Source organism: Erithacus rubecula (genome assembly GCF_903797595.1).
Source record: "Erithacus rubecula genome assembly, chromosome: 28".
NCBI classification, from domain to species: Eukaryota; Metazoa; Chordata; class Aves; order Passeriformes; family Muscicapidae; genus Erithacus; species Erithacus rubecula.
Window position 1 is genome coordinate 1,775,989 of NC_136680.1, and position 252,099 is coordinate 2,028,087.

General features: G+C 54.0%; 21 protein-coding genes, 2 long non-coding RNA genes and 1 pseudogene across 36 annotated transcripts in view; 9 read left to right on the forward strand and 15 right to left on the reverse strand.

Annotated features, from left to right (window-relative positions):
* The window catches only part of MAP1S (microtubule associated protein 1S), an 11,429-nt gene extending 9,433 nt beyond the window's left edge, over nucleotides 1–1,996 (reverse strand). Inside the window, exons 1-2 of the mRNA XM_079328452.1 lie at nucleotides 1,814–1,996; nucleotides 27–128 (exon numbers count right to left, since the gene is read on the reverse strand). Coding sequence (XP_079184578.1) covers nucleotides 27–128; nucleotides 1,814–1,952 — 241 coding nt within the window. The 5' untranslated portion in view covers nucleotides 1,953–1,996. The remainder of the gene's footprint in view (nucleotides 1–26; nucleotides 129–1,813) is intronic.
* Nucleotides 1,997–3,723: 1,727 nt separating this feature from the next.
* Nucleotides 3,724–5,119, reverse strand: LOC306813257 (cocaine- and amphetamine-regulated transcript protein-like). The gene is made up of 3 exons (XM_079328490.1): nucleotides 4,716–5,119; nucleotides 3,969–4,052; nucleotides 3,724–3,858 (listed from the first exon to the last, which is right to left on the reverse strand). Exons 1-3 carry the CDS (start codon nucleotides 4,845–4,847, stop codon nucleotides 3,751–3,753), a joined length of 324 nt encoding a protein of 107 aa, XP_079184616.1. The 5' UTR covers nucleotides 4,848–5,119; the 3' UTR covers nucleotides 3,724–3,750.
* A 2,475-nt stretch (nucleotides 5,120–7,594) lies between these two features.
* Nucleotides 7,595–9,294, forward strand: GADD45B (growth arrest and DNA damage inducible beta). Its single transcript, XM_079328485.1, has 4 exons — nucleotides 7,595–7,786; nucleotides 7,875–7,976; nucleotides 8,200–8,413; nucleotides 8,543–9,294. Exons 1-4 carry the CDS (start codon nucleotides 7,749–7,751, stop codon nucleotides 8,654–8,656), a joined length of 468 nt encoding a protein of 155 aa, XP_079184611.1. The 5' UTR covers nucleotides 7,595–7,748; the 3' UTR covers nucleotides 8,657–9,294.
* LOC306813261 lies at nucleotides 8,709–9,547 on the reverse strand. The gene is made up of 2 exons (XR_013776957.1): nucleotides 8,951–9,547; nucleotides 8,709–8,885 (listed from the first exon to the last, which is right to left on the reverse strand). It is a non-coding gene; the product is annotated as an uncharacterized lncRNA (long non-coding RNA).
* A 4,677-nt stretch (nucleotides 9,548–14,224) lies between these two features.
* Nucleotides 14,225–15,613, forward strand: LOC306813263. 3 transcript variants are annotated; one of them, XR_013776961.1, is made up of 3 exons: nucleotides 14,247–14,696; nucleotides 14,886–14,974; nucleotides 15,167–15,613. It is a non-coding gene; the product is annotated as an uncharacterized lncRNA (long non-coding RNA). The 3 variants fall into 3 exon arrangements; XR_013776960.1 differs by lacking the exon at nucleotides 14,886–14,974 and having other exon boundaries at nucleotides 14,225–14,696; XR_013776962.1 differs by lacking the exon at nucleotides 14,247–14,696 and having other exon boundaries at nucleotides 14,866–14,974.
* A 3,836-nt stretch (nucleotides 15,614–19,449) lies between these two features.
* On the reverse strand, nucleotides 19,450–46,986 carry GNG7 (G protein subunit gamma 7). Its single transcript, XM_079328491.1, has 3 exons — nucleotides 46,888–46,986; nucleotides 21,028–21,145; nucleotides 19,450–19,641 (listed from the first exon to the last, which is right to left on the reverse strand). The coding sequence occupies exons 2-3, from the start codon at nucleotides 21,106–21,108 to the stop codon at nucleotides 19,516–19,518; spliced, it is 207 nt and encodes a 68-aa protein (XP_079184617.1). The 5' UTR covers nucleotides 21,109–21,145; nucleotides 46,888–46,986; the 3' UTR covers nucleotides 19,450–19,515.
* Nucleotides 46,987–68,724: 21,738 nt separating this feature from the next.
* DIRAS1 (DIRAS family GTPase 1) lies at nucleotides 68,725–69,793 on the reverse strand. Its single transcript, XM_079328482.1, has one exon. The coding sequence runs from the start codon at nucleotides 69,781–69,783 to the stop codon at nucleotides 69,187–69,189; it is 597 nt and encodes a 198-aa protein (XP_079184608.1). The 5' UTR covers nucleotides 69,784–69,793; the 3' UTR covers nucleotides 68,725–69,186.
* Nucleotides 69,794–75,055: 5,262 nt separating this feature from the next.
* Nucleotides 75,056–79,310, reverse strand: SLC39A3 (solute carrier family 39 member 3). Its single transcript, XM_079328474.1, has 3 exons — nucleotides 79,179–79,310; nucleotides 77,914–78,195; nucleotides 75,056–76,022 (listed from the first exon to the last, which is right to left on the reverse strand). The coding sequence occupies exons 2-3, from the start codon at nucleotides 78,118–78,120 to the stop codon at nucleotides 75,288–75,290; spliced, it is 942 nt and encodes a 313-aa protein (XP_079184600.1). The 5' UTR covers nucleotides 78,121–78,195; nucleotides 79,179–79,310; the 3' UTR covers nucleotides 75,056–75,287.
* A 2,538-nt stretch (nucleotides 79,311–81,848) lies between these two features.
* SGTA (small glutamine rich tetratricopeptide repeat co-chaperone alpha) lies at nucleotides 81,849–92,918 on the reverse strand. The gene is made up of 11 exons (XM_079328477.1): nucleotides 92,803–92,918; nucleotides 91,765–91,868; nucleotides 91,534–91,618; nucleotides 91,136–91,235; nucleotides 90,562–90,666; nucleotides 87,813–87,951; nucleotides 86,159–86,221; nucleotides 85,151–85,188; nucleotides 84,414–84,503; nucleotides 83,784–83,899; nucleotides 81,849–82,418 (listed from the first exon to the last, which is right to left on the reverse strand). Exons 1-10 carry the CDS (start codon nucleotides 92,900–92,902, stop codon nucleotides 83,785–83,787), a joined length of 939 nt encoding a protein of 312 aa, XP_079184603.1. The 5' UTR covers nucleotides 92,903–92,918; the 3' UTR covers nucleotides 81,849–82,418; nucleotide 83,784.
* Nucleotides 92,919–97,315: 4,397 nt separating this feature from the next.
* Nucleotides 97,316–114,283, forward strand: THOP1 (thimet oligopeptidase 1). Its single transcript, XM_079328464.1, has 13 exons — nucleotides 97,316–97,594; nucleotides 98,331–98,534; nucleotides 106,121–106,269; nucleotides 108,364–108,471; nucleotides 109,213–109,315; nucleotides 109,400–109,560; nucleotides 109,931–110,066; nucleotides 110,151–110,517; nucleotides 111,351–111,552; nucleotides 111,648–111,834; nucleotides 112,041–112,169; nucleotides 112,393–112,529; nucleotides 112,628–114,283. Exons 1-13 carry the CDS (start codon nucleotides 97,579–97,581, stop codon nucleotides 112,781–112,783), a joined length of 2,055 nt encoding a protein of 684 aa, XP_079184590.1. The 5' UTR covers nucleotides 97,316–97,578; the 3' UTR covers nucleotides 112,784–114,283.
* Nucleotides 114,284–114,287: 4 nt separating this feature from the next.
* On the reverse strand, nucleotides 114,288–118,961 carry LOC306813241 (inactive serine/threonine-protein kinase PLK5-like). 2 transcript variants are annotated; one of them, XM_079328471.1, is made up of 8 exons: nucleotides 118,523–118,961; nucleotides 118,136–118,243; nucleotides 117,810–117,926; nucleotides 116,802–116,931; nucleotides 116,636–116,723; nucleotides 115,916–116,011; nucleotides 115,200–115,398; nucleotides 114,327–114,620 (listed from the first exon to the last, which is right to left on the reverse strand). In XM_079328471.1, exons 1-8 carry the CDS (start codon nucleotides 118,619–118,621, stop codon nucleotides 114,450–114,452), a joined length of 1,008 nt encoding a protein of 335 aa, XP_079184597.1. In that variant the 5' UTR covers nucleotides 118,622–118,961; the 3' UTR covers nucleotides 114,327–114,449. The 2 variants fall into 2 exon arrangements, with proteins under 2 accessions (XP_079184598.1, XP_079184597.1); XM_079328472.1 differs by lacking the exon at nucleotides 117,810–117,926 and having other exon boundaries at nucleotides 114,288–114,620; nucleotides 115,918–116,011.
* A 167-nt stretch (nucleotides 118,962–119,128) lies between these two features.
* On the forward strand, nucleotides 119,129–124,695 carry ADAMTSL5 (ADAMTS like 5). Its single transcript, XM_079328465.1, is given in 14 exon segments — nucleotides 119,129–119,309; nucleotides 120,148–120,208; nucleotides 120,309–120,448; nucleotides 120,715–120,775; nucleotides 120,851–120,959; nucleotides 121,046–121,173; nucleotides 121,257–121,380; nucleotides 121,791–121,874; nucleotides 122,485–122,603; nucleotides 122,605–122,649; nucleotides 122,741–122,969; nucleotides 123,309–123,353; nucleotides 123,356–123,379; nucleotides 124,200–124,695. Coding segments are annotated over 14 exon segments (1,542 nt in total). The 5' UTR covers nucleotides 119,129–119,250; the 3' UTR covers nucleotides 124,514–124,695.
* Nucleotides 124,696–125,549: 854 nt separating this feature from the next.
* Nucleotides 125,550–127,326, forward strand: LOC306813199 (CTD small phosphatase-like protein 2-A; annotated as a pseudogene). The gene is made up of 9 exons: nucleotides 125,550–125,796; nucleotides 125,883–125,988; nucleotides 126,074–126,158; nucleotides 126,239–126,331; nucleotides 126,563–126,625; nucleotides 126,703–126,781; nucleotides 126,860–126,989; nucleotides 127,087–127,175; nucleotides 127,264–127,326. The product of its transcript is annotated as a CTD small phosphatase-like protein 2-A (transcript).
* Nucleotides 127,327–128,183: 857 nt separating this feature from the next.
* PCSK4 (proprotein convertase subtilisin/kexin type 4) lies at nucleotides 128,184–134,595 on the reverse strand (the record flags this gene model as incomplete). The annotated part of the gene is given in 16 exon segments (XM_079328403.1): nucleotides 128,184–128,658; nucleotides 128,730–128,849; nucleotides 129,068–129,192; nucleotides 129,365–129,535; nucleotides 129,802–129,919; nucleotides 130,025–130,128; nucleotides 130,370–130,470; nucleotides 130,683–130,895; nucleotides 130,970–131,142; nucleotides 131,722–131,810; nucleotides 131,915–131,991; nucleotides 132,921–133,049; nucleotides 133,714–133,809; nucleotides 133,890–133,994; nucleotides 134,367–134,414; nucleotides 134,416–134,595. Coding segments are annotated over 16 exon segments (2,304 nt in total). The 3' UTR covers nucleotides 128,184–128,203.
* Nucleotides 134,596–134,757: 162 nt separating this feature from the next.
* On the forward strand, nucleotides 134,758–139,072 carry REEP6 (receptor accessory protein 6). 4 transcript variants are annotated; one of them, XR_013776954.1, is made up of 6 exons: nucleotides 134,758–134,968; nucleotides 137,007–137,100; nucleotides 137,330–137,468; nucleotides 137,622–137,790; nucleotides 138,442–138,870; nucleotides 138,985–139,072. XR_013776954.1 is itself a non-coding variant. In XM_079328483.1 (5 exons), the coding sequence occupies exons 1-5, from the start codon at nucleotides 134,854–134,856 to the stop codon at nucleotides 138,489–138,491; spliced, it is 567 nt and encodes a 188-aa protein (XP_079184609.1). In that variant the 5' UTR covers nucleotides 134,758–134,853; the 3' UTR covers nucleotides 138,492–139,072. The 4 variants fall into 4 exon arrangements, 1 of the variants encoding a protein (XP_079184609.1); XR_013776955.1 differs by having other exon boundaries at nucleotides 138,442–138,824; XR_013776956.1 differs by having other exon boundaries at nucleotides 138,442–138,801; nucleotides 138,920–139,072.
* A 103-nt stretch (nucleotides 139,073–139,175) lies between these two features.
* On the forward strand, nucleotides 139,176–140,988 carry LOC306813256 (UPF0449 protein C19orf25). The gene is given in 4 exon segments (XM_079328489.1): nucleotides 139,176–139,253; nucleotides 139,569–139,719; nucleotides 139,721–139,743; nucleotides 140,689–140,988. Coding segments are annotated over 3 exon segments (321 nt in total). The 5' UTR covers nucleotides 139,176–139,253; nucleotides 139,569–139,594; the 3' UTR covers nucleotides 140,862–140,988.
* Nucleotides 140,989–141,160: 172 nt separating this feature from the next.
* LOC306813242 (granzyme M-like) lies at nucleotides 141,161–145,180 on the forward strand. Its single transcript, XM_079328473.1, has 5 exons — nucleotides 141,161–142,156; nucleotides 142,237–142,381; nucleotides 143,004–143,264; nucleotides 143,426–143,641; nucleotides 144,542–145,180. The coding sequence occupies exons 1-5, from the start codon at nucleotides 141,855–141,857 to the stop codon at nucleotides 144,575–144,577; spliced, it is 960 nt and encodes a 319-aa protein (XP_079184599.1). The 5' UTR covers nucleotides 141,161–141,854; the 3' UTR covers nucleotides 144,578–145,180.
* Nucleotides 145,181–145,197: 17 nt separating this feature from the next.
* Nucleotides 145,198–159,467, reverse strand: APC2 (APC regulator of WNT signaling pathway 2; the record flags this gene model as incomplete). Of its 2 annotated transcripts, XM_079328446.1 has the most annotated exons (15): nucleotides 159,378–159,467; nucleotides 155,283–155,441; nucleotides 155,097–155,187; nucleotides 154,854–155,022; nucleotides 154,673–154,781; nucleotides 154,475–154,588; nucleotides 153,451–153,528; nucleotides 152,528–152,611; nucleotides 152,065–152,446; nucleotides 151,881–151,976; nucleotides 151,646–151,785; nucleotides 151,489–151,566; nucleotides 151,289–151,405; nucleotides 150,932–151,146; nucleotides 145,198–150,586 (listed from the first exon to the last, which is right to left on the reverse strand). In XM_079328446.1, the coding sequence occupies exons 2-15, from the start codon at nucleotides 155,421–155,423 to the stop codon at nucleotides 145,198–145,200; spliced, it is 7,203 nt and encodes a 2,400-aa protein (XP_079184572.1). In that variant the 5' UTR covers nucleotides 155,424–155,441; nucleotides 159,378–159,467. The 2 variants fall into 2 exon arrangements, with proteins under 2 accessions (XP_079184572.1, XP_079184571.1); XM_079328445.1 differs by having other exon boundaries at nucleotides 152,065–152,611.
* Nucleotides 159,468–161,042: 1,575 nt separating this feature from the next.
* Nucleotides 161,043–164,190, reverse strand: RPS15 (ribosomal protein S15). The gene is made up of 4 exons (XM_079328486.1): nucleotides 164,121–164,190; nucleotides 163,768–163,853; nucleotides 162,197–162,431; nucleotides 161,043–161,218 (listed from the first exon to the last, which is right to left on the reverse strand). Exons 1-4 carry the CDS (start codon nucleotides 164,121–164,123, stop codon nucleotides 161,105–161,107), a joined length of 438 nt encoding a protein of 145 aa, XP_079184612.1. The 5' UTR covers nucleotides 164,124–164,190; the 3' UTR covers nucleotides 161,043–161,104.
* Nucleotides 164,191–166,046: 1,856 nt separating this feature from the next.
* DAZAP1 (DAZ associated protein 1) lies at nucleotides 166,047–190,883 on the reverse strand. Of its 4 annotated transcripts, none has more exons than XM_079328467.1 (12): nucleotides 190,685–190,882; nucleotides 184,382–184,422; nucleotides 183,793–183,959; nucleotides 183,472–183,537; nucleotides 182,838–182,945; nucleotides 180,599–180,647; nucleotides 176,309–176,391; nucleotides 172,891–173,044; nucleotides 171,307–171,336; nucleotides 170,744–170,884; nucleotides 169,802–169,984; nucleotides 166,047–166,621 (listed from the first exon to the last, which is right to left on the reverse strand). In XM_079328467.1, exons 1-12 carry the CDS (start codon nucleotides 190,714–190,716, stop codon nucleotides 166,449–166,451), a joined length of 1,227 nt encoding a protein of 408 aa, XP_079184593.1. In that variant the 5' UTR covers nucleotides 190,717–190,882; the 3' UTR covers nucleotides 166,047–166,448. The 4 variants fall into 4 exon arrangements, with proteins under 4 accessions (XP_079184593.1, XP_079184595.1, XP_079184594.1 ...); XM_079328469.1 differs by having other exon boundaries at nucleotides 182,838–182,948; nucleotides 190,685–190,879; XM_079328468.1 differs by lacking the exons at nucleotides 172,891–173,044; nucleotides 176,309–176,391 and having other exon boundaries at nucleotides 182,838–182,948; nucleotides 190,685–190,883.
* Nucleotides 190,083–196,125, forward strand: GAMT (guanidinoacetate N-methyltransferase). 2 transcript variants are annotated; one of them, XM_079328478.1, is made up of 7 exons: nucleotides 190,083–190,224; nucleotides 192,885–193,070; nucleotides 193,831–193,976; nucleotides 194,057–194,120; nucleotides 194,691–194,758; nucleotides 194,861–194,971; nucleotides 195,124–196,125. In XM_079328478.1, the coding sequence occupies exons 1-7, from the start codon at nucleotides 190,143–190,145 to the stop codon at nucleotides 195,262–195,264; spliced, it is 798 nt and encodes a 265-aa protein (XP_079184604.1). In that variant the 5' UTR covers nucleotides 190,083–190,142; the 3' UTR covers nucleotides 195,265–196,125. The 2 variants fall into 2 exon arrangements, with proteins under 2 accessions (XP_079184604.1, XP_079184605.1); XM_079328479.1 differs by lacking the exon at nucleotides 190,083–190,224 and adding an exon at nucleotides 190,571–190,621.
* Nucleotides 195,985–200,219, reverse strand: NDUFS7 (NADH:ubiquinone oxidoreductase core subunit S7). The gene is made up of 8 exons (XM_079328480.1): nucleotides 200,125–200,219; nucleotides 199,926–199,962; nucleotides 199,686–199,751; nucleotides 199,289–199,403; nucleotides 198,132–198,311; nucleotides 198,004–198,050; nucleotides 196,871–196,959; nucleotides 195,985–196,486 (listed from the first exon to the last, which is right to left on the reverse strand). Exons 1-8 carry the CDS (start codon nucleotides 200,138–200,140, stop codon nucleotides 196,389–196,391), a joined length of 648 nt encoding a protein of 215 aa, XP_079184606.1. The 5' UTR covers nucleotides 200,141–200,219; the 3' UTR covers nucleotides 195,985–196,388.
* Nucleotides 200,220–202,612: 2,393 nt separating this feature from the next.
* PWWP3A (PWWP domain containing 3A, DNA repair factor) lies at nucleotides 202,613–212,279 on the reverse strand. Of its 2 annotated transcripts, none has more exons than XM_079328462.1 (15): nucleotides 212,196–212,279; nucleotides 210,821–210,863; nucleotides 210,115–210,210; nucleotides 209,505–209,596; nucleotides 209,195–209,265; nucleotides 207,839–208,741; nucleotides 207,214–207,327; nucleotides 206,512–206,582; nucleotides 205,998–206,074; nucleotides 205,561–205,621; nucleotides 205,243–205,318; nucleotides 204,563–204,613; nucleotides 203,688–204,118; nucleotides 202,980–203,068; nucleotides 202,613–202,760 (listed from the first exon to the last, which is right to left on the reverse strand). In XM_079328462.1, exons 3-15 carry the CDS (start codon nucleotides 210,169–210,171, stop codon nucleotides 202,682–202,684), a joined length of 2,172 nt encoding a protein of 723 aa, XP_079184588.1. In that variant the 5' UTR covers nucleotides 210,172–210,210; nucleotides 210,821–210,863; nucleotides 212,196–212,279; the 3' UTR covers nucleotides 202,613–202,681. The 2 variants fall into 2 exon arrangements, with proteins under 2 accessions (XP_079184588.1, XP_079184589.1); XM_079328463.1 differs by having other exon boundaries at nucleotides 210,821–211,454; nucleotides 211,817–212,238.
* Nucleotides 212,280–214,504: 2,225 nt separating this feature from the next.
* Nucleotides 214,505–232,362, reverse strand: LOC306813201 (uncharacterized protein; the record flags this gene model as incomplete). The annotated part of the gene is made up of 12 exons (XM_079328404.1): nucleotides 232,213–232,362; nucleotides 231,703–231,830; nucleotides 227,702–227,780; nucleotides 227,347–227,409; nucleotides 223,823–223,905; nucleotides 223,638–223,710; nucleotides 222,415–222,505; nucleotides 222,249–222,323; nucleotides 220,755–220,830; nucleotides 219,922–220,048; nucleotides 216,500–216,652; nucleotides 214,505–215,608 (listed from the first exon to the last, which is right to left on the reverse strand). The coding sequence occupies exons 2-12, from the start codon at nucleotides 231,798–231,800 to the stop codon at nucleotides 214,505–214,507; spliced, it is 2,022 nt and encodes a 673-aa protein (XP_079184530.1). The 5' UTR covers nucleotides 231,801–231,830; nucleotides 232,213–232,362.
* Between the last annotated feature and the right edge of the window lie 19,737 nt (nucleotides 232,363–252,099).

A 252,099-nucleotide genomic window follows, 5' to 3' on the forward strand; every position in this document is an offset into this window, starting at 1 on the left:
TTCCCTGCTGTTATCCCACATTTTACCCTTCACAATGCTGGAGAAGGTGGCTGAGTGTCGAGACACAAAGAGCTTCAGCTGCTCATCCAGGTTGCAGGAGGTCAGGTCGATGTCCCACGAGCGGATCCCTGCGGATAAAAACAAAAATTTGGGATAAAAAAAAAAATTGGGATAAAAATTTAGGGGCTGGGGGCTCAGAACCCACCAACACCAGGAGCTGATCCCATAAAATCCCACCCCCTGAGGTGTTTTTGGGGTGACACCTGCCCAGGTGAGCTCCTCCTGTGTGACTCACTGCAGCTCCAGCTCTGCCAAATCCCAAAAATCCCAAACCCCCAGGGCAAGGAACAGATCAGCCAACACCTCCTGAAAGGTACTAATTAAGGAATTAAAAGATTTGGTGCTACCTGTCAGCACCACCAGGACAGGTGCAGTGCCCAAACAGCCAAAAAAAAGATTTTAGGAGCTTATTCCCAAAAAATTTGGGTGGGTCTGGGTGTTTTTGGTAACGGTCAGAGGATGGGTGGGGGATGGTGTAACCGCCCTGGGGTTGCACAAGGGTTTGGGGCCGTTTTGGGGTGGTTTGGGTGAGGTTTGGGACAGCCCCACAATGAGGGGACAATGGGAATGTCCCTCCCGTGGTGGTTTTGGGATTTGTTCCCGTTGGGATGTTCCTGAGACCCCCCACCCAAAAATCGGGGCATGGATCAGGGAGGGGTGTGGAGGTCCCAAATTGTGGGGCAGGAAAAGATGCAAATCCTGGGGATTTAGGGGGCAAGATCCTGGGGATTTAGGGGTGCAGATCCTGGGAATTTAGGGGTGCAGATCCTGGGAATTTAGAGGTGCAGATCCTGGGAATTTAGGGGTGCAGATCCTGGGAATTTAGAGGTGCAGATCCTGGGAATTTAGGGGTGCAGATCCTGGGAATTTAGAGGTGCAGATCCTGGGAATTTAGGGGTGCAGATCCTGGGAATTTAGAGGTGCAGATCCTGAGGATTTAGGGGTTCAGATCCTGGGGATTTAGGGGGTCAGATCCTGGGAGTTTAGGGGTGCAAATCTTGGGAATTTAGGGGGGCAGATCCTGGAGATTAAAGGGTGCAGATCCTGGGAAATTAGGGGTTCAGATCCTGGGAATTTAGGGGTTCAGATATTGAGGATTTAGGGGTGCAGATCCTGGGAATTTAGCGTGCAGATCCTGAGGATTTAGGGGTGCAGATTCTGGGGATTTAAGGGGGCGGATTTTGGGGATTTAGGGGTTCGTATCCTGGAAATTTAGGGATGCAGATCCTGTAGATTTAGTGGGGCAGATGCTGGGAATTTAGGAGTTCATATCCTAGGGATTTAGGGGTGTAGATCCTGGAAATTTAGGGGTGCAGATGCTGGGAATTTAGGAGTTCATATTCTCAGGATTTAGGGGTTCAGATCCTGCGGATTTAGGGGTGCAATGAAAGAAGCAGATCCTGGGGGGGTTAAATCCTGGGTGAGCAAATCCTGGAGCTCCTGGGAGAAGAAAAGAGCCCAAAATCCCGAAGAGAGAATCCATAATCCAGAGAATCCGAGCCCTGAGGATTCGGGGCAGGACAAAGGGCAGACGCTGCGATTTCCGAGGGGCAAACCCAGCGGCGGGAGAGGCGCCGATCCCGGGCAGGAAACACAGCAAATCCCGGGAATTGCGGGGCGCAATCCCTGAGAACCCAGCGCAGGAGAAGGGCAGATCCCGGCGGGCCCGAGAGCGGCGATCCCCGCCCGCGATGGGATTGCGGGCACTCGGGGCGGGTCCGCCAGCATCCCCCGCAGCATCGCGCGGTCTCACCTCGCTCCAGCTGCTGCAGGGCGGCGGCTCTGAGGCCGGGCCGGTGGCAGCCGCCGCCCACGATGGCGAGCAGCGAGAAGCGGCGAGGCCCCGCGGCCGGAGCGGCCGGAGCCGCCGCTGCCACCGGAGCCGCCGCCATCTTCGGCGCCCCCCGCCCGGCCGCTGGCCACGCCCCCTGCGTCACCGCCGGGCGGGACACGCCCAGTGATGTCACCGGCAGCCAATGGGAGGCGCCGTAGGGGAGGTGGGTGGGCGGGGCGGAGGTGGGAGAGAGGGTTCTTAAAGGGGCAACGCGTGGGGTGGGGCAGCGGGTGGGGCCCGCGCGGGGCTGGGGGTGCCGGGTGGGGGTTTGGGATCGTGAGTGGGGGATTCTGGATGGGGATTTGGGGTTCTGGATGGGGATTTGGGGTTCTGGATGGGGATTTGGGGTGCTGGGTGGGGGATTCTGGATGGGGATTTGGGGTTCTGAATGGGGATTTGGGGTTCTGGATGGGGATTTGGGGTGCTGGGTGGGGGATTCTGGATGGGGATTTGGGGTTCTGAATGGGGATTTGGGGTTCTGGATGGGGATTTGGGATCGTGAGTGGGGGATTCTGGATGGGGATTTGGGGTTCTGGATGAGGATTTGGGATCGTGAGTGGGGGATTCAGGATGGGGATTTGGGGTTCTGGATGGGGATTTGGGGTCTGGATGGGGATTCTGGATGGGGATTTGGGGTTCTGGATGGGGATTTGGGGTGCTGGGTGGGGGATTCTGGATGGGGATTTGGGGTTCTGAATGGGGATTTGGGGTTCTGGATGGGGATTTGGGATCGTGAGTGGGGGATTCTGGATGGGGATTTGGGGTTCTGGATGGGGATTTGGGGTTCTGGATGAGGATTTGGGATCGTGAGTGGGGGATTCTGGATGGGGATTTGGGGTTCTGAATGGGGATTTGGGGTTCTGAATCGGGATTTGGGGTTCTGAATGGGGATTTGGGATGGGCATTTGGGATTCTGAATGAGGATTTGGAATGGGTGTTTGGGATTCTGAATGAGAATTTGGGATCCTCAATGGGGATGGGGAATTGGGATTCTGGATGAGGATTTGGGATTCTGAATGGGAATTTGGGATGGGCATTTGGGATTCTGAATGAGGATTTGGGATTCTCAGTGAGGATTCTGGATGGGGAATTGGGATTCTGAATAGGGATTCTGGATTAGGATTTGGGATTCTGGATAGGGATTCTGGATGAGGATTTGGGATTCTGAATGGGAATTTGAGATGGGCATTTGGAATTCTTAATGAGGATTTGGAATTGGCATTCGGGATTCTCAATGGGGATTCTGGATGGGGAATTGGGGTTCTGGATGAGGATTTGGGATTCTGATTGGGTATTTGGGATGGGCATTTCGGATTCTGAATGGGAATTTGGGATGGCCATTTGGGATTCTGAATGAGGATTTGGGATTCTGGCTGGGGATGCGGCTGGGCCGGGCAGTGCGAGCCGCGCCCGCCCCGCCGCCCGCGGATCCTCCGTCCATCCCCTCCAGCGGCTCGGGAACCCGCGGTGCCGCGACCACGCGAGGATCCAGGACTCGGCTCCCTGCCCGTCCCCGCAGCGTTCCCATTCCAGCTTCCCACAGCGGGATGAGATTCCCACTCCGTCCCTCATCAGATTCCCGAAGCCGCAGCAGGATGGGATCCCCCCACCCAGCGGCGGAGGGGTCTGGGTACCTCAAAACCCCCCAAAAAGCAGACGAGACGCGTGGATCCAATGGTTTAATGTGGATCCAATGGTTCAGTGTGTCCCTGGACACCGCCAGCCCCAGGGCCAGGGCACCGCGGGGGCTGTGCGGGTCCACCCCGGGGCGGGGAGGGGGCACCCTCCGCGGGTGGCAGCTGGTGTCCCTCGGTGTCCCCTGGTGTCCCTCGGTGTCCCCCGGTGTCCCCGCTCCCTCAGGAGCATTTGAGGATGAAGAGGTTGCAGGAGGTGCCGCGGGGGCAGCTGCAGAGTTTCCCGATGCGCGCCCCCCGCCTCACCGCGCACGGTTCCCGGGGCTCGCACTGCGGGGGGCACCGTCAGAGCTGGACCCCCACTAAAGGGGGGGGGGGGGGTTCGGGGTCCCCCTGAACCCCCCAGGCCCAGCCCCAGCCGCCCCCCGGCCCCGCCGTACCCAGGGCACCCAGCTCAGCCTCTTCTCCAGCGCCGGTGGCTCCCGCGTCCCCAGTTTATCCAGCAGCTCCTGGAGCACCCCCACCTGCCACGGGGACACCCCGAGTTCCCGGGACACCCAAGAGCTCCGGAGGGTCACCCCGAGTCTCTGGGGACATCCAGGGGCTCTGGATCTGTCACCCCGAGTCCCCAAAAACGTCCAGGAACTCCAGATCCGTCTCACCCCGAATCCCTCAGCACATCCAGGGGCTCTGAATCTGTCACTCCGAATTCCCGGGACACCCAGGGGCTCTGGATCTGTCACTCCGAATTCCCGGGACACCCAGGGGCTCTGGATCTGTCACCCCGAGTCCCCCCAAGGCTCCTGCCCCATCCCCACCCTGTTCCTGGCTCATCCCGGCCAGGGTCGGGGGGTTCGGGGTTTGTTCTTAGGGTGCCTCCCACTGCCGGGCGCGGCCTCACGTCCCCCCTCCGGTCCCCACCACCCTCCCTGTAACCGAGCCAGAGCTCAGGACGGAACAGGGAAGGAGAAAACAACCAAAATTCCCCAAACCAGCGATGCCCGCGTGCTGCGGGATGTCCCCAGTGCGAGGAGCCGACAGCAGCAGCACAAAACCAGCGGAGGGGTCTCGGTTTACCCTCCCCAATTCCCCAGGAACCCCCTAGAACCGGCTCCAACATCCCAAAATACCCCAAAACTGCACGGGGGGTGCTGGGGACCCCCCACCCCCCTCTCCCAGCCCCTTACCAGCTCCGTCTCCTCCCGGCTGTGGCCGGGCGGGCTCGGGGGGGGCCGGAGCTCCGGTACCGGTTCGGGGGTGCCGAGCAGGATGAGGCCGGAGCCCAGCAGGCAGAGCAGGCAGAGCCGAGCGTTGTCCATGTCCCCGCTGCCGCCTGAGCCCCTGGATGCTCCGGGATGTGCCAGGCTCGGCTTTATACCCCCCCCTCAGCCACCCCCAAACACGCGGTGACGCAGACGGGGCACCTGTGTCCCCCCAAACCGCGGCACCGTCACCGGGCTGGAGGGGGGACACAGCATCCCTGGGGACACAGGTGCCACCAGGCATGGACGTCAGCACCGTGGGCAGGCGGGGACCCCCGGTGACCCCCCCGGGCCGCAGCCGCTGCCAATTCCCTGAGCAAACACGGGGCTCAGCGTCCGTCCGGACACGGCACAGACGGGGGGGCACAAGGGGTGACAAATGGCTTTATTGGAAAGGGGGGGACAGGCGGGGGGGGCAGACAGGGGGACACAGGGAGCTGCAGCTCTGCTGTCCCACAGCCCTCCCAGGCTCTCCAGAATCTCAGCGCGGGTCTCCAGTCCCGTTCCTGTCTGGTTCCTTCATGTCCTACAACGCTCAGGGGGTCCCCAAACCCCTCCAGGATGCCCTCAGACAGCGCCCCCCGTTCCGCTCTGCTCCCAGGGGATCCCCCAGTCTCACTGCATCCCCGTGGGGTCCCCCCTGTCCCGCTGCCATCCCAGGTCCTGTCCCAGCCGTCAGCGTCACAGCCGAGCATCTTCATCTTCATCTTCATCTTCATCTTCATCTTCCCCCTCCTCCTCCTCGTTGGAGGTTTGGGGGTCCAAGGGGAGAACCCCACAGAAACCGGGACGAGAAGGGCGGCGGGATAGGACCGGGGGCACCGGCGGGACCGAAGCGCGGAGAACCCCGAGCCCCCCTCCGGTGGCTCCTGCTCCAGCCCGGTTTCGGCTGCCCCCACTCGGTCCGGTCCCGGTTCGGTTGCCCTCAGCCCGGTTTAGTGACCCCCAGCCCGGCCCCAGTCGGGTCTCAGCCCCCGGCCTCATTCCGTCCCGGTCCCGGTCCCGGTCCCGGTCCCGGTCCCGGTCCCGGTCCCGGTCCCGGTCCCGGTTGGGCGGTGCCGCGCCCCGCCCACACCCGAGGCTCCGCCCACACCCCGAGGCCCCGCCCACCCAAGGCCACGAAGCTTTTTGGTTAATGTAGTCCCCGCTTAATGGCGCTGGAAGGGCGGGGCGCCCCAGGACTACATTTCCCACAAGGCTTCGCGGCGGGAGCAGTGAGAGGGCGGAGCCAGCGCCGCCTGCTGGCTCGGAGGAGTCAGAGCGGGAGCGCGGCCATCGCTGCGATGAGTGGGGCGGGGGGACACGGGGGGCGCTCAGCGGGGACAGCGATAGGGGCCGGGGGACAGCGATAGGGGCCGGGGGACAGCGATAGGGGCCGGGGGACAGCGGGGACACGCACAGAGCGCCAGCACCGCCGTGGGCAGGCGGCAGCGTGGGAATCACGGCTCAGAGAGACGCGGCCGAGGGAAACTGAGGCACGGCGTGGGCACCTCCCGCGACCCCACGGCCGTTCACGCACCGGCCCGGCCCTGCAGCTGTGGGACCCGGGGGCCGAGATGAGGCGACACCGGTGTGCCCAGCCCCGGGACAAGCGCGGGACAGCGGGGCCGTGTCCCCGGCAGGTGGCGGCCGCCGCCCGCCCGCAGCTCGGAGCTCCCCGCGTGTCCCCGTTTCCCCCGGCTCGGAGCGCACCGGCCCCTCCCGCCCCCGGCTGCGGGTCCCGCTGCGCGGACCGAGCCTCCCCCGCGCCCCGGTGCGTGAATTGCCGCCCCCCGGTGCAGCCCCCGCTCCACCGACAGAGCCCCGGTGCACGAACTGACCCCCGGTGCCGCCCCCGACCCATGGAGCGACCCCGCCGGGCAGCTCCCGGTGCACGGACCGACCCCCGGTGCATGCACAGACCCTCGGTGCAGCCCCCGACCCACGGACCGACCCCTCTGTGCAGACCCTGGTGCACGGACCGACCCCTGGAGAAATCCCGGGTCCCACAAACTGACCCCCCGGTGCACCGACCGACCCCGGGAGCGACTCTCGCTGCAAGAATCGACTCCCGGAGCGGACCCCTGTCCCACGGACCGACCCCCGGTGCAGGAACGGACCCCCCTGTGCAGTCCCCGGTACACGGATCACCCACGGTGCAGCCCCTGGTGCACGAACTGACACCCGGTGCAGCCCCCGGTGCAAGAACGGACCCCCCTGTACAGTCCCCGGTACACGGACCAACCCACGGAGCGACCCCCGCAGCAACCCCCGGTGACAGAGATCACCTCCCGTGTACCGACTGACCCCAGGAGCGACCCCCGGTGCAGGAACCGGACCTCGGTGCAGCCCCCGGTGCAAGGAACAACCCACGGAGCGACCCCCGGTGCGCGAAAAGGACCCCCTTGTGCAGCCCCCGTTGCACGAACCGACCCCCGGTGAAACCCCCTGTGCATGGAGCGACCCCCGTGCACTGACCCACCCCCGGAGCGATCCCCAGCGCGACCCGCGGTGCACGAACGGACCCCCCTGTACAGTCCCCGGTGCACGAACCGACCCCCGGTGCACAGACCCCCCCCGTTTCCCCCGGTGCCGCCGCCCCGCCGGTCCCACGCACTTTCCCGCTCGGGGGGGGCGCAGTTTCAGGGCGGGGGTTTCCCCCTCGCTCTCTCCAATCCCCCCCCGCGTTTCTCCCCACGTGGGCCCCGCCGGCGGCGCCCAATCAGCGCCGCGCCCGTGGGCGGCTGCGCCAATGAGCGAGGCGGGGGCGCCACGCGAGGCCCCGCCCCACGGAGGGAGCCGATAAAAGGCGGCGCGGGGCGCGGCAGAGCCACAGAGCGACCGTGTCGGAGCAGCGAGCGGAGCGAGCAAGGGAATCGCGATAGCGCCGCGATATTTTTGCCATATCCGCGTGATAGCCGCGTTCAGGATTATTGCACTTGGAATTTGCTTTCTTCTCCTGGGGATTATAATCGCACCATGACCCTGGAGGAGCTGGTGCCTTGCGACAGCAGCAAGTAAGTGTCGGGGAGCTCGGGGCGTTCGGCGGGCGGTTCCGTGCGCGTCGCCGTCGGCGCTCACCGGCTCTGCCGTTCCTCCCGACAGGATGCAGGCGGTGAGCGAGGCGGTGGAGCGGGTGCTGGTGGCGGCGCAGCGGCAGGACCGGCTCACCGTGGGGGTCTACGAGTCGGCCAAGCTGATGAATGTGTGAGTATCGCGATATGGCTCTGTCGGGGGGGTCCGGCTCGCGTGGGGGGGGGTTCATCCCGCCTGCCTTTTAGCAGGAGTGTTTTACGGGGGGGGGTGGCCAGGCAGAATTTGGGCGATTTGTCGCATATTCTTATCGCGACAGGGGGGTGGCAGCTCCGCGGGAGGGGGGTCTGCTATCCCGAGCTCTCCCGGTCGCCGCTCACCCTCCGCGCCCCCGCAGGGACCCCGACAGCGTGGTGCTGTGCGTGCTGGCCACCGACCAGGAGGACGAAGGCGACATCGCCCTGCAGATCCACTTCACGCTGATCCAGGCGTTCTGTTGCGACAACGACATCCACATCCTGCGGGTGTCGGGCATGCAGCGCCTCGCTGCCATCCTGGGCGAGCCCGAGGCGGGCTCCGAGCCCCGCGACCTGCACTGTCTGCTGGTCACGGTGAGCGCGGGGGGACGCGCGGTGGCCCCGTGACTCCGCGGTGGCCGGGGGGGTGACAGGGGTGGCTTGGGGACACGTGTCGCGGCGATGGTGGCACTAACCTCGTGCTCGTGCTCCTGCTCCCCCCAGAACTCGCACACGGACGCTTGGAAGAGTCAGGGCTTGGCGGAGGTGGCGAGTTACTGCGCCGAGAGTCGCGACAGGAACCAGTGGGTGCCTTTCGTGTGTCTGCAGGAGCGCTGAGCCCTTCCCGGCCTGGACTTGAAGGGTTAAAAACCTTAAAAAAATTCAAGCAGCAGGAAAAAAAAAAAAAAAAGGAGAAACAGCCAGTTCCAACCCACAATCCCCAAAACCCACCGATTTTATTTTTCTTTTGAACCGGAGAGGAGGAAGGGGGAGCGCGGCCGCTGCGGTGGGAACGGAGGGCGCCGTGCCGAGCCCGGGTGGCCACTGGCCGGAGCCCGGGTGGCCACTGGCCGGAGCCCGGGTGGCCACTGGCCGGAGCCCGGGTGGCCACTGGCCGGAGCCGCTGGACACTGGCCGGAGCCGCTGGACACTGGCCGTGCTGGCCCGTGGGCCGGAGTGGGGAGCCCCGGCGGGCGCTGCGGAGCGCGGGGGTGACCCCGGAGCTGGACACTGTCGCGATTTTTGGCAGCTGGGACCTGATGGAGGCGAGGACTGCAGAGGGCTGGATTTTTTAATTTTTATTTTTGTTGCAAAAACTGCTTTTTCCAAGGAATTACCGACGTCTGCACACATGGACTTGCACCCCCCCCGGGTGCTGCTTTTGCACTTGGACACCCCGAGCTGAACCTTTTCCAGAGTTTATTCTTCTACCGAGCGAGGAACTAAATTTATTTGCAATAAAATGTCTGACGTTAGTGGTGTTTGCTCTTCCCTCTGCGCTGCTGGAGCCGTTCCCACGGGAGCCGGATCGGGATCGGCGCCTCCTGGGTGGGTTTTGGGTTTTGGGGTGGGCTCCACCTCCCCTGGGGCCCTTTTACAGAGCCGGGGGTTCCCCCCGTGTGTGGCCTCTGCTGCTGGAGGAGGAGAAATTCCCACCCCACCCTTCTCTGGAAAAGGGTTTTTCAATAGAAACACCCACGGGGAGCCTTGAGCACTGTGGGAAACTGAGGCACGACCCCCCCTGTGGAGTTTCCCCCACCCCCGCAGAAACCGCGGCCGTGGGAAGCGGGCCCGGGGCTGCCCGTGGGGGGTGGGGGGACCCCGGGAATCCCCTCCCCCACCGCGGGGGGATTCCCTCTGTCCCACCGGGGTGGGGACAAGGAGAGGGGGAAGCCCGAGGGCTCCGGGGAAAGTGGGGCGGGTGTGGGGTCCCCCCTTTGTGGGCAGTTCGGGGGGTGCAGCCCCGAGCCGGAGCTCGCCCTGCCCCGTGTCACCCGAGGGGACCCCGGGAGCGGAGCCAGGACGGTGCTGCCCGGCTGGGACGCGATGTCCGGCTGGGCAGGGACACAGGGACAAGGCTGGGGACACGGTGGCCATGGCAGAGTGTCCCTGTCCCCGTGCCTTGGGGACGCGCCCTTTGCCCTCCTTTGGGGTTTTGTTTGCGGGAGAAACTGAGGCAGAACGCGGCGCGCGACTGAGGCCACCGTGTCCTGGGGGTGACAACACCCAAAATGCGACACCCCCCCATGTCCCCCAGCTCGGGGTGGGGGTCTCGCTGTTCCCGGGGATCCCCCAGGGAAAGCGCCGGGGGCGGCTGAGGCTGCCCCGACTCGTTTCACTGCTGAGGCAGCGCGGTCACGAGCCCATTCCTGTCGCCGCTGTCACCGCCGCTGTGCCACTCGTGTGACCGGTGTGTCACACCGCCCTGTGTCACGGGGGAGGGAGGGGTGACAGCATCGCCCGGCCCCCCAACATCCCCCCCTCGCACCCGCAGGACACCCCCGGTGCAGCCCCCCCGCACCCCGAGCTCGCCCACCCACGACAGGGTCACGCACCCACAGTGTCCCTGTGTCCCCCCCAGGGACACCCCCAGAGCCCAGGAACCCCCCAAAGACCCCCTCAAAATAGCAGCTGGGAACCCCCGGAGTTCAGGAACCCCCCCAGGGACACCAAAGTCCAAAGAGGGGGGACAATGGGACCCCCCCAGCCCTGGAGCCGCCCCTGCCCCTCCCAGCTCCCCAACAGGGCTGGGGGTTTGGGGAGGGGTCCCTGATTCACCCCCACCCTCCCAGCGCCGGGAAAAGCAACCCAGGGCTGGGAATGGGGGTCCTGGGGACCCCCCGTGCACCGACATAATTAAACACCGGGCGATAATTAGGTGATTAATAAATAATGAGGAGGTCACCCCCCCCCCATAAAAGCTGAAACGGGGGGAAGGTTTTTTTTGGGGGGGAACGCAGCTGCCACGGCGGGGTGACAGCGGGTGGGTGACACGGGGGGGGTGACACGGGGGGGTTTGGGTTCGTGGGGGTGACAGCGGGGGGGTGACACGGGGGGGGTGACACGGGGGGGTTTGGGTTCGTGGGGGGTGACACGGGTGGGTGACTCGGGGGGGTGACACGGGGGGGTTTGGGTTCGGGGAGGTGACAACGGGGGGGTGACACGGGGGGGTGACACGGGGGGTTTGGGTTCGGGGGGGTGACAGCGGGGGGGTGACACGGGGGGGTTTTTGGGTTCGGGGGGGTGACACGGGGGGGTTTTTGGGTTCGGGGGGTGACACGGGGGGTGACACGGGGGGGTTTTTGGGTTCGGGGGGGTGACACGGGTGGGTTTGGGTTCGTGGGGGGTGACACGGGGGTGACACGGGTGGGTTTGGGTTCGTGGGGGGTGACACGGGGGGTGACACGGGGGGTTTTGGGTTCAGGGGGGTGACACGGGTGGGTTTGGGTTCGGGGGGGTGACACGGGTGGGGTGACACGGTGGGTTTTTGGGTTCGGGGGGGGTTGACACGGGGGGGTGACACGGGGGGGTTTGGGTTCGGGGGGGTGACACGGGGGGGTTTGGGTTCGGGGGGGTGACACGGGTGGGTTTGGGTTCGTGGGGGGTGACACGGGGGGGTGACACGGGGGGTGACACGGGGGGGTTTGGGTTCGGGGGGGTGACACGGGGGGGTTTGGGTTCGGGGGGGTGACACGGGTGGGTTTGGGTTCGGGGGGGTGACACGGGGGGGTTTGGGTTCGGGGGGGTGACACGGGTGGGTTTGGGTTTCGTGGGGTGGTGACACGAGGGGGGTGACACGGGGGGTGACACGGGGGGTTTGGTTCGGGGGGGTGACAAACGGGGGGGGTTTGGGTTCGGGGGGGGTGACACGGGTGGGTTTGGGTTCGGGGGGGTGACACGGGGGGGTTTGGGTTCGGGGGGGTGACACGGGGGGTGACACGGGGGGTTTGGGTTCGGGGGGGTGACACGGGGGGGTTTGGGTTCGGGGGGGTGACACGGGTGGGGTGACACGGGGGGGGTTTTTGGGTTCGGGGGGGGTGACACGGGGGGTTTGGGTTCGGGGGGGCACGCAGCCCGTCCCTGGCTCCGCGGGCAGACAGGGCAGGGCCGGAGCCGCGCCGCAGCCGCTGATTTATGAGTTTACGAGTCTGGCCCGGGCGGCTCCGGCGGCTCCTGGCCCCGGGCTCAGCCTCCACCCTGCGAGCGACACCGGCGACACAAAACCGGGGGGACACCGCCCACCCCAACCCCCCCACCACCACCACACACCGGGGCTGCGCTGCCCATCCCCACACCCCCAAAATTAGGGGAAACTGAGGCACGGAGCTGTCGCCATCCCCGTCCCGGAGCAGGAAGTCCCTCCGTGATGTCACCGCGGTGTCCCCGTTGCGTCACGGGTGTCCCCGTGTCACCCGCGTGGGGACATCGCGGGATCCTCCGCGGTGACCCCGAGGTCCCCCTGGGTCACCCGGTGCAGCCCCGGTTGCGATGCGAGGAGTTAATTAGGGAGACGGGGACTTAATTACATTTAATTAGAGCGGCAGCCAGGCTGAAAATTCCCCTGCGGAGGAGGAGGGAGGGTTATTTTTAGCCCGGTGCCACCCGGCCGGTGTCGCCTGGCGCTGGCACCGCCACCCGCTGCCACCTCCGGCACTGAATTCCCGGCACAGGAGGCGCTGAGGTGTCCCCGAGTTGGGAATTCGGGGGAATTTGGGATTCTGGGCCAGGGAGCAGGCTGGGGACAGTGATGTCCATCCCCCCGTTTTTGGGGCAGCCACTGAAAAATCCCAACAATTCCCGGCCCGCGGGAGCGGCGCATTCCAAGGATTCTCCTGCATCCCGCTGATTTTCCAGGGAAGTGGAAGCTGGTGCAGGCTGGGATCCCTTTTTTTCCCGAATAAAAAATAAAAAAAGGGAAGGATTGAAGCGCTGGGTTTGGTATTCCCGTGGTTCTGTGGGATGGAACGGCTCTGGAGATTCCCGGGAAAAAAAAAAGGGAGATTCCCAAGTGTTCCCAGGGGTGGAAAAGGGAATCCCTGAGAGTTGGGGGATTCCCAAGGGTGGGATTTCGGGGATTTCTGAGGAGCTGTGATCCCTGAGGGGCTGCAAACCTTGGGAATCTGGAATTCCCGATCCCATCCGAGCACCCAGGGGTGGGAGGGGAGATCCAGAGGGGTCAGAGCAGCTCCCAAGGGTGGGAAAAGGGAATCCCTGAGATCCAGAGGGATTCAATCCCAAAGAATCCTCAATCCCAAAGAATCCTCAATCCCAGAGAATCCTCAATCCCAGGGAATCCTCAATCCCAAAGAATCCTCAATCCCAGAGGATCCTCAATCCCAGAGAATCCTCAATCCCAGGGAATCCTCAATCCTAGAGAATCCTCAATCCCAAAGAATCCTCAATCCCAGGGAATCCTCGATTCCAGGGAATCCTCAATCCCAAAGAATCCTCAATCCCAGGGAATCCTCGATTCCAGGGAATCCTCAATCCCAGAGGATCCTCAATCCCAAAGAATCCTCAATCCCAGGGAATCCTCAATCCCAAAGAATCCTCAATCCCAGAGGATCCTCAATCCCAAAGAATCCTCAATCCCAGGGAATCCTCAATCCCAAAGAATCCTCAATCCCAAAGAATCCTCAATCCCAGAGGATCCTCAATCCCAGAGAATCCTCAATCCCAAAGAATCCTCAATCCCAAAGAATCCTCAATCCCAGAGAATCCTCAATCCCAAAGAATCCTCAATCCCAGGGAATCCTCAATCCCAAAGAATCCTCAATCCCAAAGAATCCTCAATCCCAGGGAATCCTCAATCCCAAAGAATCCTCAATCCCAGAGAATCCTCAATCCCAGAGGATCCTCAATCCCAGGGAATCCTCAATCCCAAAGAATCCTCAATCCCAGGGAATCCTCAATCCCAGAGGATCCTCAATCCCAAAGAATCCTCAATCCCAGAGAATCCTCAATCCCAGAGGATCCTCAATCCTAGAGAATCCTCAATCCCAGAGGACCCTCAATCCCAAAGAATCCTCAATCCCAGAGGGAATCCAGAATTCCCAATCCCACCCAAACATCCAGGGACGGCGTCAGAGCAGCTCCCAAGGGTGGAAAAAGAGAATTTTTGAGACTGGAAAAATTCCCAAAAGAGGGTAAAAGGGGTTTTTCAAAGGGTTTCAATCCCAGAGAATCCTCAATCCCAGAGAATCCTAAATCCCAAAGAATCCTCAATCCCAGAGAATCCTAAATCCCAAAGAGTGGGAAAAGGGAATTTTTGAGATTTGGAAGGATTCCCAAGGGGTTTCAATCCCAGAGGATCCAGAATTCCCAACCCCACCTGAACACCCAGGGATGGGATCAGGGGATCCCCCAAGGCTGGAAAAAGGAATTTTTTTAGATTGGAAGGATTCCCAAAAGAGGGGGAAAAGGGATTTTCAAGGGGTTTCAACCCCAGAGGATCCAGAATTCCTGATCCCCTGAGCTCAGCTCAGCACAGGCAGGCAGAGGAAATTTGGCAAAATGCAAATTGAGCCTTTTTTTTATTGTGTTATCCATTCACTTGGGAACAACGATTCCACGAAATATTAACCACGGTGCAAGGAGGGCTCGGGGCTATGGCACACAGGAAAAGGCAAAAATCAACAAAACAAACCCCAAAAAAAACCCAAAAAACAAAAAAACACCCCGAAAATTGCAGACAGGTGAGGAGCCTACAGCACAGACACCGAGCACTTCCTAAGGACAGTCCAGAAAAAACCTGGATTTGGCAACGAGATCAGAGTTTGGCAAATAATAATAATAATAACAATAATAATAATAATTGATGATCGTTTGAATGATAGACCAGAGAGAAAGAGAAAATGAGGAGAGCCAAGGATTCCAGGTGGGCTGGGAGTAAATGAATTATTGGGGTTTGGTTAAATAAAGTTGGATTTTTAAGGGGAGAAAAAAGAGATTTGGGAGGATCCCAAGTGGGCTGGGAGTATATTAATTATTGTGATTTTATTAAATAAATTTGGATTTTAAAGGGTTTTAAGGGGAGGAAAAAAAAAAAGATTTGGGAGGATTCCAGGTGGGCTGGGAGTAAATGAATTATTATGATTTTATAAAATGAAGTTGGATTTTTAAGGGTGGGAAAAAAGGGATTTGGGAGGATCCCAGGTGGGCTGGGAGTAAATGAATTATTGTGATTTTATAAAATGAAGTTGGATTTTTAAGGGTGGGAAAAAAGGGATTTCGGAGGATCCTTTTATTCCCAGGGAATAAATGAAATATTGTGATTTTATTAAATAAATTTGTATTTTAAGGGTTTTAAAGGGAGGGAAAAAAAAAAAAGATTTGTGAGGATCCCAGGTGGGCTGTGAGTAAATGAATTATTGTGATTTTGTTAAATCAATTTGTATTTTTAAGGGTTTTAAGGGGGTAAAAAAAGGGATTTGGAGGATCCAGAGGCTCTGGGGTGTCCTGGCTCCATCCCCCAGACAGGGAGGGGAGGGTGAGGCAGAGGGAGGAAAACTGGAACAGGAGCAATGTTTCCCTGGTTCTTTTCTTCCCAGATTTCTATTTTTGGCACTGCCTTCACCACATCCCATAAAGAAAGGCTGGACAGATCTGGGCATGTGGTTAAATCCCAAAAAAAAGGCTTTTGTGGAGCTGGGCTCCAGCTCCTCCTGCTCCCCCTTCCAGCACTTATAAAGTCTTGAAAAGTCTTTTTTTTGTGGTTTTTTTTCCCCTTTTTTTTTTTTTTTTTTTGGTGTTTCTTTTTTCTCCTTTTTTTTTTTTCTTTTTTCTTTTTTCTTTTTTAAATAAATTGATTTGGCAAATGCACTGAACAAAGTACAAGCAACTGCTGGGAATCTGCACTTCTATTTCTGCCATACAAAAACACCCAAGGGGGATGAGCATGGATTTCTTTGGACAAGGAGAAAATTCCAGAATGGAAAAAAAAAGAAAGTGAGGGGGGAAAAAATTTAAAAAATAAATCAGAATTAAAGAATTTTTTCCCACCAAAAATGAGTTACCCATGGAGACACCAGCACCTGGCAGCAGCTCCCAGTGGGATGCTCAGAATTCCAGGATCCCTTGGATCAGGAGATGCTCCATGGCCTTCCTGCCCCTTTTCCTGGCTCCTTTTCCTTTCTCCCTGCCCCCTTCCCCCCCCCCCCCCATCCCCTTTTCCCTTCTCTTTTTTCCTTCTCCCAACCCTTTTCCTTTTTCCCATCCCCTGTCCCTTCTCCTGGCTCCTTTTCCTTTTTCCCAACCCCCTTTCCCTTCTCCCAACCCCTTTTCCCATTTCCCAGCTCCTTTTCCCTTGTCCCTTTTTCCCCCAGCCCCTTGCCCTTTCTCCTGACTCCTTTTTCCCATCCCCTTTTCCATTCTCCCATTCCCTTTTCCCTTTTCCTGACTCCCCATCCCTTCTCCTGGCTCCTTTTCCCTTCTCCCAACCCCATTTCCTGGCCCCTTTTTCCATCTCCCATCCCCTTTTTCCATCTCCCATCCCCATCCCCTCCTCCTATTCCCTTTTCCTGACTCCCTGTCCCTTCTCCCATTCCACTTTTCCCATCTCCCATTCCCTTTTCCCTTCTCCCATTCCCTTCTCCTGGCTCCTTTTTCCTCCTCCCATCCCCTTTTTCCCTTCTCCTATCCACCTTTTCCCATCCCCTTTTCCTTTTTCCCATCCCCTTTCCCCCTCTCCTTTTTCCATCTCCCATCCCCCTTTCCCTTCTCCCATCCCCCTTTTCCTTTTCCCATCCCCCTTTTCCTTTTTCCCATCCCCTTTTTCCTCCTCCCATCCCCTTTTTCCTTCTCCCATCCCCCTTTTTCTTTTCCCATCCCCTTTTCCTTTTTCCCATCCCCTTTTTCCCTTCTCCCATCCCCTTTTCCTTTTCCCATCCCCCTTTTCCTTTTTCCCATCCCCTTTTTCCTCCTCCCATCCCCTTTTTTCCTTCTCCCATCCCCCTTTTTCTTTTCCCATCCCCCTTTTCCTTTTTCCCATCCCCTTTTTCCTCCTCCCATCCCCTTTTTCCCTTCTCCCATCCCCTTTTCCTTTTCCCATCCCCTTTTCCTTTTTCCCATCCCCCTTTTTCCTCCTCCCATCCCCTTTTTCCATCTCCCATCCCCCTTTCCCTTCTCCCATCCCCCTTTTCCTTCTCCCATCCCCTTTTTCCTCCTCCCATCCCCTTTTCCCATCTCCCATCCCCCTTTTCCTTCTCCCATCCCCCTTTTCCTTTTTCCCTTTCCCTTCTCCCTTCTCCAGCTCAGCTCTGCCTCGGGCAGGACCCCGGGGTGGGGGAGGCAGAGCGACCCCAAAGCTTCTGGCCGAGCATCCCTTGGGATTCACATCCCAAAGACCCTCCCGGGATGGGGGGATGGAGCCCCGGAGGAGGAGGAGGAGGAGGAGGAGGAAGGAGAATTCCCGGCTCCAGCCCCGGGATAGCACCAAGCTCTGGTCTCGAACACAGAGGAAGAATCAGATCCGGAGTAGAAAAATAAGGCTGGAACTGTCCGAGAGATTAAGGACAGGAGGGAATTCCCTCCTGGAGAAGGAATCCCGGGCTGGACTCGGGATTTGGGATCAAACTCTGCACAAAAGGCTCTGCTGGGGTTGAGACAGCGAGGGAAACCACCGGGAGATGATCCCGAGATGGGCGGGACATTCCCGGAATTTCGGGAGCTTCCCCAGGAAAAGCCGCGCGGGTTTTATTGTTACAAACGCGGCGATTCCCGATTTTGTTGCGAAGGCAGATGGAGGGAACACAAGGGAAAAAGGAACAGCGACCGAATTTCATCCCTCTGGAAAAGGGCTGGAGCAGCTCCCGGTGTGCAATCCAGGGAATTGCAAATCCTGTCCCCTGATGGGATTCCTGGTATTCCTAACACAATCCGATTTTTTTTTTCCCCCCAGGATTTCACAACAGGTGTGGCCAGCGTTGGTTTTTATCCCTTTTTATCCCTTCTCTTCCCCAAATCCTGTGCTCGAGATAACCGGGAATGGCCCCTCCCTATGGTGGGCTTGGGAAATCTTTTCCAGCCCCACGGATTCTGGAATTCTGGGATTCTCCCAGGAGCTGCTGAGCCCCGAGGACATGGATTGGGCTCGGACATCACCCAAATCCCGGGATCTGTCCCTTCCCAAGAGATCCGGTGGTCCAGGCACATCCCCCTTTTCCAGGATCCCATTTTCCTGTCCCCCTTTTCCAGGATCCCTATTTTCCCTGTTCCTCCTTTCCCAGGATCTCCCATTTTCCAGGATCCCACTTTTTCAGGATTCCCTTTTCCTGTTCTCCCTTTTCCTGCCCTTTTCCCTGGATCCCCCTTTTTCTGGGATCTCCTTTCCCTGTTCCCCCTTTTCCCTGTTCCCCCTTTTTCCAGGATCCCTCTTTTCCCTGATCCCCCTTTTTCCAGGATCCCATTTTTCCTGTTCCCCCTTTTTCCTGCTCCCCCTTTTTCCAGGATCCCCATTTTCCCTGTTCCCCCTTTTTCCAGGATCCCATTTTTTCCTGCTCTCCCTTTCCCTGTCCCCCTTTTTCCTGCTCCCCCTTTTTCCAGGATCCCCCTTTTCCAGGATCCCATTTTTTCCTGCTCTCCCTTTCCCTGTCCCCCTTTTTTCCTGCTCCCCCTTTTTCCAGAATCCCCATTTTCCCTGTTCCCCCTTTTTCCAGGATCCCATTTTTCCTGCTCTCCCTTTCCCTGTTCCCCCTTTTTCCTGCTCCCCCTTTTTCTAGGATCCCCATTTTCCCTGTTCCCCCAGATTCCTCATCCCAGTGAGATCCCAACACTCCCAGTTAAATCCCAACCCCAAATTCCCAAGGGATGGGAACAGACCTGGTCCCCCCCCCTCCCCCTCCACCCTAAACCTCCCTGCACATTTCCCAGCAGGAAGAATTCAGAAAAGGGAAATGGGAAACGCTGGGAATTTGCCCATTTCAGTTTAAATTCCACTAAAAGTCGATTTTTTTTCAGAATTCTGGATGCACCAGGAAGCTCCTTCTGCTCCATTCCCTCCCTCCCAGAATTTGGGGACAGCACAGAGACCCCCCAAGGATCCCTGGGGCTCCCTAAAATTCTTCTTGGGATTCTTCCCCCCACCTCAGAGCCATTCCTGGGATGGAGGGAAAAACCTCCCGAATTTCCCTTTGGCTTTCCCAAAAAGGGATTTTTCCAGCTGGATTTTTTTTTAGGGATTTTTTTTTTTTTTTGTCCCTTCTGCAGAGGAAATTCCTGATTGGATCCAGCTCCAGCTCTCACATCCCACTGGGAATGATCCCCCCACCTCCTCCTCCTTTTCTTCCTCCTCCACCCCTTTCCCAAATCCAAAAATCCCAATGAAAAATCCCCCCCCCTCCCACCACCCCTAGCTAAAAGTTAAAATCCTGATTTTAATCCCACTTTCCTTAAAATCCAACCCCCCACCCAGCTTCCAAATTGATATTTCAGGATTATTTTTGGGTGTAGTTTTGTTGCTTTTTTTTTTTTTTCTTGGGGATTTTTTCTTTGTTTCTTTTTTTTTTGTTTGTTTGTTTCTCTTGGTTTTTTTTTTTTTTTTTTTTTTTTTGTGTGTGTGTTTTGTTTTGTTTCTCTCAAGATTTTTTTTAAGTTCTGTTTGAAACCAACGTTGATTTTTTTACCCCTGGAGCTGTGGAGGAGCCTGGATCCAGAAGCTGGGTGAGAATTTCCTTCTGGAATTTTGGAATTTTCCAGAGCTATAGGATGATGCAGGGTTTTTTGTCCTTAAAGGGATTTTCAGAAGCAGGAACTCCCACCAGGAGAGGATCACTCCGGGCATGCTGCTCACAGTAACTCATCAGCTCTGAGGAGGCTTTGGAGACCTGGATTTTGGGGAAAAAAAAATAAAATTTAGGGATATTCCCAGCCTGGGGTTTGCAGGATTTTTGGGAATATATTCCAGGATTTTTGGAGTTTGATATCCAGTTTTTATCAAGAGAAATTTTGTGGAGATGAGGAGAAAAAAGAGGAATTGGAAGTGGAAAATCAACATTTGGATAAAGAGGTTTGAAAGGGATTTGGGATGAACTCCAAGGAGGCTTTTGAGACCTGAATTTTGGGGAAAAAAAATCAAATTTAGGGATATTCCCAGCCTGGGGTTTGCAGGATTTTTGGGAATATATTCCAGGATTTTTGGAGTTTGATATCCAGCTTTTATCAAGAGAAATTTTGTGGAGATGAGGAAAAAAAAGAAGAATTGGAAGTGGAAAATCAACATTTGGATAAAGAGGTTTGAAAGGGATTTGGGATGAGCTCCAAGGAGGCTTTTGAGGAAAAAAAAATAAAATTTGGGGATATTCCCACCCTGGTGCTTGCAGGATTTTTGGGAATATCTTCCAGGATTTTTGGAGTTTGATATCCAGTTTTTCCCAACAAAAGTTTTGTGGAGATGAGGAGGAAAAAGGGGAATTGGAAGTGGAAAATCAACATTTTTATGGTGTGGATAAATAACCCAGAAGAGATTTGAAAGGGATTTGGGATCAGCTCTGAGGATGCTTTCAACACCTGGATTTTGGGGAAAAAAAACAGCAATTTATGGAAATATTCCCAACTTAGAGTCAGCAGCACTTGCAGGACTTTTGGGGGATTTATATCCAACTTTTCCCTTAGAGATTTAGAAGGGATATTAAAGATAATTAAAGATTTTAAAGGGATTTCGCTTAAAAATGTGAAGGGATATTCAAGATTTAAAAGGGATTTCCTTGAATCATTTAGAAGGGATATTAAAGATTTTTAAAGATTTAAAAGGGATTTCCCTTAAAGATTTGAAGAGATATTAAAGATTTGGAGGGATATTATCATAGCCTGGGTCTCCAGGGATTTGGGATGAAACAGTGAAGGAAAAAATTTCTTGATTCCTCTTGGTAAGGTTTGCAAAAATTCAGGATCCATTATTTGAGGAACTGCTTGGTTTCATTCCAAGCTGGTTTTTCTTTTTGGAAAAGGAAAGCTCCAGAATCATCCCATTCCCATTTTTTCAATTTCCTCAATCCCTCTTTTTCCTCCTTGGGCACTTCCAGGGAACCTCCAGGGAATTTCTGGATTCTGTCCCTGCGCCAGGCACAGAATTCCTCCTGCACACCAAAATCTGCATCCCAAACCCATCCCACTGTCCTTGTCACCAAAGCCCTGATGGAGAGGATGCTGGAATGCTGCCATTCCTCCCAGTGGGGGGTGGATTATGGGATGTTTTCCCATCCCAACCTCACCTTGATCCTCTCGATGCCGGCCTCGATGCGCAGCTGCTCCACCAGCTTGCGAGCCTGGGCTATGTTGTTAGTGGTGGACATTCTCTGCCATCAGATCCAGCCCCAGCACTGCAGAATCCTAAAAAAAATAATTTAAAAAGTGGAAAAAGCGAGTTGGATTGGTGTGTGCACAGTGCTGGGGTCTGGGAAGGGATTTATAGGGAAAAAAGAAGGAATTTATGGGAATATTCCCAGCTGCGGTTGAAGGATTTTTGGGGATGTGCATTGAGTTTTTCACTTGAAGGTTTAGGAGGGATGTTAAAGATTATTAAAGATTTAAATGGGATTTCCCTTCAAGATTTAGGTGGGATATTAAAGATTATTAAAGATTTAAATGGGATTTTCCTTCAAGATTTAGGTGGGATATTAAAGATTATTAAAGATTTAAAAGGGATTTTCCTTCAAGATTTAGGTGGGATATTAAAGATTATTAAAGATTTAAAAGGGATTTTCCTTCAAGATTTAGGTGGGATATTAAAGATTATTAAAGATTTAAATGGGATTTTCCTTCAAGATTTAGGTGGGATATTAAAGATTATTAAAGATTTAAATGGGATTTTCCTTCAAGATTTAGGAGGGATATTAAAGATTATTAAAGATTTAAATGGGATTTTCCTTCAAAATTTAGGTGGGATATTAAAAATTATTAAAGAATTAAAGGGATTTCCATTAAAGATTTAAGAGGGATTTCCCTTCAAAATTTAAAAGAGATTTCCCTTCGAGATTTAGAAGGGGTATTAAAGATTATTAAAGATATAAAAGGGTTTTCCCTTGAAGATTTTAAAGGGATTTCCCTTCAAGATTTAATATGTTTAATATATAATATATTTAATGTATTTCACATATTTAATGTATTTAATATATTCAATCTATTTAATATCTTTAAGATGCATTAAGATAATATATCTTAATATTACTACATATTTTAATAATGACTATACATAAAATCCCCACATTCCAAACTCTTCCCCATATAAATCACCCTCGTGATTTTAACTCCATCACTGAAATTTTGGAAGTTTTCTCCAAAGCCTCAGCTCACAAGCAGAGCTCTCCTTTGTGTCCAATCTGTCCATGGGATTTGTGTCCATGGGATTTGTGTCCATGGGATTTGTGTCCAACCTTCTCATGGGATTTGTGTCCATGGGATTTGTGTCCATGGGATTTGTGTCCAACCTTCTCATGGGATTTGTGTCCATGGGATTTGTGTCCATGGGATTTGTGTCCATGGGATTTGTGTCCAACCTTCTCATGGGATTTGTGTCCATGGGATTTGTGTCCATGGGATTTGTGTCCATGGGATTTGTGTCCAACCTTCTCATGGGATTTGTGTCCATGGGATTCATGTCTGACCTTCCCATGGGATTTGTGTCCATGGGATTTGTGTCCAATCTGTCCATGGGATTTGTGTCCATGGGATTTGTGTCCAACCTTCCCAAGGGATTTGTGTCCATGGGATTTGTGCCCAACCTTCTCATGGGAATTGTGTCCATGGGATTTGTGTCCAACCTTCTCATGGGATTTGTGTCCAAGGGATTTGTGCCCAACCTTCTCATGGGAATTGTGTCCATGGGATTTGTGTCCAACCTTCCCAAGGGATTTGTGTCCATGGGATTTGTGTCCAACCTTCCCATGGGATTTGTGTCCATGGGATTTGTGTCCAAGGGATTTCTGCCCAACCTTCTCATGGGAATTGTGTCCATGGGATTTGTGTCCAACCTTCCCATGGGATTTGTGTCCATGGGATTCGTGTCTGACCTTCCATGGGATTTGTGTCCATGGGATTTGTGTCCAAGGGATTTCTGCCCAACCTTCTCATGGGAATTGTGTCCATGGGATTTGTGTCCAACCTTCCCATGGGATTTGTGTCCATGGGATTCGTGTCTGACCTTCCATGGGATTTGTGTCCATGGGATTTGTGTCTGATGTTCCCATGGGATTTGTGTCCAATCTGCCCATGGGATTTGTGTCCATGGGATTTGTGTCCATGGGATTCATGTCCAACCTTCCCATGGGATTTGTGTCTGACCTTCCATTGGATTTGTGTCCAATCTGCCCATGGGATTTGTGTCCATGGAATTTATACCTGATCTTCCCATGGGATTTGTGTCCAGCTTGCCCATGGGATCATGTCCAACCTTCCCAAAGGATTTATGTCCATCCTGCCCATGGGATCATGTCCAAACTCTCCATGGGGCCGTGTCCAACATCCCCATGGGGTCATGTCCAAACTCTCCATGGGGCCGTGTCCAACATCCCCATGGGGTCATGTCCAAACTCTCCATGGGGCCGTGTCCAGCATCCCCATGGGATCATGTCCAAACTCTCCATGGGGCCGTGTCCAACATCCCCATGGGATCATGTCCAAACTCTCCATGGGGCCGTGTCCAACATCCCCATGGGATCATGTCCAAACTCTCCATGGGGCCGTGTCCAGCATCCCCATGGGGTCATGTCCAAACTCTCCATGGGGCCGTGTCCCTGCACCCCAAAATGCCCTGACAGAGCCTGCAACCCCTCCTCTCAGTTTCACAGCAGGAACTGAAAGATTTTTTCCACCAGACCAAAACAATCCCCCCTATCCCGGGGGCAGCTCCCTTGACCAGACACCATTCCCAGCCCATCATTCCCTCAGTGCCAGCCCTGTGGAGGTGTCACCGCTGTCACCTCCTGCCTCTGACTCAGCCCTGACCTTCCCGCGGCACCGGGGGCAGCTCCCACCCCCCAGCAGACCTGCAGACGATTCCAGGAGGAGGAGGAGGAGGAGGAGGAGGAGGAGAAGCAGCCAAAGCAAACAGGGCGCTCCCAGCCGCCCACCGCAGCTTTAATTAAAGGCTCCTCCAATCTTCTCCCAGCCCTGGCAGCTCCAAAGCCGGCGGGACCGGGCAGGGAGCGCCCGTCCCGTCCCAAATCCTCTCTGTCTCGCCTGTGTTTAGACATTTCGGGAGTTTATTCCACACCACTCTCGGGGATTGTTTAACTTGGCGAGCTCTGCGCTCCTCAATGCTCGGGAACGGGGCGGGGGGAAGGAGCGGCGCTCCAGCCCCGGCGGAATTCCCTGAATTGGCGGCGTTGTTTGGAAATCTCCGCCCCTCCCGTCCTGGAAGTTAAGTCAAGGCAGCGCGGGGAAGCTGCCAGGGTGAAATCAGGTCTGGTTCTGTGGAAAACGGGAGGAGGAAGGCGGATGTTCCCTGCGGGAAAATCCTGCTGGGGGTTGAGGCGCTGCAGAACAGCGCGGCTGCATCCCGGAGAATCCCGGAGAATCCCAGGGAATTCCAGGGAATCCCAGCGAATCCCGGTGAATCCCAGGGAATTCCAGTGAATCCCGGTGACTCCCAGTGAATTCCAGTGAATCCCGGTGAATCCCAGTGAATTCCAGCGAATCCCGGTGAATCCCAGTGAATTTCAGTGAATCCCAATGCATCCCACTGAATCCCAGTGAATCCCAGCAAATCCCGGTGAATCCCAATGCATCCCACTGAATCCCAGTGAATTTCAGTGAATGCCAGCAAATTCCAGTGAATCCCAGTCAATCCCAGTGAATCCCAGCAGATCCCAGCGAATCCCAGTCAATTCCAGTGCATCCCACTGAATCCCAGTGAATTTCAGTGAATGCCAGCAAATTCCAGTGAATCCCAGTCAATCCCAGTGAATCCCAGTCAATCCCAGTGAATCCCAGCGAATCCCAGTCAATCCCAGTGCATCCCACTGAATCCCAGCAAATTCCAGTGAATCCCAGTGGATCCCTGGTTCCCTCTCCCCAGCGGTGCCTTTTCCCTCTCCCAAGAGCAGAGAGGAGCAGCAATCAGGATCTGATTCCTTCCCAATTCCAGACTCCATAGTGGGATCTACATTATTCCCAATCCCATATTCGACTGGGATGTGAATCCCTCCCAATCTCAGATCCCACTGTGGGATTTAAATCCCTCCCACTACCCAAATTCCATAGTGGGAACTGAATCCCTCCCAGTCCCAAATTCCACTGGGATGTGAATCCCTCCCAGTCCCAAATTCCATAGTGGGAACTGAATCCCTCCCAGTCCCAAATTCCACTGGGATGTGAATCCCTCCCAGTCCCAGATTCCACTCTGGGATCTGAATCCCTTCCAATCCCAGATTCCACTGTGGGATCTGAATCCCTCCCAGTCCCAAATTCCACTGGGATGTGAATTCCTCCCAGTCCCAGATTCCACTGGGATCTGAATCCCTCCCAGTCCCAAATTCCACTGGGATGTGAATCCCTCCCAATCCCAGATTCCACTGGGATGTGAATCCCTCCCAGTCCCAGATTCCACTCTGGGATCTGAATCCCTCCCAGTCCCAAATTCCACTGGGATGTGAATCCCTCCCAGTCCCAGATTCCACTGTGGGATCTGAATCCCTCCCAGTCCCAAATTCCACTGGGATGTGAATCCCTCCCAATCCCAGATTCCACTGGGATGTGAATCCCTCCCAGTCCCAGGTTCTGCACTGGGATCAGGAGCAGGGAAAAGCTCTGTCTCAAAGCCCAGCTCCTTCCAAGCCCGTGCCATGAACTCGGGAGCCCTTCCTGCTGCAGACACTGCCAGAACAGCCTTCACCTGGACAAGAGTTAGCAGGCAGCTGGGAGGAAAAAATGCAAGGAATTTGTGTTTCCAAGTGTTTGCAGCAGAGCAGGATCACCTGCCTGCACTTTCTCAGCTTCCTGTTTACGGAGCCAGGCTGATGAATCAGCCCAGGGAGAGTTCAGAGAATTTCTGGGAGGTTTTCCCACCCCCATCCCTGTCCCTGCAGCATCCTGAGGATCCCAGCCTGGCTGAAGGAAGGATGGTGTGGAGAGGGTCCTGCTGCAGACAGGAATTAAATGAGTGTGTTAAAAATAAATCCTTGGCAAGACGGAGATGTTTTCCTCTCTGGTTTATGGTTTCCTGGAGTTTGAGGTGCTCTGCAGCTTCCCAGTGAATCCCAGTGAATCCCTGGTTCCCTCTTCCCAGTGGTGCCTTTTCCATCTTCCCAGAGCAGAGAGAAGCAGCAGCTGGTGCTGAGTCTCACAGGGGGATCTGAATTCTCTCATTCCCAAATTTCACAGCAGGACCCACATTGCTCCCAGTCCCAGATTCCACAGGGGGATCTGAATTCTCTCATTCCCAAATTTCACAGCAGGACCCACACTGCTCCCAGTCCCAGATTCCACAGGGGGATCTGAATTCTCTCATTCCCAAATTTCACAGCAGGACCCACATTGCTCCCAGTCCCAGATTCCACAGGGGGATCTGAATCCCTCCCAGTCCCAAATTTCACTGGTCCCACACTGGGATTTGCATCACTCCCACCCCCAGATTCCACCTTGGGACATGAATCCCAGATTCAGGACCTGAACCACTCCCAGTTCCAACTGGTTCCACAGCAGGCCCTGCACTGGGTGAGCTGCCTCAGCCACACTCCAGGGTGAATAATTAACCAGACACTTCATTAACAACCACGGGCCATTGACCCACGGAGCCATCCCAGTCCCTGGGAGCTGGAAAAGCCAAACCAAACTCTGGAGATGTCCCAGGGCACGGGCAGGAGTGTGGAAACAACATGGGAAGAAATGGGGGCTGGAGAGGAGCCAGGGAGAGCAGCCAGGAGTGTGAGAGGCACAGTGTGACAGCAGCAGTGTCACCTGCAGTGCCACCACCTGGATTAGATCCAGTTCTGCTCAGTTTGGATCCACCGGTGCCCGGTTTGGATCCAGCTCTGCCCTAGTTTGGATCCACCAGTGCCCAGTTTGGATCCACCTGTGCCCAATTTGGATCTAGCCATGCACAACTTGCATCCAGCCATGCCCAGTTTGGACTCAGCACTGCCCAGTTTGGATCCTGCAGTGCCCACTTTGGATCCAGCACCACCCAGTTTGCATCCAGCCATGCCCAGTTTGGACTCAGCACTGCTCAGTTTGGATCCAGCACTGCCCAGTTTGGATCCTGCAGTGCCCACTTTGGATCCAGCACCGCCCAGTTTGCATCCAGCCATGCCCAGTTTGAATCCAGCACTGCCCAGTTTGGATCCAGCCATGCTCAGTTTGAATCCAGCACTGCCCAGTTTGGATCCAGCCATGCCCAGTTTGGATCCAGCACTGCCCAGTTTGGATCCAGCACCGCCCAGTTTGCATCCAGCCATGCCCAGTTTGAATCCAGCACTGCCCAGTTTGAATCCAGCGCTGCCCAGTTTGGATCCAGCCATGCCCAGTTTGCATCCAGCCATGCCCAGTTTGAATCCAGCACTGCCCAGTTTGGACCCAGCTCCATCCTCCCTCTGCCCATTTCCAAGGCAATCAGTGTTTGGGAAAGGACAGGGATGTGACGTCTGCAGGGACACGCAGGTGTCCTGCACATGCTGCACAAGTGGAATCAGAAATCGCCCCTCGGTGCCAGGGGGCAAAGCTCTGGAGTTTGCCCTGGCTGCTGCTGCTGGAGTTTGGCCAGCGCCGCCTTTTCCCTTCCCCGGATCTGCTCCGTGACTCAGCACCAGGCTCTCCTTTCGCTGAGTCACCCCAGCCCAGGCTCAGCACAAACAAACCTTCCCGAATTTCTGTCCCAGCAGCATTCTGGGACGCCCTGATTTTCGGGAACGGCTCTGCTGGTGCTGCTGCTCACGCTGTGCCCGGGATTTTTTCCAGCAGGGATGAAGTCACCCAGCCCTGCAGCTCTCCATGTTCCTCCAGCAGAGCCCAGCACAGGGAAAAGATTTCCCAGCAGCTGGAAAACGCTGCAGCACTAAAACCACGATAAAAATCGATCAAAATTCGGCGAACACAAGGGCACGGAGGGGAGGGATCACCCCGAGGTCGAGCACACAAACACAGGGAGGGAGGTTGGGAAATCCAGACAGGTGAGAGGTTTGGGAATGACACAAACACACCCCAGGGAGGGTTTGGCTGTGGCACAACCCCCAGGAGCATTCCTGCCTATTTTAGGGAATGCACTGAAGTGAAGAAACCCTGGAGTGACCAGGATTTGGTTTTTAAACCGGTTTGGATATTCTGCACTAATGCTCAGAGGCACCTCCTGCAGCAGAGCTCGGTGTGACTCACAACAGCCCCAAATCCCTCCTGGCTTCCATCCCTGAATTCCCAGGCTGGCGCTGGCACAAAGCCGTTTTTTTGTGTCTCGCATTCCCAAAATCGCCGCGGGGAGCGCGGGCTGTGCCACCCTCGGCGTGTCCTGCACAGCCCCGACGTCACGGCAGCGCCGAGGGACCGCCGGGCTCGCACACGGACAAAATCCCCATTTGGCTTTTTTTTTTTTTTTTTTTTCATCTTGGGGGAAAAGCGGCGCAAACCCGCGCAGGTTGTGAGTCAGCCGCGCGCAGCAGAGCGGGGTGGCGGGGCGGTGACAGAGCGGTGACAGAGCGGTGACACAGCTGTGACAGAGCGGGGACAGAGCGGGGACAGAGCGGGGACAGCAGCACTGCCTCGGCCCGGCCGTGACTCAGCGGCGGCTCCTCCTCCTCCTCCTCACGGCTCCGAGCAGCCTCTGCCCCTTCATCCATTCATTTATCGGTTTATTGATTTATTGATTTATTCCCGGCGGGATCGATGGCACGTGGATGGTCCAGACCCATCCTTGCTTTAACCTCGGCTCACCCCAAACCTTTCCTGGCTTTTCCCCCCAGCTCACCCCAAACCTTCCCTGGCTTTTCCCCCCAGCTCACCCCAAACCTTCCCTGGCTTTTCCCCCCAGCCCATCCCAAACCTTTCCGTGTTTTCCCTCGACTTTTCCGACCGAAACGCGGGCTCAGCCTCACGTCACGAGGGTGAAACCGGCGGGGCATGTGCGGGCCTGAGCGGCGTCCCTGGCACGGATCCCATTCCTGGCACGGATCCCATTCCTGGCACGGATCCCATTCCTGGCACGGATCCCATCCCGGTGTGTCTGTCCCGGTGTGTCCCGGTGCCGCCTGCCCGTGTCCCGGTGCTATCAGCCCGTGCCCCAGTGCCACCAGCCCGTGCCCCGGTGCCACCTGCCCGTGTCCCGGTGCCACCAGCCCGTGTCCCGGTGCCACCTGCCCGTGTCCCGGTGCTATCAGCCCGTGTCCCGGTGCCACCTGCCCGTGCCCCAGTGCCACCAGCCCGTGCCCCGGTGCCACCAGCCCGTGCCCCGGTGCCACCTGCCCGTGTCCCGGTGCCACCAGCCCGTGTCCCGGTGCCACCTGCCCGTGTCCCGGTGCCACCAGCCCGTGTCCCGGTGCCACCTGCCCGTGTCCCGGTGCCACCAGCCCGTGTCCCGATGCCACCTGCCCGTGTCCCGGTGCCACCAGCCCGTGCCCCAGTGCCACCAGCCCGTGTCCCGGTGCTATCAGCCCGTGTCCCGGTGCCACCTGCCCGTGTCCCGGTGCCACCAGCCCGTGTCCCGGTGCCCGCCTCCCGCCGCGGGCCGGTGACCGCAGCCAGAAGAATGCGCTGAGCGCGCTGCTCCGGGAATTCCTGCCATTCCTGCCATAGCTGCGAGCTGCCACGCCTCCAGCAGATCCGAGCACGGGCACCCTTCCAGGACCCACCGACTCCCCGAGGATCCTCCCAACCCTTCCAGGACCCACCGACTCCCCGAGGATCCTCCCGGCCCTTCCAGGACCCACCGACTCCCCGAGGATCCTCCCAACCCTTCCAGGACCCACCGACTCCCCGAGGATCCTCCCGGCCCTTCCAGGACCCACCGACTCCCCGAGGATCCTCCCGGCCCTTCCAGGACCCACCGACTCCCCGAGGATCCTCCCAACCCTTCCAGGACCCACCGACTCCCCGAGGATCCTCCCAACCCTTCCAGGACCCACCGACTCCCCGAGGATCCTCCCGGCCCTTCCAGGACCCCAGTTACCCCTTGGGACCCTCTCTACCCTTCCAGGATCCTATTTACTCACTCAGGGCCACACTTACCCTTCCAGGACCCTTTTATTCCCTGAGGATTCTCCTCTTTCTCTTCCAGGACCCCATTTACCCCTCATGACCCTCTGCACCCTTCCAGGACCCCACTTATTCCCTGAGGATCCTCTTTCTCTTCCAGGACCCCATTTACCCCTCTGGACCCTCTCTACCCTTCCAGGACCCCATTTACCCCTTGGGACCCTCTCTACCCTTCCAGGACCCTATTTACCCACTCAGGACCACATTTACCCTTCCAGGACCCTTTTATTCCCTCAGAACCCTTTTTACCCTTCCAGGACCCCCCGTTTATTCTGTCTGGCTGCAGCTCCTCAATGAGCCATTGAATTTTCCCCTGACTGCTGCAACTTTTTATTCCTTTTTTTGTTTTGTTTTGTTCTTTGCTTTTTTTAATTTTTTTTTTTTCCTCCCCTCCTTCCAGCTCTCCAGATTTCTGCGGGGTGGGAGCAGGAGCCATTGCAGGGTGGCTAAAGTCCCTAAAAACTCCCTAAAAACTCCCTAAAAACTCCCAAAAATTTCTCTAAAAACTCCTTAAACACTCCCCAAAAACTTCCCTAAAAACTCCCAAAAAACCTCCTAAAAACTCCTTAAAAACTCCCTTTAAACCCCCAAAAACTTCCTAAAAACTCCCCAAAAACTCTAAAAAAATCCCTAAAAACTCTCTAAAAACTCCCCAAAACTCCCTAAAAAATCCCTAAAACTCCCTAAAAATCTCTCTAAAAACTCCCTAAAAACTCCCTTTGCATTTTTGTTTTGTTTTGTTTTGGAGTGTCAGAATAAATTCTCCCTTTTTTTTCCTATAGAACTGGGAGGATTCCCAAGGATTTTATCCTTTTTTGGGTTTTTTTTTGTTTTTTTATATTTCCAGGGAAGTCCAAACCTCCCCAGGAACTCGGCACATTTTCCCAGGGAAGGCTGAAACATTCCCAAAGAATTTCCACTTTTGTTTTCCAGGGAATCCAGTAACCCCAGTAACCAGCACCAGTTATACCAGTAACCAGCACCAGTTACACCAGTAACCAGCACCAGTTACACCAGTAACCCACACCAGTTACACCAGTAACCAGCACCAGTTACACCAGTAACCCACACCAGTTACATCAGTAACCAGCACCAGTTACACCAGTAACCAGCACCAGTTATAACAGTAACCAGCACCAGTTATACCAGTAACCAGCACCAGTTACACCAGTAACCCACACCAGTTATACCAGTAACCAGTACCAGTTACACCAGTAACCAGCACCAGTTATACCAGTAACCAGCACCAGTTACACCAGTAACCCACACCAGTTATACCAGTAACCAGCACCAGTTACACCAGTAACCAGCACCAGTTATACCAGTAACCAGCACCAGTTACACCAGTAACCCACACCAGTTATACCAGTAACCAGCACCAGTTATACCAGTAACCCACACCAGTTACACCAGTAACCCGCACCAGTTATACCAGTAACCAGCACCAGTTACACCAGTGACCCACACCAGTTACACCAGTAACCAGCACCAGTTATACCAGTAACCAGCACCAGTTACACCAGTAACCCACACCAGTTATACCAGTAACCAGCACCAGTTATACCAGTGACCCACACCAGTTATACCAGTGACCCACACCAGTTATACCAGTAACCAGCACCAGTTATACCAGTAACCCACACCAGTTACACCAGTAACCCACACCAGTTATACCAGTAACCCACACCAGTTACACCAGTAACCCACACCAGTTACACCAGTAACCCACACCAGTTATACCAGTAACCAGCACCAGTTACACCAGTGACCCACACCAGTTACACCAGTAACCAGCACCAGTTACACCAGTAACCAGTACCAGTTACACCAGTAACCCACACCAGTTACACCAGTAACCCGCACCAGTTATACCAGTAACCCACACCAGTTACACCAGTAACCAGCACCAGTTACACCAGTGACCCACACCAGTTATACCAGTAACCAGCACCAGTTATACCAGTAACCGACACCAGTTATACCAGTAACCAGCACCAGTTATACCAGTAACCCACACCAGTTACACCAGTAACCCCACACCAGTTACACCAGTAACCCACACCAGTTATACCAGTAACCAGCACCAGTTACACCAGTAACCGACACCAGTTACACCAGTAACCAGTACCAGTTACACCAGTAACCCACACCAGTTATACCAGTAACCAGCACCAGTTATACCAGTAACCAGCACCAGTTATACCAGTGACCCACACCAGTTACACCAGTAACCCACACCAGTTACACCAGTAACCAGCACCGTTACACCAGTGACCCACACCAGTTATACCAGTTAAACCAGTAACCCACACCAGTTACACCAGTAACCAGCACCAGTTATACCAGTAACCCCACACCAGTTATACCAGTAGCCAACACCAGTTACACCAATAACCAACACCAGTTACACCAGTGACCCACACCAGTTAACCAGCACCAGTTACACCATTAATTCCACACCAGTTACCCATTAACCTCACACCAGTTACACCAGTAACACCAGTTATACCAATGACCAACCCCAGTTATCCCATTGAACCCACACCAGTTATACCAATAACAAACACCAGTTACCCCATCAACCTCACACCAGTTACCCCATTAACCAACACCAGTTACCCCATCAACCCCACACCAGTTACCCCATTAATTCCTCACCAGTTACCCGTTAACCCCACACTAGTTATACCATTAACCCCACACCAGTTACAACATTAATTCCTCACCAGTTACCCTGTTAACCCCACACCAGTTACCCCATTAACCAGCACCAGTTACCCCATTAACCAACACCAGTTACCCCATCAACCCCACACCAGTTGCACCATTAACCAACACCAGTTACCCCATCAACCCATTACCAGTTTCCCCAGCAACCAGCACCAGTCACAGGTCTGGTTCATTCCCATTCCAGAATGGGGACACAGAGCCATTCCCAGTTCATTCCCATTCCGGAATGGGGACACAGAGCCATTCCCAGTTCATTCCCATTCCGGAATGGGGACACAGAGCCATTCCCAGTTCATTCCCATTCTGGAATAGGGACACAGAGCCATTCCCAGTTCATTCCCATTCCAGAATGGGGACACAGAGCCATTCCCAGTTCATTCCCATTCTGGAATGGGGACACAGAGCCATTCCCAGTTCATTCCCATTCTGGAATGGGGACACAGAGCCATTCCCAGTTCATTCCCATTCCAGAATGGGGACACAGAGCCATTCCCAGTTCATTCCCATTCCGGAATGGGGACACAGAGCCATTCCCAGTTCATTCCCATTCCGGAATGGGGACACAGAGCCATTCCCAGTTCATTCCCATCTCGTTCCCATTCTGGAATGGGGACACAGAGCCATTCCCAGTTCATTCCCAGTTCATTCCCATTCTGGAATAGGGACACAGAGCCATTCCCAGTTCATTCCCATTCCAGAATGGGGACACAGAGCCATTCCCAGTTCATTCCCATTCCAGAATGGGGACACAGAGCCATTCCCAGTTCATTCCCATTCCGGAATGGGGACACAGAGCCATTCCCAGCCCATTCCCATTCTGGAATGGGGACACAGAGCCATTCCCAGTTCATTCCCAGTTCATTCCCAGCCCCTTTGGGACACACCCATCACATGAGTGACCCCCCAGCTGCTCCCTTTCCTCCCCCACCCATCCCTCAGCCCTGTGACTTTCCCTGCCCAGCTTTGTTTCCATTCCTGCTCCAGAGGGGTGACAACGATGACCCTGAACCATCCCCAATTCCTGCAGGCTCAATCCAGATCCTGATCATTCCTGCACTTGTTCCATGATCAAACATCCCCAATTCCTGCAGGCTCAATCCAGATCCTGATCATTCCTGCACTTGTTCCAGGATCAAACATCCCCAATTCCTGCAGGATCAATCCAGATCCTGATCATTCCTGCACTTGTTCCATGATCAAACATCCCCAAAACTCTGCAGGCTCAATCCAGATCCTGATCATTCCTTCACTTGTTCCAGGATCAAACATCCCCAAAACTCTGCAGGATCAATCCAGATCCTGATCATTCCTGCACTTGTTCCATGATCAAACATCCCCAATTCCTGCAGGCTCAATCCAGATCCTGATCATTCCTGCACTTGTTCCAGGATCAAACATCCCCAAAACTCTGCAGGCTCAATCCAGATCCTGATCATTCCTGCACTTGTTCCAGGATCAAACATCCCCAAAACTCTGCAGGCTCAATCCAGATCCTGATCATTCCTTCACTTGTTCCAGGATCAAACATCCCCAAAACTCTGCAGGCTCAATCCAGATCCTGATCATTCCTGCACTTGTTAATGATCAAACATCCCCAATTCCTGCAGGATCAATCCAGATCCTGATCATTCCTGCACTTGTTCCATGAACAAACCCCAACAAAACCGTGGTTTTTTTGGGAAAATTGACACCAGCATCATGTGAGGAGCTGAGAGGGGAGGAAACTGAAGGTTTCTTTTATTTTCTATTATATTTTTTTTTTTTGGTCACGCTGGGCTGGCAGAGCTCCAGGGCTGAGCTCAGGGCTGGGGCTGCTGCCAGCAGGGCCAGCAGGGCTAAAAAAGGGAATTTGGGAAAGGGAAACACGTGAGGGATCTGCCTTGGGGTCAGGGGGGGTAAATTTAGAAAATAATTTGCTGCAGGCTGGAGGAAAACAGGGAGAGGGACAGAGGGAAAATTCCTGGAGAGGTTTTGGAGCGAGGTCAGCACAGACCTGGAGGGGTCTGGACAGGCTGGAGGATACTGGGAATGGGTTGAACAGGGAAATTTTGGGATTGGGGTGGAAATTTGGGGTGGAAAAGGAGATTTGGGTGGGATTTGGGGTGCAGATTTGGGAGGGATTTGGGATAGAAAGGGAGATTTGGGGTGAAAATGGAGATTTGGGAGGGATTTGGGGTGGAAATTTGGGGTGAAAAGGAGATTTGGGTGGGATTTGGGGTGGAAAAGGAGATTTGGGTGGGATTTGGGGTGGAAATTTGGGTGGGATTTGGGGTGCAGATTTGGGAGGGATTTGGAGTAGAAATTTGGGTGGAAATTTGGGGTGAAAAGGGAGATATGGGTGGGATTTGGGGTAAAGATTTGGGTGGGATTTTGGGTGGAAAAAGATTTGGGGTGGAGATTTGGGGTGAAAAGGGAGATTTGGGGTGGAAAGAGATTTGGGGTGGAAAATTAGGGTGAAAAGGGAGATTTGGGAGGGATTCAGGGTGAAGATTTAGGTGGGATTTTGGGTGGAGAGATTTGGGTGGGGAATTAGGGTGGAAAGGGGGGATTTGGGGTGGAAATTTGGGGTGGAAAGGGAGATTTGGGGTGGAAAGAGTTTGGGGGGGATTTGGGGTGAAAATTTGGGGTGGAGATTTGGGGTGGAAAGGGAGATTTGGGAGGGATTTGGGGTAGAAATTTGGGGTGAAAAGGTTGATTTGGAAGAGATTTGGGGTGGAAATTTGGGTGGAGATTTGGGTGGGATTTGGGGTGGAAATTTGGGGTGAAAAGGGAGATTTGGGGTGGAAAAGGAGATTTGGGAGGGATTTGGGGTAGAAATTTGGGGTGAAAAGGTTGATTTGGAAGAGATTTGGGGTGGAAATTTGGGTGGAGATTTGGGAGGGATTTGGGGTGGAAAAGGAGATTTGGGAGGGATTTGGGGTGGAAATTTGGGGTGAAAAGGGAGATTTGGGGTGGAAAAGGAGATTTGGGTGGGATTTGGGGGTGGAAATTTGGGGTGAAAAGGGAGATTTGGGGTGGAAAAGGAGATTTGGGTGGGATTTGGGGGTGGAAATTTGGGGTGAAAAGGGAGATTTGGGGTGGAAAAGGAGATTTGAGTGGGATTTGGGATGGAGATCTATAAATATATAAATATAAAAAGTCAACACCCACCCACCCAAGCTGCTGCAAAACCATAAAACCATCTGTGCTAAAATTGAAAACTCTGGGTCCAAATCCAACCCCCAAGCACTGAAATTCAGCCAGAATCCCCCAAAATATCCCAGATAAATCCAGAACCCCCCAAAAAACACCCCAGAAACAGGAAATAATTCAATATTTTAGGCTCATTTTACACCTGGATCCTGCATTGAATCACTTGAAAAAGATCTTAATGGAGCAAAAAAACAAATCCCAAATAATTCCTAAACAAATCCTTAAGAATTCCTAAAAAATTCCTAAACAAGTCCTGAATAATTCCTAAAAAATTCCTAAACAAGTCCTGAATAATTCCTAAAAAATTCCTAAACAAATCCTAAAAAATTCCTGAACAATTCCTAAAATTTAATCCATCCCAACCTGAAGTTTCTCAATTCCATCTTTTCTGGGCAAGGTTTCAAACCCCTCAGGTTGGAAAAAATTTTTGGGATCACCAGGGGCAGGAAATTTCCCAAAAGATGGGAAAAAAAAAGAGGGAAAAACAAAAAAAAAAAAAAAAAAAAAGGGAAATTCCTGGTGCTGATGAGGATTCCTGCTTTAGGAATTCCTGTTTTTTTCCCCCCTTTTTTTAGGATTAATTAATGCTGTTCCTAAATGGAATCACCCAGGGATAAAAATAAAAGGATTTAGCATGAAAAATTTGGGATTTTGGGATTTCCAATTTGGGAATTCAGCTGTTACTACAGGGCTAAAAAGAGGCAGCACTGAAATTCTTTGGCACTGTTGGTTCTTCCTCCTCCTCCTCCTCCTCTTCCCAATGAGTCACAATCCCTGAATATCCCACTCATCCCAGTTTTTGGTGTGAAAAAGAGCAGGGAAAATACACCAAAATTAAAAAAAAAAAAAATTAAAAATAAAATAAAATAAAAAATCCCTGGGGTTTCTCTTTTCCAGCTTTATCTTGGGCACTCCCAGGGATCCAGGAGCAGCCACAGCTCCTCTGGAATTCCATCCCAACCAGAAATTCCTTCCAAAAATCCCATTTAAATCTCCCTTTTCCCAGTTTAAAACCTCCCAAAATTCCATCCCTTATCCCAAATTCCTCTCCAGCTCTCCTGGAATCCCCTGAGCTTACCCTGGAATTTTTCTCCAACCTTTCCTTGCACATTCCAAGGATTCAGAGGCAGCCACAGCTCTTTTAGAAATTCCATCCCAACCAGAAATTCCTTCCAAAAATCCCATTTAAATCTCCCATTTCCCAGTTTAAAACCTCCCAAAATTCCATCCCTTATCCCAAATCCCCTCCAGCCTCTCCCTGGATCCTCCAGGGGAACATTCCCAGCTCTCCCAAAGCTCCAGAGGGAAGAGCTCAGCTCTGGATTTGCTCCAGCAGCTTCTCCCTGAGCTGGAGCCATTCCCTGCAGGAATTCCCTTTTTTCCCTCTGCTCCAATTCCCTGGATGCAGCCCAGGACTGAATTCCAGCTCTCACTGAATCCTGGAGCAGAGATCCCATTCCAAAAGTTCCAAAGGGGTTTGTTGTTTGGAAACAAATCCTGGCCCCAGCCCCAGATAAACCCAGGACAAGCAAATTCCCAAAGGAAATTCCTCCTGAAGTTCTGGAGAAAACTGAGATCTGGGAAAAGCAGCTGGAACTGGAGGGAGGGTGTGAGCCTGGGATCCTGGAATGGTTTGGGGTGGGTCACAAAATCCTGGAATGGTTTGGGGTGGGTCACAAAATCCTGGAATGGTTTGGGGTGGGTCACAAAATCCTGGAATGGTTTGGGATGGATTGGAATTCTGGAATGGGCTGGTCCATGGAATTCTGGAATGGTTTGGGATCCTGGAATTCTGGAATGGTTTGGGATGGCTCAGTGAATTCTGGAATCCTGGAATGGTTTGGGGTGGGTCACAAAATCCTGGAATGGTTTGGGATGGGTCACAAAATCCTGGAATGGTTTGGGATGGATTGGAATTCTGGAATGGGCTGGTCCATGGAATTCTGGAATGGTTTGGGATGGTTCAGGGAATCCTGGAATGGTTTGGGGTGGGTCACAAAATCCTGGAATGGTTTGGGATGGATTGGAATTCTGGAATGGGCTGGTCCATGGAATTCTGGAATGGTTTGGGATGGCTCAGTGAATTCTGGAATCCTGGAATGGTTTGGGATGGATTGGAACCTTGGAATTCTGGAATGGACTGGTCTATGAAATTCTGGAATGGTTTGGGATCCTGGAATTCTGGAATGGTTTGGGATGGCTCAAGGAATTCTGAGATCCTGGAATGGTTTGGAATGGTTCAGGGAATTCTGGAATGGCTTGGGGTGGGTTGGAATTCTGGAATTCTTTGGGCTGGCTCATTGAATTCTGGAATCCTGGAATGGTTTGGGATGGATTGGAATTCTGGAATCCTGGAATGGTTTGGGATGAGTAACAAAATTCTGGAATGGTTTGGGATGGATTGGAATTCTGGAATGGGCTGGTCCATGGAATTCTGGAATGGTTTGGGATCCTGGAATTCTGGAATGGGCTGGTCCATGGAATTCTGGAATGGGCTGGTCCATGGAATCCTGGAATTCTTTGGGCTGGCTCATTGAATTCTGGAATCCTGGAATAGTTTGGGATGAGTAACAAAATTCTGGAATAGTTTGGGATGGATTGGAATCCTGGAATGGTCTGGGCTGGTCCATGGAATTTTGGAATCCTGAAATGGTTTGGGCTGATGGAATTCTCTGCTGAGGTCTGGCTTGATCCTGATTTTTTTTTTTTTGTTAACAATCTTGATGTTTTTGGGATAACCCTGATATTTTTTTGGGATAACCCTGATTGTTTTTGGGGATAACCCTGACGTTTTTTTGGGATAACCCTGATTGTTTTTGGGATAACCCTGATGTTTTCTGGGATAATCCAGTTCCTAAAAGGATGGCTGGAGGCAATTCCCTTTCAGCACTGCTGGAATTCAGATTCCCCTTTTCCCAAAAAATCTTTGGAATTCCACACTTGGAATCAGGATCCCCCAGGGAACCCCAAACCCTTCCAGGGGCAGCCCCAGCTCCTCTGGGAATCTCCAAAATCCCAAAATTCAGGGCTGGGAGCTCTGGCTGCAGCTGTTCCCACCCTCTGATGCTTTTCCCAGATGTGGAATTTAAATTTCCCTTTTTTTTTTCCCAAGGGTTGGATTCCCCCCTCGGTGGGAAACTCAAATTCTCAAATTCCCACCCCAAAAAAAAACCCCAAAAAACAAACAAAACAAAACAAACCAAAAAAAAAACCCACCCAAAAAAACTTGGGAAAACAAAGAGGTGTCAGCTCTGAGGAGAAAAAACATCCAGGAGGGAAGGAGCAGAAATTCCAGCAGAAATTAGGATTGAGAATTTTTTTCTTAAAATAAAGTTTTACTAAAAATCACAGAATCAAAAATTCCTCCATGAGATCCCAAAATCCAACCCCAAAAATCTCAGGATTTCTGAACTAATTCTGTTTTTAACAGAATCCAAGAGTTTAAAAATTCTCAGTGCAGGGTTTGGGTGTGGTGGGAATGCTGAGATTCCCAAAATTCAAAAAATTCATAAATCCCAAAATCCATAAATCCCAAAGATCTCTAAATCCCCAAATCCATAATACCAAAACCCATAAATCCCAAAAATCCCTAAATCCAAAAATCCCTAAATCAAAAAAATCCATAAATCCCAAAAATCCCTAAATCCCAAAATCCATAAATCACAAAGATCTCTAAATCCCAAAAATCCCTAAATCCCAAAATCCATAAATCACAAAGATCTCTAAATCTCAAAAATCCATAAATACCAAAATCTCTAAATCCCTAAATCCCAAAAAATCTATAAATCCCAAAAATCCCAAAATCCCTAAATCCCAAAAATCCTAAATCCCAAAATCTCTAAAACCCAAAATCTCTAAACCCCAAAATCCCTAAATCCCAAAAATCCTGAATCCCCAAATCCCTAAATCCCAAAAATCTATAAATCCCAAAAATCCTTAAATCCCAAAAATCCAAAAATCCCCAAATCCCAAAATCCCTAAATCCCAAAATCCCTAAAATTTCACCATTAAATTTCCCCAGCAGCATTTAGGGCATGGAAAAATTAAGGAAAAATGGGGAAAATTAAGGAAAAAAATGAAAGAAAAAATGAAGGAAAAAATGAAGAAAAAATTGATAAAATAAAGGAAAAAATGGGGGAAAAAAAGAAGTTTCAAGTTTCATTTTTCAGTTGAAAAAAAACCAGTTTCTGCTGGTGAACTCAGGAGGAAGTAAAGGAAAAAAAAAAAATTTCTTACAAACCACAAAACTTTTTTTTGCTGCTGCCCAAAAAACATTTTGTGGGGTTTTCTTTGAAAATTTCTTTTTTTGTTTTTTTTCACCCCAAACCTTTCCCCTAAATCCTGCCCTGGTGATTTCAGTTCCAGGAGTTGGAATTTGAGTTTTTTCCTGGATTTTTTGTGGGTTTGCAGCTTTTCCAGGCAGAGTTTCCTCTTTCCTCAGCAGAGGTTGGGCTGAGCTCTTCCTGCTTCTGAATTTCTTTGAATTTTGACAAATTTCTTTGAATTTTGACAAATCCTCAGAGAGAAATTGTGACTCTGCCTTGCTGGGAAACAATCCCAAAAAAAATCAAAATTTGGGGGTTTTTTAATTTTTTTTTTGTGGGTTTTTTGGTGTTTTTTCGGTTTTTTTTTTTTGGTTTTTAATTTTTAATTTTAATTTTTTTTAATTTTTTTTTTTTCTGGGATAATCCTGGTGGATTTTTAGGTGAGAGATTTTTAGGGAAGGAGAATTCCAGGAAAATTCCCTGGGAAATTCCAGGATGGTGGAACAGCCAGAGCAGCACAAAGAACTCTGAAGCCACAGGGTTTGAAAAAGTCAGCTAAAAATTGATATCAAATAGATATTAAATAGATATAAAAGAGATATTAAATAGATATAAAACAGATATAAAAACAGATATTAAATAGATATTAAATAGATAAAAATAGATATAAAATATATATTGAATAGATATAAAATAGATATTAAATAGATATAAAACAGATATAAAAACAGATATTAAATAGATAAAAATAGATATAAAATAGATATTGAATAGATATAAAATAGATATAAAATAGATATTAAATATATATAAAACAGATATAGAATAGATATTAAACAAATATAAAATAGATAAAAAACAGATATAAAATAGATATTAAACAGATATAAAATATATATAAATAGATATTAAATAGATATAAAAGAGATATAAAATAGATATTAAATAGATATTAAATAGATATTAAATAGATCTAAAATAGATATTAAATTGATATTAAATAGATATTAAATTGATATTAAATAGATAAAAAATAGATATAAAATAGATATAAAATAGATATAAACCAGATCTACCAGCACTCAGCAGAAACAAGCACAGGGGATTAAAAGGTTTTTTTTCTGCCCAATTTTTTCTCCCCCTGCACATCTGGGCAGTTGTTGAGGTTGAGATTGGGGCTGTGCTGATTAGAGATAAATAAAAAATTAGAAATACAAAATTAAAAAAAAAAAATTAAAAACCTTACAAAAATATTTTTTTTCAAAATTAAAAAGAATGAAAATAATAAAAATAAAAATAGAATAAAAAGAAAATAGAATAAAAATGAATGAAATTAATGAAATGAAATTAAATGAGATGAAATGAAATGAAATAAATAAAATAAATGAAATTAAAATAAAATAAAATAAAATAAATGAAATTAAAATAAAATAAAATAAAATAAAGTAAAATAAAAATAAAAATAAAATAAAATAAAATAAAGTAAAGTAAAATAAAATAAAAATAAATGAAATTAATGAAATGAAATGAGATGAAATTAAATTAAATTAATAAATATAAAATTAAATCAAAATAAAATAAGACAAAATAAATAAAATAAAATAAAATGAAATAAAATAAAATAAAATAAATGAAATTAAAATAAAATAAAATAAAAAAAATAAAAAAAAAAAATAAAATGAAATGAAATAAAAAAAATAAAATAAAAAAAAATAAAATATAAAATAAAATAAAATAAAATAAATGAAATTAAAATAAAATAAAATAAATAAAATGCAGAAAAATCCAATAATAAAATAAAATAAAATAAAATAAAATAAAATAAAATAAAATAAAAAGCCCCAGCTGGCTCGGGTCTCCAGCAGAGCTCTGCTCAGACAATGCCAGGAATGTTTGGGAGGCTCCAGCCGGGAATTTGCATAATGGGAGAGAGAGCTGAGCTCAGAGCACAGGAATCTGTCTGTCTGTCTGTCTGTCTGTCTGTGTGTGTGTCTGTCAGTGTCTGTGTGTGTGTGTATGTGTGTCTGTCTGTCTGTCTGTCATTGTCTCTGTGTGTGTGTATGTGTGTCTGTCTGTCAGTCAGTGTCTGTCTGTCTGTGTGTGTGTGTGTGTGTGTCTGTCTGTCTGTCAGTGTCTGTGTGTGTGTGTATGTGTGTCTCTGTCTGTCTGTCTGTCTGTCTGTCTGTCAGTGTCTGTGTGTGTCTCTGTGTGTCTGTGTCTGTCTGTCTGTCAGTGTCTGTGTGTGTGTGTATGTGTGTCTGTCTGTCAGTCAGTGTCTGTCTGTCTGTGTGTGTGTGTGTGTCTGTCTATGTCTGTCTGTCTGTATCTGTGTGTGTGTGAGTCTGTGTCTGTGTGTCTGTGTGTATGTGTGTCTCTGTGTGTCTGTGTCTGTCTGTCTGTCTGTGTCTGTGTGTGTGTGTGTCTGTGTGTATGTGTGTCTCTGTGTGTCTGTGTCTGTCTGTCTGTGTCTGTGTGTGTGTATGTGTGTGTGTGTGTCTGTGTCTGTCTGTCTGTATGTCTGTCTGTGTATATGTTTCCATCTGTCGGTGTGTTTGTATCTCTGTGTCTCTGTGTCTGTCTGTGTCTCTGTGTGCCTGTATGTGTGTGTCTGTGTGTGTGTCTGTCAGTCTCTGTGTGTGTGTCCGTCTGTCTGTCAGTCTGTGTCTGTGTATCTCTGTGTCCGTCTGTCTCTGTGTCTGTATGTCTGTCTCTGTGTGCCTGTGTGTCTGTCTATGTGTCTGTGTGTCTGTCTGTGTGTCCGTCTGTCTATCTCTATGTGTCTGTGTGTGTGTTTGTGAGAATGTGTGTCTGTCTGTCTCTCTGTCTGTCGGTCTCTATCAGTCTCTGTGTCTGTCTGTCTGTCTCTGTCTGTGTCTCTCTGTGTCTCTCTCTGTGTCAGTCTGTGTCTGTCAGTCTGTCTCTGTGTCTCTCTGTCTGTCAGTCTCTGTGTGTCTCTCTGTCTCTGTCAGTCTGTCTCTGTGTCTCTGTCTGTCTGTCTCTCTGTGTGTCTCTCCCTGTGTCGGTCTGTCAGTCTGTCTGTCTGTCTCTGTCTGTGTCTCTCTGTGTCTCTCTCTGTGTCAGTCTGTGTCTGTCAGTCTGTCTCTGTGTCTCTCTGTCTGTCTGTCTCTCTGTGTGTCTCTCCTGTGTCTGTCTGTCTGTCTGTCTGTCAGGAATCCCAGGGCAGCAGGGCAGAGCTGCTGCTGCTGACGGCCCCAGGATTTGGGCAGGAATTTGGGGTTTGGGGGGATTTCAGGGACAGGTTTTGGGGGATGGATTTTAGATAGAAATCACATGGAGAGATTTTAGGGAGGGATTTTATGGACAGGTTTTGGGGAAAGATTTTAGGGACAAAATCTTGGAAAAGGTTTTGGGGAGAAACTTTAGGGACAAGTTTTAGGGACAGTTTTTTGGGGAGAGATTTTAGAGAGAAATTATGTGGAGAGATTTTAGAAAGAGATTTTGGAGAGAGATTTTATGGGCAGGTTTTGGGGAGAAGTTTTATGGAGAAAGATTTTAGGGACAGATTTTAGGTTGGGTTGGGGCTGTGCTGCAGAATTTGGCTGGAGATGAAGAGTGGAGGAAAATCCATCCTCATCCTCATCCTGGTGGCCCTGCAGAGCCTCACCCCGCTCTGCTGGTACCCACAGTTTTAATTAACGCTTCGGCAGCGCTTGGATTAATGAATCTCCGTATAAATAACGATATCAAACCAATTAATCAATATTAAACCCGAGCGCGAGACCCGCGGCGCGCGCGCGCCCTCTGCCGCCCGCGGCGCGGAACTGCAGGCGCGGAAACCCAGCCGGATTTCCTCCCAAAAAAATGGGATTTTAAAGGATTTTTCACCCAAAACGCACAAAATCTGCGGATTTCTACTTCCCAAAACCGGGCTGTGACACAGGCAGAGCTCTGGAGTCACCTCAGCTCAGGAGCAGCAGCTTTTCATCATCATCATCATCATCTCCCAAATCCCAAACCCCCCTGACCCAGCTCAGCCTCCTCCCCTCCAATTCCAGGTTATTCCAACAGGATCCAGCGCTGCTGGAAACCCCAAAAAGCCTCCAAGAGCCCCAAACGACCCCAAACACCATTAGATGAACCCAAATGACCCCAGATCCCCAAACTCATCCCAAAACATGGAGCAGCAGCTCCCTGGACACGGCTCCAGGTCCCTCTGGAATGCAGAGATCAATCCCTCCTCCACAGGGAGCACCTGCAAACCCAAACCCACCCCAAAACCCATCCCAAAACCCACCCCAAACTCATCCTAAACTCATCCCAAACCAATTCCAAACCCACCCCAAAACCCATCCCAAAACCCACCCCAAACTCATCCCAAAACCCATCCCAAACTCATCCCAAACTCATCCCAAAACCCATCCCAAACTCATCCCAAACCAATTCCAAACTCATCCCAAACTCATCCCAAAACCCATCCCAAACTCATCCCAAACTCATCCCAAACCAATTCCAAATCCATCCCAAAACCCACCCCAAACTCATCCCAAACTCATCCCAAAACCCATCCCAAACTCATCCCAAAACCCATCCCAAACTCATCCCAAACTCATCCCAAAACCCATCCCAAACTCATCCCAAAACCCACCCCAAACTCATCCCAGAACCCACCCCAAAACCCATCCCAAAACCCACCCTAAACTCATCCCAAACTCATCCCAAATCCATTTCTAACCAATTCCAAACTCACTCACTCCAAACCCATTCCAAATCCATCCCAAAACAATTCCAAATCCATTCCAAACTAATTCTAAATCAATTCCAAACTCATCCCAAATGCATTCCAAATCCATTCAGTCCCATCCCAAACTCATTCCAAATCCATTCCAAACCCATTCCAAACCTATTTCAAAACAATTCCAAACTAATTCCAAATCCATCCCAAACCTCATCCAAAACAATTCCAAAACCATTCCCAAATCCATCCCAAACTCACTCATCCCAAATCCCTCCCAAACTCATTCCAAACCCATCTCAAAAACAATTCCAAATCCATTCCAAACAATTCCAAATCCATCTAATCCCATCCCAAACTCATTCCAAACCCATTCCAAACTAATTTCAAACCCATTCCAAACCCATTAATGCCAAACCAATTCCAAATCCATCCCAATTTCATTCAAAATCCATCCCAAATCCATTTCTAACCAATTCCAAACTCACTCATTCCAAACCAATTCCAAATCAATCCAATCCCATGCCAAACTCATTCCAAACCCATCTCAAAACAATTCCAAACTAATTCCAAATATTCCAAATCCATTCCAAACCCACTAATGTCAAACCAATTCCAAATCCATTCCAAATCCATCCCAAACCAATTCCAAACCCATCTCAAAACAATTCCAAACTAATTCCAAACATTCCAAATCCTTTCCAAACTAATTCCAAATCCATCCCAAATCCATCCCAATTCCAATCCCATCCCAAACTCATTCCAAACCCATCTCAAAACAATTCCAAACCCATTCCAAACTAATTCCAAACCTGTCCCAAAACCAATCCCAATTCCAAACCCATCTCAAAACAATTCCAAACTAATTCCAAATCCATTCCAAACCCACTAATGTCAAACCAAATCCAAACTCATCCCAAACTCATCCCAAATAAATTCCAAACCAATTCCAAATCCATCCCAAATCCATCCCAAACTCATCCCAAATAAATTCCAAACCAATTCCAAACCCATCTCAAACCAATTCCAAACTAATTCCAAACATTCCAAATCCATTCCAAACCAATTCCAAATCTATCCCAAACTCATTCCAAACCCATCTCAAAACAATTCCAAACTAATTCCAAACATTCCAAACCCATTCCAAACCCACTAATGTCAAACCAAATCCAAACTCATCCCAAATCCATCCCAAATAAATTCCAAATAAATTCCAAACCAATTCCAAATCCATCCCAAATAAATTCCAAACCAATTCCAAATCCATCCCAATTCCAAATCTATCCCAAATCCATTCCAAACCAAATCCAAATCCATCCAATCCCATCCCAAACTCATTCCAAACCCATCTCAAAACAATTCCAAACTAATTCCAAACATTCCAAACCCATCCCAAAACCAATCCCAATTCCAAATCCATCTCAAAACAATTCCAAACTAATTCCAAATATTCCAAATCCATTCCAAACCCACTAATGTCAAACCAAATCCAAATCCATCCCAAATCCATCCCAAATAAATTCCAAACCAATTTCAAATCCATCCCAAACTCATCCCAAATAAATTCCAAACCAATTCCAAATCCATCCCAAATAAATTCCAAATCCATCCCAAACTCATCCCAAATAAATTCCAAACCAATTCCAAATCCATCCCAAACTCATCCCAAATAAATTCCAAACCAATTCCAAATCCACCCCAAATAAATTCCAAATCCATCCCAAACTCATCCCAAATAAATTCCAAACCAATTCCAAATCCATCCCAAATAAATTCCAAACTAATTCCAAATCCATCCCAAATAAATTCCAAATCCATCCCAAATCCATCCCAAACTCATCCCAAATAAATTCCAAACTAATTCCAAACATTCCAAATCCTTTCCAAACTCATCCCAAATAAATTCCAAATCCATCCAATCCCATCCCAAACTCATTTCACTGTTTTCCAGATCAAACGAGCCAATTAATGGGAAATCAATCAATAATCAATAATCAATAATCAATAACCAATCTCACCTCCCTGTGCAGAGCAGTCTCTGCCTCCTCCCCGAGCCCAGTGAATTCCTGAATTCCTCCTGCCAAGAAAAATGGGAATAATTAATTATTAATGGAGTTTAAATTCATTATTGATAATTATAATAGTTAATTTTCAATTAGTAATGGAGTTTAAATTCATTATTGATAGATAATTATATTATAATAGTTAATTTTCATTATTAATGGAGCTAAAATTCATTATTGATAGATAATTGTAATAATAGTTGAATTATTTAGTAATGGAGTTAAAATAATAATAGCTAATATTTGTTATTAATGGGGTTAAAATTTATTATTGATAGATAATTATATTACAATAGTTAATTTTCATTATTAATGGAGTTATTCATTATTGATAAATAATTGTAATAACAGTTAAATTATTTAGTAATGGAGTTAAAATAATAATAGCTAATATTTGTTATTAACGGGGTTAAAATTTGTTATTGATAGATAATTATAACAGTTAATATTTGTTATTAATGGAGTTAAAATTTATTATTGATAATTATTATATTATTTGTTATGAATGGAGTAAAAATTCAGTATTGATAGATAATTATAATAGTTAATTTTCATTATTAATGGAGCTAAAATTCACTATTGATAATTATATTATAATAGTTAATTTTCATTATTAATGGAGTTATTAATTATTGATAAATAATTGTAATAACAGTTAAATTATTTAGTAATGGAGTTAAAATAATAATAGTTAATATTTGTTATTAATGGGGTTAAAATTTGTTATTGATAGATAATTATAATAGTTAATATTCATTATTAATAAAGTTAAAATTCATTATTGATAATGATAATAGTTAATTTTCATTATCATTTGAGTTATTAATTATAGATAAATAATTGTAATAACAGTTAAATTATTTAGTACTGGGTTAAAATTTGTTACTGATAGATAATTATGATAGTTAACATTAATTATTAATGGAGCTTAAATTTATTATTGATAATTATAATAATATTTGTTATTAATGGAGTTAAAATTCAGATCCACCATCATCCATCGATGGACACACCATCATCCATCCATGGATCCACCATCATCCATCCATGGACACACCATCATCCATCCATGGACACACCATCATCCATGGATCCACCATCATCCATCCATGGACACACCATCATCCATCCATGGACACACCATCATCCATGGATCCACCATCATCCATCCATGGACACACCATCATCCATGGATCCACCATCATCCATCCATGGACACACCATCATCCATCCATGGACACACCATCATCCATGGATCCACCATCATCCATCCATGGACACACCATCATCCATCCATGGACACACCATCATCCATGGAGACACCATCATCCATGGACACACCATCATCCATCCATGGACACACCATCATCCATGGATCCACCATCATCCATCCATGGACACACCATCATCCATCCATGGACACACCATCATCCATGGATCCACCATCATCCATCCATGGACACACCATCATCCATCCATGGACACACCATCATCCATCCATGGATCCACCATCATCCATCCATAGATCCACCATCCACCATCCATGGATCCACCATCATCCATCCATGGATCCACCATCATCCATCCATGGATCCACCATCATCCATCCATGGACACACCATCATCCATGGACACACCATCATCCATGGACACACCATCCACCATCCATGGACACACCATCATCCATCCATGGATCCACCATCATCCATCCATGGATCCACCATCATCCATCCATGGATCCACCATCATCCATCCATGGACACACCATCATCCATGGAGACACCATCATCCATCCATGGATCCACCATCATCCATCCATGGACACACCATCATCCATCCATGGATCCACCATCCACCATCCATGGATCCACCATCATCCATCCACAGATCAGCCATCCACAGATCAGCCATCCATGGATCATCCATCCATCATCCATCCATCCATCCATCCATCATCCATCCATCCATCCATCCATCCATCCATCCATCCATCCATCCATCATCCATCCATCATCCATCCATCCATCATCCATCATCCATCCATCCATCATCCATCCATCCATCATCCATCCATCATCCATCCATCCATCCATCATCCATCATCCATCCATCCATCATCATCCATCATCCATCCATCCATCCATCATCCATCCATCCATCCATCCATCATCCATCCATCCATCCATCCATCCATCCATCCATCCATCATCCATCCATCATCCATCCATCCATCATCCATCCATCCATCATCCATCCATCCATCATCCATCCATCATCCATCCATCCATCATCCATCCATCATCCATCCATCATCCATCCATCATCCATCCATCATCCATCCATCATCCATCCATCCATCATCCATCCATCATCCATCCATCATCAATCCTGATATTCCCAATGCTGGGAAAAAGGAGCTTCAATAAAATAAACCTAAAAAAAAAATAACCTGAGTGACTCCTGGAAGTGAGAGACAAAAATTTGGGGAAAGGAAGGGAAGAGCAGAGCTGCAGCTTTTCATCTGCTCCTCCCCACCACGAGCCAATTAACAAACCCACACACTAAATTAATTCCAGTTCCAGGGGAGCTGCAAATACAGAGCCACTATTTAGGTGAAGGAAAAATTGCTGCATTCTGTTCTTTTGGCAGGTGGCAGAGAATGACAACTGCAAAAGGGAAAAAAAAAAAGGGAAAAAAAAGCAGAGTTTGGGCCCCAGCACAGCAGAAGTGAAAAAATTCAGGAATTCAGGGAAGGTTTGAGGATCCATGGGGACAGGAGCAGGGATCTGTGGAAATCCCCATCACCAGTTCCTTGTTTTGTTCTCAACAAGTGGCCAGGATGTGATTAAGGAAAAAAAAACCTCCCTAAAAATCCCTTTTTCCAGGAACCTTCCCCATGTTTAATTTATCCCTCTGATAAAAACCAGCCCCACCCAAAGTCAGGCACGATTTGTCACCAATCCAAGGTAAATATTCCTGGGATTTCATTCCTCAGCATTTCCAGCACAACCCTCTGCTCTCAGCACAGAAAACCCAAATTCACACTGGGATTTTAAGGGGATAAACCCCACAGGGAGCAGAGAATATAAATTATATAAATTATTATCCCAGGGTGTTTTTCAGTGCTGGTGGCAGCTGGAATTTCCAGAGGGATTGATCCTGTGTAATCATTAACAAAAAACAACAGCAGGAAACTCGGGGTGTTTGTCTGCTCCTGCTGGGGAACAGGGACAGCAGGAAACAGAACTGGGAAAATAATCCTGATGGGATTGGGAATTGGGAAAATAATCCTGATGGGATTGGGAAAATAATCCTGATGGGGTTGGGAAAATAATCCTGATGGGGATTGGGAATTGGGAAAATAATCCTGATGGGATTGGGAAAATAATCCTGATGGGATTGGGAAAATAATCCTGATGGGGATTGGGAATTGGGAAAATAATCCTGATGGGATTGGGAAAATAATCCTGATGGGAATTGGGAATTGGGAAAATAATCCTGATGGGAATTGGGGAAATAATCCTGATGGGGATTGGGAAAATAATCCTGATGGGATTGGGAATTGGGAAAATAATCCTGATGGGATTGGGAAAATAATCCTGATGGGATTGGGAATTGGGAAAATAATCCTGATGGGGATTGGGAAAATAATCCTGATGGGGATTGGGAATTGGGAAAATAATCCTGATGGGATTTGGAAAATAATCCTGATGGGAATTGGGAAAATAATCCTGATGGGGATTGGGAATTGGGAAAATAATCCTGCTGGGAATTGGGAAAATAATCCTGATGGGGATTGGGAAAATAATCCTGATGGGATTGGGAAAATAATCCTGATGGGAATTGGGAAAAATCATCCTGATGGGGATTGGGAAAATTCATCCCACTAAGAAATGAGAAAACTCATCCATTTTTTGGGATTTGGGAAAATTCATCCCTTTGGGAAACTCCTAGTTTAAGAATTGGGAAAACTCATCCCTTTGAGGACTGGGAATTGCAAAAATTCCTCCCTCTGGGAACTGGGAAAATTCACCCCTTAGTTTCCTGAGCCTCCAGCCACTCCAATTCCCAGATTTCCCATTCCCAGTTTTCCCATTCCCAGATTTCCCATTCCCAGTTTTCCCATTCCCAGATTTCCCATTCCCAGTTTTCCCATTCCCAGATTTCCCATTGCCAGATTTCCCATTCCCAGTTTTCCCATTCCCAGTTTTCCCATTCCCAAGTGGGAACAGAGGGTTTTTTATCCCAGACTCCACCATGGAAAAAGCTTCCACCTGCCTCATCCCCACTAAAACTCCTCTGAGGATGTTTGCACTTCATTTCACTCCCCAAAAAAATCTTTTGGAACAGATGTTCAAAGCCATCAGAGAGGATTGTGGATGTGGGAATTGGAGAAAAATTGGGTTTAGGATCAGGAGATCTTGGGAGATCTCAAAGCCCATCCCATTCCAAGGGACACCTCCCACCATCCCAGGCTGCTCCAACCTTTCCTTGGACATTCCAGGGATCCAGGGCAGCCCCAGCTCCTCTGGAATTCCATCCCATTCCCTCCCCACCCTCACAACCAGGAATTCCTTCCCAAAATCCCATTTAAATCTCCCATTTTCCAGTTTAAATCCACTCCCTGTGCCTCCATCCCAAATCCCTCTCCAGCTCTCCTGCAGCTCCTTTTAACCACTGAAGTGTCTCCCTGGAGTTTTTCTTTTCCAGCCTGGCCTTGAATCCTCAAATCCAAGAATTTCTTCCAAAAATCCCACCCAAATTCTCATTTCCCAGTTTAAACCCATTCCCTGCATCCTGAAATTCCATCCCTCATCCCAAATTCCTCTCCAGCTCTCCTGGAGCTCCTTTAAGCTCTGAGATTTCCCTGGAGTTTCTTTTATCTAAATTTTCCTTGGACATTCCAGGGATCCAGGGCAGCCCCAGCTCCTCTGGAATTCCATCCCATTCCCTCCCCACCCTCCCAGCCAGGAATTCCTTCCCAAAATCCCATTTAAATCTCCCATTTTCCAGTTTAAATCCACTCCCTGTGCCTCCATCCCAAATCCCAAATCCCTCTCCAGCTCTCCTGCAGCTCCTTTTAACCACTGAAGTGTCTCCCTGGAGTTTCTCTTTTCCAGCCTGGCCTTGAATCCTCAAATCCAATAATTCTTCCAAAATCCCACCCAAATTCCCATTTCCCAGTTTAAACCCATTCCCTGCATCCTGAAATTCCATTCCTTATCCCAAATTCCTCTCCAGCTCTCCTGGAGCCCCTTTAAGCTCTGAGGTTTCCCTGGAATTTATCTAAATTTTCCTTGGACATTCCAGGGATCCAGGGCAGCCCCAGCTCCTCTGGAATTCCATCCCATTCCCTCAGCTCCCTCCCAGCCAGGAATTCCTTCCCAAAATCCCATTTAAATCTCCCATTTCCCAGTTTAAATCCATTCCCTGTGCCTCCATCCCAAATCCCAAATCCCAAATTCCTCTCCCAGCCATCCCTGCCCTCCTGGAGCTGCCAAAGCAGCAAAATCTGAATCCCTGAGGATGGAGCAGCCCAGGAGTTTGGGGTGAAGCCCTGGAGCAGGAAATATCCCAAAATCCTGGCAGGAATGGGATCCCAACCACCACCAAACCTTCCAAAATCCTCAGAATTCCACAAAGCCAGCTCCTGCCAGAGCCAGGAAAGCAAACTGGGATTATTTACAGGGCTGGGAATCCAGGGAATGCAGAAATTCCCATTCCCAGGAGGTGACAGATTGATGGGCTCTCATTTCCCAATAATTTTTTTTTTTTTTCAGTTTATTCAGAGTTCCTGCAGCTCCTTCCTGCTCTGCTCCTGGAATTTTTTCTCATTCTCAGGCTGCACATTAAGGACAGGGATTAATTAAATCCTGGAATTGCTCTTCCACTTCCTACAGCAACCAGAACTCCACAAGAACCTTTAAAATCAGGATAATGATGTTATCCAAAGAAGGGATGAGCAGCACCCCTGATTTTATTTTGGCAAAAAATGGATTTTTCCTTGGATAATCCCACTGAAATTTGTGATCTGGGAAAACACAGAAATTGGACAAATTCTGGGATTTAAAACCACCCAAAGCACTGAGAAGAAAATATTCCTGCATGGTTAAAAGCTGGGAGAAGATTCAGGAAAATGTGGATAAAATCTTTTTCCAGTTTGTTCTAGGATAAAATGGAAAGTGGCCAGGCCCACCCCCTGTTCCCACCCAACTATTCTGTTTTATTTTAATCCATTTATTTTCAAGCCCATCCACGGGCAGCATGAGGAATCCAAACCTGTAATTACAGCACAAAACACCACGGAGGGAGGACTCAGGATTTTTGAGGATGAGATGAAGAAATGAAAGAAAAATGGTAAAAAAAAAACAAAAATTGGGGAAATTTGGGAGAGAAAAAGCAGCTGCAGCAGAAGCTCTGTGGGTTCTGAGGTTTTTTTCCCAGATTTTCCTCCAAACCATGAAGATTTTTCCCAGATTTCCCTCCAAACCTCCAAGGTTTTTCCCACATCCAACCACCAAGTTTTTTCTGGATTTACCTCCCAACATTTGAGGTTTTTTTCTGAGTGTCCCTCCAAATCTCTGAGGGTTTTTTATTTCCCCAGATTTTCCTCCAAAACCTCTGTGATTTTTCCAGGATTTACCTCCAAATTTCTGAGATTTTCTCCTGGATTTACCTTCCAACCTCTGAGGGGTTTTTTTCTGGGTGTCTCTCCAAATTTTTCCTCCAAACCTCTGAGGTTTTTTTTTTATTCCAGATTTTCTTTCAAACCTCCAAGGTTTTTCCTGAATTTCCCTCCAAACCTCCAAGATTATTCCTGAATTTACCTGCAAACCACTGAAGTTTTTCCCACATCCAACCTCTGAGTTTTTTCCCAAATTTCCCTCCAAACCATGGAGATTTTTCCCAAATTTACCTCCAAACCTCTGAGGATTTTTTCCTAAATTTCCCTCCAAACCTCTGAGGATTTTTTCCCAAATTTCCCTCCAAACCTCTGAGGATTTTTTCCCAAATTTCCCTCCAAACCTCTGAGGACTTTTTCCCAAAATTTCCCTCCAAACCTCTGAGGTTTTTTCCCAGATTTCCCTCTGAATTTCCTGGATTTACCTCCCAATTACCAGATTCACCTCCAAATTTCTGAGATTTTTGGCTGCACAATTCCCATTTTTAGGGATGCCTGTGACACCAACTCACAGTTCCAGCCCATTCTGCATTTTTGGGGATTTTTACCTGTTCCTACAAACAATTCCCATTCCTGCATTCCCAGCACAGAGATGATCATTTAAAGATTATTTTCCCCATTCCAACAAGGACTTTAATTCCATTTTAACACTCCCAACCACTCCATAAACTCATTAATTCTCTTTGCAGCACAGTCTTTAACCTTGTGACAAAAATCTCGAAATTCTGTATGTATTTTTTTTTTCTTTTTTTCCTATTATAAGCATGAAAAACATTCTTCTGGTGTTCTCTGGAAATATTTCTCACCTCTGGAATAATACTGGAGAGAGGCAGAGCTGAAAATAGCAGCAGCTGCCATAGGCCAGGATGGAGTTGTGCTGTCAGTCATGGGAACAGAAATCCAATTCCACCTGCAGATGAGCATTCCAGAAATAGAAAAGGCTTGTCAGCCACCAGAGGAGATGCATTGTGAGCATCTCTGGTGGAAAAAAATAATAAAAAATTAATCAAATCTCTGTTTTCCAGCTGTTTAGAAAATTTGGGAGAGGTCCAGAGTTGTTTTTTGGTTAAAATTTGGAGGGAAATCACAGGAAATACTCAGAGGTTGGGAGGGAAATTTGGGGAAAATCTCTGTGGTTTGGAGGGAAATTGAGGAAAAAATCTCAGAGGTTTGGAGGGAAATCTGGGAAAAATCTCAGAGGTTTGGAGGGAAATTCAGGAAAAATCTCAGTGGTTGGGAGGGAAATTGAGGAAAAAATCTCAGAGGTTTGGAGGGAAATTGAGGAAAAAATCTCAGAGGTTTGGAGGGAAATTGAGGAAAAATCTCAGAGGTTTGGAGGGAAATTGAGGAAAAAATCTCAGAGGTTTGGAGGGAAATCTGGGGAAAATCTCTGTGGTTTGGAGGGAAATTCAGAAAAAAATCTCAGAGGTTTGGAAGGAAATTCAGGAAAAAAAAACCCCTTGGTGGTTTGGAGGTGAATTTGGGAATAACCTCAGTGGCTGGGAGCTCTCTCAGGAATTCTCCAGCCTCTTCCCAATTTTTTTCAGGAATTCTCCAGCCCTTTTTCCAGCTCTCTCAGCAACTCCCCAGCCCCTTCCCAAAAAATTCTCCAGCCCTTTCCCAACCCTCTCAGGAATTTTTTAGCCTCTTCTCAATTTTCCTCAGGAATTCTTCAGCCTTTTCCCAGGAATTCTCCAGCCCCTTCCCAAAAATTCTCCAGCCCTTTCCCAACTCTCAGGAATTCTCCAGCCTCTTCCCAATTTTCCTCAAGAATTCTCCAGCCTTTTTCAAGCTCTCTCAGGAATTCTTCAGCCTTTTCCCAGGAATTTTCCAGCCCTTTCCCAGGAATTCTCCAGCCTCCTCCCAAAAATTCTCCAGCCCCCTCTCAGCTCCCTCATGAATTCTTCAGCCTTTTCCCAAAAATTCTCCAGCCCTTTCCCAACTCTCACAGAAACTCTCCAGCCCCTTCAGGAATTCTTTATCCCCTTTCCCAACTCTCTCAGGAATTTTTCAGCCTCTTCCCAATTTTCCTCAGGAATTTTTCATCCCTTTCCTAAAATTTCTCCAGCCCCTTCCCAGCTCCTCAGGAATTATCCAGCCCTTTCCCAAAAGTTTTCCATCCCCTTCCCAGGAATTCTCCAGTCCTTTCCAAAAATTCTCCAACCCTTTTTCAACTCTCAGGAATTCTCCAGCCCTTTCCTCAGGAAGTCTCCAACCCCTTCCCAGTTTTCCTCAGGAATTCTTCAGCCTTTTCCCAAAAATTCAGTTTTTCCCAACTCTCTCAGGAATTCTCCAGCCTCTTCCCAATTTTCCTCAGGAATTCTTCAGCCCTTTCCCAGGAATTCTCCAGCCTCCTCCCAAAAATTCTCCAGTTCTTCCCAACTCCCTCAGAAATTCTCCAACCTCTTCCCAATTTCCCTCAGGAATTTTTCATCCTTTTCCCAAAAATTCTCCAGCCCCTTTTCCCAAAAATTCTCCAGTTTTTCCCAATTTCCCTCAGGAATTTTCAATCCTTTTCCCAGGAATTCTCCAGTCCCTTTTCCCAAAAATTCTCCAGCCCATTATCCCAAAAATTCTCCAGTTCTTCCCAATTTCCCTCAGGAATTTTCCATCCTTTTCCCAAAAATTCTCCAGCCCATTTTCCCAAAAATTTTCCAGTTTTTCCCAATTTTCCTCAGGAATTTTTCATCCTTTTCCCAGGAATTCTCCAGTCCCTTTTCCCAAAAATTCTCCAGTTTTTCCCAATTTCCCTCAGGAATTTTCCATCCTTTTCCCAAAAATTCTCCAGCCCATTTTCCCAAAAATTCTCCAGTTTTTCCCAATTTCCCTCAGGAATTTTCAATCCTTTTCCCAGGAATTCTCCAGTCCCTTTTCCCAAAAATTCTCCAGTTTTTCCCAATTTTCCTCAGGAATTTTCCATCCTTTTCCCAGGAATTCTCCAGTCCCTTTTCCCAAAAATTCTCCAGCCCCTTTTCCCAAAAATTCTCCAGTTTTTCCCAATTTCCCTCAGGAATTTTTCATCCTTTTCCCAAAAATTCTCCAGCCCATTATCCCAAAAATTCTCCAGCCCATTATCCCAAAAATTCTCCAGCCCATTTTCCCAAAAATTTTCCAGTTCTTCCCAATTTTCCTCAGGAATTTTTCATCCTTTTCCCAAAAATTCTCCAGCCCCTTTTCCTCTCCTCCAGCTCAAGCTCAGGAGATGCAGCAAATCCACACCTGAGGTCTCACTGCTGCCACTGCATTTGTTCCCAAAAATAAAAATAAAAATAAAAATAAAACATAAAAACTCCAGGGTGCTGCTCCCAGGGTGGAAAAATTTGATTTTTTTAGGGGTTTTTTTTTTGGGTTGGAAAAATCCAAATTAAGGACAGCTCCTGTTGTTGCCAAACTGGGATAATTCCAGGATTGGTAGGGAGAGGTGATGATGGATTTAAATGGGAAGGAAAAGCACTAAAAGGGGTGAAATCATCCTAAAAAACCCCAAAAAAAAGGATTTTATAACCTAAAAGGGAAGATTTAATTGGGATTTGTGTCATTAAACCAGCAGAATTCCCATAACACTCATGGATTGCAGGAAAAGTGGGAATGTGAAGCTCCTTAAATCCCTGAAAATGTAAAAATTGGATTCTGGATTCACTCAAAAGGCACAAATCCCCCAGAAATTCAACGAGTTTTAATTTAAAAAATTAGAAATAAAAGAGTTTCCCCAAGTTTTGCTTTTCTCCCTGATTGAAAAGTTTGTAGAAATTCCCAATATTTGTTTGGGAATTGCATCACAGCTGATCCAAGGAGCCAGGTCAGGATTTATGGAGGATAAATATCAAATTCTTGCCAATAACTAATAAAAAAAATAAATTAAAAGACATAAAAGAAATTAATTCAGAGTGGAGGAAATGAAAAAAAAAAAACAAACAGAAAAAACACACCAGGAATGTTTAAATTTTGTCCATTTTTCTAACAGCAAGTGAGAAAAAAATGGACAAAATGCTTTTAGGGCTGGGAAAAAACAAACTTTCCAAATTATTTTATAGATTTATAAATAGATTTTTTTTTTAAATTTCCAAGTTGGGAATAAAACAAAAAATGGTTTTTGGGGATGTTTGGGGTGTCCATCTTTGGTTGTCACTGAGAGGGATCTGGAGGGGAAATTTCCTGCTCTGCATTCCCATAAAAAATGAGATTATTAAAAAAAAAATCTGATTTTTCACACTAGAAATGAGATTATTAACAAAAAAAAAACCTCACACTAGAAGATTATTAACAAAAAAATTCTGATTTTCAAACTAGAAGTGAGATTATTAAAAAATAATTCTGATGGCCACACTAGAAATGAGATTATTAAAAATAAAATCAGATTTCCACACTAGAAATGAGATTATTAACAAAAAAAATTCTGATTTTTACACTATAAGTGAGATTATTAAAAAATAAAATCTGATTTCCACACTAGAAATGAGATTAACAAATAATTCTCATTTCCACACTATAAATGAGATTATTAAAAAAAAAATCTGATTTCCACACTATAAATGAGATTATTAACAAAAAAATTCTGATTTTTACACTATAAGTGAGATTATTAAAAAAAAAAAATTCTGATTTCCACACTATAAATGAGATTATTAACAAAAAAATCGAATTTCCACACTAGAAGTGAAATCATTAACAAATAATTCTCATTTCCAGCTTTGTTTCTGAAATAAAAATAAAAATACAAAGCCAGAGCTGCTGAGGTTTCTTGGCTTTTGCAGCTTTGGAAAAGTCATTAAAAATCCATTTGAAGTGGGAATTTCAGGATGTTTTCAGCTCAGGGTGAATTATTTTCAAAATTCCTTCTTATTTGTCAGGAGGGGAAAAAAAAAACAGGATAAAAGATGAAAAAGCAAAACCCTGATGTGAATTTCCTGTTTTGGTCTTGGTGTTAACAATGTGCCAAAATTTCCTTTTTTTTTAATTATTTTTTAAATTTTTTTTTTGTCCTTAAAGTCACACCCATTCCATAAAATCCTAATTTTGGAATAATCAAATAAAAATTAAATTAAAATCTCCCTAAGAGCCTCTGAATTAAACATAAATTAAATAAATTTAATCCCCCTGATCTCTTTAAATAAATTGAAGTTAAATAAATTTATCCTGGTGCTCACTTTAAGTTGGGATTTTTTTTTTTTATTTTAATTTTAGAGGAGGAAAAAAAAAAGATTTTGGGGACAGGATTGTGCAAGACACAAAATTTTAAAGGTTTTTTTTGGGGGGAAAATTTAAATTTAGGGAATTTGTGAGTGCAAGTTTCACTTTCAGAAATTCCAAATGTACCATGGTTTGGATTTAATTAAATTTAATTTAATTAATTGGTTGCTCAAGAGAAAAAAGATATTTTAGAGGAATAAAAATCTATTTTGGAGCAGGATTCTGTAAGAACATTTCAGAAGGATTTTTTGGGGGGAAATTTAAATTAAATTTTCACTTTCAGAAACTCTAAATACCAACAAAGTTTGGGTATATTTTAATTTAATTTAACTTAATTTAATTTAATTTAATTTAATTAATTGCCTGCTTAGGTATTTTAAAGGAGAAAAAAGATATTTTGGAGGAATAAAAATCCATTTTGGAGCAGGACTGTGCAGGACAATATTAAATAAAGATTTTTTTGGGTGGAAAATTTAAATTCAGGAAGATTTGTGGCAATTTTCCCTTTCAGAAACTCTAAATACCAACAAGGTCTGGATATATTTTAATTGAATTTCATTTAATTAATTGGTTGCTCAGGTATTTTAAAGGAGGAAAAATCCATTTTGAAGTAGGACAATATTAAATAAAGATTTTTTTGGGTGGAAAATTTAAATTCAGGAGGGTTTGTGGCAATTTCCACTTTCAGAAACTCTAAATACCAACAAAGTTTGGATATATTTTAATTGAATTTCATTTAATTAATTGGTTGCTCAAGTATTTTAAAGGAGAAAAAAATCCATTTTGGAGCAGGATTGTGCAGGACAATATTAAATAAGGATTTTTTTAGGGGGGAAATTTAAATTCAGGAAGGTTTGTGGCAATTTTCCCTTTCAGAAACTCTAAATACCAACAAAGTTTGGATATATTTTAATTTAATTTAATTTAATTAATTGGCTGCTCAGGTATTTTAAAGGAGGAAAAATCCATTTTGAAGTAGGACAATATTAAATAAAGATTTTTTGGGTGGAAAATTTAAATTCAGGAGGGTTTGTGGCAATTTTCCCTGCCTGGGGACACAGTGGCTCCTTTGTGCCCCTTTTTGGCACAAAAAGCAGCAGATGATAACAAAGCAAGGCCAGTCCCCTCAATCCCACTAATTTATTGTCAATTAATGAAGTGGGTGAATCTCTAATTAATAAGTATTTGAGGTAAAGCTCTGTCTCCCAGCTTTGCTTTTTTATTTTTTTGGTTTTTTGGGTTTTTTGGGGTTTTTTTGGGTTTTTTGCTTGTTTTTCGTGGGGTTTTTTTGTGGGGTTTTTTTTAATTTTATTTTATTTATTTTTATTTTTTCTGAGTGTGACAATGAGCAGGAAGGGAGCTGGAGTGATGGTTTTAGTTCTGTTCTTTTCCCAGTTTGTGGAAAAACCAGAGGAGAGAAAGATGAAAATAAAACAGAACAAAATAGAGTAGAATAGAATAGAATAGAATAGAATAGAATAGAATAGAATAGAATAGAATAGAATAGAATAGAATAGAAATTAAATTTTAAAAATATAAAATAAAATAAAATAAAATAAAATAAAATAAAATAAAATAAAATAAAATAAAATAAAATAAAATAAAAATAAAAATTAAATTAAATTAAATATCACCTGGCAACATCTGGAAATCCAGAATCCAGCTCTGCACAAGATTTCTGTGTTAAACTACTCCAGGAATTTCAAGATATTGGAATTAAGAAATTTTCCACCACTCCAGGAATTTCAGGAAATTTAAATTAGAGGTTTCTATCACTTCAGAAATTCCAGGAAATTGGTTTTCATCACTCCAGGAATTCCAGAATATTGGAATAAAAGATTTCCACCATTCCAGGAATCCCAGGAAATTGGAATTAGAGATTTCTCCCATTCCAGGAATTCCAAAATATTGGAATTAAATATTTCCACAATTCCAGGAAATTGAAATTAGAGAATTCTACAATTCCAGGAATTTCAAAATATTGGAATTAAATATTTCCACAATTCCAGGAAATTGAAATTAGAGAATTCTACAATTCCAGGAATTTCAAAAAATTGGAATTAAGAAAATTTCCACCACTCCAGGAATCCCAGGAAATTCAAATTAGAGATTTCCATCATTCCAGGAATTCCAGGAAATTCAAATTAGAGATTTCTCCCATTCCAGGAATTCCAGAAAAATGGAATTAAGAGGTTTCCAAAACTCCAGGAATTCCAGGACAGTGGAATTAGAGGTTTCTACCATTCCAGGAATTCCAGAATATTGGAAATTTCAGTGGTTTTCCACCTCAAAGCTCAATGTGAGATCTTTACACCAAGGCCAGGTTGGAATTCTGGGTTTTGGAATAACTGGATCTACAACCTCAAGCAGGTTTTTCACTTATCTCACACCAGAACAGGCATCACATTTTCTCAATTTCTAATTTTATAAATCCATTTTTCCTCACCTCACTCTCCTTCCCCAGGCACGACAATCCCCAAATGATCACAAAACAAAATTAGGAAACTGTTATAAAATCTAGAAACTGTTATAAAAATCAAGAAACTGCCATAAAATCAGGAAACTCTGCCATAATTCCATCCTGATTTCCCTTCCAGGGTAGCCAGGGGTGAGATGGGAGCAGCAGAAAAAAATAAAAATGGGCACCAGAACTGTGCCAGGCACACAAAAGAACCATTTCCATTCGTGTCACAGCCACAGAAGGCAGGAGAAAAACCTCTGGGACAACCAGCTCTGCTTAATTGTGTTGATCTGGGTTTTCTTGGGGTTTTTTTTGTTTTTTCCTCATAAAGGAATGGTTGGAAATTCTCACCTATGGGTTTGTTTTATGGTCAAGGAGCTGAAGGTTGAAGGATCTGTGGATGTCCCACACAGCAGGGGAGACAAAGAGCTGCTCAGCTCTGAAAAGCTGAAAAAAAGCAAGAAATCACCTTAAAAAAAACCTGGATTTTACCTGGATTAAACACTCGTGGTCTGTCACACACCAGGTTTTCTCCTGCTGGGAATCACCCCCATTGGGTTCATCCAGAAGCTCATAAAGCTGGAGGGTGCCAGTTTTAAAAAAAAATAAAACAAATTTAGGCACAAGAAGTTCCTCCAAGCAGCAGCAGAGGTGTGTCAGAGCAGGGTTGATGGTCACAGAGCCAAATCCCAGATTCGTACCCAGAGTTTTCCTGCATTCCCCAACTCGAGCACAGCCCAGCTCTCCCTGGAAATGAGCAGTAAATTTCTTCTCTCTGATTTTCTCTCTCTTTTTTTCCCTTTTGTCTGCAGCACCCACTTCCCTCCTCTACACCTCAAGAAGACAAAACCCAGATTCCTCCTTTGTGTAACCCACACAATTCCCGGGATCCAGCGGGATCCCGGGGCTGCTCCTCACAGCTGGAGCGCGGGGAACCAAACGAGGAAATTCCGTGATGGTGGATGGAGATGCCAAGCTGCTTCTTCACCCCACGACAGGCTGTGGTTGATCGTGAATTCGCCGTGAATTCGCCGTGAATTCACCAGGAATTCGCCGTGAATTCACCAGGAATTCGCCACGGATTCACCAGGAATTCGCCACGGATTCACCAGGAATTCGCCACGGATTCACCAGGAATTCGCCGTGGATTCACCAGGAATTCGCCGTGAATTCATCAGGAATTCGCCGTGGATTCCCCGTGAATTCCCCGTGAATTCGCCATGAATTCCCCATGAATTCACCATTAATTCCCCGTGGATTCACCGTGAATTCGCCGTGAATTCCCCAGGAATTCGCCATTAATTCCCCATGAATTCGCCATGAATTAGCCATGAATTCGCCATTAATTCGCCATGAATTCATCATGAATTCCCCGTGAATTCACCGTGAATTCACCGTGAATTCGCCATGAATTCACCATTAATTCGCCATTAATTCGCCATGAATTCGCCATGAATTCACCATGAATTCACCATGAATTCGCCGTGAATTCGCCATGAATTCGCCATGAATTCGCCATAAATTCGCCATGAATTCCCCATGAATTCACCATGAATTCCCCATTAATTCACCGTGCATTCGCCGGGCTGGCACTGCACCATTCCCCTCACGGATTCCCGCTGTCCCTGCCCAAAGGTGTCCCTCACACCCCACCCCACCCTCTGCCCCAACACACTCAATTCCTTCGCACAAAACCCCCAAAATCTCCTCTCTGTGCCCTCACACAAACAACTCCACGGCATTTTTGAGTTTTGTGACGAAATCCCAGCCAGTGTTGCGACCCCCATGGGGAGCTCAGCCCAGGCCAGCACCCCAAATCCTCCCCTCCCCCCCAGCACCCCCAAACCCCACCCCAGCCTCCCCCAGGGTCTCTCCTGTCCCGCTCCCCTCCCGCCCCGAGCCCCCCCGGGACCCCCAGCCCCCTCCTCAGGGCTCCCCACACCCCCAGCCCTCCCTGAGCCCCCCAACCCCGGCCCTGCCCGGGGCTCCCCTCACCGCCTCGTCCTTCCCAGAACCTCCCCCCGCCCCTCAGCCCAAACCCAGACCCCTCACCCCGCCCGGAGCCCCCTCACGCCTCCCCGCGCTCCCCCGGCCCAGCCCCGCCGCCCCCCCCGAGCGGAGAGGGGCCCCGGGCAGGGCCGCGCCGGGGCGGGGGCTCGGCCGAGCCGCGGCCTGAGGCAGCTGGGCGTCCCCTCCCTCTGTCCCCGGCCGTCCCGCCCCGTTCGCGGCGGCTCCTCACCGGTAGCGGCGGGAGCGGGCGCGGCGGGCGCGGAGCGGAGCCGCCGCCTCAGACACCGCGCGGCGCAACGCACCCTGCTGGCCCGCGGGGGGTGCCGGCCCCGCCCCCTCCGCCTGACGGACAGCGCTCTCAGCCAATGGGAGCCCGCGGAGTGCGGCGCGCAGGGGGAGGTGCGGCCGGGGGCGGGGCCAGGAGCGGCCGCCAAGTTCGGTTGCGGCGGCGGCGCGGAAGGAGGGCGGGGAAGGGGCGGGGCCAGCGGAGGAGCGGCGGGAGGAGCGGCCAATCAGCGCGCGGGGCGGGAAATGGGGCGTGGTTATGTGGATAACTCATTAATATTAATTAGGTGGGAGGGGCGCGTCGCGGCAGGGGCACGAGGCACCGGGACCCCCAGGGATCCCTCTGTGGGTGACGTCACCTGGGTCCCCTGGTGCCCCCCAAGGTCTCCCCGGGATCCCCCAGGCTGGATCCCCCTGCGACACCCCAGAACACGGGGGTGCTGCTCTCCCCGCTGTCCCCTCTTGCCCTGCCCAGCCCCGGGGGGGCTCCCGGGTCACCCCCACAATCCGTGCCCCCGACAGTGAGGATACGGGGGGATGCGGGACCCATCTCCTGGATGCACCCACGAGACCCCGGGAGCGGCCCCACCGCAGGGTCACCCCCTGTTTGCACCGGGACCCCCGAGGGCTGCGGGGCTGCTGCTCCCCGCAGGAAAGGCTACGGCTCCCACAGACCCCTGTGTGACCCCGTGACAGGACTTGGGGCACCCCAAATCCCGCAGAGCATCCCTGGGCACAGCCGGACTCTGCCCAGCCCTGCGTGCCGGGGGTCTCAGCCTCGCTCTCCCCCCACCTCGAGGAGCCGCTGCCCCTGGGACCGAGGGGAAAATCCGTAGGGATGAATCAGCAGCGGGCGGGAGCCGGGCTGGCGGCGCGGGGGGAGCGGAAATCACGCCCTGAATCGAGGCTTTGGCTGCCGGTGGCTCCCGGTGCTGCCCGGTCCCGGCGGGAGTCACCGTGGGGGGACACAGCCCGGTCCCCGTGAGGAGCCGTCGCTTCCCAGCGCATCCCAGTCTGCGGGGCCATTCCAGCTGCGATCCCTGCAGGAATTGAGGTGGAGAAACGCCAAATGCCGCCCCGGGCTGTCCCCACCTCGGCCGGGCACAGCCCTGGCTGTGAATTGGGCTGAAAACTCAATAATCCCGTTAGTGGGAAGAAGGCTGATTTTCCCCTTAATCCAGTTTGCTCCCATATGTCCCGGCCGTGTCCTAATCCTCTTTTCTCCCAGATGGGCGCGGGGGAACCCCCGAGGGGCGCCAGGGCCGCGGTGTCCCCTCGGTGAGCGACACAAAGGACAATGTCCCACACAGCATCGATGCCAGGAGCTGGTTTGGCTCCCAAAATGTGGATTTGTGAAATTTATGGCCGCGGGATGCAGCCACGGCTCGCGGAGCCATGGGAAGGACGGGCGGCTCATCCCATGGCTCATCCCGCTAATTAACGCTCAGGAGCAGCTTTGTTTAAAGCCTGGACCCGGGGGAGGCTCCGGGCGCCCTGCGAGGATCCTCCCTCGCGGTCCTGCGCTGATTTTTGGGAGCTCAGAATGGGGTTTGGGGGGGCTGCAGGGACTCAGGGCCATCCCTGGGAGCATCCCGAGGGTGACACGGGGGGCGCAGGTTGGGTGGGGGGCAGTGGGAGAGCCGGGAATGGGGGGAAGCTGAGATTTTCAGCCCCAAGGCGTTGTGGAACTGAGTTTTGGTGTGATGGTGCCACCCCAAAAACCTGAGAGTCCTGAGGGGTCCCTGCAGGTGGGGACTGGTCCCAGGTGTCCCCAGGCCCGCGTGTGTCCCACTGTCCAGCCCTGGAACCCACGGAGGGGCCCGGAGCCCTCAGGGCACAGGAGGGACACAGGGACAGGAGCAGTGCCCATGGCAGTGCCAGGGAGATGTGCCATCCCTGCGGAGCTGGCACTGTCCCCACAGAGCTGTGACCATCCCCATGGAGCTGTGACCATCCCACTGAGCCCTGGCTGTCCCCATGGAGCTGTGACCATCCCCATGGAGCTGTGACCATCCCACTGAGCCCTGGCTGTCCCCATGGAGCTGTGACCATCCCACTGAGCCCTGGCTGTCCCCACGGAGCTGTGACCATCCCCATGGAGCTGTGACCATCCCACTGAGCCCTGGCTGTCCCCACAGAGCCGTGACTGTCCCCAGGGACCTGTCTGTGGCTGTCCACACCGAGCCCTGCCATCCCCACAGAGCTGGGACTGTTCCCACAGATCCATGATCATCTTCATGGATCCATGACCATCCCACAGATCCATGATCATCTCCATGGATCCATGATGATCCCACAGATTCACAACCATCCCCACAGATCTGTGTCATCCCCACGGATCCACAACCATCCCTATGGATCCATCACCATCCCCACCAATCCCTGCCATCCTCCAACCTGTGCCATCCCCAGGGACCCCTGCCCATCCCCACAGACCCCTACCCATCCCCACAGACCCCTGCCCGTCCCTACAGACCCCTGCCCATCCCCACAGACCCCTACCCATCCCCACAGACCCCTGCCCGTCCCTACAGACCCCTGCTCATCCCACAGACCCCTGCCCATCCCACAGACCCCTGCCCATCCCCACAGACCCCTGCCCATCCCCTCATTCCCCCTCATCCCCACAGACCCCCGCCCATCCCCACAGACCCCCGCCCATCCCTATGGATCCATCACCATCCCCACAGACCCCCGCCCGTCCCCACAGACCCCCGCCCATCCCCACAGACCCCCGCCCATCCCCACAGACCCCCGCCCATCCCTATGGATCCATCACCATCCCCACAGACCCCTGCCCATCCCCACAGACCCCTGCTCATCCCCACAGACCCCCGCCCATCCCCACAGACCCCTGCCCATCCCCACAGACCCCCGCTCATCCCCACAGACCCCCACCCATCCCCACAGACCCCCGCCCATCCCCTCGGACCCCCGCCCATCCCCACAGACCCCTGCCCATCCTCACAGACCCCCGCCCATCCCCACAGACCCCTGCCCATCCCCTCGGACCCCCCCCATCCCCACAGACCCCCGCCCATCCCCACAGACCCCTGCCCATCCCCACAGACCCCTGCCCATCCCCTCGTCCCCCCCGCTCTCGGTTCCCGCACCAGCCCCGTTCCCCTCCCCTCCCCCCCCCCGCTCCCGGGGCCCACGCGGCTCCCGCGCCCGCGGAGCTGCGCCGGTTTCCATGGCAACGGGGGCGTGATGACGCACGCGCCGCGCTCCCGCCCCCTCCCCGCGGGCACGGGCGGGGACGGCGGCGCGCGGGAGCGCGCGGCACGCGCGGGAGCGCGCGGCACACGTGGCGCACACGTGCGCAAACACACGGAACACGTCACACGTGTGCGCGCGCGCGCACACACACACCTGTGCACGCGTGTCACGTGTGGCACGCACGCGTGCACGTGTCACGTTTGTGTCACACACGTGTCACACACGCCACGTGTGTCACACACGTCACACACGCATGTGCACATGTCACACATGGCACACACAGACAAATGTCACACGTGTAAAACACATAAATGTCACACATGGCACACACAGACAAATGTCACACACACAAATGTCACATATGGCACACACAGACAAATGTCACACGTGTAAAACACATAAATGTCACACATGGCACACTCAGACAAATGTCACACGAATAAAACACATAAATGTCACACATGGCACACACACATAAATGTCACACACACAAATGTCACATATGGCACACACAGACAAATGTCACACGAGTAAAACACATAGATGTCACACATGGCACACTATGACAAATGTCACACGAATAAAACACATAAATGTCACACATGGCACACTCTGACAAATGTCACACGTGTAAAACACATAAATGTCACACATGGCACACACAGACAAATGTCACACGTGTAAAACACATAAATGTCACACATGGCACACACACATAAATGTCACACACACAAATGTCACATATGGCACACACAGACAAATGTCACACGTGTAAAACACATAAATGTCACACATGGCACACTCAGACAAATGTCACACGAGTAAAACACATAAATGTCACACGTCACACACAGACAAATGTCACATGTCGCATGCATGAATATCACACATATCACACAAACACGTCACACGTCACACAAATGTCACATATGTCACACACTCAAATGTCACACACGTCACGTTTGCGTCACACACACAAACGTCCCACACGTCCCACACACACACACGGCCCCGCACACACCCCACGCGTGTCCCACAGAGCCGTGCCTGTCCCCTGTCCGCAGGGACAGTGACCACGCGTGTCACATCCCACTCACCTCGCCGCCCTTCCCGGGACCCCCCGTGGCTCCCGCCCGGCCGGGGGCGGCTCCGGGGGACGCGGGAGCGTTTCTCGTCTCTTTATTGAAGGAAGACTATTTCTAGAATAAAGGCTACATCGTCACCTTGTCCCCTGGGCGCTCGGATCCTCGTGTAAAAAGCCGGGGGGGGTGCGGGGAGCTGGGGGGCTCGGCCTGCCCGGGGACACCCCTTTGGGGACACCCCTTGGGGACACCCCGGGGTGGCGGGGGAAGGAGCGGGGCCGGAGCGAGGGGACAAACCTCGAGGGGACGAGGGGCTGGTGACAGCGCGGGGACCCCGCTCCGGCCGGGGCTGGGGGGTGGAACAAGCGGGGCTGCGCCAGAGCTGGAGGGGGACGGGGGGTCCCGGGGTGCGGGGGGTCCCGGGGTGCGGGGGTCCCGGGTTCCGGGGGGTCCCGGGGGTCGGGGGGTCCCGGGGTGCGGGGGGTCCCGGGGTTTAGGGAGGTCCCGGGGTGCGGGGCCGGGTCACCCCGCGAGGGGAGGGGACTCTGGGGACAGGGTGGCACCGCGGGGAGGGGGCGGCGGGGGCGCGGCTGGCCGTGGGCCGGGGGTCTCCCGCCGGAGCTCGCCAGGATTGTGCTGGGTCAGGACCTCCCGCGGACCCGATGCTTTGTGCTTGGGCTGGCGGCTCCGGCTGCGGCACCGGCACGGGGGGCTGGGGGGGACACGGGGGGGCCCGCGGCGCTAAAGTGGGGCTGGGGGCTCGGGGGTGGGGGGGCCATGGCACCACGATGGGGTTGGGGGCAAAGGGAGGAGTCACGGTGCCGGGCTGGGGGTGGCAGATGGGGCTGGGGGATTTGATGGCACCAGGATGGGGCTGGGGGACAGCGGGCAGGGGGACACGGGCACCGCGCGGGGGCTGCCCCCGCCCCGGGGCTCTGCCCGCAGGAGCAGAGCGCTATGGCGTGGGGACGGGGGCGCGTGGCACTGTCCCCAAGGGTGACACTGCCACCCCCGCGTGGCACCGTCCTTCCCTCCCACGAGGACCGACGGCGGCCGGGCCCGGTGGCCCCGGTTGTGCTGTGAGTGCGGGGGGGGCGCTCCGGGTGTCCCGGCGGAGAGTCCCCGGTGCTGCCCTGCCCAGGGCGGTGGCCGCGTGTCCCTCGGCTCGGCCCCGTCCTCACCCTGTCCCCGCACAGTCACAGTGATGGCACACGGAGCACGAGGGACGGTCCCGCCGCGATGCCACTGCCACGTCCAGCCGTGGGGGGGAGGAGGGGAGGGGGACATCGGGAGGTGGAGGGGGGGCGAGGGGCCAGTCCGGGGCTCTACATGATGCTGCACTTCCCCTTGATTTTGTCTGTCCTCTTCTGCTTGCTGGAGCGCTTCCCGTCGATGGTGAGGCTGACGTTCCTCCTCTTCTCCAGGTTCAGCAGCTCCTGGAAGAGCTCCTTGACGTTGTAGTTCATCTTGGCCGAGGTCTCCATGAAGGCGCATTTCCACTCCTTGGCCACGGCCTCCCCCTCCCTGCTCTCCACCTCGCGCTGCGTCTCGTCGCACTTGTTGCCCACCAGCATGATGGGGATGCTCTCCACGCTGCCCTTGATCTGCACGATCTGCTGGTAGATCGGCTTCAGCTCCTCCAGCGACTGCTTGCTGGTGACCGAGAAGACCAGGATGAAGGCATGGCCCTTGGAGATGGACAGGCGCTGCATGGCCGGGAACTGGTGGCTGCCGGTGGTGTCGGTGATCTGCAGCGTGCACACGCTCTTGTCGCAGCTGATCACCTGCCGGTAGGTGTCCTCGATGGTGGGGATGTAGGTGTCGCGGAAGGTCCCCTTGACGAAGCGCAGCACCAGCGAGCTCTTGCCCACGCCGCCGGCCCCGAACACAACCACCCGGTAGTCGTTGCTCTGCTCCGGCATCTTGCCCCGCGGTGGCTGTGGGGGGCACAGGGAGGGGTCACCCCCCCAGTCCGGCCCTGCTGGGCTCGCTGCCCTTGGGACGCCCTTGCCGGCCGGTCCCGGGTGCGGCCGCCTTGGTTATTTTTACCGGCCGCCCGCTGTGGCCATATGGCCGAGCGTGGCCACCGGCACCGCAGCTGCTGCCGAGGCTGCTGGGGGGGGCTGGCTGGGCCGGGACCCCCCGAGCCTGCTGGGGAGTGGGAGCAGCTCTGCAGGGCAGTGGCTGACCCGGAGAGGACATGGTGGCACCTGGAGCGCCCAGCTGGGCTCTCTGGACAGGTACAGAGGTGCCTTCCACACACAGGCCATGCTGCTGGTGTGCTGTCACCTCTGTCACTCCTGTCACTCCCTGTGCCACCCCTCTGCTCTGCTCCCACCCCAGGGATGCTTTGGGAAGAGCAGGAAAGGAGTGTGGCACAGCCATGGGTGTGTGCAGTGGGTCAGGGACCCCCTCTGGCCACCCTCAATTTGCCAAACCTTGGTGCCCACCCACAGGGGACACCTGGACCCGGGCAAGGTCCCCAGTGCCCCCCTGAGTGTGAAATGTGGGGGCACAAAGAGCTGGGCCCTGCTCCAGTTCCCCCAGTGCAGCACAGGGGTGGCAGCACCAGCTCTGTCCCAAGAGGGTCCCCAAGGTGTGTGGGACCCTCCCACGGCCTTGGGGATATTAAACCCACCACAGGACAGGTTTCTGAGGGTCTCCAGTCATAGGATGAGTGGGAAGGAGGGGAGTGGGAAGGGGGTCTGAGTATGGCTAAGGACTGTCCACAGTCAGCTCCACTCCTGCCACCCCAGCTCAGGGATGGGGACAGCAAAGTGCCCCAGACAGCCCCGTGCTGGTGGCTGCCCTGGGCATGGCAACTCCTGCTGGTGGGAACCAGCCCCTTCCCACCCCGGGCACTGGGGGATCTGGACCCCACAAAACAACCCCAAACCCCCAGCATGTCCCCAAACACCAGAGCCAGGTGAGGAGCTGGAGGAGCCCATCCCCACCCATCCCATGGTGGGCTCCCTGGATCCCCCCGTGCCGGGAGCATCACCAGCACCCAGGGGCTGGAGCAGGGGCTGGGGCTGAGCTGGCAATGGTCCCACCTGTCCCATCCCACCTGTCCCATCCCACGTGTCCCACCTGTCCCATCCCACTTGTTCCACCTGCCCGTCCCACCTGTCAGAAGTGCCCCCGGCCTCACAGTCCTGCCATGGGGCGCTGAGGTGGGGGGCTGGGCTGGACAGACCCTCACGGGACCTGGGGGGCTCTTTGGGGTGACCCCACTGCCTGTGGCCAGCAGCACCCCGATCCCAACAGTCCCTGGTGCCCGAGGGTCCGGAGCACGGCCCCCCCTCAGCTGGTGGGCAGGGACCACCCGCGCCTGATCCTGCCGGGGGGCTCTGCACCCCCAGAACCCCCCAGGATCACCCAGCACCCTCCCAGTCGGGCCCCAGCACCGGGGGTGACGCTGGTGGGAACCTGGGGGTCAGGATGGAGGGCAGGGCAGGGAGGATGGAGCGGCAGGGAAGGGCGGGATGGAGGGATGAAGGAGCAGGAGAAGGGGCTGAAGGGGCAGCAGGAGAAGGTCGGAGGGGCAGAGGAAGAGCAAGGTGGACGAACATCGCGCTCAGGGGAAGAGCAGAACAGGGATGGAGAGGCAGGATGGAGATGGAGGAGCAGGAGAAGGGGCGGGAGGGACGAGCATCCCGCTCAGGATGGAGACGGGGAGGCGGCAGAAGGGCAGGGGCAGATGGCGGGGCAGGCTGGCGGGTCCCCCCGCGCCGCTCCCCGCCCGTCCCGCAGCATCCCCCGCTCCCCGCCGCGCCGGCCGCGCTCCCCCGGCCCCCGCCGCGCCGGTCGCATTGCGGTGCCCGCCGCCTCACCGTGTCCTGCCCGGGATCCGCCCTTGGCTGCGGGCGGCGCGGCGGCCTCAGCGCATGGCCCGGCCCGGGGCGGCCCCGGCGCGGCGGCTCCGCTCCGCCCGGCGCGGCTCGGCTCGGCTCGGTGCGGCGGGGCTGCGGCCGGCTCGGCTCGGCTCGGCTCGGCTCGGCTCGGCTCGGCGCGGTGCGGCCGCCGCAGAGCCGATCCCGCCCCGCCGCCGGCCCCGCCCGCCGCACCCGCCCCGCCCGGGGCCCCGGACCCCCGGGCCCGGCCCCGAACGGCTCCGGGACGGGCACACACGGACAGGGATGGGGACACACGGACAGGGACGGGGACACACGAACGGGGACGGGGACACACGGACAGGGATGCACGGACAGGGACGGGGACACACGGACAGGGATGGGGATCCATGGGATGGACACACGGACAGGGATGGGGATCCATGGGATGGATACACGGACAGGGATGGGGACACAAGGACAGGGATGGGGACACGGGGACACATGGACATATGGACAGGGATGCACGGACAGGGATGGGGATCCATGGGATGGACACACGGACAGGGATGGGGATCCATGGGATGGACACACGGACAGGGATGGGGACACGGGGACACATGGACATATGGACAGGGATGCACGGACAGGGATGGGGTTCCATGGGATGGAAACACAGGGACGGGGACAGACAGACAGACAGACAGATAGGAATGAGATGGGGACACACAGAGAAGAGACACAAACAGGGCCACATGAATAGGGACAGGGACACATGGAGAGAGATGGGGACACATGGGGGTGAGGGTGGACAGCCAGGCAGGGAGACACGGGATGGGGACACATGGACAGGGACACCTGGGGATGAGGACACACGGACAGGAACCCCACACGGAGACGTGCACAGGTGGGAACATGAATCCACATGAGGAGGGACAGCCCAGGGACTCGAGGATGGGGACAGAACCCCACAGGTGGTGACAGGGGACACAGGGACAGGACAGATGGATGCCAAGGTCCCAGCCAGGCAGGGCACGGCTGGCAGAGGGTGCCGTGAGCCCCTGTGGCAGTTGGGGGTGGCTTTGGGGACACAGAGGCCATGGTGCCACCCCAGCACAGGACCAGGAGCTTGTGCACACCACAGGGCCTTTGTCACCAACTGGTGTCACCTGCTCATGGCAGAGCCCCACACCCCCCCTGAGGGGACACACTGGGGGTCCTGGACACTCAGGTGCTGAGTGGGACCAGACGAGCCCCAGGGTGACCAAACCCAGCTCTGTGTCCCCGCTGGCCCTGGGGGCTGGAGGTGACCGGTGCCACCGGGGGTCTGCCAGTCCCTGTCACCGCCAGGGTCTGCTCCTGCCTCCCCCCCCCCCCACTCCTGAGCGGCAGCAATTAAAATCCGCAGCCTCTATTAATAGCAGCCGGCGGGCACCGGGCCACGGCGGCACCCACGCGCTGGCACCGCGTCCCCACGGGAACGGGGAGGGGGCACGGGGACCCCGGCCCGGCCCTCCCGCTGAGGTGACAAGGCCCGGGGGGGGGCGGTGGCAGCCTCAGCCCCCCCTCCCGCGGCGCTCAGAGCCGGATCCTCCTCGTTAAAGGCAATGAATGAGTTCGCCTCGATGCTTTTCCTGCGGCTCCTCCTCGTTCCATTGAGCCGCGGCTCCCCGCCGGGCCTGACGCAACGGGGCGGCCGCTCACGCTGGGCTGAATCACGGCGCTGCCGGGCGGGGGGCGCTGGGGGGTCCTGGGCCCCCTCCCCCGGGCTCAGCGGGGCTCTGGGGGGGTTTGGTGGCCACGAGGGGCTCAGCCCACGCCGGCACCGGGCACGTGCGGCCGCCGCGTGAGCCGGACGTGGAGCAGCCGTGGGGGACATCAAAGAAAAGCGAGTGACGGCGAGGGGAGAAGGGCAGGGAATTTATTGGGAGCAGCAGGGCCTCCTCCTCCTCCTCTCTGGAGGATGAGCCCCCCCCCAGGATGGCAGGATGAGGATGAACCCCCCCAGGATGGCAGGATGAGGATGGGGGAGCTCAGCACCCTCTGGCACTTCACAGCCCCCCAATCCCAAACTGCAGCGGGAGGAGGGTGTGAAATGGAGGTGACAGCCCCAACAAGTGTCACCTGTCCCCCCTGATCCCCCCCCAGGGAAGTGAAACAGCCCCGAGGTTTTATCACACCCAGGCAAATCACCAAATCACGTTCTCCTCATCCTGCTGCTTTGTGTCATGCCAGGCCCAAAATAACCTCCCTCCACCGCCCCCCCCTTTCCACTCCAGGTTTTCAAAGGAAGATTAATTGACTCGGGGATGTTGCAGCAATTAAACTAACGAGCCCCAGGATCTGTCAGATGATGCTCAGCTGCCTCCATATGCTGCAGCTGGGCCACCACCGAGGCTCTCAGCCTCCTTCCCGCTGCCGGCACTGCGCCATCCTTATAATTCCATCAGCGCTTCCAGGAGCCGGCGGAAGCTGCTGCTGCTGCAGTGAAGGCTCTGGGTAATTAAAATGCAGCCCCTGCCTGAGCCAGGCTGTGTTTCACTGCTAGGGAGGGAGCACATTCCCAGCTCCAGCCTCTGATCCCAGCTCCTCTGCCCTCGAGGGTAAATCCAGCGGGATCAGCTCCCCGGGGTTCTGCAGCTCGTGTCTCTCAGTGGCACCTCCGTTCTCCCCCCACAGGGGAGGTGATTCCATTCCTCTGGAAACCTGGAAAAGCCTTGGAGCAGCTCCTGATGGCAGCTGCTCAGCCTCTCTGGTTGCAGAGCACTGAAAACACAAGAGTTTGTCCCAAAATGTCAGTGCTGGGAATTGTTATTGCAAGTTCGTGGATCCCAGGTTCTGGATAAGGTGAGGATCTGCTCCATCCCTGGAAGAGTCCAAGGCCAGGCTGGACAAGGCTTGAAGTAACCTGGGATAGTGGAAGGTGTCCCTGCCATGGCACTGGATGGGTTTTAAGGTGCTCCCCAAGCCAAACCATCCTGGGATTCATCCTGTGGTTTTCAGAGGTTTTCCTTAGGGAATGCTCAGCCTGTGGATACGGTGCTGAGAAGGAAGCAGGGCAGAGGGGCCTGGCCTCATCTTCTCCATGAATCCCTGGGAAAGCTGAGCTCCCTGAGCCCCAGGTGGGGCACTGGAAGCTGTGCAGAGGCAGCAGGTCCTGGAAGCCCCACAGGGATGTTATTTTTGGCAGCTCTTACAACCAGGTTTTGCTCTGAACTAAGCCAGGGAAAGCAGCTTAGTGCAGGCTGGCAATCCCTGCTCCCACCTGCTCTGCCTCCATTCCTGTTTGCTCCTCACCTCCTCAGAGCCTCCAGAGCAGGCTCCCAGCCTGAGGGGAAGGAGGCAGAGCTCCTCGAGGAGCTCTTGGAAGCAGATTTTACCCGGATCCTTAATGTTTGTGCCCGCTAATCCCTGCGGCCCTCGGGCAGGGCCGATCCCCGGGGATATTCCTCACTCTGAGCACACGGGAACAGATTCTGCTCCTCCTGCTCCAACTCATCATGGAAACACCTCCCGGGCTGGGCTGTCCCAGCGGTGAAAGGGGCGGCTCCTCCCGCTGCCGGGTGGGAGGGGAGAGCTGAAGTTTTGCTCCCTCACCACGGGATGAGCACCAGCCCGGCCAGCGCGGAGTAGCCCAGCACCAAGCACAGCACCTTGAGCAGCCGGTGGCTCTTGTCCTCCAGCTCCTTGGCCAGCACCTCGAAGAAGATGATGAAGAGGAATGTCCCTCCGGCCACGCCCTGCAGCAGCAGGGAGGCGACGCTGCCCGCGGCGCTGCCGCTGCTCTCGATGCCCATCCCGATGCCGATTCCCAGCGGGATCATCAAGCACACGGCCACCGCCAGCTTGGCCGCGTCCCTGAGCGGCAGCGAAGCTTTGGCCATGCTGATCCCCAAAGCCACGGCCACCAGCGTCTCGTGCACGGCCACTCCCAGGAACAGACTGACCACTCTGCTGCCGTCCTCCTGCAAGCCCAGCGCCAGCCCCTCGAAGATGGAGTGCGTGCAGAGGGCGAACAGCAGCCCCAGCAGGCGCCGGGGGCCGCAGTGGGACAGCTCGGGCAGCGCCAGGCTGTGCGGGTGGGGGCCGGGCTCCCAGTGCAGGGCGCGGCCCCGCGGCGAGGCCATGAAGGGACTCTCGTACTCCGAGTCGCTGCCCCCGTCCGAGCCCGCGTTGAAGGTCTCCAGGTCGATGAAGGAGGGTTTCTCCTTCTGCAAGCTCAGCAAGAGCTGGTCCACGAAGACGGACAGGAAGAAACCGACCATCATGATGGTCTCGGCCACTGGGTAGTCCGTGGTGATGTTGTTCTGCCTGAGGATCTCGTCCAGCTGGAAGGGAGCAAAGGAATCAGCCCTTGATTCTGTGGAGCGAGACATTCCCACATTCCAACAGTGAATCCTTTCCTTAATCCCCTTCCCACAGATCTTCAGTGAATCCATCCCTTTATCCTTTTGGAGGGATCAATTCCCACAGTGAATCCATCCCTTTATCCCTCTGAAAGGAACCATTCCCACAGTGAATATACCCCTTTATCCCCCTGAAGGGATCTATTATTCCCATTTCCCACATTCCCACAAATCCACAGTGAATCCATCCTTTTATCCCCCTGAAAGGAACCATTCCCACGGTGAATCTACCCTTTTATCCCCCAGAAAGGATCTATTATTCCCATACTCCCACAGATCCACAGTGAATCCACCCTTTTATCCCCCTGAAGGGATCCACTCCCACATTCCCACATTGAATCCATCCCTTTATCTCTTTCCCACATTCCCACATTGAATCCACCCTTTATCCCCCTGAAGGGATCCATTCCCACATTCCCACATTGAATCCATCTCTTGATCCCTTTCCCACATTGAATCCATCCCTTTATCCCCCTGAAGGGATCCACTCCCACATTCCCACAGTAAATCCATCCCTTTATCCCTTTCCCACATTCCCACAATGAATCCATCTCTTGATCCCTTTCCCACATTGAATCCATCCCTTTATCCCCCTGAAGGGATCCACTCCCACATTCCCACAATGAATCCATCTCTTGATCCCTTTCCCACATTGAATCCATCCCTTTATCCCCCTGAAGGGATCCATTCCCACATGGACACTCCATCAATGCTGTCACACCCTTGGCCTTTGCCAGGAAATCTCTGCCTGGCTGTTTGATCCTCACAGCCCACACCTCCTCAGTATCCCCAAAACCTCCCCCTTTTCCATGGAGAGCAGCAGGAGGTTGCACAGCTGCCCTCCCTGAGCCAGCAGTGATGTGTGAGGCAGGTGTGTTGGGCTAATGTGACCAGAAATGTGGATTCTGTCACATCTCTTGAAGGTGGGGCAGTGCCCCTGATCTCCTGGCACATATTCTCTGCTCATGGGCCACCTTTAAACCAGCTGGGCAATCATCTTTATCTTTCCCATGACCCACCCTTCATCCAGGAGGTATCACCTGTTAATGGCCCATTGTTAAAAACTGGGTGTGGCAGATTCTTATCACTGTGGGAGATATCTCCTGTTAATGGGCCATTGTTTTAAACTGGGTGTGGCAGTGTCCCTGATCTCCTGGCACACATTCTCTGCTAATGGGCCATCTTTAAACCAGCTGGGCAATCATCTTTATCTTCCCACAGCCCATCCTCCCTCCAGGAGATATCTCCTGTTCATGGCCAGTGAGTCCCAGTGCATGGCTGATAAAATTCCATCATCCCACTGGGAGATGCTCCTGCCAGGGCAGGAGCCAAGCCTTTCCTACACAGATAAAAACTGAGATTTTGAACAGCAAATTATCTGTCTTTCCACTGGATTCCAGAGGAAAGCCAGACCCTTCCACATCATCCCTGGACCTTCAGAGGAAACTGCACCTTCTCCAGGAGCACTGCTCCAGCTGAGCCACATCTGCCCCTGCAGGAGGATGCAGCACCATGGAATGGGACTGTGCCACCACCCTGACTGACTGAGGGTGTCAGCTTGGATTCTGACTCTGGCAGGGTTTGGGATTGTTCTTTGTGATGCTGCATTTCCATTTTAATTTTCCTAGTACTGTTATTCCTATTCCCACATCTTTTCCTGACAGCCCCTTAATTTCAAAATCACAATCATTTGGACGGGGGGAGGGCGAGTTTACACTCTCCATTCCAAAGAGATGATTTTATTGGCAGCCACCTGTCCTCCAAACCAAGACAGCAAGACCCAGCTGGGCTCTGTCCCCCCAGCAGCACTCACCTTGCCCCTGACAGCAGGCAGCAGGGCATTGAAGCAGGTGGCCAGGAAGACACCAGCCCCAAAGGAGTTCCAGAGTGCCAGCGCCCTGCGGGAGCGCTGAGCCCGCTCGGGCTCGGCCTCCAGCAGCCTGACAGGCAGCAGGGCCCCTGCCAGCACCAGCACACACACAGCCAGCAGGCACAGCACCTTGGCCACCACCATCCTCATCCTGGCCACTGCTCCCAGGGATGCTCAGGAGGGGCTCAGAGTGGAGGCATCAGCCTGGGAAGGGAGTGGAGCTGCCTGCGGGTGGGAATGGTGTAAAGGTTGTTGCTTAATGAGACATAGGAAAGTTTAAATTGTATTCAAAAGGAGTTTTAAAGTGTTGGAGTTGTGGTCATATCTAACTATCCTTCCCTGGAGGTCTTTGAGGCCAGGCTGGACTCCCAAAACCTGTCCTTGGACACTTCCAGCCACTGGAAAATCCTTGCCAGGGCCTCTCCACCCCCCCAGGGAGGAGTTCCTTCCCAAAATCCCATTTATTCCTCTCCCAAAGTCTCATCTACCCCTTTCTTAAAATCCCATCTCTCCCCTTTCCAAATCCCATCTATTCCCAAAATCCCATCTCTCCCTTCTCAAAATCCCATCTAACCCCTTCCCAAAATCCCACCTCTCCCTTCCCAAAATCCCATTTATTCCTCTCCCAAAGTCTCATCTACTCCTTTCTCAAAATCCCATCTCTCCCCTTTCCAAATACTATCTGTTCCCAAAATCCCATCTCTCCCTTCCCAAAATCCCATTTATTCCTCTCCCAAAGTCTCATCTACCCCTTTCTCAAAATCCCCTCTCCCCCCTTCCCAAATCCCACCTCTCCTCTTCCTAAATCCCATCTGTTCCCTTCCCAAACCCCAGCCCTGTTGCCCTGGTGTCTCCTGCCACCCCAGGCCCTGGGCCAAGTCCCTCTCTAAGGGACAAGCAGAGGAATTCAGAACCCAGCAGGTGACACTGACTCACCCAGGTTTGGCCAAGCCCAAAATCTGAGCCCTGTCACTCCCCACCCCTGTGCCAGGGCAGAGAGAAGGGATCAAATCCTCCTTTCCCAGAGCTCACACCTCTGCAACACACCTGGCTCACCCCAGAAACCTTGAACTTCCCTTTTTTTCCCATTTTTAACCCAATCCAAAGCCTCCAGCTCCCGAGCTCAGGTGGAGCAGCCACATCCAGCTGAGAGGGGCTGGAGCAGCCCAGAGGGAAAGGAAGCCCCAGGACCAGCTGCTTCTCCTCACCTGCTCCTCCTGCTCACCTGGGCTGTGCCCCCAGCCCCAAAACTGCTGCTGCAAGGGGTTAACTCAGCTCCTGCTCCAATTAGTGGCTCATAATGAAGCATCCAAGCGATGAAAACTATTACATAAAGGGCTCTGTGGGAGGAAAAACAATAGGTTCCTCATCCTGAGGCTCTAAATCCCAGGTTTCTGTTAAAAACTGGCCCTGCCAAGCCTTTGAGACTGTCCCATCACTTTGAAAAAGGAGATAATGGGGAAGGGGCTCCTCCAAAGAGAGCAGAGATGAGGGGAGGGGGCTCTGGGTTGAGAAGCTCAAATGGGGAGAGATCAGCTGGGGAGACCCTCAGAGGGGGTTGGGGTCTGCCCTGAGCCCTCCAAGGTGGGGAGGGGGCGCAGGTTCAGCCCCTCACAAGCAAATGGAGCTTAGCCCGAGCCCCTCATGGCGAGGAGGGGCCCGGCCTGAGACCCTCAGGATGGGGAAGGGGCTCAACCCGAGCCCCTCATGGCGAGGAGGGTCCCAGCCCCAGCCCGAGCCCCTCATGGCGAGGAGGAGCTTGACGCCCCCCATCCCCTCACACCCCAATCCCAACCCCTCAATCCAACGCTGGGGCCCAGCCCCGCTGTCCCCCCGCAGCCCCGGCTCCCCCAGCCCCGCTGCGACCCCCGGGTCCCCCCGCCATCCCTCACGACCCCCCGTTACCGCGGTAACCGCGCCCCCCCCTCACTCACGGCCGGTCCCGCTCGGTCCCGGCCCGGCCGCCCCGCGCGCGCCCGCCCACGGCGCCCTCCCATTGGCTGAGGCGGGAAAGCTGATTTCTGATTGGCAGCCGGAGCTGTCAATCAAGGCGCCCACGCCTAGCTCGGGTGAGGCGGCGATTGAGGTCCGCGGGAAACGCGTTCCGCAGCGCTGGGTTCCGGGGCAGCGCCGGGTCACCGGGAAAAACCGGGAACGGGGAAAAAAAAACCGGGAACGGGGAAAAACCGGGATGGGGGAAAACCGGGAATGGGGAAAAACAACAACCGGGAATGGGACAGCACCAGCCACACCCGCACCCCTGCTCCTGCCGCTCTGTGATCAAACTGCACCGATGCAGCTGCGGGATGCTGCAGGGAGAGCTGAGATTGACCTGAAAATTCCATAAAATTCCATAAAATTCCGTAAAACTCCATAAAATTCCCTTTTTTTTCTCGCTGTCAGTTCCCAGTAGAGCCGGGAATTTTTGGCAAAGTCCAAAAGGAGTTTGGCAGTTCAGTTGCAGCCAAATCCTCTGGAATTCAGGAGCAGCTCCAGGCAGGGCAGGAGAAATTCAGTGGAAAAACCTCACCTGGAATTCAGGGTTGGGAAAAATCCAACCCAAAGAGGTGGAAAAATCAAAAATAAAATCAGTGGGGAAAAAAGAGGAGGGTGAAGGGAAGGAAACAGCACAAAATGAGCTGAAAAAAGCAGGAAAATGGTTCTGTGGTTTCCTTATTTTTGGATAATTCTGGAATATTTTCTTTTCCAGCCTCAAATTCCTTTGGTGAAGCTACAAAAAAGCAGCTGGAGAGAAATGAAAGGGGGGAAGGAGAAATGAGGGATAAAATAGAAATATAAAAAATATTTCTTGTTTTTTGTGCTGTTGGAATATGTAGGAAAATTGCTGCTGGGAATGACAAAAAAATGGGGGGGGATGGGGGAAAATTGGGAAAAAATGGGGGGAAAATTGGGAAAAAATGGGGAATAATGGGAATAAAAGGAAAAACAGGGAAAAAACAGAGGAAAAACAGGAGGAAAAGGGGAAAAAAAAAGGAAAAACAAAAGGGGAAAAAGGGGAAAAAAGGGGGGGAAATGGGGAAAAAAGGAAACAAATGGGTGGGAAAATGGGGGGAAAAAAAGGGGAAAAATGGGGTGAAAATGGGGAATAATGGGGAAAAAGAAGGGAAAAAAGGGAAGAAAAAAGGGGGAAAAAGGAAAAAAAAAAGGGGGAAAAAAGGGGGGAAAAGGGGGAAAATGGGTGAAAAAAAAGGGAAACAAATGGGGGGAAAAAAGGGAAAAAATAGGGAAAAAAAGGGAAAAAATAGGGGGAAAAATAAGGGGAAAAAAGGGGGGAAACATAGGGGAAAACCAGAGCCCTGAGTCCATGGAAAATTCTGGAAAATCACCTGAGCACAAGGGGATAACAACCAAAGTGTCCAAATGGTTTTATTCCTCATGAGTGACACAAACCACATGAATTCCACGGAGCCCCAACCAAAAAAAAAAAAAAAAAAAAAAAAAAAAAATCACTTTTTTCCATGATTTTTTCCATCTCCCCAACTTTCCAGAGGGGGCTCCTCCTCCCCTAGGAGCCAAAAAAAAAAAAAAAAATCAGATTGAAATCCATTTTGGATTTTAAAAAATATCCCTCTGGTGGGATTTGAGGTGGCTCCCTGCTCAAATCCCAGATTTTTGGATCCAAATTTGGATCCAAAAAGGGAATTTTTGGATTCCCTATGTCCCCATCCCAGCCAGGTCGATCACATGCAATTAAAAGAAATCAAAATAATTCAGAAAAAACTCCTTTAAACACACTAAAAACATCTTCACTCCCTCCCTGCCCACGTTCCATGGGAGAAATTCCCATTTTTTCCAGAGTTGTCACACACTCAAATGGGATTTTTTTCCAGGATTTTTTGGGATGGAAAAAAAAAAAAAAAAAAAAGCCCCAAACACCTGGGGGAGGTTCAGTCCTGACTTCCCCCTGTGGATTCTGGAGAGGGGAGCAGCAAAATTCCCAAAAAATCCCAGATTTGAAGCAAAATCCTCATTCCCAGAAGGTGGAAAATCCCAGGAATTCCAGGCTGGGGATGAGCAGGAAATCAAACACTTCTTGGAAGTGGCTCCCAAAGGGGAAAAAAATGAAGAATTTGCTTGGAAATCCTCCTCCAAAAAAAAAGAAAAATTAAAAATAAAAGTCCCCAGGCAGCAAATCCTGCAGGAATTTGGGAATTTCCCAGTGGAATTCTCCCAGTCCAGTTGGGAAATTGAGAATTTGGTGCTGCCAGGAGGAAAAAAAAAAATAAAAAAAAAACCTGGAAAAGGGGAAAAAACGGGAGGAAAAATGGGAATTGTGGGGGACATGCAGGGCATGGAAAATTTGGGGGATTTTTCTGGTTTTTCTCCGTTCTGGGTTTGGGATTTTCCCCCTCTTGGACACTCCCAAGGGCAGAAATGGCAACACGGGCACGGCTCCAGCTGGGAAAGAAATCCTGGAATTGCCAAAGCTGCAGAGAGAGGAAAAACAGGGAATTCAGTGGGGGAAAAATGGGAATTTCAAGGTTTTATTTGGTGTATTTTTATTTATTTTATTTTATTTCAATCGAATTTTTTTTAAATTTTGTTTTGATTTTTTTTAACCTCTATTTTTGTTTCGTGTCAATTTTTTAAATTTATTTTTTTCTAACTTTCATTTTTTTCTTTCAATCTAATATCTTTTAAATTGATTTTTATTTATATATTTTTTAATTTGATAATTAAAATTACTATTTATTTTAAATTTATTTCTTTTTTAATTTAAATTATTGTTTAATTTAAATTGATTTTATTTTTAATTTTTGTATTTAATTTTTATTTTAAAATTTATTTCAATGCCAGTTTATTTCTATGTTATTTTCATTATTGTATTTTATTCCAATCCAATTTATTTTAAGTTGAATTCATTTTCACTTATTTCACTTCAATTTTTAAATTTCATTTAATTTTGAACATATTTTTATGTCATTTTGTTTCGATTTTAATTTATTTTTCTTTTGCTTTCATGATTTTAAATTTAAACAAAAACAATAATTGAAATTTCTTTTGGTATTTTAAAGTTACTTTAATTTTATTTCAATTATTTCCATTTCAATTAAATAATTAATTCCGCCTGTTCCCAATAGGAATTTTGGTTGTTCCCAGCGGGAATTCTGCCTGTTCCCAAAGGAATTCCGCCTGTTCCCCAATGCGAATTCCACCTGTTCCCATCAGGGATTCCGCCTGTTCCCATCAGGGATTCCGCCTGTTCCCATCAGGGATTCCGCCTGTTCCCAGCGCCTGTTCCCAGCGGGAATTCCGCCTGTTCCCAGCAGGAATTCCGCCTGTTCCCCAATGGGAATTCCGCCTGTTCCCCAGCGGGGATTCCGCCTGTTCCCCAGCGGGGATTCCGCCTGTTCCCCAATGGGAATTCCGCCTGTTCCCCAATGGGAATTCCGCCTGTTCCCCAATGGGAATTCCGCCTGTTCCCCAATGGGAATTCCGCCTGTTCCCCAATGGGAATTCCGCCTGTTCCCAATGGCATTCTGCCTGTTCCCAATGGGAATTCTGCCTGTTCCCAGCGCCTGTTCCCAGCAGGAATTCCGTCTGTTCCCAATGGGAATTCCGCCTGTTCCCCAATGAGAATTCCACCTGTTCCCATCAGGGATTCCGCCTGTTCCCAATGGAATCCGCCTGTTCCCAATGGGAATTCCGCCTGTTCCCAAAGGCAATTCCGCCTGTTCCCATCAGGGATTCCGCCTGTTCCCAATGGGAATTCCGCCTGTTCCCAGCGGGAATTCCGCCTGTTCCCATCAGGAATTCCGCCTGTTCCCAGCAGGAATTCCGCCTGTTCCCACCTCACTCCTGCTGCTCCTCGTTGCTGGCGCTCGGGGTCCGGCTGCGGATTTGGCTGCGGAGCTGCTCGATGAGCTCGGGGTTCTGCTGCTGCATCTGCTGAGCAAACTGCTGACCCCTGGGACACAGGGACACAGGGACATCAGGACAGAGGGACAAGAGGGGACATCAGGGACAGCGGGGACAGCGGGGACAGAGGGGACAGAGGGGACAGAGGGACATCAGGGACAGCAGGGACATCAGGGACAGAGGGGACAGAGGGACAGCAGGGACAGAGGGACAGCAGGGACAGCAGGGACAGCAGGGACAGCGGGGACAGCGGGGACAGTAGGGACAGCAGGGACAGCAGGGACAGCAGGGACAAGAGGGGACATCAGGGACAGAGGGACAGAGGGGACAAGAGGGGACATCAGGGACAGAGGGACAAGAGGGGACAGAGGGGACAGAGGGGACAACAGGAAAAGCAGGGTCCCCAGGACTGTCTCCACAATGTCCCCAGGATTATCCCCCAAAATTGTCCCCAGGCCTCTCCCCAGGATGTCCCCAGACCCCTCCCCTGGTTGTCCCCACACTGTCCCCAGGATTGTCCCCACAATGTCCCCACACTGTCCCCACCCTGTCCCCCCACTCACGCCTGGATCAGGCTGGCCAGGTCGTTGGTGGAGGGGCTGCTCCCGGTGGCTCCCATGGCATTGTGACCTCCTGAGATCATCCCAGACATTCTGCCAGGGGAAAAAAATCCCAGAAAAATCCCTAAAACGCCTGGGAATGGGAGCAACCTCCCATCTCCAGAATTCCCTGCCCCAGCTCTTCCTGGATCAGTCATAATAAGTAATTAAGCTGAAGAATAAATAGCAATAATTATAATAATGTCAGTATTCCCAGATTCCTGGATTTATGGGATCACAGCCCTGCTCGTTCCCTGCAGGATGACAGGATTCCCTCCAGGGCTGAATCCAGGTGGGAATTGAGGGTGTCATCCCAAAATCTGAGGATTTGGGGGCTCCAGAGGGTCCCTCCCTCCTCCCATGCTCTGCAGGGATGCTCAGGAATGGATTTATTAATTTATCCATTTTCTTAAAGTACTGCTGCTCCTCACAACAACCCAGAAATGGGAATATTCCCATTTTAGCCAAGCTGGGAAATCCTGAAATCCCATAAAACTGCAGCAGAGCCAATCCCAGGGCAGTGATCCATCCCATCCCACCTCCCTCTGGAATAATTTTATCCAAATCCCTCTCCCAGGGAACTGGGCCAGTTCTGAGCCCCTCTCCACATTCCTGACCCAAATTCCCTCCTGCTCCCAACCAGGGAAAGTCAAACCCCACAAATTCCAAGAGAGAATCAGGAAAAGCAGGATCTGACTCACAGCTGCTGTACTTGGGGGTTGTTCATGAGGTTTGAGGCCTGTAAAAAAATAAAAATCAAAATATAAAACAACACTTTTCAATAAAATAATAAAACAAAAAGAATAATAACTTAATAAAAACCAACACTTTTGTTTGAACTGTTTAATCCTTAAAGAGTGCCTCATATAATAATCCTCAATAATAATTATGGGAAAAAACTGGGAGAGACTACATCCCAAGGAATTCCAGTTGGGAATTCCCAAAGAAATTCCATGTGAGGAATTCCATAAAAATTCCATGCCAAGGAATCTCAACTGGAAAAAAAAATCTCAGAGAGGCTCCACCCCAAAGAATTCCATGTGGGACACACCAAAGCCCCTGAAGAGGATCCATCCCAATGAATTTCAGCTGAGAAAAGCTTCCAGAGAGAATCAATCCCAAGGAATTCCAACTGGGAAAAGCTCCCAGAGAGAATCCATCCCAAGAAATTCCAACTGGGAAAAGCTCCTAGAGAGAATCCATCCCAAGGAATTCCAATTAGGAAAAGCTCCCAGAGAGGCTCCATCCCAAGGAATTCCAACTGGGAAAAGCTCCTGGAGAGAATCCATCCCAAGGAATTCCAACTGGGAAAAGCTCCCAGAGAGAATCCATCCCAAGGAATTCCAATTAGGAAAAGCTCCCAGAGAGAATCCATCCCAAGGAATGCCAGCTGGGAAAAGCTCCCAGAGAGAATCCATCCCAAGGAATTCCAGCTGGCAAAAGCTCCCAGAGAGGCTCCATCCCAAGGAATTCCATGTGGGGAGACAATGAAGCTCCTGGAAAGACTCCATCCCAAAGAATCCCAAGGAATTCCATGTGAGGAGAGCTCCCAGGGAGAATCCATCCCAAGGAATTCCAACTGGGAAAAGCTCCCAGAGAGAATCCATCCCAAGGAATTCCAATTAGGAAAAGCTCCCAGAGAGGCTCCATCCCAAGGAATCCCATCTGGGAAAAGCCCCCAGGGAATCCAGCCCAGGGTGAGGAGTCACCATGCTCATGAATCCGGGGTTGTTCAGCAATCCTGCCAGGTCGAACCCGCCGGGGCCGCCAGTCTGCAAGAGAAAACAGAGCTGGGTCAGCCCAAAATCCCACCAGGAATGCCCTGGGATAAGGGATCCATGCCCTAAATCCCACCAGGAATGCCCTGGGATAATGGATCCAATCCCAAAATCCCATCAGGAATGCCCTGGGATAAGGGATCCATGCCCTAAATCCCACCAGGAATGCCCTGGGATAAGGGATCCATGCCCTAAATCCCACCAGGAATGCCCTGGGATAAGGGATCCATGCCCTAAATCCCACCAGGAATGCCCTGGGATAAGGGATCCATGCCCTAAATCCCACCAGGAGTGCCCTGGGATAATGGGATCAATTCCCAAAATCCCACCAGGAATGCCTGGGGATAATGGGATCCATTCCCAAAATCCCATCAGGAGTGTTTTGGAGTAATGGGATCCATTCCCAAAATCCCACCAGGAGTGTTTTGGAATAATGGGATCCATTCCCAAAATCCCACCAGGAGTGTTTTGGAGTAATGGGATCCATTCCCAAAATCCCACCAGGAGTGTTTTGGAGTAATAGGATCCATTCCCAAAATCCCATCAGGAGTGTTTTGGGATAATGGGATCCATTCCCAAAATCCCATCCCTCACTCCCAGAGCCAGGCAATCCCACCAGGAATGTTTTGGGATGAAGGGATCCATTCCCACCATCCCAGGCTGCTCCAACCTTTCCTTGGACATTTCAGGGATCCAGGAGCAGCCACAGCTCCTCTGGAATTCCATCCCATTCCCTCAGCTCCCTCCCAGCCAATAATTCTTCCCAAAATCCCACCCAAATTCCCCTTTTCCCAGTTTAAATCCATTCCCTGCATCCTGAAATTCCATTTTTTATCCCAAATTCCTCTCCAGCTCTCCTGCAGCCCCTTCAGGCTCTGATGTTTCCCTGGAATTTCTCTTTTCCAGCCTGGCCTTGAATCCTCAAATCCAATAATTCTTCCCAAAATCCCACCCAAATTCCCCTTTTCCCAGTTTAAATCCATTCCCTGCATCCTGAAATTCCATCCCTCATCCCAAATCTCTTCACCCTCTGCAAGTCCCTGGAGTTTCTCTTCCCCAGCCTGGACATCCCAGGGATCCAATTTTTCTGGGAATTCCATCCCATCCCCTCATTGCCAAGAATTCCTTTCCCATTTTCCCTTCCCCTTGTCCTGTCTCCCCAAATCTCTTTTTTTTTTTTTTGTGGCTCCCTGCAGGTCCTGGCAGGATCCCAAATCCAAATTTTAATCCTTGACAAAACCCTCTGGAAAATCCCAAAAATTATCCATGAGGATATTCCTGCCTGGAACAGCCAAACCTTCAGGTTTCTTCTGGAAAAAAACAACTTTTGTGTCTAAAAAAAAACACCTAAAACCACTTTTGGTGCTGTTAAAAGTACACAGGGAATTTAAAAAAAAAAAAAAAAAGCTGAATTTTGGAAAAATTTAATCCCAAAAATAGAATTTCCCCTGTGGATTTCACAGCAGGATCCTTCACCATCTCCACCCCAAATTTTACATTAAAAATTTGCTTTTTTTAACACCCACCTGCTGCTTTTAGAATGAAAAACAAAACAATTTAAATCCAAATAAACTCCCAAACTTACTGGACTGGGAGTCTCCTTCATTTTCTGTTCTGCTATTTTGAGGTTGGATTTGTAGGTTTCATTGTCAGGATCCAATTCCAGAGCTTTTTTGTAATAAACAACAGCTTCTGTGTGTTTGTTTAGGCTGGAAAGGGCCAAGCTGGGAGAGAAAATAAAAATTATTGGCACTGAGGATTTTTTTTTTTGTTATTTTTTTAACCCATTTGTCCCCACCAACTTGTTAAAAATGGAAAAATATGAAATTTTTTCCACCTTAAAAAGATGCTACAGCAGGGATTTTTCAGAGATTCAAGATTCCAACAGGAAAGAAAATAAAAATTAAAGTTACAGACAGATTTTTTTTTGGCTATTTTTTAAACCCATTTGTCCCTACCAACTTGCTAAAAATGGAAAAATATTAAATTTTCTCCACTCTAAAAACCTGAAACTGTGAAAATTTTCAGGGATTCAAGATTCCACCAAGAAAGAAAATAAAATTCAAAGTAACACAGGAATTTTTCTGTCACTTTTATCCAATTGTTGTCCTCACCAGCTTCCTAAAAATTGAAAAATATTAAATTTTCTCCACTCTAAAAACCTGAAACTGTGAGAATTTTTTTTCATGGTGGAACAGAGTGATCAAATTTTTGTTGTGGGATTCAGAATTCCATCAGGAAAGAAAATAAAAATGAAAGTCACTGAGGGATTTCTGTCACTTGTCTTATGCAAATTTTGTCCCCATGAATTTCTTAAAAATTGAAAAATATTAAAATTTCTCCTCCCTAAAAACCCTGAATTTTTTGATGGTGCAGCAGAGCCATCAAACCCTTATTGTGGGATGTTCAGGGACCCAAAATTTCATCAAGAAGTAAAATAAAATCAAAGTTCCTGATGGTTTTTTAATCACTGTTTTACCCAACTGCTGCCCCACTAAACTGCAAAAAATTTAAAATTATTAAATTTTCTCCACTCTAAAAACCTGAATTTTTTGATGGTGCAGCAGAGCCATCAAACCCTTATTGTGATGTGTTCAGGGACCCAAAATTCCAGTAGGAAAAAAAATAAATTCAAAGTCCTTGAGGGTTTTTTATCACTGTTTTTACCCAACTGCTGTCCCACTAATTTGCGAAAAATTGAAAATTATTAAATTTTCTCCACCCAAAAAAAAAAGAACTTTTTGATGGTGCAACAGAGCCATCAAACCCTTATTCTGGTATGTTCAGAGACCCAAAATTTCATCAAGAAGTAAAATAAAATCAAAGCTCCTGATGGTTTTTTAATCACTGTTTTACCCAACTGCTGCCCCACTAAATTGCGAAAAATTGAAAATTATTAATTTTTCTCCACTCTAAAAAACCTGAATTTTTTGATGGTGCAACAGAGCCATCAAACCCTTATTCTGGTGTGTTCAGAGACCCAAAATTTCATCAAGAAGTAAAATAAAATCAAAGTTCCTGATGGTTTTTTAATTACTGTTTTACCCAACTGCTGCAGCAATAATTTGCAAAAAATTTAAAATTATTAAATTTTCTCCACTCTAAAAACCTGAATTTTTTGATGGTGCAACAGAGCCATCAAACCCTTATTCTGGGCTGTTCAGGGACCCAAAATTCCAGTAGGAAAAAAAAATAAATTCAAAGTCCTTGAGGGTTTTTTATCACTGTTTTTATCCAACTGCTGCCCCACTAATTTGCAAAAAATTGAAAATTATTAATTTTTCTCCACCCAAAAAAAAAAGAACTTTTTGATGGTGCAACAGAGCCATCAAACCCTTATTGTGGGATGTTCAGGGAGCTAAAATTTCATCAGAAAAGAAAATAGAATCAAAGTTCCTGATGGTTTTTTATCATCGTTTTTAGCCAACTGCTGCTCCAATAAATTGCGAAAAATTGAAAATTATTAATTTTTCTCCACTTTAAAAAACCTGAATTTTTTGATGGTGCAGCAGAGCCATCAAACCCTTATTGTGGGATGTTCAGGGACCCAAAATTCCATCAGGAAATAAAATAAAACCAAAGTCCCTGAGAGTTTTTTATCATCGTTTTTAGCCAACTGCTGCCCCACTAAATTGCGAAAAATTGAAAATTATTAATTTTTCTCCACTCTAAAAAACCTGAATTTTTTGATGGTGCAGCAGAGCCATCAAACCCTTATTGTGGGATGTTCAGGGAGCCAAAATTTCATCAGAAAAGAAAATAGAATCCAAGTTCCTGATGGTTTTTTATCACTGTTTTTATCCAACTGCTGCCCCACTAATTTGCAAAAAATTGAAAATTATTGATTTTTCTCCACCCAAAAAAAAAGAACTTTTTGATGGTGCAACAGAGCCATCAAACCCTTATTCTGGAATGTTCAGGGAGCCAAAATTCCATCAGGAAATAAAATAAAACCAAAGTCCCTGAGAGTTTTTTATCATCGTTTTTAGCTAACTGCTGCCCCACTAAATTGCGAAAAATTGAAAATTATTAATTTTTCTCCACTCTAAAAAACCTGAATTTTTTGATGGTGCAGCAGAGCCATCAAACCCTTATTGTGGGATGTTCAGGGACCCAAAATTTCATCAGAAAAGAAAATAGAATCAAAGTTCCTGATGGTTTTTTATCATCGTTTTTAGCCAACTGCTGCTCCAATAAATTGCGAAAAATTGAAAATTATTAATTTTTCTCCACTCTAAAAAACCTGAATTTTTTGATGGTGCAGCAGAGCCATCAAACCCTTATTGTGGGATGTTCAGGGAGCCAAAATCCCAGGGATCTGGGCTCTGCCTCACCCCATCCTGCCATAGGCTTTGCTGTAGCCGGGGTCGATGCCGATGGCGCGCTCGCAGTCCCGCACGGCTCCTGCGTAGTTGCCCAGTTTGCTGTAGGCAGCAGCTCTGGAAAAATGGGACAAGAGGGAAGCAGAGAATGCTGAAGAGCTGGAACATCCCCAGGGAAGTCAAGCCTGGACCCTCCAGGCTGAGCCCAGCTTGGGTTTGAGCTGGGTTGGAGTTAAACCCAACCCCAGCTCTGTATAGATCCAGGTTCTCATTTCTGCTGGTGACGTTCCCAGGATTAAAATTCCTCCCATTTCCCTCATCCCTCAACGTTCCCCAAAGAGGAAAAACTTGAAAGTTTTTACTTTTTAAGTTTAAAGGGTTTTTTAAAATTTTTTAAACTATTTTTAAAAGTTTTTTCTTTACAGTTTTTTTAAAAGTTTTTTGTTTCGTTTCAAGTTTTTCGTTTTCAAGTTTTTCGTTTTCCAGTTTTTCGTTTTCCAGTTTGCTTCTAAATTTTTTTTTTTTTAAAGTGAAAAATAATAAAAAAATATTGACTAATGAGTGGTGCAAAACCCTGACACCATACCTGTTGCAGAAATAAACAGCATTGGCTGGGTTTAACTCAATGGCTTTTCCATAAAAAGACACTGCAGCCTCAAAGTTTTCTGCCTTCATTTGGTCATTTCCTTTGGGAAAGGATGGTGAGAAAAAAAGGGGGAAAAAAAATGAGATAAATTAAAGTAAAGGTTTGGATCCATGGGAGTAGCAAAGGGTTTGTCAGTGTGAAATTCCTGCATCCCAAAAATTTGGATTAAAATCCCACTGATCCAGCAAAACCTCCCCACACCCCTGCAGAGCAAGAAGCAGAAATAGAAATATTCCCATTTTTCCCCCTATTCCAAGCATTCCCCAGGCATCAGGGAATTAAGATCCCCTCCCAATTAACACCAAATTTCATTATCCAGCAGCTCCAGGGTTTGGTACCTTCAGTTTTGAGTCTTTCAGCTTCAGCCACATCATCTTCTGAAGGGGTGACAGGCTCTGAGTTTGTTCTGGAATGTTCCAGCTCCTTCCAAGGAGAGGGAGAAGCTGAGATGAGAATCCCAAAACTTTTCCCCCCTCCCTCTCACACAGCTCAGAGAGGAGCAGCATCCTCCTGGAAAACCCAGCAGAGCTCAGGGAAAAGGGAATATTTGAATATTTCAGAGCACTCACCTTCCCTGCCACAGCTTCAAATATTTCAGGAAGGGTTTGGGACACAGCCAGCCCTTGGTCTTCCATGGAGACCCCAAATGCTGTTTCCAGGCACTGGATGGCCACTGGAAAAGGAGAGTCAGGTCATTAATTAATAGATATTTATATATTTATTATATTCATGCCTCTCCCTCATCTCTCTCTCAAGAAAAAAAAAAATCAGGGAAAAAACCCCAATATTTTCCCCCACAACAAATGGGATTTTTTGGGTTGTATGCTTAGATTTTGTCAAAATTCAGAGGCAGGGAAAGTTTCCCTCTGGATGGAGCCAATCCCAGGGATTCCTGAGGGTTGGGAATGAATCAGGCTGGGGGTGCAGCAGAATTCCCACAGCTGGGAATGTGGGAATGACCCAGAATTGTCTCCAAGGAAAGATCCAAACATTCCCCTGGCTCTGGGAACCCTGATCCATCTCCTCCTTCCTCTGCAGGGAAAAGAGAATTTCCTAGAGCTCTCCTGCCACATTTCACATCCCAAAATATCCCAAATATTCCCAGCAGCCATCCCCCTTAGGAATGATCCTCCCATCCCACAAGGGTCAAACCCAGAAATCAAAGACAATTCCTTTTAAAATCCAAAATGTTCTTTTTAAAATCCAAAAAGCTCCTTTTAAAATCCAAAAAGCTCCTTTTAAAATCCAAAAAGCTCCTTTTAAAATCCATCCTGCTCTCCTTGCCCTTTGGAAAAACAGCGAGGAGAGATTTTTGGGGAGTAGGAAAGGAAAAAAAAACAAGCCCAAAGATTCCCTGGAGTCTGGGAATTCCACAGAACCCTCCTGGCTCTGCCTCCTTTGCTTTTCATCTTAGAGGATGAAGACTCTAATTCTCCAAGGAGGGATCAGGGAGGTTTTGGAGCCCAGCTAAGCTGCTCTGGGAAAAAAAAAAAAAAATCACAAACCAATCTAAGCCAACAACACCCATGAGTAACTCCCAAAAGGAAAAATCCACCTCAAAGAAAACCCAAATTTTCCCCAAATTTTGCCCTGATGCTGCCACCCACCTTCCAAACTCTCCTGAGCATCTGGGGACATGGTCCCACTCTGGAGCTGGGTGTGCAGGAACTGGATGATGGAATAGGCCAAACGTTTCTGGTCTGCCATGCTGGGACTGAGGTGCCAGGGGTGGGCTGGGCTGCTCCCAAAATCACCCTGGGGAGAGAAAACGGGGTAAAAACACCCTGGGGAGAGAAAATGGGGATTCAGGGGGTAAAAACATCCTGGGGAGAGAAAATGGGGGTTCAGAGAGAAAAGGGGTTCCAAAAAACACCCTGGGGAGAGAAAACGGGGTAAAAACACCTTGGGGAGAGAAAATGGGGGTAAAAACACCTTGGGGAGAGAAAATGGGGGTTCAGGGGGTAATGGGGTTAAAAAAACATCCTGGGGAGAGAAAACAGGGGTAAAAATATCCTGGGGAGAGAAAATGGGATTCAGGGGGTAAAAATATCCTGGGGAGAGAAAACGGGGGTAAAAACACCCTGGGGAGAGAAACTGGGGTAAAAACACCCTGGGGAGAGAAACTGGGGGTAAAAACATCCTGGGGAGAGAAAATGGGATTCAGGGGGTAAAAATATCCTGGGGAGAGAAAATGGGGGTAAAAACATCCTGGGGAGAGAAAATGGGAGTTCAGAGAGAAAAGGGGTCCCAAAAAACACCCTGGGGAGAGAAACTGGGGTAAAAACATCCTGGGGAGAGAAAACGGGGGTAAAAACATCCTGGGGAGAGAAAACGGGGGTTCAGAGAGAAAAGGGGTTCCAAAAAACACCCTGGGGAGAGAAAATGGGATTCAGGGGGTAAAAATATCCTGGGGAGAGAAAATGGGGGTAAAAACACCCTGGGGAGAGAAAATGGGGGTAAAAATATCCTGGGGAGAGAAAATGGGGGTAAAAACACCCTGGGGAGAGAAACTGGGGGTAAAAACACCATAGGGAGAGAAAATGGGGTAAAAACATCCTGGGGAGAGAAACTGGGGATTTAGAGAGAAAAGGGCTCCAAAAAATCACCCTGGAGAGAGAAATTGGGGATTTAGGGGGTAAAGGGCTTAAAAAAACCCAAAAAGCCAAAAACCAAAACAAAACAAAACACTGGAGAGACAAAAATTAGGGATTCAGATAGTAAAGGGCAAAAGGATTTTGGAAGTTCCTGATTTCCAGAAAAAACCCTGAAGAGACAGAAATTAGGGATTAAAAGAGTGAAGAGCAAAGGATTTTGGAATCTCCTGTGTTCCAAAAAAACCCAAACCCTGGAGAGACAGAAATTAAAGATTAAAAGATTCTTTAGGAATTCTCCAGGTCTGGGTTCACCTTCTGATATTATTTAGGAATTCTCCAGGTCTGGATTCACCCTCTGATATTTTTTAGGAATTCTCCAGGTCTGGATTCACCCTCTGATATTATTTAGGAATTCTCCAGGTCTGGATTCACCCTCTGATATTTTTTAGGAATTTTCTAGGTCTGGATTCACCCTCTGATATTTTTCAGGAATTTTCTAGGTCTGGATTCACCCTCTGATATTATTTAGGAATTTTCTAGGTCTGGATTCACCCTCTGATATTTTTTAGGAATTTTCCAGGTCTGGATTCACCTTCTGATATTATTTAGGAATTTTCCAGGTCTGGGTTCACCCTCTGATATTTTTTATGAATTTTCCAGGTTTGGATTCACCCTCTGATATTTTTTAGGAATTCTCCAGGTCTGGATTCACCCTCTGATATTTTTTAGGAATTCTCCAGGTCTGGATTCACCCTCTGATATTTTTTAGGAATTCTCCAGACCTGGATTCACCCTCAGGATAAATTCCCATTTTTCTGCTCCCTGAGCACAGCTTGGTCCTGAAACCAAAGAGGAGGAATTTGGTAACCCCTGGTAGCCAGGGCTGTCCTGGCAGGGAAAAAAGAAGAAAACCCCAAAGCAGTGAGATAATTGATAAATGATTGGTGTTAATCACAGAATTTTGGAGTTTGTATAAACTAGAATACTTAAAAAAAGAAAAGAACACGGACCTAGATAAAATGAAATATATCTGTTTAAACCCACCTGTTATGAATATTGTGTACATCAGTTTCTAAAAGAAATCAAAAAAGGGTTTTCCATAGTCTGAAAAATCAGATTTTCTGCCTTTGTGTAATCAATCCCAATTGAAACTTTGCTGAATATCGAGATTTTTGTTTCTATTTATAACGGAGAGACCCCGAAAAGCAGAACCCGAACCGGGAATTCCCGAGGGAAAGCGGCTCCGGCTCCGCCCGTCCCGCGCTTAACGGGGTTTGTAGCACAGGCAGAGAAACGGGCTGGAGATCATCGGAACCGAACCGGGACAGCACCGGGAACCGAACCGGGAATAGCAACGGGAACCGAACCGGGAATAGCACCGGGAACCGAACCGGGACAGCAACGGGAACCGAACCGGGACAGCACCGGGAACCGAACCGGGAATAGCAACGGGAATAGCAACGGGACAGCAACGGGAACCGAACCGGGACAGCAACGGGAACAGCAACGGGAACAGCAACGGGAACCGAACCGGGACAGTACCGGGAACCGAACCGGGACAGCAACGGGAACCGAACCGGGACAGCAACGGGAACCGAACCGGGACAGCAACGGGAATAGCAACGGGAACAGCAACGGGAACCGAACAGGGACAGCACCGGGAACAGAACCGGGACAGCACCGGGAACCGAACCGGGACAGCACCGGGAACCGAACCGGGACAGCACCGGGAATAGCAACGGGAACAGCAACGGGAACAGCACCGGGAACCGAACCGGGACAGTACCGGGAACCGAACCGGGACAGCAACGGGAACCGAACCGGGAACAGCAACGGGAACCGAACCGGGAACAGCAACGGGAACCGAACCGGGAACCAAACCGGGAATAGCACCAGGAACAGCACCGGGAACAGCAACGGGAATGGCAACGGGAATGGCACCGGGAACCGAACCGGGACAGCACCGGGAACCGAACCGGGACAGCAACGGGAACCGAACCGGGAATAGCACCGGGAACCGAACTGGGACAACAACGGGAACCGAACCGGGACAGCAACGGGAACAGAACCGGGAACCGAACTGGGACAACAACGGGAACCGAACCGGGACAGCAACGGGAATAGCACCGGGAATAGCACCGGGAACCGAACCGGGACAGCACCGGGAATAGCAACGGGAATAGCACTGGGAACAGCAACGGGAACCGAACCGGCACAGCACCAGGAACAGCACCGGGAACGGCACCGGGAACCGAACCGGGAATAGCAACGGGAACCGAACCGGGACAGCACCGGGAACCGAACCGGGACAGCACCGGGAATAGCAACGGGAACAGCACCGGGAACAGCACCGGGAATAGCAACGGGAATAGCAACGGGAACAGCACCGGGAACCGAACCGGGAACAGCAACGGGAACAGCACCGGGAACCGAACCGGGACAGCAACGGGAATAGCAACGGGAATAGCACCGGGAACAGCAACGGGAACCGAACCGGGACAGCACCGGGAACCGAACCGGGACAGCACCGGGAATAGCAACGGGAATAGCACCAGGAACAGCACCGGGAACAGCACCGGGACAGCACCGGGAATAGCACCGGGAACCGAACCGGGACAGCACCGGGAACCGAACCGGGACAGCACCGGGAACCGAACCGGGAATAGCAACGGGAATAGCAACAGGAACAGCACCGGGAACAGCACCGGGACAGAACCGGGAATAGCACCGGGAACAGCACCGGGAATAACAACGGGAATAGCAACGGGAACAGCACCGGGAACCGAACCGGGACAGCACCGGGAACCGAACCAGGAACAGCACCGGGAACCGAACCGGGAACAGCACCGGGCCCGTCCGAGCTCCCGTTATCCCCCGTTAGCTCCGGGGCAGGCGGAGAAGGGAAGGCACCGCTCCCCCTTCGGGTTCCCAAAGCCCCGGGAGCCCCGGCCGGAGCCTCCCCCGGTGGAGACAACCGGGAACCCGCCGGTGCCTCCACCGGGACCGGGGCGGGCAACTCCGGGCAGGACCGGAGACGGAGAAATCCCAGCGGGAGGCACAGCCCGGTACATCCCGGTACAGCCCGGTACATCCCGGCACATCCCGGTACATCCCGGTACAGCCCGGTACGCCCCGTCCCGTCCGGTCCGGTCCCGCCCCCCAGGCCCTGCTGCAGCCGGTGCCGGCCGGTGCCGCTGTCCCCAAGCCGGAGCGGCACCGCGGCTGCTGTTGGGAAGCACGGCCCGGCAGCAGCGGCTCTGGAGGCGGAGGGGTCCCGGTGGAGGCCCCGCCCCGGTGTCCCCCGGTGTCCCCCGGTCCCCTCGCGCTCACCGGACACTCGCCTGGGCCGGGCGCGCTCCCGCACTGCGCATGCGCAGCGCCTTCAGCGCGGCGGCGCCGCACCGGCACCGCCCCCCGATATAGCACAGGCGGGGCGGGGCTTATAGCGGAAGCTCCGCCCACACCGAGACCATAGAGATGTAGCGTTGTCTCGGCAACGCGCGGAGGCGTTGCCATGGGAACGAGCGGGCGGGACCCGGGGATGCTCCGCGCCCGCCCCGCTCCCGCCCCGGGGCCGCTCCCGGCCGGCTCGGAGGGTCACGGCGGGGATGAACCGGCCCCGCTCCCCGCTCCCGGTGCGCTGCTGGCGAGGCGGGAGCGGCCCGGTCCTCCACGTTCCCAGCATGCCCCGCTCTCCCGCCCGCCTCTCCGGTCGGGGCACATGCTCGGTGCGTGGGGCCGGCCCGGTTTCCTCCCGGCCTCGTCAGCAGCGCGGGGCCTCTCGGCGACATGGCCCCTCCGACAGGTACCGGCGGCGGGGCGGGGAGAGCGGGGAGAGGGCGAGGGGACAACGGGGAGTGGACAGGGACCGGGCGGCGGGACGGGGCCGGGAGAGGCACGATCGGACCAGGGGCGGGAGGACGGGGCTGAGGGCGGCGGAACGGGACCGGGGGCGGCAGGACGGGACCGGGGGCAGCAGGATGGAACCGGGGGCAGCAGGACGGGACCGGGGGCAGCAGGATCGGACCGGGGGCAGCAGGATGGAACCGGGGGCAGCAGGACGGGACCGGGGGCAGCAGGATCGGACCGGGGGCAGCAGGATCGGACCGGGGGCAGCAGGATGGAACCGGGGGCAGCAGGATGGAACCGGGGGCAGCAGGATCGGACCGGGGGCAGCAGGATGGAACCGGGGGCAGCAGGACGGGACCGGGGGCAGCAGGATGGAACCGGGGGCAGCAGGATCGGACCGGGGGCAGCAGGATCGGACCGGGGGCAGCAGGATCGGACCGGGAGAGGCAGGATCGGAACCGGGGGCAGCAGGATGGAACCGGGGGCAGCAGGATCGGACCGGGGGCAGCAGGACGGGACCGGGAGCAGCAGGATGGAACCGGGGGCAGCCCCTCAGGGCGATCGGGCTCTCCTGTGCCCCCCAAGTGCCCCCGAGCGCGGCACAGCCCCGGATCGCGTTTCGGGGCCGGATCCTCCCGCGGCGGGGCGCGGATCTCCCGGGGATGATCCCGGTTTTCCCGGTCTGCCCGCAGGGAATGTGGCGCACAGCCAGGCGCCCCTGCCGCTGGGCCGGCAGCTGCGCTGGGATCTGACGGCCGAGCAGATCGAGGCCATGGCGGCCGAGCTGACCGAGAGCACCAAGCTCGTCTACGACCGCGTGGGAGCGCAGGAGCGCGGCGAGGTCAGCTACGAGAACACGCTCAAGGCGCTGGCGGACGTGGAGGTGGAGTACACAGGTATGGTGAGGATAGTGATAATGATAACAGTACACAGGTATGGTGAGGATAGTGATAATGATAACAGTACACAGGTATGGTGAGGATAGTGATAATGATAACAGTACACAGGTATGGTGAGGATAGTGATAATGATAACAGTACACAGGTATGGTGAGGATAGTGATAATGATAATGATAACAGTACACAGGTATGGTGAGGATAATGATAATGATAATGATAACAGTACACAGGTATGGTGAGGATAATGATAATGATAACACTACACAGGTATGGTGAGGATAATGATAATGATAACAGTACACAGGTATGGTGAGGATTGATAATGATAATGATAATGATAATGATAACAGTACACTGGTATGGTGATAATAGTGATAACAGTACACAGGTATGGTGATAATAATAACAGTACACAGGTATGGTGAGGATAATGATAATCATAACAGTACACAGGTATGGTGATAATAATAACAGTACACAGGTATGGTGAGGACAATGATAACAGTACACAGGTATGGTGAGGATAATGATAATGATAGCAGTACACTGGTATGGTGATAATGATGATAATGATAACAGTACACAGGTATGGTGATGATAATGATAGCAGTGCACAGGTATAGTGATGATAATGATAGCAGTACACAGGTGTAATGATAATAATCATAACAGTACACAGGTATAGTGATAATGATGATAATGATAACAGTACACAGGTATAATGATAATAATGATAATGATAAGAACAGTACACAGGTCGGGGTCTGGGGTGGGGTGTGGAAAAGCAGCTTTGCTTTACTGGTAGATATAATAATAATGATAATCATAATGATAATAGTAATATTACTACTACTAATGATAATAATAACAACAGTACAAAGGTGGGGTTCTGGGATGGGGTGTGAAAAACCAGCTTAGCTTTCCTGGTGGATATAATAATAATAATAATAATAATAATAATAATAATAATAATAATTATAACAGTACACAGGTGGGGATTTGGGGATGGGGATGTGAAAAACGAGGTTCACTTTCCTGGTGGATATTATAATAATAATAGTAATAATAATAATCATCATCATCTTATTTTTTAATAAAATATAATAAGAGACAAATAAAGTAAAACATGCAGTCAGGTGCTTGACATTCAGCCAAGAGCACTCCCTAACTCAGAAAACACTTCTTTAAATTCATCAACCTGTTGCATATTCATAGATCTTAATGAATTATTCAAAATCTCCCCTCCAACCTGTAAATCAACTTTATTATTATTTTCATTTTATTTTATTATTTTTTACTATTTTAATTTTATTTCTCCTTGTGGTTCCTTTTTTTCAGTGCACTCCCTACCTCAGAAAACACTTTTTTAAATTCAGCAACCTGTTGCATATTCATAGATCTTTGTCCATTATTCAAAATTAGACCCCAAGCCTGTAAATCACCTTTTTTTTTTTCAAATTTATTTTTATTTTATTTCTCCTTGTGGTTCCTTCTCATCAGCACACACCCTCATAACAGAGATCAATAAATTCCTTTCCTGGAGTTCTGGTCTTCATCCAGATAGGATAATCCAAGAATGTGAAGAATTTCCTGAATATCTTTTTTACCATTCTCTGAGTTAGTTACATGAAAAAAAAACCTTTATACATCACCATATAGTCCAAAAAAATTTACTTATTACACTACTATTTCTGATTTGTATATAGTATAATAATACTAAGTTTTATTAATAGCAGATCTAAAATGAACTATATTCATACATCAAAGTTTTCCAACATTATACATATAACATTCATTTTAATATTTGTGAAAAGCCAATAATAATTTAATAATTTATAATTTATAGCAGGTGGGAATGGGAGTCTGGGGATTTGTGGGGATCAGAAATGGGGGAGTTTTTCCTGCTGACAGACAGTGAAAAATTGGGCAGGAATTCTTCCCTAGTGTTATAAATATATATTTTAATATTGATTTTTCATAAATGCAATGTTAAAAGTAGCTCTTATTACATATGTATTATAATATAATTAATAATGCATATTTTTAATAATAATATAGGTAATAATGCAACTAATATAATGCAATATTAAAAGTAACTTAGCTATAAATATATAGTTTTTATTAGATGTAGTAGTGAAATAGGTGATAAAATTATGCTTGGTTAGGATAACATCCAAAAGACATATAAAAAATAAAATATATAAAAGATATAAAAGATAAAAACCCCTGCTACCATCAGCACCAACCACCTGAACCAAAGCCCAAACTAGAAGTAATAATAAAAAGAAAAAAATATTAATAATTATTATAACAATAATAATAAAACCACAGCCAAAAAATATGCATGCCCTAAAAATACAGCCCCAAAAAAAGAGCCATGCTAAAGAGTTCTTGAAAAATAGAAACTAATTTAAGGAAAAGTTTAAATATCCATCATTGTTTATGAATAAAATAATAAAGGACATGTGCAACAATAAAGGACATATGAATTAAATACATAAATAAATAAAATCCAAAAAAAAAAAAAATTCAAAATATCAAGTGTGCTCTTGGCTAAATCCCAAGCACCCAACCATTAAACCTTGATTTATTATCTCTTCTTATTTTTTATTAAATATTTAAATTTAACCAGAAGAATAATTTTTCACCCTAGGAAGGTGAAATTTGGCTGCCCCATCCCTGGAATTATCCCAGGCCAGGTTGGGATGTTGGAAAATGTCCCTGCCCCATTCAGGGCTGAGCTTTGAGCTCCCTCCCAGCCCATCCCACCATTATTAAGAATTTTTTTGATGTTTTATTTTAGCTCTGTGCTGTCACCTGCTCTCCTCTCCCCAGCAGAATGTTGGGTTTTTTTTGATGTTTGTACAGTGAGGAACAGCACAAAGAACAGATTTGGAAAAGTAAATTAACCCAAGGACAGTCCTTTGGCAGTTCCCAAAGCTGTCCTGGCTTCCCTGTGCCACCAGTGGGAGCAGAAAACATCCAAGAAACTCTCACCTCCTTTCTTATTTTTTCTTATTTTTTCTTATTTATTTTTTCTTATTTTTCCTTATTTTTTCTTATTTTTTCCTTATTTTTCTTTTTTTTTTTTCTTATTTTTTCTTTTTTTTTTTTTTTTTGTGGCAGGAAAAATGTCTCTCCATCTGCCTTGGTTCCTGCTGGGATTTTTTGGGAGAGTAAATCCTGCTGGGATATTTTTTTTGGGATATGAAATCCCTCTGATTTTTGAGGGGAGTAAATCCTATGATTTTTTGTGGGGGGGAGCAAATCTCACTGTGATTTTTTTGGGAGACTAAATCCTGATGTCATTTTTTTGAGGGAGTAAATCCTGATGTCATTTTTTTGGGAGACTAAATCCTGATGTCATTTTTTTGGGGGAGTAAATCCAACTGTGTTTTTTTTTTTAGGGAGTAAACCCTGCTCTGTTTTTTTTGGAATAGTAAATCCCACTGGGATTTTTTGGGAGAAAAAAAAATCTGCTGGGATTTTTTTTTTTTTGTTTTTTTTGGGAACTAAATCCTGCTCTGTTTTTTAGGGGGACTAAATCTCACTGTGATTTTTTTGGGAGAGTAAATCCCACTGGGATTTTTTGAGAGAGTAAATCCTGCTCTGTTTTTTTTGGGATAGTAAATACCTCTGATTTTTTTGGGGGGGGAATAAATCCTGCTGTGATTTTTTGGGAGAGTAAACCCCTCTGGGATTTTTTGGGTGAGTAAATCCTGCTGTAATTTTTTGGGATGTAAATCCCCCTGTGCTTTTTTTGAGGAGAGCAAACCCTGCTGTAATTTTTTGGGGGGGAAATAAATCCAACTATGATTTTTTGGGGAGAATACCACAACGTGATGACACCAAAACTTTTCACTTCTTTGTCTTTTTACCAAATTATTTTTCAGCAGAGTGACAATTCAGGCAGCTCCTCCTTGTGACACCTGTGCTGGAGCTGTCCCACCTGCCTGGGGCAGGCAGCACCCTCATCTTCCTCCTCTCCCTCTTCTTTTTTTTTCCCTAAAATAACAGAAAAAAAAAAAAAATTCTTTCTCAGCAGGAGGAATGTTCACCTCAGCAGGACTGTCAGCATTTCCCAGGCTGAGCTGCCTGTTCAGGGGGGAGGATCCAGGTGCCTCAGAGCACCTGGGGTGCTGCTCTTGGAGCTTTTGCAGGGATAGCAAATGTTCTCCCTGTTTTCCCCAGTGGAATTGCAGCAGGGGTGTGGATTTTGGGGCTTTGAAGGACACAGGGAATGCTGCTGCCATCAGGAATGATGGAATTCCTCAAATCCACCCCCATGCCCTGCACAGGGCACCCCAAACCTCCTGGGGTGACACAGCTGGGGCAGATCTTATGGAATTCCTCAAATTCCTCAAATCCACCTCCTGTTGTGCCACAGCTGGGGCAGATCCTATGGAATTCCTCAAATCCAACTCCATGCCCTGCACAGGGCACCCCAAACCTGCTGTGGAGCCACAGCTGGGGCAGATGTTATGGAATTCCTCAAATTCCTCAAATCCAGCTCCTGTGGTGCCACAGCTGGGGCAGATCCTATGGAATTCCTCAAATCCAACTCCTGTGGTGCCACAGCTGGGGCAGATGTTATGGAATTCCTCAAATTCCTCAAATCCAGCTCCTGTGGTGCCACAGCTGGGGCAGATCCTATGGAATTCCTCAAATCCAACTCTTGTGCCTGCACAGGGCACCCCAAACCTGCTGTGGAGCCACAGCTGGGGCAGATGTTATGGAATTCCTCAAATTCCTCAAATCCAGCTCCTGTGGTGCCACAGCTGGGGCAGATCCTATGGAATTCCTCAAATCCAACTCCTGTGGTGCCACAGCTGGGGCAGATCCTATGGAATTCCTCAAATCCAACTCCTATGGTGCCACAGCTGGGGCAGATCTTATGGAATTCCTCAAATCCAACTCCTTTGGTGCCACAGATGGGGCAGATCCTATGGAATTCCTCAAATCCAACTCCTGTGGTGCCACAGCTGGGGCAGATGTTATGGAATTCCTCAAATCCAACTCCTGTGGTGCCACAGCTGGGGCAGATCCTATGGAATTCCTCAAATCCAACTCTTGTGCCTGCACAGGGCACCCCAAACCTGCTGTGGAGCCACAGCTGGGGCAGATGTTATGGAATTCCTCAAATTCCTCAAATCCAGCTCCTGTGGTGCCACAGCTGGGGCAGATCTTATGGAATTCCTCAAATCCAACTCCTGTGGTGCCACAGCTGGGGCAGATCTTATGGAATTCCTCAAATCCAACTCCTGTGGTGCCACAGCTGGGGCAGATCCTATGGAATTCCTCAAATCCAACTCCTGTGGTGCCACAGCTGGGGCAGATCTTATGGAATTCCTCAAATCCAACTCTTGTGGTACCACAGCTGGGGCAGATCCTATGGAATTCCTCAAATCCAACTCCATGCCCATCACAGGGCACCCCAAACCTGCTGTGGAGCCACAGCTGGGGCAGATGTTATGGAATTCCTCAAATTCCTCAAATCCAGCTCCTGTGGTGCCACAGCTGGGGCAGATCTTATGGAATTCCTCAAATCCAACTCCTGTGGTGCCACAGCTGGGGCAGATCCTATGGAATTCCTCAAATCCAACTGCTGTGGTGCCACAGCTGGGGCAGATCCTATGGAATTCCTCAAATCCATCTCCTGTGGTGCCACAGCTGGGGCAGATCTTATGGAATTCCTCAAATCCAACTCCTATGGTGCCACAGCTGGGGCAGATCCTATGGAATTCCTCAAATCCAACTCCATGCCCTGCACAGGGCACCCCAAACCTGCTGTGGAGCCACAGCTGGGGCAGATGTTATGGAATTCCTCAAATTCCTCAAATCCAGCTCCTGTGGTGCCACAGCTGGGGCAGATGTTATGGAATTCCTCAAATCCAACTCCTTTGGTGCCACAGATGGGGCAGATCCTATGGAATTCCTCAAATCCAACTCCTGTGGTGCCACAGCTGGGGCAGATGTTATGGAATTCCTCAAATCCAACTCCTGTGGTGCCACAGCTGGGGCAGATCTTATGGAATTCCTCAAATCCAACTCTTGTGCCTGCACAGGGCACCCCAAACCTGCTGTGGAGCCACAGCTGGGGCAGATGTTATGGAATTCCTCAAATTCCTCAAATCCAGCTCCTGTGGTGCCACAGCTGGGGCAGATCTTATGGAATTCCTCAAATCCAACTCCTGTGGTGCCACAGCTGGGGCAGATCTTATGGAATTCCTCAAATCCAACTCCTGTGGTGCCACAGCTGGGGCAGATCCTATGGAATTCCTCAAATCCAACTCCTGTGGTGCCACAGCTGGGGCAGATCTTATGGAATTCCTCAAATCCAACTCTTGTGGTACCACAGCTGGGGCAGATCCTATGGAATTCCTCAAATCCAACTCCTGTGGTGCCACAGCTGGGGCAGATCCTATGGAATTCCTCAAATCCATCTCCTGTGGTGCCACAGCTGGGGCAGATCTTATGGAATTCCTCAAATCCAACTCTTGTGGTGTCACAGCTGGGGCAGATCCTATGGAATTCCTCAAATCCAACTCTTGTGCCTGCACAGGGCACCCCAAACCTGCTGTGGAGCCACAGCTGGGGCAGATGTTATGGAATTCCTCAAATTCCTCAAATCCAGCTCCTGTGGTGCCACAGCTGGGGCAGATCTTATGGAATTCCTCAAATCCAACTCCTGTGGTGCCACAGCTGGGGCAGATCCTATGGAATTCCTCAAATCCAACTGCTGTGGTGCCACAGCTGGGGCAGATCCTATGGAATTCCTCAAATCCATCTCCTGTGGTGCCACAGCTGGGGCAGATCTTATGGAATTCCTCAAATCCAACTCCTATGGTGCCACAGCTGGGGCAGATCCTATGGAATTCCTCAAATCCAACTCCATGCCCTGCACAGGGCACCCCAAACCTGCTGTGGAGCCACAGCTGGGGCAGATGTTATGGAATTCCTCAAATTCCTCAAATCCAGCTCCTGTGGTGCCACAGCTGGGGCAGATGTTATGGAATTCCTCCAATCCATCTCCTATGGTGCCACAGCTGGGGCAGATCCTATGGAATTCCTCAAATCCAACTCTTGTGGTGCCACAGCTGGGGCAGATCCTATGGAATTCCTCAAATCCAACTCTTGTGCCTGCACAGGGCACCCCAAACCTGCTGTGGTGCCACAGCTGGGGCAGATCCTATGGAATTCCTCAAATCCATCTCCTGTGGTGCCACAGCTGGGGCAGATCTTATGGAATTCCTCAAATCCAACTCTTGTGGTGCCACAGCTGGGGCAGATCTTATGGAATTCCTCAAATCCAACTCTTGTGCCTGCACAGGACACCCCAAACCTGCTGTGGAGCCACAGCTGGGGCAGATGTTATGGAATTCCTCAAATTCCTCAAATCCAACTCCTGTGGTGCCACAGCTGGGGCAGATCTGTTGGGTCGCTCACAGGAACAGAATTCCTGTGGATATTGGGAGAAGGGTTGCGGTGTGAGGTGACACAAGGGATCAGAACCACATCCTCACCCTTCCCAACACTCTGGGATGCAGACCCACCATCCCTGTCCCCCTTTCTGTCCTGGCAGTCCGTAGGAACATGCTGGATTTCCCCCAGCACGTGTCCCCCTGCAAGGCCATCCGCGCCGCCAGCACCGAGGCCGACAAGAAACTCTCCGAGTTCGACGTGGAGATGAGCATGAGGCAGGACGTGTACCAGAGGATTGTGTGGCTCCAGGTGGGTGCCCTGCCAGCCAGGCAGGACCTTGGGGTGTCCTGGTTTGGAGGACAGGTGTCTGATAATAAAGGTAGAAGGTTGTCTTTGGAGTGGAGAGTGTGAACCCCCCTCTGGCAAAATTATTATGGTTTTGAAGTGAAGGGGATTTCAGGCAGTTAGGGAGTTAGGAATAACAGTTCTTTCAAATGAAAATTAAAATTGGAAATAAAGTATTGGTCCAAGCTGGCTTTGGATACTTGCAGGGAAGGGGAAGGCACAGCTCCTCTGGGGAATCTGTGCCAGGGTCTCCCCAGCCTCACAGGAAGGAATTTTTTCCTAATTCCTTATCTAATCCTGCTTCCTGTCAGTCTGGATCCATTCCCCTTGTCCCTGTCACAACCCTGGCAGGGTCTGAGGCTCAGCTTTGGGTTTTTCCCGATTCTGGTGATTTTGGGTGATGCCTCCAGCACTTTCCTCCCCCTTTTTCTTGAAGAACAATCCCAAACCCTGCCAGAGTCAGAATCCAAGCTGACACCCTCAGTCAGTCAGGGTGGTGGCACAGTCCCATTCCATGGTGCTGCATCCTCCTGCAGTGGCAGATGTGGCTCAGCTGGAGCAGTGCTCCTGGAGAAGGTGCAGTTTCCTCTGAAGCTCCAGGGATGATGTGGAAGGGTCTGGCTTTCCTCTGGAATCCAGTGGAAAAATGGAAACTTGCTGTTCAAAATCTCAGTTTTTATCTGGGTAGGAAAGGCTTGGCTCCTCCCCTGGCTGGAGCATCTCCCAGTGGGATGATGTAATTTTATCAGTCATGCACTGGGACTCACTGGCCATGAACAGGAGATATCTCCTGGAGGGAGGATGGGCTGTGGGAAGATAAAGATGATTGCCCCAGCTGGTTTAAAGATGGCCCATTAGCAGAGAATGTGTGCCAGGAGATCAGGGTCACTGCCACACCCAGTTTTAAACAATGGCCCATTAACAGGAGATATCTCCCACAGGGATAAGAATCTGCCACACCCAGTTTAAAACAATGGCCCATTAACAGGAGATATCCACAGAGAGCAGGATCACTGCTCACCTGGTTTCACACCTGGCCCATTAACAGGAGATATCTCCTGGAGGGAGGATGGGCTGTGGGAAGATAAAGATGATTGCCCCAGCTGGTTTAAAGGTGGCCCATTAACATATAATATGTGCCAGGAGATCAGGGTCACTGATCCACCCAGCTCCAACAGCTGGTGACAGAATCCACATTTCTGGCCACATCCTGTATTAGAACCCAGCACACAGCTGGAAACATATCATCACAGGGTGATTATATACAGGTGCTTTTATTGAAGAGCTCTGGGAATCAGGGGTACAAACCCAAATCTGATCCAACATGGATTAGAGTTGGACATGTTTTTGTTACATAGCTATATATTAATTATTAAACCCAAATTGTTCTATTGTCTTATCCAAGCATAAATTCTTCTAATTTTCTTCAGGCCCCCCAAACATCCTTTCTCATTATTCTTGCTAATTACATAATTTCTCATGATTCTCATTATGATTAAACAACAATTCTATTCAATTACCAAACAATCATTATATTTAACAATAATATTTATCATATGATGATTACACAGGTGCAGACAAAGCTCAATAATTCCCTTTCCCAGGCCTACCAGACCCAACCTTTCTTTGCACCCCCTGAATCTATTGCACACAATTCCCATATTTTATCACTGGAACCCCCTGGAATTCCAGCAAATCCTGTTCCCTCATCCCAGAGCTGAGAAGGGAGAGATTCAGGAGTGGGGTTTGGTCACACTGTTAATGATTAATGGGAAATTTGAGGTTGAGGGCTCTGCCCCTCTCACTCAGAGCTTTGATCACCCCTTTGCTGAGGGGCTGTTGGTAAATCCAACCCCAAACCACCCCCCAAAATGCTGACATGGCACAAAAGTGACGTGTTTAAAAGGATTTGGGAGCAACCACTGCACCAAACCAGAGCCTTCCCTGGGGGTTTTCCATCTGCTGCCAGGTCTGTGGTATTCCCAGAGCTCCCACTGGGAATCAGCTTCCTGCAGCTCCCTGAGAATTTGGAATTTTGTTGGTTTTTTTTATTTCCAGGAGAAAGCAGATAGTGCTTCCTTGAAGCCTGAGGCCAAGAGGTACCTGGAGAGGCTGATCAAGCTGGGCAAAAGGAATGGGCTGCACCTCCCTGAGGAGACACAGGAGGTGGGAGCACAGAAATCCTGGGATGGTTTGGGCTGAAGGGACCTCAGAGCCCATCTTCCACTGTCCCAGGCTGCTCCAAGCTGGCCTTGGACATTTCCAGGGAAGGGGAAGGCACAGCTCCTCTGGGGAATCTGTGCCAGGGCCTCCCCTGCCTCACAGGAAGGAATTTTTTTCCTAATTCCCCATCTAATCCTGCTTCCTGTCAGTCTGGATCCATTCCCCTTGTCCCTGTCACAGCCCTGGCAGGGTCTGAGGCTCAGCTTTGGGTTTTTCCCTGATTCTGGTGATTTTGGGTGATGCCTCCAGCTCCTCCATCCCTCTTTTTCCTTTCCATTAACAAATTGGGAGTTTAAGGATTCCTGGGAAGCTAAAATTGGGGAATTAGCACCAAATCCCCACATGCCAAGGGCTGGAGTTGGGTTGAAGATGCTCAGGGGCCTCCCTTTTTTACCATGCACCAGCAGAGGAGCTCAAAACTGGGTTAAAAACAGCAGAAAAGGTGAAATAAGGAGAGAGGAGGTTGCTCCTGCAGCAGCTGCAGCTCCTGAGGCAGCAGGACCTTGCTGAGGTGGCTGATCCTTGCCAAGTGTGACCCCAGGGAGCCTTTCTGGGCTGCTTGCACACCATCATTAATTCTGCACCCTTGGGCTGGGTCAGAGCCAAGGCCAGGCTGGGCACAGCAGGGTGCTGTTGCTGTGCCCCCCTGGCTCTGATTTCTCTCCTGTTTTCTGCATTCTGAAGAAAATCAAAGCTATCAAGAAAAAGCTGAGTGTGCTGTGCATAGACTTCAACAAGAACCTCAATGAGGATACCACCTTCCTGCCCTTCTCCAGGGAGGAATTAGGTATGGGGTGCCCTGAGGGATCCCAGAGCATTCCTGGACAATCCTGGGCTCTCCCCCAGCCCCTGCTTGCTCTTTTTTTCCCAGGGGGGCTCCCTGAGGATTTCCTGAACTCCCTGGAGAAAACAGAGGATGGGAAGATGAAGGTCACCCTCAAGTACCCACACTACTTCCCCCTGCTGAAGAAGTGCTACGTGCCTGAGACCAGGAGGAAGGTGGAGGAGATGTTCAACTCCAGGTGCAAAGAGGTCAGTGGGGCTGACCAGGGCACCCAGGGGGTGTCACCTGGGATTTGGGACTGACCAGGGGATCTCCACTAGGATTTGGGACTGACCAGAGCACCCATGGGATGTCCCTTGGGATTTGGGACTGACCAGAGGATCTCCTCTGGGATTTGGGACTGACCAGGGGATCTCCTGTGGGATTTGGGACTGACCAGGGGATCTCCCCTGTGGTTTTTGACTGACCAGGGGATCTCCCCTGGGATTTGAGACTGACCAGAGCACCCAAGGGATCTCCCCTGGGATTTGTGGCTGACCAGGGTATCTCCCTTGAGACTTTTGTTTCTTCCCACTCTGTTTCTCTCCTCCCCCATGTACTTCACTCTCTGCCTTGCAGGAGAACTGCCTGATCCTGAAGGAGCTGGTGGACCTGAGGGCTCAGAAGGCCAGTCTGCTGGGCTTCAGCACCCACGCTGACTTTGTGCTGGAGATGAACATGGCCAAGAGCAGCCGGACGGTGGCCACGTTCCTGGGTACGTCCTGGGGCCCAGCAGGCACAACCTGGGCAGGGTGTGCTGCTCTGATCCCACATCCCAACCCTGCCTGCCTTCCCCTAGATGAGCTGGCCCAGAAGCTGAAGCCCCTGGGGGAGAAGGAGAGGGCTGTGATCCTGGATTTGAAGAAGAAGGAGTGCGAGAAGCGCGGGCTGGAGTTCGACAACCGCATCAACGCCTGGGACATGCGCTACTACATGAACCAGGTGGAGGAGACCAAGTACAGCGTGGACCAGAACCTGCTCAAGGAGTATTTCCCCATGCAGGTGGTCACCACGGGCCTCCTGGCCATCTACCAGGAGCTGCTGGGCCTCACTTTCCACCTGGAGGAGAAGGCTCAGGTGTGGCACGAGGACGTGCAGCTCTACACGGTGAAGGACGCGTCCTCCGGGGAAACCATCGGCAAGTTCTACCTGGACCTGTACCCACGGTGAGACCTGGGGCTGGGGGAAATCTGGGGCCAGAGCCTGAGGAAGAGGAGATTCCTGCTCCAAGATGTGTGGAGTGGAGGGAGTGCTGTGTGCTGGGGCAGGGATGTCACTGGGGTGTCACCAAGGGGGTCACCAAGGGGGTCACCGGGTGTTCCTGCTCTCAGCACCACAGTGGGGGAGGCTGTAGCTGTGGCTGGATTTTGGAAGCATCTCTGAGTGTGGGAGTCTGTGGGGACAGTGGTCAGGACAAACTCAGGCCCTCTCTATATTCTGGTCTTGAAGTTTGCAGTTTATTGCATAAGGTGTGGGTATAAAGGGCCCTGCCAGGAGCTGTCAGCTGCAGCTCAGAGCAGGGCAGAAAGAGAGTGGAGGGTAGGAGTTCTAGGAGATAAGAGAGGAGAGTAAGAGAACAAAGTAAGAGAGGGAAGAGAGTGATTTTCCTGTCTACAAGACAATAAATCTATGTTGAATATTCTAATTTTCACTAACCAATCTAATACAGGATACAAATTTTCTCACAATTGCATACAACCTATAGGAATCACTACATCACCATGTTTTACAACTTTCTTATCTCTAAACCTGATCTTGGACCCTTCCTGTCATGCCTGGAGAGGGTCTCTGCTGCTCTTTGATATTTTTGCAGCAACTGGTGTTATGTTAACAAAGGGTGAAGACCTTCAAGCATCCACATTGCTGCTCTCAACCACACAGTCAAAAACTGCTTTCACCTCAATCTCACAATTTCCATACCCTCAAAATCTTTTTACTAGGCAATCCTATTCCTAAAATTTTCCTGATTCATCCCTCCCAACCCCTGTCCCTCCCCCAGGGAAGGCAAGTACGGCCACGCCGCCTGCTTTGGCCTCCAGCCCGGCTGCCTCCTGCCGGACTCCAGCCGCCAAATCTCGGTGGCCGCCATGGTGGCCAACTTCACCAAACCCACACCGGACGCCCCTTCCCTGCTGCAGCACGACGAGGTGGAGACTTATTTCCACGAGTTTGGGCACGTCATGCATCAGCTGTGCTCTCAGGTGAGGCCTCCCTGTGCTGGCACAGCTCAGGGGTTTGGTTTTTTTCCCCCCATCCCGTTTTCCCGTGGGATTCCGAGCCGGCCGCGTCCCCCCAGGCGGAGTTTGCCATGTTCAGCGGGACACACGTGGAGAGGGATTTTGTGGAGGCCCCGTCACAGATGTTGGAGAACTGGGTGTGGGAGAAGGAGCCTCTGCTTCGTATGTCCAGGCACTACAAGACAGGGAGCCCCATCCCCGATGAGCTGCTGGAGAAACTCATTAAATCCCGGCAGGCAAACACAGGTGAGAGGGGACTGATGGTCCCTGGGTGTGGGGGTGGGAAGGGGACACTCAGTCACCTGGCTGGGGATAGGAAAGGCTTTTGGTGTTCTGAGAGGATGGGGAGATGTGGGAAGAGAGGGGGTGATGTGGCATGTGACAGGGACAGAGGTGCCACCCAGCCTGCCCTGCTGCCTCAGTTTGCCTCCTCCTCCTCATTTTGGGAACAGGGCTCTTCAACCTGCGCCAGATCGTGCTGGCCAAGGTGGACCAGGCACTGCACACCCAGACCAAGGCTGACCCCGTGGAGGTGTTTGCCCAGCTCTGTGAAGAGGTGCTGGGTGTCCCTGCCACCCCAGGTACAAGGTGCCACCCTGCTGTCCCTCCTAGGCCTGCCCTGCACATGTGGCTCAGCAAATTCCTGTTGGAATTTGGGTGGGGACAGTTTGTGCTGGCTCCGGGAAAAACAGGGCTGGAAAAGCCTGGAAAATTCCTCCCTTTGTCTCCTGGGTTGTGAACAGCTGAGCTGAAACAGCAGTGGAGGGTTTTTTGTTTCTTTTTTGACCCCTTGTGTCCCCTCAGGTACAAACATGCCTGCCACCTTTGGCCACCTGGCTGGTGGCTACGATGCCCAGTACTATGGCTACCTGTGGAGCGAGGTGTACTCCATGGACATGTTCCACACCCGCTTCAAGCAGGAGGGAATCATGAACTGCAAGGTAAAGGGACGAGGGGGGAGGTTTCTGGGCTGTATTTTAGGGATCTGGGGGGGCCAGGGTGGGGGTCCCACCCGTGCCCCTGTGCGTGCCCCATGCAGGTGGGCATGGATTACAGGAACTGCATCCTGCACCCCGGCGGCTCCGTGGACGCCTCGGACATGCTGAGGAGATTCCTGGGCAGGGAGCCCAGGCAGGATGCTTTCCTGGCCAGCAAGGGGCTGAAGGTGGACAGCAACTCGGTGCCTTCGGCCTGAGCTGCTGCACTGGTGGGGGAAACTCCTGCCCACACACCTGCCCTCACCTGGCTCCTGTCACCAAACACCCCCCTGCCTGGAGCTGCCCCTCCAGGGTCCTGCTCCCAGCCCCCCCCTGGGCTTTGGGGCTCTGTGGTGACACAGAGGTGACCTGCCCTTGTCACCCCTGGGGCTGTGAGTCACCCACACCAATTGGCTGAGCTTTGATTTCTGCACCAGGGTGAGTTTTAGGAGCCAGGGAGGGGGGCAAGAGGAGTTCCCAAACTTGAATCTTTGTTTTTAAATCCCTTCTCTTTCAAAAAACCTTGTTGTTGTTGATGTTGCCACCTTGGCTTGGTCTGTGCAGACACAGCTGACACCAGGGCAGGGACAGTCCTGCTCTCCCCATCTTTGGGCAGCTCTTGGCTGTGCAGCAAAGATGGGGGGAGATCCCAGAGCTCAAAACCCACAGGGAATTGACTGGAACATCCTGCCCTGCAGGGACCTTCCTGCCTGCCAGGGGGACAGAGGTGGGTGGTGCAGAACAGGGGGTTTGGGGACATGGCCTCTGTGTGCTGCCAGATGTCCCTGGGCCATCTCAGGGTCATCCTGAGGCCACCCCAGTGCCATGCCAGCCTGTGGCAGCTGAGAGTGTTGCTGTTGCTGTCAGCTCCAGGACAGGGCAGGGTTGTGTTTATGATTGAAAACACTGAGCTGACAGCTTCAAACAACACAAATGCCTGGTTAAAAATATCCCCTGGGCTCTGTGCCAGGCCTTGAGCTGCGGCGCCACAGGGAGGGACAGCAGCCAGCCTGGGCTGTGCCACCTGCCCCAGGCTGTCCCCAGAGTGCCCCAAGACCCTGCCTGGCACCTTGTGGCAGAGTTCTGACCCTGAGGGCAAAGCCTGGGGTTGGGAAGGGTTTGGAGTGGCTTCCTGGGGAGCTCTAGGGTTTGTGTCCCACCCCTCACAGCCTCGGGTGCATTGTGTGAGGCCGTTTGGGGGCTGTGGGATCCATCCCTGCCACTCTGCCGTGGGTTGGGGACACGAGTGACAGCCTGAGTGCCCCATCCCCCCGCTGCAGGCTGTCCCCTGTCCTTTGTCACCAGCGCGGCTCTGGCGCTGGGACAAGTCATTGCTGTCACCTCCCTCCTCCAGAACCCGCTGGTGACAACCCCTGGCGGCTCCTCGGTGCTTGCTGGGGCCACCTCGAGCATCTTGTCCTTGTCCCCTCCCTCCGTGTTCCAGGCATGGCCGGGCGGTGCCGGCCCCGCGCTGCCCCCGGCTGTTTTTGTTTTTAGCGTCCTGTTTTACTGAGCTTTGATCATTTTCTCCGACTCTTCTCTCCAGAGAGAGAGAGAAGTGAAGCTGAACAGGGAAACCACGCACTTTCCTCCCTCCTTCCCAGCCCCACAGCTCCCTCTGTCCCCTCTCCAGTGTCCCCACTGGGGGTGACTGGCACCTCTCCATCCCCATCCCAGGCTGGCAGGGAAGAGAGCTCCATTTATTTTTTTTTTTTTGGGAGGGGTTTGGATTCCAGGGTTGCTTTTTTCCTGTTAAGTTTTAAGGGCAAACTGGTGTGTGTGTGTGTGTGTGCCGTTCGTACTGGTCACGTCCCACCCCGCTTGTTTCCATGACTGGATTTTAGACAACACTAATAAAGGTTTTTTTTTTTCCTCCGCGGATTTTCAGGCTCGGGTGCTTTGGGGAGGGGCGTGGCCGCCCCCGGGGGTGACAGGGACACAGCCACACCCTTGCCAGCAGCGCAGCCCCCGCAGCAGCCGGCGCAGGGGGTCCTGTCCCACGAAGATGGGCACGGAGTGACAGGCGCGGGTGGGCAGCGTGCGGGGTGTGAAACCCTGGGAGCGACAGGCAGTGACCTCTCGGTGTCCCTCTCGTGTCCCCCTGTGTCCCCTCAGTGTCCCCTGTGTCCCTCACTGTTCCTCAGTGTCCCTCCCGTGTCCCCCAGTGTCCCTCTCCTTTCTCCCGTGTCCCTCCGTGTCCCTCCTGTGTCCTTCAAGAATTCTCCATATCCCTCCGTGTCCCTCAGGGTCCCTCCCATGTCTCTCTCATGTCCCTCAGTGTCCCTCCTGTGTCCCCCCTGTGTCCCCCCATGTCATTCAGTGTCTCTCTGAGTCCCTCTGGTATCCCTCAGTGTCCCCCCGGTGTTCCTCAGTGTCCCTCTCGTGTCCTCAGTGTCCTCCCCGTGTGCTTCTCCAGTCCCTTCCATGTCCCTCCCGTGTCCCTCAGTTATCCCCGTCCCTCTTGTGTCCTTCCGTGTCCCTCTTGTGTCCCTCTCATGTCCCCCGCGTCCCTTCCTTTTCCCTCCTCTGTCCCCCGCGTGTCCCTGCGTGTCCCCCGTGTCCCTCAATGTTCCTCCGTGTCCCTCCCATATTCCTCCCGTGTCCCCCCTGTCCCTGTGTCCCCCAGCCCCGCACCTGGCTGAGGAAGGGGTGTCCCAGCACCGCCGCCAGGCTGGGCCGTGCCGCGGGCTCGGGGTGCAGCATGTGTGCGATGAGGGCGCGGGCAGGGGGCGAGAGCTGGGGGGGCAGCGGGTACCGAGCCCCCCGGATGAGCCGGAACAGCTCCGGCCGGTGGCGAGCCTCGAACGGGGCGCGGCCACTCAGAGCCGCGTACCTGGGGGGAGAGGCAGGGCCGGGGGTCCCTGTGCCCCCTCCGGTGTCCCTGTGTCCCCTCCGGTGTCCCTGTGCCCCCTCCAGTGTCCCTGTGCCCCCTCCGGTGTCCCTGTGTCCCCTCCGGTGTCCCTGTGCCCCCTCCGGTGTCCTTGTGCCCCCTCCGGTGTCCCTGTGCTTTGTCCAGTGTCCCTGTGCCCCCTCCAGTGTCCCTGTGCCCCCTCTGGTGTCCCTGTGCCCCCTTCGGTGTCCCTGTGCTCCCCCCGGTGTCCCTGTGTCCCTTCCAGTGTCCCTGTGCTCCCTCCGGTGTCCCTGTGCTCCCTGCAATGTCCCTATCCTCCTTCATCACCCCTCATCCTCCTTCCAACCCTCTCCATCCTCCTTCCAAACCCCCTCACCCTCTCTCCATCTCCCCTCGCCCTCCCTCCAGCTTCCCCCATTCTCCTAACACCTCCCCTCACCCTCTCTCCATCTCCCCATATCCCATCCTCCCTCCATCTCCCCCCTCCCTCCCCTCTCACACAGCGCAGCCCAGTGCCCAAATGTCCGAGGGCACCGCGTGTCCCCTGCGGTCCAGCACCTCCGGGGCCAGATAACTGGGTGTCCCACAGAGCGCCCTGAGGGAGGGGACAGGAGAGGTGACCCATGGGGACACGGGCAGAATGAAACTCCAGGAACACGAGCAGGGTGATTCCTGGGGACAGGAGAGGTGACCATGGGGACACGGGCAGGGTGAAACTCCAGGAACACGAGCAGGGTGATTCCTGGGGACAGGAGAGGTGACCCATGGGGACACGGGCAGGGTGAACCATGGGGGCAGGAGAGGTGACCCATGGGGACACGGGCAGAGTGAAACTCCAGGAACACGGGCAGGGTGAACCATGGGGGCAGGAGAGGTGACCCATGGGGACACGGGCAGAGTGAAACTCCAGGAACACGGGCAGGGTGAACCATGGGGGCAGGAGAGGTGACCCATGGGGACACGGGCAGAGTGAAACTCCAGGAACACGGGCAGGGTGAACCATGGGGGCAGGAGAGGTGACCCATGGGGACACGGGCAGAGTGAAACTCCAGGAACACGGGCAGGGTGAACCATGGGGGCAGGAGAGGTGACCCATGGGGACACGGGCAGAGTGAAACTCCAGGAACACGGGCAGGGTGATTCCTGGGGACAGGAGAGGTGACCATGGGGACACGGGCAGGGTGACCCCCCTCCCCTGCAGCCCCCCCGCCCCGCTCACCCCCAGCGCCGCCCGGGCGCTGCCGCCGGCTGTGCCAGCCCCAGGTCCCCGATCTTCACCCGCATCCGCTCCGTCACCAAGAAGTTGCCTGTGGAAGGAGGGACACGGATGGTGTCACCCTCAGCCACCCGCGGGTCCCCCCCGGGTCCCCCCAAGCCCCACGCACTGGGTTTGAGGTCCCGGTGCACGAGGCCGTGTCCGTGCAGGTAGCGCAGCCCCGAGAGCAGCTGCCGCAGGTAGTACCGCACCTCCGGCTCCGTGAGGCGGCCCCGCGCCCGCAGGATGTCGGCGAGGGACTGGGGACAGAGCGACAGGGAATGGGGACAGAGCGACAGGGAATGGGGACAGAGCGACAGGGAATGGGGCAGTCACAGGGACTGGGGACAGAGCGACAGGGAATGGGGACAGAGCGACAGAGACTGAGGACAGAGCGACAGGGAAGGGACAGTCACAGGGACTGGGGACAGAGCGACAGGGAATGGGGACAGAGCGACAGGGACTGGGACAGTCACAGGGACTGGGGACATTGAGGAACTGGGGACAGAGCAATAGGGACTGGGAACAGAGAAACAGCGGCTGGGACAGAGTGACGGGCTGGGGACAGTCAGGAGGGACTGGGGACAGACGACAGGGACTGGGGTACAATGAAGGAGGACGAGGGACAAAGAGGCCAGGACGGGGAATGGAGTCACAGGGACTGGGACAGAGCGAGGGGTGCCTGGGGACAGAGCAGGGCTGGGCCCTGCTGAAACACCAGCCCGAGAGTGCTCAGTTTTGGGGTTCAGGGGCTCAGTTTTGGGGTGTTTGGACTCAGTTTTGGGGTTCAGGGGCTCAGTTATGAGGTGTAAGGGCTCATTTTCAGGGTTCGGGATGCCAGAGTTCAGGGGCTCATTGTCAGGGTTGAGGGGCTCAGTTTTGAGGCGCAGGGGCTCATTTTCGGGGTGCAGAATTTCAGGGTTCAAGGGCTCCGTTTCGAGGTGTAGGAGCTCGGTTTGGGGGTGCAGGGGTTCATTTTCGGGATTCAGGGGCTCAGTTTCGGGGTGCAGGGGTTCATTTTCGGGATGCGGAATTTCAGGGGTCAAGGGCTCGGTTTCGGGGTGCAAGGGGTTCATTTTCGGGGTTCAGGGGCTCAGTTTCGGGGTGCAGGGGTTCGGTTTGGGGGTGCAGGTCTCACCCCCCGGCTGCAGAGCTCCAGCAGCAGGTAGAGGTGCCCGCTGTCGGCGAAGTGGCCGTGCAGGCGCACGATGTGCGGGTGGCGCAGGTGACACTGCAGCTCCCGCTCCCGCTCCACCTGCAGCCACAGGAGCGCGCCAGCCCCGGGGGGACCCTCGGGATCGGGGGACCCCCGAGATCCAGGGACCCCCGAGATCCGGGGACCCCCAGCACGCACCCCACGAGGACGGGAACCCACGCAGAGCCCCGGGGAAGGGCACGGGCAGGGCGGCGGGCTCTGCGGGGTGCTGTCCCCTCTCCCTGGGGGTGTCCCCTCCCCGCACTCACCCTGTGCCCGATGCCCGCAGCACCGAGCCGGGCTCGCGGGATCGCCTTCGCCGCGTACAGCCGGCCGCTGGTCACCTCTGTCACCTGGTAGCAGCGGCCGAAGGTGCCCTGCGAGTGGGAATGGGCAGCCGGGGGGGTCAGGAGTGGGTCCCGGAGGGTTTGGGGGTGCACACGCAGGTGCCTCTGGATGTGGGGCGAGGTGCCGCAGGGACCGCAGCTGCTGGGGCGAGGTGCTGTGCCTCAGTTTCCCCTTCCCCAGAGGGGATGGGAGGGTCCCCCTTAGAGCGGGACATCCCGGGGGTGGGGGCGTGGGGCGTCCCGCGGGGAGGGGGCGCGGGGCAGTTCAGGGGGGCAGTTCAGGGGTACAGTTCAGGGGATTTGATTTACCTCTCCCAGCAGCCGTCCCCGCTTGTAGAGCGCGCCGCTGTCCCGGTCCCGGAGGTACCAGCCCGGGGGGGGCTCAGCCCCTGCGCTCCCCGGGACCATCCCGCCCGCTCTGCTCGGCACCGGGGACACCCCGAGGGACACCCGCACCCCCACACTGTAACCCCTTCAGCTCCGGGCTGCGGCTGCTCGTGGCGCCCAAGGCTGCTGCCTGCCCTCCCCCCCCCCCCCGCACCCAACACGCACCGCTCTGGTCCCCCAAGCCCCCCCAGAACACTCCGATCGCGAAGCGGAGACCCCCTCGGGGGTCCCGGCCCTCGGGACGCCCAGCACCGGGGAGTCCCGGATCGGGATACGGCGGTGCCGGGGGGGTCCCGGTGCTTATTTCTCTCCGCCGCTGGGCCTGAGGAAGTCCCGGGGGGTCGCTGATGTTGATTTGCAGCACGCGAGCCCCTCCCTAAAACGCCACCAGCCCCCCCCGACCGCCGGAGCTCCGGGCCCCCAAGGGTTAACGGGCGGCCGGGGAGGGCTGGGCGCACCTTTGGGGCTGGATATTAATAACGCGGCGGGGAGGGACGGGAGGCGAACGGGGAGGGTGTGTGTTGGGGGGGGGGGGAAGCCTCGCCCGGCCCCCCCGGAGCTGCGCAGGCGATGCCCGCTCGCCCCCGGTCCCCCCCGCTCGCCGCCGCCGGGACGCCGAGCCGGGACTGAGCCACCGGGACAGGGGCGGCATGGCCGGGGGGGGCCGTGGGGGCGGCTGGGACCCCCGCGGGGATCCCCACGGTGCTGGGTAAGCTCCTGTTCGCTGCTTTAAACCTCGCGGAACCCCCAGCCCCGCACACCCGCGCACCCCCGCAGCTCCTGGGGGAAACTGAGGCACGCGGTGCCCACCCGGCACCGCCCGAGCCGCGGAGGGGTCCGGATGATCCCAACGCCCCCCCCGGAGCGGCGGCAGCGCGACCCCCCGGCCCTTCCCGAGCTCTGCTGGGGCGACCCAGAGCCGGGGGCTGCCGGCGGCCACTCGAGACCCCCCGGTGTCCGCGGGAGCTGCGCGGCGGGACGGAACCGGCCTGGCCGGGGGATTCCCCGACACGGGGATGGGACCCCGGCACCCCCCGCAACCCCCCGGCACCTCCCACACCCCCGAGCTGGGCGCTTTGGGGTGTCGCAGGATGGGGCGTGGGGGGCCCCCCGCTGCCCCCCACCCTGCTCGCCCCATGGCGGGGCCGGATCCGGATCGGGGAGCGACGCGAAGCCCCGGCGTGCAGGTCTGGTCCTGCCCCGGCAGGCAGCGATCCCGGCCCGGCGCCCGACGCGGGGCCCTGGGGGCGGCGGGGCCGTCGCCGGTCCCGGGGCTGCGTGGGCGCGTGGGGGGGACACGGCGTCACCCACTGGTGTCACCTCCCGGTGTCACCCCCAGTGTCCCCCACCCATCTGCCCCGCTGGTGGCACCAGACCCCACATCCCCTTCCTGGGGACCCTCGTGGAGTTGCCCCCACCTCACCCTGTCCCCCTCGCCGGGGTCCCCGGGGGGGCTCGGCGGTGACACCACCTTGGTGGCCATGCTGGTGACACCCACCCCGGTGTCACCCCCCTGTCCCTGGGGCTCAGGGCTCTCTGCTCCGCAGGTCCTGGCGGCCGTGGCGGCTGCTGCTGCTGGCCTGGCTCAGCCTGGTGGGCACGGCACAGGTGAGGGGCTGGGGGACAGGAGAGGGCGTTGGGGGACACAGTGGCACCTCCAGACTCCTTCACCCCACCCCCAGCGCTGACCATCACCCTCCTCACACAGGACCCAGCCCTGGGGACACCAGCGAGGGTCCCCGAGCCCCCAGCCCATCCCCGGGGTACCTGGGGGTCCTGGGGAGCCTGGAGCTCCTGCTCCAGCTCCTGTGGGGATGGTGTCGCCCTGCGCAGCCGGAGGTGCCTGAGGTAAGTGGGGGACAGGGGAGCACCCCCAGGGTGTCCCCAGGCCCACGGCAGGTCCCGTGTGTCACCCAAATCCCACGGCACACCCTTGCCACCACCTCGTGTCCCCCTGGGCCCTCAGCACCACCCAGAGCCTTCTGCCTCCGCCCTGGGGTGCAGCTCCCAGGGGACGTCGGGGTCCCCACTGTGTCACTCCCAGCGCTGTGGTGGCATCGCTGCCCCGGCGCTGGGGGGTCCCTGTGGGGACACTGCTGTCACTGTCACCGCAGGAGCAGCGAGGAGCTGCCGTGCACGGGGGACCCGCGGCAGTACCGGCTCTGCCAGCTCCAGGTGAGCAGCACGGCACCCACGGGCTGTCCCCAGCGCCCGTGGTGACCCCTGGGCTCCATCCCACTGCTCCCACAGGGCTGCCCCAGCGGCTCCGTGCCCTTCCGGGCCATGCAGTGCTCCCTGTACGACAACCGGCCCGTGCTGGGCTCCTCCGCCCGCTACCGCTGGGTGCCTTTCCACGGAGGTGAGTCCCGGGGTGGTGATGGCATCACCGGGGGCTCACACCCGTCCCTGGCATCACCCCAATCCCTGCCCACCCTGCTCTGGCAGCCCCAAACCTCTGCGACCTCAACTGCCTGGCCGAGGGACACAACTTCTACTACAGCTTCGGCCGGGTGCTGGACGGCACCCGCTGCAGCCCCGGCTCCCCGGACCTGTGCGTCGGCGGGCGCTGCCTGGTGGGTGCCAGGACCCCCCCAGAACCCCCAGAACCCCCAGTCCCAAACCCCCCACACTGAGGGGGTGTCTGGGCTCCCCACAGAGCGTGGGCTGTGACGGGATCCTGGGCTCGGGCTCTCGCCCCGACGCCTGCGGCCACTGCGGCAGCGGCCACGGCTCGTGCGTCCTGGTGCACCGGCTCTTCCAGGGCTCGGACCCCTCCTCCGGTGAATGAACCATTGCCCGGGCCCCTCCATGGGTGAATGCTTTGGCTCTTGGCTCCCCTGTCCTCCTGTCCCCATCCTGGTGTCACCTGGGTCCCCTGTTGTCCCATCTCCTCCTCATCTCCTCCATCCAGGGTCGTTGTTGTTTTTCCCTCCCTGTCCCCAACACACAGGGACAGGGACGTGAGCAGCCCCTTCACCTGGGGGGGATTTAACTCACTGCAGAGGGGTCGCTCCTGGGGTAAGGGGGTCTGTTATGTCCACATGTCCCTGCTGTCCCAGCACATGGGGCCCAGCTGTGTTAATGCCCCAGAGCCGGGTCCCCTCTGTGCCCTGTCCCCTCCCTCTCTGTCCCCCCGCGGTGTCCCCCGGGCCCTGCCCAGCCTCTGCCCTGACTCTGCTCCACCCCACAGGATATTTGGGATATGTGAACGTCACCAAGATCCCGGCAGGGGCCACCCACATTAGGGTGACCGACAAGAGCCGCAACTACCTGGGTAGGACATGAACTGCCTCTGTCCCAGTCAGTCCCAGTCCATCCCAGTTGGGTCGGGCTGGTGCCAGCAGTGTGTGCGGGCAGGGCGGGGCAGGGTGGGGCAGGGCGGGGCAGGGCAGGGCAGGGTGGCCGTGTCACGCCGTGCTGTTTGTCCCATGCTTGTCCCATGTCGTGCCGTGCCTCTCCCTCCCTCGGATGCTGTTTTGAGCATCGCGGGGTCAGTGAACTCGCAAGCGCTCGGGGCAATTTTCCAGAGGCCGCGGCCGCGTTTTGGGAAGGGCTGAGCTGGATCGGGGCCAGGAGCAGCCCCTGCAGCACCAGGACAGGGACCTCCATCCCCATCCCCCGTCCCCTTTCCCATGCAGCTGGAGCCCCTTCCCCCATCCCGGCCGGGATTTGGGGGCTCGGGGCTGGCTTTGCACACCAGCGCTTGGCTGCGGCTCGGGCCCAAGCCAAGATTCCTACAGGAACGCAGATTCCCGGAGCCCCGAGCGCGGCTCCCCGGCCCACGCTGCCCCTCCCGCGCCGGGAGAGGCCTCCGGTGGGGAGCGGCCGGGGGTCCCGGGGGGCCGCGCGGGGCTGCGATTGCCGGAGCCGCCTCCCTCCCGCAGCGCTGATGGCGAGCGACGGGCGCTTCGTCCTCAACGGGGACTGGGCCATCGCCTGGCCGGGGGCCCTACGAGGCCGCGGCACCGTGCTGACCTACAGCCGGGCCCCCGACGGCACCGAGAGGCCTGGAGGCGGCCGGACCCACCCAGGAGGAGCTGCTCGTGATGGTGAGGGCAGGGGGACACCGAGGTGGGCACAGCCACCCCCCTGGCTCCCACCGCTTCCTCCAGCCCCGCCCGTGTCCCCCCCCGACCCCAGGTGCTGCTGCAGGAGCCCAACCCCGGCATCGAGTACCAGTTCTGGCTGCCCCGAGGGCACCCGCAGCTCGGCCGCGGTGACACGAGCCCCCCTGCGGCAGCCCCAGCCCGGGGAGCCGGCAGCCCCCCGCCCCCGGAGCCCCTGCTCACCCCGGCCCCAAAGCCCGGGGGTTTTGCCACGGAGCCCTCGAGGAGCCCCGAGGGCAGGAACCAGGACGGGGCAGCCGCAGGTACCTCCTCGGGGTCCCCACGGGTATTTCAATGGGGGCCCCCATTGGTATTTCCTTCTCGAGGGTGTCCACTGGTATTTCCTCCTCGGGGGTCTCCATTGGTATCTCCTCAGGGGTCCCCACAGCCCCCACGCCCCTGCTGGGAGTGTCCTGGGCTGCTCAGGGGGAAGCAATAACATGGGGACCCTAAAAGGACCCAAAAAACCCTCGCCAGGGTTCTCAGGAACCTCTCTCTGGGGTCTGGACCAACAACCTCCCCTCTCAAAGTTGCACGAGGGGGGTTTTTGGGGGTCCGGAGCCCCCTCCGTCCCCTAAATTGCGGCAGCTTTATCCCCGCAGGGCGCTGCGGGAGGTGCCGCCCGGCCAAGGGGCGCTCCCAGCGCATCCGCACTTCTGCCAGAGCGACTTCGGTGAGCGCCGGGGCTCGGGGGGCTCGGGGGGCTCGGGAGGAGGCACAGGGCGGTGGCACAGGGCTGAGGACACCGCCAGGCACAATCCAGGAGCGGGAAGGAGCTCAGGGTGGTGCCCGGGGCGGTGCTGAGGACGGGAATGTGCTCAGGGTGATGCTCAGAGGCAATGCCGGGGATGGAAGGGGATTCAGGATGATGCCAGGGATGGTGAGAGGAATGGAAGGAGCTTGAGGTGATGCCGGGGCGATGCCAGGATGGGAAGTGCTGCTGGGACAGGAAGGGGCTGGGACTGATGTCGGTGACAGGAAGGGGCTCAGGGTGATGCCAGAGGCGATGTCAGGGATGGGAAGGGCTGATATAGTGATGGGAGGGTCTCAGGGCACTGCCAGGACAATGCCAGGCGTGGGATCGTGCTCAGGGTCATGCAGGGGTGGTGCCAGGGATGGGAATGTGCTCAGGGTGCTGCTGGGGCAGGAAGAAGCTCAGGCTGGTGCTGGTGACACGAGGGGGCTCAGGGTGATGCCTGAGGCAATACCGGGGTTGTGAAGCGGCTCAGGGTGTTGCCAGGGATGCCAGGGATGGAATGGGATTGTGCTCAGGGTGATGCCAAGGGCGATGCCAGAGGTGGGAAGAGGCTCAGAGTGCTGCTGGAACAGGAAGGAGCTCGGGCTGGTGCTGGTGACACGAGGCGGCTCAGGGTGATGCTGGCGATAGGAGGAGCCTTGTGGCGATGCCAGAGGCGATGCCAGGGATGGGAAAGGCCCCAGTGCGATGCCAGGGACAGGAGGGGGCTCAGGGCGCCCCATCCTCACCCCCGCAGTGTTCCACGGGCGGATCCTGGCGCGGTCCGTGGTGGGGCAGGAGACGCGCTACGAGGTGGAGGTGGCGGCGCGGTACCGGCAGCGCTTCCCGCTGGTGTCCCGCGAGTACCTGTGGGTGCCCAGCACCTGCGGCTGCCCCGCGCTGCGCCAGGGCGGCGAGTACCTGCTGATGGCTCGGCGCCACGTGAACCACGAGCACACCTTGAACCGCATCCTGCTGCAGGACGGCGGCTACGCCCGGCCCTGGACGCCCCGCGAGGCGCGGCTGGTGCGGGAGGCGGCCCGGCACTGTCCCCACCCCCGGCCACCCTGAGCCCCAAGATGGGACCCCCAGGGTGAACCGGGTGCTCCTGCCGGGCACCGAACCCTTCCCGTGCCCCCTCCCCGCAAGGGACCCCCGCCCATCTCGCCGTGCTTGGGGTCCTCGTGGCGGGGTGAGGGGGGGGGGTGGTAATTTATTATTTTTGCAGAAAATAAATTGTATATGCCCTCGCTTGCCGCGTCTCTTGATGGCTGGTGAATCCCCCGCCCCACCCCCCCTCTCAATTTAGGGGGTTTCCTCTGTGTTCCCCCACTGCAGGGGTTTCTCTCTCTGTTCTCCCACTTCAGGGGGTCTCCTCTGTGCCCCCATTCCTTCAGGGGGTCCCCTCTATGTCCCATAGGCTGGGGGTCTCCTCCGTTTCCCCCCATTTTAGGGGGTCTCTTCTGTGTCCCCCCACTTTAGGGCATCCCCTCTATGTCCCCATGGGGCTGGGGTCCCCTCCGTGTCCCCGCGCTGAGCCCCAGGAGCAGCCCCCCCACCCTGCCGGTGTCGCTGTCCCCATGGCCGCGCGCCAGCCTCTCCTGCCGGGGTCGGGGACCTCTCGCTTATCTCCCTTCCGGCGGAGCCGGGCGGTGTCTCCCCCGTGCCGGAGCCCCCCCCCCGCCCGTAACCCAACCCTTGGGCTGGTGGCGGCCACCGCGTGGGCCCCTGTGGGACAGGGGGCTCTGGGGCACCCCCGGGGGGCTTCGCCAGCTCGGGGCTCCCTCGGGGTGGGTTGGAGCCGTGCCGGGGAAAGCTGAGACGGGGATGGGGATTGTCCCCAAACTGGGGTCCGATGGTCCTGGGGAGTGGCAGCTGCCGGCCTAGGAGGTGTCCTTGTCACATCGGGTGGCACCAGAGATGAGTCGTGGGACCGGCTGGGGAGCCAGAACCGATCCCAGCTGGTCCCGGTAAAGTCTGAGTGATTCCAGGTGCTCCGGTGGTGATTTGGGCTGGAAAGGCGCCTCCACCCTAATAAGATGCTCCCTCCCACCGCCACCCCACGGTTCGTTTGGGGCTGCTGGGGGTTTGGGGCAGGTTCCCAGTGATGGCAGGTTTGGGGGCCACTCCACGCACGAAGAAAACCCTCCAGGGATGAGCAGGAGCTCTCGACCCCGAGAGTTGTGGCTCGCGGTGGTGCCAAGAGCCGGCAGAGAGAGGAGCAGAGTGTCCCGCGGGGGGTGGGCGCGGGTCCCCGGCTCCCCCACCACCCACCGGGAAGGGGCGGCTGGTCCGGCGGGGACCCGAGGATGGTCCCGGCCCCGCGTCCGCCCCTACCAGCCCTGGGGAAAGCGGTGAGCGCGTCCCTGCCCGGGGAGATCCCTGCGTGGGGCAGGGGGGGCTGCCCTGGCTGTGCTGACCCCCCCTCCCTGCCCCACAGACTCTGGCGAGCCACCCCCACCACTGCCCTACCCCGAGGGCTCCTTTTTCTCGGGGCTCTCCAAGTTTGAGCATCTGTCTCATGTTGTCCCCGTGGCTCCCAGCCTGTGAGTATGAGGGGGGTCCCCATAGCCCCCAATACAGTGTAGGGGGTCCAACAACCCCCCTGACCCTCTGCCCCTCCCCCCACAGGCCGAGCCCTGGGGCGCTGACCCCTGGGAGGGACGGTCCCAGGAAGATCCGGTGCAAGTTGCAGCACACCCTGGTCCTGGAGCTGGTGAGCTGGGGGGCCTGGGGGGGCTCTGCAGCACCTGGGGGGCTCTGGGGCTGAGGGCTGAGCCTGTTCCCTGTCCCCAGGATGGGACCCTGCTCTACTCCTCCCTACTCGCCCACGGGCAGCAGGATGCCACAGCCACCTTCACCATGGGCTTCCAGGCGAGTTCCTACGAGGTGGGTGCCAGGTTGGGACAGTGGGTTTTGGGGCTGGGGGGCTGGGGAGCTGTGATTTGGGGCTGTGATTGATGTGGCTCTTCACTGCCACCCCCTGTGGCCTCTGTGCCAAGGTCCCTTGAAGCTGTAGGGGCTCTGAAATCCCGGTGCTGAGGGCACTGACTCCCTTTGGGGTCACCTTGGTGTGGAACGGGGATGCTGCCACTTTTCCATGATGCTGTTCCCTCCCAGGTCCACGTGAAGCTGCGTCCACACGTGCAGGAGTTTTTGGAGAGCCTTTCCAAGACCTATGAGGTACCAGAGCCCCTGAGGGGATCTGTGGGATGACTCCTGGGGGAAATTGAGTGGTGACCTTCCCCTCTCTCTACCAGATCTTCATCTACACCACTGCCAGAAGGACTATGCCAAGAAGCTCCTGGAGGTGCTGGACCCCAAGAAGAAGCTGATCAGGTGATGGTGCTGGCAGTGCCCTGCTGGGGACCCCCTGTGTGCCAGGGCAGTGTCCCCACGGCTCTGTCTCTCTGCCAGGCACTGCCTCTCCCAGTCCGACTGTGTCTGCTCCCAGGGCTGCTACTGGAAGGACCTGACCCGCCTGGGCAGGGACCTGGCCAAAACGGTGGGCCCTGGACCACACCAATGCAGGGCTTCCCTGCCCCAGGTAGGGCAGCGCTGCTCCCGGGGGGAATTTGGGAATCCCAGTCTCTGGCAGCAACCGTGCGCTGTGCGGGATCCAACCTTCCCCCTGTCCCCCCCAGGCTGCCAACTGGATCTCGGTGCCCACCGTGGTCGGGGGACCCCGAGGGATGAGGAGCTGCTGCGCCTGATCCATTGCTGGGCCAGCTGGGCAGGCGGTAGGGACATGGGGTGGGGACAGGGTGGGGACAGGAGCTCTGGGCACAGCCCTCCCCTACCCCGCCTCTCTCCCTGTGCAGGAGGACGTGCGCCCCGAGATCCAGCGGCGCTTCCAGCCCTGCCAGCCGCCCACTGAGGGTTAGGCCAGCCTGGAGGAGCAGAGAAAGGGAAAATCCTCTGGGAGAGGCCGTGGGGAAGCTGTGCTGGGGGGCAACCAGCACCTCATCCTCTGGAACTTGTCCCAGGAATCTCCCTTGGTGTTTTCAGGGATCCCAGCTCATCCCTGGGGGTGCCCCCCAAGGAGAGCCCCTGCGTTTGGAGACAAGGCTCCATCCCCTCTCCCTGTTCTCTAAGGTCCAGCCAAGGTTTTCACGGGTCATTATAAGCTTGGAGGAAAAGTCTGGCTCTGCCTTAATTCCTAAGACTCTTCAGCTGAGCAACACACTGTGCTGAGAGGATGGCACAGCCAAGGAAAGGGGGGGGGGACACAAACCCCCTCCCCAGTGTCCTGGGGCAGTGCAGGGTCCTGGCACGGGGCTGGTGTCCCAGGAGGGCCCAGCTGGCATCTCCCCTGTCCCATCCCTGCCCAGTGCCACGTGCGGGGTCACAGCTGCCACTGTGCCTCTGCCAGTCCCCGTGGGACAGAGGGGCCGGGGCTGCGGCCATCCTGGGACCTCTGTTTTTAACCTAAAGCTGCTGGTGAACAGGAATTGGGGACTTTGGAGCGGGTCTGGGCTGGCCTCATGCTGGAAGCCACGTGGGCTCGTGGCCGAGCTCCTGCCGTGGCCACGCGGGGCGCAGCTGTTTGGTGGACATTGTCACATCCCGTCCCGGCGCGCCTGGGAAAGGGCACAGAGCTCCCGGCCCCTCTCTGGGAATGTCACTGTCCCAGGGCTGTGGGAGGAGCCACCCACTGCTGTCCCCCCGCACAGCTGGACCACGGGGTGGGACCATCACCAGCCGCTGCTGGCAAGGGGAATCACCCCTCGGGGCGGGCGGCTGGAAAGGCAACAAGGGGGTTTATTTGGGAAGCCAGGCACGACCCCAGCTCTGTCCCGGGCTGTCCCCACAGCCCAGGCTTGCTGTCACTCTGTCCTCCCGGCTTGGGGGACAGCACGGGGCTCCTTTGCCAGAGCGTAGGGCCCTGCGGTAGGTGGGGTACAGCACCCCTGCCAGCACCAGGCTGCTGCAGACCAGGACAGTGACAGCCACCATGTCCCTGCGCAGCCCCAGCCGGCTGGGGGAGCTCTCTGCCGGCTGCTGGCAGCTGTGGGTGATGTCCTCGAAGGTGCGGCCCGAGGGGCAGGACGTGCAGTTGTTGGCAGAGTCGCCCTGGCAGGTGTAGCAGGAGGGGTGGCAGTTGGCACAGACACGGGCAGTGTCCCTAGGGGTGGCACTCCGGGCTCGGCCATAGAAGTGTGGGGGGCAGTAGGACAGGCAGGAGCCGTGGTGGGTGTACAGGGAGCTGCCACAGTCTGTGGAGAGAGGCTGGGGTGAGACCCTGGGGAGCTGAGAGTTGACACTGTCCCCCCAAAACCTCGCTCACCCTTGCAGGCTCCCTGCTCGTCCCTCTTGAGGCACTCGTCGGTGGTGGTGGCTGCAGAACGCCTGGCTGGCATGTCCTCATCTGTGCCATGCAGGTGCAGGGTGAAGCTGGTCAGCTGGCCTGGGGACAGGAGGGACAGGGGGCTGCCAGGTGAGGGATATAGGGCTGGAGGCTTTGGGGTTGTGTCCTGCTCCTGGCACTGTGCTGGCCAGTGACACCCTCAAAGCCACCACAGGGTCCTGTGGAAAAGGAGAAGCCAACAAATGGCCTGTGCAAGTGGGGGAAGGAAGAATGACCAAGCACAGGGTGACCCCAGTGAAAATGGGGGTCACACCCACCTCTGTTGCTGTCATCACCCCTGTTCTCCAGCCGGAGGGTCCAGATGCCCTTGGGATTCTCATCCCAGAAGTGCGTGGACATGAAGGTCCAGTCCTGGTAACCATCCTGGCTGGTGTCATAGGGGCTGGAGGAGGAGAGCAGAGCTGGGAGTGCCAGCCCAGGGGCCTGGAGGGGCAGGATGTGACCTGCAGGGTCACCCTGTGCTTGCTCTGAGGGGACATTCCCACGTGGCAGAGGTCCAGCAGGGGCCCAGTGAGCCCCTTTTTGGGCCCCCCGCTGCTCGCCCCCGTCCTTACCGCACTGTCACCAGCGTGGACGTGGTCCCCATGGGGCTGCTCAGAGCCACCACCAGGTCCCCCCTGCGGCTGTAGGTCAGGGACAGCTGGACCTGGACGTGCTCCAGGGAGCGAATGCTCTTAGAGCAGGAGGAGACATCTGTGGAGATGGTGAGGCTGGAGCCGATGTCCCTGTGGAGGACAAGCTGCAGGTGAGGGCATTCCCGCCCCTGTGGCCTCCAAGCGCAGCAGACCCTGTGCAGCACTTTTTGGATCCCTGTGCTTCTGGTGGCCACAGCTGCCACTTCCCCTGTCCCATGCCTGGGGGGCACAGAGTGACCCTGTGAGGGGTGGGGGACCAGCCCCAGCCCCTCTGGAGATGAACCCCCCACAGTCTGGGGAGCTGGGCAGAACCCACCATCCTGTGGAAGGCTGGAGCTGGGGTCACTGCCCCTTACCTGGGGACATGAATGGCCTTGACTGAACACTTCTGCTGGGGCTGAGTTCCTGCCCACGTGGTGGCCGCCTGCACCAGCAGCCCCGCGTCCAGCAGCCCGTAGCCGTAGTAGTGGCTCACTGGGACAAAGGTGCCACCCAAGAGAGGGACTCGTGAGCCCCTGGGTGCCCCCAGGGCACGGGGGGCTGTGGGAAGGTGTTGGAGGGGCTGAGCCCTGCACTCACCCCTGCGCCCCACGCCGTTCTCAGCCCAGTCCTCTGCCTGCAGGTGGGCGGGTTTGGAGGCTCGGATGATGAGGTGCTGCAGGTCACGCCAGGTCAGGGATGGGCTGGAAGCAGGGGGGATGTGAGGACAGAGGTCTGGGTTGGTTTTTAACAGGGAGATTTGGCTCTTCTGGGGTGGGTAGAGCAACTGATTTCCCCCCACAACCATCTTCAGTGCCAAAATGGGAGCAAGGAGTTCCAGATGACAACCCTCCTGCCCTCTGCTGGCCTTGGGGAAAGGCCACAGCTCTGCACCCCAACCCTCCCCTTTCTCATCCCTGGGCAGTGTCCCTCAGTGTCACCTACTTGGCCTCCAGTGCCAGGGCCACCATGCCTGCAGCCAGCGGGGCCGAGGCGGAGGTGCCGGTGTGTTTGTCTGTGCAGCGATGGTGCAGGTCTGTGGTCACCTGGGGGGACAGAGAGGTCTCAGCTCTGCTTTCAAAAGAGCTGCCTGGAGTTGGGAACCTGCAGCAAATTCTCCTTTTGGGTCCCTTTGAGCTCTACAGACACCAAGCTCAGATCCCGTGCTGGGGTCTGTGACTGCCCCAGGGCTGTTGTGACACTCACAATCTGCACCTTGCTGAGGTTGTGTCTGCCCCAGGGCTGTTGTGACACTCACAATCTGCACCTTGCTGGTGGTCCTGCTGCTGTAGGTGGTGGTGAGGATGGCAGAGCAGCTCTCGCTGTAGCGGGGCCGCTGCCCGTCCCCCAGCACGCTGCCCACTGACACTGTGTAGATGCTGTTGGTGTAGCCATCGCAGTTGCAGTTGTCATAGTTGGTGCCACCGTTGCCTGAAGCCCAGATGAAGATGGAGCCCAGCCCACCCCGTCCCTGTTGAAGAGCAGAGGGGGGTGAGCAGGGTGTCCCCGTGTCCTTGTGGTCCCCAAGGACAGGGCTGGTCTTACTTCAACGACCCCTCTGTGGAAAGCAGCCTGAGCCAGCACTCCTGGCCCATCCACTGTCTTGCCATCGTCCTCAGGGCCCCAGCTGGCACTGTAGATGTGGATGTACTGGGGCTGCAGGCTCAGGGCCTGAGCCTCCACTATGTCCATGATGGAACCGTCCAGCATCCGCACACCTGGGGACAGGCAGGGAGTGGGCACGGTGGCACCGAGGGGACAGGAACCATGCACGTGCCACCCCGAGGGGACAGGAACCATGCACGTGCCACCCTGAGGGGACAGGAGCCACGCACGTGCCACCCTGAGGGGACAGGAACCACGCACGTGCCACCCTGAGGGGACAGGAACCACGCACGTGCCACTCCAAGGGAAGGGCCTGGGGGCACCTGGCCAGGCCCCCTGACCCCCCCCACACCTTTCACATGACCCTGCCCTAAGCAGATCAGGCCCCAGTGGGTCTGTGCCCATGAGCTGCTTCCCAAGCTCCTCGTTAAGCCTTGTGTAATTAAGCCCAGGGAGTGCTCCTGGCTTTTAACCCCCTTTGCCACCCTCAGTTCCACAGTGGGGCCTGAGCCTGCCCTGCTGCTTGTTGGGCTGAGCATTAAACCCCAGGGAGCCCCAAACCTGCTGTGGGGTGACACTGCAGCACCCTGGACACCCCTACACCCCCTAGAGCAGCCCCACCTGGGCTCCTGCATTCCCACAGCAAGCTGGAGCTCATTTCCAACTTCCCTCCCACAGGAACAACATCTCACCTCCGATTTTGGCGTTGTAAGCAACACCTGCACCACAGATCCCATTGTTGGCCACAGCTGCCACTTCCCCTGCACAGCGTGTGCCATGCCTGGGGGGGGACACAGCGACCCTGTGAGGGGTGGGGGGGCCTGGACCAGCCCCATCCCACCAAGAGATGAACCCCCCCAGTGTGGGGAGCTGGGCACAACCCACCAGTTGTTGTCCCCGTCGCCGTATCGGGGCTGCGGATCGGGGTCGTTGCTGTTGAAGTCGTAACTTGCCAGCGGGTCCTGTTACAGAGCGAGGCAGGGGCGTGAGCCAAAGGGCTCGGGTAGGGCTGTGACAGCTCGGCACAGGCGCCTGGCACCCCGCCCGGCGCTGCCACCGCCTGCCAGCCCGGGGGGACCGCGGGGCCCCTTCGTGCCCAGCAGCGCTGCGAGCCGGAGCTAAACACAGTCCTGAGAGGGAATGGAGCAGGGGAAGGGGCTCAGGCTGGAGGAAACAGGAGCAGGGGGGATCTTCTGGCTCTGCACAACTCCCTCTGTGGGGGTTGGGGGCAAACCAAGGCACCCTGACAGGAGGGGACAGCCATGGGGGTCGAGGTCTGCTCCCAATAGGACAAGAGGGAACAGCCTCAAGCTGTGCCAGGTGGGACATCAGCAGGAATTTCCTCATGGAAAAGGTGGTCAGGCACTGAAAGGGGCTGTCCAGGGAGGTTTGGAGTGGCCACCCCTGAAGGTGTCCAAGGAATCCCTGGAGGTGGCACTCGGTGCTCTGGGCTGGTGACAAGGTGGGGATCGGGCACAGCTTGGACTGGATGGTCCTGAAGCCCCTTTTGACCCTCGGGATTCTGCAGAAAGGGGTGAAAGCAGCACAGCTTCACCCTGTTTCACCTGGGGGTGACCCTCGCTGGCCACACAGCCACAGAACCCACAGAACCAGCAGTGTTACACACACCCAGGATTGCCCTTCCTTCCCCGTGGAGCACAGCAGTGTTTACCAGCCTTACTGGCTGTGCAGCTCGCTGTAATTACACCCATTTCAGGGACTCTGGTGCATGTACAAGTTCTAACATTTCCTCAGTGTGAGATTTCACTGCGGGAGGCTCCAAACCTTGGAACCAGCCCTGGAGAGGCTGAGCTCTCCCTGCACAGTCAGGGGTGGGATGAAGGCACTGATTCCCCCCATCCCTGAAGCAGCTGAACCCCCCCATAGTTACATAGTTGGCAGCCAGGTCGGGATGATCCTTCTCCAGCCCATCATCCAGGACTGTCAGCACCACCCCCAGCCCCGTGTAGCCTCTGCTCCAGGCTGTGAGGATGTTCAGGTCAGGATGGATGTCATTGTTCTGGAAAACAGATTAAATTTGATGGGCAGCCCGGGGTCACCTTGGAGGACTCCTGCTGCCTCATCACTGCTGGCATTAGCTGGGTTTATGTCTGGGAAGGGCATTGCCAGAGGTCAGGGAGGGATCCTGCCCCTCTGCTCAGCCCTGGGAGGCATTTCTGGGGTGCTGTGTCCAGCTCTGGGCTCCTCAGGGTGTGGAGCTCTCAGAGTGAGTCCAGTGGAGGGTCACAAATTGAGGAAGGGGTTGGAGCATCTCTGACAAAGAAAAGCTGAGAGAGCTGGGGCTGTTCAGCCACCCCTGGGTGTCCCTGGGTGTCCCATGTCAGGGCAGGGCCCAGCAATGGCACCAGAGGAACAGGCAGGGACTGATCCCAGGAATTCTCCTGCACAGGAGGAGGGATTCCTTCAGTGAGCAGTGCCCTGAACAGAGAGGCTGTGGAGGCTTTAATTCAATCCCTGCACTCTGATTTCTCTCTGAAGAACTCAGAGAGACCCCTGACTCACTGACTCCAACAATCTCCCTCCCTGGGGACATCCCAGAACAATCCAGACACAATCCCCGTGCTCTGGGCTGGTGCTGAGCAGGCAGGTGACACTGTGCCTACTGTGGTCCCTTCCTCCTGCGATTTAGGGGAGGATTAGCAGGGGAACAGCCCAAATCTCACCATGTACCACTGCTTGGGGAACCAGGGATCCGTGGGCACCACGCCGGTGCCTCTCTTCGAGCGCCTCTTCAGCGTCTGCTGCTCAAACCACTGGACCTGGGCGGGGGGCAGCGCTGTGGGTGCCAGGCAGTGCCTGCCCACAGCTGTGCCCCGGCTCCCCGTGCCCCCCTCCCTACCTGGGGGTCCCTGCTGAGCCGCATGTGCCACCCCCAGTGCCGGCTCAACGCTCTCTGCCGGGTGCCGCGGTGGCTGAAGTGGTGGAAGGGCTCTCCCTGCATCACCTGCGGGCACAAAGAGCTGCTGTGAGCTTCTCCAGGGCACACCAGGGCCAGCCCTGCGTGGTCAGAACGGTGGATTTAAGGTGAGCTGTAGTGCAGGAGCAGAAAGTGTCACCCGGAGACAGAATGGAGTCCTGGGGAGGGGGTGTGTGCCTCTCCCTCAGCCCTGCATGCTCGTGGATCATTTGCTCTGAGGCTGGGGGGACACTGGAACAGGATTCCCAAATTCACACCAAGTGTTTGAGGCCAGGTTGGACGGGGATTGGAGCAACCTGCTCTAATGGAAGATGTCCCTGCCCACGGGACAGGCGACACAGAGAGGCTACGAGATAAAAGGTCGGGCCAGGGACACACGGGTGGGCTGGGCCCAACTACCTGGCCCAGGTAGAGCAGCCCGTGCCGGCGGGCCAGGGCCCGGGCGTCCCTCAGCCCCCGCCGCCACCCGCACGGCCCAGCTGCTCAGGTAGACGCGGGCTTGGCGGGGCTCGGAGGAGCGGTGGCGGCCACCAGGAGCAGCGCGAACAGCACCGGGAACAGCGACAGCGCCGGGCCGGGCCTGGGCCGAGCCGCCATGAGGCCGCGCCGCCGCTGCGCGCGTAGCCATGGCAACGGCGTCGGCCCGCCCCTCCGCACGACCTCATCTGATTGGCCCGCCGTGATCCCCGCCCCGCATTCTCATTGGCCCCGCCCTAGCGTTAATTTCACCCCTCATTCTTATTGGCCACGCCCCTCTGTATCGCCCCGCCCTCTTTGCATTGGCCACGCCCCCCCGCGGCCGCACTGACCGGGGCGCGGGGTCGGTCCGGGGCCGGTCCGGGGCCGCCGCCGCTGCTTCTGCACCTTCATCATCGCCACCGCCGCCATGGGCTCCGTGCAGCAGCGCCTGGAGCGCTTCCTCTACAGTCCCGGGCCGATCGGTGACCTGCTGGCTCAGCTGGAAGCCCGTACCGGCGTCCAACGGCTCTACCTGGCCTCAGGTGCGACCGGTACCGCGGGGCCTCCCCGGTTCTTCCGTTCTGTCCCCTTCTCCCCCGTGTCCTGGGGAGCCCTGCAGCTGCTCACCGTGGCTCTGGGCTCAGCACGGGGAGGGCAGGCAGGGCTGCCCTGGTTTGGGGGTGCTGGGAGGGGACTGGGGGTGGCGTCGCTGTCACCGCACTGCGCTCGCCTTCCGCAGGCACAGAACCCCGAAATCCCGAAGCTCGCAGTGTCAGAGAGACCCTCGGCACTGCCAGAGGGGGGTCCCCGTTCTGGGTGAGCCCCAGACCGTGGTGGGTCAGATGGGGCGCTGGCGATGGGAGCTCGTCCCCGTGTCCCACTGGTGGCACCGTGAGGATCCGGGCCTCTAACCGGATCCCTGTTGTTCATTAATGAGGAACCAGCCCGATTCTCCCCAGGGATCCTCCTCCTGGCACGCCATGCCCCCTCTCCTCTGACCCTCGGCCCTGTGCCCTCTCTGCCAGCTCCAGCTGGCCTTGTTCATGTGCTTCAGTTTGAGATTTCATATCAAACCTCCCGGGGGTGGAGGGGGGGAATCGGGACTTCCCTGATTCCTGAGTCCCTGCAGGCCTTTGGCTCCCAGGTGTGATTTCCCTCACCTGCAGCAGGGCTGGTGTTCCTGCTCTGAGGGGAGCAGTGCCCATGAAGCTGCACATGCTGCCTTGCAGGCTGTGTTTGGATGTGGTGCCACTCAGGTGTCTTCTGAGCAAAACAATCCCTGGAGTTTGATCAGCAATGAACTTCTGGGGTGGAACAAGTGTGGACGCACCAAAAAGTGGTGGTTCCACATTCTGGATCCCTGTCCTGGAAAGGAGAAGCTGTTGCTGAGCTAAAAATTCCCGATTTCTTCCTCCCATGGCTCTGGAGCAATCCCTAATTTGAGCTTGAACCCATGGGCTGGTGTTTGGAGCAACCCCTGGGCAGCACCACCTCCAACTGCTCCCTCAGCAAAGCCTTTCCCTGTGTTTTTGCTGTTATATAAATTTCTCTGGGGGTTAAAACCCTGCAAAATCCCTTCTAAGGCTCTTGGGGAATGAAACCCAGCACTGCCTGGACCTGCCTGCCCTCCTTGGAGGGAGGTTTGGGATTGTTCCAAAGCCACGTTGCTCCTGCCTGTCTCCCAGGAAAGACCCGGAGCTGTGGGTGCCCCGGATCGGGGCCGGAGCTCAGCCCAGGAATGCTGCAGCGAGCAGAGCTGGGATAATCCTCCCTCCAAGCCCGAGCAAGGACTTTAATTCACCAGCACAGACAGGTTAATTCCCAGCTTCCTTGCTGCTGCTGGAGGAGTTTGTTCCAGCGAAGGGGAGAAGCTGCTGGGCTGCACAAAATGCTTTATCCCGTGTATCCCTGAGGTTTTGCTGCCCTGCTGTGAGCGAGGCTTTGCATCAAGGTTTCCATCCCAAAATCTCCCTGTCCCACCTTCCCCACACTCCTCTCTCCCAGCCTCCTGCGAGCGCCCGAGCGCTGGGCGGGCTCCAGGCCACCAAACCCCGCGGCTCACATTTAATTTAACGATCTAATTGAGTAGCAGGGAAGCGGGATTGGATTGCAGCTCCCAGGGGAGCCAACCCTTGCTTTGCCGGCGGCTCTCGGCCGCGGGGAGCGCCTGCGGGAGGAGCCGCGATCCCGGGCGCCTGATCCGGGAGCAGAGCTCGTCCTTGAGCGGGAGGTCTGGGAATGCCGAGCGCCTCCGGGGGAGGAGAGCGGAGCCTTGACTTTGGACCATGGGTGTGTTGTCAGCGTCTCTGGCTCCTGCCGCTCTGGCGCCGCTCCAGGAGCGAAAGTGCTGCGAGATTGGGGTGCTAAAGTCCCGTCCGAGCCAGGGGAGGGGACGCACGGTGACAGGAGCGGGTCAAGAGTCCCTCGGGAGAGACTCCGCCACGTGCCTCGTTACATCAGCGTCCTGGAATTAATTGGGGGTGGTCGTTAACCCGCTCTGGGATGAGAATCCCGCTCCGGAGACCGAGCTGGGTGTCCCCCGGTGACAGCAGGCACCGGACCGTCCCCTGTCCCCCGCAGGTTCCGTGGCTTTCCTGGGGCTGTACCTCATGTTCGGCTACGGCGCTTCCCTGCTCTGCAACATCATCGGCTTCGTCTACCCCGCCTACGTCTCGTAAGTACCTGTCCCGCACCTGGAGAGCGTTCCCTGCCCTTCGCTGAGGGTCTCCCTGCTCAGTGAAGAGGCAATCATGGCTGGGAAGCTCTTGAGACCTTTCTGGAAACGCTGGGGTTGTGCCAGCCCAGGGCAGGTTCCCTCCAGGGTTTGGAGGGTTTGGGAAGGTGGAGCCCGTCCCAGCACTGCAGCAGCCGTGTCCTTCCTTCCTTCCCCTGTCCTGCCGCAGCATCAAAGCCATCGAGAGCCACAACAAGGATGATGACACCATGTGGCTCACGTACTGGGTGGTGTACGGCGTCTTCAGCGTCGCCGAGTTCTTCTCCGACCTTTTCCTCTACTGGTTCCCCTTCTACTACGTCGGGAAGGTAAGGGCTGTGCCAGGGCTGTACAGGGTGATGCTGAGTGTGGTGGGCTCTGACCAGGAGCTGCACCCAGCTCAGATCCTGCCACCTCCACGGAGCCCCAGCCTTGGGCGCTGCTGTTGGAGCTGGAGCAGCTGAGCCCGTGTTGTCCTGCAGTGCGTGTTCCTGGTGTGGTGCATGGCCCCAGTGCCCTGGAACGGCTCCCAGGTCATCTACCACAGCGTCATCCGGCCCTTCTTCCTCAAGCACCACAACGCCGTGGACAGCATGATGGGTGACATCAGCACCAAGGCCCTGGATGCCGCCTCCACTGTCACCCGAGAAGGTGACTCAGGTCCCCCATCCCTGCATCCCGCTCCGTGTCCCGGTTTTCCCAGCGCAGGGGCGTGGGCAGCTCGGTTTAGTTAGCAGTGAGTGATTATTTCTCCGTACCCCGGGACAGGCACGGTCCCCTCTCTCTAACTTCTCTCTCCTCTCTGCGCTGCACGGTGCAGTCCTGCGGACTCTGGCCAACAGCAGAGCGCGGCTGGCGGCCCAGGTGGCCCCGCAGCCCACCCTGCCCGTATGTAACGAGCCGCGGCTCCCGCTGCCCCCCGCCGTGCCGTGCCGTGCCGTGCCGTGTCTGGTGTCCGCCGTGGCACCGCCCGAACCGCTCTGCTCCCGCCGGCACCGGCGCGGCTCCCGCACACCCGGCCCCTTCTCCCGCGGCGTGGGTAGAGCAGGCGCTTCCCTCCCGCTTCCCCGTAGCCAGATCCCGTCCGTGTGTCCGTCCGTGTGTCCATCCCTGTTGTCCACGTGCTCCTCAGCGCTGCTGCCGACCTGGGGCTCCCCTCCGGAGCCCCCCGGGGGCGGGGAGGGCAGGGCTGGCTGTCACCGCCGTGCTCAGCGGGACAGGGAGGGAACGGGACGGTGAGGCGGGGCTGGGCCGGTCACTGCCCCAGGACACCGGCCACTAACGCCACCCGTGTCCCCGCAGGCATCAAACCAACCCTGAACCTGACGGAGTTGATGCAGAAGGCGAAGTAAGAGGAGCATCGGGGCCTCTGATACCGGCACTACAGACCCGGTACCGGGACCACTACCGGCACCAGCGGCTCCAGTACAGGCACTATGCTCCTAGTACTGGTACAGGCAACCTCCGTTCTGGCACTAGAGACGCCGGTACCGGAACCATGTTCCCGGTACTGGTACCGGCATCCTCCGTTCTGGCACCGAAGTCCCCCATACAGACGCTGGTACCGGCTCCCAGTGCTCTGGCACCATGGTCCTGTTCACGGTACCGGCACCGTGCTCCCGGTACCGGCACCATGGTCCTGTTCACGGAACTGGCACCATGGTCCTGTTCACGGTACCGGCACCGTGCTCCCGGTACCGGCACCATGGTCCTGTTCACGGTACCGGCACCGTGCTCCCGGTACCGGCACCATGGTCCTGTTCACGGTACCGGCTCCCAGTGCTCCCGGTACCGGCACCGTGCTCCCAGTATCGGCTCCATGGCTCTGTTCACGGTACCGGCCAGCCCGGGCCGTACCCGTCAGGGATCCCCAGTTTCTCCAGTCCAAGTCTGTTGTTTCCCCCGTCCCCCAATAAACGCCGGTGCCCCCCAAGCGCCGCTCCCGTTCCGCCTGTTCCGAGACACCGCGCGGCGCCTTTAAGAACGGCTGGGAGGCGGAGCCTTTGAGGAGGGGGCGGGGTTATCGTGACGTGTCCGGGGGCGTGGCGGAAGCGCGGCCGGACGGTGGCCGGGGCGGGGGTGTCGGTCTGTCGGTCCGTCTGCCGTACCGGGGGGTTTGTCTGTCCGCTGGGGGGGATCAGGGGGCTCTGTCTGTGTGTCCGGGGAGCGGGGGGGCGATTTATCTGTGCGGGGGTGGGGCTCTGTCTGTCCGTCCAGCGGCGGGGGTGGGGGCAAAGGGGAGTCTGTCTGTCTGTCTGTCCGTCCAAAGGGCGGGAGAGTTGGGGAGTCTGTCAGTCTGGGGGGAAGGGAGTCGTTTTGGGGTTGGGGGGGCAGCACGGGGGATCTGTGTGTCTAATTGGGGAAGGGGCAGGTGTCTGTCTCTCTGTCTGTCTGTCTGTCCAGCGCCCTCACCCTCCCCCCCTCCCCAGCCGCTGCCACATGAGCGTCCCCCGGGATGAGCTCCAAGGCCAAGCGGGTGCTGCCCACCCGCCCTGAGCCCCCCAGCGTGGAGCAGATCCTGGCCGACGTGCAGGGCGCGCTCCCCACCGACCCCGTGTTCGTCCTGCCCGCCGAGCCCCCCCCAGGAGCACGGCCCCGCTCCAGGTGAGCCCGGGAAAGGGGCTGTCCTGCTTTGGAGGACAGGTATCTGCCAATAAAGGCAGGAGCTTCTCTTTGGAATGGAGAGTGTAAACCCCGCCTCTCTCCAAATTATAGTTTTGAAATTAAGGGGCTCTCAGGCAAAGATGTGGGAATTAGGAATAACAGTTATTTACTAGGAAAATTAAAATAGAAATACAGTATTACAAAAGAACAATCCCAAACCCTGCCAGAGTCAGAATCCAAGCTGACACCCTCAGTCAGTCAGGGTGGTGGCACAGTCCCATTCCATGGTGCTGCATCCTCCTGCAGGGGCAGATGTGGTTCAGCTGGAGCAGTGCTCCTGGAGAAGGTGCAGTTTCCTCTGAAGGTCCAGGGATGATGTGGAAAGGTCTGGCTTTCCTCTGGAATCCAGTGGAAAGATGGAAACTTGCTGTTCAAAATCTCAGTTTTTATCGGGGTAGGAAAGGCTTGGCTCCTGCCCTGGCTGGAGCATCTCCCAGTGGGATGATGGAATTTTATCAGCCATGCACTGGGACTCACTGGCCATGAGCAGGAGATATCTGCTGGAGGGAGGATGGGCTGTGGGAAGATAAAGATGATTGCCCAGCTGGTTTAAAGATGGCCCATTAGCAGAGAATGTGTGCCAGATCAGGGACACTGCCACACCCAGTTTGAAACAATGACCCATTAACAGGAGATACCTCCAACAGAGATTAGAATCACTGCCACACCCAGTTTTAAACAATGGCCCATTAACAGGAGATATCTCCTGGAGGGAGGATGGGCTCTGGAAAGATAAATATGATTGCCCCAGCTGGTTTAAAGCTGGCCCATTAACAGATAATATGTACCAGTGTCACTGCCCCACCCGGCTTCAACATCAACCCAACACGGGGGGAGCGTGGGGACCCCCCCCCAGCCCCGCTGAGCCCCAGCTGTGCCCGCCAGGCTGCCCCGAGCCCGCGGCCGAGGAGCTGTACCGGCAGATCCGCTCCTACGTGGGGATGAACCAGCGGCTGCAGCAATCCCGGGAGCGGCTGCGGGAGCAGCGCCGGGAGCTGCGCAGGGTCGGGGAGGAGCTGGATGGCGGCATCGCCGAGATGAGGCAGAAAGCGTTCTGAGGAATCGCGGTGGGCGCCCTCGGGACACTCCACGCTGTGGTTTCACCTTCCCCAAAGCATCGGGAGGATCCGGGTTTGTCAGGACTGTGGCATCCCATCCTTTTCCCAGGGAGTGCTGGGATCTGCCGGGCCAGCGCGGGGGCACCTTCCTGGTGCTGGAACAAAGATTCCCACCCCTCCTTCTGTCCCTGAACCGGCTGCCATGTCCTCCGTGGGTGACACCTCCTCTCCTCCCTACGACTTTTCCCTCTGGTACTTGCCCGAGGATGACCACGTCGCCTCCCGCATCGCGGAGCGCCTGAGGGAGGAGGGATTTCGGGGCTTCACCGAGCACCAGGACCAAGTGGCCGGGACATCCGTCATCCTCTCGGCCGTGGAGGCCATCGAGGCCAGCCGAGTGGCCATCCTGCTCCTCTCGGCCAAGTCCGTGGGTGACCAGTGGTGCCAGCGCGTGTCCCAGTGGAACCTGTTCCAAAATATCCACCAGCGCGGCCCCAAGGTGGTCCCGGTGTGGGTGGATGTGACCAAAGCCGAGGTGCCCCCGTTCCTGCAGCACCTCGTCCCTCTGGAATATCAGAAAGAGTTCTTCTTCCAGCGGCTCCTGGCCAGCCTGAGGTCCCGCCCAGGCCGCGGGGCCAGGCAGGTCCCGCCCAAGGGGGCGCGCTGAGGGACCACCGGGGCGGCTGGGTGGGGGGCCAGAACGGCCCCATGGTGTGAAAAACTAATAAAGGTGGTGGGAATGGGTCACCCAGCAGTGTGGGCTGTCATCAGTCTCACACATCCCCATTTTTAGGGGCTGAATGTGCTTCTTTGTGTCTGCAAACCGAGCGCTGGAGGGGCTGTGGGCGTTTCCCACCCCCGCAGGTGTCACCTTGTGGGTGCTGCTTCCCCTTCCTGCCCCCCTGGCGGGATCTTTGCCTCGCTGCTGTCCTGCTCTGCTGTCACACGCGACCTGGGGCTCCTCCAGCTCGGCATCACCCGGGAGCAACCGGGATGGGGGCGAGGGTCTGCCCGGGGCCGCTGCTGCTGCTGCTGCTGCCGCCCCTCCTTTGGGCTGAGCACCGGGGCGGTGAGTCCGGCGTGGCCAGCGCGGGCTCGGAGGCACTGGCCGGGGCGGTGGCAGGTGCTGGCGGGGACGGGTCCTTACTCCAGCCATCGATCATCGGGGGACACGAGGCCGAATGCCACTCCCGGCCCTACATGGTGTCCCTCCAGTTCAACGGGGTTCACGTCTGCGGGGGTGCGCTGGTGCACCAGCGCTGGGTGCTGTCGGCCGCGCACTGCCTGGATCGGAAGTGAGTCCGTGTGCTGCCCGGGGAAGGGACGGGGCTCCGGTGAGCGGCACCGGGCTGACCCCGCTCCCGGGCCGGGCCAGGCTGTGGCAGGAAGGGAAGCTGCTGGTGGGGCTGCACAACTGGAAAGATCGCGAACGGGGCGCGCAGAGTTTCGGCATCCAGGCTGCCTGTCCCCACCCCGACTACGACAGTGACACGATGGAGAACGACCTGCTCCTGCTCCAGGTGGGAAGGTGGCCGCGGGGAAGGCTCCGAGACGGGGCTGGAGCGGCGGCGGCGCCGGGAAGCGCTGTGGGAAGGGGCGGGGTGTTCCGTTCGCACGGTGCCGGGGCCAGCGGCTCGGTGACATTTCCGCTTCTCACCCGCAAGAGATTTCACACCTCGGTGTCATCTCCCCGCTCCCATGGGCGCTGCGCCGGCTCGGTGCTGCCCTTCGACCCGTGGTGGTGGGGGGCTCGTCCTCAGTCCCTCACCTGCGGCACTCGGGGCTCCCTCCGACCCCCCACCCACAGCATTGGGATGCTTCCCTTTCACCCCTCACCTGCGGTATTGGGGTGCTCCCTCTCGACCCCTCACCTGCAGTGTTGGGGTGCTCCCCTTTGACCCCCCACCTACAGCACTGGGGTGCTCTCCTTTGGCCCCTCACCTGAGGTATTGGGGTGCTCCCTCCCAGTCTCCCACCCACAGCATTGGGGTTCTCCCCTTTTACCCCTCACCTGCGGTATTGGGGCTCCCCCCGACCCCTCACCCACAACTTTGGGGCGCTCCCCTTTGACGCCCCCATCCTCGCTGTTGGGGCTCTCCCTGCCCGTGTCGGGGGGGGTCTGACGCCGCCCCCCGCCCGCAGCTGGACAAAAAGCTGACACGGAGCAAGACACGGTGGCTGATCTCGCTGCCGAGAAAGGAGCCGGCGGCGGGGGAGCGGTGCAGCCTGGCGGGATGGGGGGTCCAGGACCCCGAGGTCGGGAAGTTGTCGCCCACCCTGCAGGAGATGGAGGTGAAGGTGATGGACACACGGACGTGCAACAACAGCCGCTTCTGGAAAGGTGAAATCGGCCCCGCCATGATCTGCTTCCAGGGGCTGCACTGCGGCTCGGCACCCGCCAAGGTGAGCGTTCGGGGGTCCGAGGGCCGCAAAGCTCTGCCCACCCCGGGCGGGGGGCTCGGGGAGGATGCTCCCCCTGAGCAGGTGAGATGTCCCCCTGGCCATGCTGGGGGTCCCTGTCCCCTGGTCGGGATCCACTCCCCGGTGTCACTCCCCTCCCTCAGGGTGACTCGGGGAGCCCCTTGGTGTGCGGGAAGCGGCCGGCGGTGGCCGGAGTGATGTCCTTCAGCACCCGGAACCCCACTGACCCTTTCAAGCCGCCGGTGGCCATCTCGACCGTGAAGTACAAGAAATGGATCCAGAAAACGCTGCGGAAGGGCTGCGGATCCGGCCAGCCCGAACACACGGGACGGACCAAACACCCCTTCCTATTTACACAGGTTGGCTTTTAATTGGGAATACTGTCCAGAGTCTGGTAAAAGAACATCCTTAGTACATAGATACAGTGACGGCGAGCGGAGCCCGGCGGGATTGTCGGTGGAAGAGGGGGAGGGCGGTGGCTTGGAGCCCGGGGGCGATGCTGGCCCTCCTGCCACTCCTGCGTTCTCTTACAGCACTCGGGAGTGCTGCTCCTGGGCTTTTCCTCCTTTTTTTCAGTCCTGGCCACTGATCCCTCAGTGCTGGCCACAGCCAGGGCAGGGGGGGCTCCAGTGGGCACCGGGGTGTGCCCATCCCCACGACCCCAGTGCACATCGCCGGGGACCCCCTGCATATCCCCACAGTCCAGTGTGTCCCTGGCCCCACTGTGTGTCCCCAGTGCAACAACCCAGAGCCCCTCATTGTGTCCCCAAAGCTGCCCAGGTGTGTCCCCTGCACGTGTCCCCATAGCCCTGTGTGTGTCCCTGCAGCCCCCCCATGGAACTGGGACTGGGGGGCACAAATGTGACCCCATCCAAAGCAGGGAGTGATGGTGCAGGACTGGGAGGTGTCTGAGGCGTCTGGGACCACCCAGACTGGGGGTCCCTCTGCAGCCCATCCCACTCCCAGGGGCCGAGGCATTTCCCACACACCCAATTTCAGCACTGGGCCTGGCTGGCAGCAGGAGTGGGGGTGTCCCCGGGGTTTTGGGGCTGGGAGGCCCCGTGCTCATGGGCGTAATCCAGTCCTGGATGGATTCGTGTCCACATCCCCAAGGACACACCGGGATCCTGGCTGCAAGCCGAGCCTCTCCTGCCCTGGGGGTGGGAGGCTGGAGGGCTGTGGGTGAAGGTGAGGGACCCCAGACCCTTTCCTGGGGGTTGGGCATCCCAGTGCCAGCTCAGCACCCTGTCCCCTCCCAGAGCAGCCCCCAGCCTGGTGGCAGCACCCTGGAATGAGCCCATCTTGACCTCAGCCACCCCCACGAGCCCTGCCTGGCTCCTCCTGCACCATTTCTGCCTGCCACTGCCTCTGCTCAGCACAGCTCACCCGTCAGCAATCGGGACCCTCCAGCAGCACAAACGGGGTCCTGGTCCCCATTTCCCCCTGCAAAGCCTCTCCCCTGCGTTCTTTCCCCGCTAATAAATGAGCTGCCATCGTTGGCAGAGCCAGAGTTGATGCCAGACAAGCAGCAGCATGTTGAATTTTCCTGGTACCAGATGTGCTGTGCCAGCTCCTCGGTGTGTGAGAACAGCTCTGCCTCAACCCCTGGGTGAGCAGGATGGGGGCACACGGGGACACGGCCCCACCTCAGCTTGGATGTCCATCAGCGGGAGGAGATGGTCCGTGAGAACCGCCCCAGCTCGGGGTGTCAGACCCAGAACGTTCCCAGTTCTGCCCAGTCCTTGCCGCTGGGAATTGTGATGCTCCAGCACAGCAAGACCCCAGCCGGGGCCAGCAGCGGGTTGGGGTGACTCAGCGATCCCCAGCTGTCCCACATCCCCATGTGCGTCCCAAAAACTGTCCTGACCAGCTCCCGTGGGGCTGGGGGTACCACAGGACCCTCACCGGGGCTTCATCAAGCTTGGATTTTCTCCACCGCCTTGTCGGCCGCCGCCGTCACCGCCATGGGGCTGGGCACGTAGTTGAAGGGGGTGACCCGGGCGGCCTTGCTGGGCGAGCCGTGCCGGCTGCCGGGGAAGCTCCCGGCCGGCGCCTCGTGGCCGAAGGAGATGGGCAGGGCGGCCTTGGCGGGCGCGGGGGCTTCACCATCGCCGGTGACTCGGAGGTGCGGGGGTCCCTCGCGGGTCTCCAGCGTGGGAGAGGTGCTGGAGTTGGTCTTGGACGTGGCGAAGTCCTCGGTCTGCACCACGGCGTCGCTGGTCTTCCTGGGCGTGCCGGGGGTGCTGGGGGTGCCGGGGGGTTCCTCGTCGGCAGAACCCGCCAGCGGCAGCGCGGAGGAGGGCAGCGTGCTCTTGAGGATGTGCGGGATGTCCTCGTCCCGGATCCGCCGCCACGTGCCCTTCATCATCACCACCGGCGGCTTTCCCGGCGGCGCCCCGGGAGCCTCCTCGTTCTGCCGCCGCCGCGCCGCCGCCTCGGAGCGCACGGAGGACGGGCTGGCCGCTCGCCTCGGCACGCTGATGTTGGGAGAGGACGAGTAGCGCTTGAAAGGCTCGGCCGCCGGCACGCTGGTCTTCACCGGCAGCCGGGACGGGCTCTCGGAGCTGGTCCGGCGAGGCGGTTTGACCCCGGTCGTGGCTTTGCCGCCGGGCTGGGCTCTGGGGATGAGCGGCCGCTGCCCGGGGGTGGCCGGTTTGGCCGCCTTGAGCTCGTCGCAGCGGGAGGAGCAGAGGAACACGGCCGGGAGCGCGGCTCGGCTGCGCTGGGGGGAGCCCCGGCGAGGCAGCGAGGTGGCCGGCGGTGCCGGGGACAGGTCGGAGCGGTGGCGCAGCAGCAGGCTCGAGGATTCCTTGATGAAGGTGAGCTGGCGCAGGAAGCCGGAGCGATCCGAGTCGCTCCCGCTGGAGCGGGCGGATGACATCCGCACCAGATTGAGCCGGCTGCCCCCGGGCCCTCCGGGCCGAGCCTTGGAGCCATCGGCCTGCTCCTCCAGCACCGGCATGGTCCCCCGGCCCGGCAGCACCTTCCTGCTGGGCTTCTGCATGAAGGGGATGCGCACGGGCGATTTCTGCGTCTTGGACTGCTTGGGAGCCGGGGATTTGGGGGCCGGGGCTCTGCCCGGGGGTCCCGGCGGGGAGGAGGAGCCGCTCGCCTTGCCCGCGGCCGGGCCGCCCTGCTTGGTGACCTGCGAGGGCGACGGCAGCTTCTTGGGGGCGTGCTGGGAGGGCGTGGAGGTGCGGGAGGAGCCCGAGGAGGGGGGGCCTTTGCCGATGCGGGCGGGCGGGGTCGTGCTCCTCTTGGGCAGCGCCAGCTCCCCGCTCTCGGGGGCTTTGCCCAGCCGGTGCAGGCTCCGCGAGCGCTGCTGGCTCAGAGAGAGATTCTTGGCCGGCGGCGCCTCGGGCTTGGCCGCGGGGGTTTTCTTCGGGGTGGCCCGTGGGCTGGGGGCATCTTTGGCCAGGCTGGGCATGTAGATGACGGTCCTGCCGCGGAACACCACGGGCAGGTTGGGCACCGGCTTGGCGGGCGCCGGGCTCCGCTCCGGCCGGGAGCTGGCGCGGGCGGCGGGACGGGCACCGGCCGCGTCCTTGCGCTCCGGGCGGCCCTTGCTGCGCTCCCTCCTCGCCGGCTCCCGGCCAGAAGCGCTGCCGGGCCGCTGCTTCTCCTGCCTGCCCAGCGAGAGCTGCAGCGTGGAGCCCACCGAGAGCCCCGACATGAAGGACAGGATGGAGTCGGACTCGGAGGAAGGTTCCCGGGACAGCGAGGCCGCAGCCTGGTGCAGCCAGGTGACGATGGAGTTGGCTCCCTCCTGGATGGCTTGCCACTCCACGCTGTCCAGGTCGGAGCCCCGGTCTGAGCCGGGGTCCTCCTCGGGGTGTTGATGCCTGATCTCGGCTTTCCGCTCCCTCCCGCCGGCGCCCGGCGGCTTCTGCTTTCTCTCCACCAGCCTGCGGCGAGCCGCGGGCCGCCGGCGCTTGGGCATGGCCGAGCCGATGCATTTCTGCAGCAGATCATCCTCCGAGTTGAGGCTGGGGGAGCTGGGCGAGCCCTCCTGCGCCTGCCCCACTGCAGCTGAGCGCGGCCAGGTGGCTTTGCCGCAGGGCTGGCCCCGCTCCTCGCCCTCGGAGAGGTTGGCATCGCTCAGGGAGCTCATGGAGGAGCTCAGGGAGTAGCACGGCGGCGTCTCGTCGGCGATCAGGTTGTTTTGAGGCTTCGTCTTGGCCTGACGGGGACCGGGCTCGGGGTCTTTGTTGGGGACGGAGCCTCCCCAGCGCTCCCTCCGCGCCGCCCGGCCGGGCTGGGCTCGGCTGCCGGACTCATCCCTGCCCGCCTCGGGCAGCTGGTCCAAATCCGGATCGTAGAAGCAATACACGGCTTCTTCCGTCGGCGTGGTGTGGCACAGCGACTGGAACACCACCCCGTCCTCCAGGGCATCATCCTTCCTCCCGGGGCCCCCGCTGGCCCTGCCCACGCCCAGCTCCAGGCTGGCCGTGCCCTTGGGGAGGGTCTGGCTCCGCTTCCCATCCCCGCGGGCCGGTCCCGCTTTGCCTTTCCCGGCGGAGCCGAGGCGGGCGGGGGCCGAGCTGCCCGAGGCGGCTCTGCGGGCCGGGATGCTGCCGGGCTGGCGGCGCCGCTCGGGCACGGGCTGCTCGCCCTCCTCGCCCGCCGGGTACCGCAGGGTCTCATCGCTCAGCGAGGCGGCGCTGGAGAAGTTGACGGGGGTCCCGTCGGCCGAGTCGGTGAAGGAATCGTCGTCCTTGAAGAGGTCGCGGGCGGTGGCTCGCAGGTGCTTGGGGACGCCGGGGTGGGCGTGGGCCGGCACCAGCATGTACACGGGGACGTGCAGCGGCTTCTTGGTCTGCGGGTGCAGCACCTGGCCCGACAGCAGCGAGGTCTTGACCTTGCGGAAGCGGGAGGGCATGGCCGAGCTGATGCACTCCTTGAGGATCTCGATGTCGTCGTCGTCGGGGGGCTCGGGGCGCTCGGCCCTGCGCCGCCCCTCCAGGTACCGCTCCTCCCGCCGCTCCTCCCGCTTCTCGTGAGCGGCGAAGTTCAGGCTGTTCTTCTCCGGGAAGGTGGGAATCAGCTTGAGCTCCACGTCCTTCTGCACGTAGTGCTCGTGCAAGGGCAGGGCGCTCAGGCTGGAGGCGCACGAGAAGTTCTCGTTGGGTTTCTCCACCGTGAAGTAGACCATGGAGTCCAGGTCCTGCGGCAGCTGGAAGCGTTCCTTGAAGTCGGTGATCTCCATGAACTTCTTGACGTTGTTCTCCCACTGGATGTTGAACTGGCTGGTCTCCTTCTCGGGCTGGCAGCCCAGCTCGAAGAGCGGAGTCTTGCTGCGGCTGGGGGGCATGGTCTGCCCGGGGCTGTCGGGCAGCTCGCTGGGGCTGATGGTGCCGCTGATCATTTCGCTGCACGGGTCGCTCTGGATGGAGCTGGCGATGGAGGGGCTCTCGAAGCTGCCCAGGGAGCTGACGGAGCTGCAGCGGCTCATCACCAGCGGCGTCTCCTGGATGTAATTTTCCGAGGAGCTCGAGGGCGTCAGGTCCTCCTGGCGAGAGGGTGACGCCTCCCGCAGGAAAACCTTGTCACGCTTCGGGAAGGGGATGGTGATGGGCTGGGAGATTCCCACCGGCGTGGTGGGATCCGGGTCCGCCGCCTTCTCCTTCTCCTGCCTCCCATCCTCCCCTTCTGCGTCCCCTTCCTCCATCTCCAGGATCTCCAGGGAGGAGTCGCTATCCAGGTCGTTCTCGCTGTGGCTCTGCCCGTCCAGCACGTTGTCTGCCGAGGAGAGGGAGGACAGGGAGCTGCATCGGGAGAAGCAGATTGGGGTGTCCTCCACCGAGTACTTCTGCACCGACTCCTGCTCTGCTGAGGCCGGTGGCTGGGCCGGCAGCTTCTCCGGGATCTTGCTCAGGGGCTCGGCCGCCTGCAGCAGCGCCGGGGGGAGCCAGGCTTGCTTCCTGCCCAGCAGGGAGGGCTGGTGGCCAGCAGCTGTGCTGCTCTTGGCCAGGGTCTCAAACATGGGGACGTGCTGGTAGGACGGAGAGAGCTTGATGGTGCGAACATGGGGGTCGGTGGGGGGCTTGGTGCCCACCTCCTTCTTCCACTCCGTCTCCTTCTCTGGCACCTTGGGGCTGGGGAAGGTCACCACCTTCTTAGCCCGTTCGGGCAGGTCCCGCTGCTCGGGTTTGTCTGGCTCGGCTGGATCCCGCGCAGGGGCCTCGGCCCGCTCCGGTTTACCCAGGATGTTCTTGAGGTCGAGCCGGCTGGGCCGCTTCTGGTATCGCTGCAGCTCGTCACGATAGTCCAGGAAGGCGGCCCTGGGGCAGGGCTTCATGTGCTCCTTGGTGCAGTAGCCGTCGCTGGTGCTGCCGCTGTTGAGGCTGTCGGTGGACAGGCTGGTGTAGGCTGTCTTCAGCCGCAGCAGGGTGTGCGCCCGGCTCAGGCTCTCCCTCTTGGCGAAGCCGCCGGCGTCCGACAGCCGGCACGGCGAGCAGGACTGGGCGCGCGCCTCGTGCGCGTCCTCGGGGCCGTACTGCCAGTCCAGGCAGTGATCCTCGGAGCTGAGGCTGAAGCTGTCGTCCGAGGAGTTGTGCATGGTGGAGATGTCCTCCACCAGCTTGTCAATCTTGGCCACCGTGCTGGAGATCTTGTTGGCCAATTTTTCAGCGGCCAGCGAGACGTCGTCCTCCGGCAGCGGCGGCTTCTTGGGCTCGGCCGCCTTCCCGCTGCCGTCCTTCTCCGGCTCCGGGCAGCGCCGCTGCGCCAGCGCCCGCGGCAGCGCCTGGCCCTGCAGGAAGGAGGAATTGAGGAACATGGAGAGCACGGAGGCGCTGGCCGTCTCCACGCCCGTGGAGATGTTGGGCACCTCGTCGTCGTCGAAGCAGCCAGAGTCGGAGGCGTAGTCCTTCACCAGGCTCTCCATGTGCCGCATCGGCTTCTTGGCGCTCTGTCCCTTCAGGCTCTGCTTCTCCATGCTGTCGAAGGTCTCCGCCAGGTGTTTGGCGTCCAGCTCGGCCTCCAGCGCCTTCTGCTTGCGCATGTAGAGCGAGGGCATGCAGGAGCCCGGCGACACCACGGCCGCGTCCTTGTACTTGGGGGGCCGGTTGGTGAGGAGGTTGCGCAGCGCGGCCGCGCTGCCCATGGCGATCATCTTGTGCTTGGAGTGGATGAGGTTGCGGAGCATGCTGACCGCTCCCAGGTCCCACAGCAGCTCCTGGTCGCGGGGGCTGCGGGCAGACAGGTTCCAGAGGGTGCCGCAGGCGTTGCTGACGATGGTCAGGCTGTGCGAGCGCAGGTGCTGCAGCAGGGTCTGCAGGCAGTTGTGGTCCCGGAGCACCTGCCTGTGGGACAGACGGGACCCCCCGGCTGTCAGGATGGTCCTGGAGCCCTTCCCGCCCCATTCCAGGGGTGTAAGGTGACCCCAGCCCTGCCCAGCCTTGACATCCCCACAGTGCTGTCTGCAGTGCCCCTGAACCTGCAGCACCCAAAGCTGTGGCATCCCTGAATGCCTTCCATGGTGCTCAAAGTCCTCCACTTCCATCATCTCCATCTCTATCATCTCCATCTCCATCATCTCATCTCCATCTCCATCTCCATCTCCATCTCCACATCCATCTCCATCTCCATCTTACCCCCAGCCCTGGCATCCCCCAGTGCCATCCCTGGGTCCCTCAGGTGCCCCTCACCTGTAATCCTCCCGTGTGGCGACGAGGCTGGAGACGTTCCTGAGGATGCCACCACCGCTCTCGATGATGGCCAGGGAGTTGCTCTGGCACTTGTAGGTGAGGGTGCTGACCAGGAACCCCAGGGCCCCCTCCACGCTGCAGATGGCCGCCTTGTTCTCCGTGCTGTGCGCCGAGAGGTTCCACAGAGCGCTCAGGACGCTCTTCAGCGTCGATTCCTGCCCCACGAGGAGACACACAACTCCTGTCAGCCCCATCCCTGTCACCCTGTGACCAGTGCCACCCACCCCATGGGGGACACACAGCCGTGCCAGGTCTGCCTGGCCATTCTGTGCCCGCTGTCACCCACCCCAGGCTCACCTTGCCAGCGTGCAGGGCACAGCGTGTCAGCCCGGTGACGCTGCCCACCTCCCGCAGCACCTTCTTGCTGTTGATGTCAGCTCGCCAGGAGAGGTTCCTCAGGATGCTGGAGACCACCTGGAGGGGCAGAGCGGGGTGAGTGACCACAGGGACTGTCCCCCCTGCCTGTGCCCACCCCAGGGAGCCCCAGCAGCACCCACCTGGTGCAGCTCCTCGCTGTCAGAGCCCAGCTGAGCCACGATGGCCTCCATGCAACCCCGGCGGGAGCACAGCGTGGCCTGCAGGGAGGATCAGGGTGTGAGGGTGACGCTGTGACCCCCAGACCCTGCTGACCCCCCTCAAAACGCCGCCCCCCACCTTGTTGACCACATCCCCGAAGGTGAGGTTGGTGAGGGCCATCCCCGCGTAGCGCCGCAGCGCCAGGTTCAGGGGGTCGTTGGTCATCTTGTGCATCTCATAGTCCACCTGCAGCAGCTCGGCCACCGCCTGCAGCCCGCCTGTGGGACGAGGAAGGGGTCATTTGGGGTTCCCCCACCTCCAGCACGCCGTCTGGGTGGGGTGCAGAGGGGAGGAGCCCCCTCCCCGCGCTCACCCAGCTCGTTCATGGCCCTCCGGTACTCCTCGTCAAAGGACAGTTTCATGATGGCACAGGTGGCCTGGCAGATCTGGGGCTCGATGGGCACCGGCACTGCGGGGAGATGAGGATCCCGTGTGTCACACAGGATGATCCGAGCCCCTCCCAGTCCCTCCCAGTCCCTCTCAACCTCTCCCCGTACCGGCGCCCTCGGGCCCCCGTGCCCCGTCCCGGCTCTGCATCTGCAGCCAGTCCCAGCAGGTCTCCGAGTAGGAGCGGATCTGCTCCAGCACGTGCAGCACCCGCATCTCCTTCTTGGCCTGGCCCTCGTCGGGCTGGGAGAAGACGATGTTGTGCAGGGCAGCGTTGGCTCTCATCCGAGCGTCCTTGGCACCCGTGGGGCTCTCGGGGGGCCCCGGCTCCCCGTCGGAGTCGTGCAGGATCTGGATGAGCAGCGGCAGGCAGCCCGACTTGCGCATGGCCAGGCAGCTCTCCTGCGAGCTGGACATGGCCAGCAGCGTGCGGGACATGTCCTCCTTGTCGCGCGTGGCCAGCATGGACAGCAGCCAGAACACCACCTCCACCTGCGGGGGGACACACGGGGTGACGCTTAGCCCTTCCCCGGGCTCAGCCCACCCCAGCCGGGCTCCGGGGCTGCTCCTCACCTTGGTGTTGCCGCCCTCCTCGGGGTGGGTCGGGGGCTCCAGGCTGCCCGGGTCCCCCTCCATGCCCGGGACCTTCCCGCAGAGCTGCAGAGGAGGAGGCAGGTGTGGGGGGGCTGCATTGCTGTGCCCTCGCCCCCCCATGCCCAGCCCCTCCCCGCTCCCCTGACACCCCCTGCGGTTCCCATCGAGCTTCCGTCAGTGCCAGGGGTGTGTTTTGAGCTAAAATCGGGGATGGTTGGGATGGGGGAGCTGTGCAGCGCGGGTTCGGGAAAGGGAGAGCGTGGGCGAGCGAGCAGGAGGGCAGCGGGGAGGGGTCTGAGCCTGCGGAGCGATGTGGGGATGGAAACGGGGGGTGTGAGGATCTGGGGGTGATGGGGGACGTGGGTGTTGCCGTGTGGGTCTGTGGGTGATGGTGGGAGGGGGTGATGATGGGAGCGTGTTGATGGCAGGGCTGTGGGTGGCAGTGGGGCTGTGGTGACGGCAGCCCGTGACAACGAGGATGGTGAAGCTGTGGGTGACAGAGGAAGAATAGCGATGGCAGCCTGTGATGGTGACAGTGGCAGAGCTGTGGGTGACAGTGTGGCAATGGCGATGGCAGCCCATGATGATGATGATGGAGCTGCGGATGACAGCGGGACAATGACAATGGCGGGGCTGTGGGTGACACTGGGGCCATGCCGACGGCAGCCCGTGCGGATGGCGGTGACGATGATGATGGCAGGCTGCCCGCCCCGGCGGGAGCCCCCGCGCCGCCCGCCCGCCGTGGCCTACTTCTGGTCGCCATGGCAACTGCCCATTTCACGGTGCCCGAGCCGCACAAAGCCCCGGCTGTGCCATGGGGACAGCGCGGGGACAATGGCGGGGGGGCCCTGCTGGCCCCCTCCCCCCCCGCCCGCAGGCACCGGGACACCCCGACCCGCTACCTGCGGCTCCGGCTGCTGCGCCTTGTCCTGCGCCTCCATCAGCTCCTTGTCGATCTGCTCCAGCCGGGATGCGCGGATCTGGGGGGCAGAGACGGGGTTGGACAGGGCTGGGACCCCCCAGGACCACGAGAAATAGGAGGGAGGGGTGTGAGTGTGTGAGGAGCTGGTGTGAGGTGCAAAGAGCTGCTGTAGGGTGCCCAGAGCTGTTATAGGGCGTGAGGAGCTGCTGTAGGGTGCCCAGAGCTGTTATAGGGCGTGAGGAGCTGCTGTAGGGTGCCAAGAGCTGCTGTAGGGTGTGAGGAGCTGCTCTAGGGTGTGAGGAGCTGCTGTAGGGTGTGAGGAGCTGCTGTAGGGTGCCCAGAGCTGCTGTAGGGTGTGAGGAGCTGCTCTAGGGTGTGAGGAGCTGCTGTAGGATGTGAGGAGCTGCTGTAGGGTGCCAAGAGCTGCTCTAGGGTGTGAGGAGCTGCTCTAGGGTGCCCAGAGCTGTTATAGGGTGTGAGGAGCTGCTGTAGGGTGCCCAGAGCTGCTGTAGGGTGTGAGGAGCTGCTGTAGGGTGCCCAGAGCTGTTATAGGGCGTGAGGAGCTGCTGTAGGATGGTGAGGAGCTGCTCTAGGGTGTGAGGAGCTGCTGTAGGATGGTGAGGAGCTGCTCTAGGATGTGAGGAGCTGCTGTAGGGTGCCAAGAGCTGCTGTAGGGTGTGAGAAGCTGCTGTAGGATGGTGAGGAGCTGCTCTAGGGTGTGAGGAGCTGCTGTAGGGTGCCAAGAGCTGCTGTAGGGTGTGAGGAGCTGCTCTAGGGTGTGAAGAGCTGCTGTAGGGTGCCCAGAACTGTTATAGGGCGTGAGGAGCTGCTGTAGGTTGCCCAGAGCTGCTGTAGGGTGCCAAGAGCTGCTGTAGGGTGCCCAGAGCTGCTGCAGGGTGTGAGGAGCTGCAGGTGACGGCGCCCAGAGTTAAGCCCATCAATCTGGGCACCCCCCAGAAGCGGAGCAGTTTGGGGTGAAGGAGTTTGGGGGTGAAGGACCCGACCTGTGCCCGCTGCACCATCTCATCAGCCGTCCCGAAGCGCTCCTCCATCAGCGAGCGGATGTGCTGCGCCTCGAACTGCAGCTGCTGCCGGATCAGATCCATCTGCATGGAGAACTGGGGGGCACGGGGGGTGCCGTGAGCGGGGCGGGATCCCCGCGGCCTGGAGGGTTTGGGGGACAGGGGGTGTCCCCCACTCACCGTCTCCACGTGGGGCAGCTCGTCCAGACGCGTGGCCAGACTCTGCAGCTGTGCGTAGTACCACACCTTCTCCTTCTCCTCCTTCTCGATCTCCCCCAGCAGGAAACACCTGCGGAGAGGGGAGAACCCCTCAGCACAACCCCCAGCGCCCCCAGCCCCTTTTTATCCCCCAGCCCATCACCTCTCGCGGTCCAGCTCCTCCAGCATGCGGAAGGTGGCCCTGCCCAGCTCCCCGGGCCCGTCCCGGTGCGGGGCGGGGGCCGCCGGGCTCTCCTCGGCCCCACGCCCCGTGCTCGGCACCTCCGGGGCGAACTTGAGGTTGTAGAGGCTGGTGATGTCCATCTGCAGGGCTGGGGATGGGGACAGCGGGGTCAGGGTGGGCTTGGCGGGGTCACCCCCCTCCCCACCCTGCCCGGGCACCCACCTTTGAGCTGGTCCAGCACCTCCGTCTGCCCCGAGGACACCATGACTCGGGCCTCCTGCTCCAGCTTACCCTGGAGGTGCTTCAGGACCTCCTAAAGCAGGGGTGCAGCCATTGAGGAGGGGGAGATCGGATGGAAACCCCCCAGTTTGGGGTCTGTGCCCTGCCCCCATGCGGGCCTGTCCCCACCTTCATGTCCGAGGTCTCATTTTCCAGCTTGGAGAGGTGGTTGGAGTTGTCCTCCAGCTCCCGCCGGAGGTGGCTGTTCTCCTTCTTCAGCGCCTCCACCTGCCGCACCAGCTGGTCGTACGAGGCGATGGAGCCGGACATCTTCACCTCCTCCAGCGCCTGCGGGGGGTTTGGGGGTGGGCAGCACCCGGGGGGGTCCCCAGCACCCTCACAGCCCCCCAGCACCCACCACCTACCTGGGACCACAGCACAGCGCTGAGCACCCCACCACCCGCACCCCCCGAGCCCTGGAAGAGCTGGTGCCCCCCCAAACCCCCCCAGAGGGGCATCCCCGGCTCAGGGTGGGGGTCCAGCGCCGCTCCCCCAGGCAGGGCCCCCCCCAGCCCCGCCAGCCCCCGCCGGGCTCCCACCCTCCGCAGAGCTCCGCTCTCCGCTCCCTTTGTCTCGCTTTTGTCTTCTCCCGCTCCCAACCTTCTCCCGCTCCGCTCCCTCCGGCACCGGGGGCAGCTCCGGCCCCTCCGCGGCCCCCCCGCCCCGCTCTGGCCCCCCCCAAACCCTCTCAGCCCCTCTGTGCCCCCCCAGCCACCCCCAGCCCCCCAAACCTCCTCTTGCCGCAGCGCCGCCGCCCCTCGCACCTGCCCGGGGGGGAGGGGGGACACACGCGACGCTGTCACACGCGGGGAGGGGGGGCCGGGGCCGGGGGACCCCTCGTCACCCCCCAGAGGGTCGGGCCGGCAGCGGGAGCTCGATGGAGCCTCCGTCAGTGCCACGTGTGAGCGGGGGGAGCTGGCAAAGGGGGGGCGAAGGGGGGGCTGGGGCTCCCCTCTGCTGCCCCCACCCCACATCCCCCCCAGCAGCAGGTCAGGGGAGGCAGCGATAGACCCCCCCAAACTGCCTCTGACACCCCCAAATCTGCCCCACAGCGGCTCCCTGGGGCCCTTCTGCTTCTGCCTGTCCTTTTGGGTGTCCCAGCACCCCCTTCCAGCACAGAGGCCCCACCAGGCAGTGACGGGATCCAGCAACCCCCCCAAGGCCCCATCGATGTCCTTGATACCCCCAGGAACCATCCCGGCCCCCCCAATCTGCTCCCTCACCCCTCCACCCACAGTGTGTGCATCCCCAAATCCTCTGTGGGTCCTGCCGTGGGGTTCCCCCCTCCCAGCGCCCGGATCAGCTCCAATTCCCAAGGGGCACAAAACCAATCCCCCCCCCCCCCAGCTGCCGAAAATTCCCCCCGGGAGAGGGCGGGGAGCGGGGGAAGGGTGGAGGTGTGAGGTGGGGGATGCGGGATTGGGGATGGAGGATGGACAACGAGGGATTCGGGAGGGAGGGGTGCGGGAGGGTGGGTGAGGGATGCGGGAACACGGAACGAGGGGTGCGGGATGCGGGATGACGGAGGCAGGGCGAGGTGTGGGATGATCGCTGCAGGATTTGGAATATTGGGATGCAGGGTGAGGGATGATCGCTGGTTTATTTATCCCACGGAATATCGGATGCAGGGTGAGGGATGCAGAATGCGGGGTGAGGGGTGGGGGATGTGGAACGCAGGATGGAGGTGAGGGAGGTGAGGTGATGGATGCGGGATGCAGGATGCGGGATGAGCTCGGCCTGCTGTTGCTATGGCGACAGGGATGGGGGAGCACAGGCGGTTCCCGGCCCTTCCTGAGGACTCAGACGAGGAGGATGCGGGGGCTCAGCCCTGTGGGGGATAATGGGAGCCAGGGGCTTCTATTCCTCCAGGGGAAGGGGCTGCTCCCCCTCCCCAGCACCCCAAACTTGTGAGTCACCCACCTCTCAGTCAGAGCCCCCCTCCCCTTGGGGACCCCCACCCTGTAAGAACCCGGGGGTGCTCCGGCTGCCCTCCCGGGGGGTCAGGGCTGTGATATTCGGGGGGTTGATTGATGGGGTGGGGGGCTGAGCTCTGCCCCCCCAGTTCCCGGCAGGGCCGGGCGAGCGCAGCGGCCGCAGCGGCTCCGGGATCCGCAGCCTGCGGGGAGGGGCTGGGGCCGCACCTGCATCCGCGGAGCGGCGAGACAACGGGAGAGGGGGAGAAGGGGGAAATGGGGGAAAAGGGGGAAAGGGGGAAAAGGCTGCGGGAAAGGGGGGACAGACCTGCGGGAATGGGGGGCCAGGGATGCGGGAATGGGGGGACAGACCTGCGGGAATGGGGGCCAGGGCTGCAGCTGCATTCCAGCACCATGGTCACTGTCCCGCAGGATCCAGTATCCTCACCCACGGGTTGGATCCCAGGTGGGGCTATGGGTTGACCTCGGGGGGATCTGATGGCTCGGGGTCCTGGGTGTGTCTCCTCCCACCCCCAAAATCTGCCTCTCTCTGCTGATGGCACCCCAGGCCTCTCTCTGCTGAGGCCACTGGTAGGGGTTGGATTCATCCAGCAATTTCCTGGCAGGACAGATGCTGCAGCAGATGAAACAGCAGCTGCACTGCCCAGCACACCCTGCTGTCCTCCATGCTGCCCAGGGTGCCCACAGTGCCCACTGCCCACCTCACTGCCCACCCCACTGCCCACAGCACTCACTGCCCACTGCCCTGCCCACAGCAGCCACTGCCCACCACCCCAGCGTCCTCTGCATTGCTCATCACCGCAGAGTCTTTCTTGCCCACCTCATCACTGCTCACCACATGTGATGCCACCTCGGCCTGGGCAGGGCAGGGCCTGGGGAGCCCTAGGGATACCCCAAGCTCCCTGCACCCCTCCAGGCTCTCTCCAGCCTGGCAGCAGCTCTGGGGACAGGGACTGCAGCCATCAGCCCAGTGCAGCCACATTGCCAAAGCCACAGCTGAGCCCCCGAGCCCCAGGGGACATTAAACAAACAGCGTGTTGTCACCAACCCGGGCTGATCGACCCGGCCCCGGGGACCCCCGACCACAGCAAACCCCCCCCGGGGAGCACAGGCCCCCCTATCCTGACCCTGCACACATGTGGGGGCACACACAGGGACACGGGGATTTGGGATCCATCACCCTCTCCTGACAGAGCATCGCCCCTGCAGCCCCTGCACAGCACCTGCACACACACACAGAGACACAGACACACACACACACAGACACACAGACACACACAGACACACACAGACACACAGACACAGACACCAACATCGCGGCCTGGGGAGGGATGTGTGGCCCTGGAGGGGCGAGCATCGGGGTCCCCAACACCCCCAGCACAGCCCCCACACAATGCAGGGCCCCCTTACCCACCCCACAGCCCGGGGCGCCCCTGGGAGCAGCGGGGTGGAATGTGCTGGGGCCAGCAGCCACCTCCCCACCCCCATCGGGGTGCCTGGGGACACCCCCGCCCCAGGACACGGCACTGGGACCCCTGGGGTGCTCCCCCGGGTGGGGTCGATGTGCTGGTTTAGAGGCCGAGGTTTTTGAGGGATCGTTTTGGGAGGTGGATTTGGGGTGCGGGTTTGTGGGGAGGGTTTGGGGGAGGTTTTGGGGCTCCAGGTTCGGGGCTCAGCCGCAATCCCCGGCCCAGCCGCGCTGGGAGAGCATCGGGAGGGGGGAACTGCGGGGAGCCGAGCTCGCATCGGGGCGGGAGGAGCTGCTGTCAGCCCGGGGGCGAACCCCCCACATCGCCCGCAGGATGGAGATGGGGATGGGATGGGGATGGGGATGAGAAAGGGATGGGAAGCGGATGAAGGTGAGAATGGGGACAGGAGGTGCTGCTCCCTCTTCCCCCCCTCCCGAGGACTCCCCGCCGAGCCCCGCATTGTCCGGCCTTTGTCCCTGCAGGATGCGGGGGACAAACGCTGCCCGACCCTCCCGATCCGCCCTGAATCCCCCGATCCGCCCTGAACCCTCCTGCCCCCCGATCCCAGATCCCCCCGATCCCGCGGGACGCAGCCGCGCCCGCCGCAGGATGCGGCGCAGCCAGGGCCGGGGGCATCCCCGCCGCGGGGAGGGGGCGCAGATCGGGCCCCCCCCCCCCCCGCATCCAACCCCCCGCAAGCCGACACCGCACCCCGATCTCCCCCGGCCCCGCCGCGCAGCCCCCCCTCCGCTTCACCCCATTCCCGGCGGAGCCGCCGGGACCCCCGGGGGTTCGGGGGGCTCGGGGCAATGCGGCCGTACCTCATTCCCGGCGGTGCGGAGCGGCGCGGGGCGCTGCGGAGCGGTGCGGAGCTGGGCGAGGCTCCGGCGCGGCCCCGAGCAGCCGCATCCCGCCCCCGCCCCCCCGCTCCCGGTCGGGATTTTCCAGCGGCGCCGCCGCCGTTAGAGGGCGGCACCGGGGGCTCCCCGCGCCCCCCCGGGCTGTGCCGGGCGGGGGGAGACGGGGTCCGCGGGAAAGGCTCCGTTCCCCGCCATGCGCCTCTTTTCAGCCTCCCGAAAAACGCCGGGATCTGTCCTGTCCCCATCCCCATGTCCCGGAACGCACCTGCCGCTGCCGGCCGGACCGGAATTCCAGAGCGAACCGGCCCTTCCAGAACGAACCGGCCCCCTCAGACCGAACCTGTCCCGTCAGACCCAATCTGTCCCCTCAGACCGAACCGGTCCCTCCCGGCCGAACCTGTCCCCGCGAGCCGCCCGGTGCCGTCCCCACCCGAGGTGAGGCGGCAGCAGCTGAGCCCCGGTGTCGCCCCCGGGATGAGCGGGACCTTCACGACGACCCCGATCCCTTCCATGACCATGTGCTCAGGGCACTGTCACCCACCGAAGCCATTGTCACCGAGTTCACTGCCACCCACCGAGGCCACTGTCACCCACCGAGGCCACTGTCACCCACTCCCCACTGAGCCATTGCCCTGGGGCTGAGAGTCCCCACACGACCCCAGCAGGACATTGACCCCGGCTGGACAGTGACCCCGGCTGGACATTGACCCCGGCTGGACAGTGACCCCGGCTGGACATTGACCCCAGCGGGACAGTGACCCCGGTCCTCGTGTCCCCGCTGCCACCAGTGAGGGTGGGAAGAGTCTCAAGGTCACATTGCTTGAGCAGAAAGGGACCCGGAGCCAGGGGACATTCCCTAAAAGACAAATGGCACCGGCACCACTGGGAAAGCGATGGGGAGGGTGCGAGGTTTAGAGCTGGAGCTGGGCCCCAAGGGACCCCTGAGGAACCCCAAGGGACCCCAGGCAGCAGCAGGGACAAGGCAGGACAATGATGGGGACAATGGTGACACTGATGGCTTCACCGTGGGACATGGTGCTGGTGAGGAGCATTGGGTTCACCCGGCTCAGTTCAGGGACAAACTGGATCATCCATCCGAGATCAACTTCTCTTCCTTTCCATCATCACCCTCATCCCTGAATCCCCCAAAACACATCCCTCCCTCCCAGCCTGAGCTGCAAACCCCCAGTTCAGCCCCACCCAATGCCACTCTGATCCCTGCCACCAGAATCCTTTGGGTTCCCAAATTAAGGATGGGAAAATGATGGTTTGGGGTTTTGACATCCTGTGATGGGCTTTGGCAGCTTCTCCTGGGGCTCAGGTTGGTTCTGAGCCCTGGGAACCCCCCCTGCCATCCCCCAATCCCACATTTCCACATTCCCACTGCTTGTATTAACAAATAAAGTTAAATACATGGAAATGCTGTAAATACAAAGTGCCATTCCCCACTTCCCAGCCAAGAGCAAGGCATTTCCTTCATTTACTAAACCCACACAATTTGTTTGCTGCAGGTGCCGACAGGATGCAATGCCAAAAAACCTGGGAACACTCAGGAAAACATCCAATCAGGGTGGAGCTGAACACACCCCAGCCCACCCGCGGGGAGTGCAGAGGCAGGAGACAAACCCAGGTGGAATTTCTTTATTTACACTGGAGGCTCCCTCCCCTCCCCTCCCCTCTCTCCGGAGTTACTTGAGCGGGATGAAGCGGGAGGAGTGGGTGGCGCCGATGCCGGGCCGGCCGTGCTTCACCGGCTTGTAGGTGATGGAGAACTCGCCCAGGTAGTGGCCGATCATCTCGGGCTGCAGGAGGAGAGATCCGTGCTGGGACAGCTCCAGGGGACACAGGGACACTCCCTCCCGTCCCCATCCCCACCCCAGGCTGGGAGGAGCCTGGCACAGCCGGTTATTCCTGCCAGGCTCCTCCCTTGGTGCCTTATGTGGAGCCAGAGGGGTTTCCCCAGCTTTGCCCCTGAGAGAGGTGACACAGGAGCAATAAGGACATTTGTGCCCTTCCAGGTGGGATTTAATGTTAAAAAATGGCATTTAATCCCTCTGGTGGTATCAAGTGACACCACCCCGTGGGTAATTCCACTCCTGGGAGTGCTCAGGGATCTGTTTCATCCCAAAGCAGGGCTGGCAGGCTGGGAGTCAGGGCTGAGCACAGGGATCACTCCACAGCTATTTCAGTGCTTCAGAGCCACACTGAGACCCCTCTGGAGCTGCCCAGCCCCAAGATTACACCTCCAGGTGTTCCTCTGAGCCAACCCTGCTCCAAGAAGAGCCTGAATCCCTCAGGATGACACCTATAGGTGTTTCTGAGCCAACTCTGCTCCAAGGAGCATCCTGGAGCTCCCAAGCTGGCACCTCCAGGTGTCCCTCTGAGCCAACCCTGCTCCAAGAAGAGCCTGAACCCCCCCGGGTGACACCTATAGGTGTTGCCCTAAACCAACCCTGCTCCAAAGAAGAGTCTGAACCCCCAGGATGACACCTATAGGTGTTTCTTAGCCAACCCTGCTCCAAGGAGCATCCTGGAGCTCCCAAACTGGCACCTCCAGGTGTCCCTCTGAGCCAACCCTGCTCCAAGAAGAGCCTGAACCCCCCAGGATGACACCTATAGGTGTTCCTGAGCCAACCCTGCTCCAAGGAGCATCCTGGAGCTCCCAAGATGGCACCTCCAGGTGTCCCTCTGAGCCAACCCCACTGCAAGGAGAAGCCCTCCCAGCCACAGGGAACGAGCAGGATTTACAGAGTTAGAAGCTGTGAGAGCCACCCGCTCACCTTGATCTCCACCTGGTTGAAGGTCTTGCCGTTGTAGACGCCCACCATGCTGCCCACCATCTCTGGCAGGATGATCATGTCCCTCAGGTGGGTCTTCACCACCTCGGGCTTCTCCATGGGCGGCGCCTCCTTCTTGGCCTTGCGCAGGCGCTTGAGCAGCGAGTGCTGCTTGCGGCGCAGGCCCCGGTTCAGGCGCCGCCGCTGCCGCGCGCTGTACAACTGCATCAGCTGCTCGCTGCAAGCACGGGGGGTCAGCGACCAGCACGGCCTGGGGGCACCCTGGGGGCACCAGGGACCCCCAACACAGCCTGGGGTACAGCCTGGGGGCACCAGGGACCCCCAACACAGCCTGGGGGCACCAGGGACCCACCCCAAACACAGCCTGGGGGCACCAGGGACCCATCCCAAACACAGCCTGGGGGCACCAGGGACCCATCCCAAACACAGCCTGGGGGCACCAGGGACCCCCAACACAGCCTGGGGACACCAGGGACCCCAACACAGCCTGGGGACACCAGGGACCCATCCCAAACACAGCCTGGGGACACCAGGGACCCATCCCAAACACAGCCTGGGGACACCAGGGACCCCAAACACAGCCTGGGGACACCAGGGACCCACCCCAAACACAGCCTGGGGGCACCAGGGACCCACCCCAAACACAGCCTGGGGACACCAGGGACTCATCCCAAACACAGCCTGGGGACACCAGGGACCCACCCCAAACACAGCCTGAGGACACCCCAGGGACCCCAACACAGCCTGGGTTATGGCCCAAGGACCTCAAACCCAGCCTGGGGTATGGCTCAGGGACCCCAAACACAGCCTGGGGACACCAGGGATACCAAACCCATCCTGGGGACACCCCAGGGACCCCAAACCCAGCCTGGGGTGTAGCCTGGGGACACCAGGGACCCCAAACACAGCCTGGGACACCCCAGGGACCTCAAACCCAGCCTGGGGTATGGCCCAGGGACCCCAAACACAGACTGAGGAATGGCCCAGGGACCCCAAACACAGCCTGGGGACACCCAGAGACCCCAAACCCAGCCTGGGGACACCCAGGGACCCCAAACCCAGCTTGGAGTATGGCCTCAGGAGAGCCCAGAGACTCCCCATAGCCATAAAGTTACCCAGACAGAGCCTGGGGAACAGCCCAGGGACCCCAAACTGAGCCTGGAGAACTAAAGACAACGCCAGAGTTACCACACTGAGCCTGGGGTACAGTCCCAAGGGATTCTCAGGGCCCCAGACCCAGGGGTGCTACCTGGACTGAGCCTGGGGACACCCCCAGGGACCCCAGACTGAGCTTGGGGTGGAGTCGCGAGAAGACCCCAAAATAACAGTGTTACCCCAAAATAACAGTGTTACCCCAAAATAACAGTGTTACCCCAACTGAGCCCGGCCTCGAGGAGCCCCTGGGATCGCACACCCGAACTGAGCGCGGGCAGGGCCCCTGGTGTCACCCCGAGAGAGACTTTGCACAGCCCAAAGCAGCAGCTGAACCCCAAAGCCGCCGGTATCTGAGCCCAGCCGCGGGCAGGGCAGCTCCCCGAGCCCCGAGCCCTTACTAGGACATGTCGAGCAGCTGGTCCAGGTCCACCCCGCGGTAGGTGAATTTACGGAAGGTTCGCTTCTTCTTCTGCTCCACCTCCGCCTGCAGCGGGAGAGGGGGGTCAGGGTAGGGGATCAGGGGGTTCAAGGCCGCGCGGCCCCGCGCCCCCCGCCCGCCACACGGGAAGGCCGCGGCCTCCCCTCAGCCCCGTCCGGCCGGGGCACCCACGGCCCCCGCAGCGCCCATTCCCCGTCCCCCAGCAAAGCCCCGAGCCGCGGGCGGCGCCGCCGCGGCGGGTGAGGCCCGGATGGGGCGCGGATGGCGGCGGATGGAGCCCGATGGCGCCGGCCGGGCCTCCCCCGCACCCACCATCTTGGCCGCGGCTGCTCGGAAGGGCCGGGCCCGCGCCGGAAGCGGCGAATCTCGCGGGAGCGGCGCGGGCGGAACGGGCGGAGAAGCCGCGCGCGAGCGGCACTTCCGCCCTCAGTGCCCTTAAAGGGGCCGCACCCGCAGCGCGGGGACACGGCGGGGACACTGAGGGGACACCGAGGGGACACCCGCGAGGGACGGAGCCTCCTCTTCCCCATGAACCTGCCCCTCAGGTTCCAGCGAAGCCGCTCCTTGCCGCTGCCCGAGGTGGGACCCAGCAGTGGCGGGTGACAGTCACCTGGCAGCGCCACAGGGAGCTCGCTCTGAGCATCCCGCACGTTTATTTTTTGGAAGCCGCATTCGCGTTTCAGCCGTGCGCCTCCATCGCCCCGCGGGAGGCAGCAGCTCTGCGGGTGGAACCGGCTCGTTCGGCACGGGATGATCCCGGCTGGCCCCGCTGGAGGTTCCGGACCTAGCGGGCCTGAAGAGCTGGTTCTGCACAGGCGGCATCCCAATCCAGAGGCTTCCATGGCAGAAGAGGGTGAAGATGTTGGGTGTGCTGTGCCCCGGGAGTCCCCGAGGCGCTGTGGCATTTCCCGAGGAGTCCTGCTGCTCTCCGAAGTGACACAAAGATCGCTGAGCAGCTCCTGTGCCAGGTTTGAGCTCAGGGATGTAACGGAGTGAGGAGCAGAGCCACAGGATTCGAGCCTGGAGGATTCACAGCGACAACAGATCCACACAAAATACAAAATACCCTCTGAGCTGATACCAGTGCTGCCAGGAGTGACCCAGTGACCTCCACGTCCCGACACATCCCCAATTCCACCTCATTAACAGTGATTAATTACACCAGACAGGGCTAATGACCACAGACACAGCCCTGGGGAGGGATCCATGGGCAGGATTTGGGGCCAAGGGACAATTCCACCTCAGGGAGATCCTTTAGCCCCACACTCCAGAGCCAAACCCCAGGGGGATATGCCAGAAGGCACAAGGCAAAGATACAGACTGATATCCACCAAAGATGCTGAGAAATCTGTAAATTACTCAGTTCATTGCAGTAACTTGTGGTGAAGGGTGAAGAGCAGCGTTTGTGTCACTGCCACCATCATGTGTGACCCAAACTGGGGTTTTAGGAGCCAGGTTGGAACCTTTCACCAGCCCAGACCTGATCCAGATCAGAGCCCTTCAGAACATGAGCTCTGACCAGACCAGAGCAAAGCCCTTTACAGGATGGATCCAACCCAGGCTGGAGCATCCTTCACATCCTTGGATCCCCTGCAAGTCCAAGCCCTTCAGCACATGAGGCTGGATCCAACCCTTTCACTGGGATGGAGCTCATGCAGCTGGGATCCAGTCCAGGCTGGACCCAATCCAATCTGAGCCCTTCACCAGATGAGGTTGGATCAAAGCTCTTCAACAGCTGGATGTGATCCAGGTTGGAGATCCTGTCCCAGGTCAGATCCCATCCAGCAGGGTGGGCACAGCTGGTGACATCAACCCACACTCACAAAAGCAAAAAAAAAAAACCCAAACAACAACCCAGAAAAATGGAGACAGGCTGACATTTCTAATCCAAAGGTTCTTGTCTTTATTCAAACCAGGGCTCAGCACTGCTCAGTGCCAAACGCACCAAAACCTTTTTGCCTGAGGGAAATGCACATCTCGCCGAGGCCTCGGGGGAGGGCAGCGCCCCCCGCCCGCCCCTGCCCGGGCCCAGCTCCGCCCCCAGAACAAACAGCAAAATACACTCAGCAGGTTTCTGTCAACTCCCAGAGTTTCGGAACCCTCCGCCCCAGCGCTGCCGTGGGGGAGGGAGGGAGGGAGGGGCTGCAGCTCTTCCCCCGCCTCCGACAGCGCTCACGGAAACCCTGTTTTAAATTAAAAAATAAGCCAGCATACATAGTAGAAAATTTCTCTTAAAAATTTCACAATCTGTAAATGTATATATTTTTTTTTCTTTTAAACATAAAAGTTTACAATATACGGTAAAACAAAGGCTCAGGAAAAATAATTTCAAAAAAAAGAAACCTGAAGTTTTGAATTAAAGCTGAAGACATTTTTAAAACCCTGTAATTTGAACCAGTGACATTTTCTTTATTTGTGCTGATGGGTTAGAGAAAGGAAAAAAAAAAATCTTTAAAAACTGCAGTCCAAACACCCACAGCTCTGCCTTCAGAAGCCATCTTTGCCCCCAACCCCTCCCCCCGAAAAAAAATTGTTGTTAGGTTGTTTTTTTTTCTTCCATCAAGTAATGTGATTGTCACAAGTTCAGAAGTCTGGGGTTCAGAGATCCCTGTGGCCAGCACTCCCTGCTGGGCAGCCAGGCTAGCGCCGGTAGGGGTGGAATCCTTGCACGTTGTGGTTCTGTCCCCGGCCGAAGCCGCTGCCCCCGGCGGGGGGGCCGCTGGAGGGCGGCACCGAGGGGCCTCCGTAGGGAGGGGGCTGCTGGCTGGGGTCAGAGAAACCTTGGCCAAACCCGCTTAAGTCTTGTCCATAGCCTGGGGAGGAGGGAAAGGCACAGCGTGAGCTTCCAGTGGGTGTGAATCACTCACCTGACAGCGCCCCTCCCACAGCCTGCAGGGATTCTCCTTCCTCACAGAGGGAAAAGGAACAGCTGGGCAGGGAGGGGAGATGGGTTTGGGTAATCCCAGCCAGGCTGGCAGCTCAACCATCTGCTCACAGCTTTGGGGTGCTTGGAGCACTTTGATTTTGGGGAGCAGTCTGATTCTGGGAGCAGTCTGGTTCTGGGACCAGATTCTGGGAGCAGTCTGGTTCTGGGAGCAGTCTGGTTCTGGGAGCAGTCTGGTTCTGGGAGCAGTCTGGTTCTGGGGTGGGTTTTTGCTTGGATAAAAGTTGTCAGATCTAGCAGGGGTAAGAGATGGAGCCAGGATTTTTTACCTGAAATCTTCCAGATTGAGGGTGCAGTTATCAGATTTTGGTTTTGCACACTTAAAAACTTTCCTGCACTGAACCAACAAAATTCCCTTTTAAAACCTTCCAGCACTGAAGCAACAATCCTAAAATTCCCTTTTAAAACCTTTCTGCACTGAAACAACAAAATTCCCTTTTAAAACCTTCTTGCACTGAACCAACAATCCTAAAATTCCCTTTAAAACACACATAAATATTGGGACCTGCACCACAAGACCACTCTGAGTGAGCAGAATTTAAGGACAGGGAGAAAAACAGGGGTTTCTTTCCAAGAATAAAGACTGCCTGGAATTCCTGTTACCAAAACAAAATTTACAACTAGATGTAAATTAAGACGACTGAGAAATGGAGAAATTTAATTCAAATTCTCATAATTAAATATGACTCTTAATCCTGGCATCAGTGCCAGCCCCTGCTCTGAAAGATGCTATTAAGGCTCCTAATTACCAAGAGCATTTCTGCAGTGCTGCCTCTCTCTGTGCAGGCTTAGAGCAGGTTTAACTCTCTTAATCCCAAACAAAGTCTCTTAGCACGTCTTCAGCAGTTCAATTTCAAGCTCTGCCTGTCCCTCAGGACTTGCTGGCACTAATGAGCACTAAAACACAGAGAGCTCAAGCTCTGGGAGCTCCAAATGCTCCTCCTGGCATTTGTTCAGACACAGATAAGCAGGATCCCAAAACTCCAAGGGGATTGTTTGAGGCTGGGAGTGGAAAAACACAAGGCTGGAGTTGCTCTCCCTGCACACAGGTTTGTGATGAAGGAAATGCACAGCACACACCTGAACAGCCTCCCAGCCTTGCCTGGCTCTGCTCCAGCCCCTCTGCTCCCCTGGGCTGTGCCAGCTCTGAGTGTTTGGCTCCAAAGCTGAGCCTGGCCAGGCTCTGGGGTGAGCAGTGGCAGCACAGCTCCCTGTGGGGCTCACCCAGCTCAAAGAGCTGCCCTGACACAAACCCAACATCTGAGCCCTGTCCCTGCCTCTCACCATCCCCAAGGAAACACCTGGGAATTTTCTCAGGACCTGCCTGCTCAGCCTGACCTTGGGAGTGCAGACAAAGCTTTGGGGTGTGGCCTGAAGGGAATGGAGCAGATAAATCCATCCCAGTGAGAACTGAGGGGACTGCAAGGACCAGCCTCAAGAGCGCCCTGCACGGAGATAATGAATTTTTAATTATTTTAAATTAATGTAATTCATTAATCTGATTTTGCAGGGTGAGTGTTAGGGCTGACACTCATCCTGGGTGCACTCTCTGAAGGATTTAGGACATTGCCCAGGATAAACCTTACAGTGCCTTACACTCATTAAGGAACTCTTAAAGCCCACAAGCTTCACACATTTATGCAAATATATGCAAATCAGGGACACTTCCAGGGATGGAGGAAACACAGCTTGTCTGGGAAATCTGTGCAAAGGTCTCAATAGCCTCACAGTGAGGAAATTTTTCCTAACATCCAGTCTAAACCTATTATTTTCCAGATTGAAGCCATTGCCCTTCTCCTGTCACTACAGCTCCAGATGAAGAGTCCTTCTCCACCAAATCCCTCTCCTCAAATCCTTCCTAAAAGCTCTGCCTTCCTCACAAACTCAGGCTCCTCACTGACTGTAACTGGCTGTACTTTTTTTTGGAGTGGGTTGGACCCTTCTAAATAAAGCACAAATAGAATCTGAAAGAGCCAAGTGCTGGCAGAACAAGAAAAACTTCCTCCAGTCACAAGGGCAAAACTATCCCAGAAATCAAGTGTGCATGTAAGAAACAAATGAAAAACCATTTCAAACTCATCAACATGAGAATATGCTGCTCCACAAACATCTCAAAGGCTCATCTTCCTTCAGAGGCTGCTTTACATTGTTGGAATATTGAATATTATCTATTTAAATAAATTTAGTGAAGTTTTCATCTCATGGCAGTTTCTGCAGGAACCTGGGAAATGAAGAACGTGTTCCAGCAGGGAACAGCCTGAATCCACAGGGCTGCTGCATGAAAAATTCCCTTCAAAAGTGAAAACTGACCAATTACAATCCCTTAAAAACAACATTACTACAGAGCTCTTTGGAGAGATCTCTGTAGAGATATTTGGAGAGCACTGCTGAAAAACAAGGCTGAGAAGAGCAAGATGAGAATGAGAATTCCCTCTGAGCTCCCTCAGGGAGCAACAGCAGAAATTTTACTCTGGAGCACAAGCACTTGTCTAGCAATTTTAAAAAGAATTTTGTTTTTTTGTAGCACTGGCTGCCTGGTTTAAAACTTGTTAGCTCAGTGCCTTCTACCTCAAAGTTACCTACAGAGCACAACAAAGCTTTGCACAGAACTGCATCTCCAGAGAGATGGGGAAGGGATGGGGAAAGGGAAGAAAAGGCACCAGTTTGGATCCTTACACATGCACTGCCTGTCTCTCCAAACATGCTGCTCTTACTCTTCAAGTCTGTTCTCCAAGGTCTGGAGACAAAAAAACTTCACTACAAGCTCTGTGAAGCTCTCAGAGAGGAAAGTTTTAGCTACAGGTTTGGGGAGAGTGGAAACCAGGAATTCCATCCTAGCAGTGCATGAATCCCTGAAGGTTATTTTACAACACAAAAGGAACACTTTTAGAGGTAAGAAAACTCCCTCTGGCTAGAATATTGCATGATTTAAGGATGGCTTGAGCTACTGGGAGCATTCCCACCCTGGGGAAGTGCCTGCAGCAAACTGTGTCCAACACTCTGGAGCCAGGACTGGAGGGAAAGGGGATGAATTCCAGCAGTTACTCACCAAACTGACTGTAAGGGAATTCTGGCTGAGCAGTTGGGGGTTTGCTCATGTCCTGAGTTGCCTGAGATGGTGGTGGTGGTGGAGGAAAAGCAAGTGGTGCTGCCCCTGGAGTGGCAGGTGGAGGGGGGACTCCAGGAGGGGCAAACTGGTCAGGTGGAGGAGGTGGAGCACCATAACTAAAACCTGCAAGGACAGAACAGATGAACATCAAGGTCCTGCTTGGATTTAGAGATGATTTTAAACCATCCCAAACCAGCATTTCTAAGGCTATGAAACCCCAGGTGTTTGTGAGCAGTGGCTGCACACAGATTGACCCCAACACATTGGTCACCCCCCCTTGGCTCAAGGATCTCAGCACAGGTGGGAGAAATGTCCCCCCCAAAGGCAGAGGCTGCAGCAGCCAGCACAGAGAAAGGGATAAAGCACAACTGGGGACCAAACTCTGTGCTCACAGACATGGGAGATGAACAGAAACCACATTATCCAAGATTTGGGGAGGAAAAAGTATCTCAAGATAACTGGGTGATATTTTCCACCTTCTTCTTTAAACCAAATTTGTGACAGACTTTTGAAAAGGTGGCCTGAGAGGTAGGTGCTAAAATCCTGTTTGTATTTCCAGCCCCAGTCATGACCTTAATTCCTTAAGCTCCTCCAAAAAACCCTGCCTGTGTTTGGCCCAGCACTGAGCTCTAAGTTTTCTCTCTGATGTCCTAACAAAGGTGCACAATGTATCTAAATTTATTTAACAACACAGATTTGAACTAGAGAACACAAACAATTACTACATCCAAGAATAAAATAATCCAAGTACAGCACTGAATATATAATCTGGGAAAAATAATTAAGGGTGGGGAAAACACAGGGGGGAATCCAAGTCCAGCAAATGATGAGGAAAAGCTGAATTGGGAGCTGGGTGTGCTCCAGCTGCTGGGGGTCACTTACTAAATGGTGGAGGGGTGCCATAGCCCTGGGGAAATCCTTGTGGAGGTGGGAATCCCCCAGGAGGTGTGGAGACAATGTATGAGGTAAATGGTGGTGGTGGGGGAGGAGCTCCTCTGCCTGGAGGAGGGGGTCCATATCCACCTGCAAAAGGAAGAGAAACCCAAAAACTGAAACAGAGGATTATATCAAGGAGCTGCTGCTGGACTCAGCTTCCTCTAGGTGGGGTAAATTTCAAATGCAGGTTCAGCCTTCTATGAATCCTCACTTTGGGAAATATTTGTCCTCTAAGTATCCCCACTGTAAATAATTGGAGTTTAGCATGTAATCCCCTGGTAATAAATTAATGTGGCTGGAACAGCAGGATGTGTGTCAGCTCCCATTACTGAGCTGCTAAGAATCCACTGTCTTCCCCTTCATTCTTCCAGGACAAATTCAATCAAGCTTTTAAATGTAGGTTAAATCCTACAGAAATCCACAAATCACAGTGAATGCTCAAAGAAGCTGCACCCATGCTCAGGAGGATTTTTTTTCCTTTCAGAGTTGGTCCCATATAATGCACTTACCAATTGCCTGTCCAGCTGGCACCCACATCCCTACAACAGAAGACAAAAAGAGTTTCAGACATCAGTGAAGCTGCACACTCTGGAGCAGGGATGATGCAAGAAGAAGGATTTGGCTCTGGGATAGACTGGGTATCCTCCCAGTGTCCCTTACAGAGCTATTTTTATGGCCCAAACAACATTGTGGGACTATTTCTGAATGTGCAATTCTGGAAAGACTCTGAATCATTCAGCAAATGACACTCAGAAAAGACAGCAGTTCCCAAACCCAAATCAGATGGAGCAGTTGAGAGCTGCCACATACCAAATGCAAGAAATTACAGAGAACAAAACCCCAGAGAACCCCAGCAGACTACACATCCAAGGGATTCTTAATTTACTACCAGGTTTATCCCAGTTATTCTTGCAGTTTTTGAAGCATAAAAAAAGCCTCTCCCATCCCTTGTGCAGTGCTGAGATTGAAGGATAAATGTGCTCCTGTCTGACATTAATCTTTCCAGGAGATCAGATATCATTTCCCTACTAATCACTGCATGAAAAATAATGGGAATTTCTCAGTTTGCAGATTAGCACATCTGTGCACAATGTCAACCCTGAGCTGCAGCTTTCAAGTTAATCAGCCCAGTGGGGAAATGAGCAATCCCTGTGCTGCACTCCATCCATCTGAGCAGGGATGGAGCAGCCACACCCCTGCAGCCCCCCCAGGTGAACATTTCTCATCTCTCAGAGCAAGCAAGTCACAGCAACTCAATTATCCCTCTGCATTTCTCCACAAGTTATCCAAATTGTCTTTGGATGAACTCAGCATGTTTATCCTGCCTCTGGAATCTCGTGGGGGGGTTTGCAGCCATCAAACCCAGGCTGCTCCAGAGCCCTGCAGGGCTCCTGGTGTGCTCTGAGTGCTCCCTGCACCAGAGCTGCCTGCTGCTTTCCCAAGCTACATTAAGCAATAAAATTCAAAAGCAAGGCCATCCATTTTCCACTCATCCCTTTCTGATTTTCCTGATAACCTCCTCTGAAATTCATCCTTGAAAAGCTGTATTTCAAATTTTCAAATTCCAATTTTAAAAGTCATTTTCAAATTTGTCACTGGGGGTGTTGTGCACAACTCACTCCACAGCTGGAATCCCACCTGGAGCCTTCCCAAAACCTTCTCTGAGCTCCCCAAATCCACAGGGATTCCATGTGGGGAGGGACAGCTCCAAAGGGAACAGCAGTATTGTAGAATTTTTTGTTAGATAACAGGTAAAGAAAAATATGAAGTTTAATTATATGTTCTGCTTATGCATTTAGCAGTACAGATTTGCCAATCAGCCAACTTAAAGGAAGTGTTGAAGTAACTTCAGTTAATGTATTAAGTTTAAATACCATCTGTCTGCTCAACATAACCCCAGGAAAACTCTTTTTTATTTGTTTAGCTATCCTTGCAGTTATATTGTTAATATAAATCACGATGCCCATTTGTTCCTGAAACACACCTGGCACTGCCTTCTGCCAACAAAACAGATTTTTGGTTAAAGCAATAAAAAAACCTCAGGCAGGATTTGTGGGGTGGGAATGGAGCCCTGCCCTCAGCTGGGCCAGTACCTTGGGGTCCATATCCCTGCTGCCAGGTCGGAGGGGGCTGCCCTGCCCAGCCATTGGCAGCACTTGGCATGATCCTGCTTCCCCACTGGCTGGCCCCTGGTGGCCCTGGAGTTTGGCTCTTGCTGTCCCGAGGCTCAGCACGTTTCACCTCCACCTAAACAAAGAGAGGCAGAGCTCAGGGGGCTGGGGGGGCCCCGCGCCCCCCGGCCCCTCACACACACCCAAAGTTACACTTAAGGCTACACTTAGCATCTTATGACTTATGTCTAAGTACTTAATAATTAAAACTTAAAGGCCAGTCATTTACAATGTTTCTCAGGTACAGTGTAGGTGATTGGTAAGGAATTACAAGTCCTACTGTCCAGGCATTCCCTACAAATCGCTTGGGTCTGGTTGGCTGGAATCTTAAAACAGCAGTACCCTCTTACAGCAGCTCTGCACTTCAAACAGCACAATCTTGGACATTCCTGACAGGCTGATTTCAAGTTCAAGGTAGGAGATAAGAAGGTGATGCTTTCAGTTCAAAAAAAACCAGAATTTTGAGTGAAGAGGCTGCTCTGAAAAAGGGTACTAATGCTTTAACCAAACATGTTTGGGGTCCATTTGGAAGTGACAGTTTAACCCACCCCAACTAACTGCAATTTCAGCTCTGCTCATACCTGAGAAACACACATTTTTTGGTTTGTTGTTTGTTTTTTTTTTTTGTATTGTAGTCTTTTTTATTTTTTTAAACTTAAGATTTTATTTAAATGTCTAATGGAAGATAAAGACTTACCTTCCCCAGGCTAACGCTTAAAGAATCTCAGTTAACTCAAACAATGTCAGAGGGAATGGATGTGATAAGAGAATCTTACATTACATCTAACAAAAAAGTAAACAAACATGCAAGTAATAAAAATGGACAGTTGAGTCAATAAGAAGCAAATCTTCATACTGTGTTAAGTCAGTGACAAAACCCCTCCTGTTCTAAAAATTAGTAACCACAGTGCTTAACTTATTTCATTCCAAGATAAAATGTCCTAGTGTTCCCAGCCATGGAATAAGTGCATTTGACCTACTTAAAATAAGCTGCACATTCAACATAAACCTCTCAAAAAAAAAAAAAAAAAAAAAGAAAAAATCCAGTTCTGAAACCCTCTCAGCACTCACTGAATTGGAGGCTTTTTTTTTTTTTTTTCATTTCATGATTAATTTTAATGGGTGCCAGAGTACAAAGAAAATAAATCTCAATCATCAATGGGCCTGAGTAGTATGGAAAATAAAGTATTCAGAATTCTTCCTGCCATGTCTTAAAAGCCATTCATGTTGGAGAACAAACAGGAAACAGGCACAAGGCAAGGACAAAGCCCCCCACACCCCCCTGCCAATGCCCCAAGGACATGAGACATGACAGTAACCAAATCTCTGTCAGCTCAAGGCCCTTCCAGAGAGGAACCAAGGGAATTTTTCAAAGGACTCAAATTAATGAGTCTTAACACATTTGCCTTGAGGGAATTCACTTATTGCTTACAAAAGCAGAGGCCTTCTTGCAATTTTAATTTTTTCCCCCTCCTTTCAACAACATATGGATTCATTTCAGCAATACCTTTTTAATTACAAAAAAAAAAAAAAAGACAGAGATACCATTTTTAAAGCAGGCATGATTAGGCAGTGAAGGAGAGAGCAGGGGATCTGGAGCTCATTAATCCTTGTGGAAGAATCCCATTAATTTTTCAGTGCACACTGGGAAGCAGGGAACTGCCAAAGTGAGGACTGAAAATTCCCTGTGCAATAGGGAGGTTCAAATTCCACACCTGCCCAGAGCCCAGGTTACCCCAATAACTGAGGCAGCTCTATTACTCTGAGCTAAAAATCCCTGAATCCTGCTTTTGTTTTTGCCACTGAGAGGTGGGGGGAAAGGCAAAAATCAATTATTTCAGTTTGGAATTGGGTTTGTTTGGGGAACACTGGGAACTCTGAGTCCCAGGGCTGTGTCCCAAAGGCAGCAGCACTGAGGTGACATCTGGAGGCTCACACTGGGCTCTCCATCCTCTCCCAGCACCTTGTGGATGTTTTTCCTTTGTTCCCATCTGGATCTGCTGCTTTGTGGGATCAGCTCCCACTTTAGGGCTTTGCTGAAGGCAATTCCAGAGAATACTGGGGGACACAGGTGATCCTTACACACCCCTGTGTGATTTTCTGCTCACACCAGGAACCAAGAACTGATGTTCTGGATCCCACAAGCAAATCCCTTTGTTCCCATTATCAGAAAAGCACCCAGCCCTCCACCCCAAAACAAGTTCACAGGAATTAAAGGCATCATTAGACTGCAAAATGAACCAGAACTCCACTGGTATGCAGAGTGTGTCCCCTGCTAGCTAAGGAAAGGCTTATGAAATATCAGCACATAAAAGACTTTAAAGACAATTAAAAACTCACACAATGCAATAATTGAAGGAATGTGAGAATCTCCTGTGTCTCCCTGAACTCCCTCATTCCAAGTTCAGCAGTTTCAACATTTAGCTTAAAATCTGGATACACCTTAAAGCTGTGCAGGGACTTAAATTTACCACAATTTCCTGTGCTTCATTTTTCTTTATATTACCCTTTCCTCCATATATAAAACTTGGATGTCCTGCTATAATTTATTTTCTTTTTAGGTTTGTTTGGGTTATTTTTTTTTTTTCTCCACAGGTAAAAGCATGTTCCTTGCTGAGTAACATCAAAAGAGGCTAAAAAATTCCTCCCTATCCAAGCCCCATTTGCTGACAACACAGTATGAAGATGAAACAACCAGAGGTCACTTAACTGCATTGTGGTTAAATACTATATAGAGTACGTGGGTTGGTATCAAAGTTTCACAGTAAGTGACCCAATTTTTTAAAAAACCAATCCTTCAGGATGTTTTCCTTTTTTTTTTTTTCCTCCCTTTTTCTTTGATAGTTTAAGATTATATAAAGCAGATTGTCTGACACCACCTTGAGATTTGAGTATTGAGTACACATCTGAAGGAGTGGTATCTTAAACCAAGCCTTGAACAACTCGGATTTCACTGGGATTCTGCTTTTCCAACAGCTGGAAATCACTGATTTCTATTTCTCTCTAGCAGAAGTGCTCAAAGCAGAGGCAGTGAGCACCAGTGATGACAATCCCATCTGCTCATGGCCAGCCAGAGCAGCCCCCAGGTCTGTACACACAAGGCCTCACCCCAAGCAGAGCCCACAGCCTGAATCCTCAGGCTTTCCAAGCCCTCCCTTCCCCCAGGCTGCCCCCACCCTAACTCAGCAAACTCAGACTTTCCCCACCTCCATGGATAAAGCCTTGAATTTGGAATTGCTGCGTTGTCCCATCAACAATTCAGTTGGATTTCCCCAGTGAAATCTCTCATTGCCCAAGACTTGGTTCTTTCTTAAGGTAAAATAAAACTACAACTACACACTTTTTTGCCCATGATGTCGTGAAAATGCATGTTGACAGCCTGGTCCACTGATTGTTCGTCCTCGAAAGTAATAAATCCAAAACCTAGCCAACGACGAAGAGTGAATCAAGGTAGCAGGGTGTTGTGACACAAAACAGGATGATGAACAGTATTAGGGGCAGACCAAGGGTTCAAGCAAGGGTTTCAGATAACAACACTTGTGTTCAATTGGCAAAAAAAAAAAAAAAAACCTCTGAGGAAATTGCAATGGATACTTCCTGTGAAGAGGCTTTAGTGCCTCGTCTCACGCATGCAGCTTTGAACTGAGCTCGTTAAACGCCTTTTAATTTGATTTTATTCCTCATCTACCTACCAGGAAATGGAAAAAAAACCTGCTAAAATCAAAATATTTGTGGGACAGCAGATTGAAGTCAAGCAACTTTGCTGCTCCTCCCTTTGATTCAGTCTAGCTCCCCCAAGGAAAACCTGTCATATATCCCTGTTCCCAAAAGCTGCAAAGCAACTTCCTCCCAAATCCCTTAGCCCAGCTTCCAGTTAGGGAATATTTTCCCGTGGGAAATAAAGTTAGTTTTGAAATGTAGCCATTAAAGCATGAGAAATTTTACCACTCCATGGATGAATGAGAAGCTTCAGAAACTAACAACCTACATCAGAGGTTCTCAAGTTTGGAGAAAAAGCCCAGAACAGGTGTTACCCCTTCCCAACACAGCAACCCCTTGGAGCTGCTGCTGCCACATCCTCAACCTGTTTCACTTCTTGGATTTCCTGTTGGTTTCCTTTTGAAAAATCCACACAACTTCCCAGTTCTGCCCCCCCAAGAGGTGGCTCATTCCCTTGCACCTGCCCACAGGCCTGGCTGCTGGCAGCTCAGCTGGATCCAGCAGCTTTTGATGCTTGGAGAAAACTCTGGGAAAGGAGGCAAAGCTCCCCTTTTTAGGAGTCACTCTGAGAACCACTGCATGGAGGTTGTAGCTGCTGACACAGCCGAGAGAGTGGCAAAATAGTGGTTAATCCCCAGGACATGGCAGCTGCTTCATGCCATCACCCACTGGCTGCTGGTGGGGACAACCCAGGGCAGGGAGGGACACATGCAGTACAGGAATTGTGCCATTCTTTAGATTAGCTACAGAGGAGGGGAAAGGGGGGAGAGCAATAAAAACTTAGAAAAGAAACCCGAGGTGCGGCGTGGGAAGCGTTTATGGAACATGGATGCAGTTCTGCTTTTCTGAAACCCAAGATTTCCCCCTTGGTTTGCATTTTGCTTTGCAGCTAGTGCTGACAGCAGCCAAATCTTGCTCTAAAGCGTTACAGAATACAGGATCTAGCACAGGAATGTCTCTCCACGCTTATCCAACTGTGTTGGGTAAGCCCAAAGAGGCCTAGTGTAGAGAAAGTTTATATATATATATATATATAAAAATACACAAAGATACAGGCCAAAATAGATTCCAGCAGGTCAAATTCTGCTGTCAGCAACAAGAGCAAAAGACATCACTAAAATAAACTGAAAATAAAAAGGAAAAAACTTGGCATTTCCCACACACAAGAGACTGGCAGTATAAACGAAGTTTTGTGGAGCTGTGATGAAAGCAGCCTCAAAAGCTGAGAGCAGCATTTCATCACAATATATTTGTCTGAGTTAACCAGAAATCTGAGTGTTGGAGCCAAAGGAAAAGTGGTTGTATTTAAATAATGTTTAGTATTCCAGCCTTTGTCTAAAAAGAGAGGGGGAAGAAAAACAATGGATTCCATCTGGATGTGAAGGTTGGTGTTAAATTGGATTCCAAAGCTAAAGGAGGGGAAGAGATTGTGGGATGGGGTTGGAGGGGTGGAACAGGGAGAGCAAGAGGTCACTGAGAAAAGTAATAAATAAATTTTAAAAAGGGGATTTAAAAGGGTCAGACAAGATAAGGAAGAGTGAAGAAATCAGAGTAACACAGCAAAAGGTCCAAGGTGAAGTTTGGAGCAGAAGGGATGAAAGTCACCAGCTGCAGCTTCAGTTTCTGAAGGACAGGATGTGTTAAGGCTGGAGAAATGAACTGCATCCAGCAGGAATCCAACAGCACCAGACCAGAGTGACAGGGCTGGTCTGCAGCCAAGGGGGGAGGAGAACAGACACAGCAAGAACATGGAAATCCCTTCCCAGCTGCTGGCTTGGCCAAGAACAGGAACCTGGAGAAGCTGAGGCTGCACCACAGGCACTCTGCTCCTCCAGAGAGGTGACATGGCTGCTGTGCTTGGGGCTGGGCAAAGTCTGGATGAGGCAGAGCTGGCAGGAAGCAAAGACCACATGGATACCTGACCCCAGCCAGCTCCTCAAGGACATCACCTGAGAATTTGGTGCCTCCTGAGGAGCTGGAGGACAATGGATGCTACAGGGATAGGAACAAGGATAATTCTCCCTCCTCCTACCAGCAAACCAATGAAGAGTGGAAAAGGGAATGGGAAAAGGCAAAATTCAGAAGGGTGTGAAGAGAGCTGGCACTGAATTGGCCTCTGGAATTTTATCAACAGTCATTAAAAGAATAAGGGGAGAGAGCAGCAAGAGAACACAGGGCACAGAGGGAAGGCAAGAGAAAATGTGTTCTGGGGTGCACTGCTGAGTACCCAACACAAACTCGAGGCATTTTTCCTAGCACCCCCCAGGGACTGCCAAGGCCATTCTGGGAGATGACTGTTAGTCAGCAGACTAAAAAAAGCCTGGAACAGCACAGAAACAAAAGGCAGAGAGACAGGATTCAAGAAGTGCTTAAGAAGTCTGCTGAATTAAGGGAGGAAGTTTTCTGTGGGTGGAGACAAGACCCTTCCCCCACCTGGCACTTGTGCCTTGTACCCCAAGCCCTCCTTTGCCTGTTTTTTGTTTTTAGTAGAGCTTGAAGCAGAGAAGCCATTAATTGAGGCAGGATTAATCCAGACCAAGCATGATGTTTAAGTACCTTTTGCACAGAGGCTGCAAGGCTGGGATTAAATATTGCAAAGATAGAGATGATACAATAATTACTGCAATATTTCAGAACTTTAGCCCCAAATACATTTGGATGCCAGTGCCTTTGTCTCCTCTATCCAAAACCAGCTGCTCTAGAGCATTGAAACAGATGAATTTATGTGCTGCTTAAATCAAAGGGATCTGCTGGAAGAAGATTAGGATAGCTAAAGCAAGAAAACAAAAAAACAAATATATTGAAACTTCGTTTACACTCCAATAAAAGACAAAGCCCGTCCCTCCTCTGACTGTGGAACTGGCCTGTACCTCTGTGATAAATTATCACCTAGAGAGAAGAAATCTAAAGAGATATCGTTAATCACAGTCAAACAATTCACAGAGAGAAAAGAAACAAAAAAAAGAACTTACTTAACATTACCATACTTTACTATGAAACACTTAAATATGTCACTAAGGATGTATGTCTAAATTAAAAATAAAACTAAGACTTAACAGCTTAATAAATATGAAGTGAAGGATATATTTCTTAATAATGAGGCAGAAGAGAAATGAAAAGTTCAGATGGCAAACTATTCTCTAGCATGTCCAACATGCTACAGGGTGGGAGCACAGCTAAGCTTCATGTGCCAAAATATTGCCTCTTCCTTGGCAAACAGATGGTGGATGCAAAGGGACATGGGTGACATGAAACTTGCTTCATATTTTGACCAAAGGTTCCCAGTTTGATTCAATATCTAGTGAATCTTTCAGGTTTTTGGGGTTTTTTTTCCCCTCCCCTCTTCAAAAGCAATCTGGGATTGTATGTCCCAATTAAAAATATACTTTTTTTTTTTTCCAGAATTATTTTGTTTTGTTTAAGAAGAATTTTTTTTCTTTAATTTGAGGTGAAGCCATTTAACCAAAACAAAAAGCAGGTGATGGATGGATTCTGTCCTGTCTTGTGCTCTGGCTGGAGCAGCCCCATGCACTTGCAAGCCCAACATACCTTTCATGTGGAACAGGAGGAAAATCTGCTTATTTTTTTCCCCCCTCAAAAATACCTTAAGCCACAGGAATGGCTTGAGAATCAAATTTCATTCAACTATTAAAAAAAAAAAACCATAAAACCCAACCCATCAATGAGCATGAAACATCTGAGTTGAAATGCACAGACTCAAGTGAAGCTGGAGATGAAGAGTCTAGACTTGAAGTGATGTTTGCCTAGTGAATTATTCTTTTTCCTGAGGCAACATAGGGGGGAAAAAAAAAAAAAATAAATCTACCTTTTCTGATGGTGTGAAATAGTTTGCCATCTGACTATAGGAGAGTATGAAGAAATTTCAAGGACAAACTAGATCAGCCTTTACCTCGGGGCCTCTGTTTCTCTGCGTCATAGATCATTACAACTTCAGTGACCTGGAAGAGAGAAGGGAAATTCTACTCCCTGTGCTGGCAGGGAAGGGCTGCAGCAGCCACCAGCAGCTGCTTCCTGCTCTCTACCCACAAAGCACAACCCAAAGTGCAGCCACCATCCCAGCACCAGCACAAAAGCAGGGAGTGCTGCTCTTCCTGGGAGTTTGGAAAGCCTGACTTCATCCCTGTTGTCTCATCACACTTAACATTTTAATTTAACATTGAGGTTTTGCACGATTTGTACCCATTCTATGGCTTATTACACACCCCAAGGGTTTGTTTTCCAACAAGTCATCAGTGTAGCTTTTAAAAACATGATTTTCCTCATTTTTAACTATTTTCACTTTTGCCATGAAAAGCAGCTTGAGCTGCAGGCACCTTTGCTTCTCTGATTGAATTACTGGAGCACCAGAGAGGCCCAGAGCACCAGTTAAAGCAATGCTTTAAACAGCTTTACAAAACTCATCTAAGTTCTGGATGAGCAGTATCAGTGTGATTTTAACCTAAAAAAAGAAAAAAAACTGGAAATTGCAAGCTGTTCAAGGGCTTCAGGATTATTCTTCTCAAATGGGCACCACAGTGAGCTACAATTTCAACAAAACCTGAGGTGGAATGTTTATGTCAACATTAAAACAGCTGAAGGGAACTACTCTGAAATCTCTCAGATGCATAAAAATGGTCACAAAATGGGTGTGATTTTGTAGAACTGCATCTTTGAGACAATCTTAGGATATTTTTATTCATGAGTAAAAACGAGTTTAAAATCTGACACAATTTTATCTTTACTTACAGCTAGAAAACATTTGGGTTTGAGTTGCTGCACTCACTTGAGCACATCCTACTGGATGCTCCCAGCTGGGGATTTTGCCATGGGACAATCAGTGCCAGATTTGTCCCACCCTGCTCCATCTGGATCCTCTTCACCCTGGTCTTAATGACCCAGCAATTACCAGGCTAAAAAAAAAAATCAGTGCCTGCCTTGGACTCTTCACTCTCGTGGCCACAAAACAATTTGTGAGACTCCACTGCTCCAAAGGGACTTGTACCAACTCCAGGAAGGTTTTCTGATTTCTATACTATGAGTAAAGTGCTACTACTTACTTTTAAGGGCACTTACAGTTGTGGCTGTTGCCTTCTACACCTGCAGGACATACCCTGTATCTCCCCAGCATCCAGGGCACAGCTGGAAAGCCAAGTCTGTGAGGAAGAGCCTTTAGAAACTACATCCCACAGCTGTGGAACGTCCTCCCTGTTTTTATTATTAGTCTATTGCAGCCTTTCAAGCTAAAGAAACAGTTGTTAGCTGTTGCTTTTTTGTGATTTGAAATAAATTATCTTAATGGAATTTTAAACATTGATTTAACTCTTGATAAACTTAGTTTGTTTCTCATTAAATCCTTTGCTGTCACTAAGAAATGCTGGGAAAAGGTTATTGAAAAAAGTATCCAAAACTACACTTAATGCCAATTAAATTCATTTTTACCAGCACAGTCCTGAATTTAACTCGGGCAATCTTTAACTTCCTCAAAATTATTCACAGCTGAATTATTTAATTCAGTAGTTTATCATATTAAATGGGCAATGAGAGCTGGTATAAATGGGAATTACAACTAAATAAAAAAAAAAATAATACAGAAGATACAGTCACTTCAGTCCAAGGTTACAAACTGAATTGAAGGTGCATGAGGAGCAGTTTGTAACAGAATGGAGGTTCTAGGGACACCAGAACTGAGATTCCAGATGGTTTGAAAGCAGCTATTGCTTCCAAAATAATGGCAGGAGACCCAAATTTAACCTATCTGTACACACTGGATCTTAAAATTCAGCCCATTGAGAGACTCACTGTTCCCAAAAAATAAACAGCAGACATTTTTAATTGCCCAGCTGTAAGTAATCAAGAGAAAGGGGGGTAGGGGTGGAAATAATAAAAATAATCATTCTTAAGCCACCTCAGGAGTTTTTGGAAGAAGGGACAGAATAATGCATCAGGTAGATTTAAACATGAGACAGAAGCAGCAAAGTAAATTCCACACGAGCAGCAGGTTCTGCCAAGGGACATTTCCAGATGATGAATGCTCACTACAGTTTCTCACAAAATGCTTCAGGTGCCCCTCCAGCAATTTGTCCAAATTACCCCCAAATTTGACAGCTTGAGGAAATGGGAGAGGAGGCACCTTCCCCCCCAGGACTCACCACTCCGAACTTCTTGAAGTATTCCCTGAGCTCTGTCTCGCCACAGTTATGAGGAATCCCACCAACAAAAATTTTATTGGATTTATTGTTATCGCTCCTGGATCCTTTCTGCTAAATCAAGGAGGAGAAAATTCAGTCAGAAGGACAATAAGGGTGGCTGCTCCTGTCATTTTATACTGAACCATGAACAATGGGCTCTGAGGGGAGAGCTGCAGCCCTGAGGTCTCCCAGGCATGAAAGGGAAGCAGGTTCTGAGCTCAGAGGTTCAGTGTCTCCTGGTCTTTAGAGCACCAGGAACCCAGGGCCTGTGTTCTGAGGCCACTGATTCATTTTACACTGGAATCTGGTGAAGCTGCAGGGTGTGGAGTGGGCTGGAACAGCATCAGTGCCTTTCCAGACACTGCTCTGAAATCAGAAGAACTAAAGGCATCACTAAGAGCTTAGGAAACCCCACACCCAAACTGACACTGCTCTGCACAGAGCCTGCCCATGGAAATCTAAACTAAAGACATTTATTAGAAATGAAATTTACACTTGAGTTCTGCATACAGACTCCTGCCTTTAAAACATGGCTATATCCCAAAGGAATCCCAGAGAACTCTGCCAAGAGGCAGACACAGAGATCTTTCCTTACCCATCCTTCCTTGGGCCGTGTCCGTTCTGGCTGCATCCCCCGGGGTGTGCATGGCTTTGGATCAATCTGCAAGAAGTTCCAGTTTGGTCACACATCAGTATGAAGAATTTTGCTTTAAAAGTTACATTTTGTGGCAGCTGAACCCAGCCCTGCTGACATGCAGTTCCTCAGAGTTCAGAGCAACACAGAGTTAGTGCAGCCTTACAATAAATCATTTAAACCAAAAATCAGGTTGACTCTGACACTCTGTTAAATGAAAAAGCAGAATTTAAATAAAATCTTTGAGCAGGAAAAAAAAAGAATAACACAAAAGCAACTTACATTTCGGCCATCTAACGTATGAGGTCTGCTGGCCAGCACTGTTCCCACACAGTTGGGATCTTTAAATTTGACAAATCCAAATCCTCGAGATTGATTTGTTGTTTTGTCTTTCATTATTACACAGTCTACAACTTCTCCATACTGGGAGAAGTAGCTACGAAGGGTTTCTGTTAAAGAAAAAAAAAGCAAGTATTAAACAGAACCAGGTATTAACAACACCTGACTGAATTTGCAATTATGAGACAACAGATCAGCAAAGATGGAAAACAACTTCAAACTCATCTTTTGAAAATGATCACAACTTACTTCCAGTAAACAAACAGCTGACAACAGTTTATTTCCACTCATACAAATGGAAAATAGTAGAAAAGTGATTATAAAAAGGATTCTCTGTTGAGCTGACAAAAACTTCAGCACCAAACAACAAACCTAAAAGTATTAATATATTAAAAAAAAAAAAAATAATATATCTGAGCTGCCTGTACTGAAAGCTTTATGAATTAGCAGAGGAGGATGAGCTCTCAGCCCCATCTCCTCCCCACTTCTGCCTGTGAAAAGCTCCTGGCTGGGTTTTCACCATGCTGCTCACCTTGTGTGGTGCTCCAGTCCAGGCCACCCACGAACAGCTTCCTGCAAACAAAGCACAGGGCAGCTTTAGGGGCTACAGCAGATGCTGCATCTTACTGAAGGCACAGCTCAGCTCTTCTGGACAGGTTTGGGGGAACCAGGACCTCCAATTCACCCTACAAAGCTGGCACTGCACTCAAAGCTGCTGATTAAACCAAAGCAAACCCTTCCTCTATCCCTGCTCTCTGCTCCTCCCTCCCTCACCACAAAACACTCACTTGGCTGCCAGCCCCTTCCTGTGGGGTGAAAGCAAAAGTACAAGTGCCAAGCTCAGGCCTGAGACAGAAGTCAAACCTGTGCAGCAGGCAGTAAATAACAGAGCAGCACTAATCCAGCAGCAGTTGTGAAACCATTGTACAACCCAGTTTCGAGATGGTGCCCGGCAGGTGAGGAAGTCATGGCTGAACCCCAAAATAACCTGCTGAAAACTGATTCAACTCTTCCTCTGCAAAGAGCACCCAAATCTGCAGGGTTTCATGTTCCTGCATGCCCAAGAACCTGGGTGGGTGCTAGAGGAGCTCCATGCCAGGCTGCCAGCTCTGCAGCTCTGTATCAAGTCCTGGGTGTGACAGAACTTCCAGCAGTCATTTACTCAATAATTAAAGGTTCATTAGGACCAAATCAACACTTGGCCCTTGTCAGAACCAAGAATCAACCTTAAAAAAATGCACATAGCTGTCTGCAGCTTCTTCCTGAGAGGTAGCATCAACCTCTGCTCTCTGCAGGACCCAGGGAATGGCTGGAGCTGTGTCAGGCTGGGGATCAGGAAAGATTCTTCCTCAGAGGGTGCTGGTCACTGCCCAGGCTCCCCAGAGAATGGTCCCAGCCCTGAGGCTGCCAGAGCTCCAGGAGCTTTTGGACAACGTGGGATTGTTGGGGTGTCTGTGCAGAGCTTTGATGATCCTTGGGGATCTCCTCCAGCTCAGGAGATTGTGTGAAAAACTCTGCTGTTAATGGTTCCATGGCTCTGCACAGATAAGCACTGGGATAATTTATTTTTGGGGGGATGCCCTTTAGTTCTCCATCAGACCTCAAAGAAAAAGAAAACACTTTCTGCTTTGTCTTCTACTCACCTTCCCCCATACCCAAGTACAGCTGAGGGTGGTGGGAATTCCTCTACTCTCACATGTGCAAAGCTGAATTTCTCCTAACAAGAAAACCCACTAAACTTCCTCTCACCTGCTCTTTTCAGGAGCAGCCAACAGCAGGGAGAGCCCAGTCACCCCCAGTAAGAGCAGCAGGTGCACTGGGAGTACCAGGGGAAGTGAAAGCCTTGCAAGTGGAAATTCCTGTGGAGCAGGGAGCTCACTGACAAAACCAGCCCGTCCCTTTCCACTTTGATTCACTTCTCTGTGATAGGACATGGTGTCACGACCCTTGTGCACCAGCCAAAGTGACAAAATTCAATATTACACAGCTCCTCTGAGCCTTGTTCCATTGAGGCAAACTCTGTTCTAAGTTACAAGGAGAGACGTGACACGAGGCTTGTCTTTCACAAAAACAGAGCAACTGTTAAACACTGATCAAAGCCTCTCCTTGAGCAGCCAGCAAACAACTGAGCTGGTGACACACAAGGCAAAGACAGCCCTGAGTGTCACAGCAGACAGGGGCTGCCTCTGCTGCCTTATCCTCGTGCAAAAGGACGTGCCAGCCCTCCCTGAGAGCAGCACAGGCAGCACCCAGCACCTCTCCCTGAGCACAGGCAGCACCCAGCACCTCTCCCTGAGAGCAGCACAGGCAGCACCCAGCACCTCTCCCTGAGAGCAGGCAGCACCCAGCACCTCTCCCTGAGAGCAGGACAGGCAGCACCCAGCACCTCTCCCTGAGAGCAGCACCCAGCACCTCTCCCTGAGAGCAGCACAGGCAGCACCCAGCACCTCTCCCTGAGAGCAGGACAGGCAGCACCCAGCACCTCTCCCTGAGAGCAGGCAGCACCCAGCACCTCTCCCTGAGAGCAGCACAGGCAGCACCCAGCACCTCTCCCTGAGCGCAGGCAGCACCCAGCACCTCTCCCTGAGAGCAGGCAGCACCCAGCACCTCTCCCTGAGAGCAGCACAGGCAGCACCCAGCACCTCTCCCTGAGAGCAGCACAGGCAGCACCCAGCACCTCTCCCTGAGAGCAGCACAGGCAGCACCCAGCACCTCTCCCTGAGAGCAGCACAGGCAGCACCCAGCACCTCTCCCTGAGAGCAGGCAGCACCCAGCACCTCTCCCTGAGAGCAGGCAGCACCCAGCACCTCTCCCTGAGAGCAGCACAGGCAGCACCCAGCACCTCTCCCTGAGAGCAGCACAGGCAGGAGCTGTCACCCTCCCTGCTCCCCCAGAGGCAGGAGCTGTCACCCTCCCTGCTCCCCCAGAGGCAGGAGTTGTCACCCTCCCTGCTCCCCCAGAGGCAGGAGCTGTCACCCTCCCTGCTCCCCCAGAGGCAGGAGCTGCCCTGCCCCGCCCTCTCTCAGACACGCCTGTTTTCTGCGGGCATGACAAAGTTTCCCTCAAGGATTGGAAAAGTGCCCCCAGCTCCCTCTGGCTCCTGGCAGGGGCTCAGGGCCTTGCTCAACAGCAGCCAGTTCACAGCTACAGGTCAGTTCTGGCTCTGCCAGGTGGCCCCACAACTGCCCCTTGACCACCTCAGCTCTCCACACACAGGACACAAACCCCTCTGCTGTGCCTTACAATTAACTCCAATTTCTAAGCAGCAAAGCAAACCCAGCTCATCTACTGCTATATTAACAATAAAGTTTTGATGTGTGGTTAGTGATGTTTTATTGAAAAACAACATTTGGGCTTATAGTTTGTTTTGGGGTTTTTTAAACTTCATTTAATAGCTTGGTATATAAGAGTAATCTATTTTACATCCTTGCAAAAGTACCAGCTGTGTTCTGGAGAACACCAAGCTGTCTGCAAGGAGGGAGGTCACTGAAACCTTCCAGTTCCACCATGAATTATTTGTAGTCACCCTACATGGACTGAAACAGCAAAGCAGCTGTATGGAAATCCACAGCCCTGCTTTATACACACACAGTGGAATACCAAAATCTAGGAATCCTGTGTTTTGGGATCCTCTGTGGTTTGAAGACACTGAGCAGGGCCAGAGTTTACAAAAATCCAGATGTGGAATGGTACAGGACAGATGTGAGGCTGTGTGAGTGCTCCTGCCCCCACACTCAGTGCATCACCAGTCCTTTCCCAAGGTCTCACCCACAAAACTTTTGGTCCTAACAGTTTATGGGCTGGCAGCTCTTAAATTTATAGAAATGTATAAAATGCACAGAATATCCTGAAAGGATCCATGGAAGACACGTGCACATCCCTGCACAGACACCCTGTGACCCTGGGAGCAGTGTCCCAGTGCTCCTGCAGCTCTGGCAGCCTCGGGGCTGTGCCCATTCCCTGGGGACCATGGGCAGTGCCAGCACCCTCAGGGGGAAGAACCTTAAAAACCTTTCCCTGAGCTCCATGCCACCCCCTGAGAGCTGCAGCCCTTCCTCCCAGAGAGCAGAGCTTGCTGCTGATCCTCAGGAAGAAGCTGCAGACCCTGCTGAGTTTCCCCTCATGCTGTCCCATGTTTTTATTTCACCCCTGCTGACACCACCCCAAACCTGCATAAAGCTCCAAATTCACAGTCTGCAGGACACCCCAGTCCATCCCCACTGGGATGCAAAGGCACTGCAGCACAGCCAGGTGACAGCACAAACCACCAGGCTGGTTTTTGGGCAGGTGGGTGTGCCCACCACGAGCAGGGAGATCCTGACAGGTGCAGCACAATTCCCCACAGGGATCACTCCAGGAGTAGAAAGTTGGATAATGATCCCTCAGAAGTTGCAGCTGTATAATAAGTTTTAACCAAGTGTTCCTCCTCACTACTTCCTGGAAGAATTTTCATTGCTAATTTATTCTTTGTTGCCATAAACATACCTGCTGCTGGAGCAAAATCAACTCAGAATTAGTAAAAAAAGCATGGACAGGTGTTTTAAAGCCACCAAAAAGTCAACAAAAGCACAAACTCTTTGCCCACATAAATATTCTGGGGTTTGATTAATAGCTCTGATCAACACCTCAGCACAGCCCCTGTAGCTGCAGGACAGAAGGATCAAGATCAGCACTTTTCTTCATCCAAACCAGCCCCAAATACTAATTAATTACAACAAATAACACTCACAAGGCCCCTCCCTTCCCATGCCAACACACCTGCAAGGCTTACACAGCTTCCTTATGCATTTTCTCTGAAAATCTTTGCCTAGAACAGCAGCTGAATTCATAACTTCCCATCCAGACTTGCCTCTCCCCACAGCTTTAAACCAGACCTTCCTTCAGAGGGCTGGAGCAGCTGAGTTTGTTCTACACTCTCACCTTTTCCCCTAAATGCTTTTGGAGGAGGAGAATAAAGAAAATTTCCCTTTCTGATGAACCCCCAATCCTTCCCAATCTGATTACAGCTCTGCAGGGTCACAGCCTGTGACTGGGAACAAACTCTGGGACAGCCAAACCTGCTCATGAGGGGCATTGATGATATTCCATGGAATAAACTGGAGCCTGGAACTCACCTATGGCTTGAGAAGTCAGACCTGAGCAGGTCTCTCATAAGGCACCAGACAGTGATTAAGGCCCAGGAGCAAAAAAAAACACTTTCAGAACAAACCCCACATATTTAAACAGATCTCCTGCAATGAGTGCTGGAATTGGATCATCTCTAAGGTCCCTTCCAACCAACCCAAACCATTCCAACGTGATATTCAAACCACTTATCCTGCCTCCTGTACTTTTAGGATTTACAAATTAAGATCATGCAGTAAATAAGCAGCTTACAAAGCATTGCAAACAGCACAGAACAAGTGGCTCGTGTTTCCAGTTTCAAACAAGGTGACCAGTCCTGATGGGCAAATTCTGTGCCAAAACTTGCACTGGAAGAACCAGTCAAAGATTTTTAAATTTGGTTTTTTGTTACTTGGAGTTCTACCGTGTCCAAATCTGCAGCCTGGTAATTTCAATGTCACCAGGGTACAGCTCTCAAGCAGAATAACACTGAGTGCAACTGGATGATCTCTGAAGTCCCTTCCAACCCAAGCCTTGCTGTGACTCTAAAAGTACGTCACAAGAACCAGACCTGCGTCAGGTTTGGGCTTTGAAGGCACAAAAAAAGCCCAGCACAGTTAAAACCGGGATTTTCCTGCCTGGAACACATCCCGAGCAGAGGGGAGGGAGCTCGGCAGGGCAGCACGGAGGGCGAGGGGAGGATCCTGGTGCTGGCTTTGTCCCCTCACCTTCCCCCTCCTCCACCCTGAGCCCCTCGGGGTGACCCTGAGGAGTCAGCAGAACAAAATCCCCAGCGGGGTCACAGAATCACAGAACAGACCCTCAAGGACCACCGAGGTCAGTTCCTGGCCCTGCACAGACACCCCAACAATCCCACCCTGTGCCTCAGAGCAGTGACCCATCACCCCTGCAGCTCTTGGGGCCATGACCATTCCCTGGGGAGCCTGAGCAGAGCCCCAGCATCCTCTAGGGGAAAAAACCTTTCCCTGAGAGCCGCCCTAAACCTCCCTGGACACAGTTCCAGCCGTTCACTCGGGTTCTGTCACTGATCTCACAGAGCAGAGATCAGAGCTGCCCCTCTGCTTCCCCTCACGAGGAAGTTTTAGACTGCGATGAGGTCTCCCCTCAGTCTGAACCCATCACGTAACCCCAGCCGCTCCTCCTAAGGCTTCCCCTCACGGCCTTTCACCATGTCCGCTGCCCTCGTTTGGACGCTAACACCTCAGTATCTTTCTTATACTGTGGCGCCTAAAACTGCGCGCAGGACTCAAGGTGAGGCCGCACCAGCAGAGCGGGACAGTCCCCGCCCTCCAGCGGCGTGCTGTCCCCACGGGAGGTGACAGGAGAGGGGGACACGCGGGGACAGGCGGCGGTACGCGGGGGGATCCGGTGCGGGCGGGCGCGGGAAGCGCGGCGGGCGGGTGACCTTGGGCGCGCGCACCTGCCGCAGCCCCGCGCGCGCCGGTCACGTGACGGGGGGGGGGGTGCGCCCTCACGGCCCCAACATGGCGGGACCGGCCCCCCCCCCCACCCCCTCAGCACTCGGCACCCCCGGCCCGGGACCGGCCCCCCCTCAGCTCTCTCCAGCCCGGCACCGGTCTCCGCTCAGCCCCCCCACCCCGGCCCGCGGGAGAGCCGGCGGGACCCTCTCGTGAGGTTGCGGGAAAAGGTGACCGAACCTCCCCCGCCCCCCGCGCCGTGTCCCAGCGCGTCGCCCTCCCCTTCCCCTCACCCGATCTCATCGGCGCCTCCCACGCTGTTCATGGCGGCGGCTCCTCCGGGGCCGCGCCCGGCTCTTCCCTCCGGTGGCGGCGGTGCCAGCGGCGGGTCGTGGGGCCGCGGGCGGGCGCTCCCGGCCGTGTCCCGGTTCCCGAGTCCCGGTTCCCCCCCCGCCGCCCCCGGCCCGGCCCGGCCCCCCCCCGCCGCGCGCTCGCGCTCCCTCAGCGCCGCCGCTGCGCGCGCACCCGCCCCTCGCTACGGGGTCTCCGGGGCCGCGCCCTGGGAGGGGCAGAGAGGGGCGTGGCCGCGCGCGCGCGGGGGCCGGCGGGAAGGGCAGTCCGCGCGCGCGGGGGGGGGGCGGGGCCTCCGCGGGGTCCCGGTGTCCAAAGCGGGGATCCCAGTGTCCATCCCAGTGTCCATCCCATGGGATCCCAGTGTCCATCCCAGTGTCCATCCCTGGGGATCCCAGTGTCCATCCCACTGTCCATCCCAGTGTCCATCCCTGGGGATCCCAGTGTCCATCCCTGGGGATCCCAGCGTCCATCCCAGTGTCCATCCCATGGGATCCCAGTGTCCATCCCACTGTCCATCCCAGTGTCCATCCCATGGGATCCCAGTGTCCATCCCACTGTCCATCCCACTGTCCATCCCATGGGATCCCAGTGTCCATCCCAGTGTCCATCCCTGGGGATCCCAGTGTCCATCCCACTGTCCATCCCATGGGATCCCAGCGTCCATCCCAGTGTTCATCCCTGGGGATCCCAGTGTCCATCCCATGGGATCCCAGTGTCCATCCCAGTGTCCATCCCATGGGATCCCAGTGTCCATCCCACTGTCCATCCCACTGTCCATCCCATGGGATCCCAGTGTCCATCCCAGTGTCCATCCCTGGGGATCCCAGTGTCCATCCCACTGTCCATCCCATGGGATCCCAGCGTCCATCCCAGTGTTCATCCCTGGGGATCCCAGTGTCCATCCCATGGGATCCCAGTGTCCATCCCAGTGTCCATCCCAGTGTCCATCCCATGGGATCCCAGTGTCCATCCCACTGTCCATCCCAGTGTCCATCCCATGGGATCCCAGTGTCCATCCCAGTGTCCATCCCAGTGTCCATCCCATGGGATCCCAGTGTCCATCCCACTGTCCATCCCATGGGATCCCAGCGTCCATCCCAGTGTCCATCCCAGTGTCCATCCCATGGGATCCCAGTGTCCATCCCACTGTCCATCCCAGTGTCCATCCCATGGGATCCCAGTGTCCATCCCATGGGATCCCAGTATCCATCCCAGTGTCCATCCCATGGGATTCCAGTGTCCATCCCAGTGTCCATCCCAGTGTCCATCCCATGGGATCCCAGTGTCCATCCCACTGTCCATCCCAGTGTCCATCCCATGGGATCCCAGTGTCCATCCCAGTGTTCATCCCTGGGGATCCCAGTGTCCATCCCAGTGTCCATCCCTGGGGATCCCAGCGTCCATCCCAGTGTCCATCCCAGTGCCCATCCCTGGGGATCCCAGTGTCCATCCCATGGGATCCCAGTGTCCATCCCAGTGTCCATCCCTGGGGATCCCAGCGTCCATCCCAGTGTCCATCCCAGTGCCCATCCCATGGGATTCCGGTGTCCTTCCCAGTGTCCATCCCATGGGATCCCAGTGTCCATCCCTGGAATCTCAGTGTCCATCTCCGGATCCCAGTGTCCTTCTCCAGAGATCCTAGTGTCCATCCCAGGAGTCCCAGTGTCCATCCCAGGAGTCCCAGTGTCCATCCCGGGGGTCCCAGTGCCCACCCTCACGGCCCGGAATGTGACACTGGAGGGTGGCACAGCATGGGGACACGGTGTGGGGACACTGTGTGGGACACAGCACCGAGCACAGGATCACCCCTTTCCCCGTGTCCCCCCCGATCCATCCCGGCTCCACCACCCGGCAGCGCTGCTCCTTCCCAGCCGTGCCATGCCCAGCCCGGTGCCCCCGGGAGCAGGGACATGCTCTGCACCCCGAAATCACCGCAGTGACCCCCAGGCCAGCTGTGACCGCTCAGCCCCGTTCCCGATAAGGGCTCCCGATCCCGATAAGGGCTCCCGCTCCCCGGAGGGGCCCCAGCCGGCTGTGCACACTCAGCACTTTCCAGCAGGGCTATTTAAAGCCGGCCAAGAGCCCAGGAGCCCTTTCTTTCCTCCCCTGGCAGTCTCCAGCTGGACTTTCCTCCTGCAGCCATGAGCTCCGGAGCGGCGGCGGCGCCGATCTTCGCCGAGGGCGAGGACTGCAGGGCAGCCTGGAGGGAAGCCACGGCCGGCTACGATGAGCCCGACGCCCACCTGGAGATCCTGGGCAAGCCGGTGATGGAGCGCTGGGAGACGCCCTACATGCACTCGCTGGCCACCGTGGCTGCATCGAAGGGTAACGGGGATAAAGGCTGCGGGACCTGCCGGGGGTGCAGCTCCCCCAAAAGCAGCTGGTGTGGTCTGGGGGAGATGCTCTGCTGGGGGACCCCACTGCATGTGGCCCCTGTGCAGTGACAGGGGCAGCAGGGCTATGGTGGCACTTGTGTGCTTGTGTCAGGTGACACATTCTTGAACGGGTATGGGGACATGGGGAGGGGATGGGGACAGGAGGAGGGGATGCAGCCACCTCCCATCCAGACCCTGCTGCTTTTGGAGCTGTTTCCCCTCTCTGGACCTGCTGATTTTGGGGCTGTTTCCCTGCCAGACCCTGCTGATTTTGGGACTGTTTCCCCTGCCAAGACCTGCTGCTTTTGGGGCTGTTTCACCTCCCAGACCATGCTGCTTTTGGGGCTGTTTTCTCTCCCTGGACCTGCTGATTTTGGGGCTGTTTCCCTGCCAGACCCTGCTGATTTTGGGGCTGTTTCCCTGCCAGATGGATGCTGTTTATTCCCACTGGGTTCAGCTGGGGGGGTTTGGTGGGGGTAAAGGGCCACTGTGGGGTGACAGCAGGTGTCAGGGACACAGAGGCAGCTCTGGGGGACAGCAGGTGACAGGGACATGAGGCTGCTCCCAACTTCTCCTCTCAGTGCCAGCAGCACCACGTGCTCCCACCCCACACCCAAAGAGCCCAATTTGGGGAAAGAACGGGTGAGAATTGAGGTCTGGGTGGGGGTTTTGAGGCAGAGAAAAGCCAGAGCTGTGAGTTGCACGTGCAGGTGGCCGTGTGCTGGAGGTGGGGTTTGGGATGGCCATCGCTGCCTCCAAGGTGCAGGAGCAGGACATCGAGGAGCACTGGATCATCGAGTGCAACGAGGGCGTTTTCCAGCGCCTGCAGCAATGGGCCAAGGCTCAGCCACACAAGGTCAGGGGCACCGAGGGCTGTGCCAGGGCTGGGGGGTGCCTGTGACACCCCCAGCTCACCCCTGTGCCCCCCATGTGCAGGTGGTGCCCCTGAAGGGGCTGTGGGAGGACGTGGTGCCAACGCTGCCAGATGGACACTTCAGTGGTGAGACATCAACAGCAGCACAGGGAGGGGCTGAGGTGGGGACCCCACTGCAAAGGGGGGTGCAGCAAGGCCCAGGGCATCCCTGAGCCATGGAAAGGGGGAGCAGTTTGACCAGGGTGCAGGTGGATATCCTCCCAAGGGGCTGGGGACAGGGCACAGCTGGGGACAGGGCACAGCTGTGTCCTGGGGTCCTTATCCTGGGGAGCAGATCCTTGTCTTGGGGAGCAGATTTTTGTCCTGGGGAACAGATCCTTGTCCTGGGAGTGGATCCTTATCCTGGGGAGCTGATCTTTTTCCTGGGGTTGGATCCTTGTCTTGGAGAGCAGATCCTTGCCCTGGAGGTGGATCTTTGTCTTGGTGAGCAGATTCTTGTCCTGAGGAATAAATCCTTGTGCTGGGGAGCAGATCCCTGTCTTGGGGGCCATCACCTCGCTGCCTTCCAGGGGTCACAGACATGGGGGCAAATTGCAGTAGGAGCACACCACCACCAGGGCATGAAGGGGATTCTCCGGGGCCGTATGAGCCCCTCAGGGTCTCTCCCAGCTAATCCAGCCCCCTGTCCCCGGGCAGGGATCCTGTACGACACCTACCCGCTGTCAGAGGACACCTGGCACACGCACCAGTTCAACTTCATCCAGGTGACAACTCGGGGAGGAGCCGGGGCCGGGCTGGCTGAGCGGGAGGAGCTCACCCGGCTCCCTGAATTCCCGAATTCATTCCCGAATTCATTCCCGGGGCAGGGCCACGCCTTCCGCCTGCTGCGGCCAGGAGGGGTCCTCACCTACTGCAACCTCACCTCGTGGGGGGAGCTGCTCAAAAGCAGCTACAGCGACATCGAGAAGATGTTTGAGGTGAGTTGTTCTCCATGCCAAAGCTGTGCCCGGGATGAGCCAGAGCCACTCCGTGACTGTGGAACTCATCCGTGGTGCTGGGGATGAGCCAAAGGGGGGCTCAGCCCGTGTCCCCCCTCACAGCTGCTCCTCCCTCCCCTCCTGTCCCGCAGGAGACCCAGCTGGGGCCGCTGCTGCAGGCGGGGTTCAGGAGGGAGAACATCAGCACCAGCGTGATGGAGCTGCAGCCGCCCCCCGAGTGCCGATACTACTCCCACCCCAGGATGATCACCCCCACCGTCCTCAAACACTGAGACCCCGCCCCAAGGCTCTGATCTCCTTTAAAACCCCCGGGAGGTCCGAGCTGATTCCTGCAGAGATGGGTGGAGGTTTGGGATGGGCTCCAGGGGATAAAAGGACAGGAAACTCCCTGCTCCAGGAACCCCCTGCCCTGGAGGGGTTTTGTGATCTCACCCTGCTCTGTCCCATCAAGATTTCAAATTCCCAATGGAGCTGCAATTTCAGAGTGTGGTTTGGAGCCTTGGGTTCTAGAACCAGCTCTTTCCCCTAAAAAATTGGATCATTTTGAGAAATCACAGGGTGGCTTCCCACAGGGGTCAAATAATCCAAACCAGGTGGGAGAAATGGGACAGTCTGAGGCATTTGGAGGCATTTCAGCTTCTCCTGAAGCAATTCCCCAGGGAAATTTCCCAATATTTTCAGCCAAAGCCCACGGCAGCAAATCCTGACCCCAACACCCCCTCACAGCTCAATGGGTGATGTTTCCTCTTTCCCCAGAAGGGATAAAGTCCATTAAAAGGAATGAAATACCCAAACTGCTGTTCCCCAGCGATTTATTTGTCTTTCCAAAGTGTGTTTGTCCCTCAGGCATGACCATTCCTCATCCCAGGCTCCTGGGGTGCATCCAGGACAGGCTGTTCTACCCCTGCCCTGCTTAGGAGCTCTACATTCAGGTTTATGAATCACATTCTGATTTTTAGCATTACAGAAAGATAATTAATTTCTGGCCCCTGTGCATACAAATATTATGGATTTATTAGATCCTGTGTAGGAATTACCAACAAGGAGCAAGTGGTGAGGAAGGAATGAGCTCAGGGAGAGCTCAGGGATCACCTGGACATGTGTTGATCTCAAAACTTCCCAACAAAGCTAAATATAAAAAAATCCTAGCAAAGCCTTTATGTCACGATATGACATCACCTCCCCTGTCAGATTGCTCAGACCAGAAACCAACTCAGCAGTGCAGTCAAATTCAAGCTCCTGCTCTTTAGCCCAGATTTCCAATCCCTCAGACCAGAGGGAGTTTATTAAAGACAGAAAAGCCCCTGGAACAGGTAGAGTTTTATTGGAAGGCGTGTGAGGAGCCGGGTTTGTGCGTGAATGTGAGCCCAGGGCACTGAGTGCAACATAAATAAAATTATTTCCTGTACCAGATCTGCAACCTCCTCTCCCGTTTGATTTTCCTCTGCAGCTGCAGGATCCCATAGAGCAAAGCCTCAGCTGTGGGTGGGCAACCTGAGAGGGAGAAAAAGGAAAGAAGGGAGGAGGGGTGGAAGGTCACAGGGCTGGCACCTGCACAGACAGAGCAGCAGAGGTGCCAACCCAGGACTTATCCCAAAGCTGAATCTCCTCTGGCTTTGTGGCTGGCACAGCAAGGAGTGTAAAGAAATTAAATTATGGTGTTTATCAAGATCTTTATCAAACAGAGCAATTAATTGATGTCAAAGTGTATCCAACCTCCACTAACACATCCACCACCACCACAACCCTCCCCACCCCACAATCCCTGGAGCTGCTGCAGTTTCCCCATCACTGAAACAGAAAAACCTTTCAAAGCTCCCCTGAATGCAGAGAATTCCCCTCTCCCTGCCCTGCTCCCAGTGGAGCTGCCCCTTGTACCTGGCACATAAATGTCCACGGGCACGATGCGGTCACAGCCCCTCACCACGGAGTAGGAGTAGTGGTAGTAGCCCCCACCATTGGCACAGCTGCAGGACAGGGACAGGGAGAGGGACAGGGTGAGCCCAGGAAGGTGAGCAGGAGGCCAAGAGAAGGTGGCCCTGGGCAGGTGGGCACTGCCAGGCTCGAAGCCACCAGCTGAGAGCTCACAGGTGTCACTGCCCCATCATGAGCTCTGCCTGGGATGTTTTTAGATGAATCCAACCCAACTGAAGTGCTCTCATCACCCTCACAATGCAGATCTCACAGCCCTCCCTCTCTGCTACAAAACCTTCTATTCTGCCTCAGAGCTTTCCCAGAATTTCTCCTGTTCCAGCCTGGACCAGCCACCCTCAGCCCCAGTGTGGGGACAAGAAAATTGTGAGAACCATGGAATCATTCAGGTTGGAAAAGAGCTCTGAGACCATGGAGTCCAACTGAGTCCCCCATGGAGCAGATTCCAACTAAATCCCATCACAGAGCAGATTCCAAATGAATCCCCCATGGAGCAGATTCCAAATAAATCCCTTCACAGAGCAGATTCCAAATGAATCCCCCATGCAGCAGATTCCAAATGAATCCCCCATGGAGCAGATTCCAACTAAATCCCATCACAGAGCAGATTCCAAATGAATCCCCCATGGAGCAGATTCCAAATGAATCCCCATGGAGCAGATTCCAAATGAATCCCTTCACAGAGCAAATTCCAAATGAATCCCCCTCATGGAGCAGATTCCAAATGAATCCCATCACAGAGCAGATTCAAAATGGATCCCCTTCATAGAACAGATTCCAATTGAATCCCTTCATAAAGCAGATTCCAAATGAAACCCCCATGAAAGATTCCAACTGACTCCCCCATGGAGCAGATTCCAGCATAGCAGAAACATTTTTGAAAGCCAAAATCCAACTCTGGCATTCTGGATACACACCAGTCTGGCAGCTGCAAACCCCCTGAACCCATCCCTGGGAGGATTCACACCCAGCATCCCCAGAATGAATTTCTGCTCTGCTCTACAAAGCCCCTTTAAGAACCTGCAAACACAAACAAGGCAAGAACTCCCCCCATGGCACTGGGACATGCCAGCACTCACCTCCCCATGGACACCACGTAACGAGGCTCTGGCATCTGGTCATAGACCTGCAGAACAGGGGTATTTGGGGTGATTCCCAGCTGTCCCTGAGCTCTCTGAGGTCCCCAAGGTCCCCAGAGTCCTTGTACCTTGCGCAGAGCTGGGGCCATTTTGTTGGTGAGGGTCCCTGCCACGATCATGACGTCGGCCTGGCGGGGGCTGGCCCGGAACACGACCCCAAAACGATCCATGTCGTAACGAGGGGCTGCCATGTGCATCATCTCCACAGCACAGCAGGCCAGCCCGAAGGTCATGGGCCACAGGGAGCTCTGGGGGGACAGGCAGCAGCTCAGGGACAGCGTGGGGGACACACAGAAAGGGAGAGGGCAAGGGATGGGGAGCAAAACCTACAGCTCAGGGGGGAGAGAGATGTGTGTGCAGCCTGAATGTGACCAGAGTGCTCCCCTGACACTGCCAAAGCCACCAGAGACACCAGACTGCAGAGAGGGACAGCTCAGAGCCCAGGGGAAGGGACAGCTCAGAGCCCAGGGGAAGGGACAGCTCTGAGTCTCAAAGGGACAGTGGTGGCCCAGTTCAGGGACAGCAGAGAAGGGACAGCTCAGAGCCCAGGGGAAGGGACAGCTCAGAACCCCACAGGGATGTCAGAGATTGAAAAGGGGACAGCTCTGAGCACCACAGGGACAGTGGTGGCCCAAGAAGGGACAGCTCTGAGCCCTACAATGACACTAGTGATTGAAGAAGGGACAGATCAGAGCCTTAGAGAAGGGGCAGCTCAGAGCCCCTCAGGAACAGTGGTGTCCCAGCTCAGGGACAGCAGAGAAGGGACAGCTCTGAGCTCCACAAGTGCAGGAGTGGCCAGAGAAGGGACAGCTCAGGGCCCCACAGGGACAGTGGTGGCCCGAGAAGGGACAGCTCAGGGCCCCACAGGGACAGTGGTGGCCCGAGAAGGGACAGCTCAGGGCCCCACAGGGACAGTGGTGGCCAGAGAAGGCCCAGCCCAGCTAAGGCAGAGCACAGCAGACCCAGGGCACTGTCACTTGTGTCACCCTTCCCCACAGGCACAGCAGCTGCTCAGGGACAGGGACAACTCCAGCAATGCCTTTTGCTGGTGACCAAAGGGCAGCTCCAGACCCCACACACACCCTCAGCCTCTCCTGCTCTGTCACTGGACCCCAGTGCCACCCTCTGGGCACAGAACTCGGCCATGGCAGCTCTGACACTATTTTTATCCTGAGCTGGAGGTGCCTGTGATGTGTCCCAGGGGAGCTGCTGCCTCGGGACTCACCCTCCGTGCCCAGTTGACCAGGTCATCCAGCTTGGCAATGACATACTCCCCACGGCTGCTGGGCACGTAGGATTTCCTCTGCACAACAGCAGAGCTCTTCTGCAGCTGCACAGAGCTGAAAGGAACAGCACAGAGCCATCACTCCCCGGTTATTTCCTTGCTGAATCAGCCTTTAGCCCTCCAGGGGGTTCTCTGAGGAGTGACAATCCCACCCCTCGGTGGGTTTGGTGCTCGGGCAGAGCCCCTCAGCCACACCCCAGCGTGGCTGCCTCACCCCGGGGCTCCCAGAGCTGCCGGATCTCCGCGGATTTTAGCAGGAGACGCCGGGCAGGAGGTGCCTCTGTCACCTCGGCCAACACACGGGGCTGCTCCCTGTCCCCAGGGCAGGAGCTGTTACCTGTCAGCGCGATCGGCCGGGGTCTGGTGGAGCAGCTGAGCGCCAGCGGGACTCGCAGGGCCGGGCCTGGGCACAGAAAGGGCCCGCGCGGCGTCACAGGGTGACACGGCCACGGGAGCCCTGCCGGCAGTTTGCCGCACAAAACTCCCGGAGGAAACCCGCACCGACCCCCAAATCTCGGGACTCGGGGTCCCCCCATCCCCTCTCCCACCGCCCCGCTGCTCCCAGCCCGGCGCTCACCGCCAGCCCAGCGCGCGGTGCGCGGGGAGCCGCAGACCTGCAAGAGAGGACGGGAGAGCTCAGCCCGGCGGCGGGCCGGGAACGGCCTGGGGGCCCAGCAGGGCTCCCTCCGCGGAGGGCTCAGGGGTTGTTTGGGTCCCCACACCGCTCCCTGTCCGGTCCCATCCCGCCCGTCCCGTCCCGCCCCGGCCCCGCTCACGGCCCAGCGCCGCCATCTCTCCTCAGCCCTTCACGCAACCTCTGGCCGCGGTGCACCCGCTAAACGGTCCGGCGCGGCTCCGCCTCAGCGCTCCGGCGGGAAACGCGGCTCGGGGGATGAGTTCCGCAGGCAGCCGCCGGCCCCGGGATCCAAAAACGATCCCAAACCATCCCCGGGGGACGGGGCTGTCCCGGGGCTGTCCCGGAGCCGCTACGGTACCCGCGGGAAGCACACATGCCGGGACTGCGGAGCCGCGGTCGAGCAGGAAAATAATAAGCGACCGTCCCTGGGTGGGCTCGAACCACCAACCTTTCGGTTAACAGCCGAACGCGCTAACCGATTGCGCCACAGAGACCGCACTGCCGCCGCTCCCCGCCTGCCGCGGGTCCCACCCGCCCGGTTTCGCGCTCGGTCCCGTGTCCGTGCCCGTGTCCGTGTTTCCGTGTCCCGTGTCCGTGTCCCGTGTCCACGTCCTGTGTCCGTGTTTCCGTGTCCCGTGTCCGTGTTTCCGTGTCCCACACCCGGTCCCGTGTCCCCCCTCCGTGTCCCCTCCGTGTCCCCCCCGCTGCGCAGCTCAGCGGCGGTGACGGGTGGGGGGGGCGAAGCGCTCCCGTGCAGCCGAAATAGCTCAGTTGGGAGAGCGTTAGACTGAAGATCTAAAGGTCCCTGGTTCGATCCCGGGTTTCGGCAAATGCATTTTTTTTTCTGCCGCAACCCGGTTGCAAAAGTGCTGTTTTCACCCCTAAACGGCCCCCGAGGCTTCGGAATTTATTATCCCCTCCCCAAAGTGTGCTCGTGATGGTTTTAATATCCTGGAAGCACACACACACAGGCAGGGAGGGGTGAAGGGGATGTGACACGGGATTAATGATAAATATTATTAAAGATATTAAATATGAATTATGAATTACTGATAAATCTGATTTGGTGATCTTACACTGAGCATTGAGGAGACACCTGAGGGAACACGGATTAATTAACACTGGACAAGCACAGGCAGAGGTGGTGTGTGCCAGCCCATTTTAAATAAAACACAAGAAACAAAAGCAGTGAGTTCATCTCCCAGTGATGAGAGACAGGATATCACAGCTTTATCTGCTGTATAAAAACAATCTTCACCTGCTGTAAAACTGAGGTGCAAGCACCACCCACCACAGATGAAAATAATTCAACCAAAGCAGCACATTTTGATGATTCACTTCATCTCACTTTATTAAATCCACGTGAGGCTGAGCCTGGTCCCAGCACCAGTGAGTGATGGTGGGGCAGCACTGGGAGGGGGTGGGACAAGGTCAGGATTATCCCTGGGAGGGGTTGGAGCACCCAGAGAGTGGGAAAGGTCCCTGCCCATGGATGGGTCCCCTCCAGGACCCCACAGCTGCAGGGAAGGTGAGGTGGTTCTGTGTTTCTGTGCATGGGTGTGGAGCAGGATCTCAACAGCACTTGAGGAGTTTTGATGGAGAAGGGAACACAGGGTTAATGTAGAGGAGGGGGAAGTTGATCCCCATCTCCAAATTACCCCACAGCACTGGGAAGAGGGGCAGGAAGTCCCTCCCCAACCTCCCAGCTCCAAAGGGAAAGTGCCACTCACAGCTCTGAGTTAACTCCATCATTAATTTTTCATCCTATCCCACAAAACTCATTATCCCTCCTCACAGGTTTTAATAAAACCTTCACTTCCTGGCCTGTCCCTATAATTGAAGTGCTTGAGATAACAGAAATAAAGATTCCATGGTAAAACTCATTCGAGAGCACAGACCAATTAAAAGTGTAATTAAAATATATTCAGATAATTACTACAGCCAGGATAGACATCTGGATCCCAATTTCAACTTCTTCATTTCAAATCATCTTGGGTTTTGCTGGACAAGCAAGGAGATCACATTTCATTATCACAGAGAAACCCTAATCAGAGGGTTTTATGTATCATTTATCATTATTCATCATTAATTAGTTCTTGGTGATACTGCTCCATGTGCCACAGCTCCAGCAATGGTGGGCAGGATTAAATTGGGAATTTAGATAAGAGACAATTAAAAGCCTCCCAAAAGAGGCAATAAATCAGCAATCCACTGGTTCACTGCTAGAGGAAAAGGGAGTGGTGTTGTTGAAGCAAAGCTGGATTCCTCCTCCACACAACTTCCCTTGTCATAACAAAACAAAAACCACAAATCTTCATGATCCAGGTCACAGATTTGGGCACCAATCTGATTTCCCATCCTTGGAGATCCATGAGGGAGGAAGGGGGAACCCCTGGAACCCCCTGGTTTTATCAGCAGCAAGGAAACCACAGAGAGCAGGACAAGATCCCTTCCCAGGCTGAGTGTTTGGCTGGAAGAATCCATGTGGAAACCCTGGAGCAGCAGAAACTCTGGGGGGGCTCTGGCAGCCCCCCAGGAGGGCACTGATGGATGAGGATCCTGAAATGCTGAGGCCACAGGAAGCAGCAAGGGCTGAGAGCAGAATATTTGGGAATGTACACACAGACTTTACAAAGAATGCCACATTTTATAGAAATCACCACTGGTTATTTACACTGGGCAGCCCTGGCCACTCCTCAGCTCTCTGCAGGCTCTGCCTCTGTCTTCAGCTTTTTGCTGTTTCCCATGACTTGCTCATCAAACAGGTCTCTCTCTCTGGAAAGAAAAATGAGTTTTTCATTTAAAACAGGATGTTATTTGTCCAGATTACATCACCTGGACAAATTAAATCTGCAGTGTTGGAGTAGCTCAGCTGGAATATTTTCCATGTTTTGTCCCTTACAGGAGGAGGACACTGAGCTCTCCTGTCCTCACCTCAAACCTTTTTTTGTGTCCAACTCCATAAAACCTTGAAAATCCTGAAAATAAATCTACCTTTTGCTCACAGGTGGTCCTTTAATGTACTTCTCCTCTGCCTTCTCATAATCAATGTCATCCACAGCAGCAATGGCACAGATGATGGCCTAGAAAAGCATTGAACAATTAATAATAATAATAATAATCAATAAGCAAAGCTAAATCACAGCCAGGGATTTGAAACTGCCTCAGCTGAGCACGTTTTGAGAAAAGGGTTCCTCAGTTACTTGGAAAACTTGGATGAAACCACTCACTGAGGGCCTGAAATTCTTAAATAAATAATAGGAAATTGTTCAGTACCATCCCCTGGGGGGTATTTCTATCCTCAGATTAAAATATTCTTCACAGTAATTTTGTTTCTACACCAGTTAATGTTCTCCTGGGAAAATTCCTGGGAAGAACACAAGGTATCCACAACAAGTGTGAAAACAGCCAACACACCACCCCCCACCTGGACACACACCAAGGACTGAGGGAACCCTGAGAAGCTGCCAAATTAAAATAAAACCCCCAAAACGAAGCTTTGAAGCTTTTAAAAACAACAAACCACCTGAAGCTTCTCCTTTCTGTGCTAAAAAATCAGCATTTGAGTGACTCATTCTGTAGGGCAGGGGTGAATATTCCTGCCTGGCTCAGTTCTGGGAACTCTCCCCACATCACAGCAAAGGAATAAATAATTGGAATTAATGTCATTTATCATCTCCCCCTTGTTTCAGGCTGCCTCACCTCAGGTAAAAGCACATTTGAGATGAACCTGATGCCATCCCCCAGGATCCTGTGCAGCTTCTTGGTGTCCATCTCCCTGTAGACCTCCTTCAGGTAACCCACCACCAGGTCCAGCTGCTCCTCATCCTCCAGGTAAGTCTCCACACAGGTCACGTAACGACGAGAATTCAGGAATTCCTTCAGCCAGCGGGATCGTTTCCCACTTTTCAGGATCCCCAGCAGATGTTCTTCAGCTCCTTTTCTCTTCACTATGAACTCCACCAGTTTTTTGTTCTCCCTGTCCCTGGCAGCTCTGGTTCTGTCAGGGAGCAGCCTCCTGGGGGGTTTTTGGGGGGAGGTGTGTGAGGAAGACTCTCCAGCCCCTTCCTCCTCTGTTTTTGGGAATGCCATCTGCACCACACTCTGGTATCTCTCTTTTCTCACTGGGTAACCTGAGAGAGAAATCACAAGAAGTGATATTTAAATGTAAATATACTTTATATTAAAAAAAAAAAAAGAGTTTTCAAAGCTACATCAATAGATAATAAGGAATTTTATTGTTGAGAGTTTTTCTTCCTTTCCTACCAAAGAGGTTAAAAAAACCAGCACCTAAAATATTTATTTGCCTTAAAGAAAAACTAAAAATATTAGGGAGTTGACATGGACTCTGCAACGTAAGGAACCACTCACAACTCCAACTATTCTCTGATTCCATGACCTGATTGTCTTGAACCACCAGGATTTATTTAATTTATTAAACCCTTAATTGCAACAAGTTATAAATTTACCAGCATCCCCTCTCTGGGTGTGGTGCCAAAGTCACTTTGTGTGTAAATGTTGGAGCTACATTGACCCAGCCAAGAGAAAAAAATTCCCAAAGGGATGGAATCACTTACTGATATCAGCAGCAAAATACTCCAGGAAGGACCCAGTGAAAGAATGACATCCTAAAAATCCAAAACAGGGGCAGTGATCAGTTCCACTCAGGAATCAAAGCTTGGGGGTCCCTTTTCCTGGTGGATCTCAGTATCAATATAGATATATATTAGTAAGCTGAGAATATGAGGATAAAGAGTAAAATATCCTAAAATAACTTTATAATACTTGTATCTCCAATTGCCTGTTCTGTTTGTGTTAAATTCTGCAGCTTTAAAAATAATTCCAAAGATAAGGGGAAAAAAAAAAAAAAGTGCAAAGTTTATTTTCAAAGATTGCACTTATTCCCCCACATCTTTCACACAAAATTAATATTTCTACCCAATTTCAACCAAAACCACAACATCTTTTGCTGTGAAGAGAAGTTTCTCTTGGAGGAGAGGAAGAGAGGGGCAGCATTTCTCTTGTTTTATTGTTTTTAAATTGAAAACTTGCCTTCTTTTTCATGTCAGAACCCAAACTCTTGAGGAGTGTGGTGGATCCCAGAGAAGCTGGGAGTGCCCAAGGCCAGGTTGGGAGGGCTTGGAGCAGCCCGGGGCAGTGGGAGGAGACCCTGCCCAGGAAAGGGGGGATTGGATGAGGTTTGAGGTCCCTCCCACCCAAAGCACTCCAGCATTTGGTGATTCCATGGATTCCTCACCCACTCGGATCCGATAGTCCAGGATCAGCTGGAGGCACCACTCGATTTCCCTGCAGTAATTCTCCTTGGCTCGTTCCTGCAAAACAAGGAGCATTTTCTGTCCCAAATCCAGCAGCTCTCCAAGAGTTTCAGCTCAGGACACCAAGCAGGGGACAAAAATGGTTCATGACAATTTTTTTCTTCCCAAAAATCTCTTGCAAGAGCTGTCACAGGGAGGAGAGAAGGTCCAACCCCACATTCCCCCCCTGGCCATTTATATCCTGCATTTCCCACTGTATTTGCCCAACCTCTGCAATTCCACATCTCTGGGATACTCACAATGAGCTCCTGCTTCTCCTTACAGTCAAAGTGCTTCAGGCTCTTCAGAGACACTGAGAAACTTTTAAAGAAACACAGTCAGAGGTGCCTTTAACACCCCATTTCCCTGTTTATTTACTGCAGTTCTGCTTCTTCCTGAAAATCCCATTTCCCAAGGAATTAGGAAGCACAAATTTTAATGGTTTTTGCTTCCAGAGCAAGTTAAATGTATGGAACTTTCTAACAAATGAGAAATACGTGGTTTTAAAAAACTTAAAGCACAAGGAAAACACTGGCTGCATTGCAGGGAGGGTTTGGTTTTGGTTTTTTTTTTTTGTTTTTGATTCACCTGGCCCAGCCCCTCCCTCCCAGACTGTCCTCACCCTGCACCAGGAAATGAGCACAGGGCAGGGAGTTACAGCCTGGCAATTCAGGATGGGATGAAAATCCACATTTACCCTTTTTTCTTCTCGTTTGTGGTGCCATCTATGAAGAGCACACAGGCCCTTCGGTGTTTCCTCTTCACTGCTTTCACCTGGAGAGAGGATAAAGCCTCAAAAATCCTAATCCTGCTACAGCAGAGATATTTTTCTGTAGAATCACCCACCACAACCCACACTTAAATCTCTCCTATTAGTGCAACTTTCTTTTATTACACAAATAAAATAAAAAAAAAAATCAAGTGGAAGCAGCAATCAATTCCCCCAAGGGAGCATTTTTAGTGCACAAATTGCAAATTGGGAACAAAATCCTGCTCCATGATAAAAAAAAAAAACTGAGATAACCCAGTTCTCTACACCAAGAGGTGTGAATTTATCACACTTTGAGCACTTTTAGCACACATTTACTCCTATCAATCCTGAAATGCTTCTACTAGAAGGTGTTTAACACTTTCAGGAAGGGCAAAAGTCTCTCCAGAAGGGGGAATTGTTCCTTATCTGCAGGATGTGAGGAGGCAGGAGCTGCTCTTACCACGGCTGGCCAGTAGGGGTAGCGTCGCAGCTTGCACCACACAAACATCCCTTCCTCGAAGAATTTGGGTTCTGGCATGAAAAAGAAAGGAAATTTTCAATTTAAAAATGATAAAATAAGATAGATGCTGCCCCTCTCTTCTTCTCCTTCAAGAGAAATTATTCTTCACAACAAAAGATGTTGTGGTTTTGGTTGAAATTGGGTAGAAATATGAATTTTGTGTGAGAGATGTGGGGGAGCAAGTGGAGTCTTTGATAATAAACTTTGCACTTCTTTTTTTCCCCTTTTTTATCTTTGGAATTATTTTTAAAGTTGCAGCATTTAACACAAACAGAACAGGCAATTGGGGATACAAGTATTATAAAGTTATTCTAGGATATTTTACTCTTTATATCCATATTGTCAGCTAACTATTATATACATATATATATTTTAAAACTTTTGAAGAGAAACTCCAAGAGTTTCTCTTCAGTGTTTTTACAGCGACCCCAAAATGCAGCACAGGGATCTTTGAGCCAGTAACTTCAATCCCAGGCCCTTGCTCAGTTTCAAGGATTTTTCATTCCATTTTGCAGCAAACTGAAATGAAAATGGACCCAGGAAATGCATTTAATCCCAAGGCTGGGCACAGCTGGATTCCCTCCTGGAATGCCATGGATTGCAGGCACACTCAGAGGAGGTTTCTCACTGCTGGTGTCTCACCTTGATAGGACAGAAAACTTGGCAAATCTTCCTCCTCTTCATCTGTCAGAGGGGAGAGTGGGGAGAGGCTCTCTGAGGAAACTCTCCTGGAACACATCCCAGAGGGATCCAGCCCTGCCAACAGCACCAGGAAAAACCCAGGATCAGCTTCAGAGCAGGTGAGACACACCTGAGTGTGACCCCAGAGGGTCCTGACACACCTGCACACTCCTAATTAGAGAATCCTAATTCTCTGATCATGTGGTAAAAGAAGGACAGGGCTAGGGCTGGATTCAGGACCCTGCACCTGCTCATTTAAAAATATTTAATCTCAATTTATCAGAGAGCAGCAAAGGAAAACAAGACTGAGCTAAAAAAAAAAAAACCCCAGACAAAAAAAAAAAAACCAAAACAACTAAGAAACCAGCAGCTTTCAATGAAAACCCCAAACAATTCCAAACAACCCAAACACCACCCAGCACTGAAGGGATCAACACTTCTGCTTCCCAGGAATAGAAACCAAAAGGAACCAAACCAGCAATTCCAGAGCCACTGCCCCCAGAGCAAAGCACCATTGCCAGGTGAGTGACAGAGCTCAGCACCCACTTGGGATGAAGAATTCCCTGCCCCCAAGGGATTTGCCCACCTTCATCTTCCTCAGAGTCAGGAGCTTTATTCCCAGCCAGCTGTGAGGGTTCCTGTTTTTCCTCCTCCTGGGGCTGAGGGGAGGCACCAGAGGGCCCAGGTGAGGATCCAGGGTGGTTCCTGCATTTCCTCTCTGTGCCTGAGGCCCCATCCAGGTGTTTTCCAGCCTCTGCCTCTCTCCTCCCATCCAGCTGCTTTGCCAGGCTCTCACTCTCACTGCTGATGCTTTTCTCCAACTCATCCGAGGCAGTTTCACAGGAGGGATCCAGGGATGCTCCCTCAGGCTGAGTTCCTGCCTTGCTGGAAGGTTCCACAGTGCCAGATTTTGAGAGGACAGGTGCAGACCCCTCCTCAGGAGCCACTTGTGCTTCACCCTGGGGAGATTCACCCCTGCACCCTCTTTTCCTCCCTTGCTGACTTCTCCCAGCCTTTGGTTGACAGGAGACTCCATTCTCTGCTTTGCCTTGGATTTTCCTGTGTCTGGGTGAGGATTTGAGCTCAGGATTTTGACACTTGTGACTCTCAGGGGCTGGTGCCACCCACGAGTCCCTGGCACTGCACCTGGCAGGGCTTGTGCCACCCCCAGGTGCTTTTCCAGTCCCCTCTGTAAGCACAGAACCTCCCTGGCTCCATGTTTTAGGATCCTCCTTCACCCCACAGTTCTTTTGGGGTTTCCCTTTCCTCTTGGCAGCCTCAGGTTCTGATTTTTTAGAGCGAGAGCGCAGCAAGAAGCCGTAGGAGGGGGTGGCTGGGGAAGATTTCTCCCAAGAAAATTCAGGGTTTGGTCCTTCTGCAGGTGACATTTCACTGCCTGAGTCAGTCTGATGGAGAATATCCAGAGCAATTTTAAGGGAACAACGATATTGCAGCTCCTCCACGGCCTCACTCATGCTTTTCTTTTGCTCTGATGAGGAAAAAAAAAAATAATAAATCTAATTATCATCGTTATTCTATCGTAAATATAATGTATTGTTAAAGAAATAATAGATGTTACTTGTAGTTGTTTCTTTTAAGAAAATAAATTTACTATTTAAATCATCCATGATTCCCAAGGTAAAGGATGGAGACACAAAGACCAAGCTGGAAGTGCCTCATTTTGAGAGAAACTCACATTTCTTCACCATTCCTCCAACAAACCACTCCAAGCAAGAGGAAAATGATCATTTTTAACCTATTTTCTAACTTTATGGAAAAGGAGCATGGAAAAAAATTTTATCCCCCCAGGCTGAGTTTCTGTGGGTAATTTTCACCCCAAAAAGATACAAAGCTGCACTTTTTGGTCTTTCTGCCAGTAAATTTCACCTAGAAAAGAAACAAAGCAGCGAAGAAGTAGCACATTTGGCCACTCCCTCCTCACCCAGAGTGGAGGCGATGTCCTTGATCCGCTCCTCAGTCAGGGGAACAGCGTTTGCAGAGCTCACGTTGACCCTGGAACACAAAAAACCAGCACCCAAAACACTCCCAGCACCATAGAATTGCTCTCAGACAGCAAAAAAAAAAAAATTTAAAATCAAGCATTCCCTCCCCCAGCCTGGTCTTTTTAGGCTTAAACACCTAAACGTTCTGCAAATCCAGGATCCCATCTCACAGGCACCTTTAAATAAAAAGATTCATTTCCTTCCCTTATTTTTTAACCTGTAAGAATAACAGGAACAAGATCACTCAACTGCTTCTCCAAGCCAAGGATTTCAGCTTTAAATCCCATCCTTTTGGTGGTGGCAACAGGACTGCTCCCAGCAACTCCAGGTTTGCACAGAACCTGGTTAAAAGTGGAAAAATAATTTTAAAAAAATCCTCATTTAAAATCCTGACCAACAGCAAAATGTTTATATAAGAGCAGCTTGACAGAGCCTTAGGATTGTGGAATTATAAAAACCAAGGATGGAGGATTGTAGAATGATAAAAACCAAGGATGGATTGGGTGGGAAGGGATTTTAAATCCCATTTCATCTCACTCCTGTCCTGGACAGAGACTTTTCCACTGTCCCAGGCTGTTCCAAGCCTCATCCAGCCTGGGAAGGGGCAGCCACAGCTTCTCTGGAAATCAATTCCATGGTTTCCTCACCCTCACAGTGAGGAATTTTTCCCCAATATCCCACCCAACCCTGCCCTCTCAACCCCTCCATCCCATCATTCCAGGCACTTTTCATTTTTCCTGCTGGCATCTCCACAGCCCAGGCAAGCTCAGACAGGTTTGCTGGGACCTCTCCCTCCCTCCCTGCTCTGTTTCAGTCCTTTCCAAGAAATCTCCACAAATATTTCCTCATTCCTTTTTACCTTGGCTGGCCACAAACGTCTCTTCCACTTGCAGAGAACAAACTCTTGGTCGGTCATGGCTGAGCTTCACGGGGTAAAGGGCAATTTCAAGGTGTTCTGAGGGAAAAAAAAAGGGAATAAACCCACCTTGTCCATTGTGGTCTTTGTTTTTTTTTGAAGGAAATACAGGATCTAACAGTTGTTACTGTTTTACCTTTGAGATCACAGCACTGAAATCACCCTGCAGCATTCTCTTAAATTATAGCTTAAATTCTATTTTTCTGTAGGAGCTGTGGTTGCCCCATCCCTGGAAGTGTCCAAGGCCAGGTTGGATGAGGAGCAACCTGGGATAGTGGAAGGGATGGGACTGGATGGGCTTTTAGGTCTTTCCAACCAAACAGGATAAATAAAATCCATAATTCCAGGAGCACAAGTGGCTCTCACTGTGTGTGTTAGGTGAGGAAAACACTATCAGGAATTACACAATGCAGCCATGGGCCTGCCCAATCCACAGCTTCCTGCCACCAAACCCTGAAAATAGGGAACTACACCCTAAAAACAACCGGATAGACTCTTTACACGTAATTTAATCCCAATTTTTACACACGATTTGCAACAGAAACCTGAGAAGAGCAGCCTCAGGGGTACCTTAAGGGCTGTAAAAAAATTAAAAAAAAATAAAGAAAGAAAAAAAGGTATAGTAAAGGGAAGATGTTCTTGTACTTACAAGGTCCAGGTGCTGGGCTGGCCGGGGCTCCGGGATCGCGGCCCTGCGGCGGAGGAGGGAGGGAGGGAGGGAGGGAGAGGAGGGAGGGACGGGGCCCGTTAGTGGCGCCCGGAACGGCGGCGCCGCCCGGCCCCAAAAACCCACGTGAGGGGAGGGAGGGGATGGGACCCTCCCCAAAACCCGCACTGGGTGAGGGGAGCGACCCCCGAAACCCGTGAGGGGAGAGACCCCCAAAATCCGCACTGGGTGAGGGGAGCGATACCCAAAACCCGTGAGGGGAGAGACCCCCAAAATCCGCACTGGGTGAGGGGAGCGACCCCCAAAATCCGCACTGGGTGAGGGGAGCGATACCCAAAACCCGCACTGGGTGAGGGGAGCGATGCCCAAAACCCGCACTGGGTGAGGGGAGCGATGCCCAAAACCCGTGAGGGGAGAGACCCCCAAAATCCGCACTGGGTGAGGGGAGCGACCCCCAAAATCCGCACTGGGTGAGGGGAGCGACCCCCAAAATCCGCACTGGGTGAGGGGAGCGATGCCCAAAACCCGCACTGGGTGAGGGGAGCGATACCCAAAACCCGTGAGGGGAGAGACCCCCAAAATCCCGCAAATGGGTGAAGGGAGTGATACCCAAATCCTGCACTGGGTGAGGGGAGCGACCCCCAAAATCCCGCACTCCGTGAGGGGAGTGATACCCAAAATCCGTGAGGGGAACGACTCCCCAAATCCCGCACTCCGTGAGGGGAGCGATCCCCAAAATCCTGCACTCCCTGAGGGAAACGACCCCCGAAATCCGTAAGGGGAGCGACCCCCGAAATCCAATAGGGGAGAGACCCCCGAAATCCTGCACTGGGTGAGGGCAGCGACTCCCAAAATCCTGCACTCCGTGAGGGAAGCGACCCCCGAAATCCGTGAGGGGAACGACTCCCCAAATCCCGCACTGGGTGAGGGGAGAGACCCCCAAAACCCGAGAGGGGAGCGACCCCCGAAATCCCTCACTCGGTGAGGGAAGGGACCCCCAAATCCCGCCCTCGGTGAGGGTCGGGGCAGGGCCCGCAAACCCGACCCGGTGAGGGCAGGGAGTGGACGGGACCCCCCCTGCAGAGCTCCCTCCATGCAGAACGGGACCCCCAAGCCCCCCTCTCCGTGAGGGATGGAACCTTCCAAGCACTCCGGTGAGTGGAGGAACGGGACCCCTCAAAACCCTCCCCTCACAGGGGACGCCCCCCCAAAACCTTCCCTGGTGACGGGAGGGACCGGTCAGAGGACAGGCAGGACTCCAAAAAAAAACAATCCCGATGCCGGTAACGACCCCAAACCCTCATTTCCCCCCCTCAAATCCCGGTTTAAATGGGGGGGGAGGGGTGGGCACCGTTACCGTGCGCGCTCCCGACAACGCCGCCCCCACGCGCGCCACCGCCCTCCACGCGAGGGTCTGCGCATGCGCCGCCCGGCAGCGCCCCTCGGACCAATCAGCGAGCGTATCTGGAGCCACGCCCTCCCCGCCGCGGCCAAAACACGCGGCTCAACCAATCAGAGAGCAAGCTGCTCACTTAGCCACTCCCACCTCATTTTCTATTGGGTGATTAAGCGAAAACCACGCCCACTCTGTTTGGGCGAGTGGGTGTGCGGCATGGCAACGGGGTGAGTGACGTCATTACCACGGCAGGTGACGTCATTTGCTAGTTTGGGCTGGGCGGAGGTTAAAGTGCCACCTGTGCATGGGCGGGGTCACCTTCCATTGGCCGGGCGGCTCCACCCACACCCCGCAGGTCATTCCAAAGTGATCTAATCCAAAATTCTTGGATGAGATTCCCCGAGCAGCCCTGGAAGTGCCAGGCTGAGACCTGGGACACACTGGGAGGTGTCCCTGGGGATGGCAGGAAGCGGGACAAGATGATCCTTCAATTCCCTTCCGACCCATTCCACGCCAATCTTCAGTCTTGACAATCCAAAGAAAACAATGAAAATTCTGAGATTTGATACTTTATTCAATGTCTCGGTTATAAACACCTGGCTGTCAGAACTGTCACCCAAACACACTCTGCAAACAGCAACAGACCCACACGCACCTCCCCAGGCTCCCAGGAGTGCATTTTTCCTTTCTCCAAACACAGATACCTGTGGAATAATAATATTAATAAGAGATAAAGTCCCCATCTGGTTTAGCAATTGTAATTCCCGTTTTCCTGCAGGATTGGGAATTTTTCAACCCCTACTGAGCCTTTTCCCTGCTCTTCAGGCTCTGGGGATGCTCAGCCTGGTCCTGTGAGGGGTTTTCATCAGCATTTCGTGTCAAAGGATAGAAAAAAGTCGTTAAAAACTGGATTGGGAAACAAGTTTGAAGGGCAGGATGGGCTCTGGAGCTGAGCACCCTGCAAGGCTCAACCCTTAGGATTAGAAAAACGAGATGGAAAAACTGCCCCTCCTGCAAAAATTGCAAAGAGAAAGGGAGAATCTCCTGTGCTGCAGAGTCCCACGGGATTGTTTTGTTTTCCCCTGGGACACCTCACTGGAGAGAAACTCTGGTTTAAAAAAGTGCAGCTCTGCTCAATCAATGATATTTTTCCCAATTAAAACCCCTCCTGAACCCCATTTCTCTGCTGTTTTTCCTCTCCAAACCCTGCTGAGCTCTGGGGTGGATCCTGACTCAGAATTGTTTTAATTTCTGGAAATAAACCCAAAATCCTTTTTTCTTCCCACTGCTCTGACCTCAATCCCCTGACCCTGCTCTGTCACCCTCAAGTCCATCATGCTGCCTCACCTTTGGCAAAACATCCAATTTTGGGGGTTTTTTTTGCCCTTCTCACCCCAGCTGCTCAATTCTGTGCCCCCATCCTGGGTGAATGAACCTCCTGTATGAATTTATTCTGCTCCAGGTGGGATTTTTACAATGAAAACACCATTCTAACCCCAAAATGTGGGTGTGCAGGTCATGGTCACTTCCTTAGGGCTCAAACCTGGCAGTTCTCCGTAATTCCCACATGGAATAGGGTTTTCCCTGTCCAGTCACTTGCTCTGTATTAAAATCTGAAAATTTATCCTGTTTCCTGCCTTAAAAAAAAAAAAATTAATTTTCAAGAAGTTTGCCTGCTGATTTCGTGAAAAAATACAAAATTAAAAAGGTATAAACTCATTTTTCTCCCTTGGGGAACAGCAGTTGTGTGACAAAATCTCACAATATTGAAGAATTGTGTAAATTCTTGTGTTAAAATTTTGCCAATCCTGATCTGGGATGCCAAGGGGAGGCTGGACCAGAATTCCCACCCCACAACAGCAGCAGGGTGGGGAACACACCCAAAAAACCACAACAGGGCTGGGCTGCTGCCTGGGAATGATAAGGGAAGCTCTGGCAGGGGCTGTTCTCTGGGGAGGATCAAACATTTGTGGTCAAAGGCTCCTAAAACTGCTCCTAAAACAGCAGCAACCCCACTGGGGATGTCACAGCTACAGCAGCAAAATGAAATTAAAAAAAAAAACCTTCAGGATTATTTACAGGAACCCCTCAAAAACAACTCACTGCCCTTGCAGGGAAAACTGGGAGAAATCCTCCTTAGTTCTCCTCTTTGCTCCACATTTTTTGGGTTTTTTCCCAAATTGCTGCAGGGTGGGAAGGCAAAGTGACCACCTTGACCCCTCAGGTGACAGGACAGACACGGGAATGTGCCAGAGCCTGGCCAGGACCCGTTAACTGTGACAGCCAGAGGCTGGCACGGCCACCGGGGCCACCGGGGGGTGGTCACTCTGGAATGGGGACACTGGGGACACTGGGGGGTGGTCACTCTGGAATGGGGACACTGGGGACATGGTGGAGTGGTCACTCTGGAACACAGCAGGGTGGTCAGTCTTGAACACTGGGGTCACATTGGAGTGGTCACTCTGGAGCACTGGGGACACAGCAGAGTGGTCATTCTGGAGCACCATGGAGTGGTCACTCTTGAACACTGGGGCCATTGTGGAGTGGTCACTCTGGAGCATGGTGGAGTGGTCACTCTTGAGCACTGGGATCACATTGGAGTGGTCACTCAGGAATGTGGTGGAATGGTCATTCTGGAGCACTGGGGACACAGCAGAGTGGTCATTCTGGAGCACCATGGAGTGGTCACTCTTGAACACTGGGGCCATTGTGGAGTGGTCACTTTGGAGCATGGTGGAGTGGTCACTCTTGAACACTGGGGACATGGCAGTGTGGTCACTCTGGAGCATGGTGGAGTGGTCATTCTGGAACACTGGGGCCACTGGGGACAGCTTGTGCTGGTCACTCTGGAACATGCCTGGATGGTCACTCTGGCACACCCTGTGCTGGTCACTCTGGCATACAGCTGGATGGTCACTCTGGCACACAGCTGGGTGGTCACTCTGGCACACAGCTGGGTGGTCACTCTGGCACACACTGTGCTGGTCACTCTGGCACACAGCTGGGTGGTCACTCTGGCACACACTGTGCTGGTCACTCTGGCACACAGCTGGGTGGTCATTCTGGAACACAGCTGGATGGTCACTCTGGCACACAGCTGGGTGGTCACTCTGGCACACCCTGTGCTGGTCACTCGGGCACACAGCTGGATGGTCACTCTGGCACACAGCTGGGTGGTCACTCTGGCACACACTGTGCTGGTCACTCTGGCACACCCTGTGCTGGTCACTCTGGCACACACTGTGCTGGTCACTCTGGCACACCCTGAGCTCCGTGCCACCCCTGGGGCTCCTGGTCCCCCCTCTGCTGCGGGAGCAGTCGTGGTGGCCGTGGTTGCCCAAGCGGCTGGAGGCCACCACAGCCTTCATGGCAGCCTGGCACAGAGAATTGGGGAATTGTTATGGGATTATGGAATGTTCAGAGGGGATCACCCAGCTGAAATCCTGGATGCCCCAAGAATCCAACCCCAAACCCTCCTGGAACTGGGGCAGCCTCTGGACTGTTTCCTGAGGGATTTAGGGCCCAGCATGCAGGGGGAACTTCCCCTAAAAGCCATCCCAAATCCATCCCAAAATTCATCCCAAAAACCATCCCAAAAATCATCTCAAAATTATTCCTCAACTCCATCCCCAAATCCATCCCAAATCCACCCCCAAAACCATCGCAAATCCATCCCCAAATCCATCCCAATTCCATCCCAAAATCCAGCTGTCCCAGATGTGTCCCCAGGTATTTCCCCAGGTGTCCCTAGGTGTGACATGTGTGTCCTCAGCTGTCCCAGCTGTGTCCCAACTGTGTCCCCAGGTCTCCCAGGTGTTCCAGGTGTCCCCATGTGTGTCCCCATGTGTGTCCCCATGTGTGTCCCAGCTATCCCAGCTGTGTCCCAGGTGTTCCAGCTGTGTCCCAGATGTCCCAGGTGTCCCCAGGTGTGTCCCAGCTGTCCCAGCTATCCCTGGTGTGTCCCAGCTGTCCCCAAGTGTCCCCGGGTGTCCCCAGTTGTGTCCCAACTATCCCAGCTGCTTTCCAGCTGTGTCCCAGGTGTGTCCCAGCTATCCCAGGCGTCCCCAGGTGTCCCCAGGTGTCCCCAGCTGTGTCCCAGGTGTGTCCCAGCTATCCCAGGCGTCCCCAGGTGTCCCCAGGTGTGTCCCAGCTGTGTCCCAGGTGTGTCCCAGCTATCCCAGGTGTGTCCCAGCTATCCCAGGCGTCCCCAGGTGTCCCCAGGTGTCCCCAGCTGTGTCCCAGCTGTTTCCCAGGCACCCCCTGACCTTCAGCTTCCTCCTGGCGTTGAAGTCCTGCAGCTGTCTCTGGGTGCTGTCCATGTGAGCCAGTTTGGCGCCGGTGCCGGTGACCCAGGGGTGCTGCAGCGCCTGTTGCACCGTCAGCCTGTGCCGGGGCTCCAGCGCCATCAGCCGCCGCACCTGCACACAACACCTGTTACACACAGCCAGGGAACACCTGCACAACACCTGTTACACACAGCCAGGGAACACCTGCACAACACCTGTGATAGACACAGCCAGGGAACACCTGCACACAACACCTGTGATAGACACAGCCAGGGAACACCTGCACAACACCTGTTACACACAGCCAGGGAACATCTGCACAACACCTGTTACACACAGCCAGGGAACACCTGCACACAACACCTGTGATAGACACAGCCAGGGAACACCTGCACAACACCTGTTACACACTGCCAGGGAACACCTGCACACAACATCTGTGATAGACACAGCCAGGGAACACCTGCACAACACCTGTGATAGACACAGCCAGGGAACACCTGCACACAACACCTGTTACACACAGCCAGGGAACACCTGCACAACACCTGTGATAGACACAGCCAGGGAACACCTGCACAACACCTGTTACACACAGCCAGGGAACACCTGCACAACACCTGTGATAGACACAGCCAGGGAACACCTGCACACAACACCTGCTACACACAGCCAGGGAACACCTGCACAACACCTGCGATAGACACAGCCAGGGAACACCTGCACAACACCTGTTACACACAGCCAGGGAACACCTGCACAACACCTGTGATAGACACAGCCAGGGAACACCTGCACACAACACCTGTGATAGACACAGCCAGGGAACACCTGCACAACACCTGTTACACACAGCCAGGGAACACCTGCACAACACCTGTGATAGACACAGCCAGGGAACACCTGCACACAACACCTGTTACACACAGCCAGGGAACACCTGCACAACACCTGTTACAGACACAGCCAGGGAACACCTGCACAACACCTGTGATAGACACAGCCAGGGAACACCTGCACAACACCTGTGATAGACACAGCGAGGGAACACCTGCACACAACACCTGCTACACACAGCCAAGGAACACCTGCACACAACACCTGTTACAGTCACAGCCAGGGAACACAGCACAGCATTGCAATAGATATGGCATATCCAGTGTGGTAAAGCAAAAATTACATAGTGAAAATATGGAATTAATATAATAAATAGTATATTAAATATAATAAATTATATATAAAATAAATAATATATTAAAATAATAAATAGTATATTAAAATAATGGACAATATATTAAATATATTAGATATATATTAAAAATATTAATATATTAAATATAATAAATAGTAGATCAAATATAATAAATAATAGATAAAATAAAATAAAATATATTAAATACAATCAATAATAGAGTAAATATAATGAATTATATATTTTTTATAAAATAAAATTTAATACAATAAAATACAGTTAAAAAATAAAATTTTAATACAATTCAATAGAGCCTGGTAACACAGGAAAGAATTGCAATAGATATGTCATATCTAGTGTAGTAAAGCAAAAATTAAATAGTGAAAATATGGAATGAATATAATAAATAATATATTAAATATAATAAATAATATAATTTTAAATAGAATAAAATGATATGCATTATCAATTATATTAATGTAATATAATATAATGCAATATAATATAATATAATATAATATAATATAATATAATATAAGTATTGCATCATATAATATTATATTATATTATATATAGTATATTATAGAGCAAAATGTGTACTATTGAAATATAATATATTTTATATATAACATACTTATTATATAATATATGTTATTTAAATATATAATATACAAATATATTATATACCATATATATAACATATATAACTATATATTACCTATAATATACTATGTATAATAATATAATATATTATTATAAAATATGTCTAATAATATATTCTCTATTCTCTATTATAGGTTATAGATTATATAATATTGTAATCTGTAATTATATATTATAAAAAGTATAATAAACTGTAAATATAATCAATATAAAATAAAGAATAAATAACGAAGTAAAATTAAGTGTAAGATCAAGTAGCTCATGGTAAAAGAAGAAATAATTAGAATAAATATGTAATATATAATATAATAAATCATAAATTCAATCATGAAGATAAAGAATAAGTATATTAAAGAATAGAGAAATATAATATAAATTTAAATATAATAAATATGTTATATATAAATATAATAAATATAAAATAAGGAATAAATAAAGAAGTAAAATTAATTGTAAAATCAATCATGAAAATAAGGAATAAATAGAGCAAGAAGTAAAATCAGTCATGAAAATAAGGAATAACTAAAGGAAATTAATGATATCAATAGTACATAATAATAAATAAATAATAAATTCACATGAAAAATGAGATAATTGACAGAAATATGTCAGAAAGAAATAAATTAAATAAATAAATGTAGTTAATGCATGAAAATAAAAACATGAAGCGCATAAAATCAAAAATGGAAATATGTGGTTAATAAATATAAATAAATAAATATATAAATAAAAAATAAACAAATGCAATAGAGAAACATAAAATCATAAATAAATAAAGAGAGAGTGATGAAAATAGAATTAAAGAAATTAATAAATAAATGGGTAAAAATGAAATCACTAAATAAGTGATCAAAGTGTTATAAATGAATAAATACATTAATTAAATAATAAAAGAAATTATATGAAGGAAAGGAAAGGAAAGGAAAGGAAAGGAAAGGAAAGGAAAGGAAAGGAAAGGAAAGGAAAGGAAAGGAAAGGAAAGGAAAGGAAAGGAAAGAAAGGAAAGGAAAGGAAAGGAAAGAAAGGAAAAGGAAGGGAAAGAAAGGAAAGGAAAGAGAAAGGAAAGGAAAGGAAAGGAAAGGAAAGGAAAGGAAAGGAAAGGAAAGGAAAGGAAAGGAAAGGAAAGGAAAGGAAAGGAAAGGAAAAGGAAAGGAAGGAAAGGAAAGGAAAGGAAAGGAAAGGAAAGGAAAGGAAAGGAAAGGAAAGGGGAAAATAAAATAAAAAATGAAATGAAATGAAATGAAATGAAATGAAATGAATGAAATGAAATGAAATGAAATGAAATTAAATGAAATGAAATGAAATTAAATGAGTAAAAATAAATTTAAAAATAGAAATAAAAATAAAAATAAAAATTAAAAATAAAAATAAAAATAAAATAAAAATAAAAATAAAAATAAAAATAGAAATAAAAATAAAAAAATTAAAAATAAAAATAAAAATTAAAATTAAAATTAAAATTAAAATTAAAATTAAAATTAAAATTAAAATTAAAATGAAATGCAATGAATGCTCTCCTTTGGCCAGCCCAGCCCTGCTGGCTCACCAGGTCCTTGGCAGTTGGGGACACCTCGTCCCACCAGGGGGACACGAACTCGTAGTCACAGGTGAGGATTCGGCCGTACATGAACTGATCCCCACGAGGGTCAAAGAAGGGCTCGAAACCACAGAGCCTGAGGGGACAGGACAGGGATGGGACAGGGATGGGACAGGGACAGGGATGGGACAGGGACAGGGATGGGACAGGGATGGGACAGGGACAGGGACAGGGACAGGGACAGGGACAGGGACAGGGACAGGGACAGGGATGGGACAGGGACAGGGACAGGGACAGGCATGGGACAGGGACAGGGACAGGGATGGGACAGGGACAGGGACTGGGACAGGGACAGGGATGGGACAGGGACAGGGACAGGGATGGGACAGGGACAGGGATGGGACAGGGACTGGGACAGGGACAGGGATGGGACAAGGATGGAACAGGGATGGGACAGGGACAGGGACAGGGACAGGGACAGGGACAGGGACAGTGATGGGACAGGGATGGGACAGGGACAAGGATGGGACAGGGACAGGGATGGAACAGGGATGGGACAGGGACAGGGACAGGGACAGGGACAGGGACAGGGACAGTGATGGGACAGGGATGGGACAGGGACAGGGATGGGACAGGGATAGGACAGGGACAGGGACAGGGACACGCCTGGCACAGCCACTGAGGGGACAAATCCACCCAGGGGACACGCCTGGCACCGCCTGGCACCAAGGGACAAACCCACCAAGGGACAAACCCACCAAGGGACAAACCCTGCCACCCCCTGGCACTGCCACAGAGGGGACAAAGCCCTGGGGTGTCCCCTGGCTGTGTGTGGCACTCACAGGATGTAGGTGATGACCCCCACGCTCCACATGTCCACCTCAGGCCCGTAGGGACACCCGTGCAGGATTTCGGGGGCTGGGATTGAAATTGGGGTCAAACGGATCCAAAGGGGGGAAATCCCAATGGGAATGGGCAGGTGTGGGGGAAAGGGAAATGGGGGAGAGAGGAGAAATGGGGGGAAAGGGAAATGGGGGGGAAGGAGAAATGGGGGGAAAGGGAAATGGGGGGGGAAGGGAAATTGGGGGGGAAAGGAAAAATGGGGAAGAAGGGAAATGGGGGGGGAAAGGGAGAAAAAGGAGAAATGGGCAGAAATGTAGAGAAAAGGGAGAAATGGGGAGAAATGTGGACAAAGTGGGGAAAAACATGGAGAAAAGGGATAATTGTGGAGAAAATAGAAAAGTTTGGGATAAATGTAGCTCTCCCCAAATTTCCTCTCCCCATAACACCCCTCCCTCCTGCCCATCCCCAATTTCCCTCTCCCACAGTGTCCCTTCTGTCCCCAGTTTTCCTCTCCCCCAGTTTCCCTCTCCCCACAGTGTCCCTCTCTCCCTTCTGTTCCAAATTTTTCTCTCCCTGAATTTTCCTCTCCCCACAATGCCCCTCTCATTCCCAGTTTCCCTGTCCCCACAATGTCACCCCATTCCCAGTTTTCCTCTCCCCACAATGCCCCTCTCATTCCCAGTTTCCCTGTCCCCACAATGTCACCCCATTCCCAGTTTATCTATCCCCACAATGCCCCCCATTCCCAGTTTCCCTTTCCCCTCAATCTCCTCCCATTCCCATTTCCCTCTCCCCACAAAGTCCCTCCCATTCCCATTTCCTTCTCCCCACATCCCTCCCTCTCTCTCATTCCCAATTTCCCTCTCCCCACAATGTCACCCCATTCCGTTTCCCTCTCCCCTCAATCTCCTCCAATTTCCAGTTTCCCTCTCCCCACAATGTCCCCTCATTCCCATTTCCCTCTCCCCACAATGTCCCCCATTCCCAGTTTCCCTCTCCCCACAACATCCCTCCCTCTCTCTCATTCCCAATTTCCCTCTCCCCACAATCTCCCCCTATTCCCATTTCCCTCTCCCCTCGATCTCCCCCCATTCCCATTTCCCTCTCCCCACAATGTCCCCTCATTCCCATTTCCCTCTCCCCACAATGTCCCCCATTCCCAGTTTCCCTCTCCCTTCGATCTCCCTCCATTCCCATTTCCCTCTCCCCACAATCTCCCCCTATTCCCATTTCCCTCTCCCCTCAATCTCCCCCATTCCCATTTCCCTCTCCCCACAATCTCCCCTCATTCCCATTTCCCTCTCCCCACAATGTCCCCCATTCCCAGTTTCCCTCTCCCCACAATATCCCCCCATTTCCCTCTCCCCACAATGTCCCCCCATTCCCATTTCCCTCTCCCCACAATCTCCCCCTATTCCTATTTCCCTCTCCCCTCGATCTCCCCCATTCCCGGTTTCCCTCTCCCCTGTCTCCTCCCACCCCGCCCCTCTCACCGCAGTACCCCGGTGTCCCACACACGGTTTTCATCGTGTCCTGCTCATCCAGGATCTTGGACAGCCCGAAGTCACCTTGCAGGGACACAGGGGAGTGGCATTGCCACCAGGGAGGGGCACTGGGACCCCTCTGGTGCCACCAGCCCCCCCAGGGACCCCAACTCACCGATTTTCAGGGGTGCGTCGGGGGACAGGTCGGCGTAGAGCAGATTCTCCGGCTTCAGGTCCCGGTGCACGACTCCGTTCTCATGCAAATACTGAAAAAAGGGGAAAATGGGGTGGGAAAAGGGAGGGAGCGGCCTCGAGCAGAATTTGGGACCGGTCACACAACTGGGAACAGTCACCGCTGTGGGGAATCCCTTTCCAGTTCAGAGTTTCAGTTTTTTAAACCCTCCTGTTGCCATGGAAACTCTGGGATGCAGAGCAGCCCTGACCTTCCTCCTCCTCCTCTTCATCCCCCCTAAGAGCAGATCCAGCTGCTGCCAGCAGTGCCCTTGGAAGGGCAAGGGCCAGGGGACAGATGAGATTTGGGATGGGGACAGATCTGGATGCCCCTTTTGGGGGATATTTGGGATCAGAGCAGCTCCAGGCCCCTCTTCCCTGTGATATTTGGGATCAGAGCACCTCCAGGCTCCTCTCCCCAGGGATATTTGGGATGAGTGCCCCTTTTGGGGGATATTTGGGATCAGAGCATCTCCAGGCTCCTCTCCCCAGGGATATTTGGGATCACAGCAGCTCCAGGCTCCTCTCCCCAGGGATATTTGGGATCAGAGCAGCTCCAAGCTCCCCTCCCCAGGTATATTTGGGATGGGGGCAGCTCTGGGTGCCCCTTTTGGGGGATATTTGGGATGGGGGCAGCTCCAGACCCCTCTCCTCTGGGATATTTAGGATCAGAGCAGCTCCAGGCTCCTCTCCCCTGGGATATTTGGGGTCAATGCAGCTCCAAGCCTCTCTCCCCAGGGATATTTGGGATCAGAGCAGCTCCAGGCCCCTCTCCCCAGGGATGTTTGGGATCAGAGCAGCTCCAGGCTCCTCTCCCCTGGGATATTTGGGGTCAATGCAGCTCCAAGCCTCTCTCCCCAGGGATATTTGGGATGGGGGTTGCTCTGGGTGCCCCTTTTGGGGGATATTTGGGATCAGGACAGTCCCAGGCCCCTCTCCCCAGGGATATTTGGGATCAGAGCAGCTCCAGGCCCCTCTTCTCAGGGATATTTGGGATCAGTGCAGCTCTGGTTGCCAATTCCCAGGGATATTTGGGATCAGAGCAACTCCAGGCTCCCCTCCCCGGGGATATTTGGGATAGGGGCAGCTCCAGGCCCCTCTCCCCTGTGATATTTGGCTGCACCCCCCAGTGCCACCCCAAACCCCCCCAGCCCAGGGTCCCGTTACCGAAACCGCCTCCAGGATCTGTCTGACCACGTGCGCCGCGTCCCGCTCGCTGTAGAACCCCCTCTCCACAATCCTGCGGGCACACGGAGCCTTCAGCCCCCATCCTCCTCCTCTTCCTCCTCCTCCTCCTGCCCCTCCTCCTGCCCCCCACCCCGCTGGCACCCACCCCCCAGGGGGGTCTGTACCTGTCGAAGAGCTCCCCGCCCGTCACCAGCTCCAGCACCAGCGCGATCTCCGAGGGCGTCTCGAAAATCTCCTTCAGCTTGATCTGGAAAGCGACAGAGGGGATTTGGGGTGGGGGATTTTGGGATTTGGGATTTGGGGTGTGGGGTATGAGGTGTGGGATTTGGGATATTGAGATTTTGGGATGTGGAATGCCAGTGTGGGGTGTGGGATGTGGGGTGTGGGATTTTGGGATATGGGATATGGCATGTGGGATGTGGGATGTGGGATGTGAGATGTGGATATGGGAAGTGTGATATGGAATGTGGGATGTGGGATTTGGGAATGTGGGATATGGGATATGGGATATGGAATGTGGGAATGTGGGAATGTGGGATATGGAATATGGAAAGTGGAAAATGGGTTATGGGAAATGGCACATGGGATATGGGATGTGAGTTGTGGGATTTGGGATATAGGATATGGGATGTGGGAAATGAGAAATGGGATGTGGAATGTGAGAATGTGGGATATAGGATTTGGGATATGGGATGTGGGATTTGGGATATGGAAAGTGGGATATGGGATATAGGATATGGGATTTGGGATATGGGAGTGTGGGATATGAGATATATGGGATGTGGGAAATGGGATATGGGAAATGGGATATGGGATGTGGAATGTGAGAATGTGGGATATAGGATTGGGGATATGGGATGTGGGATTTGTAATATGGGATGTGGGATATGGGATATGGGATGTGGGATATGGGATATGGAATGTGGGACATGGGATATGGGATATAGGATATGGGATATGGGATATGGGATATGGGATATGGGATGTGGGACATGGGATATGAGATATGGGATATGGGATATAGGAATGTGTCCTGGCCATGCCAGGAGGAGGCTGTGGGTAAAGGATTATTTCAGGGCAAACATTTCCCTCCTCCATTTGGTTTTTCCCCACTCTTGATTTGTTTCCACCTGGATTTTTTAACTGCTGGCAGCATCCCCGCTCACTCACTTAACAGGGATCAGAGATGGATCTGGGAGTGTGCAGAGCCCTGACCCTGCTCACATCCCTGAGCTTTCTCAGGAGGAGCTCCCTGAGAGAATTTTAATTTCGTGGCTCCTCAGAGCCTCTGTCCATCCCAGCACCTGCACCATCTGGAAATGTCCCTTGGGCTGTTCTGCAGCACAAGAAGCACCAAACTCGTGTTTTCCTCCCGACTTTTTGTGACTCGAGCCCCTTTGTGCCTCCACAGCCCATCTGGAATTAACAATTCTCTCTGAAAGCAACATCCAAATGCAATTCCTCCTTTTTTTTTTTTTTTTTTTTTTTTTTTTTATTTTTTTTTTTTTTTTGAGATGGAAACCCAAGAATTTCACGCTTCTTAAGACTTTTGTGACACCACGAATTTCATGGGGCTTTAATCATTCCCTTGCCAGGCTGGGTGACGAGCCGTGATCCCCCGCGGGGTGAGAGACACTATGTGGCAGCTTATTGCATTATAATAATACACGGAGCACTATAATTTTCCTATTAACTTCAAAAGTTTACAATCCTATTATCAGCCGCTGCCGAGGTCGGTGCCGCACGATAGCGGCAATAATGGAGCAGAGCAGCTCCTCTTCAAACAGCACTTGAACTTGGGATGAGCACAACCCCTTGGAAACCTCGGGGATTTAAATATTCAAATGGGATGGATCCTCCGAGGAGAGGGGAGGGAGGAAATTGGATTTTCTGTGCTGTTCCTGATAACACATCAGAGAGGAGCCTCTTCCCGTCCGCGGCTGCTCTGAGGGCGTGATTCCCATCCTGGAATGGGGAAATTCATCCTGGGATGGGGGAATATCTCCATGGAAGAGGCTGAAGCACCAAATTGCCCCAAAAACGCTGAAACACCCCAAAACAGGCCCATGCAGAATTTGTTCCCAAGTGCTTTGACCTCTTTATCTCAGTTTTTGGGATGTTTGGGGTCCCTCTTGGTTTCATCTCTTTGCACGAAGGTTTTGGGGTTTCTCCAGAGAGTGAAGCTCCGAGGATGGGCTGGGAGTGGCTGTGCCCGGGGTTTGAGGGATGCTGCAGCTGCAGTGTCAGGACATCCCAGCGGTGTCCCAAAAATGTCCCAGTGATGTCCCGATAATGTCCTGACAATATCCCAGCGATGTCCCAACAATGTCCCAGCGATGTCCTGATCCCAATCCCAACAGGAGCAGCGCCTGTCCCAACCCTCAGCCCCACAGGTGGTTTTGGGTTGGTTTTTTTTTGTTGGTTTTTTTTTTTTTCGTGTCCTTTCTTTAACTCAGGTATTCTCCAAGATCCTTTTTGCGATTTCCCGGTGGAACCACGCGGGTGGGAATTTTTTTGGGATGTTGGGATTGCCCCTGGCATTCCAGAGGGGCTGGATTAAATCCACCCTGGGCATTGTGAATCGCTCTCGTTATCCCTGGAATGCTGAGCAAGGGAATGGAGCAGGACACGGCCCCAGCCCCCGCGGCCCCGGCCTCTCCTTTTATCTCCCTGGCAGGATTCATTACAGATGAATTTTCCCTGGGATTCATTTGATCTCCTCGGTGGAAATTGCTTGCCTGGTGGAAATCTCGAGCCAGGGCGTGAGGAGGGGGAGGGTGGGGTGGGGGGGGGGCTCCTTGGCCTTGGGTATCAGAGCTGGGAGTTCAGAGGAGCTGCAAGGAGCAGGAATTTCATGTGGGAGCGAGTGGGGAATCACCTGGGGGCTGTCAGGGAGGCAGGGAGGGGATGTGGGGTGCAGGAACAGGACAGAGGGTGCAGGGAGGGGATGTGGGGTGCAGGGAGGGGATGTGGGGTGCAGGAAGGGGATGTGGGGTGCAGGAAGGGGATGTGGGGTGCAGGAAAGGGATGTGGGGTGCAGGAAGGGGATGTGGGGTGCAGGGAGGGGATGTGGGGTGCAGGAAGGAGATGTGGGGTGCAGGGAGGGGATGTGGGGTGCAGGGAGGGGATGTGGGGTGCAGGAAGAGGACAGGGGGTGCAGGGAGGGGATGTGGGGTGCAGGAAAGGGATGTGGGGTGCAGGAAGAGGACAGAGGGTGCAGGAAGGGGATGTGGGGTGCAGGAAAGAGATGTGGGGTGGAGGAACAGGACAGGGGGTGCAGGGAGGGGATGTGGGGTGCAGGAACAGGACAGGGAGTGCAGAGAGGGGACAGGGGGTGCAGGAAGGGGATGTGGGATTCAGGAAGGGGATGTGGGGTGCAGGAACAGGACAGGGGGTGCAGGGAGGGGATGTGGGGTGCAGGGAGGGGATGTGGGGTGGAGGAACAGGACAGGGGGTGCAGGGAGGGGATGTGGGGTGCAGGAACAGGACAGGGGGTGCAGGGAGGGAATGTGGAGTGCAGGAACAGGACAGGGGGTGCAGGGAGGTTTCCGTGGGGTGGTGCCTTCATCCTGCACCCGGATGGGATGAGAACAAGGAAATCTCAGCCCTTCCCTCAGCACTGAGCTAAGAGCAAACCCCTCCCCGGCCCCAAGGGAGGTGACAGCTGTGTCACCAGGCTCCTACTCACGATGTTGGGGTGTGACAGCCGCAGCAGGACCCCGATCTCCGTCCTCACTATCTTTTTGTCGATCTGGGAAGCAGAGCTGGTGTCACCCGAGCTGCCAGGCCTGGCCCCCCCTCCCCACCACGCAGAGACCCCTCCCCATCACTCCCAACATGTTCCCATGTCTGTCCCAGAGCCCCCCCTCTCCAAATCCCAGCTTTTGGCCATGTGGGACCCCCAGACTGTGGGACTGATGCCCGGTGCCAGCCCCACCCCCCTCCTGATGCAAAGGGGCAGGGGAGGAGAGACCCCCAGCCCTCCCCCCCAGCTCCCTGGTCCTTCCCCTTCCCTTCCCCAGCCCCTCTCCTGCCTCACTCACCGTTTTCTTCAGGATCTTGGCAGCGTAGGGAGCTCCCGTGCCCTTCTCCTGGCAGCTGAACACCACCGAGGTGGCTCCCCTGGCAGGGCAGGGGGGATGTGAGGCTGGCACAGAGCTGGGGGTCCCCTTGTGCCCCCCAGCAGCACCTTTGGCTGTGCCAGGCCCTGGGAGCTCAGCATGGATCCTGATTTTCATGGATCCCCATCCTCCTGCATCCCCCTCCTCTTGGGATCCTCTTGGATCCTGCTTTTCATGCATCCTGCATCCCCCTCCTCCTGCATCCCTCTCTTCTTGGATCTCAATTTTCATGGATCTTCCTCCTCCAGCATCCCCCCATTCCTGAATTCCCTTTCTCCTGCATCCCCCTCTTCCTAGATCTCATTTTTCACGGATCTCCCTTCTGTATCCCCTCACTCCTGAATTCTCTTCCTCCGTCATCTCTCTCTTCTTGGATCTCATTTTTCATGGATCCCCCTCCTCCTCCATTCCCCCATTCCTGAATCCCCCTCCTCCTGCATCCCTCCACTCCTGAAATCCCTTCCTCCTGCATCCTCCTGTTCTTGGATCTCAGTTTTCATGGATCTCCCTCCTCCTGCATCTCCCTCTTCTTGGACCTTATTTTTCACGGATTCCCCTGCTCCTTCATCCCCCTCTTCCTGGATCTCATTTTTCATGGATCTTCTCCTTCATCCCCTACTCCTGAACTCCCTTCCTGTACCCCACCCCACATCCCCACCCCACATTCCCTCCTGGTACATCCCTCTCCCGCGTCCTTCCCGACTTTCCCGGCTCAGGCTATTTTAATTAAACCCGACTTCTACAGAGGGTTTAAATCCTTAAGCGGCTTTCGCGACGGGACAGAGCCGCCGTGTCCCCTCCTGGCGACAGCAGCGACACTGCCAGGGCCCCGTCCCGGCCGATTGCCGTCCCCAGACCCCTCCCAGCGCGGTGACACCGCCGCGGGTGACACTGTCGCGCCCCTCGGCCCGTGGCGATCTCAGCTCGAGTTCATCGCGTTTCCCGAGCGCTGAATTTGCAATCCCATCTCCCTGCCCGGCTCCTGGAGCAGATTCATTCCTGCCCTCGGGTGTTGGAGGAGTTTTCCCGCATTTTCTGGACGGAGTTCGGATCAAATCCCCAAAAACACCGATTTTCACACCAAAACCTCCTCTGAGCCCAACAACTTTCCCCCCCCCCCCCCGCTGCAGCCCCCGGGCGCTCTGCTGAAAGAGGGATTTGTCTTCAAACCCAGAGCAGATTTTGCAACTCATCCGGCTGAATCTGGCGTTCCCATGGCAACGGCAGCTCCGGGTACCAGATTCCTGCGGGATGCTGAGGGACCGGCCAACCCCGACCCTGCCCAGCTCCAAAACATTTCCTCCCTTTCGCCAAACATCCTGCACCAAACTTCAGTTTACAAATAAAAAGGGATTTGGAAACGAATTGTTGCAGCTGGGAGAGGAGGGGCGGGGCGGGCACCACGTGCTCCAGCTCAGGAAAATGGGCAAAAGCTTCGATTTGACCCCAAAACAACTCCACAACAACCATCTTCCAGCGGGACAAGCCACCAGGTTATTTTTGGAATTTCCCAGCTGGGCAAGTGTTGGGAAGGATAAGGATGTGACAGGAGGGTCTCACAGATGTATGTGTATAACAGAAAGATCTTTGAATGTAGAATGTGAAGAAGGAATGGAAATGATAGCAAGTTTTGATATAGAAGAAAATAATTGCTGAGCGAGTTTGACTGGGTAACTAAGAAAGCAAAGAGCAAGTGAGGTGGAAGGGGCTTTTATGACTCTGAGCAAAGGATAAATCCACCTCAAACAAAAGATGTTTTTATCAAGCAGAAGGATTTTCACAGACAAACAAAAATACCATGTTGTAAGTAAAGAAAAACTCTCAGAATTTTCCACTGCAAGAAAACTGAAAATCAACTTCTAGCTTAAACTGTAACACACTAACTTTTGGTGACTGGAAAATAGTAACAGGAATACGGTAATGTTAGTAGTTAGGATGAGCTATAGGTGATAGTAAAGGTGTTGATTGGTTGTAATGTAGTAAGATGCAGAGCAGAAAAAGAAATATAATGCTTTGTGACATGGACACAGCCAGCAGCTCTAGACCTACCCACAACTGCTGGAACCTCGTCTGTGCAATAAACAGCACCTTAAGAACCCTCTGAATTCTCATCTCTCTATCCAGCTCTAACAGGCTGGACACGGGACCCTCCAACCCCTCCCCACAGCTGAACCCCAGCCAGGACCTCTCCCCCTCCCTCCGCATTTTTCCGCACGGACAATTCCCAGCCCGATTCCCGCAGTTAACGAGATCATTTAGGAGCTCGGCTCGGCGTTTAGGAGGGCTCAGGGTGGTTCCCGTGCCCGCTGTGCCCGCGGCGCTGCCCCTCCCGCGTCCCCAATTAGGGCAGCGCTCGGATCCGAGCCGGAATTCGCCACACCTCGGCCCCCGCAGCCGCCGCTCACGGCCTCAAATAAATATCCCCAATCAGCCTTGCCTGCGACGGGAGATAATTGCATTTGCTTTCCAGATGAACTGGAAAATGTCGAACGATGGGATTTGCTGAGAGACTGGAATGTGCAGGGCTGGGAGCAGCCTCAGGCTGGGTCCTCCCTGCTGTCCCCACATCCCTGCCTGGCTCCTGCCACCCCTCTCCTGCTCCCTGGGGCTTCCTGGTCAGAGCTGAGCCCAGCCTTGCCAGGAGAGGCTCTAAGAGAGATCTGTGCACTGCGAGTGAGCTCCTAAATCCTAAATCCCAAATCCGAAATCCCCAATCCCAAATCCCCAATCCCAGCCAAAACCCAACACGCCGTGAGTGGGTGGCTCCGGGACTGAGAGCAGTTTGATTTAAATCTGGTGCTGAAACTGGAAGGATGGATGGATGGATGGATGGATGGATGGATGGATGGATGGATGGATGGATGGATGGATGGATGGATGGATGGATGGATTCCAGGGGATCCAGGCCTGTCCTTCTGTCCCACACCCCTCTGTGCAGGGCTGGAAGCTGCCAAGTCCTGGGCTGATGTGGTCACACCTCAATATAAACCCTTAAATTCCTGCTTCCCCCAAAACTGAAGCTTTTCAGGATTCTCTGAGGATGGAAACCCAGTGGCAGCTGGGGCTGGCCCAGGCTGAACCACTGAATCCTCCAGAACCAGGGCTCTGAGGCAGTGCTGCCTCCCTGCACTGGCACAGCCCAGAGCCCCCAAAAACGGGACCATCAACCTTAACACCACAGGCTCCTGGCACCCCCTGACACCCCCTGGACACCTCACCCAGGATCACAGCCCTGAGATGGGCTCTCCATGCAAACCCAGAGCTGGGGGTTCAGGCTCTGTGGAGCCTGGCACTGCCTGGCCTTTGCCTGACCCTGATTGCCCATCCCCAAAATCTTGGGGTGCTCTGGCGGGAGATGGGTCTCCCCATGATCCCAGTGCCATGGACATGAGGAATATCCAGCTCCACAGGCCCAGGGACCCCCAGCCCAGCCTGCAAACCCCCAGTGAGTGCTCCCAGACCGTGGCTGCAGTGTCACAGCACAGTCCAAGCACCAGTTTACACCAGAGGGGAGGGTCTGTCACCCTCCACCCCCCAAATCCACCCTCCCATCCCTCCACGGCCCTTCTATACCCATCCCTCCCTGCATCCCTCCATTCTTCCATCCCTCCATTCATTCCTCCCACATCCATCCATCCATCCCCTTTGTATCTGTCCCTCCCTTCTGCATCCTTTCCTGCCTCCCTTCACCCCCATTCCCCTTCATCCACCCCCCTGAATTCCTCCAACTCCCATCTATCCCTTCTTTATTCCTCCATCCCTTCCTGCCTCTCTCCATCCCCCCTGCTCCCCTCCATCTCCCCCTGCCTCTCTCCATCCCTCTCCCTTCCAGGCCACTCCCTGCCACATCCAGGACCCTCTCCCACCCCCGAGGGGCTCCTGTCCCTCCCAGCCCCTCCCTGTCCCCTCTCCCCTCCCGGTACCGTCCCAGCTCGGGGCCCACGACGTAGAAATCTTCCAGTGCCGCCTCCCGGTGGGATCCATCGATCCAGAACTCGTTCTCGCTCTTGGAGGACGGCATGGTGGGCGGGGGGCTGCCAGCTGCCGCCAGCTGCAGGGAAAGGGAGACCCGGCATGGATCGCGCAGCCCCCCCCGCCTCACCCCCACCCATTCCCCCCCCTCCCCGCGCTTCCACCAGCGCCCAGATGGCTCGGGAAAAAGCAGCGCTCGGGATTATCGAGCGCCATGGAATCACGGCCACAAATCCCCTTCCCACCCGGCACGTACGATGCCTTTGCCGAGATAATTCCCTCCGCTCTGGGATATGTCCCCCCGCCCCCGGCTTTTTCCACCACCCTTCTCTGCCATTTCCCACCCCATTCCCACCTGTTTGGGGAATCCCGGGATTGGTTTGAACCCCGATTCCTGCAGCCTCCAAACCCCCCCGGCCCCCCGCACGCCCCCGGTAATTTTGGGGTGGGGTCGCACGTACCGTTACCTGCGGCGCCGCTCGTGTCCCCCCCGGCGCTGCCTCATCCCCGGATCGGGGCGGCCGTGCCGAGGGTGGGCGCGGGGAGTCCGGAGCCCCCGGGGTTGGTGCTGAGCCTCCCCGCAGCCCCCCGGGCCCCTGCGGGCCCCCCCACTGCTCCCCAAAACGGGGCGTCACGGCTCAGCTGCTCGGGGGGGGCTTCACGGGGCGCTGAGCGGCGCTGGGCCGGGAGGATGCGGGGATGGGAAGATGGAGGGATGATCCAGGGATGGGAGGATTCGGGAATGGAGGGATGCAGGGATGGCGGGAGGCCGGGATGCGGAAGCTCAGGACGGATGGAGCTGCCAGGATGCCGGGATGGGAGGATGGAGGGATGCGGGGCAGCACCGGGATGCAGAGATGGGGAGATGCGGGGTACCGGGGAGCACCAGGGGGGTGTCGGCGGTACCGGGGAGCACCGGGATGCAGGGATGGGAGAATGGGGGTACCGGGGAGCACCGGGACGCAGGGATGAGAGGATGGGGGTACCGGGGATCACCGGGACGCGGGGATGAGAGGCTGCCGGGCTCCGGGATGCAGGGATGGGAGGATGGGGGTACCGGGGATCACCGGGACGCGGGGATGAGAGGCTGCCGGGCTCCGGGATGCAGGGATGGGAGGATGGGGGTACCGGGGATCACCGGGACGCGGGGATGAGAGGCTGCCGGGCTCCGGGAGGCGGAGAGGAAGGCGCGGATGCGGGGCCGCGGCTGCGGAGCACCGGTACCCTCCCAGGCAGCATCAGCCCGGCTCGGCCGTGCCACCCCCCGGCCCGGCGCCGCCACTGCATTCCCCCCGCCGCCCCCCGCCCCCCCGGGGCTGCTGGACCCCCCCCTCCCGGTGCTCGGGGAGTGCGGGAGGCCCCGACCCCGCTCCCCGCTGCGGCAGGAGCCGGTCCCGCAGCGGGGGCACCGCGGGCACTCCCGGGAGCCCCCGGAACACCCCCGGGGCCGCGCCCCCCATCCCGCCCCGCAGCCCCGCACCCACCGGGGCCGGGCTGTGCCCCCCGAGCACAGAGAGAGGCAGAGCCGGGAACCCCCCGGGCCGGGGGGCGCGGGCGCTGCCCGGAGCTGCCGCACGGTGACGCCGTCGCCCACCGGATGGGAACGGGGGGAGAGGGGGGGAAACGGGGAGGTGGGAGGGGATGGGGAGGGGCTGAGATTGGGGTTGGAGAGGGGTTGGGTTACGGGCCTGGAGTGGGAATGGGAATGGGAATGGGAATGGGAATGGGAATGGGAATGGGAATGGGAATGGGAATGAGTCTGGGAATGAGACTGGGAATGAGACTGGAAATGGTGGAATGGAACTGGAATGATGGGAATTGTCAGAATGGTGGGAATGGGATCAGCAGGAATGGTGGGAATGGGACTAGGAATGGGAGTGGCAATGCTGGGAATGGGACTGGGGATGGTGGGACCCGGATGGAGGAGAGGGATGAGCAGAGGAGGTGGGGGATGAGATGGGAGTGGGGATGGGTGGATTCAGGGCAGGATTGGAGTTGGGGATGGGGATTGGTGAGGCCAGGAACAGGATGGGAATGGAGATGAGATTGGAGATGGGATGAGATAGGGCAGGGCTGGGACTGGGAATGGGAGTGGGGATGGAGTTGGGGCCAGGAACAGAATCAGAATGAACATGGGGTTAGAGAAGGAGATGGGATGGGGCCAGGGATGGGATGGGAGTAGGGATGGAATAAAACCAGGAATGGGGTGGGAGTGAAGATAGGGCTGAGGTTTGTCTGGGAGGATAATAATGGGGCTGGGATGGGGCCAGGAACAGGGTGGGAGTGGGGATAGGCTGGGGTGCCATTGTCCCCATGTCTGGAGCCACCCACGCTGTGGGGGAGCCCTGTGGGATGTTGAGTTCCCCACAGCAAAGGGAGCAGGAAATCCCTCCTGAACATCCAAGGCAAGAAAACAACAGATTTTTATGTTTTTCTGTTAAAAATTTGAACTAGGAAGATCATCCCATAGGACAGCAACCCTCCAGTGGGACTGAGGGGTAGACAGGCCCTGAAGATGCTTCAGGACCCCCCAAATCCCTCAGCACAAACCAGAGACCCCCCAAAAGGCCCTGCCATGAAGGTCTCTCCAGCACGAAACATTCTCCTTGTCATGGGCTCCATGAGTATTTATTAGAATATTTTATCATATCTGAGGGAGGCAAACTCAGCCCTGCTTGATCTCCTCCAGTTGCAACTCCCTTTTGAAAGGGATGCTCGTACAGGGAGTGACCTGCTCCGTGAATAAATTGACTCTGCCTCCGTCTCTCCCCGTCCTGGAATGTTGTGGAGACGAGGGTGGGCTGGAGAGGCTGCTTTGCATAATTAATATTTATCACTCCATCCCCAACATGCACAATCCCCCCCGTTCATCCCCAAAGAGTGGGGGGCTGTGTTGGCAGAGGGGAGGCAGCTCCTTCCCTTTGGAATTCTCATTTTTGGGCTTCTAGCGAGGGGTGCAACCCCCCCCCACGGCCCCCACAGACACCCGCGGGTGGGCACGGGGTGGGCGCGGCGCTGGATCCAGCGGGAGATGGGGTGGGAATGGGGCAGCCCCCATCCTTTGCACACCCCAAAATCCCCGTGAGGCAGGGGGCGGCTTTTCCAGCAGCTGTCCCCAGCCGGGACACGTCCCCGAGATGCAGCTCCAGCGCTGGCAGCGGGAATTGCCCCATTCTCTGCCGGCTTGGTGGGACGGTGGGGTTGGATCCGAGCCTCCAGCCTTTTGTCTGCGGGAGAGGAATTAATTATTTTGTTCTCTCATTACCCTGGACTAAAAATCCATTTCTGAGCAGCATAAATTTAGGTGCCTGAAGTGGCTATTTTAACATCCCGGGAAACATTTCTCTCCTTCTCTCGCCCTTTTCCCAATCATTTCTGTCTCATTGGCAGCCATCGACGTTCCGGATGAAGCACAAGATGGAGGGACATTATCCAAACGCGGCCAAAAAACCCTTCCAGGGTGGAAAACGGGATGGCGAGGCTGAAGCGAGGTCCCCACGCTCCCCCCAAAACCCCCGAACCCCTCGGGCTGGGAGTTTGGGACAAATCCCAGAGCGGAGTCTGAGAACGGCCCCGCGAGGGACCGGCCGCCTCCGTGCGCTGCTCAATTGTTTGGAACATAAAATGGAAATTAATACATGGGGTGACCCCCCCCCCCCCCGGCATCCCCCGTTCCCCCCAGCGCCGCTCGCCTCGTTAATTGAACGGCGCGAAGCAAATGAGGTCAGAGCTCACTTGAGCCAGACAAGGACACGGGAACACGAGCGGCTGCCGGCGAGGCAGGGCTGTACCTGCCCGTGTTTAGCATTCCTGCCGGGATCCGCTCATTAAAAACCTAAAAGGCGGCTTAAGCATCCCATTAGAGCCGAGCCGGGCTCTGGAGCCTTCCCAGTTTGCGGGGAGAGCGGCCCCGCAGCCGGGCACGGGGAGGGGGTTTGGGGTTCCTGCCCCATCGATGGTTTTTTGGGGGGATCTGGAGGTTTTGGGGGGATCTGGAGGTTTTTGGGGGGATCTGGAGGTTTTCTGAGGGATTTAGAGCTTTTCTGGGGTCTCTCGAGGCAGAGGCAGGGGAGGTGCTGGAGGCTGGGATGCTGCTGGAGCCCACCAGGGTCTGGGTCAGGCTCCTGCTGCTGGGGACCCCCAGGACCCCTCCTTGCCCCCCAGTCTCCTCTCTTTCCATGGAGATCTCCTCAACAGAGCTTTGGGAGCAGTTCCCACGCTGTGCCTCAGTTTCCCCAGCTCTGGCAGGGCCTTGACTGTGGGTGCTGACCCTTCCCATTTTCCAGGTGTCCCCAGGGATGTTCCTGGCACTGATTCCTCCTCTGGGGTCAGCCCCTGCTGCTGTGGGACCCCCACTGGCCATGGATCACCAGGATTTTGGGAAGAGGATCCCTGTGGGACCCCTCCCACTCTCCTCTCACCCAGGACAGCCCAAGGGACTCTGTGCCAGGGTTGTGGCACTGATCCCATGGGATTCACTGTTCCTATGGCACTGGGGCTGTGTGGGGACCCCAATCCTCCTGTCCCATCCCAAATAAGACCCTAGAAAAGTGGGGGGGACACTCTGAGCCACCCCAGAGCTGCTCAGCCAGGAGCACCCACACCTTGAGGCCTCTCTCAGGTGCACCCAAGAGCCACCTTTTGCCACCTCCTCTGGGTTTTGGCTTCCCCAGCCTCTCCATCCTCATCCCAGTGGCCTCAAGGAGCCAACCCAGAGCTCCCCCAGCATTTCCCCTCTCCTGAGAGCACTCAGCCATCCAGCATTCCCTCTTTCCCAGCATCTCCCTGCATCCTCCTCCACTCACTTCCTCCCTCTTCCCTTTCACCTTCTCTTCCTTCTTCTTCTTCTTCTTTTTTTTTTTTTTTTTAAGACAAGAAATGAGTTGTCTTCCCGCAGATGTGACTAAAAGCACTCTGGAAATGTCAGCCACTGCTGGAAAGGGACCCAGATAACATTTAGCTTTAGGTAAGAGAGTAGATTTTCTCTGCACTAATTCATATTTATAAGCTCTGGTGTTCCCGGGGAGAGCTCGGCGCTGATGGCACTCGCTGATTGCCAGCACGAGGAGCAGGGAATTGTTTTCATATCCGAGATTAAAGAGTGGTTTCTGCTCCCAGTGGCACCTGTGTATTTACACTGGTCATTCTCAATTCATTCTTATAAGATTAAGACTGGAAATGGGAAATGGTTATAAAGTGTTGAGCCCGGAGGGGTCGGGGGACGTGACAGGGATAGGACCCTGCACCAGGAACAGCCCAGCCCCAGGAGGGGCACGAGGGCTCTGCTCTTCTTGGGTGGGAAAACTCTGTCCAGAGGGAAATTCCTCATCCAGATCCTATGGGATGGTCACTCTGAGTGACCCCAGCAGGGATGGATGGGATGGATGGGCACGGAGCAGCTCGAGCAGTGGGATGGACACAAGCACGATTAGCTTGTGTCCAGATTCTCAGATTAGCTGAGAGCTTTATTCCTATTAAGATTAAGTAAAAGATTTATTTCTATTAAGATTAGGTGAAAGATTTATTGCTATTATGACTCTGCAGAAGATTTATTTCTACTATTATTATTTTTCGACACATCCCGGGGTTTGTGTCAGCTGATTAAAAGCAAACAAGTAAAGCTCCTCTTCTCTGCGGTGGATCAAGGATTTGGGAACTTTTAGAGCTTTATTTAGTTTTTCTCTGTTTTATTTAATTTATTTTTTTTTTAATCGTGTTTGCGAAGTGGCTGAGCAGCTCTGGAGAGAGTCAGAGTATAAACACGGGAGGAAAGGGGAAAAAAACCCGGGCTGTGTCAGGGATTGAGGGGCTGGAATTAGGGGGAGGAAGGGGCAAAAAAAAAAAAAAAAAGGGGGAGGAGGCGGTGGGGGGATGCAGGAGGGGTTCGGGGTGGAAAGGGAAAAAGGCGAAAGGAGAAACAAGACAATGGCAGAAGGCACCCCGGGGACTTCCTGAGAGGTTTTAGAAATTCAAAATACGCCTTAGAGCCTCAAAGCTGTGTCAGTCACAGCCCCGGCGCAGGGATCACTAAGGCTGCGGCCAAACAATACCAGATTGTGTGAGGAAGGTGGGAAAATCGGGGGTCTCAGCGGCTCCCGCTCACACCAGCGGTTCCGCCCGTCAAGCACGCGTTCCACATGAATCAATTCTGGACAGAGCCGCGGCATAATCCCCGCCAGCCTCGCTATGACAACTTGAAGGAGAATTCGGCGGCTGAGTGACAGCAGACGGAGAACTGACAAGGCAAAAGGCCGCAGGACTTTCCTGCCCTTTTTTCCGTTTTTTCTTTCTTTTTTTTTTTTTTTTTTCCCTTTCATTCTCCCGTTCCCTCCCCTCCCCATCCCAGTAACTTTTCCCGGGCGGCCCCTCGGGGCGCACACGCGTCCCCTGCGCTGCTGCTGGGGGCAGAGGGGCTTCAGTCCCTCGGTGCAGCCCCTCTGCCCTTTCCCTGCTCCCGGGGACCCTTCCCACAGCGGGGTGCTCGGGCTCTGGTCACCTCTGCCACCCAGGAGGGACACGGGGCTGTGACCTCCGGCCAGGGTCTTGGTGACAGGGGACACGTGGCACCTCCCTGCAACTCAGCACAGGGTATGGGACCCCCAAATTGGGGGGGTTTAACATCCCCTGTGGGGCTGGAGGGGCAGGGGGAGCCTGGCAGAGCAGAGGGGCTCCCCCAGCCCACGCAGTGAGGTTTTAATTACTCCAGGCTCGTTATCAGAGGGGTGTAATGAGCCCTGTGAGTTTTCCAGTTAATCCTCTGTTGCAAATAATAACGACTAAAGACTTTTTAGGCAAGAGAAGCAAAAGAAGCATTTTATTGAAAAACTGAATCATATTTATAGAGTGGTTTGCAAGCCTTAAACGGGGCAGTAATTCATTGAACAATAGGAGAAAACATCTCCTGCCATATACATCACAAAACTGTCCCCCAGTCAACACCAAGTGCTAATTTCTGTTTATTAATTCCTTCCTATTTAGAAGAAATTTATCACCCTGGGAAAGGCTCAAACCAGAGCTGAGAAACTTTCTCAGCCTGGGAAAAAACCTCCCAGCCTGAGAAAAAGAACTCAGAACCTGAAAAAAGGCCTGGTTAAAATCTGCCTGGGCCTTCAGCAGCGTCCACAATCCTGGGCTGTGCTCACCCAGGTGGGAGTTTTGGGGGGGGGTCCTGACAAATTCCACCCCCGATTTGGGGGACGTGGGCAGCACCCACCACACTGTGCCAGCAAAGCCACCAGCAGAACCAGCGCTGGGCTGGGGGTCCGGGAGGGTTTGTGGGGAGGGGGAATCTGCACCCCTGAGCTGCTCCAAGACAATATTTAAAGATTCCAGTGGTTCGAGCTGCTCCTGCATCCCCTCAGGTGAAAGAAGCGCTAATCACCTCCCTGCTCCAGCCCCCTCCGCGCTCCCGCCTCGTTAGGTAAACGAGTGTATTATTAATAATCATATCAAGGATAAAAAGTGCTTTTGTCACCTCTGGATCTCGCTCCTTTCCGGGCTGCCCTGTTCCAGTTCCACTTGCCTGCTCGGGGAGGAAGGAGGGAGAAAGGAAACTAATTAAAAATTGCCAGTGTCTTATGTCGGAGCGTTTGGGTGCGTTGGGTGGTGAAAGACGAGCGGCTTGTTGCAAGAAAATCAATTTTACAGTTACAGGAGCAGAATAAATAGAGGTGGTGCGTTAAGGCAGGAGGATGAGCAGCCTCTGCGGGCTCCGGCTCCGCGGGGATACGGGATGAGCCATCCCGGGATGCTCTGGGTGTCCCCGTGTCCCCAATCCCGTCCCACCCCAGCTCCAAAACCCGGCAGAAGATTTTGCTCAGAACCCGGTGGAAAAACACAACTCCTAAACTCAGGTTGGGCACAGCAGCCGGGGCAGAAATTAGGGATTTTTTTTTCTTTTTTTTTTTTCCCCAGGAAATGCAGAATTGGGCGCCAAAAGCCACCCAAAGCGTTGCTGTGAGGATTTTGGGGGGGGGGTCACCCCATCCCGACCCCGGGCAGCCCCGGCACGTCCCGCCTCCCGCTCGGAATCCATTCCCATCCCCGCCGCACGAGGCTCCATCTGTATTTTATTCCTCTCGCCTCTCCGCAGGCCTGTGGCTAAAATCTATTGGTTTCGTGCACGATTTCATTGTCTTTTTTGGGGTCAGGGAAACGGCGAAGCAGCCAATTCCCCTTGGCGGGGGGGGGTAAACGCTGCTCGCCCCGCGCAGCGATCCCGCGGGGGCCCCGGTGCCTGGGAATGAGGGAGCAGCAGCCGGGGGTCCCCGACCAAAATGACTTTTATGCTAAACGGGATGCGGGGGGCGGGAGCAGCGCAGGGGGTCCCGATTTGGGATCTCGCTGCTGCTTCCCGAGCCGTGGGTTGGGACCCCTCCTGCTCCGCTGGATGCAGTAATCCCTTCCTAGCTCCAGAGTTCTTTTCCCGGCCCTATATTCTGGTTTTTTTCCCCCTTCCCGGCCTGGCTGGGCTCAGTGTCCCTTCCCCACCCTGATCCCAGCCCCATCAGGATTGTCCTTGCTTTGCTCGTCACACCAGGACGCGCCGATCCCTAATCCTCAAATCGTCCCTCGCCGGTTTTACATCCATCTCTAAGCTTCTCATAATAGATTTATTTTTAAAAAATTAAAAAAATTAAAGAAGGGAAGGAAATAAAAACCCCTCTGTGGGTTATTAGGGGGTATTTTGGTTTTAATTGAAAAGTACCCAGAGCAGGGGTGCTGGATCTGGATCTTCCCCGGTGTGAGGGGTGGGACCAGTTTATCCCACACGTCAGGAGCATCCCATTCCTGGGAAACAGAGGAGGGAAGGACCCTGTGAGGAACTTCAGGATGGGGTCAGGGGTCCCCAGAGTTTTGGGGGGAGGACAGATCCCACTCTGTGCCTAGGATGGTGTTCGTGGAACCATCTCTCAGCTCCCGAGATATTCCTGGAGTTTGCTGGGCTGGGATTTTTTTGACCAGGAGCTGCCTCGAGCAGACTCTGGCCTGAGAAAAGGGAGGTCTCTGGGTGAATCAGCATTTCCGAGCTGTGCCAGGCATCCCAAATCCCCGCTCTCCATTAGCACCTAATAAAAACGGAGCTAATTATGAATTAGCGCGGGATGAAAATGTTTTGGTTTCTGTTCCCCGGGAGCTGCTCAAACCCCTCGGCCAATTTGGAGCAAAGAATGGACAGGATCACTCGGCCCCAGGGCCAGCGAGAGGCTGCTGGGGGGACAGAGCTGGGGACACCCAGAGCTGGGAGAACGCGGAGCTGGGGACACCCAGAGCCTAGGGCAGAGCTGGGGGCACACTCAGAATTTGGGGAGCCACCAGGGCTCGAGAGAACCCTGCAGGAGACACATTGGGATCAGCAGCACCCCCAGTACCACCAGAGCATCCTCTGCCCACACGTCCCCGCCCGGCTGCGAGTGGCACAGCGGCTGCCCCGGTGACCACGACCCCTGCCCGCGGTGACCTTTTTGGGGTCTAGAAGCCCCCCTGGGCCACCAGGAGCAGCCAGGGCTGGTCACGGGCAGCTCCGTGCGGGCAGCCCCAGGCTGGCACCCGGCTCGGCTCGGCCGGGCGAGGAGCTCGTTGTGGATTCACGGCACTCCCCGGCACAAATGGGTTTAAACTACCTTAAGTGTTTCAGCAGGGAACTGGCGCTGGCGGTGTAACACTGTATTACCACAGCATTAGGAGTGAAGTATTGATCCTAATCCCCTGGTTCAAAAATAGGATTATCAGAAGGGGAGGGGAGGGAGGGGGTGCGGGAGGATCCCCGTCCCCAGCCCCCGGAGACTCGGTCCCTGCGGAGGAGGGAGAGGTCGGGGCACGGCGGAGGCACCTGGGCGATCACAGAGGTGTCCAGGTGTCCCTGGAACGGCTGCGTCCCTCCGGCTCCAGCTGCGCCCCGCGGGGATTTGCGCACCCCGAGTTCTTCGGGAAGGGGCGCGGGGTGAGCGGGAGCTGCGGCCGCAGCTTCTCCTGCCGCAAACCAGCTCGGCTGGCAGTGACCGTGCCCGGGGCGGTTCCGCCTGGCTGTGTCCATTCCCACTCCCACTCCCACTCCCACTCCCACTTCCATTCCCATTCCTGTTCCCATTCCCATTCCCATTCCCATTCCCATTCTCATTCCTATTTCCACCCCCATTCCCATCATTCCCATTCCCATTCCTATTTCCACCCCCATTCCCATCATTCCCATTCCCACTCCCGTTCCCATTCCCATTATTCCCATTCCCACTCCCGTTCCCGTTCCCTTTCCCGTTCCCATCATTCCCATTCCCATTTCCATTCCCATTATTCCCATTCCCATCTCCCCGACTGATCGATCCCCATGCCGATGCTCCTCATGGATTGATTGATTGATTGATTTGATTGATTGATTGACCGGTGGAGCGAATCCAGCCCGGGGCCTCCAGAATTCCCCTTGCTACTCCTCCTTTTACTTCTTTCCCTTCTGGAGCTCCGCGAGGGGGGAGCAGCTGCTGCCGCGGGGCACAGGGACATGAGGAGGCTGCGAGTAGCGGGGTTACAACAGGGTTACACCGAGGAGTGCGGTGGCACAAGGAGCAGGTGACACCGAGGAGCTGCCACCGTGCCCCGACCCCTCCCCAACCCCCCGCGGTGACCCCAGACCCCCGAAGCTCCAGGGCTGTTGCTCTGGTCAGTCAGTGATGGAGGGGGGGTGGATTCCCTGGATTCCCCGGATTCCCCGGGGTGTGTCCGCTTCCCGGGGCACCCAGCTGGAGCCGTCTCCTCACTATAAATTAATGTTCATGACAGAGGCTGGGCAGGGATTGCGGCTCTTCTGGGCACGACAAAAGGGAGGGTCTGTGCAGCCCCCACCCCATCCTGCCCCGTCTACCCCAGCCCCGTTTTTTTCCTGGACCGGAGCCGGTCCCAGGGTGACCCCCTCGCCCCTCCCGGCCCTCCCCTTCCCGGCCACGGCCTCTCCCCGCCTGGCTGACTCTCCATACAGTTCCCATTTCATTCCTAATCTCCTCTCTTAGTTTTTAATCCCCTCTCTCCTCCCAGGCTGCCTTTCCCTGTCCTCCCTCGCCTCCTCTCCTTCCCTCTCCCTTCGCCTCCCCCTCCCCGCAAGACAAATTACCCTTAATGATATGCTGAAGGCCATGACACCCATGTTGTCTCTTTGTCATCCTTCGCGGTGCAGCGTGAAAAGATAATACAAACCGCGGCACTTATCTACAATTGAGCGCCAAGACAACCTGCTAATCCCTTAATAACGCGGCGCCGGCCCCACGGCTGCGCTCCCGCCGCTGAATGCCAAATCGGCCAAATCGCCGCTGCTGCCAGAGCCCGGCTCGGGGTGCCCCGGGACCCGGTGGGGACGTGGTGCCACTGAACGGGGGGAAAAAGTCGGTACTGGAGCCAAAAGATGCGGGGAGAGGGTGGGTGGCAGAGGATGGGGGGGATAACCAGAGATAAATGGGTGCAAAAGGTTGGGACATAGGGGTAAATCTTCAATAAATGGGTGGGAAAGGATGACATGATGGAGTGGTGGAGGATGAGGGGAAATCATCAATAAATGGGTGGAAAAGGTTGGGGAGATGGGGGAAAAGCCTCCATAAATGGGTGAAAAAGGGTGGGGAGACGAGATCATCAAGTAGCAGAGGGTGGGGGGGAAATCATCAATAAATGGGTGCAAAAGGTTTGTGAGATCTTCAATAAATGGACCCAAAAGGATGTGGTGATGAGATCATTGAGTGGAAGAGGGTGGAGGAAAATCCCCTGTAAATGGACCTAAAATGTTGGGGAAATGGGGGGAAAGACTCGATAAATGGGTAAAAAAGGATGGGGAGATGAGATCATCGAGTGGTAGAGGATGGGGGGAAATCCCCCCTAAAATACACCTAAAATGTTGGAGAGATGCGGGGAATTCTCAATAAATGGACCCGAAAGGATGCACTGATGGGACCATGGAGTGGTACAGGATGTGGGTGCGGGGAATTCTCAATAAAAGGATCCAAAGTTGCAGTGCTGGAAGAGGAGAGTGGGAGCGTGGGGGTGGGTGCCAGCTCCGAGGGGAAAGAGGCCGATCCCTGTGGGATCCTGATTCTGCTGATGCCCACGAAAAACCCATCCCAGATGGCTGATCCCGGTCCAGCTGCGACCTGCAGGACATCTGGGCACATCTGGGCATCCCAGAGGTGTTTGTGCCTCGTGTCCATCCCCAGGATCCCAACTAGAAATGTGGGATCAACCGCAGTCCCACGGTGAAATGTGTGACATCCCTGCAGGTCCCATCCCATCACAGACTCGCCGTGCACCAATATCTGCCCACATCTGGGCATCCCAGAGAGGTTACACTCAATACCCACCGCAGAAATCTCACCGGAGAACGCGGCACCGCGATGGGGACACCGGGGGACACCGGGACGCTCCGGGTCGGGCATCCCCCGCCCCGCACCGCCCTGACGGACAGGAATTGCCGCTTAATTTCCGGCTCCTTTTCCCCTTCCCACCCCCGCCGTGATTTACCTCTCCCCAGAGGAGCCCAAAAGCTGTAAACACACTTTTATTTGTCAGTCGCGTCCCCGCAGCCGCGCGGCTGTTGGGAAGGTAATAAATGATTCCGGTCCTCTTGGCTTGATGATGTCGGGATTAGGAGCCCTACATATTTTATGGAAACCTCTACATGATCTTCCTTGATAAATCATTTAAATAGGAGTGTCTTTTCTTGGTGTGGGATATAAAATATTTACTGGAGCGGGTGAAGGCTGTTCATCCGTGTTTACCCTCCCGCTTCCCAACCCGGCTCTGGTGACAAACAGCTCAGCCCTTCGCCGTTTCAATGGCACCTCGGCTGTGACACGGGGACAGGCTCCTTGGGGCTGAAAGTTGGGAATTTCGGGGATTTATGTCTTCCCCCATCTGCGTTTTGCTGTAAAAAGAAGTGATTTTGGTGCAGCAGCAGAGCATCCTCCCCGCAGCGCCCACCAGCCCCGTGCCAGGTGTGTTTGCCATGGGGTGACCAGCTCCAACCTGCAAAACCCGGGTCCTCACAGGGATGGGAGATCCCTCAAGGGGAATTTTGGGGGTTTATGTGTTCCCTTAGCTGTAAAAAGAAGTGATTTTGGTGCAGCAGTAGAGCATCCTTCCCGTAGCGCCCACCAGCCCTAAACCAGGGCGGTGCACCCATGGCAGGACCAGCTCCAACCTGCAAAACCCGGGTTGTCACCGGGATGGGAGATCCCACAAGGAGAATTTTGGGGATTTATGTGTTCCCTCAGCTGCGTTTTGTTGCTAAAATTAATTATTTTGTTGCAGCATCAGAGCATCCTCCCCGTATCGCCCACCAGCGCCGTGCCAGGAAGGTGCACCCATGGCAGGACAAGCTCAAACCTGCAAAGCCGGGATGGCCGCAAGGACAGGAGCTCACCAGGGGGGGATTTCTGACACCAACACACCCCCTTAGCTGCATTTTGTTGCATAAAGAAGTGATTTTGGCCCCAGAGCATCCTCCCTGCAGCACCCACCTGCCCCCTGCCAGGGAATGTTTTCCACCAGCTCCAACCTGCAAACTCGGGGTTCTCCAGCATCTCCCGCATTCCCGAGGCTGGATCCCCCCATCCCTGCCCACCTCATCCCCACCTTCAGCCCCGGCATCCTCCGCAGCGTCCTGCTCCCCTCTCCATTAGCATTCATCGCAATTCTTTTCATTTGTTACCTGGCAGGGGAATGAAAACACGTTGTTCCCCGCAGCGGGGGGTTTCCTACGGCGAGCCCCAACTTTTCAATCATTCCTTGGCAGCGCCGTGGCAGAGCGCGGCCCCCCCGCCCCCCGGGCAGGAGCCGGCGCTATTAAAAGGCTCACCCAGGGGCATGTATTTTCCATAAGACGCCGTGTACATGCTGTGCAACATTCAGGAGGATCATGCTGGAGCAATTGGTCCGGATATAATGCCGGTTACCTTGCGAGAGAGGAGCTCCGAGGGGAATGGATGCTCGCTCCGTGCCTGGGGGAGAAATCGCTCCCCGGCAAAGCTCGGGGGCGGCGATGCCGGCGGTCGCCACCAGGTCCGTGTCTGTCGCCAGCCAAACTGGGCTGGGAAGGGGGGCAAAGGCGCAGGGAAGGTGGTCTGGGGGTGGGTGAGAGGCAGTGACCCACCGAGGGAGGTGTCCTCACGCATCACATCCATGGGATACTGGGAAGAAATACTTCCCTGCGAGGGCGGTGAGGCACTGGAATGGATTTCCCAGAGAAGTTGAGGCTGCTCCATCCCTGGAAGTGCCCAAGGCCAGGATGGACGGGGCTTGGAGCAGCCCGGGACGGTGGGAGGTGTCCCTGGGACAGTCCTTGCCCAGGGCAGCGGTGCAATGAAATGAACTTTAATATCCCTGCCCACCCAAACCATTCTGGGATTTGCTGATTCGATGATTCCCAGGATTCCTCCACGGACGGGGAGCTGCAGCAGCCCCCTCCCACCCCTTCGCCTCCCTCCCCTCTCGCCCCCTCCTCCCCCCAGCGTGGAGGAAATTAACAGTTAAACAAAACGAAATGTCCAGAGGCCTGAAAAGTTCCATTTCCTGCGCGGGGGGCTGAGCATAATTGCACACCCGGCTGGGCCAGCTTCTGCAAACCTATGGCCACAAAGGGCCGGGGGTCCCTGACCCGCTCCCGCACCAGCCCCCCGCATCCCGTCCCGCCGGAGGCAGCGGTTGCTGTCTCCTCTCCTCTCCTCCCCGCTCTGTTTCCATAAATCATCCCCCGCTCCGGGATTCTCCAGGTGCTCCGCAGCTGGCAGCTTGTTCCAGCAGCGCTCCTGCTTGTACAGCTTGTAGCTATCAGGAGATAAGGGTGGGAGGAGAGGGATGGCCGGGCGGGCGGTGACAGCCGGGGAGGACAACGGGGCGGGAGGGACATCCCGCATCCCCTGAGTGCTGGATCCGGGTAGGAGGGACATCCCGCACCTCCTGCGAGCTGGATCCGGGGCGGGAGGGACATCCCGCATCCCCTGAGTGCTGGATCCGGAACAAAAGGGACATCCCGCATCCCCTGAGTGCTGGATCCGGGACAAAAGGGACATCCCGAACCCCCCGAGTGCTGGTTAAGGTGCAGGAGGGACATCCCGCATCCCCTGAGTGCTGGATCCAGGGCAGGAGGGACATCCCGCATCCCCTGAGAGCTGGACCGGGGACAGGAGGGACATCCCGCATCCCCTGAGAGCTGGACCGGGGACAGGAGGGACATCCCGCATCCCCTGAGTGCTGGATCCGGGGCAGGGGGGACATCCCGCATCCCCTGAGTGCTGGATCCGGGGCATGGGGACATCCCGAGCCCTTGTGAGCTGGATCCGGGCAGGAGGGACATCCCGCATCCCCTGAGAGCTGGGTCTGCCAATCTCGGTGGCCATTGTGACAATCTCAGTGGCCACTGTGCCACCTCCATCCAGAGCCTGAGCCCTGCAGCACCCCCCAGTCCCCGAGGAGGCACAGCACCATGGGGTACCCCACAACCTGGCCACTGGGAATTCATTTCAATTGAGTAAACTGATGCAGGAGAAAAATGGATTTTTATCCCAGGATGTTCCCAGCTCCCTGCTCTGCTCAGCCTGGGCAGGGCTCAGCCTCGTGGTGAACCTTCCCCTGGCACACAGTGGCCGTGGCTGCCCACAGTGGCATCCCTGCTGAAACAGCCACCTCTGAGGCACAGAGTGGGAAAATCCCTCTGGAAACCCAGGCAGGGATGGGACCTGCCTGGCTGAATGTCCCTGGAGTGAGGAGCAGGGGAGGGAGGGGTCTGGGGACCACCCTGAGCCTCCTCATGGTGCAAACTCAGACCACCACACCCAGACTGGGGGAGCTGCACCCCCTGTGCCCTCGACAGCTGGAATGTGGCACCAGGTGGGACATTGCACGGGTCAGCAGAGCATGGAGCACCCACTGCCTCCAGGGGGTTACATGGAAAAAAAAAAAAAAAAAAAATTAATGGTGAAATGCTGAAAGGAAGGAAGGAGCAGCAGGAGTGGAGATCTCAGAATGCTGCAGTCCAGGATCACCTCGGGGGCTCAGGATCCCTGGGGTGCCTTTGCTCTGGAGCAGGATGGCACCTCCCAGCCTGACCCCATGGAATCAACCCCAATTATCCAAATTATCCACTGGAATCACCCTGCTCCACTCATGTGGGGATCCCACAGCCCAACAGCATCCAGCACATGCAGCACCCAGGCCCAGCCCAGCTCTCCATCACCACCACTCCTCACATCAAACCTCCATGTCTCTGTACCAGAGACAGTCTCTAAATGATCCCACTCAGGCCCTAAAGCCCCACGACTCCATTCATTAATTACTAACGATGATCCATCTCAGCCTCGCTATTTTTACCTCCCTATTTCCAACTCCCAGCATTAAAAAAATCATGAACCACATCTCAGAAAACCTCCTGAGTGGGTCTAAAAATTCTAAAATTTGACTTTTTTTTTTTTTTTGGTCAATCCCTGGCAGGCTCTTTCACTGGTGGTTCCCTGTGACGGAGCTGGAGGTGGCACCCACGTCCCCAGCAGCAGTGGGTGGCATGGCTCCCGCTCCTGGCACACATATGGCCCTTATTAAAAAGCAAAATTAGTCTTTCACCCTCTGGTGGCAAAACTTCAGAGCTCGGATCAGCTGTGGGAGCCTCAATTAATTACCAGCGGGTTGTTCCTATTGCTGCTAATTATGCTGGAATAGGCATGAAAAGCCAGGGAAGGAGCAAGGGCTGTTCCAAAAAAGTTTAGGATTTAGGGAAAAAAAGAGCAGAGGATGCTCATGGTGTCACCTCAGAGCAGCCTGTCCTGGCTTTGGTGGCCTGGATGTCACCTGTGGGTGACTGATTGTTAGAGAAACTGAGGCAGCAGCAGGAGCTGCCAGCCCTGAGTGCCCACCCGCCAGGCAGCCTCGCCTCCTATAATTAAGTACTATCAACAATTGCATATTAATTAATTTAATATCCATTATTATTAATTAACAGGGTAATTAAGTTCTTCCCGTAATTAACACACCACCCAGCAGAGAGGTCTGGCTGCAGAGCCCAAGGGAAAGGGCTGAACAGGGAGCAAGGATGGACCTTGGGGCTGGAGATTTTTGGGGACACAACCCTGGACATCCCGAGGCTGCACAAGGAGCAAGGATGAATCCCCTGGAGCCTTTTGGGGACACAACCCTGGACAGACCCAGAGGGGACATGGGGCTCTACAGGGAGCAGGGATGAACCCCTGGAGCCCTTTTGGGGACACAGCCCTGGACACTCCCAGAGGCTGCACAAGGAGCAGGGATGAACCCCCTTGAGATCTTTTGGGGACACAACATTGGACACCCCCAGAGGGACATGGGGCTGATCAGGGGGCAAGGATGGACCCCTGGAGCTGGAGCCTTTTGGGGACACAACCCTGGACACCCTCAGAGGCTGCACAAGGAGCAGGGATGAATCCCCTGGAACCTTTTGGGGACACAACCCTGGACACCCCCAGAGGGACATGGGGCTGAACAGGGAGCAGGGATGAACCCCCTGGAGCCCATTTGGGAGACAACACTGGACACCCCCAGAGGCTGCACAAGGAGCAAAGATGGACTCATGAGGCCAAAGCCTTTTGGGGACACAACCCTGGACACCCCCAGAGGCTGCACAAGGAGCAAAGATGAATCCCCTTGAGCCCTTTTGGGGACACAACACTGGACACCCCCAGAGGTGACACAGATCCGCACGGAGAGGGAAAATTGATTCCTCAAAGCAAGGGCCTCACACGACATTTATTTGCATTTTATTATAAAAAAATACAGAATCCAAATGGGGGGTGAGAGATCCGGTTACCATCAGCACGACGTCGAGGACGAAAGCGGAAATGTCGAAGGACGGAGCGAGGAGCGACAGGGACCAGCACGGGGGGGGGGACAGCACTGAGGGCAGGGGGGGCTGCTCCAGGGGACCCCCAGCCCTCCCCCAGCACTGCCTCCGTCCTTCCACTCTCCCACAGTCGCTGTACACAATATAGATATTTATATATATAATCTATATATATATAAAACACAGACCGAAGGCCAGGCGGGTGCTGCTGGCTCCGTGGTGGAGCCCAGCTGGTGCCCCCTGCATCCCCCCCACCCCATAAACACAATTCTTTTGTCACCTTCAGGAACCACGACCTGGTCTGGACACACGGGACAGGGACGGCAGGGAATGCAATTTTTTTTTTTTTTTTTTTTTTTAATTATGGGGTGGGTTTTTTTTTTTTAGTTTTTTTTTTTTTTTTTTTTTTTTTTTTTTTTATTTTTTTTTTCCGGTTTTTTGGTGGGTTTTTTTTTTTTTTTTTTTTTTGGATGGTGGAGATGAGCTTATTGCAAGATTCCAGCTTCCTAGTCTAAAAAATAAAAATAAAATAAAAATAAGATAAACCCTTCCATAAAATCCATTCTCAACAATACATAAAAAAAAACGCTCACAGTATAGCGCTGTATGTACAGGGACAGAGCCCCCCTGGCCCCCACTGTGGGAAGGGCCGGGATCTGCTCAGAATTCGGGGGGCTCCAGCCAGGTCTGAGCCCATCTCTGGGACCACCAGCACCCCTGGGTTCTGCAGGATGGGCACAGGACCCCCCCCAGGTGGGACAGCCCCAGATTTAAGGCGAGGAGGGGTCAGACCCTGGGGCTGCAGGGTGACCCCTCCCTGGGGATCTGCCACCCCTGGGGTCAGGGCCAACCTCGGAGTCAGGTTTTGGAGGGGAGGGGTCACTTATTAATGCAAAGGAAAAGGGAAAAAATCCCCAAGCCCAGCCCTGGAATGTTGGGGGACAATGGGGGAGCACCAGGAAAGTGAGGCACGAGCCTGCCAGCCCCCCAAGGGGGCTCCTGTACCCCCAAAGGTTGGGGGGACACGGAGCAGGGCAGAGGAGGAAAATCCATGGCACAAACTGTCCTGCCCTGGTGCCAGCCAAACGCCCTCGGAGCGATGCCCCTGGCTGGGTGAGCCCGGCCTGCCGGCTCCCAGCGCTCCCAGTGCTCCCAGTGCCAGCCACTGGCAGTGCCAGCCATTCCCAGTGCTCCCAGTGCCAGGCACTGGCAGTGCCAGCCGCTCCCAGTGCTCCCAGTGCCAGCCACTGGCAGTGCCAGCCATTCCCAGTGCTCCCAGTGCCAGCCACTGGCAGTGCCAGCCACTCCCAGTGCTCCCAGTGCCAGCCTTCCCAGTGCTCCCAGTGCCAGCCCCTCCTGGTTCTCCCAGTGCCAGCCACTGGCAGTGCCAGCCATTCCCAGTGCTCCCAGTGTCAGCCTTCCCAGTGCTCCCAGTGCCAGCCACTGGCAGTGCCAGCCATTCCCAGTGCTCCCAGTGCCAACCCCTCCTGGTTCTCCCAGTGCCAGCCACTGGCAGTGCCAGCCATTCCCAGTGCTCCCAGTGCCAGCCCTTCCCAGTGCTCCCAGTGCCAGCCCCTCCTGGTGCTCCCAGTGCCAGCCCTTCCCGGTGTCCTCAGTGCTCCCAGTGGCAGCTGGCCCTTCCCAGTGCTCCTAGTGGCCATTCCCAGTGTCCCCAGTGCCAGTTTGTCTTCAGCGCCAGCCGTCCCCAGTGCTCTCCATGCCGGTGGCCACTCGGTGCTGCTGGTACTGGCCATTCCTGCTGCTCCCCATGCCTGGTGCTCTCCATGCTGGTCACTCTCTGCTCTCCCAGTGCTGGCCATGCTCAGTGCTCGGTGTGCTGGACATCCCAGTGTTCTCCTTGCTGGACATCCCAGTGCTCTCCATGCTGGACATCCCAGTGCTCTCCATGCTGGCCATCCCAGTGTTCTCCTTGCTGGACATCCCAGTGTTCTCCTTGCTGGCCATCCCAGTGCTCTCCATGCTGGCCATCCCAGTGTCCCCATGCTGGACATTCCAGTGTCCCCATGCTGGACATCCCAGTGCTCTCCTTGCTGGCCATCCCAGTGCTCTCCTTGCTGGCCATCCCAGTGTCCCCATGCTGGACATTCCAGTGTCCCCATGCTGGACATCCCAGTGCTCTCCTTGCTGGCCATCCCAGTGCTCTCCTTGCTGGACATCCCAGTGTCCCCATGCTGGACATCCCAGTGCTCTCCTTGCTGGCCATCCCAGTGCTGTCCTTGCTGGCCATCCCAGTGTCCCCATGCCAGCTGTCCCCAGTGCTGCATCCAGTTTCCTTTGCTGCTCACGGAGCCACTCCAGTGACATCCACGGTGACACCCGTGGCAGAATGGAGGGGACAGTGCTCAGAGGGGGCTGTGCCTGTCCAGACCCCCCGTGCCCGGGGCAGGGGGTGCCCGGGGGTGGCAGGTCCTGCCCCTTGGTGTCCTGTGGCTGGGCTGGGAAGGAGTCCATGCCCACGGAGCCGGTGGCACCATCACTGTGTCCGGTGGCT

Excerpts from the sequence above, each read along its gene's own strand:
- LOC306813257 (XM_079328490.1), bottom strand. The coding sequence starts at position 4,847 with ATGGACAACGCTCGGCTCTGCCTGCTCTGCCTGCTGGGCTCCGGCCTC. Across the intron at positions 4,053-4,715 it reads GCCGGGAGGAGACGGAGCTG|GTGGGGGTGCTCCAGGAGCT; the intron begins GTAAGGGGCTGG and ends TCCCCGTGGCAG. Across the intron at positions 3,859-3,968 it reads GGCTGAGCTGGGTGCCCTGG|TGCGAGCCCCGGGAACCGTG; the intron begins GTACGGCGGGGC and ends TGCCCCCCGCAG.
- GADD45B (XM_079328485.1), top strand. The coding sequence starts at position 7,749 with ATGACCCTGGAGGAGCTGGTGCCTTGCGACAGCAGCAA. Across the intron at positions 7,787-7,874 it reads GTGCCTTGCGACAGCAGCAA|GATGCAGGCGGTGAGCGAGG; the intron begins GTAAGTGTCGGG and ends TCCTCCCGACAG. Across the intron at positions 7,977-8,199 it reads TCGGCCAAGCTGATGAATGT|GGACCCCGACAGCGTGGTGC; the intron begins GTGAGTATCGCG and ends GCGCCCCCGCAG.
- GNG7 (XM_079328491.1), bottom strand. The coding sequence starts at position 21,108 with ATGTCCACCACTAACAACATAGCCCAGGCTCGCAAGCTGGTGGAGCAG. Across the intron at positions 19,642-21,027 it reads CCGGCATCGAGAGGATCAAG|GTCTCCAAAGCCTCCTCAGA; the intron begins GTGAGGTTGGGA and ends CCCAAAATCCAG.
- DIRAS1 (XM_079328482.1), bottom strand. The coding sequence starts at position 69,783 with ATGCCGGAGCAGAGCAACGACTACCGGGTGGTTGTGTTCGGGGCCGGC.
- SLC39A3 (XM_079328474.1), bottom strand. The coding sequence starts at position 78,120 with ATGAGGATGGTGGTGGCCAAGGTGCTGTGCCTGCTGGCTGTGTGTGTG. Across the intron at positions 76,023-77,913 it reads TGCCTGCTGTCAGGGGCAAG|CTGGACGAGATCCTCAGGCA; the intron begins GTGAGTGCTGCT and ends GCTCCCTTCCAG.
- SGTA (XM_079328477.1), bottom strand. The coding sequence starts at position 92,902 with ATGGCAGACCAGAAACGTTTGGCCTATTCCATCATCCAGTTCCTGCAC. Across the intron at positions 91,236-91,533 it reads TGAAAGACTCAAAACTGAAG|GAAATGACCAAATGAAGGCA; the intron begins GTACCAAACCCT and ends CCTTTCCCAAAG. Across the intron at positions 85,189-86,158 it reads ACCCCGGATTCATGAGCATG|GCCTCAAACCTCATGAACAA; the intron begins GTGACTCCTCAC and ends ATTTTTTTACAG.
- THOP1 (XM_079328464.1), top strand. Across the intron at positions 98,535-106,120 it reads CGTGGAGGTGGAGTACACAG|TCCGTAGGAACATGCTGGAT; the intron begins GTATGGTGAGGA and ends CTGTCCTGGCAG. Across the intron at positions 110,518-111,350 it reads TACCTGGACCTGTACCCACG|GGAAGGCAAGTACGGCCACG; the intron begins GTGAGACCTGGG and ends TCCCTCCCCCAG.
- LOC306813241 (XM_079328471.1), bottom strand. The coding sequence starts at position 118,621 with ATGGTCCCGGGGAGCGCAGGGGCTGAGCCCCCCCCGGGCTGGTACCTC. Across the intron at positions 116,932-117,809 it reads TGGAGCTCTGCAGCCGGGGG|TCCCTCGCCGACATCCTGCG; the intron begins GTGAGACCTGCA and ends CTCTGTCCCCAG. Across the intron at positions 116,724-116,801 it reads GCACCGGGACCTCAAACCCA|GCAACTTCTTGGTGACGGAG; the intron begins GTGCGTGGGGCT and ends CTCCTTCCACAG.
- REEP6 (XM_079328483.1), top strand. The coding sequence starts at position 134,854 with ATGGGCTCCGTGCAGCAGCGCCTGGAGCGCTTCCTCTACAGTCCCGGG. Across the intron at positions 137,101-137,329 it reads GTCTACCCCGCCTACGTCTC|CATCAAAGCCATCGAGAGCC; the intron begins GTAAGTACCTGT and ends GTCCTGCCGCAG. Across the intron at positions 137,469-137,621 it reads CCTTCTACTACGTCGGGAAG|TGCGTGTTCCTGGTGTGGTG; the intron begins GTAAGGGCTGTG and ends GTTGTCCTGCAG.
- LOC306813242 (XM_079328473.1), top strand. The coding sequence starts at position 141,855 with ATGGGGGCGAGGGTCTGCCCGGGGCCGCTGCTGCTGCTGCTGCTGCCG. Across the intron at positions 143,265-143,425 it reads GCGGCTCGGCACCCGCCAAG|GGTGACTCGGGGAGCCCCTT; the intron begins GTGAGCGTTCGG and ends CCCCTCCCTCAG. Across the intron at positions 143,642-144,541 it reads ACCCCTTCCTATTTACACAG|AGCAGCCCCCAGCCTGGTGG; the intron begins GTTGGCTTTTAA and ends GTCCCCTCCCAG.
- RPS15 (XM_079328486.1), bottom strand. Across the intron at positions 162,432-163,767 it reads CAGCTGCTCGACATGTCCTA|CGAGCAGCTGATGCAGTTGT; the intron begins GTAAGGGCTCGG and ends CCGTGCTTGCAG. Across the intron at positions 161,219-162,196 it reads TCAACCAGGTGGAGATCAAG|CCCGAGATGATCGGCCACTA; the intron begins GTGAGCGGGTGG and ends CTCCTCCTGCAG.
- GAMT (XM_079328478.1), top strand. The coding sequence starts at position 190,143 with ATGTCCGCTGCCCTCGTTTGGACGCTAACACCTCAGTATCTTTCTTAT. Across the intron at positions 193,977-194,056 it reads CCAAGGCTCAGCCACACAAG|GTGGTGCCCCTGAAGGGGCT; the intron begins GTCAGGGGCACC and ends CCCCATGTGCAG. Across the intron at positions 194,121-194,690 it reads GCCAGATGGACACTTCAGTG|GGATCCTGTACGACACCTAC; the intron begins GTGAGACATCAA and ends GTCCCCGGGCAG.
- DAZAP1 (XM_079328469.1), bottom strand. The coding sequence starts at position 190,716 with ATGAACAGCGTGGGAGGCGCCGATGAGATCGG. Across the intron at positions 183,960-184,381 it reads GGACTGGAGCACCACACAAG|AAACCCTTCGTAGCTACTTC; the intron begins GTGAGCAGCATG and ends TTTCTTTAACAG. Across the intron at positions 169,985-170,743 it reads TGGCACCCCTCCACCATTTA|GTTTTAGTTATGGTGCTCCA; the intron begins GTAAGTGACCCC and ends CTGTCCTTGCAG.
- NDUFS7 (XM_079328480.1), bottom strand. Across the intron at positions 198,312-199,288 it reads TGGTCAACTGGGCACGGAGG|AGCTCCCTGTGGCCCATGAC; the intron begins GTGAGTCCCGAG and ends CTGTCCCCCCAG. Across the intron at positions 198,051-198,131 it reads TGGCCCCAGCTCTGCGCAAG|GTCTATGACCAGATGCCAGA; the intron begins GTACAAGGACTC and ends CCTGTTCTGCAG.
- PWWP3A (XM_079328462.1), bottom strand. The coding sequence starts at position 210,171 with ATGACCGACCAAGAGTTTGTTCTCTGCAAGTGGAAGAGACGTTTGTGG. Across the intron at positions 209,597-210,114 it reads GACGTTTGTGGCCAGCCAAG|GTTCTGTGCAAACCTGGAGT; the intron begins GTAAAAAGGAAT and ends ACTTTTAACCAG. Across the intron at positions 203,069-203,687 it reads CAAATGTGCTTTTACCTGAG|GCCATCATCTGTGCCATTGC; the intron begins GTGAGGCAGCCT and ends ATGCTTTTCTAG.